The sequence below is a fragment of the Hemiscyllium ocellatum genome, chromosome 38 (genome assembly GCF_020745735.1).
Source record: "Hemiscyllium ocellatum isolate sHemOce1 chromosome 38, sHemOce1.pat.X.cur, whole genome shotgun sequence".
NCBI classification, from domain to species: Eukaryota; Metazoa; Chordata; class Chondrichthyes; order Orectolobiformes; family Hemiscylliidae; genus Hemiscyllium; species Hemiscyllium ocellatum.
In genome coordinates this window covers 32,209,660-32,475,601 of record NC_083438.1, presented here as the reverse complement: position 1 = coordinate 32,475,601, position 265,942 = coordinate 32,209,660, and the positions used below count along the sequence as shown (strand labels likewise).

Here is a 265,942-nt window from a genome sequence, read left to right as displayed (position 1 = left end):
CAGAAAGTAGTGGAGGCTGGGCCATTGAATTGATCTAAGGCAGGTTCGGTTGATTTTTAATAGACAACGGAGCCCAGTGCTGTGAGGGGGACAGTCAGGAAAGTGGAGCTGAGACCACACCCAGACCAGCCAGGATCTTATTGAATGGTGGAGCAGGCTCAAATATGACCCATTCCTACTCCTAGGTTCTGGGTCCCTGTGAATAACACATAGGTTCAGAATAATTTATTCAGAGTTTGGGTGTCATGGCTCCATTTATTATCCATCTGTACTCACCCTCCAGTTTATGGTGAACCTTATTCCTGAATCCCTCCGGTCTGGGTAGAGTTGGTGCCTCCACAGTAAAATCAGGTCAGTAATTGCCTGTGATTCAGAAACACGAGATTCAAACTTGACCTTCTCGGAGAAAGTGGTCCTTTGTTTTATCTGGACTCTGGAAGACAGTGGCTCAGACTCTGTCCTGCACCTTCCATGCACACGCATTGAGTAAAATTCAGAACATTATTGCGAAGTGTGTTAATGTGGGTGGATTGGACACAGTGGAAAATCTGAGCATAAGTAACAGCCCCGAGTCATTGAGTGGTGGAGCATGGGGCTGTACAAACCAGCATTTCCCAGGGATTGGAACAGCCGGAGGAACTGAACACTGTGGGAAACACACAATGTCTGCTGGTTCACTGCAGCTTTCTGTGACCAGTGGGCACTGGAGGGACCTGATGGTTACAGGAAACAAAGTCACAATGTCAGAACGTTTGTACGTTTCCTTCAGATTTGTTTTCTGAGGCTTTTTGTTTTGAAGGAGGTGCTCTTGTCATTTGTTTTTACCAGTCAATTAGATTAGATTACTATGGTCAATGATCCTCATTAACCAGAAACTTAGAACAAGCCACCAGCTATTTAGGGACGGGTCCTTAAACTGCACTGAAACTTCCTGGGAAGGTAATATCAACATCTGTGTGGGACATTTCACAATCAGAAATCTGTGTGTTTCACCCAGTCAAGTTAGTTAAAGTTGATCAACTCAAAATGGTCCTGTGGCCACCAGTGGTGGTTTTTTTAAATTGTTCCTGACGATCATTGTTACTCCCTGCACTAAACAAAAAAAATCACTGGTAATTGGTGGGAGAAAGTTCCATTTTCTACTGTTTAAATGTTCTATAAAATGTACTGCTTTCCATGATCTTTCCCATCATGAATATAGAACATGATATTTGAGAATTCTCTTGAGCAGCTGAATCAGTGGGTTTGGAATGTGTGCAAGGGGGTTGGGGGCAGTTATGAGGCTTGGACTCCCACTGCTTGAACACTAAGTCACCAGTTCCTCTGGACTCACTGTTCAGGTCAATTCCACCCAGGAGTCACTGCACTGGGATCAAAGGACAGAGACTGGTATCAGGTCCACCTTTTCCAACATCAGCTGGGATTGGTCTATCTTTTACTGGTGCCTCCCACAGAAAATGGACATCTCAATCCATCAGCAGAATCCCATTATTTAAATATTCCCGTTATCTCAATATTTCAAATCAAGAGTCTAGATTAGAATGGTGCTGGAAAAGCACAACAGTTGGAGACAAAGTATGTCAGTGAGAATCACAGGGTGATGGGTCCATACATCTGAGATACAGGATATCAGAGGTTTTAATTGTGGAATAAGTGCCCTCCATTCCTCCCTGGAGATTGTTCAGTCCAGTCACTCTGGGGGAAAACCTTCAAAGTTGCCTGGATATCAGGAGCAGAGGAACTGAAAAGTAACGAACGAGAGGCCAGATAGACTCAGAATCTGGTTCCTGTATTAAAGGCGGTTCAGAGAAATAGACCGAGAGTCTGGTTCCTGTCGTGAAGGGTAAAGCCAGTGCTGTCCACCACAAGTGGACAACTTTCACTAACATCGCCAACATGTGAGCAGAGCGTGGTATTGTAGGGAGAGCTTGGAGCAATTCCAACAACAACAACAGCCTGCATTTCTATAGCGCCCTTCAGGATTACAGGGCTTTCTAAAGTCATCGGGAGCCTGTGATATAAGTGAATGTAGATGTTTTAAAGTTGGCCCTTGCCACAAGCAGTCACAGCAGGCTCACACAAAATGTGGGCGAGGACTAGAGCAGATCGGCCGACTTTATTCATGGGCTTTTAGGTAAATATTAGGTTAAAGTCTCAGATGGGGTCAAAGTCAAGTGTGTTTATTGATTAGAGTTCCGGTTGGAATGCCACGCTTCTAGGAATTCTTGTGCGTGTCTCTGTTTGGCTTGTCCTAGAATGGATGTTGTCCCAGTCGAAGTGGTGTCCTTCCTTATCTGTACGTAAGGATACTGGTGAGAGAGGGTCATGTCATTTTGTGGCTAGTCGATGTAAATGGGGAATGACATCACCAACCCAAAGAATCCCAAACTTTCTATAAACAGAAAGCAGGAAACATCAGCAGTGCTTCGTCCAGAGACTCACTGAAGTGACGAAATGTATGGTGACGAAATGTCTGAAAATTAACCTTCCAGCTCAGCAGGCAAACCTACATCCAGAAAGGTAGGGAGGGTTCAGAAAAGATTTACCAGGATGTTGCCGGGTATGGAAGGTTTGAGTTCTGGAAAGGCTGGGACTTTTTTCACTGGAGTGTTGCTGGTGAGAGGTGACCTGACAGAAGTTTATAAAATAATGAGAGGTATATAGAGTTAATGGTAGTTGTCCTTTCCCCAAGGATGGGGATCTCAAGACTTGGGGGCATAATTTTAAGGTGAGAGGGTATATATAAAAGACATGAGAGGCATATTTTTTACACAGGATAGTGGTTTGAGTGTGGGATGAACTCCCTGAGGATGTGGGTACAATTACAACATTTAAAAACATTTGGATACGTACATGAATAGGAAAGAATGGGACACAGGCCAGCAGCAGGCAAGTTGAGACTAGTTCAGTTTAGGATTATGTTCAGCATGGACTAGTTAGACTGAAGGGTCTGTTTCCATGCTGTATGATTCTATGGACTCATAGTGGCTACAAGAGCAGGTCAGGGGCTAGAAAGATTATGACAACTAGTGAGAAAGTTTATAGCCTTAAACCTTGTCCTTAAACATTTAGACTAAAATGTAATGTTGAATTATTGAAAACATTTGCTGCACACGAGAAAATAGACAGGCAGGGAGGGTTAGGCAATTAAAAACATTTGCCTTAACATCAGTGAATTTGTATAAACAAGACACCAAGTGATAACATTCACAGCTATTCCTTTGTGAAATTAATAAGTGTTTGATTCTGACCTCAAAACGAAACTCGGAATCAATTAACTTCTCTCCTTCACTGTTATCTGTCTAGTTCAGAACATGTGGTGCTTTTAACTTTTTGTATAAAGAAAGCCTGTTTGTGATAGTGCAGCTTTTGTAAACTTTTTATATAAATGAACCCTGGTTTTGATAGTACAACAGAGTATCCTGCCAGTGCTCTCGAAGTGCTGATCTCCTCCCCTTCTGGGTTATTAGAATCCAGTTAGACTGGCCTACAGGTATCAGCGTTCTGTTGGAACAGTGACGCTATTAGTAAATAAACGGGATGACTAAAATTAAACTAAACTGTCTGTAAAAGGATGTTTTTATTCCAGGCTACCATAGAGTACAATCTCCGGGACGAACCAAGAGAGGCTTACGGTTTGAGTCCACAAGGGATTCCCTGGGGCGTCTCAAATTCTTATTTTTAACAATTTGGCGCTGTGAGCAGGGTTCAAACAGGGGACATGTTTGAGTGAAACTGGAAAATAGGAGCTTCACCTAGAGGTCGGACTCGAGACCAATGGGCCCACAAGATTATACCTTGACTGTTGGAGACCCTGAAGTAATTGGGATTGGAGCCCCTGTAGTAACTGGGGTTGGAGACCCTGTAGTAATTGGAGTTGGAGACCCTGTAGTAATTGGGGTTGGAGACCCTGTAGTAATTGGGGTTGGAGACCCTGTAATAACTGGGGTTGGTGACCCTGTAGTAATTGGGGTTGGAGTCCCTGTAGTAATTGGGGTTGGAAACCCTGTAGTAACTGGGGTTGGAGACCCTGTAGTAACTGGGGTTGGAGACCCTGAAGTAATTGGGGTTGGAGCCCCTGAAGTAATTGGGGTTGGAGACCCTGTAGTAATTGGGGTTGGAGACCCTGTAATAACTGGGGTTGGAGACCCTGTAGTAATTGGGGTTGGAGACACTGTAGTAATTGGGGTTGGAGACCCTGTAGTAATTGGGGTTGGACCCCTGTAGTAATTAGGGTTGGAGACCCTGTAGTAATTAGGGTTGGAAACCCTGTAGTAATTGGGGTTGGAAACCCTGTAGTAATTGGGGTTGGAGACCCTGTCGATCACTAGTTTTGTGAAGATTTGAAGTCAGTCAGATAAATATGGGTGCGATCCTTAATAAGATGGAAGACAAATATTCTCGAACACAAATAATAACTCTGTATCCTAATTGTGAGAAACAATTAAGGAGAATATCAGTCACAGCTGCTTGACAGAATAAGGAATGGCCTGTAGGAGGCACACAATATTTAACTCGACTCATTAAAGTTGAACAAGGGATTTGAATAAAAAGGGAAGAAAGCAAAAAGAAACCATATCAGCGTGGAAAGATAGTTAGTGAAAAATCCATGGAACCATCATGGAGACAAAGCTGTATTAAACAGGGAATTAGCCCATTAACTGAGGAAGGATCTGAACTAGACTGGACAGAACTAACACACAAATGTGAAGCACACGATTTAGAAGCAGAGTTGGCATTGGCTCGGGAGAAAATAGGAAAAAATAAGAATAGAAAAATACAGCGCAGTTCAGGCCCTTCGGCCCTCGATGTTGCGCCGATCCAAGCCCACCTAACCTACACTAGCCCACTCTCCTCCGTATGTCTATCCAATGCCCATTTAAATGCCCATAAAGAGGGAGAGTCCACTACTGCTACTGGCAGGGCATTCCATGAACTCACGACCCGCTGAGTAAAGAATCCACCCCTAACATCTGTCCTATACCTACCTCTCCTTAATTTAAAGCTATGCCCCCTGGTAATAGCTGACTCCATACGTGGAGAAAGGTTCTTCAAGAAGGAAAGCAAAGATTCAGAACCTACGCTGAAATGTCAAGCACTTCAAAGAAAAGGGGAAAGTAGTGAATAAACAACAGACCGCAGCCGTGCAAGACCAGACTGACAACAACGTCTATTCCTTACACCCCACCCTCCCCTCTCCCAAAGACCCAATACTAAAGAATCCTGATCTATCTGCAGATGAGGGATGGGACTCTGGTTCGGAGAAGGAAATATTTTACGCCTCTCGTCCCATCAGCCAACCTCCTCCAGTTCCCTCCTCAAACCTCACCCACAGTGCGGCCAAGGGGAACATCTGCATAAAACTAAAAGTCGCCTGAACTTCCCACCATACTCTGAGGATCAACGTGCCAAGGTCCTTTCCCCAAGAAACCATTTGTCCCTGTCTGTTCGGAGTGTTACAGCTGCACTGAGAAGTGAACTTAAGGCCACTGAATTTGATCAAATTTAACTGCTGCTTTTAAAAGCCAGTTTGTACTCTAACCAGACAGTGAAAGAAATGAGGCACTGCTGAAAGACCAAAGCCTTGCTAGTTTGTCAAAAAATACGTATTGCAGTTCGACCTTAAAACAACCAGAAGTAGAAGTTAAATACTAACTCACCTCCTGACTCCCCAAAGCCTGTTCATCATCTCGAAGGCACAAGTCAAGAATGTCATGGAATCCTTACCTGGATGGGAGCAGCACCAACAACACTCAAGCAGCTCGACACTATGCAGGTTAAAGCAACCTCTTGATTGGCACCACACCCACAAACATCCACTCCCTTCCCCACCGATGCTCAATGACAGCAGTGTGTTATTATCTACATAATGCATTGTAGAAATTCAAAGATCCTCAGATAGAACCTTCCAAACCCACGACCACTTCTATCTAGGGCAGCAGGTTCATGGGAACACAGCCATCTGCAACTTCACTTCCAAGACATTCACTATCCCTGATTTGGAATTATATCGCCATTCCTTCACTGTCAATGGATCAAAGTTCTGGAATTCCCTCCTTAAAGGCATTGTAGGGTCAACCCACAGAAAGTGGACTACAGCAGTTCACAAAGGCAGCTCATCACCTCCTTGAAAGGCAACTAGGGATGGGCAATAAATACTGGCCAGCTAGCAAGGTCCACATTCGGCAGAGAAATTAAAAATAAACATCGGGACACACACACTCCCGACCCCATCCCCTAAACATCTGCACTTCCAACCATCAGAAACACTGACTGGATGATCAGTCCCAGCCTCCTCCTGAGATTCCCACAATCAGTGATCACTGGCTTCAGCCAATTCCATTCGCTCCAAGTCCTATCAGGGACTTACTGCCTGGAGACAGCAGCCCCTCTGTTCATGCAGTGACCAGCAGAGTCAATAAATTTCAGACTGTAGTCCCACTAATATCAGCGCCAGCTTCTCTTTAATCACAGCCTGGAGCTAAAACTACAGGTAGAAACTTAAAATTTCAATACAAAAATAGACATACATAGATGTCAAATATTTAGAACATACGTTCCACCATTTTCATGAAAGATTTGACCAATGACTTCAGGAGCAAAAACTTTGGATGATTGTAAAATGAAGGGTATGTAGGTTAGTTTGATCTTGAAGAGTCGAATAGAAGGTCAGCATAACATTGAGGGCCGAAGGGCCTGTACTGTTCTATGTTTAAGAGAATAGTCCATCACAGTACAGTTCAGGTCTTTTCCCTGGGGTGGGGTGGGGGAGACGAGTCCTGAACTAGAGGGCGTAAGTTTAGGTGAGGATCTAACCTTTGAATTTAGGCAACAAAAATATGTAGATTTTTATTATAACAAAATGGTTTCTCGATTTAAAAGAATACTATAACATGGCCTGTGAATCATACTGCTGATTTTCAGAATTAAGTTGCAGTTCAAAGATAAAAGGACAATGGAGTTTCCATAAGATGAATACTGTCACATTAATTGACCACTTGAACTAACCTTGGACAATGGCATGACAGTGTAAATAAGATATCCTTCTTAAAAAATACCATTGGATTAGCCCGTCTTCAATCAGATCACCATATTAGAGTTGACTGGACTTTTCTTTAATTAAGAACCCTTTCTCAGGAAATATAATTGGAATAACTTGCTGTAAATCATGTCACCTTATTATATGTGATTGGTCTTTCTAGTTAAGGTTGTACTATTACTAAAAAACATATAAGTAATGTGTAATTTTTCAAATGTAATTGCACAACTTCACCACAGAACACAGAAGCTTCAACCTCCGTGTTGCTGGATAGAGTTGTGTCAAGGGGCCTTAATTCAATAAACTAATGACCCTTGCTTTTTGAATAGACTATATTTGTTGATTCTTTTGACCGATCTTGAACCAAGTTTCCTCCCCCACCCCCCCCCCACCCTCCGAGGGGTTGAAATCTTCATTTTGGTGCCATGCCACGTTTCAGCTCGGGACAGATTGTGAACCGCGGTGTCAGAGTTAAATGTCCTTCACTGTTGAGTGTTGAGGAATTCGGCCGGCCAGACAGGAGCATTTTAGGAATGTTTGGTTTTCCTCTCATTCAGGTGGAGTCTGACGTGACCCCTTACTGTTTATTTTCCAGTCCAGCCCGAAAGGATGGGTCTGAGCAAAGATTGGGTCTGGGGGACATTTAACTCTTTCACTGCTGTTCACAATCTGTCAAAGCCGAAAAGAGTCACGGCACCGAAACAAAACGAGGGGGAGCCCTGAACTAGAGGGGCATAGGTTTAGGGTGAGAGGAGAAAGATATAAAAGAAACCTAAGGGGTAACGTTTTCCCACAGAGGGTGGTACGTGTTATGGAATGAGCTACCAGAGGAAGTGGTGGAGGCTGGTACAATTACAGCATTTAAAAGGTACCTGGATGGGTATATGAATAGGAAGGGTTTAGAGGGATATGGGCCAAGTGCTGGCAAATGGGACTAGATGAGGTTGGGATATTTGATCGGCATGGACAAGTTGGACTGAAGGGTCTGTTTCCATGCTGTCCATCGTTTTGATTCTAATTGTACAGATAAAATACAGTTCAGAGTCATAAAGTGATAATATGTCCATTGGCAGTTTCTCTCCTGAGATTGTGCTTCTTAGAAGGGTTTGTGCAAAGTGGGAAGTGACTGTTGATCCCAATCCTGAGCTCAGACTTTCCACCAGGAATCACTTGATTCCCCCCCAACACTGGGCTGACTCCCCCCTCCCTGAGCCAGGCTCAGTGCAGTGGAAACTCAGTCAGTGCTGGGCAGCCCCGTTCCCCAGAAGGTTTTGTTCTCCAGCCGCTCCATCCTGATGCTCAGGTGCTGTTGGTACAAGGCTCCGTGCTTCACCTGAACAGGTCACCTCTCTCAAAGGGACACCATTCGATACTGCCATGTTGTATAGATCTTGTTTCCTATGGAGAGAGAAACCAGCAGAGTACACGTTAGAAGAATCCAACAGTTTGGACACGTGTGTAAAAGGATCTGTTCAGGAGCATTAAATGACCCATGAAATGACCCTCAACATCCTGGGGACCAATGGCAGCTGGAAAATGGGTGACAGGAGCTGCACGGTGATGGAGCACAGAGTGTAGAGGAGAGGAGGCTTATAGGGGAGGCAATGGGCAAGAGCTGGGCACTGCACAGGAGCTGTGCTGACTGACAGAGGGAGGGCCAGAGGGGAGAGTGAGAGAACCCTGCAATAGTTCCTCCTCCCACAGTGAGGGCTGTGTGTGGGGAAAGGTGGGGAGTACAGAGATGTGGATATTGAGGGAAACAAGGAAATCCAAGATGGTCTTCCCAGTGACTGAACTCTCCAATACCCAGGATGAGGGATTGACAGTGTGGTTCGAAAAGTGCAAGAGAGTGAACAACAACTTGCATTTCGATAGCACCTTGCACATTGTGCAGTATGGTAAAAGAAAAGAAAGAAAGAGGCATTGGAGAGACAGAGGGAGACGAGGGAGAGAAACACAGACACAAAGAGGTTTAGGTGAGGATTTGCAGAGCTTCAGAGCCAGGCAGCTGAAGGCACAGCCACCAATGGGGCAGCAATGGAAATATCAGGGAGACAGGAGCACAGAGATCTGAGGGCTGTACAGCTGAAGGTGGTTACACATAGGGAGGGCTGAGGTCACAGAGGGGTTGGAAAAAGGATAGGAATGTTCAAATCTGTCCATCTCAGTCTGAAACAGATTTAATGATGGAACATCCACACCCACATGGAGTATAAACGTGAACAGCATATCCCTGTTTGCAGCCTCTGTATCCTCCTCACAGCTTACTTTCCCACTGAGCTTTGTATCAGCAGCAAACTGGGACAATCCCACTCTATCCCCCCATCTCAGTCACTGTTATAGATTGAGAGTCACTGAGGTCCCAGCACTGATCCTTGCAGCACCAGTTACATCCTGACAACTGACAATGACCCATTCGTGGGTGGCACGGTGGCACAGTGGTTAGCACTGCTGCCTCACAGCGCCTGAGACCCGGGTTCAATTCCCGATTCAGGCGACTGACTGTGTGGAGTTTGCACGTTCTCCCCGTGTCTGCGTGGGTTTCCTCCGGGTGCTCCGGTTTCCTCCGAGTCCGAAGATGTGCGGGTCAGGTGAATTGGCCATGCTAAATTGCACGTAGTGTTAGGTAAGGGGTAAATGTAGGGGTATGGATGGGTTGCGCTTCGGCGGGTCGGTGTGGACTTGTTGGGCCGAAGGGCCTGTTTCCACACTGTAAGTAATCTAATCTAATTTGTTCCTGTTCTGTTCCTGTTCATTAACCAATCCTCAATCCATGCTATATCACCCCCCAATCCCCTGAGCCCTCATCTTGTACAACAACCTATTGTGTGGCACCTTCTCAAATACCTCCTGAAATTCCCAATATATGCCCCATCCTCTGGTTCTCCAGTGGGATAATTTTTGCTCCTTGCCATTCCCCGGGGACTGTTCAGCAGCGAGAGGATGACAAGCTGGAAGTGACTGGATGATGCTGCTCAATGACAGGCTGGATTGAAGCATCCTCACAGCTCAGGGAATGGACAGGGACAGAGCTCAGCAACATTTCACACAATGTTATACAAAGATCAAAGGGTTACCATGGAAATCGTGCAACATTCCAGAACTCACCATCTTTGTCGCTTTTGGATGATATAAAGCACAATTCCAGCAACACCAACAATCCCAGCAGTAATCCCGATTCCCAATCCAACTCTTGCTCCAGTGGAGAGTCCAGGACCTAGAGACAGAGTGAAGCCATTAACAGACTGGGACACACAAACAAAACTAACAGCAGGGACCTTCAGCACCTAGTGATTCAGAACCAGCCCCAGTACAAACAGATCCCTGGGTAATTCTAGTCCTGGAGGGATGTGGGAGGTTAGATCCCAATAATCACACAGACACCGGACCACCTCACAGCTCCTTACACACACACACACACACACACACACTGATACATGCTTTCCAATAGTGAGAACTATACACTGACCAGCATCAGTTTCCCTTCAATTAAACCACTGACGAAATTGTTTTATTTTACGGTTATTTTCCTGTAGAGAAGCCTACAGCATTGAGAGGAAAGTGCTTGAGATGAATTTCAATATGCTTTACAACTGGGTCAATATTATACTACACTGCTTTCAATCCAGGGTCACTCCCTCTGGAGTGTATCTCTCTCTGTGCCCTCACCTCTGGTGGGCCTGTCCTTCCAGTGGGACAGGACATACCCAGGGATGGTGATCGGGGAGTCTGGGATGTTGTGTTATTTCTGTCAGTGTGACTATGTCCCACAGTGTCCCAAGTTGGACCCCAGTCCCCAGATGTTAGTGAGGGGGACTTTGCAGGGTCAGCTGGGCTGGCTGTGACATTGCTGTGTCCTGATTCGATGCCTGGCTCACAGCCAGTGGTCCATTCAGTTTTATTGTGGATTTTCCTGTCTAGGGGTTTGGTACAAACTAATCGATGTGCTCAGACAATTAAAGAGGGCAGTTAAATGTCAACCAGGGTAATGTGGGACTGGAGTCACAGGTCAACATAACTCACCACTGGATTTTTGTCTCTGTAAAATCAGAGACTTAACAGAGAGTACCTGAAACAGAAATATCTCACCTCTCACAGAGAGATGGACTGGAACAACTCCATCACGATGAAAGTGCTCCTCCATCTTGCTGTAAATCTGATACTGATACTCGTCCTGGTCTGTCTCCCTGAGGTCAGAGATCCGAACTGACCAGTTGCCTTGTTCCAGTTGATCTTTGAACAGGTTCGCTCGGTTTCTGGGTCTTGTTGGGTCAAATCATCATTCCCATCGACAAACACGGATAAAATTTCCTCCTTCTCTCTGCTCCAGATTACCCATAAATCAGAGACTGGGACATTCCCTTTGTAGGTACAGGGCAGCACAACCTGCTCCCCAAGGAACCCAGAAACTGGGACAGGCGAGTCACCTGGATAAGATTGAAACTTTTTACCCACAGATAGACCCTCCCTGCTGGTACATTACATCTCAAGCTTCACATGGTTACACTGCGATGCTGGATTTACAAGAAGCTCTGATCAGTAACTCACTGCTTTCATTTCTATGGGAAGATTAAGGCTCAAGACCACATTATTTCTAATAAAGATTCCCTCCACAGTGTGCAGACTCTAATCTTTCTTTAAACTGGAAACTGCACAGAGCCACATGGAAGCAAGTAAATCTCAACAAGATGAGAAAATTCCCTTTCTCCCAGGAACTGGGTGGAAGACCAGTCGATATGGCTTCACTGACTTCAACCAGCATCATTCCCAATCCCATCAGTTTCCCAAGAGGAGGGTTACATTCACATTGTACCGAGAGTCTCCACACAGAATTCCAGAAACACTAATGATAGTAGGAAGTAGGAAACCCAGGTATTCTGTATCTGAGGGACAGGAAGGGGTATCTCAGAAACAGAAATAACAATCCCAGGAAGATTAAGGACCACTTCCAGGGAACAGTGACCCACACCACTAACTCTCACTGAGTCATTCTTTGGTAAAATATCACACAAGATTTCAAGCCTTCCAAGGTTCCTCCCTGTCTATCCAGCATGATCCAATGTCAGAGCTGAAAGCACATGCAGTAGTTTAGAAACAGATTTACCTGGTACAGGTGTGTTCGGTCCAGGTGTAGGAGCTCGCTCTAAAGAAAACATCGTGTGGTTAGTATGGTGTGTGAAACAAACTACAGAAAAATTCAAAGTCCAGTTTCCCAACATGACCACTATACCATTATCTCAGGAAATCAAACTCAGAGCAAAATAACCAAACGAAAACACTCACCTGTGACAGAGAGATGGACTGAAACAACTTCCAGCCATCGAAAGCGATCTCCCATCCTGCTGTAAATCTGACACTGATATTCGGCCTGGTCTGTCTCCCTGAGGTCAGAGATCAGAACTGACCAGTTGCCTTGTTCCAGTTGATCTTTGAACAGTTTTGTTCGGCTTTTGAACTGTGGGTCTTGTTGTCTGAAATCATCACTCCCATTGACAAACTTGTGTACGATTTCACTCCTGGACGTCCCCCAAATAATCTGTAAATCAGAGACTGGGACACTCCCTTTGTAGGTACAGGGCAGCACAACCTGCTCCCCAAGGAACCCAGAAACTCGGACAGGCGAGTCACCTGGAAAAGATGGAAAGTATTTATCCACAGATAGGACCTCCCTGCTGGTACATTACATCCCAAGCTTCACATGGTTACACTGCGATGCTGGATTTACAAGAAGCTCTGATCAGTAACTCACTGCTTTCATTTCTGGGGGAAGGTTAAAGCTCAGACATTGAGGGTCTTCAACTAAAAGCAGCTTGTGCTGGATATTTGTCAGCACTGAGCAGCTGGACAGTACTGAGTTACATAGAACATAGAACAGTACGGCACAGAACAGGCCCTTCAGCCCATGTTGTTGTGCCGACCATTGATCCTCATGTAAGGTAAACCTAATGTACGAACCCTCACATTTCTGTGACCATATGCATGTCCAGCAGTCTCTTAAATATCCCCAATGACCTCGCTTCCACAACTGCTGCTGGCAACGCATTCCATGCTCCCACAACTCTCTGTGTAAAGAATCCGCCTCTGACATCCCCGCTACACTTTCCGCCAAAAAGCTTAAAACTATGACCCCTCGTGTTAACAATTTCTGCCCTGGAAATAGTCTCTGGCTATCGACTCTATCTATGCCTCTCATTATCTTGTACACCTCAATTAGGTCCCCTCTTCTCCTCCTTTTCTCCAATGAAAAAAGTCCGAGTTCAGTCAACCTCTCTTCATAAGATAAGCCCTCCAATCCAGGTAGCATCCTGGTAAACCTCCTCTGAACCCTCTCCAAAGCATCCACATCTTTCCTATAATATGGCTACCAGGACTGGACACAGTATTCCAAGTGCGGTCTAACCAAAGTTTTACAGAGCTACAACAAGATCTCACGACTCTGAAACTCCATCCCCCTGTTAATGAAAGCCAAAACACCATATGCTTTCTTAACAACCCTGTCCATTTGGGTGGCCACTTTAAGGGATCTGTGTACCTGCACACCAAGATCCTGCTGTTCCTCCACACTGCCAAGAATCCAGTCTTCAATCCTGTACTCAACTTTCAAGTTGGACTTTCCAAAATGCATCACTTCATATTTATCCAGGTTAAACTCCATCTGCCACCTCTCAGCCCATCTCTGCATCCTGTCAATGTCCCGCTGCAGCCTACAACAGTCCTCTATACTGTCAACGACACCTTCAAACTTTGTGTCATCTGCAAACTTGCTAACCCATCTTTCAATCTCCTCATCCAAGTCATTAATAAAAATTACAAATAGTAGAGGCCCAAGAACAGAGCCCTGTGGAACACCACTCATCACTGACTTCCAGGCAGAATACTTTCCTTTCACTACCACTCGCTGTCTTCTGTCGACCAGCCAGTTCTGTATCCAGACAGCTATCTTCCCCTGAATCCCATTCCCCCTGACCTTCTGAATGAACCTACCATGGGGAACCTTATCAAATGCCTTGCTGAAGTCCACATACACCACATCCACCGCTCGACCCTCATCAACTTGTCTAGTAACATCCTCAAAGGACTCAATAAGATTTGTGAGGTATGACCTGCCCCTCACAAAGCTGTGCTGACTGCATTTAATCAAGTCATGCTCTTCCAGATGGTCATAAATCCTATCCCTCCGAATCCTTTCTAACACCTTACAGACAATAGATGTGAGACTGACTAGTCTGTAATTGCCGGGGATTTCCCTACTTCCTTTCTTGAAATAGGGAGATTTGCCTCCCTCCAGTCCTCAGGTACGACTCCGATGCAGAGCGAGGATGAAAAGATCTTCGCAAGCGGCGAAGCAATCACATTTCTCACTGTCCAAAGCAGCCGAGGACAAATCTGACGACTTGTCAATCTTAATGTTTGTCAAAATTTTCAGCACATCAGCTTCCTCAATCTCTGCCTTCCAACATGCTTACCTGCTCCTCAATGGTATAATTCACTACAAGGTCCTTTTCTTTAGTAAAGACAGAAGGAAAAAACTAATTTAGGGCCTCCCCTACTTCCTCAGTCTCTATACAATAAGTTCCCGATTGCTATCCCTGATCGGCCCTACTCTTTCTTTGATTATTCCTCACATACGTGCAAAATGCCTTTGGATTCTCCCTCATCCTTCCTGCCAAGCCTTTTTCGTGCCCCCTCCTGGCTCTCCTCAGACCATTTTTGAGCTTCTTCCTCGCCTGCCTGTAATCCTCTCGAGAGCAAGACCCTTACTTCCTCCACCTTACGTAAGCTGCCTTCTGTCTTTTGACGAGAAGCTCCTCCACTCTCATCATCCAAGATTCCTTTATCTTACCCCTTCTTGCCTGTCTCCTTCTCCATAGCTATGTTTCCCATTTGGGCACACACTGGGAAGATACAGCTGGATACTGGACTCAGACACTTACAGCACAGGAGGCCATTTGGCCCATCGTGTTTACAATACTTAACAATGATCTGACGATAACTACTCCAGTTCCAGCTCTCTGCCTATTGTCCAGGACACTATGGCAACACAACTGAATATCTGAACACAGCTTAAATACAACAGGAGTTTCTGACTCAGTCACACTCTCAGTCATAAAGTTCCAGACTCTCACCAGCCTCTGTGTGAAAGAAATTCTCTCACTCTCCTCTTCACCTTCTGCCTCATACCTTAAATCTGCAGCCCCTACTGATTGACTGCTCTATTCATGGAGGAAGTACCTTCCTGACCACATGATGTATGTCCCTCAATCTTATCCACCCCCATCAAGTCCCTTCTCAACATTCACTTCTCCAAGGAACACAATGGAAACTAAAAGCTGGTGTTGCAGGGGGTAACATATTACCATGGATTGAAAATTGGCTTATGAGCAGGAAGCAAAAAGTAGGAATAAATGGGTCATTTCGCAGGTTGGCAGGATGTTATGAGGACTGTGCCACAGGATTCAGTGTTGGGGCCTCAACTCTTTATAATTTCTATGAAAGAATCCAAAGTTTAGAACCTAAATTAGCTGACGATGCAAAGATAGGTCAGAAAGTGATTTGAGTGGAAAATACAAGGAATATACAATGGCATCTTAGATACAGAGTACTCGGTACAATCTTTACTTACAGAATAGAAAAATTAAGACAAAACTTTACATTACATCTGTAAGCAGTGTGGCCACAGGTCAGAAACGCAAGACGCAAAGTGAAAAAGACAAACAGAATAGTCTCTGTCCAAAGACTCTCCACAACAGAATGGCACAGGGGACCTCCATGTGGTCTCCACTGGCTACTGCCACGCACTACACTGGCCTGCTGGTCACTGGCATCCCAGCTTCGGATGCCTGGGCCAGGTGTCCAAGGCCAGGAGAAGGGAGGAGAAAGAAAGGAGGCAGAGTGGGCATCAGGTCTACTCCACCACCATCTTACTTCGCACTCTTGTGGGTAAAACTAGGACCAAGGGTCTGACATGAAGATGGTGGCATTGGAGTAATGTCATTGAATCAGCAATCCATAAACACAGGTTAGCATTCTGGGGTTGTAGGTTCAAATCCAACTATGGCAGATGACGAAATTTTGTCCAATATTAAAATCTGGAATGACATTTAAGAGTCTTTAAGGCAGAGGCAGATAGATTCTTGATGACCAAGAGGATGAAAGTTTTTCAGGATGTGCAGGAAGGTGGAGTTGAAGTTAAATTCAGGTCAGGCACAGTCAAATGGCCTTCCCTTATTGGTATGTAATTCCAGTCTGATCAATTTTTTTCTCATAGCACACACCCTCCGAACCAGACACAATCTTTCAAGAAAAATCACTGACTTGGGGTTGGGACGGAGAACACTGACCTGAGGGTAAAAAAGGAGAGCGATGTGTGTGAAAGGGGGTTCCTGAGAATGTGGAAATGGCTTTCGGACAGGTTGAGGGGGACAGTGACAGGCAAGAACAGCACAGGGATGAGGCAGCAGCTGATGGTGTGAAAGGGGCCAAGGCAATATGGATCCTCAACTCCCTCCACCACTAACCTCCCCCGATCCAGTACAGCTTGGTCCAGCCTTATCCCAGGACCCAAAGCCCAATAATGAGTCCTGATAACCTCACTCCCCTTACACAGTGACAATTCCCAGTTCTACTTGATTTCAGCTTTGGCAAGAAATCAGACCCCAATACTCAGGAACCCATCAAACTTCCACTGGATCCCAGTTACCAATCCCAGTAGAGTGTTGCTCAGTGTCCAGATGCCAATATTCCCATCCTAGGGGTTAATCTAAAGACATCAAGTGCCTTCCTTTCAGCTCTCTCTCATAATCACGTGGTAAAATGTGAACCTACTGTGTCCACTCCCTAGGTGGGTCCACTTTTGGGCCGGGGGGTGAGAGGAGGAGGTGGTATATCTCATTACTTATCAGATAAGAATGTTTAGCATGGGCTGTGCAATACTGAGATTCTCTGTACAAATTAAACTTACTCTTATAATTCAGAATGTGAAACCTGTGTTGATTCATCGTTCATTAGTGTGGCTAGGAAAGTTAAGCTTCTATTGTTAGTGAGTGAGCTTGGTTGCATCCAGCAAGTCTGAACAACCATTACATGATCAAAAACACTCTACATCCCAATCTTGATACCCTAATCCCTCTACTCCTGGACAATTCCCAGTTCTATTCAATTCCAGAACTGATCCCAGTGCTCAGGACCCATCCCAGTCCCATGAATTATAGTCCCCCATCCTGTCGGGCAGCACGGTGGCACAGTGGTTAGCACTGCTGCCTCACAGTGCCAGAGACCCGGGTTCATTTCCCGCCTCAGGCCACCGTCTGTGTGGAGTTCGCACATTCTCCCAGTGGGTTTCCTCCGGATGCTCCAGTTTCCTTCCACAAACACAAAAATGTGCAGGTTAGTGAATTGGCCATGCTAAATGGCCAGTAGTGTTAGGTAAAGGGGTAAATTTAGGGGTATGGGTCTGGGTGAGTTGCTCTTCAGAGGATTGATGAGGACTTGTTTCCACACTGTAAGTAATCTTATCAGTGTCACTGAGTGTTGCTCAGGGTTCAGATGCCACTATTCACATCCCGGGGGTTAATCTGAAGACATTAAATGCCTCCCTTACAGCTCTCTCCCACACAATCATGGTGTCTAATTGTGATTTAGTGGTGCTGGTGTTGGACTGGGGTGTACAAAGTTAAAACTCAGACAATGCCAGGTTATAGTCAAACAGGCAGTACTAGCTTTCAGAGTGCTGCTCCTTCATCATGTGGTTGTGGAGCATCAGATCATAAGACACGGAATTTGTAGCAAATGTTTACAGTATGATGCAGCTGAAATTATACATTGAAAAAGACCTGGATTGTTTGTTAAGTGTCTCACCTTTTAGAATGATCATGTTGGTTTCAGTTTTTTCATATGTATATCCCAGAGCTTTTTTTTCTAACAGTTATATTAATGGTGTTTAATTGTGAACCTACTGTGTCCCACTCCCTCAGTGGGTCCACTTGCAGCCCACACAGCACCTTAAAGCAAGAGGAATTCCTGATTCCCCCCACCCCCAGCCTTTGATCCTGCTGAAATGTTCCAGCACTCACAGCACTGACCTGAAACAGCAGCAACAACATTTAGCAGCAGCAGCAGCAGCAGCGGGGGGAGTAGTTTCTGTGAGCTGTGTCCCTGCAACAAGAAAACACAGTGAGTCCCTTTCCAACAGATTCCCTTCCTGATCAGGTTGATGATCCCGCTCCGCCCTGTCCCCGGGTGATGCCTGACAGATACAGCCCATGAGAAGGGCTGGGACATGGGGACTCGGAGTGAGAGGGAGGGCGGGGACAGACAACGCCGTCAGTAAAATAACTGTTTTCTTGCTGTTTGCCAAATTAATCTTTAGAGATCGTTCTGCATCACTTTACAACCGCCGCAGTCTCGGTCTAACCCTCTTTTCAATGTTTCAATTCAACCTCCCCCTCCCTCAGTTCACTCACAGATCACTTTATAAACTTCTGAGAAGTTCCAGCCCTTTCTGTCTGTCTCTGAGATTGTCAGCATTTCCTTTTAATAAAGAGGTGAGTGCTGGGGGGGTGATGAGGGAGAGAGAGTTTCCCCCCAGATCCCCCTCCCTCCCTCCCTCCCTCCGTGTCCCCGGGTGGGAGACACTGACAGTAAGTACCTGCAGCTCCTTTCCCGGGACCGGGACTGCGATCAGGATCAGAGGCAGACACTGACAGGAGACCGAGAGGCTGCTGAGAAACATTTGGTAAAACTCGGTGTTGGAGGGAGAGCAGGTTGTGTCTCAGTCAGAAACAGGAAATAGTGAGGTCTGCAGATGCTGGAGATCAGAGCTGAAAAGGTGTTGCTGGAAAAGCGCAGCAGGACAGGCAGCATCCAAGGAACAGGAAATTCGACGTTTCGGGCCAGAGCCCTTCATCAGGAATGAGGAGAGTTTGCCAAGCAGGCTAAGATAAAAGGTAGGGAGGAGGGACTTGGGGGAGGGTGCGATGGAGGTGGGATAGGTGGAAGGAGGTCAAGGTGAGGGTGATAGGCCGAAGTGGGGGTGGGGGCGGAGAGGTCAGGAAGAAGATTGCAGGTTAGGAGGGCGGTGCTGAGTTGGAGGGAATCGACTGAGACAAGTTGGGGGGAGGGGAAATGAGGAAACTGGAGAAATCTGAGTTCATCCCTTGTGGTTGGAGGGTTCCCAGGCGGAAGATGAGGCGCTCTTCCTCCAACCGTTCCGTTGTTATGTTCTGCCGGTGGAGGAGTCCAAGGACCTGCATGTCCTTGGTGGAGTGGGAGGGAGAGTTAAAGTGTTGAGCCACGGGGTGGTTGGGTCGGTTGGTCCGGGCGGCCTGGAGGTGTTCTCTGAAACGTTCCGCAAGTAAGCGGCCTGTCTCCCCAATATAGAGGAGGCCACATCAGGTGCAGCGGATGCATGTGGCGGATATGGAAGGATCCCTTGGGGCCTTGGAGGGAAGTGAGGGAGGAGGTGTGGGCGCAAGTTTTGCATTTCCTGCGGTTGCAGGGGAAGGTGCCGGGAGTGGAGGTTGGGTTGGTGGGGGGTGTGGACCTGACGAGGGAGTCACGGAGGGAGTGGTCTTTTCAGAACGCTGATAGGGGAGGGGAGGGAAATATGTCCTTGGTGGTGGGGTCCGTTTGGAGGTGGCGGAAATGACGGCGGATGATATGCTGTATAGGGAGGTTCCCAGTCACGTGTCACATGTCACGTGTCTGGGCGGGGCCTGTTTCCTTCCTGATGAAGGGATTGGCTGCTCCTTGGACCCTGCCTGACCTGCTGTGCTCTTCCAGCAACACTGATCCAGAACCTGGAAAACCTGGGTCAAAGGGAATGGAGTAAAGTAATGATCCGAGTGAGGATTCCCGGGAAACTGTGTGTCCAGATCCGGAGTGGAGAGAGAGGGAAGGGAAAGGGAATGACCCCCACCCCCCGTCTTGGTCAGACAGTGAGTAATGGGAGTTTTGGGGGTGATCAGGAGGCGCTGCGCGGTCTCTGCAGGGTCAGCTCCGGGCTGTATCTGACTGAGACACACCCTGCTCTCCCTCCAACACGGAGTTAGACCAAATGTAAAGCGGAGCAATTGGACACTACCCCCCCCCCCCCCACACACTGTATCAGAGGGAGGAGGCGGGCTCTGGGCTCTCCCATTCTCATAGCGAGGGGGGGGAGGGAAGGAGTGAGCGATCCGGGTGCAGCCTCTGTCGGGAAAAGCCGGGTCCAAGCTGCTTTTCCCCTGAAGGGATTGCAGTGAGACAGTGATCCGAGTGGGGACTGCCGGAAAACTGTGGGTCCAGAACCGGGAGAGCAGAGAGGAAAAAGGGGCATGAACTGGTGCACCCCTGTCTCCCCACAATGTGGGTCAGTCTGCAAGTTTGTTACTTGTTGTCAGGAATGAGAGAAATGACTCCGGGCTGTTTCTGAGAAAATCAGGCAAAGAAACAAGGTAGGGAGGAGGGACTTGGGGGAGTGGTCTTTGCGGAACGCTGATAGGGGAGGGGAGGGGAGGGGAATATATCCCTGGGTGGTGGGGTCCGTTTGGAGGTGGCGGAAATGAGGGCGGATGGTACGCTGTATAGGGAGGTTGGTGTTGGTGGTTGGTATCCCTATACAGAGTATCATCCACCCTCATTTCCGCCACCTCCAAACGGACCCCACCACCCAGGGATGTATTTCCCTCCCCTCCCCTATCCCCTGACCTGCTGCGCTTTTCCAGCAACACCTTTTCAGCTCTGACTCCAGCATCTGCAGACCTCACTGTTTCCTGTATCAGACTGAGACACAACCTGCTCTCCCCCAACACGGAGTTTTACCAAATGTTTCTCAGCAGCTTCTCGGTCTCCTGTCAGTGTCTGCCTCTGATCCTGATCGCAGTCCCAGTCCCGGGAAAGGAGCTGCAGGTACTTACTGTCAGTGTCTCCCACCCGGGGACACGGAGGGAGGGAGGGAGGGGGATCTGGGGGGAAACTCTCTCTCCCTCATCACCCCCCCAGCACTCACCTCTTTATTAAAAGGAAATGCTGACAATCTCAGAGACAGACAGAAAGGGCTGGAACTTCTCAGAAGTTTATAAAGTGATCTGTGAGTGAACTGAGGGAGGGGGAGGTTGAATTGAAACATTGAAAAGAGGGTTAGACCGAGACTGCGGCGGTTGTAAAGTGATGCAGAACGATCTCTAAAGATTAATTTGGCAAACAGCAAGAAAACAGTCATTTTACTGACGGCGTTGTCTGTCCCCGCCCTCCCTCTCACTCCGAGTCCCCATGTCCCAGCCCTTCTCATGGGCTGTATCTGTCAGGCATCACCCGGGGACAGGGCGGAGCGGGATCATCAACCTGATCAGGAAGGGAATCTGTTGGAAAGGGACTCACTGTGTTTTCTTGTTGCAGGGACACAGCTCACAGAAACTACTCGCCCCGCTGCTGCTGCTGCTGCTGCTAAATGTTGTTGCTGCTGTTTCAGGTCAGTGCTGTGAGTGCTGGAACATTTCAGCAGGATCAAAGGCTGGGGGTGGGGGGAATCAGGAATTCCTCTTGCTTTAAGGTGCTGTGTGGGCTACAAGTGGACCCACTGAGGGAGTGGGACACAATAGGTTCACATTACACACCGTGATCATGAGAGAGAGCTGAAAGGAAGGCACTTAATCATTTTTTGTCCTTTTGGCTAAGATCAAGTCTAGGATCTGTTCTGATCAGAGTGGGAGCTGAGTTGTGAGTCATCAGAGCTATTGGGATCATTGCTGGATGGTGATTGGGTGTTGGAGGATCATTGGTTGAGCTGAGCAGCTCTTGGTGGATCTTCATGCTGGCTTTTTTTTTATTTGAAAAATATGTTATTCATAAAAATATTTTGATCAGTACAATTGGTCATGCCATACATACATAAGCATTCCGTTTCTTTGCAAACAGCAATTGAGTAATCATTCATATATAGAACATAGAACATTACAGCGCAGTACAGGCCCTTCGGCCCTCGATGTTGTGCCACCCTGTCATACTAATCTGAAGCCCATCCCACCTGCACTATTCCATGTACGTCCTTATGACTGTCCAATGACAACTTAAACACACTTAAACTTGGCGAATCTACTACTGTTGCAGGCAAAGCATTCCATACCCTTACTACTCTCTGAGTAAAGAAACTACCTCTGACATCTGTCTTATACTATGGGTGGCATGTTGGCACAGTGGTTAGCACTGCTGCTTCACAGCTCCAGAGACCCGGGTTCAATTCCCGCATCCGGCGACTGACAGTGTGGAGTTTGCACATTCTCCCCGTGTCTGTGCGGGTTTGCTCCAGTTTCCTCCCACAATCCAAAAATGTGCAGGTTAGGTGAATTGGGTGGGTACGCTTCGGTGGGTCGGTGTGGACTTGTTGGGCCAAAGGGCCTGTTTCCACACTGTAAGCAATCTAATCTATACCGATCTCCCCTCACTTTAAAGTTGTTTCCCCTTGTGTTTGCCATCCCCATACTTGGAAAAAGGCTCTCCCTATCTAACCCTCTGATAATCTTGTATGTCTCTATTAAGTCACCTCTCAACCTTCTTCTCTCTAACGAGAACAGCCTCAAGGCCCTTAGCCTTTCCTGTAAGACATTGCTTCCACACCAGGCAACATCCTAGAAAATCTCCTCTGCACCCTTTCCAAAGCTTCCACATCCTTCTCAATGTGCTGACCAGAACTGTAAACAATATCCAAATGCGGCCGTACAAGAGCTTTGTACAGCTGCAGCATAACCTCCTGGTTCCGGAACTCAATCCCTCTATTAATAAAGTCCAAAACACTGTATGCCTTCTCAACAACCCTGTCAATCTGGGTGGCAACTTTCAGGGATCTGTGTACATGGACTATGAGATCTCTCTCCTCATCTGCACTCCCAATAATCTTACCATTTAGCCCAGTACTTTGCATTCCGATTACTCCGTCTGAAGTGTATCACCTCACACTTGTCCACATTTAACTCCCTTTATGTTTACCATCCATATATTTAGCTGAGGCCTCAGCGGAGCCCACTTACTGAGTGGGCCCCCTGTTCTTAGGCAGGCAGATGTTACACGGTGGTCTTTCCCCACTGCACCTTGGCGGCAACTGCCCCAAACGTCAGCGCATCCCTCAACACGTATTCCTGGACCCAGGAATGTGCCAATCTGCAACACTCAGTCGGGGCCAGCTCCTTCAGCTGGAAGATCAACAGGTTTTGGGCAGCCCAGAGAGTGTCCTTCACCGAGTTGATGATCCTCCAGGCACAGTTGATATTTGTCTCGCTGTGCGCCCTTCGGACCCGGTCCATCCTTGATCGCCATACAAAATGGAAGATGGCCTGGGTGACTGTGACGCACAGGTTCTGGGAATAGACTAGACCTGTGCCACATATAACATCTTCATGCCGGCTTCGGCCTAGCACCAATTCAGGGAAAAGCCAACCCAGAGCAATGGCCTCAGCAGCTACCCACAGCCCAGGTCATGGAGTCCGGAACACAGTCAGGGTGACTGTGAAGACGGTGGAACAACATACCCCGGTTAATTGGATCTTTTCCATGAAGAGGATTTTACTGGATTACTATGAGGTCCAGGTAGTCATACGTATATGAGAAATGTTCTCTCCAAAATGGGCTTTGGGGAGGGAATCTGTAATTGGATCTGACTGCTCTACACCAACATTGTCAGTGCAGTCTCAATCAATGGGTAGGAATCAGATAGCTTCCCAGTCAGATCTGGAGTCAGACAGGGCTGCCCTCTCTCTCCTGCCTTGTGTGTGTGCTGCCTAGAGCCATTTGCCGAATCCATCAGGAAGGATGCGAGCCTGAGAGGGGTGACTATTCCTGGCAGTGGGGGTCTGCAGGTTGGAAGGTGTGCCAGGTCTTGGGGGGAGCGTTTCAAGAAAGTGAGGCAGAAACTGGGCAGATAGAAGCTACGGTGACTCTCTGTCTTGGGTAGAAACCTGCTCATCAGGTGTGAGGCGCTGTTATATGTGGCACAGGTCTGGCCTATTCCCAGAACCTGTGCCGTCGCAGTCACCTGGGCCATCTTCCGTGACGCAGGACTCCGTGCTCTACGGTCTGCTTCCCAGGACGCACACCGAGACAAACATCAACTGCGCCTGGGGGATCATCTCCTCTATGAAAGATGCCCTTTGGTCTGTCCGAAATCTGTTGATCTTCCAGCTGAAGGCGATGACCCCAACTGAGTGTTGCGGACTGGCACATTCCAAGGTCCAGGACAACACGTTGAGGGAAGTTTGGGTCAGCTGCCGCCAAGGCACGGTGGGGAAAGACCATCGTGTAATGTCTGCCTGCCTAAGAAGAACAGGGTGGCCACGCAGTAAGTGGGCTCCGCTGGAGCCTCAGCTAAATATATGGGTGGTATATAGGGTCTGTATATAGGAATGATTAATTCTGATCTCTGTATGTAAAGAAATGCAAGGTGTGCCTGTGACTGGCACCACCAATTATACAGATCATCAAAATATTTTATGAATAAAAGTATATTTTTGAAATTTAAAAAACAATCCTCTGACGGCAGGATTTCCCCAGTGGTGGATGTTTCAATGTGACCTTTAGGAGTGTGAAGCAATGTGAGCATCTTCTGAAGGTATTTGAGGAGAAAGAAGGTGTGGCTCTGTTCTCCATCCTGTCAGTGGTGTCATTGTGTGTTCTCCCTGCACAGAGGAGCTGGGCTGTTCCAATCCATATGTACAACCCCCATGGCCCAGCAGTAGATGTTGTCACCTTCCTGGGAAGGTACATGTAGCTTGAAGGAGACAGCACTGATGTTGTGGATGCCTTCGGAACCTGGACCAGTAGGCGGCTGGTGAATGTGAGCCTGAGGGTGGATGCCAGTGGGAACATTCTCCACCCGCCCTCCAGTTTCGCGATTGGAAGGAGCAGAGGTGACCTGACATATACAGGGCAGCTTAGAGTGTGCTGAACCTGCAGGAGGGTGGGACTTATGGCAGCGGACTGTAAGGTGACGGTCACATGTACAAGGTCGGCCCATTATAGGATGGGGGTGGGGGTGCCACACCCCCATCCAGGAAGGGAACCGAGACAAGAGGCTCCCAGAAAGGACAGGCTGGAGTGGAACAGACAGCAGCCAGCATGGAGGCACAGCAACCGACCCCACCTCCAGCTGGACAGAGGGAGACGGTGGAGGAGGAGGAGACCAAGGAGGTGGGGGAGTGGATACCGGTGAAACACAACAGGAAAAGGAAATCCCACCACACCCCACAGCCTCACAGTAACGGGGAAACAGACAGCTACATGAGGATGACACCAGCAGCTCTTCTGGTGAAGATTAGGGGTGGGGGGGTGGGGAAGGAAGGATGGTCATCATCAGAAAAAGAGGCGGAGCACCACGGGGGAAAGGAGAAGAGTTCCCCAACCCGGAATCAATGGGCCCCACCCTCCCGAGGGGATTGGTAAAGCCCAGCCCCACTCGGTGAGAACCAGGGAGTACCCACTGGCCCACAGCTCCAGGTAACTGGGAGCCGCGATCCTCCGACAGTCCCTCTGTCAGACTCAGAACTGGACTCTGCTGACCTTGTTCTCACCAGAGCGGGAAAATGGCCGCAGTGAGGAAGGGGACGGCTACCTCAGCCCTGCGGGGGTCCAACAGCTCACCCACAAGGGGGTGCAGACAGTCCCCCCAGTGACTGGACCATTGGTGAATGGCCATTGCTAAGCTCATAAACTTTAAAATGGGTGTTAAAATTGCGTGCGTTGTGTTAAATCTTCCGTGTGGTGTGTCTCCACGTTGTCTTTCCTACAGCTTGGGGCAGCTGCTGCCAAGGTGCAGCGGGGAAAGACCACCGTGTAAGGTCGTTCTGCTGGAGAATAACAGGGGTTCAGGCAGTAACTGGACCTCGCTGACACCTCAGCTAAATGCCAAGAGGTTGACTGTAAATATAGAGAATGTGAAAATCAAAGACTTGATTTGTTCTGTGTGTAAAGAAAGTAATAGATCTGAGTGGGTTCACTAACTGTACATGTACCTCAGATTTCTCTCTATGAAGAATGCAATGAAAGGAAGGCACTCAATGTCTTCAGGTTAACCCCTGGGATGTGAACAGAGGCAGCTGGACACTGAACTACACTCAGTGACAGTGGGAGGGGAGAGTGAGCCCTGAGCACTGGGATCAGGAATCTGGGAATCTCCTGGGATCAAATGGAGGTGGGAATTGTCTCAGATCATGGGAGTGGGGATGAAGCTCTGGATCTTTGGATTCTGAGTGTGTGGGGGAGGAGGGTAAGGTCCCCACAGCCTGTCCCAAACTCTCTGCACAACCTGGGGTGCCCTCCCCCACCCCTCCCCTTTCTGTCATTATCCTTTCAGGTTTTCTGGCTGCTCAGTTCCACCTCCCACAGTGCACCTTCCCTCCCAATCCCTCCCCAGTCTCCCAGTGGGTGTCCGAATGGGAACCATGTGATTCAAAGTGCTGTCCAGATGCTCAGTGCTGACAAATATCCAGCACAAGCTGCTTTTAGTTGAAGACCCTCAATGTCTGAGCTTTAACCTTCCCCCAGAAATGAAAGCAGTGAGTTACTGATCAGAGCTTCTTGTAAATCCAGCATCGCAGTGTAACCATGTGAAGCTTGGGATGTAATGTACCAGCAGGGAGGGTCTATCTGTGGGTAAATACTTTCAATCTTTTCCAGGTGACTCGCCTGTCCCAGTTTCTGGGTTCCTTGGGGAGCAGGTTGTGCTGCCCTGTACCTACAAAGGGAATGTCCCAGTCTCTGATTTACTGGTAATCTGGAGGACAGAGAAGGAGGAAATTTTATACGAGTTTGTCGATGGGAATGATGATTTGGCCCAACAAGACCCACGGTTCAGAAACCGAGCGAACCTGTTCAAAGGTCAACTGGAACAAGGGAACTGGTCAGTTCTGATCTCTGACCTCAGGGAGACAGACCAGGATGTGTATCAGTGTTGGATTCAAAAGAGAGTTGGTGTGCTTTTTTATTCAGAGCAGTCTGATTCTGTTGATCTCTCTGTAAAAGGTGAGAGCGATCTCCTTCAGATGTTCAGTATTTAATCTGTGATTTTCTGTCTGTGTTTGTGCAGGGGTTATATGCCATTCTGAGACAATCTAAGTATTGTATTTGAATTATAATCTGGGAATATAAATTCAGCCGCAATAAAAGAGACCATGAAGCTAAATAAAAATCAAAAGAACTGCAGATGCCGTAAATCAGAAACAAAAACAGAAATTACTGGAAAAGCTCAGTAGGTATGGCAGCATCTGTGGAGAGAAATCAGAGTTAATGTTTTGGGTTGAGTGATCCATCCTCAGAACTGCTGACCATGAAACTGTTGGATTGTTGTAAAACCCCAACTGGTTCCCTCATGTCCCTTTAGGGAAGGAAACCTGCTGTCCTTACCCGGTCTGGTCTCTATGTGACTCCAGTCCCACACTAACCTGGGGGACATTTACCTGAGTTGACAATGATTTTCAATCTCTCCATGATGAAGAGGAACAAGATTAAACCTGAACAGACCCACTGGCTGTGACCCAGGGATTGAACCAGGCAACAACAAAGACACACCCAGCCCAGTTGACTCTGCAAAGACCCAGTCACTAACATCTGGGCTCTGTATGTTGGGCTGTGTGACAGAGCCATCCTGACAGAATCCCCTGTCTACCCCAGACTGCACTATCACCATCCCGGGCTGTATCCGATCACCCCAGGGGGATACAGTCAGGAGGGAGAGGGGATTGGGCTCCTCAACATTGACTTTGAGCCCCATTAAGTCTCTCAGCCTCGGGTCAAACATGGGCCTGGAAACCTCCTGCTGATTCTCACCTACTGCCCTCCCTCAGCTGATCAATGGGTACCCCACAATGTTCACCCCCACTTGGGGGAAGCACTGAGGGTCACACAGACACAGAATCTACTGAGTGGGTCCTCCCTGTCCATCCCCAAGGGTCACTCAGTAATAAACCCCACTGAGCGAGCTGACTGAGCCCTGAAGGATGGAGCTACCAAACTGGGTGATGCAAGGGGTTAACAGTGTGAGAACCTGCACTTCCTCCCCAGAAACATGGTCCTTCTGTCTCCAGAGGTTGGGCTGCAGGAGGTGGGACCCACAGCCCCTCCCAAGCAGCCTTTCCAAGACCCAGTGCACTGACCTTAAAAGTGTATCCCAGTCGGCCCAGGATCCTGTGAGGATTCTCTCCACAGGGGGATATAAGCTGCTGGGAATGATCCTGCTCAGGGTCACTCTGGAAAACTTCCATTCTACCCTTCCCAGTTAATGCAATCCTGTTGGAATTTTCACTCCCGATCCTGTTGCTGATACCAAAAGTGAAAATGCTGGAAAATCTCAGCAGGTCTGGCAGCTTCTGTAAGGAGAGAAAAGTGCTGACGTTTCGAGTCTAACTGACCCTTTGTCAAAACTTTGATACAGGGACAATTAGACACGAAACATCAGCTCTTTTCTCTCCTTACAGATGCTGCTAGACTTGCTGAGATGTTCCAGCATTTTCTCTTTTGGTTTCAGATTCCAGCATCTGCAGGAATTTGCTTTTATCTGTTCCTGATCCGTCTGACCTGAGCCTCATTCCTCCCTGGGTGTATTTCCCTAAAGCCCGATAGAGCCTCTGAACATTTCTGTAGTTTGTTTCACACACCGTACTAACCACACGATGTTTCCTTCAGAGCGAGCTCCTACACCTGGACCGAATACACATGTATCAGGTAAATCTGTTTCTAAACTACTGCGTGTGTTCTCAGCTCTTACACTGGATCATGCTGGATCGACAGGGAGGAACCTTGGAAAGTTTGAAATGCTGTGTGATATTTTACCAAAGACTGACTCAGTGAGAGTCACAGAATTATAGAACGGGACAGCATGGAAAGAGACCCTTCACTCCACATCATCCATGCTATCCAGATACCCTAAATTAACCAAGTCCCATTTACTAGCATTTGACCCATACCCCTCTATATATTCTTTCTATTCATATACCTTTCTATTCTCATTCAGTCCATGCATCACCCTCTCTGTGAAAAAGGTCCTTTTTAAAATCCTACCCCTCTCACCCTAAACCTATGCCCTCTAATTTTGGACTCCCCTACCCTGGGGAAAAGACCTTGGCTGTTCACTCTATCCATGCCCCTCATGATTTGATAAACCTCTAAAAGGTCATCCCTCAAACCTCTGACACTACAGGGAAAACAGCCCCAGCCTATTCCGCCTTTCCCTCGAGCTCAAACCCTCCAAATGCCTTTCAAATGCTGTCATTGTACCAACCTCCGCCACGTCCTCTAACAGCTCATTTTATACATGCACTACCCTCTGTGTGAAAAAGTTGCCCCTTATGTCAGTTTTCAATCTTATCTCTCTCACCCAAAACCTATGCTGTCTAGTTCTGAACTCTCCCATCCCAGCGAAAATACTTTGTTTATTTACCCTCTCCATGCTCCTCATGATTGTATAAATCTCTTTCAGGTCACCCCCTCAGACTCCACTCCAGGGAAAACAGCCAATTCAGTCTCTCCTACAGCTCAAATCCTCCAATCCTGGCGACATCCTTGTAAATCTTTTCTGAACCCTTTCAAGTTTCACTACATCCTTCTGATAGAAGGGAGACCAAAATTGCACACAATGTTCCAAAAGTGGCCTTAACAATGCCCTGTACAGCCGCAACATGGCCTCCCAACTCCTGTACTCAATACTGACCAGTAAAGGAAAGCATACCAAAGGCCTACTTCACTATCGTATCTACCTGTGACTCTACTTTCAAGGAACTCTGAACCTGCATTCCAAGGTCTCTTTGTTCAGCATCACCTGCCCAAGACATGACCGTTCAGTGTATGAGCCTTGCTCTGATTTACCTTACCAAAATGTAGCACCTCACATTTATCTAAATTAAACTCCATCTGCTGCTACTCAGCCCATTGACCCATCTGATCAAGATCCCGTTGTACTCTGTGATAACCTTCACTGTCCACTACGCGGCATGGTGGCTCAGTGGTTAGCAATTTTGCCTTGCAGTACCAGGGATCTGGGTTCAATTCCAACCTCAGGCAATTGTCTGTGTGGAGTTTGCACATTCTCGCTGCGTCTGTGTGGGTTTGCTCTGGGTGCTCCAGTCTCCTCCCACAGTCTGAAGATGTGTAGGTTCGGGTGAATTGGCTGTGCTAAATTGCCCATAGTGTTCAGGGTTGTGAGGCATGTGACTTAGGGGAAATATAGGGTTGGGGAATGGGTCTGGGTGGGATACTGTTTGGAGGGTCGGTGAGGACTTGTTGGGCCAATGGCCTGTTTCCACATTAGGGATTCTATGATCCAATTTTGGTGTCAGCTGCAAACCTACTAACTGTACCTCCTCTGCTCACATTTAAACAGTTAAATAAGTGATGAAAAAGAGTTGTCCCAGCACTGATCCTTGTGGCATACCATTGATCACAGGCCTCCAGTCTGAAAAGCAACCCTCCACCACCAGCCTCTGCCTTCTACCCTCGAGCCAGTTCTGTATCCAAATGGCTAGTTCTCCCTGTATTCCATGCGGTCTAACCTCGCTAACCAGTCTCCCATGAGGAACCTTGTCAAACTCCTTACTGATGTCCACATAGATCACGTCCACCGCTCTGCCCTCATCAACCCTCTTTGTTACTTCTTCAAAAACTCAATCAAGTTCACGAGACATGATTTCTGAAACACAAAGCCAGCCTGACTTCCCTGAATCAGTCCTTGCCTTTCCAAATACATGTAATGCTGTCCCTCAGGATTCCCTCCAACAACTTGCCCACCATTAATGTCAGACTCACTGGTCTATAGTTGCCCGGCTTTTCCTTTCCACCTTTCTTAAGTGGTGACATCACGTTAGTCTTCTGGCATCTCACCTGTGACATCGATGGAACAAATATCTCAGCAAGGGGCCCAGCAATCACTTCCCTAGCTTCCCACAGAGTTCTAGGGTACACCTGATCAGGTCCTGGGGATTTATCCACCTTTCTGTGTTTTAAGGCATCCAGCACCACCTTCTCTGTAATATGGACACTTTTCAAGATGTCACCATCTATTTCACCCAGTTCTCAATCTTCCAGATCCTTCTCCACAGTAAACATTGATGCCAAATAGTTATTTAGTATCTCCCCCATCTCCTGCAGTTCCACACAAAAGCTGCCTTACTAATCTTTGGGGTGTCCTATTCTCTCCCTCGTTACCCTTTTGTCCTCAATGAATTTAGAGAATCGCTTTAGGTTCTCCTTAGCCCTATTGGCCAAAGCTATCTCATGTCCCCTTTTTGCCCACCTGACTTCCCTCTGAAGTATGCTCCGACTGCCTTTATACACTTCCCAGGATTAACTCAATTTCTGCTGTCTATCCCCTGCCATATGTTTCTTTCTTTTTTTGACCCAACCCTCAATTTCTCCAAGTCATTCAGCTTTCCCTACACCTACCAGCCTTGCCCTTCATCCTGACAGGGACATAGTGTTTCTTGACCCTCGCTGTCTCATTCTTTGAAAGCTTCCCATTTTCCAGCCAACCCTATATCTGAGAATATCCACCCCCAGTGAACTTGTGAAAGATCTTGCCCAATACCATCTTCCAATTCAGGACTTCAATGCTTCTTGTAAATCCAGCATCGCAGTGTAACCATGTGAAGCTTGGGATGTAATGTACCAGCAGGGAGGGTCTATCTGTGGGTAAATACTTTCAATCTTTTCCAGGTGACTCGCCTGTCCCAGTTTCTGGGTTCCTTGGGGAGCAGGTTGTGTTGCCCTGTACCTACAAAGGGAATGTCCCAGTCTCTGATTTACTGGTAATCTGGGGGACACCCAAGAGTGAAATGGTACACACTTTTGTGAATGGGAGCGATGATTTAAGAGAACAAGACCCACGTGTCAGAAACAGAACAAACCTGTTCAAAGCTCATCAGGAGCAAGGCAACTGGTCAGTTCTGATCTCTGACCTCATGGAGACAGACCAGGACGAGTATCAGTGTCAGATTTCTGACAGGACGGGTCTACACTTTCATCAACGTGTTCATCTCTCTGTAACAGATAAGAGGTTTCTGTTTCAGGGATTCTGTATTGGATCTCTGATTTTTTGGGGGATGGGAGTGCCGGGGATATGTTACTAGACGTGTAATCCAGAAATCTGGATTAATAACAGAGAGAGAGAGAGAGTGAGAGATCAAATCCTACTGTGGTACTTTCAGAACTTAAATTCACATTGTTCAATATATGTGACTCCAGTTCCACACAAAGTGGGGAGGGGGGAGAGATTTAACTGCCCTCTTTAATTGACCACATCAATCAGTTTATACCACACCCATAGACAGGAAAATCCACAATAAAACTGAATGGACCACTGGCTGTGAGCCAGGCATCGAATCAGGACACAGCAATGTCACAGCCAGCCCAGCTGACCCTGCAAAGTCCCCCTCACTAACATCTGGGGACTGGGGTCCAACTTGGGACACTGTGGGACATAGTCACACTGACAGAAATAACACAACATCCCAGACTCCCCGATCACCATCCCTGGGTATGTCCTGTCCCACTGAAAGGACAGGCCCACCAGAGGTGAGGGCACAGAGAGATATAATCTGGAGGTCGTGACCCTGGATTGAGGGCAGTGTGAAACACTTTACTTTCCTTGTAAAATTAACAATAATTTCAGTTGCTGTTCAGTTTAATTGAAGGGAAACTGCTGCTGGTCAGTCCCAGTTCTCGCTGTTGGAAAGTATGAATCAATCACATTGTGGGGCTGTGTGTGTGTGTGTGAGTGTTTTGTGTGCAAGGAGCTGTGGGGTGGTCTGGTGTGTGAGAGCTTATTGGGATCTAACCTCCCACATCCCTCCAGGACTAGAATTACCCAGGGATCTGTTTGTACTGGGGCTGGTTCTGAAACACTAGGTGCTGAAGGTCTCTGCTGTTAGTTTTGTTTGTGTGTCCCAGTCTGTTAATGGCTTCACTCTGTCTCTAGGTCCTGGAGTCACAACTAGAGCAAGAGTTGGATTGGGAATCGGGATTGCTGCTGTTTTTGTTGTTGGAATTGTGGGTTACATTGTCCTAAAGCGACAAAGAAGGTGAGTTCTGGAATGTTGCACCGTTTCCATGGTAACCCTTTGATCTTTGTATAACATTGTGTGAAATGTTGCTGAGCTCTGTCCCTGTCCATTCCCTGAGCTGTGAGGATGCTTCAATCCAGCCTGTCATTGAGCAGCATCATCCAGTCACTTCCAGCTTGTCATCCTCTCGCTGCTGAACAGTCCCCGTGGATTGGAAAGGAGCAAATATTTTCCCACTGGAGAATCAGAGGATGGGGCATATATTGGGAATTTCAGGAGGTATTTGAGAAGGTGCCACACAATAGGTTGTTGTACAAGATGAGGGGCCCAGGGGATTGGGGGGTGATTTGGCATGGATTGAGGATTGGTTAATGGACAGGAACAGAGCAGGAACAAATGGGTCATTGTCAGTTGTCAGGATGTAACTGGTGCTGCAAGGATCAGTGCTGGGACCTCAGTGACTCACAATCTATATCAGTGACTGAGATGGGGGGATAGGGTGGGATTGTCCCAGTTTGCTGCTGATACAAAGCTCAGTGGGAAAGTAAGCTGTGAGGGGGATACAGAGGCTGCAAACAGGGATATGCTGGTTCACGTTTATACTCCATGTGGGTGTGGATGTTCCATCGTTAAATCTGTTTCAGACTGAGATGGACAGATTTGAACATTCCCATCCTTTTTCCAATCCCTCCATATCCTCCGCCCTCCCTATGTGTAACCACCTTCAGCTGTACAGCCCTCAGATCTCTGTGCTCCTGTATCCCTGATATTTCCATTGCTGCCCCATTGGTGGCTGTGCCTTCAGCTGCCTGGCTCTGAAGCTCTGCAAATCCTCACCTAAACCTCTTTGTCTGAGTTTCTCTCCCTCGTCTCCCTCTGTCTCTCCACTGCCACTCTCTTGTCTTTTCCTATACTCCACAATGTGCAAGGTGCTATCGAAATGCAAGTTGTTACTCATTATTCTGCACTTTCCGAACAACACAGCCCATCCCTTATCCTGGGACTGAAGTGTTCAGTCACTCGGAAGCCCATCTCGATTTCCTTGTTTCCCTCAATATCCACATCTCTGTGCTCCCCGCCTTTCCCCACACACAGCCCTCACTGTGGGAGGAGGAACTATTGCAGGGTTCTCTCACTCTCTCCTCTGGCCCTCCCTCTGTCAGTCAACACAGCTCCTGTGGAGTGCCCAGCTCTTGTCCATTGCCTCCTTTCCTCTACACTCTGTGCTCCATCACCGTGCAGCTCCTGTCACCCATTTTCCAGCTGCCATTGGTCCCCAGGATGTTGAGGGTGATTTAATGGGTCTGTGCTCCTGAATAGCTCCCCGACACACATGTCCAAAATAGTGGATTCTTTTAACCTGTTCCCTGCTGTTTTCTCTCTCCATAGGAAACAGAACCTACACAAGATGGCAGCATTGAATGGTGACCCTTTGAGAGAGGTGACCATGCATCAGGATGGAGCGGCTGGAGAACAAAACCTTCTGGGGAACGGGGCTGCCCAGCACTGACTGAGTTTCCACCGCACTGAGCCTGGCTCAGGGAGGGGGGGAATTAGCCCAATGTTGGGGGGGATCAATTGATTCCTGGTGGAAAGTCTGAGCTCAGGATTGGGATCAACAGTCACCTTCTACTTTGTACAAATCATTCTGAGCAGCACAATCTCAGGAAAACACCCCATGGGGGTGTTATCCCTATACTCAAAAAAATGGACCAAGTGTTTCATCCGCTGCGTTATATTTCAGCATTACTGTTACAGTCTGTGTCCAAACCCTGTCTCCGGGGTTCAGCTGCGTAACCCTAACTCTAACCCCCAATGCTAATCCTGTGAAATATTTAAGCACTTCTAAAGGTAGTAGTTCCAAATGAGCCTGTTGGACTATAATCTGATGTTGTGTCATTTTTAACTTTATTTCCTGCTGTGTTATAATGTAATGATCTTGTGCTGATATGTCCTGTATGTTTATATCTGACTTTTGTGTATGAAACAAGATTGTAAATATTTTATATGCAGATATTTCTGTATTTTTATCCTGGATATTTCTTACTTTTCTACCTCTGCTTTTTGCTCTGAGCTGTGATTAAAGAAAAGCTGGTGCTGAGATTAGTGGGTCTACAGTCTGATGTTTAATGACTGCTGGTCACTGCATGAACAGAGGGGCTGCTGTCTACAGGCAGTAAGTCCCTGATACGACTTGGAGTGAATGGAATTGGCTGAAGACTGGGATCAGTGATTGTGGGAATCTCAGGAGGAGCAGGAACATTTATCCAGTCGGTGTTCCTGGCTGGAGGTGTTCTGTGAACTCTTCAGTCTTTTACATTGTGCCAAGGGAAGGTACATAGGAGCAGGAGTCGGCCAATTAAGTTGTTTGAGCCTGGTCTGCCATTCTCAATCCTGCCTGATCATCTACTTCAAAAGAACAAAACAACAAAAGAAAAGTACAGCACAGGAACAGGCCCTTCAGCCCTCCATCATCATGCTTTCACTAAACTAACAAACAAACCTTCTGCCCTTATTCAGTCTGTATCCCTCTATTCCCTCCCTATTTATGGCATCATCTGGATGCCTCTTCAATGTCACTAATGTGCCTGCTTCCACCACCTCTTCTGGCAGTGTGTTCCAGGCTCCTACCACAGTGTGAAAACCTTCCCGCACACATCTCCTTAAAGCTCCCCCTCTCACCTTGTTACTGTGCCCCCTTGTAATTGAAACTTCAACCCTGGGGAAAAGCCTCTGACTATCCACCCTATCCATGCCTCTCATAATGCTGTAGCCCTCTGTCAGGTCTCCTCTCAGCCGCTGCCTTCCCAGTGAAAACAACCCTAGTCTTTTTAACCTTTCTTTGTGGCCAATGCCCTCGAGATCTGGCCCCATCCTGGTGACCCTTCTCTGTGCTCTCTCCATGTCCTTCTGGTGGCATGGCAACCAAACCTCATTACCATATTCCTGCCCCTCCCCCATATCTCTCCCTGTGATCAGTGACTAGACATTGACCAAGTTCTGTCTTCCATTTGCCTCTGAATTGCTTCCTGTACCTGTGTTCTCTCTCTCCCTCTGACGCACACACACCGTCTCTTTGAGCAGATGCAGGTTTCCCCATCATTGAGGATACGGATGGACATGGAGTCACCTCCCACTTGATGGTGAATGGTTCCCCACCATTAAAGGCTGAATGCAGCAGCATTGCAGAGCTTTGATGGTGTGAACACTTTCTTTTATGTTGACTCCATTTCAGGAAGGGTTTACATTTTCTAGCACCTTTCACCTCTGTACCACATCCCACAATGCTTCCCGGTCAGTGAAGGGACTGTTGTAATCTCGGAATGATGGTGGTTAATTTGCACACAGTAAGTTCCCACACGTAGCACTGTCATTATGATCAGATTCTCTGTTTGATTTAAATGCTGGTGGTTGAGGGGGATATTGACCCAAAAGTGAGGGTGCAGGAGGAAAGAGCTCTCTATCAGTTACAGCTGCCTCCTTTTCCCCAGCCCTCCATATCCCAGCACAATGTGCCCTCAGGAAGCCCCCTCTCCCCAGCCCACTGCCATGTTCTACATTTCTGTCTCATCCTGCCCCTCGTTTCTCCCTCCCTCTCTGGAATAATCCTGCAGTTTCTGAACACACACACACACACTCACACTTTCCTTTTCCTAGAATTCCAGAAAACTCTGATATTTCCAAAATGATTTATCCAAGCCTTTCCCTGACTCCTGCCCCTGTTTCTGTTTCCCACCAGATCTTTCCCTCCTCTGGTGAGTCTGGGAAATCCCACCTGTTTTTCCCTTCAATCTCTCCATTAACGTTGTTCCCTTCTCCCCATGAAGTTTAGATATTGAGCCCTCTGCTCCCCACCTAAAGGGCCTGTCTCCTTTCCATGTCCCTCAGCCTTGTGTGGGGCTTCTCCTTTTCTCTCCAGCCCTTCCCTGGCCCCTGGCCCACGGTGACTCTCTCCCCTCTCTCTCACACACACACACACACACCGCCCATCGATGTACCCACACCCCGGGGATTCGGGCCTACCGGCCGTGGGCAGTCAGTCCAGCCGGCTGATCCGGGCCCCCTCTAGTCCCCTGGCCCCTGGTAAACTCTCCTCCTGACCCCACACCCCCTCCCTCCCCAATTCATCTTCCCCAAAATGATTCTGCAAAACGGAGGTGAGTGCTGTTTCCAGTCAGACACCCTCTTTATTCTACAAGGGATGGATGTTGTGGTAGTGACCCCACCTCTGGCCGTAGTTCAAATCCCACCTTCTCCAGAGATGTGTCCTAACATCCCCGAACAGGTTTGTTAGAAGTCTCTGCCTAGGGGGGAGGGGGGAACAGCGATCTGATTTGAGTCCCAGATTGCTCCAGCTCTCAGTCTCAGTGGTTTCCATGGGTTTCTGCAGCAGCATCAGGTGACAGGATTTATGAAATGGTTCGAGGCTTCCCCAGCTCCCACACACACTTCTGGTCAGTGCATTGGAAAGGTGGTCACTCCTAACCCAGTGCACATCCCTCAGCACTGGCTCTCTTTCTCCTGCTCATGGAACCCCTGGAGGTGTGTACCCCACAAAGGGGTGTGTTTCTGACAGCTCCCCATCCCTTCCAGCCCCGGACCATCATCCCATCCCCAGCTTCAATGATCCTTTTGGCTTGACAGTATCAATGGGGTCCCTCTTCCCGTTGTGTTGGAGAGCGGTTCCCCCATGACAATCCAGAGGCAAATGGAAGACAGAGCTTGATCAATGTCTAGTCACTGATCACAGCGAGAGATATGGGGGAGGGACAGGAATATGGTAATGAGGTTTGGTTGCCATGCCACCAGAAGGACATGGAGAGAGCACAGAGAAGGGTCACCAGGATGGGGCCAGATCTCGAGGGCATTGGCCACAAAGAAAGGTTAAAAAGACTAGCGTTGTTTTCACTGGGAAGACAGCGGCTGAGAGGAGACCTGACAGAGGGCTACAGCATTATGAGAGGCATGGATAGGGTGGATAGTCTGAGGCTTTTCCCCAGGGTTGAAGTTTCAATTACAAGGGGACACAGGTACAAGGTGAGAGGGGGAGGTTTAAGCAGATGTGCGCGGGAAGGTTTTCACACTGTGGTAGGAGCCTGGAACACACTGCCAGAAGAGGTGGTGGAAGCAGGCACATTGGTGACATTGAAGAGGCATCCAGATGATGTCATAAATAGGGAGGGAATAGAGGGATACAGACTGAATAAGGGCAGAAGGTTTGTTTGTTAGTTTAGTGAAAGCATGATGATGGAGGGCTGAAGGGCCTGTTCCTGTGCTGTACTTTTGTTGTTTTGTTCTTTTGAAGTAGATGATCAGCCAGGATTGAGAATGGCAGACCAGGCTCAAACAACTTAATTGGCCGACTCCTGCTCCTATGTACCTTCCCTTGGCACAATGTAAAAGACTGAAGAGTTCACAGAACATCTCCAGCCAGGAACACCGACTGGATAAATGTTCCTGCTCCTCCTGAGATTCCCACAATCACTGATCCCAGTCTTCAGCCAATTCCATTCACTCCAAGTCGTATCAGGGACTTACTGCCTGTAGACAGCAGCCCCTCTGTTCATGCAGTGACCAGCAGTCATTAAACATCGGACTGTAGACCCACTAACATCAGGACCAGCTTTTCTTTAATCACAGCTCAGAGCAAAAAGCAGAGGTAGAAATGTAAGAAATATCCAGGATAAAAATATAGAAATATCTGCATATAAAATATTTACCATCTTGTTTCGTACACAAAAGTCAGAAATAAACATACAGGACACATCAGCACAAGATCAATATATTATTAATACCTTCATTACATTACATTATTTCCTGTAGTATTGTAAAGTTAAAAATCACACAACATCAGGTTATAGTCCAACAGGTTCATTTGGAACCACTACCTTTCCAAGTGCCTCTTCACCAGGTGGTTGTGATGTAGTTCCTGGCTTTGCCCAGTAGGTGCTGCTGCAGGGGGAGTTTCTGAAGCCTCTTCCCATGTTCCCCAGTGTGGGAGCACCATCACTATAAGGACTGCAGTTGGTCAAGGCCACATGGACAATAAATGGATCCCTGGCAGTATCACCCACACTGAGCACAAATTATTAAAGTTCTCAATTAATAATAAAGAAAAAATCTGTGAAAAATATCTCACAGGATGAGCATTGGGGGTTAGAGTTAGGGTTTCACAGCTGAACCCTGAGACAGTGTTTGGACACAGACTGTAACAGTAATGCTGAATAATACAGAGAATGAAATACTTGGACAGTTTTTCTAGTAATTGGATAACACTCCCACTGGGAGTTTCCCTCCTGAGGTTGTGCTGCTCAGAAGGATTTGTGCAAATTGGAAGGTGATTGTTGATCCCAATCCTGAGCTCAGACTTTCCATCAGGAATCACTCGATCCCCCCAACACTGGGCTGATTCCCCCCCTCCCTGAGCCAGGCTCAGTGCGGGGGAAACTCAGTCAGTGCTGGACAGCCCCGTTCCCCAGAAGGTTTTGTTCTCCAGCCGCTCCATCCTGATGCTCAGGTGCTGTTGGTACAAGGCTCCGTGCTTCACCTGAACAGGCCACCTCTCTCAAAGGGTCACCATGTGATGCTTCATTTCGATTACTGGAGTGTCGGCTTCGAACACAATTCCAAGAAGAGAGACACAAGCAGAGTACAGGTTACATCATTTAATTTTTGTTTCTCTTCCCTTGTGGGACATGAGCAATGCTGGCTGGGCCCAGCATTTATTGCCTGTCCCTAGTTGCCCCATTGAGAAGATGGTGGTGAGCTTCCACCTTGAACCGCTGCAGTCCATGTGCTGTGGGTAGACCCACAATGCCCCTTTGGGAGGGAATTCCAGGATATTGACCCAGTGACACTGAAGTAATAGCAATATATTTCCAAGTCAGGATGATGAATGACTTGGAGGGGAACTTGTAGATGGTGCTGTTGCCATTTATCTGCAGCCTTCTAGATGGAAGTGGTTATGGGTTTGGAAGGTGCTGTCTAAGAAGCCTTGGTGAGTTCCTGCAGCACATCTTGTAGATGGAACACACTGCTGCTACTGAGTGTTGGTGGTGGAGGAAGTAGATGTGGAGGAGCTGTTTTTGGATGTGGTACCAATCAAGGGAGGGCAGCTTTGTCCTGGAAGTGTTGTTGGAGCTGCCCCCATCCCAGCTCGTGGGGAGTATTCCCTCACACTCCTGACTTTGGCCTGGTAGATGAGATCGTTACTCTTCATACTTCTCTCTGGGTACACTCACTGTTTGCAGATGGTCAGAGGGCAACTGAACCCCGTGAGGTCAGAGATGGGGGGTGGTGCCAGGTTGGGGGTTTGAAAAGTGATAGACGAGAGTGAGCAGCAACACTTTGCATTTATATAGCACCTTTCACAAAGGACATGGGAGCAATCAAACAACATTTGACATGTGACTACACAAGGGGAAAATCAGACCACCCAGCGAAGGGGGAAGCGACACCTACAGGACGAGGATACAGGCAGCTCTTCCGGCGGTGAGGACGGGCGGAAGGAGGGTCGTCACCAGAGGCAGAGACAGAGCGCCGCAGGGAAAAAGGAGGGCAGTGCTGCCCAAACAGGGAAAGATGATCCCTCTGAGGGGATGGGTATGAAGTGAAGCCGACCCACAGTGCAGCCTCCCAGTCGTTCCTGTCCTCTATCACGGAGGTCTTAGACGTCAGAACACGGGCGAGGCTGGACCAGCCGCTGTCTCTGGACAAGCTGACCAAGGCCCTCGAGTCCTTCGAAAAGAATAAAACTCCCGGAAGTGACGGTTTACCGGTCGAGCTCAATTCTGCTGTGTGGGACTTGATTGGCCAGGTCCTGCTGGAGGTGTATGTCAGTATGTTTCGGGCAGGTACCATGAGTGAATCCAGGAGGAAAGGCATCATCACCCTCATCTACAAGCAGAAGGGGGAGAGGGAGGAACTCAAAAATTGGAGACCAATCTCACTGTTGAATGCGCATTACAAAATTCTGTCAAAGGTCATCGCCAGCCGGGTCAGGTCTGCTCTGGGGTCGGTGATTCACCCTGACCAAACCTGTGCTGTGCCGGGCAGGAAGATCGCTGAGAGTCTCACACTCCTCAGGGATATGATCGCCTACGGGCAGGACAGAGGGTTGGACACCTGCCTGATCAGCCTGGACCAGGAGAAAGCCTTTGATAGGATATCACACACATATATGAGCGATGTTCTCTCCAAAACGGGCTTTGGGGAGGGAATCTGTAACTGGATCAGACTGCTCTACACCAACATTGTCAGTGCAGTCTCAATCAATGGGTGGGTATCAGATAGCTTCCCAGTCAGATCTGGAGTCAGACAGGGCTGCCCTCTCTCTCCTGCCTTGTTTGTGTGCTGCATAGAGCCATTTGCCGAGTCCATCAGGACGGATGCGAGCCTGAGAGGGGTGACTATTCCTGGCAGTGGGGGCCTGCAGGTTAAGGCCTCCCTGTACATGGATGATGTCGCCGTTTCCTGCTTGGATCTGCTGTCCGGGCGCAGACTCGTGCATATGTGACCAGTTTGAACAGGCCTTGGGAGCCAAGGTAAACCGAGGCAAGAGCGAAGCCATGCTTTTAGGGAACTGGTCTGACCAATTCTCAATCCCCTTCACCGTCAGGATCGACCACCTGAAGGTGCTGGGTATTTGCTTCAGAGGGGCTGAGGCGTGCCCCAAGTCTTGGGAGGAGTGTATCAGCAAAGTGAGGCAGAAACTGGGCAGGTGGAAGCTACGGTCACTCTCCATCACGGGAAAAAACCTGGTCATCAGGTATGAGGCATGTCATTGCTGTTGTATGTGGCACAGTTCTGGCCTATTCCCAGAACCTGTGCCGCTGCAGTCACCCGGGCCATCTTCCAATTTATATGGAGGTCAAAGATGGACTGAGTCCGAAGGGACTCGCTGTACAAAGATCTGGGCAATGGGGAAAAAATACACCCAATGCCACCCTCACCCTGATGGCCACCTTTGTGTGTGGCTGCATCAAGCTGTGCATGGATCTCCGGTACGCAAACACCAAGTATCACTACGTACTGAGGTTCTACCTGTCCCCGGTGTTGCGAAGGATGGGCCTGGCCTCGCTGCTGCAGAACGCTCCGAGTAGTTGGACTGTTCCGTACCACCTGTCCTTCATGGAGAAGTTTATGAAGAAAAACACCTTTGACCACACGTCCATCAGGATGTGGTCAGCACGTAGCGTCCTTGAGACCCTTTGGGAAAAGGAGAGGGTGGATCCTATTGAGCGGTTCCCTGAGCAGACTGTCAAAGCCATTTGGCAGAATGCCTCATCGCCAGAACTTTCCAACAAGCACCAAGAAGAGCTGGATGGTAAATGTACTGACCTGTATATAGGAAAAATAAATTTCGCTGTCTGTATGTAAAGCTGTGTAATGTGTGCACTAGAATGGTATGACCGATTGTATAGAGATCCAAATAATTTTATGCATAAAATATGTTTTTGAATTAAACAAAAATCTGGTCGGCATGGACGAGTTGGACCGAATGGTCTGTTTCCTGCTGTACATCTCCATAACTCCGTTCCGGGTTAGACCAATGGATGGTCACGTGGACTGAAAAGCGTTCTGTCAGGGTTTTTACATTCCCGTAATGTTCATTCATCGCTCCACTCCTGTCACGTGTCTGGGCGGGGCCTGGACTATCCCATTCTCACGGAAGGGGGTGGGTGAGGAATCCGGGTGCAGCCTCTGTGGGAAAAGCCGGATCAAAGCTGCTTTAACCCTGAAGGGAATGGAGTAAAATAATGATCCGAGTGGGGATTCCCGGAAAACTGTGGGTCCAGATCCGGAGTGGAGAGAGAGGGAAGGGAAAGGGAATGACCACCCCCCTCCCCCAACATGGGTCAGTTTAACATCTGTATCAATTCACGTAAACACACTCTCGCTGAGTCCTTGACAAGGAGTGAAGCAGCGGGGTGTAATGTTGGGCAGGATCTGGGCTGTATCTGACTGAGACACACCCTGCTCTCCCTCCAACATGGAGTTTTACCAAATGTTTCTCAGCAGCTTCTCGGTCTCCTGTCAGTGTCTGCCTCTGATCCTGATCGCAGTCCCGGTCCCGGGAAAGGAGCTGCAGGTACTTACTGTCAGTGTCTCCCACCCGGGGACACGGAGGGAGGGAGGGAGGGGGATCTGGGGGGAAACTCTCTCTCCCTCATCACCCCCCAGCACTCACCTCTTTATTAAAAGGAAATGCTGACAATCTCAGAGACAGACAGAAAGGGCTGGAACTTCTCAGAAGTTTATAAAGTGATCTGTGAGTGAACTGAGGGAGGGGGGAGGGAGGGGGAGATGGAGCTGAACCAGACGAACAGGATCCTGCTCTGGGGTTTCTCACAATCGGAAAGATGCGAGTTTCTGAGGGACAACAGATTATATTGTGGTGAACTGAGGGAGTGGACAGAAAGTTCAAACGATTGAAATATGAGAGACCGAGGCTGCGGCGTTTGCGAAGGCGCTAAGAATGTTCGTTAGAAAGAAGGAAACTGGCAAAATGCGATCAAAATGTCGATTGCAATTTTTAGTAACTGTGTGAATTGTCCCTGCCCTCCCTCTCACTCCGAGTCCCCATGTCCCAGCCCTTCTCATGGGCTGTATCTGTCAGGCATCACCCGGGGACAGGGCGGAGCGGGATCATCAACCTGATCAGGAAGGGAATCTGTTGGAAAGGGACTCACTGTGTTTTCTTGTTGCAGGGACACAGCTCACAGAAACTACTCCCCCCCCTGCTGCTGCTGCTGCTGCTAAATGTTGTTGCTGCTGTTTCAGGTCAGTGCTGTGAGTGCTGGAACATTTCAGCAGGATCAAAGGCTGGGGGTGGGGGGAATCAGGAATTCCTCTTGCTTTAAGGTGCTGTGTGGGCTGCAAGTGGACCCACTGAGGGAGTGGGACACAGTAGGTTCACATTACACACCGTGATCATGAGAGAGAGCTGAAAGGAAGGCACTTGATCTTAATCATTTTTTGTCCTTTTGGCTAAGTCTAGAATCTGTTCTGATCAGTGTGGGAGTTGAGTTGTGAGTCATCAGAGCTATTGGGATCATCGCTGGATGGTGATTGGGCGTTGGAGGATCATTGGTTGGGCAGGCCAGCTCTTGGTGGATCTTCATGCTGGCTTTTTTTATTTCAAAAATATACTTTATTCATAAAAATATTTTGATGATCTGTACAATTGGTCATGCCACACATACATAAGCATTCCGTTTCTTTGCAAACAGCGATTGAGTAATCATTCATATATAGAACATTACAGCGCAGTACAGGCCCTTCAGCCCTCGATGTTGTGCCGCCCTGTCATACTAATCTGAAGCCCATCCCACCTGCACTATTCCATGTACGTCTATATGCCTGTCCAATGACGACTTAAACACACTTAAACTTGGTGAATCTACTACTGTTGCAGGCAAAGCATTCCATGCCCTTACTACTCTCTGAATAAAGAAACTACCTCTGACATCTGTCTTATACCATGGGCGGCACGGTGGCACAGTGGTTAGCACTGCTGCCTCACAGTGCCAGAGACCCGCCAGAGGGGTGACTATTCCTGGCAGTAGGGGCCTGCAGGTTAAGACCTCCCTGTACATGGATGAAGTCACCGTTTTCTGCTCGGATCCACTGTCCATGCGCAGACACCTGTGCATATGTGACCATTTTGAACGGGCCTCGGGGGCCAAGGTAAACCGACGCAAGAGTGAGGCCATGCTCTTTGGGAACTGGGCCGACCAATCCTTGATCCCCTTCACCGTCAGGACCGACCACCTGAAGGTGCTGGGTATTTGGTTCGGGGGGGCTGGGATGTGTGCCAGTTCTTGGGGGGAGCGTTTCAAGAAAGTGAGGCAGAAACTGGGCAGATGGAAGCTATGGTCACTCTCTGTCATGGGTAAAAACCTGCTCATCAGGTGTGAGGCACTGTTATTGCTGTTATATGTAACACAGATCTGGCCTATTCCCAGAACCTGTGCCATTGCAGTCACCCGGGCCATCTTCCGTGACGCGGGACTCCGTGCCCTACGGTCTGTTCCCGGACGCACACTGAGACGAACTTCAACTGCTCCTGGAGGATCATCAACTCCGTGAAAGACGCCCTTTGGTCTGTCCGAAACCTGTTGATCTTCCAGCTGAAGGAGTTGACCCCAACTGAGTGTTGCGGACTGGCACATTCCAAGGTCCAGGACTACGTGTTGAGGGAAGCTTGGGTCAGCTGCCGCCAAGGCACAGTGGGGAAAGACCATCGTGTAATGTCTGCCTGCCTAAGAAGAACAGGGTGGCCACGCAGTAAGTGGGCTCCGCTGAAGCCTCAGCTAAATATATGGGTGGTGAACGTACAGACCCGTATATAGGAATGATTAATTCCCATCTCTATGTAAAGAAATGCAAGGTGTGCCTGTGAATGGCACCACCAATTGTACAGATCATCAAAATATTTTATGAATAAAAGTGTATTTTTGAAATTTAAAAAACAATCCTCTGAGGGCAGGATTTCCCCAGTGGTGGATGTTTCAATGTGACCTTTAGGAGTGTGAAGCAATGTGAGCATCTTCTGAAGGTATTTGAGGAGAAAGAAGGTGTGGCTCTGTTCTCCATCCTGTCAGGGGTGTCATTGTGTGTTCTCCCTGCACAGAGGAGCTGGGCTGTTCCAATCCATATGTACAACCCCCATGGCCCAGCAGTAGATGTTGTCACCTTCCTGGGAAGGTACATGTAGCTTGAAGGAGACAGCACTGATGTTGTGGATGCCTTCGGAACCTGGACCAGTAGGCGGCTGGTGAATGTGATCCTGAGGGTGGATGCCAGGGGGAACATTCTCCACCCGCCCTCCAGTTTCGCGATTGGAAGGAGCAGAGGTGACCTGACATATACAGGGCAGCTTAGAGTGTGCTGAACCTGTGGGAGGGCGGGACATATGGCAGCGGACTGTAAGGTGACGGTCACATGTACAAGGCCGGCCCATTATAGGATGGGGGTGGGGGGGTGCCACACCCCCATCCAGGAAGGGAACCGAGACAAGAGGCTCCCAGAAAGGACAGGCTGGAGTGGAACAGACAGCAGCCAGCATGGAGGCCCAGCAACCGACCCCACCTCCAGCTGGACAGAGGGAGACAATGGAGGAGGAGGAGACCAAGGAGGTGGGGGAGTGGATACCGGTGAAACACAACAGGAAAAGGGAATCCCACCACAGCCTCACAGTAAAGGGGAAACAGACAGCTACATGAGGATGACACCAGCAGCTCTTCTGGTGAAGTTCAGGGGTGGGGGGGTGGGGAAGGAAGGATGGTCATCATCAGAAAAAGAGGCGGAGCACCACGGGGGAAAGGAGAAGAGTTCCCCAACCCGGAAACAATGGGCCCCACCCTCCCGAGGGGATTGGTAAAGTCCAGCCCCACTCGGTGAGAACCAGGGGATACCCACTGGCCCACAGCTCCAGGTAACTGGGAGCCGCAATCCTCCGACAGTCCCTCTGTCAGACTCAGAACTGGACTCTGCTGACCTTGTTCTCACCAGAGCGGGAAAATGGCCGCAGTGAGGAAGGGGACGGCTACCTCAGCCCTGCGGGGGTCCAACAGCTCACCCACAAGGGGGTGCAGACAGTCCCCCCAGTGACTGGACCATTGGTGAATGGCCATTGCTAACCTCATAAACTTTAAAATGGGTGTTAAAATTGCGTGCGTTGTGTTAAATCTTCTGTGTGGTGTGTCTCCACGTTGCCTTTCCTACAGCTTGGGGCAGCTGCTGCCAAGGTGCAGCGGGGAAAGACCACCGTGTAAGGTCGTTCTGCTGGAGAATAACAGGGGTTCAGGCAGTAACTGGACCTCGCTGACGCCTCAGCTAAATGCCAAGAGGTTGACTGTAAATATAGAGAATGTGAAAATCAAAGACTTGATTTGTTCTGTGTGTAAAGAAAGTAATAGATCTGAGTGGGTTCACTAACTGTACATGTACCTCAGATTTCTCTCTATGAAGAATGCAATGAAAGGAAGGCACTCAATGTCTTCAGGTTAACCCCTGGGATGTGATCAGAGGCAGCTGGACACTGAACTACACTCAGTGACAGTGGGAGGGGAGAGTGAGCCCTGAGCACTGGGATCAGGAATCTGGGAATCTCCTGGGATCAAATGGAGGTGGGAATTGTCTCAGATCGTGGGAGTGGGGATGAAGCTCTGGATCTTAGGATTCTGAGTGTGTGGGGGAGGAGGGTAAGGTCCCCACAGCCTGTCCCAAACTCTCTGCACATCCTGGGGTGCACTCCCCCACCCCTCCCATTTCTGTCTTTATCCTTTCCAGGTTTTTTGGCTGCTCAGTTCCACCTCCCACAGTGCACCTTCCCTCCCAACCGCTCCCCAGTCTCCCAGTGGGTGTCCAAATGGGAACCATGTGATTCAAAGTGCTGTCCAGCTGCTCAGTGCTGACAAATATCCAGCACAAGCTGCTTTTAGTTGAAGACCCTCAATGTCTGAGCTTTAACCTTCCCCCAGAAATGAAAGCAGTGAGTTACTGATCAGAGCTTCTTGTAAATCCAGCATCACAGTGTAACCGTGTGAAGCTTGGGATGTGATGTACCAGCAGGGAGGTTCTATCTGTGGATAAATCCTTTCAATCTATTCCAGGTGACTCGCCTGTCCCAGTTTCTGGGTTCCTTGGGGAGCAGGTTGTGCTGCCCTGTACCTACAAAGGGAATGTCCCAGTCTCTGATTTACTGGTAATCTGGAGCACACAGAAGGAGGAAATTTTATACGTGTTTGTCGATGGGAATGATGATTTGGCCCAACAAGACCCACGGTTCAGAAACCGAGCGAACCTGTTCAAAGATCAACTGGAACAAGGGAACTGGTCAGTTCTGATCTCTGACCTCAGGGTGACAGACCAGGGTGTGTATCGGTGTTGGATTGAAAAGAGAGTGGATCTAAATTTGGAGCAGTTTGATTCTGTCGATCTCTCTGTAAAAGGTGAGAGCGATCTCCTTCTGATGTTTAGTATTTAATCTGTGATTTTCTGTCTGTGTTTGTGCAGGGGTTGTATGCCACTCTCTCTCAATGTAAGTAGTGTATTTGAATTATAATCTGGAAATATAAATTCAGCCGCAATAAAAGAGACCATGAAGCTAAATAAAAATCAAAAAAACTGCAGATGCTGTAAATCAGAAACAAAAAGAGAAATTACTGGAAAAGCTCAGTAGATCTGGCAGCATCTGTGGAGAGAAATCAGAATGAATGTTTTGGGTTGAGTGACCCTTCCTCAGAACTGCTGACCATGAAGCTGTTGGATTGTTGTAAAACACCAACTGGTTCCCTCATGTCCCTTTAGGGAAGGAAACCTGCCGTCCTTACCCGGTCTGGTCTCTATGTGACTCCAGTCCCACACCAACCTGGGGGACATTTTTCTGATTTGGCAAATTACCTCCGAGGGAAATGAGTTTGTCTCACCATTACAAAGAGGAACATAAATAAAACCCAACAGACCACTGGCTTTGAACCAGGGACTGAATTGCAGAGACACACTCAATCAAGTCAACTTTACAAAGATCCATCAGTAACATCTGTACGTTGGGCTGTGTAACAGAGCCTTACTGAGAGAATCCCCTTCCACCAGAGACTGCACTGTCACCATCACAGGCTGTGTCCTTATGCCTCCAGAGGTTAGGGGGAAGGAGGAGGGACCCACAGCCCCTCCCAAGCAGCCTTTCCAAGACCCAGTGCACTGTCCTTGAAAGTGTATCCCAGTCAGCCCAGGATCCTGTGAGGATTCTTTCCACAGGGGGATGTAAGCTGCTGGGAATGATCCTGCTCAGGGTCACTCTGGAAAACTTCCATTCTACCCTTCACAGTTAATGCAATCCTGTTGGAATTTTCACTCCCGATCCTGTTCCTGTTCCTGATCCCTCCTGATCAGTCTGACCTGAGCCTCATTCCTCCCTGGGTGTGTTTCCCTGAAGCCCGATAGAGTCTCTGAACATTTCTGTAGTTTGTTTCACACACCGTACTTACCACACGATGTTTTCTTTAGAGCGAGCTCCTACACCTGGACCGAAAACACCTGTACCAGGTAAATATGTTTCTAAACTACTGCATGTGTTTTCAGCTCTTACATTGGATCATGTTGGATAGACAGGGAGGAACATTGGAAAGTTTGAAATGCTTTGTGATATTTTACCAAAGAATGACTCAGTGAGAGTCCCATAGAGTTATAGAGCTATACAGCATGGAAAGAGACCCTTCAGTCCACATTAACCTGGGGAAAGTTTACTTGCCCTTTTTAATTATCTGAGCATATCAATTAGTTTCACATCAATCAAACTCCTAGACAGGAAAATCCACAATAAAACTGAATGGACCACTGGCTGTGAGCCAGGCATCGAATCAGGACACAGCAATGTCACAGCCAGCCCAGCTGACCCTGCAAAGTCCCCCTCACTAACATCTGGGGACTGGGGTCCAACTTGGGACACTGTGGGACATAGTCACACTGACAGAAATAACACAACATCCCAGACTCCCCTATCACCATCCCTGGGTACGTCCTGTCCCACTGGAAGGACAGGCCCACCAGAGGTGAGGGCACAGAGAGATATAATCTGGAGGTCGTGACCCTGGATTGAAGGCAGTGTGAAACACTTTCCTTTCCTTGTAAAATTAACAATAATTTCAGTTGCTGTTCAGTTTAATTGAAGGGAAACTGCTGCTTGTAAGTGCCCAGTTCTCGCTATTGGAAAGCATGTATCACTCACATTGTGTGTGTGTGTGTGTGCAAGGAGCTGTGGGGTGGTCTGGTGTGTGAGAGCTTATTGGGATCTAACCTCCCACATCCCTCCAGGACTAGAATTACCCAGGGATCTGTTTGTACTGGGGCTGGTTCTGAAACACTAGGTGCTGAAGGTCTCTGCTGTTAGTTTTGTTTGTGTGTCCCAGTCTGTTAATGGCTTCACTCTGTCTCTAGGTCCTGGACTCTCCCCTGGAGCAAGAGTTGGTTTGGGAATCGGGATTGCTGCTGTTTTTATTGTAGCAGGAATTGTGGGTTACATTGTCCTAAAGCGACAAAGATGGTGAGTTCTGGAATGTTGCACTGTTTCCATGGTAACCCTTTGATCTTTGTATAACATTGTGTGAAATGTTGCTGAGCTCTGTCCCTGTCCATTCCCTGAGCTGTGAGGATGCTTCAATCCAGCCTGTCATTGAGCAGCATCATCCAGTCACTTCCAGCTTGTCATCCTCTTGCTGCTGAACAGTCCCCGTGGATTGGAAAGGAGCAAATATTATCCCACTGGAGAACCAGAGGATGTAGTTGTGTCCGACAGACCCTCTGAGAGTCTTAGAGAAACAGAAGAGCAGTTTTCTCAGCAAATCTCAGGCAATGTAAAAGTAATAGGGTCGTGATTGTAGGGAATTTCAACATCAAGGATAAATAGCTCGGTCATTGTGTGAGAGGTTTAGAGTGTGGAATTCTTACAATGCATCCAGGACAGCTTCAGAAGACCATACGAGAGAGAGTGATCCTCGGCTTGATTTTAGGTTATGAAGCTCAGCGAGTGATTGAAGTATCAGTTGGGGAACGGTTTGTCGACAGTGGTCATAACTCAGTCAGATTCCAGCTTGTTTTGGGAAAGGGAAAGGGTAGGCTTGAAATCAAAGTCTGAATTGAAGAAGGCCAATTTTAATAAGGAGATATGACCTGGCCAGAGGGGACCTTCTGGGTAAATCTGTGACAGAAAACTGTTTCTATGTTTTAAGATCAGGTGGGACACACTCACCAAGGAAATAGGGAGAGCACAGGGCCATCCTATTCCAATAAAGGTAAAGGGTGGCACCAACAAATTCAGCAAACCCTGGTATCGAGTGATGTACAGGATTAGACTGGATTGAATTTATTGACATGTGTACTGAGGCACAGTGAAAAGCTTTGTCTTGAGAGCAATACAGGCAGATCAGAGAGTTAAGGAGCATCGATAAGTAAATAATGGGGAAACAGCAGCAAAAACCAAAACACAGCTACTGGCAAATGCTAAGAGTTTGTGAGTCCATTCAGCATTCTGACAACAGTAGCGGAGAAACTGTTTCGAGACCGGCTGGTGCGTATGTTTAGGCTTATGTACCCTCTCCCCGATGGTAGAGTTTGTAGAAAAGCATTGCCAGGGTGGGATGGATCTTTGAGAATGCTGGCAGCCTTTCCTTGACAGTGGGCCTGGTAGATGGGATTCTGTAGATGGGAGGTTGTCCTTGGAGATTGTCCGGGCCGAGTTCACCACTCTCTGTAACCAAGGAGCCTGATGGCACATACTGATGTGGTCGGATCAGTAGAAACCCTGGATGTGTACAGTCTGTGCATGGAGAAACTGAGAAAGGAAATGACAAAAGTGAAAAGGGGGTTTGGGAGAATAATGATGGGTAAAATACAGGCAACTCCAAAGTTACTTTCCAAGTTATTCAAGGAAGGGTGGACAAATCACACAACCTGTTATAGTCCAACAGGTTTATTTGGAAGTACTGTATTTGCTTTCAGAGTGCTGCTTCTTCGTCACGTAGCTAATGGGCAGGATCATAAGAATTTATCACAAAAGATCAGTGTCATGCAACTGGTGTGATATTTGGAACAGACCTAGATTGCTGTTAAGTCTTTCATCTTTTAGAATAGGTTGCAGGTTTTGGTTCATTAATACGTCAATCCCAGAAGTTCTTTTAAGTCACATTCTCAGATAACTTAAGGTTTTATCAAAAAAAAAGGTGACATCTCAGCTCAGAGAGTGCAGTAAAGGTGTGAGGTTAGAGTCTGTCTGTACCCCAAGGATAACGAGGAAAAGAGTGGAGCTTTATAAATCTTTCCCCTCTCCCCCCAAGCTGACTGCATATTCTCTCTGGGATCCTGAAACCCGGACACAGTCCTCCCTGGTCACTGTGTGAGGTTGCAGTGAAGTGTTTACAAGCTCAGCTTCCCATTTAACCCTGAGCTCAGTTTCTAGTCTCATGTCCATCACCCGCACTGTGTACTTTCAAATCTGTCACATCACCTGTTCCTACTGCTTGATTCAGCTCATTTGCTGCTGAAACTCTCATATCAATCCCTCTCATCACAGACTCAACAATTCCCCAATCCTTCTCCCTGGGTGGTCCCTCAGGCTCGAGGTGACTTGCTTGCACTCTGGGTCGATGGTTCCTGACAGAATTGATAGCTACATCATGCAATCTCCAGCCTCTTCCACAGAGAGTTAAACAGCATCGAAACAGACCCTTCGATCCAACTCATCCACGTCAACCAGACATCCCAATCTGACCTGGTCCTATTTACCAGCACTTGGCCCATATCCCTCTTTAACCTTTTCCTATTCATGCACAATCCAGATGCCCTTTAAATATTGCAATTGTACAAACCTCCACTACTCTCTCTGGCAGCTCATTCCATAAACACACCCCCCTCTGTGTGAAATTGTTACCCCTCCAGGATGTTTATATATCTTTCCCCTCTCAACTAAATCTAGGCCCTCTAGTTTTGGACTCATCTACCCTGGGAAAAGGCCTTGGCCATTCATCCTATTCATGTCCCTCATGATTTTATAAACTTCTAGAAGGTCATCCTCAGTCACCACTCCAGTGAAAATAGCCCCAGCCAATTCAGCCTCTCTCTAGCACAAACCCTCCATTTGCAGCAATATCCTTAAATCTTTTCTGCACCTTCAAGTTAAACATCATTTTTCCGATATAATGAGGACCAGAATTGTACACAGTGTTCCAAACGTGGCCTCACCAATGTCTTGTACAGCTGCAACATGACGTCCCAACTCCTAAACTCAATGCACTGACCAACGAAGGGAAATGTGCCAAATGCTGCCTTCACCAGCCTGTCTACCTGTGCCTCCACCTCCAGGGAGCTATGTACCTGCACCCTTCAGTCTCTTTGTTCAGCAACATTTCCCAGGACCCTACCATTATGTATCCTGGTTTGTCTTATCGAAATGCAACACCTCACGTTTGTCTCAATTGAAGGTGCTCTGCCACTCCTCAGCCCATTGGCCCATCTGATCATGATCCCATTGTATTCTGAGATAATCTTCACTGTCCACTGCACCAGCTATGTTGGTATCATCTGCAAACTTGCGAGTCATACCTCCTATATTCACATCCAAATCATTTATATAAATGTGTTCTTGTTGGGTCAGGTTGATGAACTTTATTCAGTGTTTGCTCTTTCCCTAATTATTCAGATATCACCCTGCCCTCACTGACCCACACTGACTTTGTTCAGCAATGATTTGATTCTAGTATTCTCCTCCCTCTGTGCTTTTCCCCTGGCACCTCCTCCAGATCTGTAACCCTCTGAGATCTCCATACTCCTCCCTTGCTCCTCGAAAACATTGTCCAGTTTCTCATTGTTTCACCATTGGTGACCAGACGTTCAGCTGCCTGAAAGCTCATAATTGTGGTCATTCCCATCACAAACTTCTTTGCCTCTTCCTGTTCTCTTCTTTTGATGTTCCTTAAGTCCCACCTTTCTGCCTCAGTTTGTTTTCATGTGGCTTGGTATCATCTTCTGTCTGATTCCTCCCATGAATTATGTTTGGATGTTCTGTTCTGGGTGCTGTACAAATGCAAGTCTTTCCCCAACACTCTATAACCCGTCCCCTTAATACAGGCATCGGAAGACTCGATGACTTGGGAAGGCCGTCTTTACCATTTTCCAGCTGCCATTGATCCCCAAGATGTTGAGGGTTATTTACTGGGTCTGTGCTCCTGAACAGCTCCTTTACACACACGTCCAAAATGGTGGATTCTTCTAACCTGTTCTCTGCTTGTGTCTCTCTTCTAGGAATGGTGCTCGAAGCCGACACTCCAGCGATCGAAATGAAGCATCGAATGGTGTCCCTTTGAGAGAGGTGGCCTGTTCAGGTGAAGCACGGAGCCTTGTACCAACAGCACCTGAGCATCAGGATGGAGCGGCCGGAGAACAAAACCTTCTGGGGAACGGGGCTGTCCAGCACTGACTGAGTTTCCACTGCACTGAGCCTGGCTCAGGGAGGGGGGAGTCAGCCCAGTGTTGGGGGGATCGAGTGATTCCTGATGGAAAGTCTGAGCTCAGGATTGGGATCAACAATCACTTCCCACTTTGCACAAACTCTCTGAGCAGCACCATCTCAGGAGGGAAACTCCCAGTGGGAATGTTATCTCCTTTCCTTAGAAACACTGTCCAAGTGTTTCCTCCTCTGTGTTATATTTCAGCATTAATGTTACAGATTGAAATCCGTTTATATTGCCTTGTGAGGATGTGGATTCTGTGTGATCGAGAGGGGATCATTCAGTCCATGGTGCTGATACTGAATTGATATCTGTTTGTACACTCGGGCATTATTGTTAAACCCAGGGATGTGCAACTGTTGCCCTGCAATTGGTCGGTTGTCAGTGCTGACCATGAATCTTTATTCTGCAGGTCCTTATCTCTCCTTATTTATACATTTTATACTTTTTATGGAAATTTAGTACAATTGGAATGATTTTAACGACTAATGATTGTACCTGCATATACACTGTGACCTTTATGATCCAAGTGAAGGTTTTGCTCCAAGCTGTGATTAAAGAGAAGCTGGGGCTGATATTAGTGTGCCTACAGTCTGATGTTTATTGACTCTGCTGGTCACTGCATGAACAGAGGGGCTGCTGTCTACAGGCACTAAGTCCCTGATACGACTTGGAGTGAATGGAATTGGCTGAAGACAGGGATCAGTGATTGTGGGAATCTCAGGAGGAGGCGAGGAGTGATCATCCAGTCGGTGTTCCTGGCTGAAGATGGTTGTGAATATTTCGGTCTTTTACACTAGGGCCAGGAGTCGGCCAATTAAATTGTTGGAGCTTGCTCTGCCATTCTAGATCCTGGCGGATGATCTACCTCATGACAATATTCCTGTCCCTTCCCCATATCTCTCGCTGTGACCAGGGACTAGACATTGATCAAGCTCTGTCTTCCATTTGCCTCTGAATTGCTACCTGTACCTGTGTGCTATCTCTCAGCAGCTCATGAACAAGTACATCTCAGTCCCTTTGGACGTATCACTTTCCAATCTCACTTTTTAAACAATACTCTGCCCCTCTGTTCCTCCCACCAAAGTGGGTAATCTTACACTTCTCCCCATTATATTCCATGTACCCACTCACCCAGCCTGTCTCAATCCCTGAAGCCTCCTCCTCAAATCCATACTGACTCTGTACCGTCAGTAAATAACAAATCTGCAGAGACCGGAAACTAAAGAAAAACAAATTTCTGGAAAAAGTCTGCAGGTCTAGCAGCACCTGTGCAGAGAAAGCAGCGTTAACATTTCTGGTTCAGTGACCCTTCTTCAGAACTGATGGCAGCTGCGTAAAGGTTGGGATTTGTGCAGAAGATAGGGATGGGGTAGAGAGTAAATGATGGGTGGGATGAGTTGCCCAAAAATATTAAGACAGACCAAGGCCTGGGTCAAGGTCAGTGTGGGAGAATGAATAGCTGCTAATGGGGACTGTTGGAAGTTAACAATGGGTTGGGTGGGGTAACAGCCCCCGTGGTGACAAAGTCTGGTGTGTGGGGTTGGGGTAAGGTCATGGGAGAAAGTGCCTCCAGCTCTAACATTGTTCACCTCAATTTATCTTCTTCCAGCGTGGACTGTGCTTTGCTGGAGAACTGTGACCAGCCTGAGACAGATGGTGGCCATGGAGCATTGTGTTGTGTTGGACAATATGTCCCCACCCATGAAATCATTTTCATCATCTTCATTATGGGTAATCAATCAGATCCCCCAGTAATCTTTCATAGAGAAGGGAGAGGGGTGCAGTGGTAGTGTCCCTAAGTCTGAGCCAGAAGACCCAGGTGCAAGTCCCACCTGCCCCAGAAGTGTGTCATCACATCTCTGGGCTGATTTGAGAAAACCCCTTTTGAACACATTTCAACGTCTCACAGACTCAGGGACCCGGACAGCATGTTTCAGAAAGATCAGGTTAGAGATAACAGGAAACAGGACTTCCCGAAATAAAACCGTTCCAGGGTGGGACAGACTGGATGCAGGGACAATGTTTCCCCTTGGCCAGTGCTCCAGAGCAAGGGGCCACAGCCTGAGGATACGGGAGAGAGTATTCCAGTCTGAGCTGAGGAGAAATGTCTTCACTCAGAGGGCAGTGAAGCTGTGGGATTCTCTCCCACAGGAAGCTGTGGAGGGGAAATCACTGAATATGTTTCAGAAAACCCATTACTCCAGGCTGAAGGTGTTGAGGGGTTTGGGGAGAGAGTGGGAGTATAGTGTTGGGATAGAGGATTGTGCCTCATGTTGAAGAGCTGAGCCTGGTTTTACAAGTAAGACCTAACCTTTCCCTGATCCCCTGAAACACTTGCAGCTGGGATAATGATTGGTGAATCTTAACTTTAACCCAGCATCTTCCTGCAGCCCCTAAGAGATTTCAAATTAGTCTGTTTGTGTTGGATATGACCTCCCCCTGGGGTAATGTATAATCTCCCCTGCTCCAGGTGATCATGGAAACATGTTCCACTCCAAATACAAACCTCCCGTCTGTGTATCTGTACATTCACTTTCCTTCTCGTTTCTGCATTTCGATAGTGCTGCACATTCTGTGACCTGCCTTAACCTCGCTTTTACAATCATTGGGTGGGATTAAACAATGTTCTGGGTCATCGGTTTGTTGAAAGTGTACATTGTGTGGCCTTTTCCAGAGACACTCACACACCATTACAGATCAGCAGGTTGTGGGTCTTGGGGATCCCTGGTTCCTGTGTCCCCTGGGAGTTGACCACATTCCAATTTTTTTAAATTCAAAATATACTTTATTCATAAAATATTTTGATAATCTGTACAATTGGTCATGCCATACATTCGTAAAACCTTCCATTTCTTGGCATACAGAGACAGTAATCATTCATATATACCATTCTGTACGATTACTATCCACATATTTAGCGGGGGGGGGGGTCAGCGGAGCCCCCTTATTGCGTCGGACCCTGTGCTTAGGCAGGCAGATGTTACACAGTGGTCTTTCCCCACCGCGCCTTGGCGGCAGCTGCCCGGAGCTTCAGCACGTCCCTCAACACGTAGTCCTGGACCTTGGAATGTGCCAGTCTGCAACACTCAGTCAGGGTCAACTCCTTCAGCTGGAAGATCAACAGGTTTCCGACCACCCAGAGAGCGTCCTTCACCGAGTTGATGATCCTCCAGGCACAGTTGATGTTCGTCTCGGTGTGCGTCCTGGGGAACAGACCGTAGAGCACGGAGACACGCGTCACGGCGCTGCTCGGGACGAACCTCGACAAACACCACTGCATTCCTCTCCAGACTTCTTCTGCGAAGGCACATTCCAGAAGGAGGTGTGTGACAGTCTCATCCCCCCCGCAGCCGCTTCGAGGGCAGCGTGCGGTGCGGCAGAGAGTCCAGGCGTGCATGAATGATCTCACAGGCAGAGCCCTTCTCACCACCAGCCAAGCCATGTCTTGGTGCTAGTTGGAAAGTTCTGGCAGTGAGGCATTCTGCCAAATGGCTTTGACAGTCTGCTCAGGGAACCACTCGATAGGATATGCCCTCCCTTTTTCCCAAAGGGTCTCAAGGACACTACGTGCTGACTACTTCCTGATGGACTTGTGGACAAAGGTCATTATTTCATCTGTAACTTGGGTTTGAGGGTTTGGAATTTGAAAATGACAAGAGCTTCCTGCACAGTTGTGGCAATGTATTTCGGCTTTCTGGTCACAGTGTTCCCCATTCCCCAGGAACTGGAATCTTTAAAGCTCGGGAACTTGCCCCAGCCCTGCAGCTAGATGGAAGATGAATCAAATCTCTGCAAATGTCTTCGTTTCTTTCTGTTTAGAATTCAAAACCACCTGAAATATTTGTTTCTAAATCTGAAGTTAAACTAATTTCCCCCTCGTCTCCTAAGAACTGTTGCAGGAACTAGAATCCTCAAATCCTTCAGCTTTGCAGTACATTTCCCCTCCAAACCCCTCCCAACCCAGGGCAGAATGACAGGAAATCCAAAAGGAATCTGTTCCAACCCACTGCCCAGCAAACAGCTTCAGAACCTTCCTTTAACGAAAGGAAATCCAAAAGGAATCTGTTCCAACCCACTGCCCAGCAAACAGCTTCAGAACCACAACACAGAGCACATTAGGGAGAAATTTTCAGTGAGTGACACTGCAGGGCACCCACAGAGCTCCACGTGCTGTTTGACCAACCTGACTCTCTCTCCCCCCGCAAAACCAAACATCAATTATTTCAACCCAGATTCAGCAGCAACATTTCACCGCCAGTGTCTGGAGACAGGACATCTATCCCTGTGGGAGACAGCCTGAATCTCCTCCCCCTCTCCCTCCCTCCCTCTGTCTCCTGCTCAGCTCCCCTCAGCCTCTGCTCCAAACTCCGCCCCCACCCCGCCCCAGCTGCCTACCTGACCCCAGCCCTTCATATCCCAGCTCAATGTGCCCTCAGGAAGCCCCCTCTCCCCAGCCCACTGCCCACTTCTACATTTCCGTCTCATCCTGCCCCTCGTTTCTCCCTCCCTCTCTGGAATAAGGCAGTTTCTGAACACACACACACACACACACTTCCCTCTTCCTAACATTCCAGAAAACTCTGATATTCCCAAGATGATTTCTCCAGGCCTTTCCCTGACTTCTGTCCCAGTTTTTTTTTCTGTTTCCCACCAGATCTTTCCCTCCTCTGGTGAGTCTGGGAGATCCCACCTTTTATTTCCCTTCAATCCCTCCATTAACGTTGTTCCCTTCTCCCCATGAAGTTTAGATATTGAGCCCTCTGCTCCCCACCTAAAGGGCCTGTCTCCTTTCCATGTCCCTCAGCCTTGTGTGGGGCTTCTCCTTTTCTCTCCAGCCCTTCCCTGGCCTCCCAGTCGTTCCTGTCGTCTTGTACATGTGGATTGTAACAACCCGACTCTTCTGTGCAGGAAGCACACATAATGCGACGACCAACCTGGCAGTCTTGGTCAGACAGTGAGGAATCTATGATTTTCGGGTGATCTTTTTTCCTCTCGACTGTGACACAACCTTGAGGGCGGGCTCTGGGCTCTCCCATTCTCACAGCGAGGGTGGGGGGAGGGAAGGAGTGAGCGATCCGGGTGCAGCCTCTGTCGGGAAAAACCGGGTCCAAGCTGCTTTTCCCCTGAAGGGATTGCAGTGAGACAGTGATCCGAGTGGGGACTGCCGGAAAACTGTGGGTCCAGAACCGGGAGAGCAGAGAGGAAAAAGGGGCATGAACTGGTGCACCCCTGTCTCCCCACAATGTGGGTCAGTCTGCAGTTTGTAACTTGTTTTTATGAATGAGACAGTTGAAAATGTGTTGCTGGTTAAAGCACAGCAGGTCAGGCAGCATCCAAGGAACAGGAAATTCGACGTTTCGGGCATAAGCCCTTCATCAGGAAGACCGTGAGTGAACCCAGGGTCAGCTCCGGGCTGTATCTGACTGACACACACCCTGCTCTCCCTGCAACACGGAGTTTTACCAAATGTTTCTCAGCAGCTTCTCGGTCTCCTGTCAGTGTCTGCCTCTGATCCTGATCGCAGTCCCGGTCCCGGGAAAGGAGCTGCAGGTACTTACTGTCAGTGTCTCCCACCCGGGGACACGGAGGGAGGGAGGGGGATCTGGGGGGAAACTCTCTCTCCCTCATCACCCCCCCAGCACTCACCTCTTTATTAAAAGGAAATGCTGACAATCTCAGAGAGACAGAAAGGGCTGGAACTTCTCAGAAGTTTATAAAGTGATCTGTGAGTGAACTGAGGGAGGGGGAGGTTGAATTGAAACATTGAAAAGAGGGTTAGACCGAGACTGCGGCGGTTGTAAAGTGATGCAGAACGATCTCTAAAGATTAATTTGACAAACGGCAAGGAAACAGTTATTTTACTGACGGCGTTGTCTGTCCCCGCCCTCCCTCTCACTCCGAGTCCCCATGTCCCAGCCCTTCTCATGGGCTGTATCTGTCAGGCATCACCCGGGGACAGGGCGGAGCGGGATCATCAACCTGATCAGGAAGGGAATCTGTTGGAAAGGGACTCACTGTGTTTTCTTGTTGCAGGGACACAGCTCACAGAAACTACTCCCCCCGCTGCTGCTGCTGCTGCTGCTAAATGTTGTTGCTGCTGTTTCAGGTCAGTGCTGTGAGTGCTGGAACATTTCAGCAGGATCAAAGGCTGGGGGTGGGGGGAATCAGGAATTCCTCTTGCTTTAAGGTGCTGTGTGGGCTGCAAGTGGACCCACTGAGGGAGTGGGACACAGTAGGTTCACATTACACACCGTGATCATGAGAGGGAGCTGAAAGGAAGGCATTTAATATCTTCAGATTAACCCCTGGGATAGGAACAGTGGCATCTGGACCCTGAGCAATACTCAGTGACACTGGGATGGGGGGGCTGGGTCCTGAGCACTGGAATCAGGAATCTGGGAAAGTCCTTGGATCAAAGAGAGGTGGGAATTGTCTCAGAATGTGGGAGAGGAGGTGAGGCTTTGGGTCATGGGAGGGACAGTCTCCGTGTTGTGGGGGAGAGGCAAGTTGTTTCAGACTCCCTGCACATCCTTGGGTACACTTCCCCACCCATTTCCCCCTTTAAGTTAGAGCTTCAGTGTTTTACTCCTGATCACCACCTCCCATTGAAGATCTTTGCTCCCAATCCCTCCCCAGTCTCCCAGTGGGTGTCCAAATGGGAACCATGTGATTCAAAGTGCTGTCCCGCTGCTCAGTGCTGACATATATCCAGCACAAGCTGCTTTTAGTTGAAGACCCTCAATGTCTGAGCTTTAACCTTCCCCCAGAAATGAAAGCAGTGAGTTACTGATCAGAGCTTCTTGTAAATCCAGCATCGCAGTGAAGCTTGGGATGTAATGTACCAGCAGGGAGGGTCTATCTGTGGATAAATACTTTCCATCTTTTCCAGGTGACTCGCCTGTCCCAGTTTCTGGGTTCCTTGGGGAGCAGGTTGTGCTGCCCTGTACCTACAAAGGGAATGTCCCAGTCTCTGATTTACTGGTAATCTAGGGGACACAGAAGCATGAAACTTTAAACGTGTTTGTCGATGGGAATGATGATTTGGCCCAACAAGACCCACGGTTCAGAAACCGAGCGAACCTGTTCAAAGATCAACTGGAACAAGGGAACTGGTCAGTTCTGATCTCTGACCTCAGGGAGACAGACCAGGATGTGTATCAGTGTTGGATTCGAAAGAGAGTTGGTGTGCTTTTTTATTCAGAGCATCATTATGTCGATCTCTCTGTAAAAGGTGAGAGCGATCTCCTTCAGATGTTCAGTATTTAATCTGTGATTTTCTGTCTGTGTTTGTGCAGGGGTTATATGCCATTCTGAGACAATCTAAGGAGTGTATTTGAATTATAATCTGGAAATATAAATTCAGCTGCAATAAAAGAGACCATGAAGCTAAATAAAAATCAAAAGAACTGCAGATGCTGTAAATCAGAAACAAAAACAGAAATTGCTGGAAAAGCTCTGCAGGTCTGGCAGCACCTCTGGAGAGAAAGCAGAGTTCATGTTTTGGGTTGAGTGACCCATCCTCAGAACTGCTGACCATGAAGCTGTTGGATTGTTGTAAAACCCCAACTGGTTCCCTCTTGTCCCTTTAGGGAAGGAAATCTGCCGTCCTTACCCGGTCTGGTCTCTGTGACTCCAGTCCCACACCAACCTGGGGGACATTTACCTGAGTTGACAATGATTTTCAATCTCTCCATGATGAAGAGGAACAAGATTAAACCTGAACAGACCCACTGGCTGTGACCCAGGGATTGAACCAGGCAACAACAAAGACACGCCCAGCCCAGTTGACTCTGCAAAGACCCAGTCACTGACATCTGGGCTCTGTATGTTGGGCTGTGTGACAGAGCCATCCTGACAGAATCCCCTGTCTACCCCAGACTGCACTATCACCATCCCGGGCTGTGTCCGATCACCCCAGGGGGATACAGTCAGGAGGGAGAGGGGATTGGGCTCCTCAACATTGACTCTGAGCCCCATGAAGTCTCTCAGCCTCGGGTCAAACATGGGCCTGGAAACCTCCTGCTGATTTTCATCTACTGCCCTCCCTCAGCTGATCAATGGGTACCCCACAATGTTCACCCCCACTTGGGGGAACAACTGAGGGTCACACAGACACAGAATCTACTGAGTGGATCTTCCCTGTCCATCCCCAAGAGTCACTCAGTAATAAACCCCACTGAGCGAGCTGACTGAGCCCTGAAGGATGGAGCTACCAAACTGGGTGATGGAAGGGGTTAACAGTGTGAGAACCTGCACTTCCTCCCCAGAAACATGGTCCTTCCGTCTCCAGAGGTTGGGCTGCAGGAGGTGGGACCCACAGTCCCTCCCAAGCAGCCTTTCCAAGACCCAGTGCACTGACCTTGAAAGTGTATCCCAGTCGGCCCAGGATCCTGTGAGGATTCTCTCCACAGGGGGATGTAAGCTGCTGGGAATGATCCTGCTCAGGGTCACTCTGGAAACTTCCATTCTACCCTTCCCAGTTAATGCAATCCTGTTGGAATTTTCACTCCCGATCCTGTTGCTGATACCAAAAGGGAAAATGCTGGAAAATCTCAGCAGGTCTGGCAGCATCTGTAAGGAGAGAAAAGTGCTGATGTTTCGAGTCTAACTGACCCTTTGTCAAAACTTTGATACAGGGATAATTAGACTCGAAACGTCAGCTCTTTTCTCTCCTTACAGATGCTGCTAGACTTGCTGAGATGTTCCAGCATTTTCTCTTTTGGTTTCAGATTCCAGCATCTGTAGTAATTTGCTTTTATCTGTTCCTGATCCCTCCTGCTCCGTCTGACCTGAGCCTCATTCCTCCCTGGGCGTGTTTCCCTAAAGCCCAATAGAGTCTCTGAACATTTCTGCAGTTTGTTTCACACACCGTACTTACCACACGATGTTTCCTTTAGAGCGAGCTCCTACACCTGGACCGAACACACCTGTACCAGGTAAATCTGTTTCTAAACTACTGCATGTGTTTTCAGCTCTTACATTGGATCATGTTGGATAGACAGGGAGGAACATTGGAAAGTTTGTAATGCTGTGTGATATTTTGCCAAATGACTCAGTGAGAGTCATAGAATTATAGAACGGGACAGCATGGAAAGAGACCCTTCACTCCACATCATCCATGCTATCCAGATACCCTAAATTAACCAAGTCCCATTTACCAGCATTTGACCCATATCCCTCTATATATTCTTTCTATTCATTTACCTTTCTATTCTCATTCAGTCCATGCATCACCCTCTCTGTGAAAAAGGTCCTTTTTAAAATCATACCCCTCTCACCCTAAACCTATGCCCTCTAAATTTGGACTCCCCTACCCTGGGGAAAAGACCTTGGCTGTTCACTCTATCCATGCCCCTCATGATTTGATAAACCTCTAAAAGGTCATCCCTCAAACCTCTGACACTACAGGGAAAACAGCTCCAGCCTATTCCGCCTTTCCCTCGAGCTCAAACCCTACAAATGCTGTCATTGGGAGACCAAAATTGCACGCAATATTCCAAAAGTGGCCTTAACAATGCCCTGTACAGCCGCAACATGACCTCCCAACTCCTGTCCTCAATACTGACCAGTAAAGGAAAGCATACCAAAGGCCTACTTCACTATCGTATCTACCTGTGACTCTACTTTCAAGGAACTCTGAACCTGCATTCCAAGGTCTCTTTGTTCAGCATCACCTGCCCAAGACATGACCGTTAAGTGTATGAGCCTTGCTCTGATTTACCTTACCAAAATGTAGCACCTCACATTTATCTAAATTAAACTCCATCTGCTACTCCTCAGCCCATTGGCCCATCTGATCAAGATCCCGTTGTACTCTGTGATAACCTTCACTGTCCACTATGCGGCGTCGTGGCTCAGTGGTTGGCATTTTTGCCTTGCAGCACTAGGGATCTGGGTTCAATTCCAACCTCAGGGAATTATCTGTGTGGAGTTTGCACATTCTCACTGAGTCTGTGTGGGTTTCCTCTGGGTGCTCTGGTCTCCTCCCACAGTCTGAAGATGTGTAGGTTTGGGTGAATTGGCTGTGCTAAATTGCCTATAGTGTTCAGGGATGTGAGGCATGTTACTTAGGGGAAATATAGGGTTGGGGAATGGGTCTGGGTGGGATACTGTTTGGAGGGTCAGTGAGGACTTGTTGGGCCAATGGTCTGTTTCCACATTAGGGATTCTATGATCCAATTTTGGTGTCAGCTGCAAACCTACTAACTACCTCCTCTGCTCACATCTAAACAGTTAAATAAGTGATGAAAAAGAGTGGACCCAGCACTGATCCTTGTGGCATACCATTGATCACAAGCCTCCAGTCTGAAAAGCAACCCTCCACCACCACCCTCTGCCTTCTACCCTCGAGCCAGTTCTGTATCCAAATGGCTAGTTCTCCCTGTACTCCATGCTGTCTAACCTCACTAACCAGTCTCCCATTGAGGAACCTTCTCAAACTCCTTAGTGAAGTCCACATAGATCACCTCCACCGCTCTGCCCTCATCAACCCTCTTTGTTACTTCTTCAAAAACTCTATCAAGTTCATGAGCATGATTTCCGAAGCACAAAGCCAGCCTGACTTCCCTGAATCAGTCCTTGCCTTTCCAAATACATTTACTGCTGTCCCTCAGGATTCCCTCCAACAACTTGCCCACCATTAATGTCAGACTCACTGGTCTATAGTTGCCCGGCTGTTCCTTACCACCTTTCTTAAGTAGTGGCATCACATTAGTCAACCTCCAGTCTTCTGGCACCTCACCTGTGACATTCGATGGTACAAATATCTCAGCAACGGGTCCAGCAATCACTTCCCTAGCTTCCCACAGAGTTCTAGGGTACACCTGATCAGGTCCTGGGGATTTATCCACCTTTATGTGTTTTAAGGCATCCAGCACCACCTTCTCTGTAATATGGACACTTTTCAAGATGTCACTATCTGTTTCACCCAGTTCTCAATCTTCCAGATCCTTCTCCACAGTAAACATTGATGCCAAATAGTTATTTAGTATCTCCCCCATCACCTGCAGTTCCACACAAAGGCTGCCTTACTAATCTTTGCGGGGTCTTATTCTCTCCCTCGTTACCCTTTTGTCCTCAATGAATTTAGAGAATCGCTTTAGGTTCTCCTTAGCCCTATTGGCCCAAGCTATCTCATGTCCCCTTTTTGCCCACCTGACTTCTCTCTGAAGTATGCTCATGTGAAGCTTGGGATGTAATGTACCAGCAGGGAGGGTCTATCTGTGGGTAAATCCTTTCAATCTTTTCCAGGTGACTCGCCTGTCCCAGTTTCTGGGTTCCTTGGGGAGCAGGTTGTGTTGCCCTGTACCTACAAAGGGAATGTCTCAGTCTCTGATTTACTGGTAATCTGGAGGACACCCAAGAGTGAAATGGTACACACTTTTGTGAATGGGAGCGATGATTTAAGAGAACAAGACCCACTGTTCAGAAACAGAACAAACCTGTTCAAAGATCAACTTCAACAAGGCAACTGGTCAGTTCTGATGTCTGACCTCAGGGAGACAGACCAGGACGAGTGTCAGTGTCAGATTTCTGACAGGACGGGTCTACACTTTCATCAACGTGTTCATCTCTCTGTAACAGGTAAGAGGTTTCTGTTTCAGGGATTCTGTATTGGATCTCTGATGTTATGGGGATGGGAGTGCTGGGGTTATGTTACTAGACGTGTAATCCAGAAATCTGGATTAATAACAGAGAGAGAGAGAGAGAGAGATCAAATCCTACTGTGGTACTTTCAGACCTTAAATTCACATTGTTCAATATATGTGACTCCAGTTCCACACAAAGTGGGGCGGGGGGAGACATTTAACTGCCCTCTTTAATTGACCACATCAATCAGTTTATACCACACCCCTAGACAGGAAAATCCACAATAAAACTGAATTGGTCACTGGCTGTGAGCCAGGCATCGAATCAGGACACAGCAATGTCACAGCTAGCCCAGCTGACCCTGCAAAGTCCCCCTCACTAACATCTGGGGACTGGGGTCCAACTTGGGACACTGTGGGACATAGTCACACTGACAGAAATAACACAACATCCCAGACTCCCCGATCACCATCCCTGGGTATGTCCTGTCCCACTGGAAGGACAGGCCCACCAGAGGTGAGGGCACAGAGAGATATAATCTGGAGGTCGTGACCCTGGATTGAAGGCAGTGTGAAACACTTTACTTGTAAAATTAATGATAATTTCAGTTGCTGTTCAGTTTAATTGAAGGGAAACTGCTGCTGGTAAGTGCCCAGTTCTCGCTATTGGAAAGCATCTATCAATCACATTGTGTGTGCGTGTGTGTGTGTGTGTGTGTGTGTGTGTGTAAGGAGCTGTGGGGTGGTCTGGTGCGTGAGAGCTTATTGGGATCTAACCTCCCACATCCCTCCAGGACTAGAATTACCCAGGGATCTGTTTGTACTGGGGCTGGTTCTGAATCACTAGGTGCTGAAGGTCTGTGCTGTTAGTTTTGTTTGTGTGTCCCAGTCTGTTAATGGCTTCACTCTGTCTCTAGATCCTGGACGCTCCACTGGAGAAAGAGTTGGATTGGGATTCGGGATTGGTGCTGTTTTTGTTGTAGCAGGAATTGTGGGTCACATTGTCCTAAAGCGACAAAGAAGGTGAGTTCTGGAATGTTGCACCATTTCCATGGTAACCCTTTGATCTTTGTATAACATTGTGTGAAATGTTGCTGAGCTCTGTCCCTGTCCATTCCCTGAGCTGTGAGGATGCTTCAATCCAGCCTGTCATTGAGCAGCATCATCCAGTCACTTCCAGCTTGTCATCCTCTCGCTGCTGAACAGTCCCCGTGGATTGGAAAGGAGCAAATATTATCCCACTGGAGAACCAGAGGATGGGGCATATATTGGGAATTTCAGGAGGTATTTGAGAAGATGCCACACAATAGGTTGTTGTACAAGATGAGGGCCCAGGGGATTGGGGGGTGATATAGCGTGGATTGAGGGTTGGTTAATGGACAGGAACAGAGCAGGAACAAATGGGTCATTGTCAGTTGTCAGGATGTAACTGGTGCTGCAAGGATCAGTGCTGGGACCTCAGTGACTCACAATCTATATCAGTGACTGAGATGGGGGGATAGAGTGGGATTGTCCCAGTTTGCTGCTGATACAAAGCTCAGTGGGAAAGTAAGCTGTGAGGGGGATACAGAGGATGCAAACAGGGATATGTTGGTTCACGTTTATACTCCATGTGGGTGTGGATGTTCCATCGTTAAATCTGTTTCAGACTGTGATGAACAGATTTGAACATTCCCATCCTTTTTCCAATCCCTCCATATCCTCAGCCCTCCCTATGTGTAACCACCTTCAGCTGTACAGCCCTCAGATCTCTGTGCTCCTGTATCCCTGATATTTCCATTGCTGCCCCATTGGTGGCTGTGCCTTCAGCTGCCTGGCTCTGAAGCTCTGCAAATCCTCACCTAAACCTCTTTGTCTGAGTTTCTCTCCCTCGTCTCCCTCTGTCTCTCCACTGCCACTCTCTTGTCTTTTCCTATACTCCACAATGTGTAAGGTGCTATCGAAATGCAAGTTGTTGCTCACTATCCTGCACTTTTCGAACAACACAGCCCACCCTTTATCCTGGGACTGAAGTGTTCAGTCACTGGGAAGCCCATCTTCCTTGTTTCCCTCAATATCTACATCATTGCTCCCCGCTTTTCCCCACACACAGCCCTCACTGTGGGAGGAGGAACTATTGCAGGGTTCTCTCACTCTCTCCTCTGGCCCTCCCTCTGTCAGTCAGCACAGCTCCTGTGCAGTGCCCAGCTCTTGCCCATTGCCTCCCCTATAAGCCTCCTCTCCTCTACACTCTGTGCTCCATCACCGTGCAGCTCCTGTCACCCATTTTCCAGCTGCCATTGGTCCCCAGGATGTTGAGGGTGATTTAATGTGTCTGTGCCCCTGAATAGCTCCCCGACATACATGTCCAAAGTAGTGGATTCTTTTAACCTGTTCCCTGCTGTTTTCTCTCTCCATAGGAAACAGAACCTACACAAGACGGCAGCATCGAATGGTGTCCCTTTGAGAGAGGTGACCTGTTCAGGTGAAGCACGGAGCCTTGTACCAACAGCACCTGAGCATCAGGATGGAGCGGCTGGAGAACAAAACCTTCTGGGGAACGGGGCTGCCCAGCACTGACTGAGTTTCCACCGCACTGAGCCTGGCTCAGGGAGGGGGGCGGAGTCAGCCCAGTGTTGGGGGGATCGAGTGATTCCTGGTTGAAAACGCCCCATGGGAGTGTTATCCCTTTACTCAAAAATAGGACGAGGTGTTTCATCCTGTGTATTATGTCTCAGCATTACTGTTACAGTCTGTGTCCAAACCCTGTCTCAGGGTTCAGCTGTGAAACCCGAACTCTAACACACACACACACACACACACACACACACACACACACACACACACACACACACACACACACACACACACACACACACACACACACACACACACACACACACATCCTGTGAAATCTTGAAGCACTTGTAAAGGTAGTAGTTCCAAATGAGCCTGATGGACTATAACCTGATGTTGTGTGATTTTTAACTTTATTTCCTGCAGTGTTATAATGTATTGATCTTGTGCTGATATGTCCTGTATGTTTATATCTGACTTTTGTGTACGAAACAAGATGGTAAATATTTTATATGCAGATATTTCTATATATTTATCCTGGATATTTCTTACTTTTCTACCTCTGCTTTTTGCTCTGAGCTGTGATTAAAGAAAAGCTGGTGCTGAGATTAGTGGGTCTACAGTCTGATGTTTAATGACTGCTGGTCACTGCATGAACAGAGGGGCTGCTGTCTACAGGCAGTAAGTCCCTGATACGACTTGGAGTGAATGGAATTGGCTGAAGACTGGGATCAGTGATTGTGGGAATCTCAGGAGGAGCAGGAACATTTATCCAGTCGGTGTTCCTGGCTGGAGATGTTCTGTGAACTCTTCAGTCTTTTACATTGTGCCAAGGGAAGGTACATAGGAGCAGGAGTCGGCCAATTAAGTTGTTTGAGCCTGATCTGCCATTCTCGATCCTGGCTGATCATCTACTTCAAAAGAACAAAACAACACAAGTACAGCACAGGAACAGGCCCTTCAGCCCTCCATCATCATGCTTTCACTAAACTAACAAACAAACCTTCTGCCCTTATTCAGTCTGTATCCCTCTATTCCCTCCCTATTTATGGCATCATCTGGATGCCTCTTCAATGTCACCAATGTGCCTGCTTCCACCACCTCTTCTGGCAGTGCGTTCCAGGCTCATACCACAATGTGAAAACCTTCCCGCGCACATCTCCTTAAACCTCCCCCTCTCACCTTGTACCTGTGTCCCCTTGTAATTGAAACTTCAACCCTGGGAAAAAGCCTCTGACTATCCACCCTATCCATGCCTCTCATAATGCTGTAGACCTCTGTCAGGTCTCCTCTCAGCCGCTGTCTTCCCAGTGAAAACAACCCTAGTCTTTTTAACCTTTCTTTGTGGCCAATGCCCTCGAGATCTGGCCCCATCCTGGTGACCCTTCTCTGTGCTCTCTCCATGTCCTTCTGGTGGCATGGCAACCAAACCTCATTACCATATTCCTGCCCCTCCCCCATATCTCTCCCTGTGATCAGTGACTACACATTGATCAAGCTCTGTCTTCCATTTGCCTCTGAATTGCTTCCAGTACCTGTGTTCTCTCTCTCCCTCTGACACACACACACACCGTCTCTTTGAGCAGATGTAGGTTCCCCATCATTGAGGATACGGATGGACATGGAGTCACCTCCCACTTGATGTTGAATGGTTCCCCACCATTAAAGGCTGAATGCAGCAGCATTGCAGAGCTTTGATGGTGTGAACACTTTCTTTTATGTTGACTCCATTTCAGGAAGGGTTTACATTTTCTAGCACCTTTCACCTCTGTACCACATCCCACAATGCTTCCCGGTCAGTGAAGGGACTTGTAATATCGGAATGATGGGGATTAATTTGCACACAGTAAGTTCCCACACGTAGCACTGTCATAATGATCAGATTCTCTGTTTGATTTAAATGCTGGTGGTTGAGGGGGATATTGACCCAAAAGTGAGGGTGCAGGAGGAAAGAGCTCTCTATCAGTTACAGCTCCCACCTTTTCCCCAGCCCTCCATATCCCAGCACAATGTGCCCTCAGGAAGCCCCCTCTCCCCAACCCACTGCCATGTTCTACATTTCTGTCTCATCCTGCCCCTCGTTTCTCCCTCCCTCTCTGGAATAATCCTGCAGTTTCTGAACACGCAGACACACACTCATGCTTTCCTTTTCCTAGAATTCCAGAAAACTCTGATATTTCCTAGATGATTTATCCAAGCCTTTCCCTGAATCCTGCCCCTGTTTCTGTTTCCCACCAGATCTTTCCCTCCTCTGGTGAGTCTGGGAGATCCCACCTTTTATTTCCCTTCAATCTCTCCATTAACCTTGTTCCCTTCTCCCCATGAAGTTTAGATATTGAGCCCTCTGCTCCCCACCTAAAGGGCCTGTCTCCTTTCCATGTCCCTCAGCCTTGTGTGGGGCTTCTCCTTTTCTCTCCAGCCCTTTCCTGGCCCCTGGCCCACGGTGACTCTCTCCCCTCTCTCACACACACACACACACACACACCCCGCCCATCGATGTACCCACACCCCGGGGATTCGGGCCTACCGGCCGTGGGCAGTCAGTCCAGCCGGCTGATCCGGGCCCCCTCTAGTCCCCTGGCCCCTGGTAAACTCTCCTCCTGACCCCACACCCCCTCCCTCCCCAATTCATCTTCCCCAAAATGATTCTGCAAAACGGAGGTGAGTGCTGTTTCCAGTCAGACACCCTCTTTATTCTACAAGGGATGGGTGTTGTGGTAGTGACCCCACCTCTGGCCGTAGTTCAAATCCCACCTTCTCCAGAGATGTGTCCTAACATCCCCGAACAGGTTTGTTAGAAGTCTCTGCCTAGGGGGGAGGGGGGAACAGCGATCTGATTTGAGTCCCAGATTGCTCCAGCTCTCAGTCTCAGTGGTTTCCATGGGTTTCTGCAGCAGCATCAGGTGACAGGATTTATGAAATGGTTCGAGGCTTCCCCAGCTCCCACACACACTTCTGGTCAGTGCATTGGAAAGGTGGTCACTCCTAACCCAGTGCACATCCCTCAGCACTGGCTCTCTTTCTCCTGCTCATGGAACCCCTGGAGGTGTGTACCCCACAAAGGGGTGTGTTTCTGACAGGTCCCCATCCCTCCCAGCCCCGGGCCCATCATCCCATCCCCAGCTTCAATGATCCTTTTGGCTTGACAGTATCAATGGGGTCCCTCTTCCCGTTGTGTTGGAGAGCGGTTCCCCCATGACACGGCCATCACTCTAGCCCTTCACTGGAGTAGAAGAAAAGTGAGGACTGCAGATGCTGGAGACCAGAGCTGAAAAATGTGGTGCTGGATAAACACAGCAGGTCAGGCAGCATCCGAGGAGCAGGAGAATCGACGTTTCGGGCATAGGCCCTTCTTCAGGAATGAGCCCTCATTCTCCTGCTCCTCGGATGCTGCCTGGCCTGCTGCGTTTTTCCAGCCCTTCACTGGGGTAACATGCTTCCCAGTATTGGCAGGTATTCCAATCAGGATGTGTGTGTGTGTGTGTGTGTGTGTGTGTTCAGGGGATTACCTTCCTGTTCTGTTGACTGTAGTTGTTCTGGTTCCAGTGTGAAATTATTTGATTACAACACACACATTCCAGTTCTCTGCTGCTTTGTGATGTATTTATTTGACTGTTAGTTCTCTGTATCTAAATCCTGTGTCTTATTATCCTGCCCCACTAGTTACCTGCTGAAGGTGCAGGGCTCCGAGAGCTAGTGCTTCCACATAAACCTGTTGGACGAGATCCTGATGGTGTGTGATTTTTAACTTCAAATTGCTGAGACACTGAGTCCACCGCCACCAAGTGGGTAAGGATGGTACTGCAGAGCTGCTTCACAACATTTGAACAACGAAGTGAAAAACCGCACTACACCATTTGTCCCGGCATCTCCAAATCATTTCAATAACAAAGTCCTGTATTTCTCCAACACGTCTGAAGCTCATTTCTAGTCCATGAAATAAGAGTGAAATTAGGTGTTTTGAAGTGCACGTTACCGCAAAAAACGTCACTAAAACTGGTCAGGGCAAAAGCAGATCACCTGATTTAATTTGTGTGTGTTTAGGAATAAAGATCTCCATTGAAAACACCCTGAACATCTTCCAGACCAAGGGATTTTTCTCATTCCCCTGAAGAACAGATGATGCTCCAGTTCAATGTTTCACCCAAACAACTGAATACCCAACATTGCAGCAATTTGTCCCGATGTCTCCTTTGACAGTGCAGCACTCCCTCAACACTGCCCTGGGACTGTCACCCTGCATTGTGGGGCTCTTGCCTCTGCACTGGGATTCAAAAGTGAGGGCACAACCCACTGAAACCCTGTAGGACCTTAATGTAGTCACTGAGCACTGGATCAATGCTGCCCTGGACTGGATTGCAGGACAGGTGAATATGGTTAATTCCACACTGGGATTTTTGACTGATTGGGAATTATAGGACACAGGAATCAGGCAGGAAAGTGGAATTGAGGTAGATCAGGCATTGAACAGGAAACAAGCTGGAGGGTCCAATGGCCTCCTCCTGTTCCTGTACATTCTTAAAATGTATATTCCCAGCGCCGCACGGACAGTCTGTCTATTCCCAATCTATGTCAGTATATTATCCACAATCCCATGTGGTCTCACATTGTTAACTAACCAGAGCGAGGTAAGCAGAGAGAATGTGAACCTGACAGAAGGGTGGACATCAGAAGCAGAATTGTGGGAATTGTCCAGTTCATAGTTAAATCTGAAAATGACACCAGTTCAGTTCCTGCTGTACCACAGGAAGAGGTGGAGGAGGGGCTCAGTGCGGAACTGAACCAAGGAAAGTTCCAATCTCCTACAAAAAGACAGCGGGAGCCAGTTCCCATGTGGGTATTCAGAGAGAGGGCCGATGGTGGTTGAACTGGTGCCCTGGATTCTGAACCAGTGCCCTCTGGGCCTGGACTCTCAACTGGGGCCTTCTTGAGCCGCTGTAGTCCATGTGCTGTGGGTAGACCCACAATGTCTTTCGGCAGTTGGCTGGGTGGGAATTAGAATTATGTTTACTGTCAGATGTACTCACATGGGGACAGTGAAAAGGTGACAAGGCATTGCTTTGGTACTGAGGTACCCAGGCACAGATTGTTGAGTACAGATTGGAGGAATAGCTTAGAAAACGATAGAAAAAATGTCAAACATTAGGTACAAAAATATAAAATCATCGGAATTAATTGGTTTAAAGCAAGGAGTGAGTGAAAGGAGGTGTTGTTTAATGTCAGAATAAATACAGCCAGGCAGAGGGAGATGGTGATGGAGATTGGAGGGAAACTGGCAGTGATAGAGAAGGTATGGTTTTGGGGTGTAATGTAATTAAATGTATGTGGAAAATGACAAATGTTCCTTAAAAGTTGTATTTGGGGATAATTGGAACTCCCACAATCCCCACCCCTCTCCCAAACACCAATACTCCCAACCACCAGGAACACCGTCTGGATGATCATTCCCAGGCGGAACACTTGCTGTCTCCCTAGCTCTGTGAGTACAGTTATAACACTGGTATCTCCCCAACAATGTGGGAAAGTGTCCCAGTATGTCCTGTACACAACAAGGACAAACCCTTCTCTCTTTTTCAATGTATTCACTTGCCTTTTGTACCAAATGCATTTGGTTTGTGGTTGTTTGCAGCTGCAATGAAGGGGGGAGGTTGCAGGGAGCTGCTGGCCCAGTGGGTCTGGGCCGTTTCCTTGTGCCAGGGAGAGCCGCAGCTTGAGCAACGGCTGTCCAGGGTCCTTTCGGCGGTGGGGGCTGCTTCAGCAGCGGCAGGGGCACTGTGGATCCGGCCCTTGGAGGCCAGGCCTGGCATGGTGTGGAGACAAGTCCCCAGCATGTTCTGGAGCTGAGATCCATGTCCTGCTGCAGTCTGGAGATGAGGCTGACCAGGTACCAGCACAGACTGGAGTGGGGAAACTGGAACTCTGCACTTACTCTCCAATTAATTCCCATGGCTTTGTATTTTGGTACCTAATGCTGGACTTTTATTTTCTTTTTCTAATGAATTCCGACAATCTGTGCCTGGGTACCTCAGTACCAAAGCAATGCCTTGTCACCTTTTCACTGTCCCCATGTGAGTACATCTGACAGTAAACATAATTCTAATTCCCACCCAGCCAACTGCCTAAAGACATTGTGGGTCTACCCACAGCACATGGACTACAGCGGGTCAAGAAGCTCCCAGCTGAGAGTCCAGGCCCAGAGGGCACCGGTTCAGAATCCAGGGCACCATATCAACCACCACCAGCCCTCTCTCTGTAATGAGAGCAGCCCCATGGTCCTCCAGGACTGTGATAACTTCTCCTTTCACAGTGGGGATGGACAGCAGTGGGTCAGGAAAGTGGCTCAGCACCACCCCCCAAGGGCAAGTGAGTGGGTTAGAGGCACACAGCGGGGACATGGAGCGGGGACAGGGAGCGGGGACATGGAGCGGCTGTGAGCCGGGAACGGGCTGGAGGGGTGTCTTATATCTTACTGTGAATCATGGTAAAGTAACACAACTTCCCTTTTGAATCGCTCCATATTGTATCCAGGGTCTGACATTGTAAAGGTCCCTCTGTACTCCTGTACTTGAGTACACGTGACAATAAAGATATTCTAATTCTCCTAATCCGAGAATAAACGCGGGCCCAGCGAGTCACTGCTAGAAATGAATTAAAAGAAATATTTCCCTCTGATCCATCATGAACTTGGCCAAACTCCAAGCCCTGTTTATAAACAGGCTGGAAGCACAAAGTTAAAAATCACCCAACACCAGGTTAAAGACCAACCGATTTAATTAGAAGCACTAGCTTTCGGAGCGCTGCTCCTTCATCAGGTGGATAGACAATAGGTGCAGGAGGAGGCCATTCTGCCCTTCGAGCCTGCACCACCATTCATTATGATCATGGCTGATCATCCTGAATCAGTATCCTGTTCCTGCCTTATCCCCATAACCCTCGGTTCCACTCTCCTTGAGAGCTCTATCCAACTCTTTCTGGAGGACACGATTGTAAGACACAGAATTTATAGCAAAAGTTTACAGTGTGATGTAACTGAAATTATATATTGAAAAAGACCTGGATTGTGTGTTATAACTCTCATCTGTTAGAATGACTTTGTTAGTTTCACTTCTTTCATATGTAAATCGTAAAACTTTTATTAAAACGTTACACACCGAGAGGGAAGTGCAGCTCAATGTCTAATGGTCTGTCTCCATGCAGTTCAGTCTCTCTGTGACTTGCCAATTTCTGTGAATAAACGGGACTGACCCACAGCGGGAGGTGTGACAGAGCGATTAAAAAGGCAAGTTGCATTACTTTCCGATATAAGGCCCCCCCCTGCAGCCCGCCCCCGGCTCACAGCCGCTCCCTGCCTCCACTCCACTCCGGCTCAGAGCTGCTCCATGTCTCCAACAAGAGAAAGGGGATTGCAGGGGGAGGGGAAGGGGTTAGGGGGGGTGAGGCTGGACTAACCCTGCACACGGCCGGTAGCCCCGAATCCCCGGGGTTGGGAAGGTCGAAGGGCGATGAGAGAGAGTCACCGTGGGCCAGGGGCCAGGGAAGGGCTGGAGAGAAAAGGAGAAGCCCCACACAAGGCTGAGGGACATGGAAAGGAGACAGGCCCTTTAGGTGGGGAGCAGAGGGCTCAGTATCTAAACTTCATGGGGAGAAGGGAACAATGTTAATGGGGAGATTGAGGGAAATAAAAGGTGGGATCTCCCAGACTCACCGGAGGAGGGAAAGATCTGGTGGGAAACAGAAACAGAAACTGGGGCAGGATTCAGGGAAAGGTTTGGAAAAATCATCTTGGGAATATCAGAGTTTTCTGGAATTCTAGGAAGAGGAAAGTGTGTTTGTGTTCATAAACTGCAGGATTATTCCAGAGAGGGAGGGAGAAACGAGGGGCAGGATGAGACAGAAATGTAGAACAGGGCAGTGGGCTGGGGAGAGGGGGCAAATGTCTAGTCACTGATCACAGGGAGAGATATGGGGGAGGGGCAGGAATATGGTAATGAGGTTTGGTTGCCATGCCACCAGAAGGACATGGAGAGAGCACAGAGAAGGGTCACCAGGATGGGGCCAGATCTCGAGGGCATTGGCCACAAAGAAAGGTTAAAAAGACTAGCGTTGTTTTCACTGGGAAGACAGCGGCTGAGAGGAGACCTGACAGAGGTCTACAGCATTATGAGAGGCATGGATAGGGTGGATACTCAGAGGCTTTTTCCCAGGGTTGAAGTTTCAATTACAAGGGGGCACAGGTTCAAGGTGAGAGGGGGAGGTTTAAGGAGATGTGCTCGGGGAAGGTTTTCACACTGTGGTAGGAGCCTGGAACACACTGCCAGAAGAGGTGGTGGAAGCAGGCACATTGGTGACATTGAAGAGGCATCCAGATGATGCCATAAATAGGGAGGGAATAGAGGGATACAGACTGAATAAGGGCAGAAGGTTTGTTTGTTAGTTTAGTGAAAGCATGATGATGGAGGGCTGAAGGGCCTGTTCCTGTGCTGTACTTTTCTTTTGTTGTTTTGTTCTTTTGAAGTAGATGATCAGCCAGGATCGAGAATGGCAGACCAGGCTCAAACAACTTAATTGGCCGACTCCTGCTCCAATGTACCTTCCCTTGGCACAATGTAAAAGACTGAAGAGTTCACAGAACATCTCCAGCCAGGAACACCGACTGGATAAATGTTCCTGCTCCTCCTGAGATTCCCACAATCACTGATCCCAGTCTTCAGCCAATTCCATTCACTCCAAGTCGTATCAGGGACTTACTGCCTGTAGACAGCAGCCCCTCTGTTCATGCAGTGACCAGCAGTCATTAAACATCAGACTGTAGACCCACTAATCTCAGCACCAGCTTTTCTTTAATCACAGCTCAGAGCAAAACGCAGAGGTAGAAAAGTAAGAAATATCCAGGATAAAAATACAGAAATATCTGCATATAAAATATTTACCGTCTTGTTTCGTGCACAAAAGTCAGAAATAAACATCCAGGACATATCAGTATAAGATCAATACATTATCAATACCTTCATTGCATTACAAAACTGCAGGAAATAAAGTTAAAAATCACACAACATCAGGTTATAGTCCAACAGGTTCATGTGGAACCCCTACCTTTCCAAGTGCCTCTTCACCAGGTGGTTGTGATGTAGTTCCTGGCTTTGCCCAGTAGGTGCTGCTGCAGGGGGAGTTTCTGAAGCCTCTTCCCATGATCCCCACTGTGGGAGCACCATCACTACAAGGACTGCAGTGGGTCTAGGCCACATGGACAATAAATGGGGCCCTGGTACCATCACCCACACTGAGCATAAGTTATTAAAGTTATTAATTAAGAATAAAGAAATTATCTGTGAAAAATATCTCACAGGATTAGCCTTGAGGGTTAGAGTTAGGGTTACACAGCTGAACCCTGAGGCAGTGTTTGGACACAGACTGTAACATTAATGCTGAGATATGATGCAGAGGACGAAGTAGTTGGACACTGGGAGTTTCCCTCCTGAGATGGCAATGCTGAGAAGGATTCGTGCAAAATAAAAGGTGATTGTTGATCCCAATCCTGAGCTCAGACTTTCCAATAGGAATCACTCGATCCCCCCAACACTGGGCTGATTCCCCCCTCCCTGAGCCAGGCTAAGTGCAGTGGAAACTCAGTCAGTGCTGGGCAGCCCCGTTCCCCAGAAGGTTTTGTTCTCCAGCCGCTCCATCCTGATGCTCAGGTGCTGTTGGTACAAGGCTCCGTGCTTCACCTGAACAGACCACCTCTCTCAAAGGGACACCATTCGATGCTTCATTTCGATCGCTGGAGTGTTGGCTTCGAACACAATTCCTAGAAGGGAGGAACAAGCAGAGAACAGGTTAGAAGAATCCACCATTTTGGACGTGTGTGTAAAGGAGCTGTTCAGGAGCACAGACCCAGTAAATAACCCTCAACATCTTGGGGACCAATGGCAGCTGGAAAATGGTAAAGACGGCCTTCCCAAGTCATCGAGTCTTCCGATGCCTGTATTAAGGGGACGGGTTATAGAGTGTTGGGGAAAGACTTGCATTTGTACAGCAGCCTGAACAGAACATCCAAACATAATTCATGGGAGGAATCAGACAGATGATGATACCAAGCCACATGAAAACAAACTGAGGCAGAAAGGTGGGACTTAAGGAACATCCAAAGAAGAGAACAGGAAGAGGCAGAGAAGTTTGTGATGGGAATGACCACAATTATGAGCTTTCAGGCAGCTGAACGTCTGGTCACCAATGGTTAAACAATGAGAAACTGGACAATGTTTTCGAGGAGCAAGGGAGGAGTATGGCGATCTCAGAGGGTTACAGATCTGGGGGAGGTGCCAGAGAGGTGCCAGGGGAAAAGCATAGAGGGAGGAGAATACTAGAATCAAATCATTGCTGAACAAAGTCAGTGTGGGTCAGTGAGGGCAGGGTGATATCTGAATAATTAGGGAAAGAGCAAACACTGAATAAAGTTCATCAACTTGACCCAAAAAGAACACATTTATATAACCGCACACCTTTACTGGAGTGTCTGAGCTGAGATGTCACCTTTTTTTTTATACAACCTTAAGTTATCTGAGAATGTGACTTAAAAGAACTTCTGGGATTGACGTATTAATGAACCAAAACCTGCAACCTATTCTAAAAGATGAAAGACTGAACAGCAATCTAGGTCTGTTTCAAATGTCATGACACTGATCTTTTGCGATAAATTCTTATGATCCTGCCCACTAGCTACGTGATGAAGGAGTAGCATTCTGAAAGCAAGTACAGTACTTCCAAATAAACCTGTTGGACTATAACCTGGTGTTGTGTGATTTGTCCACCCTTCCTTGAATAACTTGTAAAGTAACTTTGGAGTTGCCTGTATTTTACCCATCGTTATTCTCCCAAACCCCCTTTTAACTTTCGTCATTTCCTTTCTAAGTTTCTCCATGCACAGACTGTACACATCCAGGGTTTCTACTGATCCGACCATCAGTATCTGCCATCAGTCTCCTTGGTTACAGAGAGTGGTGAACTCGGCCCGGACAATCACAAAAGACAACCTCCCATCTACAGAATCCCATCTACCAGGCCCACTGTCAAGGAAAGGCTGCCAGCATTCTCAAAGATCCATCCCACCCTGGCAATGCTTTTCTACAAACTCTACCATCGGGGAGAGGGTACATAAGCCTAAACATACGCACCAGCCGGTCTCGAAACAGTTTCTACCCTACTGTTGTCAGAATGCTGAATGGACTCACAAACTCTTAGCATTTGCCTGTAGCTGTGTTTTGGTTTTTGCTGCTGTTTCCCCATTATTTACTTATCTATGCTCCTTAACTCTCTGATCTGCCTGTATTGCTCTCAAGACAAAGCTTTTCACTGTGCCTCAGTACACATGTCAATAAATCCAATCCAGTCTAATCCTGTACATCACTCGATACCAGGGTTTGCTGAATTTGTTGGTGCCACCCTTTACCTTTATTGGAATAGGATGGCCCTGTGCTCTCCCTATTTCCTTGGTGAGTGTGTCCCACCTGATCTTAAAACATAGAAACAGTTTTCTGTCACAGATTTACCCAGAAGCTCCCCTCTGGCCAGGTCATATCTCCTTATTAAAATTGGCCTTCTTCAATTCAGACTTTGATTTCAAGCCTACCCTTTCCCTTTCCCAAAACAAGCTGGAATCTGACTGAGTTATGACCACTGTCGACAAACCGTTCCCCAACTGATACTTCAATCACTCGCTGAGCTTCATAACCTAAAATCAAGCCGAGGATCACTCTCTCTCACATGGTCTTCTGAAGCTGTCCTGGATGCATTGTAAGAATCCCACACTCTAAACCTCTCACACAATGACAGAGCCATTTATCCTCGATGTTGAAATTCCCTACAATCACGACCCTATTACTTTTACATTGCCTGAGATTTGCTGAGAAAACTGCTCTTCTGTTTCTCTCAGAGGGTCTGTGGGACATAACTACATCCTCTGGTTCTCCAGTGGGATAATATTTGCTCCTTTCCAATCCACGGGACTGTTCAGCAGCGAGAGGATGACAAGCTGGAAGTGACTGGATGATGCTGCTCAATGACAGGCTGGATTGAAGCATCCTCACAGCTCAGGGAATGGACAGGGACAGAGCTCAGCAACATTTCACACAACATTATACAAAGATCAAAAGGTTACCATGGAAACAGTGCAACATTCCAGAACTCACCTTCTTTGTCGCTTTAGGACAATGTAACCCACAATTCCAGGTACAACAAAAACAGCAGCAATCCCGATTCCCAAACCAACTCTTGCTCCAGTGGAGAGTCCAGGACCTACAGACAAAATGAAGCCATTAACAGACTGGGACACACAAACAAAACTCACAGCAGAGACCTTCAGCATCTAGTGATTCAGAACCAGCCCCAGTACAAACAGATCTCTGGTTAATTCTAGTCTAGGAGGGATGTGGAAGGTTAGATTCCAATAATCACACACACACACAAGACCATCCCATAGCTCCTTCCACACACACACATGCACTCACACGCATGCACACAATGGGAGAGAACTGGACACTGACCAGCAACTTCTCTTCAAATAAACCTGAAGGAAAAATTGTGAAGTTATTTCCTGGATGCCAAAGCCATGGGACTGGATGCAATCCGCATTAATACCCAGATCAATATTATTCTCCATTGTCTTCATTGCAGAAGAATCTTGGGCCCACTCCCTTCTGTCTGGATGTCACTGTCCCCCAAATCTCTGGTGGGCCCTCCTCCCTCAGTGGGACAGGACATACCCAGGAACAGTGACTGACTGATCTGGGAGATAGGATTGAATCAGTGTATGACAGTGTTAGAGAGGCTCCCAACTTGGACACCAGTTTCCAGATGTCACTTCGGAGGCTCTGGATTTACAACTGGTCTTTGTTGTTTCCTGATTCAATCCTTGGGTCACAGCTCCCCCCGACCCCATTCCTCCCGTGTCTGACCTTCAGACTCAGAGGTTAACTGTACCCAGTGAGCCACCCCATTTTGCCTCCCCCAGCATTATACCCTTTCACAGGGGGGCTCCTTGGGTTGTATTGAGTCACTCACCATAATCTGTTTCAAGAATTTCATTTGGTTCTTGGGTTGAATGAACTGAAAAACAAAAGCCAAAACAGATCCAATGTTTATGATCTACAGATCCAGCTGTTCCAATATTCTCCTGGTCAATGTGTCACATCGAACCCTCCGTAACCTCCGGTCCATCCCAAACTCTGCTGTCCTTATTCCCCAACCCACTACAATGAGTCCCTATCACATGCTACTCACTGACACTTATCAGCTCCCGGTCTAATGACGGCTCCATTTAAAATTCACTTGTTTTGGAAAGTTGACAAGGAGGTCATGAAAACAATCTCTAATTTCAAACAACCCTCCCCGTCCCTGGGCCATCCTTCAGCCTGTCTACCTCTCCCCATCTCTCACCTCCTCCAGCCTTTCCCACATCCAGTCGTGAATGGTGGGGGACAATTAAACAACTCACTGGAGGAGACAACTGCACAGGTGGCACCTAACATTTGTGCCACCCCAATAAAATGGAAGCTAACACTGGCCCTTGACATTCAATGGTATTCCTATCACTGATTCTATCACTGTCAACATCTTCATCTCATCATCCAGATAGAGAACTGCACTCACCACACACATACAGTGGCTACAAGAGCAAGTCAGAGGCTAGGAATACCGCAGCCAGTCACTCACCTCCTGACTCCCCCAAGTGTGTTCATCAGTGAGAAGGCACATAATATAATGCTCTCCACTTGCCAGGATGGGTGCAGCTTCAACAACATTCAAGAAGCTCAACACCTTCCAGGACAAAGCACAAATATTCCCTCCCTCCCTCACTGACGCTCAGTAGCAGCAGTGTGTACCATCTGCGAGGTGCACTGCAGAAATTCACCAAAGACCCTCAGACAGCACCTTCCAAACACGTGACCACGTCTGTCTAGAAGGACAAGACCAGCAGATATATGGGAACACCACCCCCGGCAAGTTCCCCTCCAAACCAGTCACCATCCTGACTCAGAAATATATCACCGTTCCGACAGTGTGGCTGGGTCAGAATCCTGGAATTCCCTCCCTAAGGGCATTGTGGGCGAACCCACAGCACACAGAGTGCAGCGGTTCAAGAAGGCAGCTCATCACCACCTTCTCAAGGGCAACTGGGGATGGACAATAATGCTGGCCCAGCCAATGACACCCACATCCCACTTTTAGTGGGACTAACTTGCTATTTTCAGATTTTTGTTTAAATACACAATTTATATTGTGGCATAATCCTATCACGACCACAGACATTAAATACCGAATTTCTGAAGGAGGTAGCTTTCACCTCTTACAGAGAGATAAACACAATCACGCTGCTCCAAAAAATGCTGCACAACCGTTCTCTTGTAAATCAGACACAGATACTCGCCCTGGTCTGTCTCCCTGAGGTCAGAGAGCAGAACTGACCAGTTGCCTTGTTCCAGTTGATCTTTGAACAGGTTTGTTCTGTTTTCAAATTGAGAGTCTTGTTTTGACAAATCATCATCCCCATCACGGAACTCATATAAAGTTTTGGTGCCGAGTGTCTTCCAGATTACCCGTAAGAGAGAGACTGGGACGTTCCCTTTGTAGGTACAGGGCAGCACAACCTGCTCCCCAAGGAACCCAGAAACTGGGACAGGCGAGTCACCTGGAAAAGATTGAAAGTATTTATCCACAGATAGACCCTCCCTGCTGGTACATTACATCCCAAGCTTCACATGGTTACACTGCGATGCTGGATTTACAAGAAGCTCTGATCAGTAACTCACTGCTTTCATTTCTGGGGGAAGCTACGCGGCAAATGTGCAAACTTCACACACACACACACACACACACACACACACACACCTTTGACCATAAATGAGTTTAGTTGTAGCCAGCAACAACAGTGAACAACACATGATTGAAAACACGCTACATCCCAGTGCCAATACCCAACTCCTTTCATACCTGGACAATTCTCAGTTCGATTTCATGCCAGGACAGCCCCTGATTTCTGATTACACACCCTATCCCACTGATCCCTGTGTCAGTGTTGCTCAGGGTCCAGATGCCACTGAAGATATTTAAATGCCTTCCTTTCAGCTGTCTCTCATGATCACGGCGTGTAATGTGAACCTACTGTGTCCCACTCCCTCAGTGGGTCCACTTGCAGCCCACACAGCACCTTAAAGCAAGAGGAATTCCTGATTCCCCCCACCCCCAGCCTTTGATCCTGCTGAAATGTTCCAGCACTCACAGCACTGACCTGAAACAGCAGCAACAACATTTAGCAGCAGCAGCAGCAGCAGCAGCGGGGGGAGTAGTTTCTGTGAGCTGTGTCCCTGCAACAAGAAAACACAGTGAGTCCCTTTCCAACAGATCCCCTTCCTGATCAGGTTGATGATCCCGCTCCGCCCTGTCCCCGGGTGATGCCTGACAGATACAGCCCATGAGAAGGGCTGGGACATGGGGACTCGGAGTGAGAGGGAGGGCGGGGACAGACAACGCCGTCAGTAAAATAATTGTTTTCTTGCCGTTTGCCAAATTAATCTTTAGAGATCGTTCTGCATCACTTTACAACCGCCGCAGTCTCGGTCTAACCCTCTTTTCAATGTTTCAATTCAACCTCCCCCTCCCTCAGTTCACTCACAGATCACTTTATAAACTTCTGAGAAGTTCCAGCCCTTTCTGTCTGTCTCTGAGATTGTCAGCATTTCCTTTTAATAAAGAGGTGAGTGCTGGGGGGGTGATGAGGGAGAGAGAGTTTCCCCCCAGATCCCCCTCCCTCCCTCCCTCCCTCCGTGTCCCCGGGTGGGAGACACTGACAGTAAGTACCTGCAGCTCCTTTCCCGGGACCGGGACTGCGATCAGGATCAGAGGCAGACACTGACAGGAGACCGAGAAGCTGCTGAGAAACATTTGGTAAAACTCCGTGTTGGAGGGAGAGCAGGGTGTGTCTCAGTCAGATACAGCCCGGAGCTGACCCTGGGTTCACTCACGGTCATTTGGCTCATTCATAAAAACAAGTTACAAACTGCAGACTGACCCACATTGTGGGGAGACAGGGGTGCACCAGTTCATGCCCCTTTTTCCTCTCTGCTCTCCCGGTTCTGGACCCACAGTTTTCCGGCAGTCCCCACTCGGATCACTGTCTCACTGCAATCCCTTCAGGGGAAAAGCAGCTTGGACCCGGTTTTTCCCGACAGAGGCTGCACCCGGATCGCTCACTCCTTCCCTCCCCCCACCCTCGCTGTGAGAATGGGAGAGCCCAGAGCCCGCCTCCTTCCTCTGATACAGGGTGGGGGGTGAGGTCCTTTTAGGGCCAGTTCCGTCACAGGTTAAAAGTTCAAACGCAAAACTCCTGAGTATCATGGATGAGGGGAAAGGGAGTGACTTCCCTCATGGTGTAATGTAGGACTCCGATTGTATCAGACAGTGTCCCCGGCCATGCATGCCGATCCTGTGCGGACCAGCTGGCGGGAGTATTGCTGAGATCTTTAACCTCTCCTTGCTCCGGTCTGAAGTCCCCACCTGCTTCAAGAAAACCACCATCATCTCGGTACCAAATAACTGCATGCACCGTGCCTCAATGACTGCCACAGTGACCCCCATTATTATGAGAAGGTCGGCCTGTCAAATTGGCTGAATCCTTTGCAATTCACCTACCAATGCAATAAGGAGAAAGTGAGGACTGCAGATGCTGGAGATCAGAGCTGAAAATGTGTTGCTGGAAAAGCACAGCAGGTCAGGCAGCATCCAAAGACTAGGAGAATCAATGTTTCGGGTATGAGCCCTCATTCCCGAAACGTCGATTCTCCTGCTCCTTGGATGCTCTCTGACCTGCTGCGCTTTTCCAGCAACACATTTTCAGCAGTATCAATGCAATAAGTCCACTTCCCTGCTCCTGCCCTCCAATCCCGGAACTTCTGGATAACAAGGATACTTATTGACCTCAGTTCCACCTTCAACACCAGAATTCCAGACAAATTCATCTCTAAACTCTAAGACATAGGTCTCCACTCTCCCCTCTGTAACTGGATCCTTGATGTGATAACCCACAGACTGCAATCAGTGAAGATAGGTAACAGTATTCCCCACCATAATCCCCAACATCAGTGCCTGACAAGGCTGATTCCTCAACCCCCTACTGTTCTCCTTATACACTCACAACTCAGTGGCCAAATTCCACCCCAACTCCATTCACAAGTTCGCTAACAACAGCAATATTGTGGGTGAGATTTCAAACAGTGATGATATGGAGTATAGGGAAGAGACAGAGTGCTGAACAGCATGGTGTAAAGATAACAATCTCTTCATCACCACCAGGAAAACAATAGTTTTGGTCATTGACTTCAGGAAGCAGATTGGAGGGTATGGATCAATGGAGCTGAGGTGGAGATGTTCAAGAGTGTTAAGTTCCTGGCAGTGTTGATCACCCACAATCCGCCCTGGATCCACCCATGTTGATGTGTTGAAAGCTCAACAATGCCTCTACTTCCTTTGGAGGTGAAGGACATTTGGCTTTGGGTCCTGGGAGGATGCAGAGTCTGAGTGTATTGGGAGGAGGAGTATGATCAGACAGTTCAGTGGTGGAGGGATGTGCGGATCCACATTTCCTTAGCCCCTTTCAGACCACCCCTGCACAATGCTCTCATCCATCACAACCTGTTCAAAACACTTTGACATCAGCCAACATTGTACCTCTTCTACCTGCGCCCCCAAAAAACCACCCTCCCCCTTCCCCGGTCCTGAGGGTAGTAACCAGTATCCAGATGTGTTCTTCCATTGTATGTCCAAATGGGAACCATGTGATTCAAAGTGCTGTCCAGCTGCTCAGTGCTGACAAATATCCAGCACAAGCTGCTTTTAGTTGAAGACCCTCAATGTCTGAGCTTTAACCTTCCCCCAGAAATGAAAGCAGTGAGTTACTGATCGGAGCTTCTTGTAAATCCAGCATCGCAGTGTAACCATGTGAAGCTTGGGACCAGCAGGGAGGTTCTATCTGTGGATAAATACTTTCCATCTTTTCCAGGTGACTCGCCTGTCCCAGTTACTGGGTTCTTTGGGGAGTAAAGTGCTGCCCTGTACCTACAAAAGAATGTCCCAGTCTCTGATGTACTGGTTATCTAGGGGACACCCAAGAGTGAGCTTCTGCACAGGCTTGTGGATAGGGATGATAATTTTCCTGTCTAGGGGTTTGATTGCACACTGATTGACATGACGTGACATTTCAAGGGGCAGTTATAAATGTTCACCAGGTTAATGTGTGACTGGAGTCACATATAGACAAGACTAGGGAAGAATGGCAGGTTTCTCCATTGGGTGCTGCACCATTTCATAAAGAAGCAGGGAGCATCGTCAAGCTTCCAATCTGCAAGACCCATTGCAGGATGAATAGAAATGTGGGAAGATGATCACCAATGGGTGCTCTCTCCTCCTCCTCTCTCTCTCTCACCTTCTGCAGATGCAGGTTTCCTCATCATTGAGGATACAGATGGACATGGAGTCACCTCCCACTCGATGTTGAATGGTTCCCCACCATTAAAGGCTGAATGCAGCAACATTGCAGAGCTTTGATGGTGTGAACACTTTCCTTTATATTATTCTCACGGAATACAGGGAGAACTCGCCAGTTGGATACAGAACTGGCTCAAAGGTAGAAGACAGAGGGTGGTGGTGAAGGGTTGTTTTTCAGTCTGGAGGCCTGTGACCAGTAGAGTGCTGGTCAAGGATCGGTGCAGGGTCCACTACTTTTCGTCATTTATACAATGTGAGCATAAGAGGTGTAGTTAGTAAGTTTGTAGATGACACCAAAATTGAAGGTGTAGTGGACAGCGAAGGTTACTTCAGATTACAACGGGATCTTGATCAGATGGGCCAATGGGCTGAGAAGTGTCAGGTGGAGTTTAATTCAGATAAATGTGAGGTGCTGCATTTTGGGAAAGCAAATCTTAGCAGGACTTCTACACTTAATGGTAAGGTCCTAGGGAGTGTTGCTGAACAAAGAGACCTTGGAGTGCAGGTTCATAGCTCCTTGAAAGTGGAGGCACAGGTAGATAGGATAGTAAAGAATGCATTTGGTATGCTTTCGTTTATTGGTCAGAGTATTGAATACAGGAGTTGGGAGGTCATGTTGCGGCTGTACAGGACATTGGTGAGACCACCATTGGAATATTGCGTGCAATTCTGGTCTCCTTCCTATTGGAAAAATGTTGTGAAACTTGAAAGGATTCAGAAAAGAATTTACAAGAATGTTGCCAAGGTTGGAGGATTGGAGTTACAGGAAGTGGCTGAACAGGCTGGGGCTGTTTTCCCTGGAAGATCGGAGGCTGAGGAGTGACCTTATAGAGGTTTATAGAACTTGAGGAGCATGGATAGGATAAATAGACAAAGTCTTTTCCCTGGGGTCGGGGAATCCAGAAGTAGAGGGCATAGGTTTAGGGTGAGAGGGGAAAGATATAAAAGAGACGTAAGAGGCAACGTTTTCACGCAGAGGTGGTACATGTATGGAATGAGCTGCCTGAGGAAGTGGTGGAGGCTGGTACAATTGCAACTTTTAAAAGGCATCTGGATGGGTATATGAATTGGAAGGGTTTGGAGGGATATGGGCTAGATGCTGGCAAGTGGGACTAGATTGGGTTGGGATATCTGGTCGGCATGGACGGGTTGGACTGAACTGTCTGTTTCTGTGCTGTACATCTCTATGACTCTATGACTCAGTTTCAGGAAGGGTTTACATTATACAGCACCTTTCACCTCTGTACCATGTCCCAAAATGCTTCCCTGTCAGTGAAAGGCCTGTTGTAATATCGGAATGATGGTGATTAATTTGCAAACAGTAAGTTCCCACACGTAGCACTGTCATAATAATCAGATTCTCTGTTTGATTTAAATGCTGGTGGTTGAGGGGGATATTGACCCAAAAGTGAGGGTGCAGGAGGAAAGAGCTCTCTATGAGTTACAGCTGCCTCCTTTTCCCCAGCCCTTCATATCCCAGCACAGTGTGCCCTCTTCTACATTTCTATATCATCCTGCCCCTCTTTTCTCCCTCCCTCTCTGGAATAATCCTGCAGTTTCTGAACACACACACACACACACACACACGCTTTCCTCTTCCGAGCGTTCCAAAAAACTCTGATATTTCCAAGATGATTTATCCAGGCCTTTCCCTGAATCCTGCCCCAGTTTCTGTTTCTGTTTCCCACCAGATCTTTCCCTTCTCTGGTGAGTCTGGGAGATCCCACCTTTTATTTCCCTTCAATCTCCCCATTAACGTTGTTCCCTTCTCCCCATGAAGTTTAGATATTGAGCCCTCTGCTCCCCACCTAAAGGGCCTGTCTCCTTTCCATGTCCCTCAGCCTTGTGTGGGGCTTCTCCTTTTCTCTCCAGCCCTTCCCTGGCCCCTGGCCCACGGTGACTCTCTCTCACCGCCCTTCGACCTTCCCAACCCCGGGGATTCGGGGCTACCGGCCGTGTGCAGGGTTAGCCCAGCCGGCAGTTCTGGGCCCCCTCCCCCCCCCCTGCATTCCCCTTTCTCTTGTTGCCCCCCTCCACTGCTCCCAGGCTCGATCCTGGTGGGGCTACCACCCAGAATGAGAGCATGGGCACAGCTGCTCAATGAAGCTGCTCCCCACACACTCCCTCAGTGTGTCCGTCCATCTGGTCCCCTGGCCCCTGGTACACCCTCCTGCTGATCCCCCACACCCTCTCGGTCTGTCTGTCCGTCCATCTGGTCCCCTGGCCCCTGGTACACCCTCCTGCTGATCCCCCACACCCTCTCGGTCTGTCTGTCCGTCCATCTGGTCCCCTGGCCCCTGGTACACCCTCCTGCTAACCCCCCCCACACCCTCTCGGTGTGTCTGTCCATCTGGTCCCCTGGCCCTAGGTACACCCTCCTGTTAACCTCCCACACCCCCTCAGTGTGTCTGTTCGTCTGGTCCCCTGGCCCCTGGTACACTCTCCTGCTAATAACCCCCCCACACCCTCTCGGTGTGTCTGTCCGTCTGGTCCCCTGGCCCCTGGTACACTCTCCTACTGCCCCCCACCCCCACCCCACCACCTCCTCCCTCCCCAATTCATCTTCCACAAAATGATTCTGTAAAATGGAGGTGAGTGCTTTTTCCAATCAGACACCCTGTTTATTCTAGAAGGGATGGGTGTAGTGGTAGTGACCCCACCTCTGGCCCACCTCTGGCCTCAGTTCAAATCCCATCTTCTCCAGAGATGTGTCCTAACATCCCTGAACAGATTTGTTGGAAGTCTCTGCCTGGGGGGGGAAACAGCGATCTGATTTGAGTCCCAGATTGCTCCAGCTCTCAGTCTCAGTGGTTTCCATGGGTTTCTGCAGCAGCATCAGGTGACAGGATTTATGAAATGGTTCGAGGCTTCCCCAGCTCCCACATACACTTCTGGTCAGTGCATTGGAAAGGTGGTCACTCTTAACCCAGTGCACATCCCTCAGCACTGGCTCTCTTTCTCCAGCTCATGGAACCCTGGAGGTGTGTACCCCACAAAGGGGTGTGTTTCTGACAGCTCCCCATCCCTCCCAGCCCCGGGCCATCATCCCATCCCCAGCTTCAATGATCCTTTTGGCTTGACAGTATCAATGGGGTCCCTCTTCGCGTTGTGTTGGAGAGCGGTTCCCCCATGACACGGCCATCACTATCGCCTTTCACTGGAGCTAGATGCGTCTGAGTATTGGCAGGTATTCCAATTAGGATGTTCCTTGTATCTGTTGGAGTCTGTATTAGACTATGTCCATTACAGTCTGTGTATTATGGAGTGTGTGTGTGTGTGTCAGTGTGTCCAATGGATTGTGCCATGGGGAGTGTGTTCTGGGGGTATGTCAGTACGTAACTGGAACCAGTAGATGGCGGTGCTGTCCACCGCCAAATGGCCAAGCCATAGTAACAGCGCCACCAGGTGAGCACACAGTGGTATTTCATGGAGACCTTCGAGCAAATTTAACAAAGACCTGCATTTCCACATTGCCCTTCAGGGCCAGAGGACATCCCAAAGTCGCCTGTCACCGATAACAGTGAAATTAGATGTTTTGAACTGTGTATTGCCACAAGTACGGCACAGCACGTTCCCACTCCCACAAAATCTGGTTCATGGCGAAAGCAGATCATCCATTTCATTGATTCCTGATTTCATTTAGGAATAAATCCTGTCTCCAGTGAAATCACTGCCAGAAATTGTCCAGGTCTGGGTGAAATCTGAAAATGACGTCAGTTCAGTTACTAATGTCCCAGATGAAGAAGTCATGGAGATGTACAGCATGGAAACAGACCCTTTGGTACAACTCGTCCATGCCGACCAGATATCCCAACCCAAACTAGTCTAACCTGGCATCACCCAGCCCATATCCCTCCAAACCCTTCCTATTCATATGCCTCTTAAATGTTGCAATTGTACCAGCCTCCACCACCAGGGAATGTGTGGTTTGGGGGTGTAATGTAATTAAGTTTATATAGAAAAAGATAAATATTCCTTAAATGTTGTATTTGGGGTAACAGAAGCTCTCAAACTCCCCATGCCCCCCTCACTCAAACACCTATACTCCCAATCACCAGGAACACCGACTGGATGATCATCCCCAGCCTCTTCCTGAGATTCCCACAATCACTGATCCCAATCTTCAGCCAATTCCATTCACTCCAAGTCGTATCAGGGACTTAGTGCCTGCAGATACCAGCCCCTCTGTTCTTGCAGTGACCAGCAGAGTCATTCTACTGTAGACCCACTAATATCCGCACCTACTTCTCTTTAACACAGCTTGGAGCAAAAACTACAGGTAGAAAACTAACAATACATAGAAAAAAATGTTGTATCCTTCCATTGAAAATTATGACCAACCATTGTTGGAGCAAATACTTCATTTCCAAAAGTCGTATTTCAATTCACAGACATATCTGTCCAATGTCAGGATCAATATCCAGGATACAAATACAGATAAATCCAACTCTAAAATATTCACAGAATCCTGTACATACATTACACACATCATCACCAGCTTCCATTTAATTGCACCCTGGAACAAACAGTGCTGATAGAAAACCTAACTGTACCTGACAGATTTATTTATAAAATATTTACAATACAATTGTATGAATTGATTATTGATGAGTTATATTTTTGTATTGGTATACACAATGCTGAAAATAGAATTGTAAAAATTTAGAAGAAAATTAACAGTTAGCTAGACAGAAGACACATCAGTACAGTTTTGTCCACATGCAGTTTCAATCTGTAAACCATCCAGTATCTGAATCCTGCATCAAAAACAGTTGCTAGTAATAATGATGGTAATAAACGTCAGACTACATGCACACTAATATCAACACCAGCTTCTCTTTAATCACAGCTTGGAGCAAAAGGCACAGGTAGAAAAGCAATATCCAGGCTAAAAATACAGAAATGTCCACAAATAAAATATTTACAATCTTACTTCATACACAGAAGTCATAAATACACTTACAGGATATTTCTTTACAAGATCAATACAAAATCACCACCTTCGATACAATACTGTAGGCAATAATGTAGTTCCTGGCTTTGCCCAGTAGGTGCTGCTGCGGGGGAGTTTCTGAAGCCTCTTCCCATGTACCCCAGTGTGGGAGCACCATCACTACAAGCACTGCAGTGGGTCAAGACCACATGGACAATAAATGGGGCCCTGGCAGCATCACTCGCACACGAAACACATTTATCAGAAACTACCTGATGTTTCCAATCATTCATCAATAGAATAGATAATTTTGGAAATTATCTTGGAAAAACCTCTCCCAAGAAGGATCAATGGGGTGACAATCATCAAGATGAAACCTGAGACTGGGTTTGGACACAGTTTGTAACAGGAATGCTGAGATATAAAAGAGGCTGAAGTATTTGGAGAGTTGTTCTTGTAAAGTGATAAAACCCACCCCCCCACTCCACCTCCCCTCGACTGAGAGTTTCCCTCCTGAGATGGCGCTGCTCAGAGAGTTTGTGCAAAGTGGGAAGTGATTGTTGATCCCATTCCTGAGCTCAGGCTTTCCACCAGGAATCACTTGATCCCCCCCAACACTGGGCTGATTCCCCACTCCCTGAGCCAGGCTCAGTGCGGTGGAAACTCAGTCAGTGCTGGGCAGCCCCGTTCCCCAGAAGGTTTTGCTCAGGTGCTGTTGGTACAAGGCTCCGTGCTTCACCTGAACAGGCCACCTTTCTCAACGGGACATCATTTGATACTTCATTTTGATTACTGGAATGTCGGCTTCGAACACAATTCCTAGAAGAGAGAAACAAGAGAACAGTTTAGAAGAATCCAACACTTTGGACACGAGTGTAAAGGAGCTGTTCAGGAAAATTAAATAACTGTCATCATCCTTTTCCAATGCAGCTGGAAACTGGGTGACAGGAGCTGCACGGTGATGGAGCACAGAGTGTAGAGGAGAGGAGGCTTATAGGGGAGGCAATGGGCAAGCGCTGGGCACTGCACAGGAGCTGTGCTGAGTGACAGAGAGAAAACCATGGGAGAGAGTGAGAGAACCCTGCAATAGTTCCTCCTCCCACAGTGAGGGCTGTGTGTGGGGATAGGCGGGGAGCACAGAGATGTGGATATTGAGGGAAAGAAAGGAGATGGTATTCCCAGTGACTGAACCCTCCAATTCCCAGGATAAGGGATGGGCTGTGTTTGAAAAGTGCAGGAGAGTGAGCAACAACTTGCCTTTCAAAAGCACCTTGTACATTGTGTAGTATAGGAAAAGACAAGAGAGAAAGAGATATTGGAGAGACAGAGGGAGACAAAAGGAGAGAAACTTGGTCAAAGAGGTTTAGGTGAGGATTTGCAGAGCTTCAGAGCCAGGCAGCTGAAGGCACAGCCACCAATGGGGCAGCAATGGAAATATCAGGGAGACAGGAGCACAGAGATCTGAGGGCTGTACAGCTGAAGGTGGTTACACATAGGGAGGGCGGAGGATATGGAGGGATTGGAAAAAGGATGGGAATGTTCAAATCTGTCCATCTCAGTCTGAAACAGATTTAATGATGGAACACCCACACCCACATGGAGTATAAACGTGAACCAGCATATCCCTGTTTGCAGCCTCTGTATCCCCCTCACAGCTTACTTTCCCACTGAGCTTTGTATCAGCAGCAAACTGGGACAATCCCACTCTATCCCCCCATCTCAGTCACTGATATAGATTGTGAGTCACTGAGGTCCCAGCACTGATCCTTGCAGCACCAGTTACATCCTGACAACTGACAATGACCCATTTGTTCCTGCTCTGTTCCTGTCCATTAACCAATCCTCAATCCATGCTATATCACCCCCCAATCCCCTGGGCCCCTCATCTTGTACAACAACCTATTGTGTGGCACCTTCTCAAATACCTCCTGAAATTCCCAATATATGTCCCATCCTCTGGTTCTCCAGTGGGATAATATTGGCTCCTTTCCAATCCACAGGGACTGTTCAGCAGCGAGAGGATGACGAGCTGGAAGTGACTGGATGATGCTGCTCAATGACAGGCTGGATTGAAGCATCCTCACAGCTCAGGGAATGGACAGGGACAGAGCTCAGCAACATTTCACACAATGTTATACAAAGACCAAAGGGTTACCATGGAAACGGTGCAACATTCCAGAACTCACCTTCTTCGTCGCTTTAGGACAATGTCACCCACAATTCCTGCTACAATAAAAACAGCAGCAATCCCGATTCCCAAACCAACTCTTGCTCCAGTGGAGAGTCCAGGACCTAGAGACAGAGTGAAGCCATTAACAGACTGGGACACACAAACAAAACTAACAGCAGAGACCTTCAGCACCTAGTGATTCAGAACCAGCCCCAGTACAAACAGATCCCTGGGTAATTCTAGTCCTGGAGGGATGTGGGAGGTTAGATCCCAATAAGCTCTCACACACCAGACCACCCCACAGCTCCTTACACACACACACACACCCATCTCCATCCACCTGCTTTGTCTAAATAAGCAAACTTGATGCCGTATAAATATAGTTAAAAATCACACAACACCAGGTTATAGTCACACAGGCTTATTTGGAAGGACTAGATTTCGAAGAACCACTCCATCAGGTGGTTGTGGAGGTTAAGATTATACTCACAGGAGTCCAGTGTCATGAAGCATGACCTTAACTTCTGCAACCACCTGATGAAGGATGTAAAATATATATATAGCTTACCGGTAAACTTCTGAGTGGGCGTGTCCTCGGCGTTCGGAGGTCACGTGGTCCTCTGATGCGTGCACAGAGGATGATCACGTGATGCTCCGAGACGCGGGCGCGGTCATGTGGTCTCCCTGTTTCTCGTTCCGGAAGAGTGCCGGGAGGTCACGTGATCGGCCGTTTCGCGCCCGAAAGGAGGCCGCGTGGTGCTCCTTTTCAGAGACAAAGGAGGGTCACGTGGGATCGAACATCCGGGAATGCGAGGAGGCAGGGAATGGAGTCAGAGCAACAGCCAATTAGAAGACAATCTCACTTGAGTGATGGTATGCTGTCTTGTATGGTATAAAAGACTGGGTCAGGGGCAGAAATACGTCTTTTGTTCTTTGTGAACTGACTGACTGAGTAGTTTGTCAGGGACAGAAAGGTTTAGACCCAGAGCTCTGTATACTTTATCTACTTACTGATAGAATAAAACTAAAAGTGTAAGATTGAATATATTCTCCTATTGCTTTATTTAAAGAGCACGCAGGACTGGGCTCACACAGAGAAGAAAATAAGTTGGTAGATTGAGCCAAAGTCTAACAAGGAGCAATGCTCTGAAAGCTAGTGCTTCCAAATAAGTCTGTTGGACTATAACCCGGTGTTGTGTGATGTTGTTACTTTGTCCATCCCAGTCCAACACCGGTACCTGTTGGACTATAACCCGGTGTTGTGTGATGTTGTTACTTTGTCCATCCCAGTCCAACACCGGTACCTGTTGGACTATAACCCGGTGTTGTGTGATGTTGTTACTTTGTCCATCCCAGTCCAACACCGGTACCTGTTGGACTATAACCCGGTGTTGTGTGATGTTGTTACTTTGTCCATCCCAGTCCAACACCGGTACCTGTTGGACTATAACCCGGTGTTGTGTGATGTTGTTACTTTGTCCATCCCAGTCCAACACCGGTACCTGTTGGACTATAACCCGGTGTTGTGTGATGTTGTTACTTTGTCCATCCCAGTCCAACACCGGTACCTGTTGGACTATAACCCGGTGTTGTGTGATGTTGTTACTTTGTCCATCCCAGTCCAACACCGGTACCTGTTGGACTATAACCCGGTGTTGTGTGATGTTGTTACTTTGTCCATCCCAGTCCAACTCCAAGTTATATAAATATCGATTATTCTGGACACAGCCGCAGGAGATGGGTTGTTAATGGGCAGGCAGTAAGCAGAATTGGCCCCTGTCTGTAGTTGTTTATAACCTTCCTGAGCAGGAGCAGACCCATCGGGTGATGCTCCAAGCTGCCCACTCCCCTCCACACCGGGAGCCTATAGATCAGGGGCGTGGGGAGGGCTCTGTGATACAGACCCGCTCTGGCTCATTCATTTTGGCGCGCTGGGCGGGGCGACTCTACCATTCTTACATGGAGAGGGGGGAGTGAGGGATCTGGGTGCTGCCTCTCTCGGGAGAAGCCAGGTCAAAGCTGCACATCCCCTGAGGGAATTGGAGTTAGACACTGATCCGAGTGGGGACTCCCGGAAAACTGTGGGTCCAGAGCCGGGGAGTTGAGAGGAGGTGAGACACAGGGATTGATCCCTCCCATCTCTCAGTACAATGTGGGTCAGTCTGTAACAAGCTCCGCCCCCTCCCCAGCTGTGGCGCCAGTTTTAATGACCAGGACAGAGAGAGAGGGAGGGAGAAGTCAGGGGGACATTGCAGGGTCAGCTCCGGGCTGTATCACACTGAGACACACCCTGCTCTCCCTCCAACACGGAGTTTGACCAAATGTTTCTCAGCAGCTTCTCGGTCTCCTGTCAGTGTCTGCCTCTGATCCTGATCGCAGTCCCGGTCCCGGGAAAGGAGCTGCAGGTACTTACTGTCAGTGTCTCCCACCCGGGGACACGGAGGGAGGGAGGGAGGGGGATCTGGGGGGAAACTCTCTCTCCCTCATCACCCCCCAGCACTCACCTCTTTATTAAAAGGAAATGCTGACAATCTCAGACACAGACAGAAAGGGCTGGAACTTCTCAGAAGTTTATAAAAGTGTTCTGTGAGTGAATGGTGGCTCAGGGGTTAGCACTGCTGACTCTCAGCACCAGGGACCCGGCTTTGATTCCAGCCTCAACACCTTCAAAGATGGGTAGGTTGGCCATGTTAAATTACCCATAGTGTCCAGGGATGTGTAGGTTAGGGTGGATCGGCCGTGCTAAATTGTCCCATCGTGCTCAGGGATGTGTAGGTTAGGGTGGATTGGCCATGCTAAATTGTCCCATAGTGCTCAGGGATGTGTAGGTTAGGGTGGATTGGCCATGCTAAATTGTCCCATAGTGCTCAGGGATGTGTAGGTTAGGGTGGATTGGCCATGCTAAATTGTCCCATAGTGTCCAGGGATGTGTAGGTTAGGGTGGATTGGCCATGCTAAATTGTCCCATAGTGCCCAGGGATGTGCAGGTTAGGGTGGATTGGCCATGTTAAATTCTCCCATAATGCCCAGGGATGTGCAGGTTAGGTGCATTAGTCGGAGGGAAATGTAGAGTAATAGGCTAAGGGAATGAGTGTGGGTGGCTTACTCTTCGGAGGGACGGTATGACTTGTTTGGCCAAATGGTCTATTTCCACACTGTAGGAATTCTTTTAAAATACTTGAGAAAAAGTTTGGAATCTAGAAAAGGGGATTAGACCCAGACTCAATGGATCTAAAATGGGTGAAGAATATTTTCTAAAGAAACATAATCTGACAAAATACCATCAGAATATTTCATTAAACTCTCAGTCTCAAATTGAGGCGGATTACTCTGGAGCCCGGCCCCTGTCAGTCATCACCCCAGGGCGGAGTGGGATCATCAACCTGATCAGGAAGGGAATCTGTTGGAAAGGGACTCACTGTGTTTTCTTGTTGCAGGGACACAGCTCACAGAAACTACTCCCCCCGCTGCTGCTGCTGCTGCTAAATGTTGTTGCTGCTGTTTCAGGTCAGTGCTGTGAGTGCTGGAACATTTCAGCAGGATCAAAGTGGGGGGGGTGGTGGAGGGAATCAGGAATTCCTCTTGCTTTAAGGTGCTGTGTGGGCTGCAAGTGGACACAGAAAGTTTGGATCAGAACACTGAGTAACAATCGGTCAGATTGGCAAGTGTCTCTCACGCTAGGCTGAGAGTCTGGGGCGGTGCTGTGATCAGATCACATTCGGACCTGTCTCAGAGTGTGCAGTGTGGACAGGCCAGGACTGGGGATTGGGCTCTGGGTCTTGGGAGGGGCAGGGTCTGGACCTATTGGGGAACAGAACCAAGGTCTGACAAGGTCTGGAGGGAAGTGAGGACCTAGATCGCTTCTGGGGATGCTTCTACATCTGGGTAACACCTAAGATGAAAATTGTCCACACGTTTCTTGATAGGAATGATAAATTGAGAGAACAAGACCCACGATTCAGAACAGAACAAACCTGTTCAAAGATCAACTGGAACAAGGCAACTGGTCAGTTCTGATCTCTGACCTCAGGGAGTCAGACCAGAATGTGTATCAGTGTGAGATTTCTGAGGGGACTGCCAACATCAACATGTTCATCTCTCTCTGACAGATGAGAGGTTTTGATTTCAAGTATTCTGTAATGCGACTCTGATTTTATGGGGATGGTAGTCCAGAGGGTTTTTGTTACTCCAGCGATGTGGACTAATAATCCAGGGAATGACTTCAAATCCCGACATGACATGTTCAGAATTCAAATTCAGTTTTTTGAAAAAAAAAGGGTCACTCAGTAATGAGCCCCATTGAGCGAGCTGGCTGAGCCCTGAAGGATGGAGCTACCAAACTGGGTGATGGAAGGGGTTAACAGTGTGAGAACCTGCACTTCCCCCCCCCCCCCCCCCAGAAACATGGTCCTTCTGTCTCCAGAGGTTGGGTTGCAGGAGGTGGGACCCACAGCCCCTCCCAAGCAGCCTTTCCAAGACCCAGTGCACTGACCTTGAAAGTGTATCCCAGTCGGCCCAGGATCCTGTGAGGATTCTCTCCACGGGGGGATGTAAGATGCTGGGAATGATCCTGCTCAGGATCATTTTGGAAGCTTCATTTCTACCTTTCACAGTTAATGCAATCCTGTTGGAATTTTCACTCCTGATCCTGTTGCTGATCCCTCCTGATCAGTCTGACCTGAGCATCATTCCTCCCTGGAATGTTTTCCCCTAAAGCCCGACAGTGTGTCTGAACATTGAATGAGTGAATGCTGTTCCTCTCAGGGGCCTGGAAAGGAGTTGACCTGTTCAGATAAAGAATGGAGCCCAGTGACAACAGCTTCTGAGCTACCTCCAGCAAGATGCCACCACAGGACACACATACCCCTCCCGTCCCTTGTCAGCATTCTGCAGGGAGTCTACGGGACATTCTGGTCCACACCTCCACTCCCATCACCCTCCCATACCTCCCCGGCATCTTCCCATCAATCGTAGAAGGTTCTGGGTCCTTGGGAGGCAGGTTGTGCTGCCCTGTAACTGCAAAGCCTCTGGTTTACTGGTAATCTGGGGAACGCCGCAGAGTGAAGTTGTCCACAAGTTTTCCTTAATGGAATCAATACTTGCCTGTTTGCTTCCTCCCTCCTTGCTATTCAAGGCCCCAGACATCCCTTTCAGGTGAAGCAATACTTTACCTGCAGTTAACACAATCCAGTCTACCACATTCACTGCCCCTGTACTTTGGGAGAGACAAAAAGCAGTTGCCCAGTCTGTGTAGCAGAACACCTTTGTACTATTTGCAGATACCATCCTGTTGCCTGCCACTTCAATGCACCACCATGTTCCCTCACCAACATCTCTGCCTCAGGCCTCCTCCAGTGCTCCAATGACATCTAGTGCAAACTGGAAGATCAGTGTCTCATTTTCCACATGGCGACCCTTCAGCTTTCAGGACTCAAAACTGAGATCGATAATTTTAGAAACTGAACACCTTCTATCTCCTTTACTTTCACCTCCACCCCAGGCCCTGCTGTGGGCTGCTTTCAGCACAGCCACGTCAATTTCACCTACCTGTCATCCCCATTGTCAGTGCTTTTTTTTCTCCCTGGCAAACTGAGATCAGTCCCTTTGCAGAACTGTTATTCACCAAAGATCCTTCGACAGCACCTTCCACTTCTATCGAGAAGGACAAGGGCAACAGGTACTTGGGAAGACCACCACATGCAAGTTCCCATCCAAGCCACTCACCACCCTGACTTGGGAATACACTGCCGTTCCTTCAGAGTGGTTGGATCAAAATCCTGGAATTCCTTCCCTACCAGCATTGTGGGTCAACCCACAGCAAGTGGACTGCAGCGATTTAAGAAGGCAGCTCACCCCCCACCTTCTCAAGGGCAAATAGAGATGGGCTATCCATGCTGGCCAGCTAGTGACGCCCACAAATGAATTTTTAAAAATCTCTGAGCTGGGGATGCCGGGGATATTCGGGAAGGAAGCTGTGTAAAATATTGGAAGGTGTGTGTGGAGATGAAAGGGAATGGGGAACTTCAGAGGGGAGGGGGAAGCTCAAGGGAAAATATTTTAATGGGATGGGATATGCATTGCATTTATTCTCAACAAGTTTCTTTGTTTTAAAGAAAGAAAGAAATTGATTGTCTGGGGCTGAAGCTTCCTTGAGGATGACAATTGAACAACTCTTCGTTCTTTTCTTTTCCCAGTCCCACATTTTCCAATGAAACCTCCAGTCTCCCTGAGCAGGACAAGGGCAGCAGGATCACAGGAACATACCCCATCAGTCCCACACATGGACCATTCCGACCTGGAAAGATATCAGCTGTTTCTCCATCACCAGTGGGTGTCAGAAACTGGAACAAGGCCTTCAGCTAGTAATCAGAAAGTCCTGAGGACTGGAATGAACTCAATCGCAACAAAAAGGACAATCTAGTTTCTGCTGGTTTGTGGATTCCAGTGAAAGTGATGTGCCCTGAACCTGACAGATAGTCAAGCATGTTCCAAATCACAGTGACATGATCACCGACCCCAACAATAGTCCTCTCATCTCTGACAGGTAAATTCCAGTTTCAGTGTTCTCTATTTGCATCAAGGTCATTTTGAACTGAAAAAATAATCTACATTTAAAAAGTATCCGTATTGGCTTTTTAGGCAGAAGAAGATCAAACATTTGTCAGAGTAATAAATAGTCAGATCATTGGCTTTTGGACTAGTGCTCAGAGTACGAGGTGACAGGGTGCATTATCCGCCCAACATCACTAAATGCCTTCCAGAGAAATTTGTCCCTGTGAGAGGGATAGTCAACATGGCTTTGTGCATGGGAAATCATGTCTCACAAACTTGATTGAGGTTTTGAAGAAGTAGCAATGAGGATTGATGAGGGCAAAGCGGTAGATGTGATCTATGTGGACTTCAGTAAGGCGTTCGATAAGGTTCCCCATGGGAGACTGGTTACCAAGTTTTGATCTCATGGAATACAGGGAAACTACCCATTTGGACACTGAACTGGCTTGAAGGAAGAAGGCAGACGGTGGTGGTGGGGATTTTTTCAGACTGGAGGTCTGTGACCAGTGGAGTGCCACAAGGATCGGTGCTGGGTCCACTACTTTTTGTCATTTACATAAATGATTCGGACGTGACACAAGAGGTATAGTTAGTAAGTTTGCAAATGACATCAAAATTGGAGGTGTAGTAGACAGCGAAGAAGGTTACCTCAGATGACAACGTCATCTTGATCAGATGGGCCAATGGGCTGAGAAGTGGCAGATGGAGTTTAATCCAGATAAATGCAAGGTGCTGCATTTTGAGAAAGCAAATCTTAGCAGGACTTGTACATTTAATGGTAAGGTCCTAGGGAGTGTTGCTGAACAAAGAAACTTTAGAGTGCAGGTTCATAGCTCCTTGAAAGTGGAGTCGCAGGTAGATAGGATAGTGAAGAAGGTGTTTGGTATACTTTCCATTATGAATCAGTGTATTGAGTACAGGAGTTGGGAGGTCATGTTGCGGCTGTACAGGACATTGGTTGGGCCACTGTTGGAATATTGCATGCAGTTCTGGTCTCCTTCCTATCGGAAAGATGTTGTGAAACTTGAAAGGGTTCAGAAAAGATTTACAAAGATGTTACCAGGGTTGGAGGATTTGAGTTCTTGGGGTTGGGGAGTTCAGAACTGGAGGGGGAGAGGGGAAAGGTATAAAAGAGACCTAAGGGGCAACTTTTTCACGCGGAGGGTGGTACATGTATGGAATGAGTTGCCAGATGAAGTGGTGGAGGCTAGTACAATTGCAACATGTAAAAGGCATTTGGATGGGTATGTGACTAGGAAGGGTTTGGAGGGATATGGGCCGGGTGCTGGCAGGTGGGACTAGATTGGGTTGGGATACCTGGTTGGCATGAGTTGGACCGAAGGGTCTATTTCTGTGCTGTACATCCCAATGACTCGATGACTCTATGAGAGAACCGACTCGGTGCTACTTTTCCATCCCAGGATGTTTCTCTCTTGTGTCTGCTGTCAAGGTGGGAGAGAAAGAGCCCTTGTTTGGAAGATGTTCCTTAAGTCAAAGAAAAGAATTGACAGTGCCAGCTGCTGCTGGGATTGTGAGGCCGGGAAATGGGAAAGGGTGATAGAATAGGGAGTTGGTGGGGAGAAGGGTTAGAGGTGAGTCCTTGCTTCAAAGAAGAGAAGGTTTCGGTTCCTATGTTTTCTCCCCAGAACAAATGGTGCCACTCCGTTTGGATCCACCCTGCCAAATACTAACATGGTTTCTTGTCCATCAATAAGTTTCACTTACGGCAACCAGCTCCTTGCACATTTCGTCCTTTGTTTAAAGCATTATTCACATTGCGTATTTTCAACTCCCAATCCAAACGATAAAGGTAATTTATCGTATGAAGAAAATGTTTCCATTTGTTTGGAGATGTGATGAGAGTAAAGATTCACCCACAAGATGTATTTATCATTAAAACGGAGCTCCTTTCAATAAAGAAACCTCTTTAATACATGAACCAAACTCTGGGTTTATTTGTCTGAACCCCCTTCAATAGTTTTGTATTCTGTGAAGATAGGGACAGAAAATGGGGTAGAAGATGATTTTAGGAGCTAATAAGTGGATTGTTGGCGGGGGAGGAATGTTGTGGTTCTGTTCACCGAGCTGGGAATTTGTGTAGCAAACGTTTTGCCCCTGTCTAGGTGACATCCTCAGTGTTTGGGAGCCTCCTATGAAGCGCTTCTGTGGCTCACCGTCCCCCGCTGTCTGTAAACCCCCCCCCCCCCCCCCCACTATTAACAACAACGGCATACTTAAACTACTGGACCTGTGCCTCACTACACACTTCACATTCAACAACCAGATATACGAACAAATCAACGGCACACCCATGGGCTCACTGATCTCTGGACTTATAGCAGAAGCAGTAATGCAAAGGTTAGAACAAACAGTCTTACTGCAAATACAACCCAAACTCTGGGTCAGATATGTGGATGACACCTTTGTAATCATTAAAAACACAGAAATAGAGAACACACAGCAGATGTGGCTTGTCTCTGCCGCTTCCGGTTGTCAGTTCTTGCTGTCCGCTGCAGTGGCCGGTATATTGGGTCCAGGTCGATGTGTTTGTTGATAAAATCTGTGGATGAGTGCCATGCCTCTAGGAATTCCCTGGCTGTTCTATGTTTGGCTTGCCCTATAATAGTAGTGTTGTCCCAGTCGAATTCATGTTGCTTGTCATCTGCATGTGTGGCTACTAAGGATAGCTGGTCGTGCCATTTTGTGGCTAGTTGGTGTTCATGGATGCGAGTCGTTAGCTGTCTTCCTGTTTGTCCTATGTAGTGTTTTGTGCAGTCCTTGCATGGGATTTTGTACACTACATTAGTTTTGCTTATGCTGGGTATCGGGTCCTTTTCCTGGTGAGTTGTTGTCTGAGAGTGGCTGTTGGTTTGTGTGCAGTTAGGAGTCCTAGTGGTCGCAGTAGTCTGGCTGTCAGTTCAGAAATGCTCCTGATGTATGGTAGTGTGGCTAGTCCTTTGGTTGCGGCATGTCCTCGTTCCGTTGTCTTTCCCTTAGGCATCTGTTGATGAAATTGCGCGGGTATCCGTTTTTGGTGAATACCTTGTATAGGTCTTCCTCTTTTTGAAGTTCTGGTATGCTGCAGTGTGTTGTGGCTCTTTTTGAATAGTGTCCTGATGCAACTTCGTTTGTGTGTGTTGGGGTGGTTGCTTTCATGTTCAGGACTTGGTCTGTGTGTGTGGCTTTTCTGTATACCTTTGTGCTGAATTCTCCTTTCGGTGTTCTCTGTACCATCACGTCTAGGAATGGGAGCTGGTTGTCCTTTTCTTCCTCTCTCGTGAATCGGATTCCTGTGAGTGTGGCGTTGATGATCTGCTGTGTGTTCTCTATTTCTGTGTTTTTAATGATTACAGAGGTGTCATCCACATATCTGACCCAGAGTTTGGGTTGTATTTGCGGTAAGACTGTTTGTTCTAACCTTTGCATTACTGCTTCTGCTATGAGTCCAGAGATCGGTGAGCCCATGGGTGTGCCGTTGATTTGTTCTGGTTGTTGAATGTGAAGTGTGTAGTGAGGCACAGGTCCAGTAGTTTAAGTATGCCGTTGTTGTTAATAGTGGGGTGGGGGGGGGGGGTTTACAGACAGCGGGGGACGGTGAGATGTGAATCTTTTTCAGCTGCACTGTGGGAGATGTCTTCCCATTCTCAGGCCAAGTTAAAAATCACACAACACCAATAGCCCAATAGGTTTATTTGGAAATACTAGCTTTCAGAGTGTTGCTCTTTCATCAGGTAACTACCTGACTTACAAATAAACCTATTGGACTATAACCCGGTGTTGTGTGATTTTTAACTTTGCCCACTCCAGTCCAGCACTGGCTCCTCCAAATCCTGACTGACAGTGTTTAAGGTTGTTATAATTTGGAGATGCCAGTATTGGACTGGGGTGTACAAAGTTAAAACTCACACAACAGGTTATTGTGCAACCTTCAACACATTATCTGGACTGACACAAATTGTTAAAATTCACTTGAGAATTTAACTTTTAAAAAAAGTTTTGCGACTTCCATATGAAAGTAGTGAAACTAACATGGTCACTCTAACAGATGAGAGACTTAACAATCATGGTATTTTTCAATGTATAATTTCAGCTGCATCACACTGTAAACTCTTACTATAAATCCTGTGTCTTATACTGTGTGCCAGACACAATCTTATACTTCACGACCACCTGATGAAGGAGCAGCGCTCCTCAACCGGTTGGATTATAACCTGGTGTTGTATGATTTTTAACTTTGACAAGTGTTTAAAAATACCTACAGCCGAGCATGCGCAGTGAGAGGCTATGTATCATTGCGCGTTGTATCTTTGTTTGGGTTCTCCCATTCGAACCTGGAGAGAGGGGGAGGTGTGATGGATCCGGGTACAGCTCCTGTCGGGAAAAGCCGGGTCAAAACTGCTTTACTCCTGGAAGGATTGGAATGAGACCAGGATCCAAGTGCGGACTCCCGGAAAATTGTGAATCCAGAGCTGGGGAGAAGAAGAGGGGCGGGGTCAGGAAATGGTACACCCCTCTACAATATGGATCAGTCTTTAACAGACACGCCCACTGCCCCCCCTCGGTGGCTGTAGCGCGAACTTTAATGACCAGGAGTGAAGTCAGTGGGACATTGTAGGGCCGGCTCCGGGCTGTATCTGACTGAGACACACCCTGCTCTCCCTCCAACACGGAGTTTTACCAAATGTTTCTCAGCAGCCTCTCGGTCTCCTGTCAGTGTCTGCCTCTGATCCTGATCGCAGTCCCGGTCCCGGGAAAGGAGCTGCAGGTACTTACTGTCAGTGTCTCCCACCCGGGGACACGGAGGGAGGGAGGGAGGAGGATCTGGGGGGAAACTCTCTCTCCCTCATCACCCCCCCCCCCCAGCACTCACCTCTTTATTAAAAGGAAATGCTGACAATCTCCGAGACAGACAGAAAGGGCTGGAACTTCTCAGTTTGTAAAGTGATCTGAGGGAGGGCGGAGGGTCAATTGTGTAATTGAAAAAGGGGAGACAGGCCGCTTACTTGCGGAACGCTTCAGAGAACACCTCTGGGCCGCCCGGACCAACCAACCCAACCACTTTAACTCTCCCTCCCAATCCACCGAGGACATGCAGGTCCTTGGACTCCTCCACCGGCAGAACATAACAACACGACGGCTGGAGGAAGAGCGCCTCATCTTCTGCCTGGGAACCCTCCAACCACAAGGGATGAACTCTGATTTCTCCAGTTTCCTCATTTCCCCTCCCCCCACCTTGTCTCAGTCGGTTCCCTCAACTCAGCACCGCCCTCCTAACCTGCAATCTCCTTCTTGACCTCTCCACCCCCACCCCACTCCGGCCTATCACCCTCACCTTGACCTCCTTCCACATATCCCACCTCCAACACCCCTCCCCCAAGTCCCTCCTCCCTGCTTGGCAAACTCTCTCTCATTCCTGATGAAGGGCTTATGCTCGAAACGTCGAATTTCCTATTCCTGAGATGCTGCCTAACCTGCTGTGCTTTAACCAGCAACACATTTTCAGCTGTGATCTCCAGCATCTGCAGACTTAATTTTTTACTTAATTGAAAAAGGAGTCAAGATTAGAGTGGTGTTGGAAAAGCACAGCACCAGTCTAATCTTGACTCTCATCTCCAGCATCAGCTATACTTACTTTCGCCACATAGAAAAGGGAGTTAGACTGAGAGTGTGGCGGTTCTAAAAGGGATAAGTAATGGGCTTTAAAGGTGAATTTGGCAAACAGCAAGAGAAGTCATTTTCGTGATTTGGCTTATCTGAGTCATACCTGAGGACGGGTCGGAATCATCAACGTGACAAGGAATTAAATGTTTTGGAAAGGGGCTCACTGATGAAGAGCTTATTGCTGGAAACGGCGACTCTCCTGCTCCTTAGGTGCTGTCTGAGCGTCTGTGCTTTTCCAGCACCACACTTTTTGACGCTGATCTCCAACATCTGCAGTCCTCAGTTTCTCCAAGGTGCTCACTGTGTTTTCTTGTTGCAGGGACATGGCTCACAGAAACTACACCCCTCGCTACTTCTGCTGCTAAATGTTGTTGCTGCTGTTTCAGGTCAGTGCTGTGAGTGCTGGAACATTTCAGCAGGATCAAAGGCTGGGGGTGGGGGGAATCAGGAATTCCTCTTGCTTCAAGGTGCTGTGTGGGCTGCAAGTGGACCCACTGAGGGAGTGGGACACATTACACACTGTGACTGTGAGAGAGAACTGTAGGGAAGGCAGTTAGTGTCTTCAGAATAACCCCTGGGATGTGAACAGTGACATCCAGCTACTGAACTACACTCAGTGACAACAAAAACAGAAGTTGCTGGAAAAGCTCAGCAGCTCTGGCAACATCTGTAAAGAGTTAACATTCCAGGTCCAGTGACTTCCACCAACTTCAGTTTTTGTTTTCCCAGTTTTAGTTTTTGTTTTTGTTTTTATAGTCGCTGATGTTGGGATAGAAACTGGGATTCAGTGGGAGTGTGACAGATTCCTGGGCACTGGGGTCTGTTTTCTTAATTCCAGCATTGGTAAGTAGAACTGGGACCTGTCACTGAGGAAGGGGAGTGGGGTAATCGGGACTCAGGATTGGGCTTCATGTCCTTGGCTGAGGCTGGATCAGGCTATACTGGATGGAGAGGGGAGGGATATGGTCTGACAGGTTAGTGGTGGAGGGAGGTGAGGAACCACATTGCCTTGGCCCCTTTCACACCATCTGCCTCACCCCTATACTGTTTTCACTTGGAAATCCTGTTCCTGATTCCTCCTGATCAAGCCTCATTCCTCCCTGGATGTGTTTCCCTATACCCCGATATAGTCTCTGAACATTTCTGTAGTTTGTTTCACACACCATACTAAACGCCTGTTTTTTTTTTAGAGCGAGCTTCTACACCTGGACTGAACACACCTGTACCAGGTAAATCTGTTTCTAAACTACTGCATGTGTTTTCAGCTCTTACATTGGATCATGCTGGACAGACAGGGAGGAACGTTGGGAAGTTTGAAACGCTGAGTGCTAATTTACCAAAGATATTCAAAGATGTGTAGATTTGGTAGATTGGCTGTGCTAAAAATTGCCCATAGTGTCCAGGGATGTGTAGATTAGGTGGATTAGTTCTGGGAAATGGAGGGATAAGGTAGAAGAGTGAAATAAGTGGGATACTCTTTGTTGAGTTAGTGTGGACCTGTTGGGCCGAATGGCCTGTTTCCACACTGCAGGGATTCTATACATTTTAACAATGACTTGAGACAATGAGTGAGCGGCAATGGGTTCCACAGATTCACCACACTCTGCTGGAAAAATCCACTCCCTCTCAGTTCAAAATGGTTGTTCCTTCCCTCTGAGCCTGTGCCCTCTGGTCCTTGTCTCTCTATCTCATGGTAATGTCTTCTCCATTTCCAGTCTCTCTACTACTTCTGACATGACAAGCCCTTCATCTCTGGGATCATTCTTGTAAACCCCTGGATCTCCTCCAAGGCCAGCGCATCCTTCCTTAGATCTGGGGACTGAAACTGCTCTCAATACTCAGCTGCGATCTGACCGGACCTTAGCAGTACATCCCTGTTCTTGTATTCTAGCCCCCTCGAAATGAATGCTACCATTGCGTTTGCCTTCCTAACAGCCAACTGAACTGTACGTTAACTTGAAGAGAGCCCTGAATCTCTTTATGCTTCAGATTTCTGAAACCTTTCCCCTTTAGAATATGTGCCTCTCTTCTTCTGACCAAACTGCATAACCTCATTATTAGCCAGAGGATGTGGTGGAGGTGGTACAATTGCAACATTTAAGAAGCATTTGGATGGGTAGATGAATAGGAAGGGTTTGGAGGGATATGGGCCGGGTGCTGGCAGGTGGGACTAGATTGAGTTGGGATAGCTGGTCAGTGTGGACAAGTTGGATCGAAGGGTCTGTTTGCATGCTATACATCTCTATGACTCTATTAGCCACATTGTATCCCACTGGTATTACTTAGTCCATTTCCTAGACTACCCAAGTCCTTCTGCAGCCTCCCTGCGTATGCCACACTATCTGTCCCTCCACTTATCATGGTGTCACCTGCAAACTTAGCAATGTTGTCCTCCGGTCAGATTGTTAGCTTTTAGACTGGTTTGTCGGTGGGAATGATGATTTGACAGAATAAGTACGTTAGATCAGAAAAGTACAAACCTGTTCAAAGATCAACTGGAACATGGTAACTGGTAATGTCTGATCTCTGACCTCAGGGAAACAGACCGGAACCAGATCGTGTGTCCGATTTGAGACAGGATGGCTGAGCACTTTCATCAACATGTTCGTGTCTCTGTAAAGTTTCTGTGATGAAAATGGTGGCACTTTATATCTTGTCTGTTTTTTCTCAGTGACTGCCCAATTCATTGAACAGTGACACTGTAGGAGGCTTGTGTGGGGTAGATGGGCCGAATGGTCTGTTCCTGCGCTATAGCTGCAACGTAAGGAAGAAACTGCTCGTGTCCTGTTGCAGCTCACCACCACAGTGCAGCCACGCCCCTGCCGGGAGCTTAGCTGAGGACCGGCCTGGGGATGGATTTTTCTGCTCCATGTGGCTGAATAGTCATCAGAAGCTGTATTCAGGTCACTCATCGAAAATGTGTTTGAACCCCTTGCATTTTTGTGAAATAAAAATAGGGGCAGTACTTATATAATTCACAGTAGGTCCTTGGTAGTGTTGAAGAACAGAGAGATCCAGGTGTTCAGTTATATAATTCTTGAAATTTGCATGATAGGCAGGGTAATTAAGATTAGATTAGATTAGATTACTTAGTGTGGAAACAGGCCCTTCGGCCCAACAAGTCCACACCGACCCGCCGAAGCGCAACCCACCCCTACCCCTACATTTACCCCTTACCTAACACTACGGGCAATTTAGCATGGCCAATTCACCGGACCCGCACATCTTTGGACTGTGGGAGGAAACCGGAGTACCCGGAGGAAACCCATGCAGACACGGGGAGAACGTGCAAACTCCACACAGTCAGTCGCCTGAGGCAGGAATTGAGCCCAGGTCTCTGGCGCTGTGAGGCAGCAGTGCTAACCACTGTGCCACCATGCCACCCAAAAAGAAGGTATTTAGGACGCTTGCCTTGATTGCTCAGACCTTTGAGTACAGGAGTTGGGTCGTCGTGTTAAGATTCCAACAGGATGTTGGTATGGCCTCCTGTGTAGTACTGGATCAGTGGTGCTGGAAGAGCACAGCAGTTCAGGCAGCATCCAACGAGCAGCGAAATCGACGTTTCGGGCAAAAGCCATTCCTGATGAAGGGCTTTTGCCCGAAACGTCGATTTCGCTGCACTTAGGATGCTGCCTGAACTGCTGTGCTCTTCCAGCACCACTGATCCAGAATCTGGTTTCCAGCATCTGCGGTCATTGTTTTTACCTCCTGTGCAGTACTGTCCCACCCAGTTCTGGTCGCCCTGTTTTCAGAAGGATATTATTAAATTGGACAGGGGTCAGAGGAGATTGACCAAGATGTTTCTGAGAATGGAGGGTTTTGAGTTCTACAAACAGACTAGAAAGGCTGGCAGATTCTAGGAGGTTAAGGGGTGACCTTCATAGACGTTTATAAAATCATGAGGATCCTAGATAAGTTGAATAGCAAGAGCCTTTTCCCATGGGTCACAGCCACAGGGAAATGGCTATTCTGAATGAGAGGAGAAATTCCATTTCTCAAATTCTTGGATTTCTGTCTCTCCGAGAAGTGAGACTGTTCAGTCTTCCAGTATTTTCAAGAAAAACTGATATTGGAAGGTATTGTGCATGAGGGGATAAGGAAGGTAAATATAGGTGGGGTGGAAGGTCAGCCATGAATCTACACAATAGGGGAGTCATCGAATTAGAGTTGTACACCACAGAAACAGACTGTTTTGTCCAACTCGTCCATGCCAACCAGCTATTCGATATTAATCTAATCCGATTTTGGCTCATCCCTCTAAACACTTCCTATTCACATATCCAACCAGATCCCTTTTCAATGCCTGATTCCTCCACTTCCTCTGGCAGTTCATTCCATACACGTACCACCCTCTGTGTGAAAAAGTTGTCCATTACACCCCTTTTAAATTTTTCTGCTCTCACCATATCCCTATACCCTCTGGTTTTGCCCTCCCCAACCGCAGGGAAATGACCTTGACTGTTCACCCTTTCCATGCCCTTCCTGCTTTTAGGAAGCTCTATAAGGTCACACCAGGGAAAACAGCCCCAGTCTATTCAGCCTCTCCCTATAGCTCAAACACTCCAACCTTGGTAAGAAATCTTTTCAGTTTCAAGTTGAACAACAACCTTTGTATAGCAGGAGGAAGCTTGAGGGGCTGAATGGCTTCCATCTGCATCTATTTGCTTAAAAATGAAAAGTTGTTTCAAGCTGTTATTTTGTCTCTTTCAGCACCCACTGAACGACCAGCGAATATAATGATAAATAAATGTATAACTGAGGAGCAGAAGCCAGTCCTTAAACGTGGAATAGATGAGATACTTTGCAATGGCTTAACCTGCTCTGGGAATTATAGGGCATCTTTTAATCAGTCCGGCTGCTACAACGTGTGCATCATAGATATTCGATATCTGAAAAATTCAACTAAAGATGTTTATTATGTGGAGTTTGGGAACTTGAAAACCTGGAGAACGTTTTCTCCTCCGTTCACATCAGATCACGGTGAGTTTAACAGAATTTGCACGTCTTTGGACCTAATGCTTTTTCTCCTCAACAACCCCTCACTTCCCTGGTCTGGGAACTGTGGGAGGAGATTTAAACGTTCCGGGTCCTGATTATTTCATGTGATAGAGGACTCCAGGATCAAGTGGTGAGAAACCACTCGAGCAATACCCCCGTCAGATCACTTGTTCCCCTCTGAGTCTCCAGCACACCGTCCTGACACGGAGAGAGGCCGACTGTTCCTTCATCGTCACTGGGTCCAAATGCTGGAACTCCCTCGCTAACGGCACCGTGGGAGGACCCTCACCAGGCGGCACTGACTCAGGTCATGAAGTGGGTCAGCCCCACCTTCTCCAGGGGGACATTAAACACTGGGCTTGTCCCCGACACATCTCAACGTTTTTAACTTAAAACAATCCTGTTGTTTTTCCTTGTGTGTCAGGAAATGGCTGGGTTTAGCCTGTTAATACAAACCCTGCTGTGGGGATGTAGAGCTGGTACATCTGGTCCTGAGAATGTATTGATGTGATTTTTGGCTCTGCAATGTCACTTGGTTTTTAGAATCCTCAGCCTCGTGTTCATATTCCTCCAGCACTGTTTGGGCAAACATCATCCCAACCTACAAACCCTCACAGGAGGTTCACAGCCTCACTACATTTGCTCTTTTATAATCCATTATACTCACTGGAGCCTCATCCTGAGGGGAAAGAATCAGGCAGCCAATGGGAGGGGTGTGGGGGAAGGGAGGTCTGGGAAGTACGGATGGAGAGATAACAGAGGGTTCAATGTGACACGCTGACCAGGAGAATATTGCAGTATCTGAATCATAAAGGCACAGATGAGGGTTTCAGTGGTTGAGGAACTGAGGGAGGGGGAGTGGAAGGTACACATTGGATCTGTTTCACGTTTCACTGTTGTGTTTTCCAGTTTGTCCAACCCAAGGCCCAAGTGAAACCCCAGAAGCGGATCATGGTGAGCAACTCAATACAACCCAAGGTAATCCCCTGTGAAAGGGTATCACGGTGGCACAGTGGTTAGCACTGCTGTCTCACAGCGCCTGAAACCCGGGTTCATTTCCCGACTCGGGCGGCTGACTGTGTGGAGTTTGCACGTTCTCCCCGTGTCTGTGTGGGTTTCCTCCGGGTGCTCCGGTTTCCTCCCACAGTCCAAAGATGTGCGGGTCAGGTGAATTGGCCATGCTAAATTGCCCATAGTGTTAGGTTAGGGGTAAATGTAGGGGTATGGGTGGGTTGCGCTTCGGCGGGTCGGTGTGGACTTGTTGGGCCGAAGGGCCTGTTTCCACACTGTAAGTAATCTAATGCTGGGGGAGGCAGGAAGGGGTTGGCTCACTTGGTTCAGCTAACCTGAGTCTGAAGGTCACAGGGTCAAATCCCTCTTTATTAGACCCTGGGATAAAATAGGGGCCCACACTCCCTGCTGCTGAGGGCCACCCCATTGGGGAGGGAGCAGTACGGTGGGGGAGCACTGTATTGTCATAGAGGGGGTGCAGTACATGGGCATCTGTCAGGGCGACGGTAGAATGGAGGTGGGGGGAATGTTATGCTGTCAGGGAGAGAGTGGTACTGGGGGGAGGGTGCCACACTGTCAGGGAGAGGATGGTACTGGGGAGGGGGGGGGGAAGGGTACCATACTGTCAGGGAGAGGATGGTACTGAGGGGGAAGGGTGCCATACTGTCAGGGAGAGGATGGTACTGGGGGGGGAAGGGTGCCATGCTGTCAGGAAGAGGGTGTTACTGGGGGGAGGGTGCCACCTGTCAGGGGAGGGTGATACTGGACAGGTGGGAACAGATTCTGAGCCAGGGATTGAATCAGGAAACAACAAAGACACACCCGGCCCAGTTGTAACTCCAGACCCTCCTCAGTAACATCTGGAGACTGGTGTCCAAGTGGGAGACCCTCTAACATGGTCATACACTGAGTCAATCCAATCTCCCAGATTAGTCGGTCACTGTCCCTGGGTATGTCCTGTCCCACTGGCAGGGGGAGGGGGTGGGGGGTGTGTGGAAACAGGGGTTTGGGGGACGGTGATATCCAGATAGAAGGGTGTGGGCCCAACATTCCACACTGAAAGACAATGGAGAGTAGTACTGACCCGGGTATTAATTCCAGATTCCATCCAATCCCATGGCTTTGGTATCCAGGAAATACTTTCCAAATCTTCTTTTGGGCTGAAATGAAGGGAAACAGCTGCTGGTCAGTGTCCAGTCCTCTCTGTTGGAAAGCATGTATCCATCCCATTGTGGGGCTGTGTATGTGTGTACACGTGCGTGCGTGCAAGGAGCTGTGAGGTGGTCTGGTGTGTGAGAGCTTATTGGGATCTAACCTCCCACATCCCTCCAGGACAAGAATTACCCAGGGATCTGTTTGTACTGGGGCTGGTTCTGAAACACTAGGTGCTGAAGGTCTCTGCTGTTAGTTTTGTTTGTGTGTCCCAGTCTGTTAATGGCTTCACTCTGTCTCTAGGTCCTGGACTCTCCACTGGAGCAAGAGTTGGATTGGGAATCGGGAGTGTTGCTGGGATTGCTGCTGTTTTTATTGGAGCAGGAATTGTGGGTTACATTGTCCTAAAGCGACGAAGAAGGTGAGTTCTGGAATGTTGCACTGTTTCCATGGTAACCCTTTGGTCTTTGTATAACATTGTGTGAAATGTTGCTGAGCTCTGTCCCTGTCCATTCCCTGAGCTGTGAGGATGCTTCAATCCAGCCTGTCATTGAGCAGCAGCATCCAGTCACTTCCAGCTTGTCATCCTCTCGCTGCTGAACAGTCCCCGGGGATTGGAAAGGAGCAAATATTATCCCACTGGAGAACCAGAGGATGGGGCATATATTGGGAATTTCAGAAGGTATTTGAGAAGGTGCCACACAATAGGTTGTCGTACATGATGAGGGCCCAGGGGATTGGGGGGTGATATAGCATGGATTGAGGATTGGTCAATGGACAGGAACAGAGCAGGAACAAATGGGTCATTGTCAGTTGTCAGGATGTAACTGGTGCTGCAAGGATCAGTGCTGGGACCTCAGTGACTCACAATCTATATCAGTGACTGAGATGGGGGGATAGAGTGGGATTGTCCCAGTTTGCTGCTGATACAAAGCTCAGTGGGAAAGTAAGCTGTGAGGGGGATACAGAGGCTGCAAACAGGGATATGCTGGTTCACGTTTATACTCCATGTGGGTGTGGATGCTCCATCGTTAAATCTGTTTCAGACTGAGATGGACAGATTTGAACATTCCCATCCTTTTTCCAATCCCTCCATATCCTCAGCCCTCCCTATGTGTAACCACCTTCAGCTGTACAGCCCTCAGATCTCTGTGCTCCTGTCTCCCTGATATTTCCATTGCTGCCCCATTGGTGGCTGTGCCTGGGTCTGAGGTTCACCAATTCCCAATCGCAATGCCTTTGGGTTCTCTCCCTCTATGTCCTTCTGTCTTCTGCTACTCTCTGTTTGTGTCTTCCTTCCCCCACCCACCCCAAAACCCCTCCGCCAATGCCAGTTCTTCAATGAGACCACAAGGTTTGATCTCCTCTTGTGTAGCTACATGTCAAATGTTGTTTGATTGCTCCCACATCCTTTGTGAAAGGTGCTATGTAAACGCAAAGTGTTGCTGCTCACTCTCATCTGTCACTTTTCAAACCCCCAACCTGGCACCACCACCCATCTCTGACCTCACGGGGTTCAGTTGCCCTCTGACCGTCTGCAAACAGTGAGTGTACCCAGAGAGAAGTATGAAGAGTAACGATCTCATCTACCAGGCCAAAGTCAGGAGTGTGAGGGAATACGCCCCACAAGCTGGGATGGGGGCACCTCCAACAACACTTCCAGGACAAAGCTGCCCTCCCTTGATTGGTACTACATCCAAAAACACCTCCTCCATATCTGCTTCCTCCACCACCAACACTCAGTAGCAGCAGTGTGTTCCATCTACAAGATGTGCTGCAGGAACTCACCAAGGCCCCTTAGACAGCACCTTCCAAACCCATAACCACTTCCATCTAGAAGGCTGCAGATAAATGGCAACAGCACCATCTACAAGTTCCCCTCCAAGTCATTCATCATCCTGACTTGGAAATTTATTGCTATTACTTCAGTGTCACTGGGTCAATATCCTGGAATTCCCTCCCAAAGGGGCATTGTGGGTCTACCCACAGCACATGGACTGCAGCGGTTCAAGGTGGAAGCTCACCACCATCTTCTCAATGGGGCAACTAGGGACAGGCAATAAATGCTGGGCCCAGCCAGCATTGCCCATGTCCCACAAGGGAAGAGAAACAAAAAATAAATTATGTAACCTGTACTCTGCTTGTTTCTCTCTTCTCGGAATTGTGTTTGAAGCCGACACTCCAGTAATCGAAATGAAGCATCGAATGGTGACCCTTTGAGAGAGGTGACCTGTTCAGGTGAAGCACGGAGCCTTGTACCAACAGCACCTGAGCATCAGGATGGAGCGGCTGGAGAACAAAACCTTCTGGGGAACGGGGCTGTCCAGCACTGACTGAGTTTCCACCGCACTGAGCCTGGCTCAGGGAGGGGGTAATCAGCCCAGTGTTGGGGGATCGAGTGATTCCTGGTGGAAAGTCTGGGCTCAAGATTGAAATCAACAATCACTTCCCACTTTGCACGAACCCTTCAAGCAACACAATCTCAGGAGGGAAACTCCCAGTGGGAATGTTATCCCTTTATGAGAAAAGTCATCCAAATATGTCATCCTCTACATCATACCTCAGCATTACTGTTATAGTCTGTGTCCAAACACTGTCTCAGGGTTCAGCTGTGTAACCCTAACTCTAACCCCCAACACTAATCCTATGAGATATTTTTCACAGATAATGTCTTTATTCTTAATTAACAACTTATTCGGTCAGATTATCTACAGTGTGGAATTACGTCCTTCGGTCTAACAAACCCACACTGACCCTCCAAAGAGTGACCCATTCCCCTAATGCCCCTGACACTATGGGCAATTTAGCATGGCCCATTCACCTGACCTGCACATCTTTGGACTGTGGGAGGAAACCGGAGTACCCGGAGGAAACCCATGCAGACATGGGGAGAACAAACAAACTCCACACAGACAGTTGCCAGAGGCAGGAATCAAACTCTGGTCCCTGGCACTGTTAGGTAGCAGTGCTAACTACTGAGCCACCGTGCCGTCCCATTGTTAACTTGTTCACAGTGTGGGTGATGTTGCCAGTGCCCCATTTATTGTCCATGTGGCCTTGACCCACTGCAGTCCTTGTAGTGATGGTGCTCCCACAGTGGGGAACATGGGAAGAGGCTTCAGAAACTCCCCCTGCAGTAGCACCTACTGGGCAAAGCCAGGAACTACATTATTGCCTACAGCATTGTAATGTAATGAAGCTATGGATACTGTATTGATATTGTACAGAAATGTCCTGTATGTTTATTCATGACTTCTGTATATAAAGCAAGATTGCAGATATTTTTCTGTGAATGTTTCTGTATTTTTCGCCTGGATATTTCTTTCCTTTTACCTATGCTTTTTGCTCCAAGCTTTGATTAAAGGGAAGCTGATGTTGATAATAGTGTGCCTCCAGCCTGATGTTTATTGACTCTGCTGGTCACTGCATGAACAGAGGGGCTGCTGTCTACAGGCAGTAAGTCCCTGATACAACTTGGAGTGAATGGAATTGACTGTAGTCTGGGATCAGTGATTTTGGGAATCTCAGGAGGAGGCTGAGAATGATCATCGGGTCGGTGTTCCTGGAAGTTGTTTGGGGGGGGCGGGGATGGGTGTGTTGAGCATTCGGGGATTGGGTGTGGGATATCTAATCAATTTTCTTGGCGAGTGACATTTGGGATGAAAAAACAGAACAATTCAACTACTTTGGATGCTCCAGGGGCTGAGACTCTTGGGAAGAGGGAGAGAAAAGACAGGGAGATATAAGTAGCATTTACACATTGAGCCTGGAATATTTCCTCATCACAAGCAACAAATTTATTCCATTAAAAGTATTTAAATGAACATTCTATGTGCTTCACAAGAACACACTGAGTGGCTTGTTTAACAATCTGATTTCTAATGATAGTGGATCAGACGAGCTAAAGCTTCATCAACGAGGTAAGATTCAGGGAACTTCTTGAAGAGGGAATTGAGGGAAGGAAGTTAGACCACGGGCTAGACCATGGAACTGTGTTGGCATTTCAGGGGGAGAAAATTCCCAAAACCTTTATTTAATGTTGTCATTTCTTTTCCCTCGCATTATTGAATGAAACACCGCAACTTAAAAATACACATTCTTTCCATACCAATTGGGACAATTGGATTCCAAAAGTTCCATTCTCACCAAGCAGGTAGTTAACAGTGGGAATGCCATGAAGAAATGTTTGTGTACACCGTGTGTGAAACCCAACAACAGACAGAGCAGGCTGACAGGGCCTGACACATCATTGGAACATCATCATCCCTTAAATCTGAGACTGCTTAACAAAACTTAAGGTATTACCTAACGTTAACAACTGAACTGGCAAACACTGTCATTGTGGAAGTGAGTTCCAAACTTCTACTGCCCTTTGTGTGTAGAATCACTTTCGAACATCTCTCCTGAAAGGTCACCATACTAGGTAACATCTTTAGTGAGCTTCTGGACGAAGCACTGCTGATGATTCCTGATTTCCATTTAAATGTTTGCGTTTCTTTGCGTTGGTGATGTCATTTCCTGTTCTTTTTCTCGCGGTGGTAAATCAGGTCCAAGTCAATGCCATGCTTCTAGGAATTCTCATGTGTGTCTCTGTTTGGCTTGTCCTAGGATGAATGTGTTGTCCCAGTCAAAGAAGCAATTACCCCAATATCCACAAACGAAGCTGCTTCAGAACATTATTCCAACGAGCCACTACACACTGCAGCACAGAGGACCTTTGCAGAACTGGGGAAAATCATTGATACAGTGTATACAAAAAGAATGGGTACCCAATGAACACAGTCCGCCGATTTCTCAGCAACAAACCCAAACACGCAGACAAAACGCGTCCAGAAACCTTAGCCACTCTCCCCTACATCAAAGACATTTCAGAAATGCCAGGCTACTCAGACTCCTTGGCATAAAGATAGCCCACAAACCCACCAACCCACCAACACACTAAAGCAGCAGCGAATGAACTTGAAAGACCCTATACAGACAACAAGGAAAACTAATGTCATTTACAAAATACCATGTAAGGACTGTAACAAACACTACATTAGCAGAAAACTAGCCACCAGGATACATGAACACCAACTAGCCACAAAACGACATGACCCTCTCTCTCTAGTATCCTCACATACAGATGAGGAAGGACACCACTTTGACTGGAATCCCAACGTTCCCACTCTAGGGTGAAGGGGGAGATTTTTTGGAAATTGCCCTCACCCTGCCCAATCATTCTCCATGCTGTAACTCTGTTTAGGACAATCAGGTTTTTACAGTGATCCATAACAGTTCTCATCTTGTCCATGAACAACAAGTTAACGAGGGGGCATTTTATCTGGGAGGTCTCAATGTCTCACCAAATTGATCGCGGATCCCAACAGGCCCATTCAGCGACATAGGAGAACAAGGAACTCAGTTGGTACTTCCTAAAGTCTGGAAAATCTGGACCCCCACCCCCTTTCTTGCGAAAGCTGCAATTTATCCAGCTGAATAAGAGGCCGTCAATTATGCCAAATAAAAGACCCAAGCCAGCTGTAAAGCCTGCACAGCGTTTGCCTTGGCAGCAGCAAGGGGAGCATTCCCATGGGATATAATAGGCAAGGAAGAACATTCACCTTAACCAGAGCTATCCTGCCCATCCAAGATATCGGAAGATCTTCCCAAAGCTGAAGGTCCTGCCTAATTTTCTCTCGCAGCTGCCCCTAATTGGCTTTATATACTTGATCGAAAACCGGGCTAATGAACATACTTAAGTACAGAAAACCTCTGTGTGACCACCGAAAGGGGAAACGGGTTCCATCCCCAAAGTTGGATATACTAGTAAGACCACCCCCCTTACAGGCTTCTGATTTCATGAAATTAATTTTGTACCCTGAAAACAAACAAATAGATTGATCACTTGTGTTAAGTGGGGCACAGATATCATTGGATCGATTAAAAAGAGAAGGACATCGTCCCCATGGAGGGTGATTTTATGCCTGATCCTACCTCCAGGGTCATTACATCGGGATCCGTCTGGATGGCTTCCACCAGCGGCTCCAACGTCAATAATAGCAGCAAAGGATGGCAGCCCCTGCCCACAGGAAAACTGTCTGACCGTATACCATTAGTGAGCACCGCTGCTTCTGGGTCACGATACAACACTGCCACCCATCTGGCAAAAACCCCTCCAAGACCAAACCGCTCCAGGACAGAAAAGAGGTACGGCCACTCCACCCGAACAAACGCTTTCTCTGCATCCAGGGAGACTACCAGACCCGGGACATATTTGCTGACATATTTGAACCATATTTAATACTCTTCTAATGTTATTAGTAAATCTCATAAAACCCATCTGGTCCTCCTTTACAATAAAAGGCGATACTCTCTCCAGCATTTTCGACAGGATTTTAAAATCCACGTTCAGTAACGATATGGGCCTGTACAAAGTGCAATCCTCTAGGGCTTTTCCTATCTTAAGGATAAGAGAAATATTTGCTTCTCTCAAAGAGGATGGGAGGCAGCCCTGACTGAACGAGGAATTGTACATATCCAAGAGTGGCCCGGCCAGCTTGGCTATAAACTCCTTATAAATCTCACTCTGAAATCGGTCTGGTCCGGGCGCTGTACCACTCTGGAGCAGCCTCACCATCTCCTGTACTTCCTGAATTGTCGGGGGTGGGGGGGGGACACACTCAAAAAGGACCCTTGTTCTGAGGTTACACCCGAAAGATCCAAGATCTTAAAAAAGGACTCCATCTTTCTCATTCTATCCCCACAGCCCTCTGACTGATACAACTCAACATAGAACTTCTTAAATGCTGCGTTAACCTTTTAGGCATTGCAATGACCAGCACTCCCTCTGATGGATGTAATAGATTGGGGAGCATTCTCCTTTCTGGCCAAGTATGCTAAATATCCACCCGGCTTATCACCGTACTCAAATAATCTCTGTTTCGCAAAAGAGATTTCCCTCTTTGCTGTTTGGGTCAGTACAGCATTCAGCTGGAATCCGCTGTAATTTAGTTATAGACGGCCTATCAAAGTACGCTGACTCAGCTGTCTTCAGGTGAGCCTCAAGTCAACGTTGTTGTCCTCCCCTCTGTCACTTCCGGGTCACAGAGTAAGAAATAACCAATCTCTGTGCGCAGGCCTTGGCAGTCTCCCACAGCACCGATGGGTTGCTGGCCGTACCTGAATTGATAGCCCAAAAAATTTTTAACTCTCGCAAAAAAATACTCGATACCCTTACTATCTTTCAGGTGGAAAGGGTCCATACGCCAGTGCCCAGAATCTGCCACATCACCTCTGCCCTTAACCTCCATATGAACTGTCACATGGTCAGAAACAGCTATATTCCCTATTCTGCAGGACAATACCGAGTTAAAAAAGGCTGATTGGACAAAAATCATGTCAGTTCTGGTGTAGCACTTATGTGGATTAGCAATAAAGAACGTGTGGCGATGTCTTCACCATATCTCCACATGTCCACCAATGCCAACTCCCTGTTCAAATCCACCGACTGCCTGGAGTGCAGAGACATAACCCGCAAGACCCCTCGGCATCCCGTCCACCTCAGGATCAACAATGTGGTTAAAGTCTCCCCCTATAATTGTACAGCGTGCCCCAAGGGTCATCAATCTGGAGAGCAAATTTAAAGGGATGTGCTGGGGGGCAGTATACATTCAGAATCCCATATTCCTCTCAATGTATTAAAGCTTAAAGTATTATGAACTGCCCGGATTCTTCCTTAATTTGGCCTCGAATTTGAAACGGGAGGATCTTCCAGATGTGAATAGCCACTCCCCTACTTTTTGAGTTAAAAGATGAGAAAAACACCCAACCGAATCCTCCCTGTAGCAACTTCAAATGCTCCTTATCAGTTAAGTGTGTTTCTTGTAACAAGGCTACATTGACCCTCTCTTTTCTAAGTCTTGACATTAACTGTTTTCTCTTAATTGGTGAGTGACTCCCCTTAACATTCCAGGTGCACCATTTAAACCAATTGGTAGCCATGATTGTCCGAAACAGTCCTAGACCTCTCGGGAGGAAGAACCCCACTCATAGCGTGCCAAGAGAAAACCATAAACAGTTTGCATAAGTTTAGAAATGCAACTTCTAAAACTACTAACAATTACCTCTACAACATAACAACATAAAATATAACTGAAAGAAGACTTTCCCTTGTCCACAGGGGCGCGCTCATACCACTATTAATCCCACCATGACTCCTTCCAGCTGGAACTAAATCCCCGCCCCAGACAACACAAAGTAAGAGAAAAAAAACCCAATATCTTATGACAAGAAAGTTAGAAGTGGCGCCCAACCCGTCCCTTCCATACTGTAACCCTCAGCACTCCTGGCAGAACAACAACAAAACAATATAAAACTGTAACCCTGACATATATTAAAAAGGAGGCCAAGATCACCACCGCCCCCCCCCCCGCCCCCCGACAACCAGGTAATCCAGGCAAATTACAGAAAAGACAAACAAGGGCAGAATGAAATAATTGTCCATATAATTCAGGCCAATCAGGCTATTTTAGAGGATCCAAAAAGGCCTTTGACTTTTCCAGTGAATCAAAGTTGAACACAGACTCTCCGGGGGTGATACACAGTATCACCGGATATCTAACGGAATACTGGATATTCAGGTCCCTCAGCTACTTTTTTACCTCATCAAAGGCCTGAAAAAGTATGATTTGTGATCCTTTATACACCATAGCCTGGGGATCCTTCCCTGGAGCTCTAGACATTTCCAACATCATTTGTTTGTCTCTATAATGATGGAGTCGCACTAGGACTGGAGGGGTGGGGGGTGTGCTGGTCCGATCCAGGCCTGTGCACTGCGACCCGGTGGGCCCCACTCCACCCACTCCCAGCCTATCCCCACCTCCAGCCTTAAACACTGTGGGAGCCATTGCTCCAGAAAGCTGACAAGCTGGCCTTCTTCCTCCTACTCGGGAAGCCCCAGCAACCGGATTCTCTTTCGACGGCCTCGATTTTCGAGATCGTCAACCTGCTCCTCCAAGGCCCGCACTCGACGTTCCAGGGCCTGGACTCGGCCCGCTGAGCATTTCACCGCGGTCTCAGAAGCAGCGGCCCATTGGCCCACCCCTCCAACATGCTCTCCGAGATGCTGGATCTCCAGGTCATGCCTCTGTAGCCTGACCGAGACAGATTCCAACCTGGCCCAGGTCTCTACCATCGACGAGTCGATCTTCTCTCGGAGTTTTGCAAACTCAACATTCAGGCATGATCTTTCTAACCCTTTTCCTTTCAAAACTACTCCGTGCTCATAGGAGCCCCATCAATCCCAATGAAGATAAAGTGCAACATTGACCCTGTTTAGTGTAAGAGAAACTTGTCTCTCCCAAAACAAATAAAATCAGTTTTTTAATTAAAAAAAATACTGCTCAAGTTACACTTCAGAAAAGTTCTGGAACTAAAAGATTCATAAAACATTAATTTAATTTGATTTGGTTCGAATGGAATTGATGTATTACTGTCACGTCCCGAGGCACAGTGGAAAGTGTTGTTGGGAAGTAGTCCGAATAGTCAAGTTAACAGTCTGGAAATCAAGAGGGAAGGTAGTGAATAGATGGGTGCGGGCCTTAAAGCTAGATAAGACTGATGAGGTTCTGAGAGAGATTATTCTGCTGGAGGAGTTTAAAAACTCACTTCCAGAGATGGTAAGAATTTCTGTGGAGGAACAGAAAGTTCAGGAAGTGAGAAGAGCAGCAGAAATGGCAGATGAATATACATTGGGGCATGAGGCAAAATTTAGCTTCGGCAAGAATTTCATCCTGTGAGGGATAGAAACTGGGAGGAGGGAAATCAAGCACACTGGGAATCGTTTACCACAGGATTAAAAAGAAATCCAAGAGGGTGGACAGGAGGTGAAAGGCCTCAGGTGTTTCCACTGTGGTAAAGTGGGACACGTAAAGACACAGTACTGGCCGTGAAAGAAAGGCACTGTGGGAAAAGATGTGGTAAAAGGAGTTAAGCCAGTGATATTAGTGAAGGTAGTAAAGGAGACCCCAAGAAGAGCTGAGGAGCTACAGGAGAGTGCACAGCCTAGGCAGGGGCTGGGTGTGGAGTTAATGTCTGATCGCTACAAAGAATTAATACAAGGGAAAGTCTTCTTTCAGTTATGTTTTATGTTGTTATGTTGTAGAGGTAATCTCAGAAAGAACAGGGAGAAAGACAAGAAGTTATAATTTGAGAGATGCAGGATCTAACCAGTCACTAATAGTAAGAGATGAACGAATATGCGCTCTTTCTATATCACATATAGACAAGTTCGGTACCCATGGGGATGGCCTTAATCAGGACCTTGGATTCACGTCACACTATAGGTGACCCCATTGCACTATACACACACACACACACGCTCACACATATACTCCCACATTCACATATGCACCCTCTCACAGACTTATACCCCTTTACACTCACATTCACACACTCTCTCACAGACATTAAACCCCCCAACCCCCACCACACACACATACATATAAGTTTGTGGAGTGAATTTGTACTTGCAGAATTACATTTTACTTTGCTCAAAATCTGCATGAATCCATGTAAGATTGTGTAAATCAATTTTTAGAGTAGAATCAGTCTGACCACTGTGGCACAGACAGTCTCACACAGGACAGCTCACACCTTCAATACATTATCTGGGCCAACATGACATCAATTGTTAAAGTTCATTTGAGAATGTAACTACCAAAAAAGTTTTGCGATTTACATATGAAACAACTGAAACTAACATGGCCATTTTAACAGATGAGAGATTTAACAAACAATCCAGGTCTTTTTCAATACATAATTTCAGTTGCATCACATTGTAAACTTTTGCTATAACTTCTGTGTTTTACAATTTTATCCTCCACAAACGCCTGATGAAGGAGCGTCGCTCCGAAAGCTCATGCTTCCATTTAAACCTGTTGGACTATAACCTGGTGTTGTGTGATTTGTAACTTTGTATACCCCAGTCCAACAATGGCATCTCCAAATCATTCCTATTTAACACAAACACTACAAACTAAATGGACTACTCTTACTGGGTTTGCATCTGAACACAACCCAAACCCTAACCATAACATTAACCCAACCCCTTACCCAACCATTAACTCTAACCCTAACCCTAATAATAACCCTAACCCAACCATTAACTCTAACCCTAACCCTAACCCTAACCCAACCATTATTTCTAACCCTAACCCTAACATTAGCCCAAATCCTAACTGTAACATTAACATTAACCCTAACCCACACCCTAACCCTACCCCATACCCTAACCCTAACCCATAATCTAACACTAACACTGGCCTATTTAACATAAACACTCCAAACAAAATGGACCAATCTTTCTGGAATTGCATCTGAACCCAACCCTAACACAAACTCTAACCCTAACCTTAACCCTCACCCAAACCCTCACCCTAGCCCTCACTCTCACCCGAATCCTCACCCTAACATAAACCATGACCCTAGCACTAACGCTAACTCTAGCCTGAACTCTAACCCTAACTCTAACATTATCCCAATCTGTAACCATAACCTGAACCCTAATCCGAACATTAACACTAACCCTCACACTCACCCTAAAACTAACCATAAGTCTAACCCTAACTAAAAACGCTAACCCTAACCCTAACCCAAACTCTAAACCAAACCCTAACCCTAACTCTAACCCTAAAACTAGCTCATTGTGTAACCCTAATGTGAACCCGAACTTGAATCTTAGCACTAGCCCTAACACAAACACAAACCCTAATCCTAACCCTAGCCCTAACACAAACTCTAACCTGAACCCTAACCTTAAATCTATCAGAGCTGACACTAAAACTAAATCAATGCCTAACCCTATACCTAACCGAATCACTAAACATAACACTAAACCTAACCCTAACCCGTTCACTAACCACAACCCTAAACCTGACAATAACGCTAAAGCTAACCACAACCCTGCCCCTAACTCTAACCCTGAACTTAACACTAAGCCTATTTAACATAAACACGTCAAACTAAAGTTGAAAATCACATCACACTAAGTTATAGTCCAACAGCTTTAATTGGAAGCATTGGCTTTCGGAGCGCGGCTCCTTCATCAGGTAGTTGTGGAGTACACAATTATAAGACACAGAATTTAGAGAAAAAGTTTGCAGTTTGATGTAACTAAAATTGTACATTAAAAAGGACCCAGATTGTTTGTTAAGTCTCTCATCTTTTAGAACGAACATGTTCGTTTCAGTTCTTTCATATGCAAATCACAGAACTTTTTAAATACATTCTCAAGTGATGATGAACAATTGGTGTCATGTCCGCCCAGGTAATGCATTGAAGGTGTTGCTGAGGCCTGTGTGAGACTGTCTGTGCCACAATGTTCTAACCTAAAAAACCGGAATTACAGAATCTTGCATATGTGAGAGTGTGAGAGAGAGCTTGTACATGTGAGAGGGTCTGCGGGAGTGTATGAGTCTGTAGGAGTGTGTGTGTGTGTGTCTGTAGGAGTGAGTGTACATCTGTCTGTGTGTGGGTGTGTCATTCGGGAATTGATACAGATATTAGACTGACCCATGTTGGGGGAGGGTGTGGTCATTCACTTTCCCTTCCCTCTCTCTCCACTCCGGATCTGGACCCACAGTTTTCCGGGAAACCCACTCGGATCATTATTTTACTCCATTCCCTTCAGGGTTAAAGCAGCTTTGACCCGGCTTTTCCCACAGAGACTGCACCCGGATTCCTCACCCACCCCCTTCTGTGAGAATGGGATAGTCCAGGCTTGGTGTCCTTTCGGGCATTTTGCTGGAAGTCTGAAACCTTTGGAGAAAACTTTGGAGAAATTCGAGCTTCTTATGAAAAAGAGTAATCATACATAATGAAATCCCATTTCTTTCTCTACAAATGCTCCCAGATCTGCTGAGGTTTTCTAGTTTTTCTGTGCTATTCCAACTTGAAATCTAGTTTCTTACTCTGAGTTTGGAACTAATTTATTTGCCCTCAATGTGCAAAACTGATGATAAAACTTTATCTCTGTTGATTTTCCCTTTGATATCAATGAATACATTTGTCATTTGCAATGCTCCTTATTGGGCAATGTAACAGAGCATTATTAGTAAATTTACATGTCAGTGTAAAATATTTTCAATCCATGATATTTTTTAACTCACTGTATTTCGACATGGAACATGACGTGCAAGACTTGGAAGTTGAATGCAAGCTACGTCAAATTCAAATGTAAAATGGAGCACTGTTGAGCCGAATCATAATTTATGCCTGATCGAAACGTATTTCATCGAGAACGAATTGAAAAAAAAAGTTATTCACTAAGGCATGGAAGTAATATTTCAACAAAACATTTTAAATAAATAATACAAATGATCCTTGCTTCGCCACTGAGTAGTGGCTGCAGTCTATGTGAAGATTTTTTAAGCGAATTAACACGGGAGAATTACATAGCAGACGTGCAGCAAGTCCAACGAGATACTCACACATCGCTTTACACAACTCTTAAGATTACACATTACCTGGGACACCAACAGCAGCAAGAATTGAATAATAAATTGCATACACCAGACCAGATGGCGGTTCATGCATGTTCAGTCAGATGTGTTAATCTACCAGCAACTACATAATGATAGCGTGGTGAAATATTTATATATAATAGGAAAAACCCCAGGGGTACCATTTGGTAACACATTTTATGATATCAGTACACGTCATTCTTCACAATTGTCGATCAAATTGTTGTCATCCTATTCTTGTGATGGAGTTACACTGTTGCTGTCAACGACAGAAAAAGAAACAAAATAAAAATAAATCTTTCTGTTAGCAATTATTCAACTGATTGAATTCACATTATAAGGTAAGCGAATTGTTTTAAAAATGTATATTTCAAACTTGTGTTTCCAATACCTCTCGAAATATTTCAAACATGCCATTGTACGAACTTCATTCCTTTTCGATGCCCACTCTGTGTTGGTGTGGAAATGCCAGTGCTGGACTGGGGTGTACAAAGTTGAAAATCACATCACACTAAGTTATAGTCCAACAGCTTTAATTGGAAGCATTGGCTTTCGGAGCGCGGCTCCTTTATCAGGAAGTAGTGGAGTACACAATTATAAGACACAGAATTTAGAGAAAAAGTTTGCAGTTTGATGTAACTAAAATTGTACATTAAAAAGGACCCGGATTGTTTGTTAAGTCTCTCATCTTTTAGAACGAACATGTTCGTTTCAGTTCTTTCATATGCAAATCACAGAACTTTTTAAAAGTTACATTCTCAAGTGATGATGAACAATTGGTGTCATGTCCGCCCAGGTAATGCATTGAAGGTGTTGCCGAGCCCTGTGTGAGACTGTCTGTGCCACAATGTTCTAACCTAAATAACCGGAATTACAGAATCTTGTATATGTGAGAGTGTGAGAGAGAGCTTGTACATGTGAGAGGGTCTGCGGGAGTGTATGAGTCTGTAGGAGTGTGTGTGTGTGTGTGTGTCTGTAGGAGTGAGTGTACATCTGTCTGTGTGTGGGTGTGTGTGTGTGCATCTGTCTGAGTGTGAGTGCGTGCCTGTGTCTGCGCGTCTGGGTCTGTGTGTGTTTAGTGCAGTGGGGTCACCTGCTCCCACATTCACACACATACGCACCTCTCACCCATTTACACTCACACACATACACACACACACTTTCACAGACACTCGTAGCCCTTGCACACACACGCACCCATATGCACACACATTTTGTCGGGTGAATTTGTACTTGCAGAATTACATTTTGTTTTTGCTTAAAAACTGCATGAATCCATGTAAGATTCTGTAAATCCATTTTTTAGATTAGAATCAATCTGAACATTGTGGAACAGACAGTCTCACACAGGGCACCTCACACCTTCAATGTATTATCTGGGCCAACATGACGCCAATTGTTATCTCTCCCTCCCCGAGGCTCCCAGCCTCATTCCTGATGAAGGGCTTTTGCCTGAAATGTCGATTTTCCTGCTTCTCGGATGCTGCCTGACCTGCAGTGCTTTTCCAGCACCCTCTAATCTTGAATCTAATCTCCAGCATCTGCAGTCCTCACTTTCAACTTATTGTTAAAGTTCACTTGAGAATATAACTTTAAGAAAGTTCTGTGATTTACATATGAAAGAGCTGAAACCAACAAGTTCATTCGAAAAGATGAGAGACTTAACAAACAATCCGGGTCTTTTTCAATATATAATTTCAGTTACATCACACTGTAACCTTTTGTGATCAATTTTGTGTCTTATGATCTTTCACCCCACAACCACCTAACAAAGGAGCAGTGCTCTGAAAGTTAGTGCTTTCAAATAACCTGGTGCTGTGTGATTTTTGATTCTGTATGGAACATTATTTTCCTCGAAATTATGCAATGGTCCTCGATTAGTTGCACAGTTGGCTGGATGACAAATTTACTCATCTTGAGTAATAGCCCAAAGCATGAGTTCAATGCCATTAAGTTGAACGTATTGTGAATGTCCTATTCGCTCAGTCTTGACCATCACCTGAGGGTTGGTGAGCCACTCATACTAACACTCGCCTATCTCTAGTGAGGGAGCTTGCTTTAACGCTGTCAGTTTAATAATATAATTTTGGGGATGATATTGCACTGGTTAAATTTCAAATGATAACATGCAACCAGAAACACTTTGCAGCGTCTTATATGCTTAAAGGGCATGTTGATATATAGATTTGTATCGTAATCCATAGAAACATTTACACAGGTTACTTTAAAACACTAGTCATTGCGAAAACGAGATGAAATGAAGAGCATAATCTTTTGTGAAACCATCTTTCTACAAATCATGATTTCCAGGCTGGATTGCAAAAAAGAAAGATAAAGCAGAGAGAAAGGAATTTCTGAAAGTGTCTATGCCCACCTAGATTTAGCATCTATTAGACTCAGGCATTACTTAAACAAATCTTTCGTTCTTGAACTATTGAGGTACCAATACTCAATATAAATCACACGTTCATTGCAACATTTACTGATAAATTCATATACCTTAAATTCAACTCACTACATTTCAAATTCACTTCACCTCACTTTAAATTTATCTCTAATTTTAATTACACAAGTTGACGTTGAAACAAGTACAATCCCCAATTCGAGTGAAATGGCCAATGTTTGGTCTCAATGCAGGTGCTGTCTCGTGGTTCTTCGTCTTCTCCGATGATGACTTCAGGGTACCTTCGTCTCAAATATTACTCTCTAGAGCACACTTTTGTAAAATCCTTTTCTCGGTTAACATTAATCCCAACATATGTTTACATGTCTGAAAACCTCTGCGGCACTCAGCCAATGAATTGACCAAATCTGATCATGCTCCCAGCCAATGGGGTTTATTATAAACACCTCCCAAATATTTACGCCAAGTCATAAACAGCCACAATCCATGCACCATGTAAGATAATATGGTGCAGTTATATCGTGCAGACCATTATGTAAACTCCCTTTTTCAATCAGTCCAGGAACCTGCAAGTTACAGCTTACAGGACAAATCACCACATGCCCGAGCTGCAGTGTTAACTGAGGTCAAGGTAAAAAAAAAGTCTTGATGAAAGTTCGCAGCAAGCTTCATTGTAGCTCTTAACTAGTCTCATGCCATTTCTGCTTCTCACCACCTGACGATAGCTCCTCCTATTGATCTTGAAGTTCCAAGAGAAATGGATGACAAATCATGACAGTGTTTGAATCCAGTCAAAATTCCTATTAGTGTTTAATTAATATTAGATGCCTACAACTTATTAAATTTTTGCATATACAACTTCACTTTGATCTTTAACTGCTTCCAGGTGATCTCCTACAACTATCCCCACCTTAAGCATTGTAAGGATTATCCAAAATTAGACATTCAAAACCACCATGCTCCGTTGTGGTTTATTTGTTTTACACAGAACACTAAAATGTACACAAAATTAAACTGATAAGTTAGAATGATTCTGGGTCAGACTGAACTTGAACCATATTACATTAGGGCCTATTGTACCACCTGAAAAAAGAATCTCCTGCGAACTGATATCCAAATCTGTCTACAATTGATGCGTTAAATTCAAGGAATAAATGTCAATATTCAACATGTCCTGCAATTCGTAGAGTAAGATAAAAATCTCTCATCTGCTCTTCCATATATTTATATTGAAACACCATTTCCAATGATTGTATTCTGGCCGTCAAAACAAGAATAAGAAACTCAATGAAGTCAATTTCAGTCATCTAATAATAGAATCAAGCTATTATCTTGTTTGTTTTTTTAACCATCTATTATATATTTAAATTATTTAATTTCCAGACACGTTCGATAAACAAGCTTCGATAAGCAAGAATGTTTACATATTAACACCAATTTGTTTTATATATGAAGAATGAGGATAATGATTGAACAAGCGTAGGCAAACAGTATCATAATGATATTAGAAAATTTCTTGGAAAACAATGCAGTCATACGCGTGGGCGGGCATCAGAAAAATAAAAATGATCTGCAGCTCTTGGGCTAATAGGAATTGTCTTATCATGTGGACTTTACCAAATAGCTTGGCCAATGATTTGTTCAGCAATTGGTTCAACTCCATCATTGGATTAGAGTCCCTACAGTGTGGAAACAGGCCCTTCGGCCCCAGAAGTCCACACTGACCCTGCGAAGAGTAACCCACCCAGACCCATTTCCCTCTGACCAACACTATGGGCAATTTCGCATGGCCAATTCAACTGATCTGCACATATTTGGACTGCGGCATGAAACCCAGGCAGATACGGGGAGAACGTGCAAACTGGACACAGAAAGTCTCCCAAGGCTAGAATTGAGTCTGGGTCCCTGGTGCTGTGCGGCAGCAGTGCTAACCACTGAGCCACCGTGCTGCCCCTAGCATTCTTTAACATGCTTCCGTCTTCCAAAATCCGAACACCTGTCAACTCATCACCTGTTCTGACATTTGCCTCTCCGAACTTTATCAATTAATTTTGATCATCTTCCAACCAAAATGCTGTCTGGACTCTTGTGGCCCATTTAATCAAAGAAAAAGTCTTACTGACCATCAATGGAGTTGTCTGAGTCACTATTTATCTGAATACCTCACTGTAAATTCAGTGTGGTAGAGTAGGAGTGTGTTTTGCAAAGATATCCAAGGAAATAAATGCAAGTCCGTGAAAAGGAAATCTTGTCCAGAAAATTGCCTGAAGAATTCTCTTAGACATTTTAAGTCCTCGTTCTACTGGCCTTTAAAGACTAAAGGCATTTGCCACTGCTCCCAATCACCCATGGTGTTTCTGATAAAAAGCACTGCTGCAAGTGTTACATCTATTGCAACGAATTCTATTGCAAAAAGGAGGTTTGAGTCCAGCGCCTGCAGCACTGGAGCTGCAGCTGAAAGTTTGGTTACATTCTGAAACAATCTGTATGTGCTGTTCAGTCGAATGTCATGAAGCACTCTTCTGCAAAAGATCTGGTAATGGACAGACTTCGGTCACAAAACCACCAATGATCGCTCACTCGTCTCATTAAACATCAAACGGAATTACCAACTGAAGAGAGGGGCAATTGCACAATGGATTCCACGTGTTTTCTTTCTCAATTTCACGCTACTTTGAGTTACCACACAGTCTAAGTACACCATTGGAGTTTCTATCAAGGTGGTGACCAGGCAGTAGGGCTTCTGAGCCTGAGGCTTGCTCTCTTCATCTGTTGTTTTAAAATTTTCTCTTCTCTTCTTTCTCTTTTTTTTTCTTTTTGCTTCATCTTCCATTCTCCTTAGGTCTTGTTGAAGAGCTCAGTCATGACCATGTCATCGGGGGTAGCGAGTCAGCCTGGCAGAGGTGTGAATGGGCTCTGCAGCGTGGACCTGAGTGGGTCATGCACGGGCCGAGCGCGGTCTCGTTGTGACAGTGTCAGAGGCGAGTTTGTCTCCTTGGCGGTATCTCCATCCGACAACGAGGCCCGAGCTCCAACTCAATGCTCCTGCAGCAGAAGCCAGCTCCTGTGCACGGCAGAGGCTGCACCCAATGCAGAATCACTGAGGTGATGGCAACAAACTTTAACCCAGAAGATAACCCGGCAGAATCAGCAGCAGCTGTATCAGCGAGTTGGGCAGGAAGTAGATTTATGACAAAAATGGAATTGAGTTTGGATGTTCGTGGTAGCCGGTAGCATCGGTGACTCCTGCAATGGCGAGGTCCATCGAGGATGTTGTGGTGTTACTGAAAAAGTATCTATCAGGAAAGCATTATTGGCATATAAAACTAATTTTATCAATCTGCACATGCACGTACTGATGAAATTACATAATTGATACAAGATGGTTTTTTATTAGCGTTATATTTTGTTCATGGGGTGGCCCGGTGGTACAGTGGTTAGCACTGCTGCCTCACAGCTCCCGAGACCCGGGCTCAATTCTCGCCTCAGGCAACTGTCTGTGTGGAGTTTGCACATTCTCCCAGTGTCTGCGTGGGTTTCCTCCCACAGTCCAAAAATGTGCAGGTTAGGTGAATTGGCCATGCTAGAATTGCCCGTAGTGTTAGGTGAAGGGGTAAATGTAGGGCAATGGGTCGGGGTGGGTTGCTCTTCGGAGGGTCGGTGTGGACTTGTTGGGCCTAAAGGAATGTTTCCACACTGTAAGTAATCTAATCTAAAATAAAATACTCACCAATAAAGAATTAGGATGGAAAACATGACAAGAGTTAACTTGGATCCATCACAATAGCTCGCTGATGTGGGGAGAATGTTATGTGTACAATTTCTCATCTCCATACATTAGGGCACTGGATCACAATCTGTACGCAATGGAAATTTGAAACACCGCAGATCAATATTCAAATCTGTAAATAAATCTGTTGAACCAAATTGGCAGTTGGAATTATTTTGGGGAATGGGTTTGAAGAAGAAAACAGTTACATGTTGGAGCAAAAAATATCAAAATTTTCTTGAGGCTATCATATGAGATACATACCGTACAGCATGCTTCTTCAGCTACTGAGTCAGTACAACGGATTCTCCCCATGTGAGTACATCTGACAGTAAACATAATTCTAATTCCCACCCAGCCAACTGCCTAAAGACATTGTGGGTCTACCCACAGCACATGGACTACAGCGGGTCAAGAAGCCCCCAGCTGAGAGTCCAGGCCCAGAGGGCACCGGTTCAGAATCCAGGGCACCAGTTCAACCACCATCGGCCCTCTCTCTGAATACCCACATGGGAACTGGCTCCCGCTGTCTTTTTGTAGGAGATTGGAACTTTCCTTGGTTCAGTTCCGCACTGAGCCCCTCCTCCACCTCTTCCTGTGGTACAGCAGGAACTGAACTGGTGTCATTTTCAGATTTAACTATGAACTGGACAATTCCCACAATTCTGCTTCTGATGTCCACCCTTCTGTCAGGTTCACATTCTCCCTGCTTACCCCGCTCTGGTTAGTTAACAATGTGAGACCACATGGGATTGTGGATAATATACTGACATGGATTGGGAATAGACAGACTGTCCATCCGGTGCTGGGAATATACATTTTAAGAATGTACAGGAACAGGAGGAGACCATTAGACCCCTCCAGCTTGTTTCCTGTTCAATGCCTGATCTACCTCAATTCCACTTTCCTGCCTGATTCCTCTATCCTATAATTCCCAATCAGTCAAAAATCCCAGCGTGGAATTAACCATATTCACCTGTCCTGCAATCCAGTCCAGGACAGCATTGATCCAGTGCTCAGTGACTACATTAAGGTCCTACAGTGTTTCAGTGGGTTGTGCCCTCACTTTTGAATCCCAGTGCAGAGGCAAGAGCCCCACAATGCAGGGTGACAGTCCCAGGGCAGTGTTGAGGGAGTGCTGCACTGTCAAAGGAGACATCGGGACAAATTGCTGCAATGTTGGGTATTCAGTTGTTTGGGTGAAACATTGAACTGGAGCATCATCTGTTCTTCAGGGGAATGAGAAAAATCCCTTGGTCTGGAAGATGTTCAGGGTGTTTTCAATGGAGATCTTTATTCCTAAACACCCACAAATTAAATCAGGTGATCTGCTTTTGCCCTGACCAGTTTTAGTGACGTTTTTTGCGGTAACGTGCACTTCAAAACACCTAATTTCACTCTTATTTCATGGACTAGAAATGAGCTTCAGACGTGTTGGAGAAATACAGGACTTTGTTATTGAAATGATTTGGAGATGCCGGGACAAATGGTGCAGTGCGATTTTTCACTTCGTTGTTCAAATGTTGTGAAGCAGCTCTGCAGTACCATCCTTACCCACTTGGTGGCGGTGGACTCAGTGTCTCAGCAATTTGAAGTTAAAAATCACACACCATCAGGATATAGTCCAACAGGTTTATGTGGAAGCACTAGCTCTCGGAGCCCTGCACCTTCAGCAGGTAACTAGTGGGGCAGGATAATAAGACACAGAATTTAGATACAGAGAACTAACAGTCAAATAAATACATCATAAAGCAGCAGAGAACTGGAATGTGTGTGTTGTAATCAAATAATTTCACATTGGAACCAGAACAACTACAGGCAACAGAACAGGAAGGTAATCCCCTGAACACACACACACACAGACACACATCCTGATTGGAATACCTGCCAATACTGGGAAGCATGTTACCCCAGTGAAGGGCTGGAAAAACACAGCAGGTCAGGCAGCATCCGAGGAGCAGAAGAATGAGGGCTCATTCCTGAAGAAGGGCCTATGCCCGAAACGCTGATTCTCCTGCTCCTCGGATGCTGCCTGACCTGCTGTGTTTATCCAGCACCACATTTTTCAGCTCTGGTCTCCAGCATCTGCAGTCCTCACTTTTCTTCTCCTCCAGTGAAGGGCTAGAGTGATGGCCGTGTCATGGGGGAACCGCTCTCCAACACAACGGGAAGAGGGACCCCATTGATACTGTCAAGCCAAAAGGATCATTGAAGCTGGGGATGGGATGATGGGCCCGGGGCTGGGAGGGATGGGGACCTGTCAGAAACACACCCCTTTGTGGGGTACACACCTCCAGGGGTTCCATGAGCTGGAGAAAGAGAGCCAGTGCTGAGGGATGTGCACTGGGTTAGGAGTGACCACCTTTCCAATGCACTGGCCAGAAGTGTGTGTGGGAGCTGGGGTAGCCTCGAACCATTTCATAAATCCTGTCACCTGATGCTGCTGCAGAAACCCATGGAAACCACTGAGACTGAGAGCTGGAGCAATCTGGGACTCAAATCAGATCGCTGTTCCTACCCCCACCCCCTCCCCCCTAGGCAGAGACTTCTAACAAACCTGGTCTGGGATGTTAGGACACATCTCTGGAGAAGGTGGGATTTTAACTAAGGCCAGAGGTGGGGTCACTACCACAACACACATCCCTTGTAGAATAAAGAGGGTGTCTGACTGGAAACAGCACTCACCTCCGTTTTGCAGAATCATTTTGGGGAAGATGAATTGGGGAGGGAGGGGGTGTGGGGTCAGTAGGAGAGTTTACCAGGGGCCAGGGGACTAGAGGGGGCTCCGGATCAGCCGGCTGGACTGACTGCCCACGGCCGGTAGGCCCGAATCCCCGGGGTGCGGGTACATCGATGGGCGGGGTGTGTGTGTGTGTGTGTGTGTGAGAGAGGGGAGAGAGTCACCGTGGGCCAGGGGCCAGGAAAGGGCTGGAGAGAAAAGGAGAAGCCCCACACAAGGCTGAGGGACATGGAAAGGAGACAGGCCCTTTAGGTGGGGAGCAGAGGGCTCAATATCTAAACTTCATGGGGAGAAGGGAACAACGTTAATGGAGAGATTGAAGGGAAATAAAAGGTGGGATCTCCCAGACTCACCAGAGGAGGGAAAGATCTGGTGGGAAACAGAAACAGGGGCAGGAGTCAGGGAAAGGCTTGGATAAATCATCTTGGAAATATCAGAGTTATCTGGAACTCTAGGAAAAGGAAAGTGTGAGTGTGTGTGTGTGTTCAGAAACTGCAGGATTATTCCAGAGAGGGAGGGAGAAACGAGGGGCAGGATGAGACAGAAATGTAAAAGAGGGCAGTGGGCTGGGGAGAGAGGGGCTTCCTGAGGGCACATTGTGCTGGGATATGGAGGGCTGGGGAAAAGGTGGGAGCTGTAACTGATAGAGAGCTCTTTCCTCCTGCACCCTCACTTTTGGGTCAATATCCCCCTCAACCACCAGCATTTAAATCAAACAGAGAATCTGATCATTATGACAGTGCTACGTGTGGGAACTTACTGTGTGCAAATTAATCCCCATCATTCCGAGATTACAACAGTCCCTTCACTGACCGGGAAGCATTGTGGGATGTGGTACAGAGGTGAAAGGTGCTAGAAAATGTAAACCTTTCCTGAAACGGAGTCAACATAAAAGAAAGTGTTCACACCATCAAAGCTCTGCAATGCTGCTGCATTCAGCCTTTAATGGTGGGGAACCATTCACCATCGAGTGGGAGGTGACTCCATGTCCATCCGTATCCTCAATGATGGGGAACCTTCATCTGCTCAAAGAGACGGTGTGTGTGTGTGTGTGTGTGTGTGTGTGTGTGAGAGAGAGAGAGAGAGGGAGAGAGAGAACACAGGTACAGGAAGCAATTCAGAGGCAATTGGAAGACAGAGCTTGATCAACGTCTAGTCACTGATCACAGGGAGAGATATGGGGGAGGGGCAGGAATATGGTAATGAGGTTTGGTTGCCATGCCACCAGAAGGACATGGAGAGAGCACAGAGAAGGGTCACCAGGATGGTGCCAGATCTCGAGGGCATTGGCCCCAAAGAAAGGTTAAAAAGACTAGGGTTGTTTTCACTGGGAAGACAGCGGCTGAGAGGAGACCTGACAGAGGTCTACAGCATTATGAGAGGCATGGATAGGGTGGATAGTCAGAGGCTTTTCCCCAGGGTTGAAGTTTCAATTACAAGGGGGCACAGGTTCAAGGTGAGAGGGGGAGGTTTAAGGAGATGTGTGCGGGAAGGTTTTCACACTGTGCTAGGAGCCTGGAACACACTGCCAGAAGAGGTGGTGGAAGCAGGAACATTGGTGACATTGAAGAGGCATCCAGATGATGCCATAAATAGGGAGGGAATAGAGGGATACAGACTGAGTAAGGGCAGAAGGTTTGTTTGTTAATTTAGTGAAAGCATGATGATGGAGGGCTGAAGGGCCTGTTCCTGTGCTGTACTTTTGTTGTTTTGTTCTTTTGAAGTAGATGATCAGCCAGGATCGAGAATGGCAGACCAGGCTCAAACAACTTAATTGGCTGACTCCTGCTCCTATGTACCTTCCCTTGGCACATTGTAAAAGACTGAAGAGTTCACAGAACATCTCCAGCCAGGAACACCGACTGGATAAATGTTCCTGCTCCTCCTGAGATTCCCACAATCACTGATCCCAGTCTTCAGCCAATTCCATTCACTCCAAGTCGTATCAGGGACTTACTGCCTGTAGACAGCAGCCCCTCTGTTCATGCAGTGACCAGCAGTCATTAAACATCAGACTGTAGCCCCCCCTAACATCAGCACCAGCTTTTCTTTAATCACAGCTCAGAGCAAAAAGCAGAGGTAGAAAAGTAAGAAATATCCAGGATAAAAATATAGAAATATCTGCATATAAAATATTTACCGTCTTGTTTCGTGCACAAAAGTCAGAAATAAACATACAGGACATATCTGCACAAGATCAATACATTATCAATACCTTCATTACATTACAATACTGCAGGAAATAAAGTTAAAAATCACACAAAATCAGATTATAGTGAAACAGGTTCATTTGGAACCCCTACCTTTCCAAGTGCCTCTTCACCAGGTGGTTGTGATGCAGTTCCTGGCTTTGCCCAGTAGGTGCTGCTGCATGGGGAGTTTCTGAAGCCTCTTCCCATGTTCCCCACTGAGGGAGCACCATCACTACAAGGACTGCAGTGGGTCAAGGCCACATGGACAATAAATGGGGCACTGGCAGCATCACTCGCACTGAGAACAAGTTATTAAAGTTCTTAATTAAGAATAAAGAAATTATCTGTGAAAAATATCTCACAGGATTAGTGTTGGGGGTTAGAGTCAGGGTTACACAGCTGAACCCTGAGACAGTGTTTGGACACAGACTGTAACAGTAATGCTGAGATATAATACAGAGGAGGAAATACTTGGTCAGGTTTTTGAATAAAGGGACAACACTCCCACTGGGAGTTTTCCTGAGATGGTGCTGCTCAGAAGGATTTGTGCAAAGTGAAAGGTTATTGTTGATCAAAATCCTGAGCTCAGGCTTTTTATCAGGAATCACTCGATCCCCCCAACACTGGGCTGATTCCCCCCTCCCTGAGCCAGGCTCAGAGAGGTGGAAACTCAGTCAGAGCTGGGCAGCCCCGTTCCCCAGAAGGTTTTGTTCTCCAGCCGCTCCATCCTGATGCTCAGGTGCTGTTGGTACAAGGCTCCGTGCTTCACCTGAACAGGCCACCTCTCTCAAAGGGACACCATTCGATGCTGCCATCTTGTGTAGATTCTGTTTCCTATGGAGAGAGAAACCAGCAGGGAACAGGTTAAAAGAATCTAACACTTTGGACATGTGTGTAAAGGAGCTATTCAGGAGCACAGACACATGAAATGACCCTCAACATCCTGGGGACCAATGGCAGCTGGAAAATGGGTGACAGGAGCTGCATGGTGATGGAGCACAGAGTGTAGAGGAGAGGAGGCTTATAGGGGAGGCAATGGGCAAGAGCTGGGCACTGCACAGGAGCTGTGCTGACTGACAGAGGGAGGGCCAGAGGAGAGAGTGGGAGAACCCTGCAATAGTTCCTCCTCCCACACTGAGGGCTGTATGTGGGGAAAGGCGGGGAGCACAGAGATGTGGATATTGAAAGAAACAGGGAAATCGGTGATGGACTTCCCAGTGACTGAACCCTTCTATACCCAGGAGAAGGGATGGGCTGTGAGATTTGACAAGCGCAGGAAAGTGAACAACAACTTGCATTTCGATAGCACCTTGCACATTCTGCAGTGTAGTTAAAAACGAGAGAGAAAGAGGCATTGGAGAGACAGCGGGAGACGAGGGAGAGAAACTCAGACAAAGAGGTTTAGGTGAGGATTTGCAGAGCTTCAGAGCCAGGCAGCTGAAGGCACAGCCACCAATGGGGCAGCAATGGAAATATCAGGGAGACAGGAGCACAGAGATCTGAGGGCTGTACAGCTGAAGGTGGTTACACATAGGGAGGGCGGAGGATATGGAGGGATTGGAAAAAGGATGGGAATGTTCAAATCTGTCCATCTCAGTCTGAAACAGATTTAACGATGGAACATCCACACCCACATGGAGTATAAACGTGAACCAGCATATCCCTGTTTGCAGCCTCTGTATCCCCCTCACAGCTTACTTTCCCACTGAGCTTTGTATCAGCAGCAAACTGGGACAATCCCACTCTATCCCCCCATCTCAGTCACTGATATAGATTGTGAGTCACTGAGGTCCCAGCACTGATCCTTGCAGCACCAGTTACATCCTGAAAACTGACCATGATCCATTTGTTCCTGCTCTGTTCCTGTCCATTAACCAATCCTCAATCCATGCTATATTACCCCCCAATCCCCTGGGCCCCTCATCTTGTACGACAACCTATTGTGTGGCACCTTCTCAAATACCTCCTGAAATTCCCAATATATGCCCCATCCTCTGGGTCTCCAGTGGGATAATATTTGCTCCTTTCCAATCCACGGGGACTGTTTAGCAGCGAGAGGATGACAAGCTGGAAGTGACTGGATGATGCTGCTCAATGACAGGCTGGATTGAAGCATCCTCACAGCTCAGGGAATGGACAGGGACAGAGCTCAGCAACATTTCACACAATGTTATACAAAGATCAAAGGGTTACCATGGAAACAGTGCAACATTCCAGAACTCACCATCTTTGTCGCTTTAGGACAATGTCACCCACAATTCCTGCTACAATAAAAACAGCAGTAATCCCGATTCCCAATCCAACTCTTGGTCTAGTTGTGACTCCAGGACCTAGAGACAGAGTGAAGCCATTAACAGACTGGGACACACAAACAAAACTAACACCAGAGACCTTCAGCACCTAGTGTTTCAGAACCAGCCCCAGTACAAACAGATCCCTGGGTAATTCTAGTCCTGGAGGGATGTGGGAGGTTAGATCCCAATAAGCTCTCACACACCAGACCACCCCACAGCTGCACACGCACACGTGCACACACAATGGGATGGATACATGCTTTCCAACAGAGAGAACTGGACATTGAAGGGAAACTGCTGCTGGTCAATTAAATACAACAGCTGTTGAAAGTATTTTAATTTTATGATGTTCCTGTGGAGAAGTTGACAGCGTTGAAAGGTAAGTGTTTCACACAATGTTCAATGTTATATTGCACTGCCTTTAATCCAGGGTCACTCCCTCCAGACTGTATCTCACTGTGCCCTCACCCCTGGTGGGACAGGACATACCCAGGGATGGTGATCGGGGAGTCTGGGTGTTGTGTTATTTCTGTCAGTGTGACTATGTCCCACAGTCTCCCAAGTTGGACCCTAGTCCCCAGATGTTAGTGAGGGAGACTTTGCAGGGTCAGCTGGGCTGGATGTCCTTGCTGTGTCCTGATTAGATGCCCGGCTCAAAATTTTTTTTTGAAAATTTGTTTTTTTAAATTTTTATTCCCACAGTACTGCCTCACTGAGGTAGTGCTTATTTTTCCCCAGCACCCATGTTGTATGTGTGCAGGTGTGAGACACAGTGAGAGACACAAGGTGTACAAATCTTTGTTCAGTTTCCACCACCAGGAAGAAAGGAAACACCCGAGTGGCCAGTGACAAGCAGTGCCCTTCACATCAAAGGGCAATGCTGTGTGATCACACAGTGAAGGGGAGGGGAGGGATTAACTCAAAATAGAGTTGGAGGGGGAAATCACACTCCATTCCCTGTGGTGCCCACCTCTCCCTGAATACCTCAAGGTGTTGGCGGACACCGTGTGCTCCTTCTCCAGACCCGGACTCTAACATAACCATGGAAGAGGGGCAGGCAGTCAGCTCTAACGACCCCCTCCACTGCCTGGACCTGTTTATGGCCAGTTTGGCCAGGCCCAGGAGCCCATTCAGTTATATTGTGGATTTTACTGTCTAGGAGTTTGATGTGCTCAGACAATTAAACAGGGCAGTTAAACCTTCCCCAGATTAGTGTGGGACTGGAGTCACAGAGACCAGGCCGGGTAAGGACGGCAGGTTTCCTTCCCTAAAGGGACATGAGGGAACTAGTTAGGGTTTTACAACAAGCCAACAGCTTCATGGTCACTTTTATTGGGAATAATTTTCTATTTCCAGGTTTCTATTGAATAAACTGACTTGAATCTAAAGCACCAATACCAGATTTTGAAGAAGCTCTGATCTATAACTCTGCTTTCCTTTCCGTGGAAAGTGTAAAGCTCAGATTTGTAGTATTTATAACGACAACTTCCTTACAGTGTACTCAACACTCTAAAAACTGGAAACAGTAGAGCCACGTGGAACCAAGTAAACCTCAAAGTGAGAAAATTCCCTTTCTCCCTTGGACTAGGTGAAAGACCAGGTTACACCAGGATGAATATTACTCTCCACTGTCTTCAGTCCCAATCCCAGTCTTCCCAACAGGAGGGTCTCGTTCACATGGAACAGAGACTCTCCATACAGAATTCCAGAAAAACTAATGCTAAAGGAAGCAGGGATTCTCAGAGTTCTATAACTGAGGAACACGAAGAGGAGTCTCAGAAACAGAAAGAACAATTCCAGGGAGTTTAAGGACCAGTTCCAGGTTACAGTGACCCACTCCACTCACTCTCAGATTCATTCTTTGGTTAAATATCACACAGCATTTCAAACTTTCCAAGGTTCCTCCCTGTCTATCCAGCATGATCCAATGTAAGAGCTGAAAACAGATTTACCTGGTACAGGTGTGTTCGGTCCAGGTGTAGGAGCTCGCTCTAAAGAAAACATCATGTGTTTAGTACGGTGTGTGAAACAAACTGCAGAAATGTTCAGAGACTCTAGCCTAGTCAATTAACAATGAATGTGCCATCACAAGTCATATGAAACAATAGCTGAAATATAGACCTCTCACCTGTCACAGAGAGATTGACTTGAATAATGTTTTCCCAATGAAGTTGATCTCACATCTTGCTGTAAATCTGACATTCGTACTCATCCTGGTCTGTCTCCCTGAGGTCAGAGATCAGAACTGACCAGTTGCCTTGTTCCTGTTGACCTTTGAACAGGTTTGTTCTGTTTCTGAACTGTGGGTTTTGTTCCCTCAAATCTTCACTCCCATTGACAAACTTGTGGACAATATCCCTCTTGGGTGTCCCCTCGATAACCAATAAATCAGAGACTAGGACATTCCCTTTGTAGGTACAGGGCAACACAACCTGGTCCCCAAGTAACCCAGAAACTGGGACAGGCATGTCACCTCGAAAAGATTGAAAGGATATATCCACAGATAGACCCTCCCTGCTGGTACATTACATCCCAAGCTTCACATGGTTACACTGCGATGCTGGATTTACAAGAAGCTATGAACATTGAAGTCCTAAATTGGAAGATGGTTTTGGGCAAGATCTTTCACAAGTTCACTGGGGGTGGATATTCTCAGGTATAGGGTTGGCTGAAAAATGGGAAGCTTTCAAAGAATGAGACGGTGAGGGTCAAGAAACACTATGTCCCTGTCAGGATGAAGGGCAAGGCTGGTAGGTGTAGGGAAAGCTGAATGATTTGGAGAAATTGAGGGTTTGGTCAAAAAAAGAAAGAAACATATGGCAGGGGATAGACAGCAGAAATTGAGTTAATCCTGGGAAGTGTATAAAGGCAGTCGGAGCATACTTCAGAGGGAAGTCAGGTGGGCAAAAAGGGGACATGAGATAGCTTTGGCCAATAGGGCTAAGGAGAACCTAAAGCGATTCTCTAAATTCATTGAGGACAAAAGGGTAATGAGGGAGAGAATAGGACCCCCCAAGGATTAGTAAGGCAGCCTTTGTGTGGAACTGCAGGAGATGGGGGAGATACTAAATAACTATTTGGCATCAATGTTTACTGTGGAGAAGGATCTGGAAGATTGAGAACTGGGTGAAATAGATGGTGACATCTTGAAAAGTGTGCATATTATCGAGAAGGTGGTGCTGGATGCCTTAAAACACATAAAGGTGGATAAATCCCCAGGACCTGTTCAGGTGTACCCTAGAACTCTGTGGAAAGCTAGGGAAGTGATTGCTGGGCCCCTTGCTGAGATATTTGTACCATCGAATGTCACAGGTGAGGTGTCATAAGACTGGAGGTTGACTAACGTGATGCCACTACTTAAGAAAGGTGGTAAGGAACAGCCGGGCAACTATAGACCAGTAAGTCTGACATTAATGGTGGGCAAGTTGTTGGAGGGAATCCTGAGGGACAGCATTACATGTATTTGGAAAGGCAAGGACTGATTCAGGGAAGTCAGGCTGGCTTTGTGCTTCGGAAATCATGTCTCGTGAACTTGATTGAGTTTTTGAAGAAGTAACAAAGAGGGTTGATGAGGGCAGAGCGGTGGACGTGATCTATGTGGACTTCAGTAAGGAGTTTGACAAGGTTCCCCATGGGACACTGATTAGCGAGGTTAGACCGCATGGAATACAGGGAGAACTAGCCATTTGGATACAGAACTGGCTCGAGGGTAGAAGGCAGAGGCTGGTGATGGAGGGTTGCTTTTCAGACTGGAGGCCTGTGATCAATGGTATGCCACAAGGATCAGTGCTGGGTCCACTCTTTTTCATCACTTATTTAACTGTTTAGATGTGAGCATAGGAGGTAGTTAGTAGGTTTGCAGCTGACACCAAAATTGGATCATAGAATCCCTAATGTGGAAACAGGCCATTGGCCCAACATGTCCTCACTGACCCTCCAAACAGTATCCCACCCAGACCCATTCCCCAACCCTATATTTCCCCTAAGTAACATGCCTCACATCCCTGAACACTATGGGCAATTTAGCACAGCCAATTCACCCAAACCTACACACCTTCAGACTGTGGGAGGAGACCGGAGCACCCAGAGGAAACCCACACAGACGCAGCGAGAATGTGCAAACTCCACACAGACAATTGCCTGAGGTTGGAATTGAACCCAGATCCCTGGTGCTGCAAGGCAAAAATGCTAACCACTGAGCCATCATGCCACATAGTAGACAGTGAAGGTTATCACAGAGTACAACGGGATCTTGATCAGATGGGCCAATGGGCTGAGGAATAGCAGATGGAGTTTAATTTAGATAAATGTGAGGTGCTACATTTTGGTAAGGAATATCAGAGCAAGGCTCATACACTTAACAGTCATGTCTTGGGCAGGTGATGCTGAACAAAGAGACCTTGGAATGCAGGTTCAGAGTTCCTTGAAAGTAGAGTCACAGGTAGATACGATAGTGAAGTAGGCCTTTGGTATGCTTTCCTTTACTGGTCAGTATTGAGTACAGGAGTTGGGATGTCATGTTGCGGCTGTACAGGACTTGGTTAAGGCCACTTTTGGAATATTGCGTGCAATTTTGGTCTCCCTTCTGTCAGAAGGATGTTGTGAAACTTGAAAGGGTTCAGAAAAGATTTACAGCAAAGTTGCCAGGATTGGAGGATTTGAGCTGTAGGAGAGACTGAATTGGCTGGGGCTGTTTTCCCTGGAGTGGAGTCTGAGGGGGTGACCTGAAAGAGATTTATACAACCATGAGGAGCATGGAGAGGGTAAATAAACAAAGTATTTTCGCTGGGATGGGAGAGTTCAGAACTAGACAGCATAGGTTTTGGGTGAGAGGGGTAAGATTGAAAACTGACATAAGGGGCAACCTTTTCACACAGAGGGTAGTGCATGTATAAAATGAGCTGTTAGAGGACGTGGTGGAGGTTGGTACAATGACAGCATTTGAAAGGCATTTGGAGGGTTTGAGCTCGAGGGAAAGGCGGAATAGGCTGGGGCTGTTTTCCCTGTAGTGTCAGAGGTTTGAGGGATGACCTTTTAGAGGTTTATCAAATCATGAGGGGCATGGATAGAGTGAACAGCCAAGGTCTTTTCCCCAGGGTAGGGGAGTCCAAAATTAGAGGGCATAGGTTTAGGGTGAGAGGGGTATGATTTTAAAAAGGACCTTTTTCACAGAGAGGGTGATGCATGGACTGAATGAGAACAGAAAGGTATATGAATAGGAAGAATATATAGAGGGATATGGGTCAAATGCTGGTAAATGGGACTTGGTTAATTTAGGGTATCTGGATAGCATGGATGATGTGGAGTGAAGGGTCTCTTTCCATGCTGTTCCATTCTATAATTCTGTGACTCTCACCAAGTCATTTGGTAAAATATCACACAGCATTACAAACTTTCCAAGGTTCCTCCCTGTCTATCCAGCATGATCCAATGTAAGAGCTGAAAATACATGCAGTAGTTTAGAAACAGATTTACCTGGTACAGGTGTGTTCAGTCCAAGTGTAGGAGTTCGCTCTAAAGAAAACATCATACATTTATTACGGTGTATGAAACAAACTACAGAAATGTTCATAGACTCTATCGGGCTTTAGGGAAACACACCCGGGAGGAATGAGGCTCAGGTCAGACGGATCAGGAGGGATCAGGAACAGACAAAAGCAAATTACTGCAGATGCTGGAATCTGAAACCAAAAGAGAAAATGCTGGAACATCTCAGCAGGTCTAGCAGCATCTGTAAGGAGAGAAAAGAGCTGACGTTTCGAGTCTAATTGTCCCTGTATCAAAGTTTTGACAAAGGGTCAGTTAGACTCGAAACATCAGCACTTTTCTCTCCTTACAGATGCTGCCAGACCTGCTGAGATTTTCCAGCATTTTCCCTTTTGGTATCAGCAACAGGATCGGGAGTGAAAATTCCAACAGGATTGCATTAACTGTGAAGGGTAGAATGGAAGTTTTCCAAAGTGATCCTGACCAGGATCATTCCCAGCAACTTACATCCCTCTGTGGAGAGAATCCTCACAGGATCCTGGGCCAACTGGGATACACTTTCAAGGTCAGCACACTGGGTCTTGGAAAGGCTGCTTGGGAGGGGCTGTGGGTCCCACCTCCTGCAGCCCAACCTCTGGAGACAGAAGGACCATGTTTCTGGGGACGAAACGCAGGTTCTCACACTGTTAACCCCTTCCATCACCCAGTTTGGTAGCTCCATCCTTCAGGGCTCAGCCAACTCGTTCAATGGGGTTCATTACTGAGTGACGCTTGGGGATGGACAGGGAGAACTCACTCAGTAGAACATTGTGGGGTACCCATCGATCAGCTGAGGGAGGGCAGTAGATGAGAACCAGCAGGAGGTTTCCAGGCCCATGTTTGACCCAAGGCTGAGAGACTTCATGGGGCTCAGAGTCAATGTTGAGGAGCCCAATCCCCTCTCCCTCCTGACTGTATCCCCCTGGGGTGATCGGACATAGCCCGGGATGGTGATAGTGCAGTCTGGGGTAGACAGGGGATTCTGTCAGGGTGGTTCTGTCACACAGCCCAACATACAGAGCCCAGATGTTAGTGACTGGGTCTTTGCAGAGTCAACTGGGCTGGGTGTGTCTTTGTTGTTGCCTGCTCCAATCCCTGGCTCACAGCCAGTGGGTCTGTTCAGGTTTAATCTTGTTCCTCTTCATCATGGAGAGATTGAAAATCATTATCAACTCAGGTAAACGTCCCCCAGGTTAGTGTGGGACTGGAGTCACATAGAGACCAGACCGGGTAAGGACGGCAGGTTTCCTTCCCTAAAGGGACATGAGGGACCCAGTTGGTGTTTTACAACAATCCAACAGCTTCATGATCAGCAGTTCTGAGGATGGGTCACTCAACCCAAAACATTAACTCTGATTTCTCTCCACAGGTGCTGCCAGACCTACTGAGCTTTTCCAGCAATTTCTATTTTTGTTTCTGATTTACAGCATCTGCAGTTCTTTTGGTTTGTATTTAGCTTCAAGGTATCTTTTATTGTGGCTGAATTTATATTTCCAGATTATAATTCAAATACACTACTTAGATTGTCTCAGAATGGCATATAACCCCTGCACAAACACAGACAGAAAATCACAGATTAAATACCAAACATCTGAAGGAGATCGCTCTCACCTTTTACAGAGAGATCGACAGAATTACACTGTTCCCAAGAAAAATGCATAGCCATTGTGTTTTGAATCCAACACTGATACACATCCTGGTCTGTCTCCCTGAGGTCAGAGACCAGAACTGACCAGTTGCCTTGTTCCAGTTGATCTTTGAACAGGTTTGCTCGGTTTCTGAACTGTGGGTCTTGTCGGGCCAAATCATCATTCCCAGCGACAAACTCGTATAAAATTTCCTCCTTCTGTGTGCTCCAGATTACCAGTAAATCAGAGACTGGGACATTCCCTTTGTAGGTACAGGGCAGCATAACCTGCTCCCCAAGGAACCCAGAAACTGGGACAGGCGAGTCACCTGGAAAAGATGGAAAGTATTTACCCACAGATAGACCCTCCCTGCTGGTACATTACGTCCCAAACTTCACATGGTTACACTGCGATGCTGGATTTACAAGAAGCTCTGATCAGTAACTCACTGCTTTCATTTCTGGGGGAAGGTTAAAGCTCAGACATTGAGGGTCTTCACTAAAAAGCATTTTGTGTTAGATATCTGTAAACACAGAGCAGCTAGACAGCATTTTGTATCACATGTTTTCTAATGTACACATGACGGGAGAACATGTTGGGATAGCTTTCAGACCCCTTTGGGAGAAACATATGCAGTCTAGTCCCTGTATTTTAAAAAAAAAGCATACTTGATAGAATGTACTGTTGGATGCTGTTCAAACGAGATTCATGAATCTGTTTCCTGGGATGAAGCAGGTGACTTATTAAGAATGGCTAAAGAAGTTAAGCCTTTATCCATCAGATTTTAGAAGAATCAAGCATGATCTTATTGAAACAAAGAGGATTCTGAGGATTCTTGAAAGGATATGTGATGAAAAGATGTTTCCACTAGTGGGAGAATAGGCTGCATAGCTACATAATAAAGGAATGTTCATTTAACTGAGAGGGTCACGGATTCATGCAGTACAGAATAGGTCCTTCAGCCCATTGACCCATCTGCACTAATCCTATTTTCCAGCATTTGGCCCATACCGTTGAATATTATGACATTTCAAATGAACATCAAGTAATTTTTGCAGATTGAGAGATTTTCTGCCTTAAAGACTGTCCCAAGCAGCACATTCCAGATTCCCACCACCTGCTGCATGAAAAATAATTCCTCAAATTCCCTCTAAAACCTCCTGCTCTTCACTTTAAAATTAAGCCCTCTTAGTATTGCCCTTTGATTAGGCAAAATAGCTGCTTCCTTTCCAGCCTGTTCCCACTCCTCAGGTATGTCTCTTTCAGGTCTCATTCAACCCTCTCTGTCTAAACAAAACAATTTGAGCTTATCCTGCATCTTGATAGCCAAACTTCTCCATCCCAGGAAATATTTCCATGTGCCCTTCAATGCACCAAGTGCAACCACATTCTCTCTGTAGGGACCAGGACTGCACACAGTGCTCCAGTTGTGGTCTAACTAAAGTTTTGTACAGCTCCAACATAATCTCCCTGCTCTTATAATATACACCACAACTGATAAAGTGTTCCTTCTCAACCACCTTGAAGGGATTTCTTCTCCCAGGGGGTATGTCTGGAATTTATATCCCACATCCATCACTTCCTCAGGAAGTTCATTCGACATATGAACCACCCTCTAAATATTTTGCCCCTCATGTCTTTTTAAAAATCTCTCTCCTCTCACCTTAAAAATATGTTCCCTAGTCTTGAAATCCTCCATTGTAGGGAAAAGACAATTACTATTAACCCTATCTATACCCCTCATTATTTTATAAACCTCTATTAGGTCATCTCTCAACCTCCCCTACTCTCCAGTGGAAAAAGTCCCAGCCTATCGAATCTTTCTTTAAAACTCAGTCCTTCCATAGTACATCCTGGTACATCTCTACTGAATCCTCTGTAGCTTAATAATATTCACCACTCTCCCAAATCCAAACAAATCCTAAAAACGCTGAGTGAAGACGTTTTCCTCATCTCACTCTGGGCTCTCTTGCTGACAATCGTGAAATTGTGCCCCCTAGTCGACTTATCAAGCCAGGTTCCAGTTCTGATGAAGGGTCACTTGACCCGACATGTTAACTCTGATTTCTCTCCACAGCGATTTCTCAGAACTTTTCAGCAATTTCTGTTTTTGTTTCACTTTGGCTGGTCAAATACAGCAAACCTTTTATTAACAAGTACCTGCGGGACCACGAGTGTACCAGTTGATCAAGAGGCCCACGTAATCAAAATAAAAACACACACTTACTGATAGAAACGTAATGCTCGGGGTATGCACATAATTGTTTCACCATATCTACAGCAAAATTCACTTAAATAACAATATAACTTTGCCTTAAATAAAACTTAATGCCAGAGAGCCTTTTTACTCGCACCTTCAATTGACTACTATTACTCGGACATCACGAAGATCGCGAATTAGCTACTCAAGAGTGCCAGTTAAAACAAAATATGCTGTACTTCTACAATTGGGATTGTAACACACAGCACCTTAAAGCAAGGCGAATTCCTGATTCCTCCCACCCCCATTCCCAAACTTTGATTACAGCTGTAATGTTCCAACACTCACAGCACTGACCTGAAACAGCAGAAATAACATTGAGCAGCACGAGCAGTACTCCTCACAGGATGTATCTCTGTAACAAGAAAACAGAATTAAACCCTTCACAACAGATTGTAGCTGGCACCTCCTTGTTTCGCCACCTTCCCCAGATTCTAGATTGGAGTGGTGCTGTAAAAGCACAGCAGGTCAAGCAGCATTCAAGGAGCAGGAACATCCACTTTTAGGGCAAAAGCCCTTCATCAGGAATGAGGCTGGGAGTGCAGGTTTTGTAATTCAAAACCTGCGCCCACACCTCCTCCATCACCTCCATCCATGGCCCCAAAGGAGCCTTCCACATCCATCAAAGTTTCATCTGCACATCCACCAATGTCATTTATTGTATCAGTTGCTCCCGATGTGGTCTCCTCTACGTTGGGGAGACTGGACGCCTCTCACAGAGCGCTTTAGGAAACATCTCTAATCAACCCCACTGGCCCATGGCCCAACATTTCAACTCTCCTCCCACTCTGCCCAGGTCCTGACATGCAGGTCCTGAACCTCCTCCACCACTGCTCCCTCACCACCCAACGCCTGGAGGAAAAACGCCTCATCTTCTGCCTCAGAACACTTCAACCCCAGGGCATCAATGTGGACTTCACCAGTTTCCTCATTTCCACTCCCCCCAGCTTACCCCAGTTCCAACCTGCCAGCTCAGCACCATCCTCATGACCTGTCAGACCTGCCAATCTTCCTTCCCCCAATCCATTCCACCCTCCTCTCTGACCTATCACCTTTATCCCCACCTCCATCCACCAAATGCACTCTTCTCCCCAGCCCCACCCCCCTCCCATTTATCTCTCCACCCCAGAGGCTCCCTGCCTCGTTCCTAATGAAGGGCTCTTGCACGAAACATCGACTTTCCTGCTTCTCAATGCTGCCTGACCTGCTGTGCTTTTTCAGCATCACTCTAATCTTGACTCTGAACTCCAGCATCTGCAGTACCCACTTTCATCTACATGATTATTATAAGGCCGCTTGAATTGCAACCGAACAGCCGACGAGCAACAAATGTATACATGTGAGGTGCAGAGTCCGCTCCTCACAGCAACAACAAATCCTCAGCCTGAAAGCAGTTTCACTTTGGGATGCCGTTTATCATCAGTTTTCAGACTGACGCACATTTTATAGAGGGGTAGTAGGGGATAGATCAGTCTATGTACCTTCTCCCTCTCCCGGGGGGCTTTTCCCGACGGGCTGCATCCGGACTCCTAATCCTGGCTCTCTGTGAGAGATTGGGAAAGTCCAGACTCATCCTGAGTCACAGTAACCTTTAAACAGAGGGAAAATCCAGGCGGTCACACCCTGGTTATCAGTTATTGCCCGAGGGCACTTTATGTCTGGACCGACGTGTCCAGACCAGTAGAGCAATGAATGATTCTTCCATAAACAAATTTCCCCATCCCTGCATTCCATTCCTGATGAATTTTAACCCTGTTAATATGACCCACATGCCCTTCCCTGAGCAAAGAGGTGATCAACCCCATGCCCTCTTGCTTGCCTCAGTTGAAACCGCCTCGGCCACAGTTAGCTCACAAGTTAGCTAAGACGAGAGCCATTTCCGTTTGTAAAGGGAAAAAAGAACAGGGGTAAGGTGGCACATAGATTTACAGTGATGTGCAAATGAATTAATGATGTTGTGAGGGGAAACCAAACGGAAATCGCTTGAGAAACTCAGCAGGTCTGGCAGCATCTGTGGTGAAGGAGCAGAGTTAACATTCTGAACGCAGCTTCCTCTCCCTAGATTGCTGTTTCTCCAGAGATTTATTTTATTTGTTTGTGGGTGTCGCAGGCTGGCGAGAATTTATTGTCTGATTTACTTTATTTTGTTTGTTTCAGATCTCCAGTTCCACAGTTCTTTGTTTTGTTTGTGAGTTTTTCACACTGCAAGTAGTTCGGGTGTGCAGCTCACTGCCGCTAACTGCAGCCGAGGCGGTTTCAACTGAGGCAAGCAAGAGGGCATGGAATTGATCAGCTTTTTGCTCAGGGAAGTGCATAGAACAGGGCATGTGGGTCCTATTAGCAGGGTTAAAATTCATCAGGAATGGAATGCAGGGATGGGGAAAAGGCAGGAGCCTGGGTCAATAGGGCGAATAGCACCATAATTCAGGACATTTAGCATCCTGCTGTCAGCTCAGTAACCAATCGACAGGAAATCAAATGTTCAGTAACATTTCCCCAACACTCGTGATCACATTATCTTGATAGTTTCAGTTCACTGAATTGAATCTTCAACTCTTAACCTTTCCCTGTTTCGACAGCAGCTCCATTTCTGCTGAGCACAGTGTCCCCAAATCCTGGTCACACAGCACCCATTCTCATCCTTTCCCGTCCCAGCTTCCACATTCTTGTTGATCTCCCACATTTTTAACATCCAAACGTGGGGACTGGGCGTTGTTGACTAGGTGCCCATCCCATGTGGCCCAGAGGGCAGTTCACAGTCAATCATACTGTTGTGGAATAAGGAATCACATATAAGCCAGACTGGGTAAGGACAGCAGATCTCCCCGCTGCCAACATGCCAACCACTCCTTCCCGCTCCACCCCCCACACCTCCATCCATCTCAACACTCCCCTCCCCCTTTTCTCAGACTGATGAAATCTTGCTATTTGGAAACAACAAATATGCTTGGGATTGTTTGGGAGCTCCTGAGCAACTTCCTCTGGTTAATTTTGGAATTTCCTCACATTGTGCTAAAAGCTGCTTCTCCTTTGAAGGGATTGGAGTAAAAGAACAACGTAAGTGCATGCTTCCAACAAACTGGTATTCCAGTGCTAAGACTGGGAGAGTGGGAAGGGACAGGAATTAAGACCCCCCTCTGGACAGTATGGGTCTTTCTGCATCTTGACCTGGCTCCCGGTACTGGGAGATGACCTGCAGACACTTACTGTCAATGTTTTCCACCCAGGGACGGGGTGGTGGTGGTGGTGGTGGTGGTGGGCTCTTGGGGAAACTCACTGTCATCACCCCCAATACTCACCTCTTTGCTTACAGAAATGCATATAACAGGGTAATTATTAACAGGGGTTACAATTCATCAGTGTATAGGATTGAGGAAAAATGAGAGAGGATAGGAAAACAAGATGGGCAAAGTAGGGGAGAGAGACAGGAAGGAAAACAGTTAGAATGAGGAGAGATTAGGAGAGTGGGAGAGAAAGACAGCGATTGGGGAGTGGGAAGGGAGAGAGGAGAATGGGGGGGGGGTGCAGAATAGAAGACCTCAGGTGGGAGAGGAGGTAAGAATGGAGGGGGTGGTGGTGGTAGATGGGGAGAATGGGAAAGGGATCAAGGAAAATGGAGGGATAGGGAATGGGGGCAAAGATGGGCTTGCGAGGTGGTTTGAATGGATGCAGATTGTAGACTGGACCACAGGTGGAAAGAATGATTGGGACATAGCAAGAAGTGTGTTAGGGATGTGAGGGGACAAAGCAAAGTGGAAGGAAGGAGATTGCCTGGGACAGCATGGAAGGATGGTAGGGTCTGGCTGGAAAAGATACGGAGACATTCATTTTGCTTTCTGCAAAATGGTATGTTTTATTCCTGGTCTGTGTGGGGGAACAGCTGCTGATTATAGTCTTATTGTCCTCGTGGTTTCATTTTTCCCGCACACTGACAGACATGGTCTCTCTCTCAATAAGGGCAATGAACCCTCGACTGATATTTCCTCTTAAATTTCCATATTATTTCTCCGATAAGGATAATGACTGAAGACACTCTGCTGGATGATGTTCCTATCTCTTCCTTTCCATTGCAGTGTTTGGTTTGTTTCTGTAAACTGTTAATTGTTGAATGGAGTTTCTGGAAATAGCATGCACTCTGTGCCGTATTTGAACGGGGAGCCAGTGAGAAACCACAATATACAAAATCATGCCACTTTTGGGAACTTGGCACACCTTGCAGCTGGAGGACTGCCAAACATCTGAACTGTAAGATAAATGGATCATATCTTATTTGATTGAATATCCAACTGTTTTTTAAGCTGATTATAAACATTGTGCTGAAAATGTGTTGCTGGAAAAGCGCAGCAGGTCAGGCAGCATCCAAGGAACAGGAGATTTGACGTTTCGGGCATAAGCCCTTCTTCAGGAAGAAGGGCTTATGCCCAAAATGTCGAATCTCCTGTTCCTTGGATGCTGCCTGACCTGCTGCGCTTTTCCAGCAACACATTTTCAGCTCTGATCTCCAGCATCTGCAGACCTCACTTTCTCCTATAAACATTGTGCACACATTTAAAGTAGAATAGTCATGTTGTAACTGTCTCTGATATTCTATCACACAGTATTCATTTCTATAATGTAATTTAAATTGATTGTTACAATAAACATTCACAAGCAATTTAGAAAAGCTAGGGCTTTTTTTCCCTGGAGCACTGGAGGCTGAGGGGTGACCAAGTAGAGGTTTACATAGAGTCATGAAGGACATGGATAGGGTGAATAGCCAATGCCTTTTCCTAGGGGGAAGAAGTCCAAAACTAAAGGACATAGGTTTAAGGTAAAAAGGGAAAGATTTAAAAATGACTTGAGGAGTATTTTTTTCATCAGTGAGTGATACATGTATGGTATGAGCTGCCATAGGAAGTGGTGGAGACTGCTACAATTACAACATTTAAAAGGAATCCAGTTGAGTACATGAATAGGAAAGGTTGAGAAGGATATGGGCCAAATGCTGGCAAATGGGATGGCTGATCAGTGTGGACCAGTCTGTTTCCATGCTGCGTGACTCTATGTCCCTATAACTAATTACTCTGCCCCAATTGCACCCTTCTCGTCTGATTCCAGTCCAATTCGATCATTCACTGGAACAACACATCACTTGCCAGATACCCTAGAATAGTCAGGGATCACTGTCACTGGTGCAATCCTTAAATGTCCATTGTGCTCCCAGACAGGCATCATCAGTTTGCACTGCTGACCACGGTAGCTGATATGTTCCTCAAATGTGGCACCAAGGGAAAAATGGTGCACCACTCTGTGGACAGGGACTTAAGGTCCAGGTGGATGGGCCAATGCAGAAGATAAATGTCCTCATCTCCAGGACTGCCAGAGGATATCATCATACCAGACTAGTCCAAGTTCGCCACTGAGTCAGTGCCATCTCAGCTATCTGAAAGAATACCCAGCAATATAGGAAGAAGGTCGATAACCTGCTTCATTCTGCCAGGAAGTGTCACCATCTGTTAAGTCTCACTATTGTCTCTCCATCTGTACCCATCTGCCAGCCAAGATCCATACTTTACCCCTCTCACTCTTACATGCAGCATCTTTCTTCACTTTCATCCACCTAAACCCTCCGCATGACGAACCATGCACACCTTCTTACTCACTCCCATGCTAACACCTCTTTGCCATTTCTCCCATCAACACCAACTTGAACATCTGTGCCAACCACTAACGTCTCTCTTAACACCTCCCTCATTCCAGGGGCAAACAGCCCTCAATAGAGAATAAATAGAAAAGATGGGAATGGACAGGCCAACATTTGCCCACATTCCCCTTATGAGGAGTATGTCCTAAAGATATTATTAAATGAGTTGAAATGAATGGTTGAAAATATAATTGAAGGACTGAGTTTGTGAAGGGGTATTATTGAAGCAGCGATGATATTATAGAAATGAGATGATACTATTGAAGGAGATTAAGTGATGATGATATTATTGGAGGAGGTATTATTAAAGAATGATGATACTATTAAGAAATTACTATTGAAGGGATAATGATTTAGTTTTATTCCCTTGTGGGATGTGGTGATACTGTGTCGACCAGCATTTATCGGTGTGTTGCCTTCTTGATCCGCTGCAATCCCCAGACTATCAGTTAACTTACAATGCCCTTAGGGAGGGAACTCAAGTATTTTCTCTCAGCAACACTGAAGGAACAGCGATATATATCCAGGATGGCGAGTGGCTTGGAATGGAACTTGCAGGTGTATTTGCTGCCCTTGTCCTTCTGGATGGAAGTCATGGACGTTGTCATGGGTTTGGAAGATGCTGTTTCAGGAGCCTTGGTGAATTTCTGCAATATCTTGGAAATAGTACACACTGCTGCTACTGAGTGTTGGTGGTGAAGGGACTGGATGCTTGTGGATATGATGCCAATCAAGCATATTGGTTTATCCTGGATGGTTTATCTTGCGTGTGGTTGGAGCTGTACTAATCCAGTCAAGTGGGGAGTATTCCATCATACTCCTGATTTATGTGTTATAGATGGTGGATAGGCTTTGGGGAGTCAGGAGGTGAGTTAATTGTTACAGTATTCCTAGCCTTTTTAACAGCTCTTGTAGCCATTATGTTCATGTGACAAGTTCAGTTGAATATCTGATCAATTGTAACCCCAAGGATTTTGATAGTGGGGGATTCAGTGATGTAACACCATTGAATGTCATAAGTTGGGGGTTAGACTGTCTCTCATTGAAGATAGTTATTGCATGGCATTTGTGTGCTGCGAATGTTACTTTCCACTTGTCAGCTCAAGCCTGGATAATGTCCAGTCATGCTGTATTTGAACACGAACTGCTTCAGTATCTGAGGGACCATGAGTGGTGCTGAACATTGTGTAATCATCCCCACTTCTGAATTGAGGATATTTGAGACCATGAGGTTGCATATTGAGCTGGAGTACAATTATGCTGCTGATAGCCCACAGTGCCTCATGAATGCCCAATCCTGAGTTGCTAGAATTTGAAGGCGGGACTTATTCTCCACAAGGACCATGCAGTGGTCACCCTTAAAGATACTGTCAAAGACAACTGCATCTGCAGCTGGTAGATTAGTATGCTTTTCCATCTTGTTGATTCACTCACCACCTACAGAAGACCTAGACTAGCAGCTATGTGACCTTGTGATGGAGGGAAGGTCATTGATGAAGTAGCTGTTGGGCCGAGGACATTATTTTGAGGAACTCACGCAGAGATGTCCTGGAGTTGTGATGACTGGCCTCCAACAACCACGACCATTTTCCATATGCCAGGTATGACTGTAACCAGCAGAGAGTTTGCCCCGACACCCACTGATTTGCTAAGACCCCTTGATATCATGCTCAGTTGAACGCAGCCTTCATGTCATCTCACCTCTGGAATTCAGCTCTTCTGTCCATGTTTGAACCTAAGCTGTAATGAGATCAGGAGCTGAGTGGCCCTGGCAGAACCTAAACTGGAGTCACTGACTGGTAATTGCTTAGCAGGTGCTGCTTGATACCACTGTTGATGGTACTGTCCATGATTTTATTGATGATCAAAACTGATGGAGCAGTCCGGTTGGATTCATCCTGATTTTTGTATACAGGACATAATTGGCCAATTTTCCACATTATCCAGTAGATGCCTGAGTTGTAGCTGTATTGGAACAGCTTGGCTAGGGGAGTAGCAAGTTTTGAAACACAAGTCTTCAGTACTGTTGTTGGAATGTTGTCAGGGCCCTTAAACTTTGCAATATCCAGTGTCTCCAACCATTTCTTGATATCACGTGGAGTGAATTGAATTAGCTGAAGACTGGCATCTGTCTTCGTAAATGTTCTTTAAGGAAGGAAATTGCTGTCCTTAACTGATCTGGCCTACATGCAACTCCAGACCCACAGCAATGTGGTTGACACTTAATAGCCCTCCTGATGATTAGGGATGGATAATAAATACTGGTAATGGTTGGGTAGAAGATATTTGAGACTGTGAGGTTGCATATCGTGCTGGAGTACAATTCTGCTGCTGTTGATAGCCCACAATGCCTCAGTGATGCCCAATCCTGAGTTGCTAGAATTTAAAGGCAGGGCTTGGTCTCCACAAGGACCATGCAGTTGTCACTCTTAAAGATACTGTCAAAGACAACTGCATCTGCAGCCGGCAGATTAGTAAGGATGATGTCAAGTATGCTTTTGATCTTGTAAAGTCACTCACCACCTATGACAGACCTAGTCTAGCAGCTATGTGCTTTAGGATAAGACCAGCTCCATCAGTAGGGTTGCTGCCGAGCCACACTTGATGGTGGACATTGAAATTCTTCATCCAGAGTTTTGTACATTTGTGTTCTTGCCATCTTCTGTGCTCCTCCTCAGTGTTTTTCAATATGGTGGTGTAGACTCGTCAACTGAGAGGGTACACGGTGGTTTCCTTGCCCATGTTTAAGCTGAAGCATGAGAAGTAAGGGATTTGGAGTCAAAGTTGAGGGCTTCCAGGGCAACTCCTTCCCAACCGTGTGCTACCACTTCTGCTGGGTCTGTTCTGTAGGTGGGACAGGACATATCCAGGGATCGTGCTGGTGATGTCTGGACATTGTCTGTAAAGCATGATTCCATGCGACTGTTGCTTGACCAGTCTGTGAGACAGCTCTCCCAGTTTTGGCACTGTTTGCAAGGAAGAATTTGCAAGGTTGACCAGGCTGTTTCTGCCATTGTCTTTTCTGGTGTGTAGGTCAATGCCTACTTCTTTGCAACGATTGATGCAACTGAATGGCTTGCTTGGCTATTTCAGAGGAAAGTTGAGGGTCAACCACATTGCTGTGGGTTGGGAGTAACATTTTGGCCAGAGCAGATGAGGATGACAGGTTTCCTTCTCTGAAGGGCATTAGTGAGCCAATTTATCCAACAATTGAAAATGGTTTCATGGTCATCAATAGATTCTTAGTTCCAATATTTTTTATTGAATACTAATTTCACCATGTGCTTGACAGTTTTAACCTGGATCCCAGAACGAGCTGAGTTTCTGAATTAAGAGTCGAGCAATAATACCACAAGGCCATTACCTCGTTAGTATTGCAGGGATGATGATATTATTGAAGCAGTTATTGTTAAAGAATGGTATTAATGGGGGAGGGGGTGCTATTACAGGAGAGATTATTATTGAAAGTATGATGATATTATTGAATGAGCTATTGCAGAAGGATAATGATATTGAAGAGGTTATAATTCAAGGGAATGATATTATTGTGTTGTTTATTATTGAAAGATAATGAAAAATTCAAGTGGTTTTCAAAGGATGATATTACTGAACAGTTGATTATTGAAGGATGATAGTATTATTGAGGGGGTTATTTTTGAAGGGATGTGAGCATTGCTGGCTGGCCAGCATTTATTGCCCCTCCCTCACTGCCCTTGAGAAGATGGTGGTGAACTGCCTCCTTGAACCACTACAGTCCACTTCTGTGGTTTGATCCACAATGCCAAAATAGGAAGGGAATTCCAGGATTTTGGCCCAGTAACAGTGAAGGAATGATGATATATTTCCAAATCAGGATGGTGTATGGCTTAGATGGGAACTTGAAGCTGGTGGTGTTCCCATGTATCTGCTATCCTTGTCCTTCTACATGGAAGTGGTCACAAGTTTGGAAGGTGCTGTCTGAGGATCTTTGGTGAATTTCTGCGGTGCATCTTGTAGATGATACACACTGCTGCTTCTGAGCATCGATGTTGGAGGGAAGTGGATGTTTGTGGATGTGATGCCAATCAGATCTGCTGCTTTGTCCTGGTCGACATCAAGTTTTTTGAGTGTTTTTGGAGATGTATCCATTCAGGCAAGTCAGGAGTACTCCATGACACTCTTGAATGTGCCTTGTAGATGGTGGACAGGCTTTGGGGAGTCAGGAGGTGAGTTACTTGTTCTAATATTCGTAGCCTGTGAACTGCCCTTGTAGCCACCGTGTTTATTTGAAGAGTCCAGTTGAGTTTCTGGCCAATGTAACCCTCAGGATGTTGATAATGGGGGATTCAGTGATGGTAGCACCATTTAACATTAAGGACCACTGGTTGGATTGTCTTCTATTGGTGATAGTCATAGCCTGGCATTTGTGTGGTGTGAATGATCACTTGCCACTTGTCAGTCCAAGCCTTGATATATCGAGATCTTGTTGCATTTGAACCTGCACAGCTTCAATACCTGAGTCGTCACAAATGGTGCTGAACATATTGCAATCATCGAAAAACACCTCCACTTCTGACCTTATGATGGAGGGAAGATCATTGATGCAGTAGCTGAAGATGGTTGGGCCTAGGACACTACCCTGAGGAGCCTCTACAGAGATGTCCTGGAGTCACAATGACTGAACTTGAACAACTAACTTCCTACTTGTCGGGTATGACTCCAATCAATGGAAATTTTTGTCCCCTGATACCCATTGATTCCAGTTTTACTAGGGCTTCTTGATGCCACATTTGGTCAAATGCAAACTTGATGTCAAGGGCTGACACTCTGACCTCATCTCTGGAATTCAGTACATTTATCCACATTTGAAGGTCAGGAGCTGAGTGGTTCTGGCCAAACCCAAACTGGGCGTCACTGAGCAGGTTGTTGCTGAGCAAGTGCTGCTTTGTAGCACAGTTGATGACATCTTCCATCACTTTACTAATTTATATTATTGTGGAGTTTATTAATGAAGGACAATGATATTATTAAAGGGCTAATTATTGAAGGGTTATTATTGAAGGATAATGAAATTATTGAAGGAGTTATTATTGAAGAGAGATGATAATTATTGAAGGGGCTATTACTGAAAGGCTATTATTGAAGGATGATGATGTTATTAAGGGGTTTGTTTTAGAGGGATATTAATATTGTTGAAGGTGTTCTTATTGAAAGACAATGAAATTATTGAAGGTGTTATTACTGAAGGATGGAAATATTACTGAAGATGTTATTATTTGAAGGATGATATTATTGAAGAAAGCGGATACTTATTGAAGATGATGATACTATTGAGGGGGTTATTATTGAAAGTTGGTGACATTATTAATACGATTTTTTACTCATGTTTGGATCACTTTTAGCTGCTCACCCGTTGCTCCGCTCACGTGCTCCTTCACCTGGCGGTTTTTTTCCGTTACTCTGACCAGGATTTGAAAAAGAATCTGAAAGGTGCGCAGGCGCAGAGCCGGAGCCGGGGGCCGGCCGGAGCTGTGCGCTTGCGCGGGAGGCGCGTTAGTGACGCACGGTGCGTCTTGTTTGACCGATCCAGGCGGGAAAACGGCGGAGGAAGAGGTGAATGTGGAGAAAAAGAGGCGGCGGCGGCGGCGGCGGCGGACAGGTAGGGAGGGTTAAAGGTGCACTTAGAGAGACAGAGGGGGGATAAATAGAGAGATGGAAAGACAGATAGAAGGGGGGAAACCAAGACCAGAAAGATGGGGGTTGGCCGGGAGGGGTGAGGGACTGGGAGGGACAAACAAACATGGATGAGGTATTTAGAGACAGATGTAGGGAACAGAGCATAGGCGAGATATAGGGGCAAGTAGGGAAAGGAACAGATGAAGGTAAATAGGTAGACATGAAGGGGACAAATAGGGATAGAGAGCTGGGGGCGTGAATATGGGATGGTAGGGATCATGAACAGAGGAGTAAGTGGGGAGAAAGTGCTGGGATAGATCATAGAAAAATGCAGTACAGGCCCTTCAGTCCTCGATGTTGTACCGATCCAAGCCCACCTAACCTACACTAGCCCACTATCCTCCATATAATCTTCGAGTAAAAAATGAGGTCTGCAGATGCTGGAGATCACAGCTGCAAATGTGTTGCTGGTCAAAGCACAGCAGGTTAGGCAGCATCTCAGGAATAGAGAATTCAAATGCTCGAAACGTTGAATTCTCTATTCCTGAGATGCTGCCTGGCCTGCTGTGCTTTGACCAGCAACACATTTGCAGCACTATCCTCCATATGCCTATCCAATGTCCATTTAAATGCCCATAAAGAGGGAAGAGTCCCCCACTGTTACTGGCAGGGCATTCCATAAACTCACGACTCGCTGAGTAAAGAATCTACCCCTAACATCAGTCCTATACCTACCACCCAAATGAACAGGGAGAGAGCTAACGGACAGGTTTACAGACATTGGAGTAAACCTCAGGAAGTTCAGCTGCTTTGAGATATTGATGTTGTTACAGTGCTAGGAATTAAAGTCTGGTTGAAGATTTGTAGCTCGGGTGTCCGTTGTTGTGGTTCTGTTCGCCGAGCTGGAAGTTTTTGCTGCAAACGTTTCGTTCCCTGGCTAGGGAACATCATCAGTGCTATTGGAGCCTCCTGTGAAGCGCTGCTTTGATGTTTCTTCCGGTATTTATAGTGGTTTGTTCTTGCCGCTTCCGGGTGTCAGTTTCAGCTGTAGTAGTTTGTATGTGGGGTCCAGGTCGATGTGTCTGTTGATGGAGTTTGTGGATGAATGCCATGCCTCTAGGAATTCCCTGGCTGTTCTCTGTCTGGCTTGTCCTATGATGGTAGTGTTTTCCCAGTCAAATTCATGTTCCTGGTTGTCTGAGTGTATGGCTACTAGGGATAGCTGGTCGTGTCGTTTTGTGGCTAGCTGATGTTCATGGATGCGGATTGTTAGCTGTCTTCCTGTTTGTCCTATATAGTGTTTTGTGCAGTCCTTGCATGGTATTTTGTAAACTACGTTAGTTTGGCTCGTGCTGGCTATTGGGTCCTTTGTTCTAGTGAGTTGTTGTCTGTGAGTGGAACTTGGCTTGTGTGCTGTTATGAGTCCTAAGGGTCACAGTAGTCTGGCTGTCAGTTCTGAGACGCTCCTGACGTATGGTAGTGTGGCTAGTCCTTTTGGTTGTGGCATGTCCTCGTTCCGTGGTCTATCTCTCAGGCATCTGGTGATAAAGTTGCGTGGGTATCCGTTTTTGGCGAATACCTTGTATAGGTGTTCCTCTTCCTCTTTTCGCAGTTCTGGTGTACTGCAGTGTGTTGTGGCTCTTTTGAATAGTGTCCTGATGCAGCTTCGTTTGTGTTAGGAATATATTACATAAGGTGAAAAGAGCCTGTGGCATTTGTGCTTGTATGCATTGCCTGGCAACGGTTGATTCTGCTGAAGATTTTCGTTCAAACAATCGGCTTTTTTTCCCAAGTCACGGAGGACGTGGCCATAAAGCTGAAGGATTGGGCAGTCATGCTGGGAATCCCTGATCAGAACATGTCCACTGACACTGCATTCTGAAAGCAAGGGTAGTTTATATCATTGCAAACGCTAAGATATCACTGTCTGTTGACTGACGGCGCAGTCCTACCCAATGTTTGCATATGATCCTTGTACCAAAATGTTTTGATGATCAGGTAAGAAAGAACTGGACAGGCCATGGACTGTGTTCTGTACAAATGAGAAGGCAGAGGGTTGGCCTGATCCAAGTTGTAAAGTTAGGCAGGGACTTTGATCAGTTAGACTTAGAGAAGATATTTCCATTATTAGTATGAGATCAGAACTAGAGTGTGGTGAAAAAAAACAGTCGGTAATAAATCTAATGGAGAATTCAGGTGAAATGTCTTCCCCCAGAGAGTGAGTAAAAATGTGTAACTCATTCCCGCAGGGCATGGTAGAGATAAATTGTGTTGAAGGCTGAAATTGGGACTGCAGACATTTTGTGGTGTTTTGTGTTTCTGAAAAGGGGAGATGCTTTGCTGTATATATCACGTGCTTTGTTAATAGTATGTGCTTGTTTATATCACAGTCACAAGAACAGCAAATTTTGAAGGCCGTGGTATTATTGTTGAAAATGTTTCAAGTTTGTCATTCTTGTGTTGGTCCTGATGAGAAGTGTTGACAACATTGATAATAAAACTGAGAACTGTGGGTGTGGAGATATGAAACAAAAGCAGAAATTGCTGGAGAAGCTCAGCAGGTATGGGAGCATCTGTGGATGGAAACCAGAGTTAACATTTTGTTTAGTGACCCTTCTTCGGGACTGTTCTGTCCGTTCTCAGTTTGAAGAAGCATCTCAGGATTCGAAGTGTTAACTCTGCGTTCTCTCCATAGTTCTGCCAGACCCACTGAGTTTGTCCAGCAGTAACTGCATGCTGCTGTTGTATTGGTACCTTGTCAAGGACATTGACCAGAGAGAATGGTGGTTTCCCTTGAGGAAATGCCTGAGAATGTCACTGCTAAGTGAGGCTGATGTTTGTTACTTGGCGATATGTTTGTCATTTTTGTTTTTACAAATAATTGCTCAAATGTAGTTGTTGCTGGAGGAGTCTGGGCACAGCAAGTTCCACAGCAAATTCCAACAAGATAATGTCCAGATTGTGTTGTTTTTAATGTTGCTGATGAGATAAACATTGGACACCAGGAAGAAATCCATCACTGGTTTTCTTAATACAGTTGCAACTGCAAATGTGTTGCTGGTCAAAGCACAGCAGGTTAGGCAGCATCTCAGGAATAGAGAATTCGACGTTTCGGATGACTTCTTAATACAGTTGCCCTGATAACTATGGAATTGACCTGAGCTTGGAGAGAGGACATTGCTTTAAGATCTTGTTCAAGGGGACATATCTCTGACAGTGCGATGCTCCATCAGCAGTGAACTGCCAACAGTATGGCACTCTCTCAGCACTGTACACTCTCAGACAGTTGGTACTGTCTCAGCAATGACCTCCCCATGGTGCGTTGCTCCTTCGGCACTGGGCCCTCAGGCAGCGCGTCGCTCCCTCGGCATTGGGCCCTTGGGCGGTGACCTTTGACATGTGATGATGCTGCCCCTTTAACAAGGTTATGTTGTCCTTGGGTTTTTTTCCCAGAGAGGTTGTAAAAGACACAGATTCTGAAAAGTCGAAGTTGATGGAAGTTTAGGGCCAGTTTGGTTATTGCTAACAGATCAAAGCTTTTTGCCTGTGGCAGTAAGTTTAAAAGAAACACTTGTACAATGAAAGGGGAGTGGCCAGTTCTCCCGGCTCAGTTTTTCTGGTAATACTATGGTTTGGTTTTAGTAGTAGGGTGGAAAAAGCTGCTGGACCCCAAAGGAGCAGGTCCAGGCTGATCCTCCTTTCTCTCTGGCTTCTCTCATGGAAGGTCCTTGGTTTGATTTTACCTTTTTGTGCTAAAGGGTGTTTATGGGGAATTGTTGCAGGTATTAAGTTGGGATGATTTGTTTGGGTTTTGGATAGGTTAAGTTATTCTATATGCTGTACTCTTTTGTTTGTGTTTCATGAGGTGGTAATGTAAATGAATTCTGTTTTGTTTAAAACTAAGTGGTTTGACCAGTGGTATCTCTCCTGAATATCCACTTTACACTTGCTCAAAACTAGCAAAGTTAGGGTCCAGGCTACTTTCTTGAAATGTTTTGAGGGATGTGGCCGTGTCCATAACAGATTGGGAGCTCATCTGAGATCTGTTCTATAGTTCCAAATTGGAACTAGATTATTAGACTTTAACACCTACCACTTGCTGTCTTCAGTATCTTTTGTTCTGGGTATTGAATTTGTTTGGTTTAAACAGTGCTTGAGATAATGGCTGTTTCAGTCACCAAGTGTTTTCTGGGAGTGAAAGTAGTGACTTCAGAGGTTTTGCAAAAGGTGATTAAGGCCAAGCTGCTGGAATGAGAAGAAAAGCTGGAGCTGCCTCCTTCCATGAGGAAAGGAGAGATAATTACAGCAATAGCTTGCATTTAAATCTGCTGGAAATGCCATCAGAATCTTTAAATGGAGCTAAAATTCAATTGAAAATGAAGCAGCTTTAGTTAGAGGCAAAAGACAAGGAAAGGGCAACAGAAATAAAACAGTTTGAATTGCTTTAGCAAAAGGAAAAAAGCAAAGAGAAATGGAGAAAAGGGAAAGGAAGAAAGAAGGCGTTTGAACTTCAGAAATTAGCACTTAGACAGGAAAATCAACTTAAAAGGATGGAGATGAGGCTGAAGGTAAGCTTAGTGAGGAAGAGCAACCCTACTGGAGCCAAAGGCCTGGTGAAAATATATTCAAGCATTGCCTAAATTTGATGAGAAGGAAGTGGAAACCTTTTTCATCTCATTTGAAAAGGTGGCTAAACAAGTGTGGTGGCCAGTGACCATGTGGGTTTTGTGCTGTTGCAATATTAACATTACTATCAGAAGAGGTTTCTGGGGTATATGCGGCGGTGAAGAAAGCCATCTTAAATGCATGATTTGGAGATGCCGGTGTTGGACTGGGGTGTACAAAGTTAAAAATCACACAACAACAGGTTATAGACCAACAGGTTTAATTGCTTCCAACCTGGTGTTGTGTGATTTTTAATCTTAAATGCATGCCAGCTTGTGCCAGAAGCTGACAGACGGTCTTTCTGCAATCTGAGGGACCCTGGTCAAAACTACATTCAGTCTGAAAGGATCAAATAGTAATTTTGATTGGTGGATAAGGGAATTGAAAATAGAACAAACTTATGATGCTCTTAGAAGGACAATTATTTTGGAGGAGTTCAAAAACTCACTTCCTAAAGTAGTGAGAACTTGAGTGGAAGAGTGTAGAGTTAAAATGGGAAGATTGAGTTGGTTCATAGGTCAAAGTTTGGCTTTCAAAATCAATTTCAATCTGTGAGAGATAGGAATTGGGGAAAAGATAATACTCTTAGAAAGGGGAAAGTAGATCTCAGTGAAGATCATAAGGATAACTTACTACTGGGTAAAAAGGAAACCGTTGAAGGGGAAAGAGAAGTTTAAATAACTCTGGTGTTTTCGCTGCAATAAAAAAGGCCACATGAAATCAGTGTTGGTGGGCTGGGAAACCAAATGTAGGAAAACAGGATAAGCCAGTGAATTTTGTTGGAGTGGTAATAAAGCATAGAGGAGGTTAGAAATCTGCACCAGAGTCTACAACCTGGTCAGAGGTTGGTTAAGGAGGAAATGCCTGATCATCTTAAACCATATACCTGCGAAGGTAGTGTTTACTCGCATAGACCAGAACAGCAGGTAAAGAGGTTACCATAATAAGAGATACAAGATTCTCTCAATCTTTCATGTTGGAGCATGAGGATATATGTATCTCTGAAGGACTATTACCAGAAAAAGTGCTAGTAACATGAATTCACAGGGAGACAAGAAGTGCTCAATTATGTCGAGTGAGTTTAGAGTGTACAGAGGAGAGTGGAGAAGTCATGGTAGGCGTACTGGACAAACTCTCTGCTCATGGCATACCATTTGTCCTTGCTAACAATATAACTGATTCACAGGTAGACATGCTGCCTACTGTGGTTGAAAAGCCAGTGGAAACTCAAAGTGCAGGAAGCATAGCCTGGGATTTTTCCTGACTGGATGGTAATGAGGTCACAAAGTCACCAATTGAAAAGGAGAGATCAAAGAGTGCAGATAAGGAAATTGAAGTGAAATTAGCAGACCCTGTTTGATCAGATGGTTGAGACAAACAAGGAGCAGATAGATGACAAAACAGACATCTTTAGTTCAGAGAAATTAACCAAGATACAACAGAAAGATGAGAAACTAAACCAATTGTGTCTAAAAAGCATTTACAGAAGAAGAATCTAGATGTTTCCATAAATGCTGCTATCTTATGAATGATGTCTTAATGAGGAAATGGAGATCATCATGTATTCAGGCAGATGAGAAATGGGCAGAAGTTCATTTAAGTTGTATTGCCAGTGGATTATAGAAAGGTGGTGTTGCAGGTCTTGCATGAACTCCCAGTTGAGGTTCATTTAGGGATAAGAAAAACTCAAGCTAAAATATGAAAACATTTTTAATGGCCTGGAGTGCACAAGGATGTAGTTGAATTTTGCCAGACATGTCACACATGTCAGGTAATTGGAAAACCCTCAGCTTTAATACCTATTCCTGCATTTGAGGCACCTTTTACAAGAGTCTTAATTGATTGCTTAGGACCTCTACCTAAAACAAAAGTAGGAATCAGTATTAGTTAACAACAATGGATGCGTCGACTAGATTTACAGAGGCCGCTCCATTATGCAGTGTTACAGCTTAAAGGATTGTAGAGGAGTTACTCAATTTTTTTCACTACATATGGACTGCCCACAGAAATACAATCAGATCAAGGGTCAAACTTTACAGCAACATTATTCAAACAAGTTATGGACAGCTCAGGAATAAAACAATTCAAACTGCGTACCAGCCAGAATTGCAAGGAGCATTATAAAGGTGGCATCAGACATTAAAGGTCACGTTGAGGGCTTATAGTAAAGATTATCCAGATGATTGAGATAAGGGATTTCCGTTTTTGCTTTTTGCAGTCAGAGATATACCAAATGAATTGACCAAAATCAGTCCATTTGAATTTGTTTTTGGGCATGAAGTGAGAGGACTGCTAAAATTGATTAAGGAAACATTGGTAAGTCAGAATTCATAGTTTTTGAACTATGTGTTAGATTTTAGGGAACAATTAAATAGAGTGGGGGAGTTGGCTAGACGGAATTTGGAAATATGGCAGCTACAATGAAACAGGAAGTAGACTAAAAATCAACTGTCAATTTTGTTATTGGTGATAAGGTGTTAGTATTACTTCCAGTGATAGGTGAACCTTTTAAAAGCAAGGTTTACTGGACCGTATTAAGTCAAAAGGAGATCGAGTGAGGTGATTTATTTGATAAAGACTTTAGACAGAAAGAAACCTGTCATGTGAATATGCTGAAAAGATGTTTTGATAGGGATGAAAGCAAAAGTAGACTGTGTTATTGGTTACACAGAGTGAAAAACTAAGTTCAGAGGATTTTTAATTGGGCAATGAGGAAGTTATCAAAAATTGGAATAAATTATTGAGAAACCTTCTAGAGAAAAATCAAAATGACCTAAAAGTTATTACGATCACTTGAGATATGTGGAAATAAGCTGGGAAGTCTAACCTAACTACACATAATGTAAATCTAGAAGATGCTGTTCTGATTAAGCAACATTCTCATAGGCATAACCCTCTAAATTTGGCGCAGGAGATTGAATGCATGCTCCAAGACCACAATCAAAGTGAGTGACAGTGACCGAAGCTCACTCTTGTAATGGTGCCAAAACCAGATGGTACCCAACGGTTACCTGTGGACTGTTGCAAAGTAAATGCAGTTAGAAAGACAGGTGCACATCCGATTTTCCCCATTTAGAAGGTCATGTTGAAAAGGTGGGACAAGCAACTTCTCAGAGAATACTGGCAGGTACCTTTTTATCTGAAAGGGCGAAGCCAATTTTGGCTTTTGTAACGTCAACTGAACTGTATCAGTTCAAAGTCACGCCGTTTGGTGTGAAAAATGCGCCTGCCACAATTCAGAGACTAAGATTACCCAATTGTTCATACATAAAGAACACCTGGTGATTTTTAGTCACGCATAGAAGGAACACCTACCGGCCTTGTTCGGCAGGCTTGGTGATAAACCTAGCTAAGAGTGAATTGCCAAAGCCCTGGTCAACCTCCTGGGCCATGTAATTGGACTTGGACAAATGGCACCCCATGGAATGCAAAAATAAGGTAATTGGGGAGTTTCCCACCCCATCGACAAAGAACAGTACTACTATTCCTGGGATTGAATGGATTATATTGGAAATTAGTACCAAATTTTAGCAATGTGGCTGCTCTATTCACTGAATTACTAAAAAAGTAAACATTTGACTGCCTGAAGCTGTTAACCACTGCCCCAGTGTTCACCACCCCTAATTACGCAAAGCCATTCAAGGTGGCTGTTGATGTGGGTGTCTGTGCTGTGCTGTGCTGTGCTGTGCTGTTAAAGGAAGATGCTGAAAAATGTGTTGCTAGAAAAACGCAGCAGGTCAGGCAGCATCCAAGGAGAAGGAGAATCGACGTTTCGGGCATTAGTCCTTCTTCAAGAATGAGGAAAGTGTGCAAAGCAGGCTAAAATAAAAGGTAGGGAAGAGGAACTTGGGGGAGGGGCATTGGGAATGCGTTAGGTGGAAGGAGGTTAAGGTGAGGGTGATAGGCTGTAGAGGCGGTGGGGGTGGAGAGGTCGGGAAGAAGATTGCAGGTCAAGAAGGCTGTGCTGAGTCCGAGGGTTGAGACTGAGATAAGGTGAGGGGAGGGGAAATGAGGAAGCTGGAGAAATCTGCATTCATTCCTCGTGGTTGGAGGGTTCCTAGACGGAAGATGAGTCACTCTTCCTCCAGGCATCGTGTTGCCATGTCTGGCGATGGAGGCCAAGGACCTGCATGTCCTTGGTGGAGTGGGAGGGGGAGTTAAAGTGTTCAGTTACGGGGCGGTTGGGTTGTTTGGTGTGGGTGTCCCAGAGGTGTTCTCTGAAACGTTCCCCAATTAGGCGGCCTGTGTAGAGGAGGCCACATCGGGTGCAGCGGATGCAGTAAATGATGTGTGTGGAGGTGCAAGTGAATTTATGACAGATATGGAAGGATCCCTTAGGGCCTTGGAGGGAAGTGAGGGGGGAGGTGTGGGCGCAAGTTTTGCATTTTTTGCGGTTGCTGGGAGTGGAGGTTGGGTTGGTGGGGGGTGTGGACCTGACAAGGAAGTCGCGGAGGGAGTGGTCTTTCCAGAACGCTGATAGGGGAGAGGAGGGAAATATATTCTTGGTGGTGGGGTCTGTTTGGAGATGGCGGAAATGACGAAGGATGATATGATGTATGTGGAGGTTGGTGGGGTGGTAGGTGAGGACCAGTGGGGTTCTGTCCTGGTGGCGATTGGAAGGGCGGGGTTCAAGGGCGGAGGAGCAGGAAGTGGAGGAGATGCGGTGGAGAGCATCGTCAACCACGTCCAAGGGGAAATTGCGGTCTTTGAAGAAGGAGGCCATCTGGGTTGTTCGGTATTGGAAATGGTCCTCCTGGGAGCAGATGTGGAGGAGGCGAAGGAATTGGGAATATGGGATGGTGTTTTTTACAGGGGGCAGTGTGGGAGGAGGTTTAATCTAGGTAGCTGTGGGAGTCAGTCGGTTTATAGTAAATGTCCATGTTGAGTCGGTTGCCCGCGATAGAAATGGAGAGATCTAGGAAGGGGAGGGAGGAGTCTGAGATGGTCCAGGTAAATTTGAGGTCGGGGTGGAAGGTGTTAGTAAAGTGGATGAACTGTTCAACCTCGTGGGAGCATGGGGTAGCGCCAATACAGTCATCGATGTAGCGGAGGAAAAATTGGGGTGGGGGGGGGGTGCCAGTGTAGCTGCGGAAGGTGGACTGTTCCATATATCCGACAAAAGGCTTATGCCCGAAATGTTGATTCTCCTGCTGGAGATCAGAGCTGAAAATATGTTGCTGGAAAAGCGCAGCGGGTCAGGCAGCATCCAAGGAGCAGGAGAGTCGACGTTTCGGGCATGAGCCCTTCTTCAGGAATAAGGAAAGTGTGTCCAGCAGGCTATGATAAAAGGTGGGGAGGAGCGTTGGAAATGCGATAGGTGGAAGGAGGTCAAGGTGAGGGTGATAGGCCGGAGTGGGGGTGGGGGCGGAGAGGTCAGGAAGAAGATTGCAGGTTAGGAAGGCAGTGCTGAGTTCGAGGGATTAGACTGAGACAAGGTGAGGGGAGGGGAAATGAGGAAACTGGAGAAATCTGAGTTCATCTCTTGTGGTTGGAGGGTTCCCAGGCGGAAGATGAGGCGCTTTTCCTCCAGCCGTCGTGTTGCCATGGTCTGGCGATGGAGGAGTCCAAGGACCTGCATGTCCTTGAAGTGTTGAACCATGGGATGGCTGGGTTGGTTGGTCCGGGTGTCCCAGAGATGTTCTCTGAAACGTTCCGCAAGTAGGCGGTCTGTTTCTTCAATATAGTGGAGGCCACATCGGGTGCAGCAGATGCAGTAAATGCACTCCTACAACCTCTGGGTATGTTATTTAAAAATAAGTCAAAAATTCATGACCAGGCAGGGTCAGGTTCACACAAACCCACAAAGGAGTTTAGTTTTGCTTTCAGTTTGTTGCTGGCTTTTGCTTGGCCTGAACGACTGAGTTCTCTGCTGCAAGAGTGAAGTCCAAGACCAAGAGGCTTCCTCTTAAAAATCAAAAGAGCAGATTGTTTCTTTCTACTGGATTTGAGAGAGACAGCACATGACAATAATAAATATATTACTGAATTGTTGTTGCCAAGGGTGTGTTTATGGGATGCTGCCTAAATCGGAACAGTTGATGATTACTAGTTGAATAATGCATTATCTTGTTAAATATTTCAGTACAGTTATGCCAATTTTTCTTTGTATTTTAACTGTGTTGCAAGATTAAACTGTGTTGATTAAAGCTCAGTGGTGGATCAATCCAATCATATCTGGAACACACATCTTACATTTGCCTTTTAAAGAAATATAAAAGTTTGGGTCTCAGCTGTTTCCATAATGTAATTTGGGGGGGTGGGGGGGAGGATTGGTACACGATGTCTCTGGATAAATATTTATCCAATCTTTCCAGGTAACTCCCCTGTCCCAGTTTCTGGTTCCTTGGGAAGCAGACTGGGCTGCGCTGTACCTACAAAGGGAATGTCTGATTTACTGGTAATTTGGGGGATACCCAAGAGGGAAGTTTTACACAAATCTATCAATGGGAACAATGATTTTAGATAACAAGATTCACCGTTCAAAAACAGAATAAACCTGTTCAAACATCAACCGGAATAAATCAAGAAGTCATTTCTGATCTCTGACCTCCAGAGGTCAGACCAAGATGTGTATCAGTGTCAGATTTACAGCAGAATGAGGAATCACTTTGGGAGTTGTTTCAGTCCATGTCAGGGACAGTAGTGCAGTGGTTATGTTACTATGTCTAAACGGGAATCCATTCCCGCATTCACCTCGGGCATATTTAACTGCCTGCTTAATTGTCTGAGCACATCAATTAGTTTGTACCAAACCCCTAGACAGGAAAATCCACAATAAAACTGAATGGACCACTGGCTGTGAGCCAGGCATCGAATCAGGACACAGCAATGTCATAGCCAGCCCAGCTGAACCTGCAAAGTCCCCCTCATTAACATCTGGGGACTGGGGTCCAACTTGGGACACTGTGGGATATAGTCACACTGACAGAAATAACACAACAACCCCGACTCCCCTATCACCACCTCTGGGTATGTCATTTCCCACTGGAAGGACAGGCCCACCAGAGGTGAGGGCACAATGTGATACACTCTGGATTAAAGGCAGTGGAGTGAATATTGACCCACTTGTCCCGGATGGTGTTGAACTACTTGTGTTGGAACTGCACTCATCCCCCACGCTCCTGACTTGTGCCTTGTAGATGGGGAATAAGTTTTGGGGATGCGTCACAGGGTGAATATGCCTAGAGCCTCTGGTCTGCTTGTGTAGCCACTGTTTACAGAGTGGGTATAGTTGCTGTTCTGGCTGATGGTAAACACCAGTGTGCTAATAGCAGGGTAACGTCAGTGATGGTGGCATCATTCAATGTTAAGGAATGGTGGTTAGTTTCTCATATTGGAGATAGTCATCGCCTGGCATCGGAGTGTCATTCCATCCCTGCAGTGTAGAAAGAGGTTATTCGGCCCATTGAGTTTGCACCGACCTTTCAAAAAACATCCCAACCGGAGCAAGTTCTCTTCCCCTCACCTGTAACACCCCATTTACCATGGCTAATCCACTTAGTCTACAGATCAGTGGATAGAATGGACAATTTTTATGGCCAATCTACAGCCAATGGTGGCACAGTGGCCAGCACTGTAGCCTCAGAGCCCAGGGATCAATTCCTGCCTCAGGCGACGCTGTGTGGTGTTTGCACATTCTCCCAGTGTCTGTGTGGGTTTCCTCCCACAATCCAAAAATGTGCAGGTTAGGTGAATTAGCTATGCTAAATTGCCCATAGTGTTAGGTGAAGGGGTAAATGTAGGGGAATGGGTCTGGGTGGGTTGCGCTTTGGCAGGTCGGTGTGGACTTGTTGGGCCGCAGGGCCTGTTTCCACACTGTAATCTAATCTAAAATCTAAATCTACCCACTGTTGAAGTGAGAGAGGAAACCGGAGCATTTAGTAGAAACTCATGGAGATATGGAGAATGTATATAAATTCCACACAGACAGTCACCTAAGGGTGGAATTGAGCCGAGGTCCCTGGAGCTGTGAGGCAGCAGTGCTAACCAGGGGGTGCCATGCACAAATGTTACTTGCCACTTCATCAGTTCAAGACCAGATCTGATACAAATCTTGTTGCGTTTGAATACAGACTGCTTCAGTATCTGAAGTTGTGAATAGTGCTAAGCATTGAGCATTTGATGACTGCACATCTCCTGCCATCCTTCCCTCAACTGCCAGAATGAGATTCCTACAATCACTGATCCTAGTCTTCAGCAAATTCTCTTCACTCCAAGTCATAGTCAGGGACCTACTGCCTGTAGACAACAGCCCCTCTGTTCATGCAGTGATCAACAGATTCATTAAACATCAGACTGTAGACCTACTAATATCATCTCTTTAATTGCATCTTGGAGCAAAACACAGCAAGGCAAGACAGTGGAAGCTGGAAATACATAATCACACTAAAATATTTACAAAACAATGTATTTATCAATTGGCAAATACAAAAAGTTGTTTGATTTCAAAAAGAAATTTCAAATAAACAAGATATGATTCAAAAGGATAGTGGTGTGTTGTGGTATTATCACTATCTTTGAGTGAGGAATCACACTAAAATCTCATCTGCTTAAGGGGTGTGAAATAATATCTCTGAAAATATAATTTTTCATGGTTTTTGGCCAATAGACCTGTTGCTGGCAATAATATAGTTCCTGGCTTTGTCCAAAAGAAGCTGCTACAGAGAGTTTCTGAACCCTCTTCAAATGTTCCCCACGGTAGTAGGTCAAGTTTGCATGGACAATAAATGGGGCCCTTGCAGCATCACTCACTGGGAACAAGTTAGTAATTAAGAATAAGGAAATTATTTATTATCTCACAGGATCAGTATTGGGGTAGAGTTAGGATTGCAAAGCTATAGGTGAACCCAGAAACTGGTTTGGACACAGTCTGTAATAACACAGGTATAATACAGTATAAAATACTTCGACAGCTTTCCAAGTAAAATAATACTTCAATTTGGCATTTCTCTCCTGAGCAGCTCAATCTTGGAAATATTTGAGCAAAGTGGCAAGCGATTGTTGATCCTAACTTTGAGCTCAGGCTTTCCACCAGAAATAATCTCCACAACACTGGGCTGATTCCTCTCCTCCCCTCCCCTCCCAAGCCAGGCTCAGTACAATGAAAGCTCAGTACTGGACAGCCCCGTTCCCCAGAAGGTTTTGTTCTCCAGACGCTCCATCCTGATGCTCAGGTGCTGTTGGCACAAGGCTCTGTGTACAGATCACCTCTCTCAAAGGGTCATCATTTGGTGCTTCATTTGGAGTGCTGCTGACCTGCTTTTTGTTACAGTTACTAGGATAGAGAAACCAACAGATTAAATATTATGTTAATATAATTTGCAATGTAAATTTAATTAGGCCATTTAGCCCCTCAACTTTCCTACTATCTTTAGATGTTAAGTGACATCACGATAGGCATAAAAATATGTTGAAGACATAAGCAGGTGGCATATCTATGTAGATGGGTTAAGTGAGTGGGCAAAAATCTGACAGATGGAATGTAACCTGGGAAATTAAGTTATTAAGTTTGGTGGGATGAAAGAAAAAAGTGCAACAATATTTGCACAGAATGACTGCAGAATTCAGAGGGATATAGGCATTCTGGTATAAGTGACAAAAAAATTGTTATAGAGACACAGCAAGTAAATTTAATGGGATACTATCTTATGGGATTAATTTTATGCTTCAGTTATGCAAGGCATTGGTGTGACCACATGTGGAATACCCTGTGCAGTTTTGGTCTCCTCATATTTAAGGATGGATATGTATAAATATAATGGAGGTGATTCAGTAGAAGTTTGGACAGAACTCTTCCACCAACCCTCACAATCCTTCCTCCCAACTTCTGGAATGTAATAATCGTAACTATCTTTATGGCAACAGATACAGCATGGTAACAGTCCTTCTCAAACTTTTCCCACGTGGGTACTTGTATATTTTTGTGAGTCCATGCTGCTGAGACTGGGGATTGAGGTGAGATCTCGAGTGTAAACTGGGGGAAGTGACCCCCTTGAAGCAAGCTCCACAGGCAAGATTCCTGCAAAATAATTAACAGTAGACTGGACACTGTCTGGATCACTGAAAAGCTGCTGCCCTGCCAAGTCCTGTTTTCTCAAATGTCAAAAGGGCCAGGGGAGGACATGAAAACTCTATAAAGAGGACATAAAGGCTCCCTTCAAATGGTGGCAATGTCTAAGAGAGCTTTGTTACTAATCATTCAGGATGGAGGTAACAATTTAAGATCTGTAGGTCAAGATACTACCTGTTGAGTCACGGAGACCCACAGCAAATGTTACATCTAGAGGGGACATTTCAGAGTGAGTGAGCAGACAATGGTGACCTTTCAGTAACAATATCATTTACTAAACACCAGCAAATAAGTGTCATTTCCTCTACCTTATCACTGGACAATCCCCACCTATCAGACACCAATCTTCTGAGCTTTCACTAGGCTTTCTCCAATACAAGTACGTACTTCCTTGAATATTCAAGATAAAAACTGCAAGTAACTCCAGGTTGTCTCACCAAAGCCTTATCCCAAGACTTGCTCATTCATGTACTACAAGTCCCTTGCAATAACAGTCAACATGCTATTTGGTTTCAAAACTGGATAATGTGTGTGCATGCTAATTTTGTCCATCTGACTCCTCGTCTCGGAACAGCTTTGAAATGACATTCTGCTTTTATCTTGTTAACCTCATGTTCCCACATTATAGTCTGCCACTTATTTTCCAATCATTTGTAGACATTGTGCTAGAGCCTTTGTGGCCTCTTCCCTGCATGCTTACCTAACGCAGCCCCATTAAAATTTCATTCACAATCTAGGGGACCAGTGGGTGCCAGGTGCTGCATGGTGATGGAGCACAGACTATAGAGAGGAGGAGGCTGAGATGGGAGGGAGGCAATGGGCAATAGCTGGATACTTCACAGGACTGGTGTTGATTGAGGCACCAAACAAATAGAAAAATAACAACTTGCCTTCACGATTAGAGATCCTCTGAAGAAAATATCATGCGTTACTATGTGAAACAAACTACAGAAATGTTTCAGAGACTCCATTAGTCTTGAGGAATAGATCCAAGGAGGGTTGGGTCAGACTAAAGAACGGGAAGCTTGATTCCAAAGGGATTTCTTTGTCTTTGATGGCAAAATAGACATTTTGCAGCATCATCCACTAAGCTCAATGTATTGGTGCACATGTTCACAATATAAGATGTAATGAAATAAAACTAGAATTAACGATAAGAGCTTCAGAATGTTCTATAACTCACCGTCTTATTAAGGAATTGGCTATGACAGCAACATAAACGCTCATAAAGAAAATTGCAAAAGCAATTGCAGTTTTTAGATCACCAGACAGTCCAGTATCTAGAAACAGAATGAAGCCATTAACAGACTAGGACACAAACAAAACTAACAGCAGAGACCTTCAGCACCTAGTGTTTCAGAGCTAGCCCCAGTACAAACAGATCCCTGGTTAATTCTAGTCCTGGAGAGATGTGGGAGGTTAGATCCGAATAATCTCTCACACCAGACCATCCCACAGCTCGTTGCACACACACATTGCCCCACAATGGAATTGATACATGCTTTTCTATAGAGCGAACTAGACACTGACCAGCAGCAGTCTCTGTTCATTCAAACCCAACGGCATCTGGAATTTAGCTGGAATTTTTTTTAAAAAAATGGCTGTTTGGGAAAGTCATGGGATTGGGTGGAACTGATTACTCCCAACTACTGCTCCCAATCCCATCAGTTTCCTAACCAGAGTGTTCTGTGAAAATTGTACCGTTACTACCCTCACAGAAATCCAGCAATACTAAGACGAGTGGGAAATCTGTCACAAAACTGTTCCTTTTATCCGAAAAGCTGTTCCTTTTCTCAAAGATACTGTGTACCTGGATTTTTTTCAGAGGGGTCATTAACAGGCCAGGCTCTGAAACAGCTGGATTAGTGGTGCTAGAAGAGCACAGCAGTTCAGGCAGCATCCAAGGAGCAGTAAAATCGACGTTTCGGGCAAAAGCCCTTCATCAGGAATAAAGACAGAGTCTGAAGCATGGAGAGATAAGCTGGAGGAGGGTGGGGAGAAAGTAGCATAAAGTACAATAGGTGAGTGGGGGAGGGGATGAAGGTGATAGGTCAGGGAGGAGGGTGGAGTGGATAGGTGGAAAAGAAGATAGGCAGGTAGGGCAAGTCATGGGGACAGTGCTGAGCTGGAAGTTTGAAACTAAGGTGAGGTGGGAGAAGGGGAAATGAGGAAACTGTTGAAGCAGCTGGGTTTGGTACAGGGATGAAGCCTTTTTGTTTATACGTAAATAGATGAGTCTTAAAAGCTTTTGCCTAAATCTTTTAATAGTAACACATATAAGTCATGGAGACGTGACCAGCTCTCTAGCTGAGCAGTTTAGTCCAGAACTAGTTAGGGAGTTCAGCAGTGGACTCTGAAGAAAGGCTGCTAAACTCTCTCTCCTTCTGCCCTTCTAACTTCAACCTGTAAGCCTTGGTTTCATTTTTACTGTACTTAAGGGATTTGCTTATTGGGACTGTTGTGTATATTTGGAACAGCATAACTAAGTCTAGTTTGGATAGACTGATTTCTGTAGGGGTTCTTTATGTTTCATTGTGTAATTTGTGACTAAACTTTTGTCTATTTTAAAACCTGGTAGCTAAAACCTAGATAACTTTCACTGTACTCTTACCTGAAACAAGTTGCAAAGTTATGGTCTGAGCTGTCTGCTTAAGAATGTTTTAGGTGGTTTGGCCTCATCCATAACACCTCAGTTATAGAGTCCTCCAGGACAGAGACAGGCCCTTTGGCCCAAACTGGTCCATGCCAACCCAAAATGTTCATCCATGTTAACCCCAATTCCCTGCACTTTGCCTATATCCTTCTAAACCTTACCTATCCATGTATTTGTCCAAATGCCTTTTAAATGGTGTTAATGTACCTGTCTCAACCATTTCCGCCAGGTAGCTTATTCCTTATGCATACCAACCTCTTAAACTTGTCCCTCAGGTTCCGTTTTATTCTTCCCCCCCCCCAACTTTAATTTGATGCCCTATAGTACTTGATTCCCCAACCCTGGGAAAAAGACGGAATGCGTACACCCTACCCATGCCTCTCATGATCTTATACACCTCACTAAAAAGACCGCCTCAGCATCTTGCCGTCTAAAGGAAAGATGTCCAAGTTTGTCCTGGCAATATTCTTGTATATTTCTTCTGCATTCTTTCCAGTTTAATAACATCCTTCCAATAGCAAAGTGACCAAACCTGAACACAGTACTCCAAGTGCAGCCTCACTAGTGTCCTGCACAACTGCAATATAGCTTCTCAACTTCTATAGTCAATGTTCTGACTGATGAAGGCCAGTGTGCCAAAAGCCGCCTTCACTGCCCTGTCTACCTGTGACTCCACTTTCAGAGAACCATGCATCTGAACTCCGTGTTCCACTATACTCCTTAAGGCCCTACCATTCACCATGAAACTCCTACCTTGATTTGACTTTCCAAAATGCAAGACCTCACATTTATCTATATTAAACTCCACTTGCCATTTCTTTCCCAGCTGATAAAGGTGCTGCAATTTCTGAAACTTCCTCACTATCCACGATACCCCCTATTTTAATGTCATCTGCAAACTTGTTAATCATGCCTCGTACATTCTCATCCAAATCATTGATATAGATAACAAACAGCAAAGCGTCCAGCACCAACCCGTGAAGAAAACCATGAGTCACAGGCCTCCAGTCTGACAAACATACTTCCACTGTTACCTTCTGTGTCCTACCATCAAGCCAATTGTGTATCCAATTTGCCAGCTCCCCCCGTATTCCATGCAATCTAATCTTCCACAGCAACCTGCTACATGGAACTTTATCAAAGGCCTTACTGAAATCAATATATACTAGTTCTGTATCGGAGGGACAGGAAGGGGAGTCTCAAAGAGAAATAACAATTCTAAAGGAGTTTAAGGAGCAGTTCTAGGTAAGTGACCCACACCATTCACTGAATTATTCTTTAGTGAAATGTCTCACAGCATTTCAAAGCTTCTAATATTCCACCCTGTCTATCCAGCATGATCCAGTGGAAGAGCTGAAAACACATGCAGTAGTTTAGAAACAGATTTACCTGGTACAGTTGTGTTCAGTCCATCTGTATCAATTCGCACTAAAGAAAACATCAGATGTTTAGTACAGTATATGAAACAAACTGCAGTTATGTTCAGAGACTTTGTTGGGCTTTAGGGAAACACATCCAGGGAGGAATGAGGCTCAGGTCAGACTGATCAGGAACGGAATCAGGAGTGAAAATTCCAACAGGATTGGATGTTTTCCAGAGTGACCCTGGGCAGGATCATTCCTAGCAGCTTATATCCCACTGTGGAGAGAATCCTCACAGGATCCTGACTGACTGGGATACACTTTTAAGGTCAGTGCACTGGGTCTTGGAAAGGCTGCTTGGGAGGGGCTGTGGGTCCCACCTCCTGCAGCCCAACCTCTGGAGACAGAAGGACCATGTTTCTGGGGACGAAATGCAGGTTCTCGCACTTTTAACCCCTTCCATCACGCAGTTTGGTAGCTCTGTCCTTCAGGGCTCAGCCAGCTCACTCAGTGGGGTTCATTACTGAGTGACCCTTGGGGATGGACAGGGGTAGATTCTGTGTCTGTGTGACCCTCAGTGCTTCCCCCAAGTGGGGGTGAACATTGTGGGGTACCTATTGATCATCTGAAGGAGGGCAGTAGTTGAGGGCCTATGTTTCATCTGTGACTAAGGGACTTCATGGGGTCAGAGTCAATGTTGAGGAGTCCCAAGGAAAATCCCACTGGACAGCATACTGCCATTTCTGGTGGGTGTATTTGGCCAATGAGACAAAGCTTTTCCAGGGATGTTGATAGCAGAATCTGGGATACAAACAAGGCTGATACCACGTCACACAGCTCTCAACTTGGATACCAGTACTTAAGTGGGTTGGATTTAAAGACAGTATCCTGATTTCTTGCCTGGGTCACCGTTTAGCGGTTTGACACAAACTGATGTTTAACTGCCCTCTGACCTATTCAGCCACCACTCAGCTTAATCAGGGACTGGAGTCACATATAGCCCAGACCAGGTAGGGACAGCAGGTTTCCTTCCCTAAAGGGACATGAGGGAACCAGTTGGGGTTTTACAACAATCCAACAGCTTCATGATCACTTTTATTGGGACCAACTTTCTATTTCCAGATTGATTAAAGCTAAATTTAAATTCTGGAAGTGTCATGATGTGATTGGAACTCATTCTGTGAATTATTAGTTTCAGGTCTCTCTGAATTACTCTACTAGTAACATAATCTCTGCATTAATCCATCTGTAAAATTCAATGATTAAACACAGAGTACCTGACTGAGAAACTGCTTACCTGCTATCAAGAGATGGATAAAATCAGCTTGCTCCAGCTTATAGCCCATGGCTATTCCCTTGTAAAGGTAACACACATACTCATCCTGGTCTGACTCCCTGAGGTCAGAGATCAGAATTGACCAGTTGCCTTGTTCCAGCTGATCCTTGAATAGATCTGTTCTGTTTCCAAACCGTGCGTCTTGTTCTGTCAAATCATCACTCCCATCAATGAACTTCCATAAAATGTCACGCTTTGATATGCCCCATACTACCAGTAAATTGGAAACTGGGACATGTCCTTTGTAGATACAGGGCAGCACAATCTGCTCTCCCACGAACCCAGTAACTGAGACAGGTGAGTCACCTGCAAACGATAGAAAGTATTTATCCACAGATAGAACCGCCCTGCTGGTACGTTACATTCTCAAGCCTCTCATGGTTACACTGTGTTGCTGGATTTATAAGAAGCTCTGATCAGTAACTTATTGCTTTCATTTCTGGGGAAAGGTTAAAACTCAGACATTAAAGGGACTTCAACTAAAATGCATTTTTAGCTAGATATTTGTAAACACAGTTTTCTATTTTACACAAGATGGGAGAACACATCGGGATAGCTATCAGCACCCTTTGGGAGAAATGTGCAATATTCATCCCTGTATTTAAGAAAAGGTATACTGGATAGGATGTACTGTTGGAGGCTGTTCAAAAGAGATTCATGAACAAGAACAGCTAAAGAAGTTAGGCCTTTATCCATCAGAGTTTAGAAGAATTGAGTATGATCTGATTGAAACAAAGAGGAATCTGAGGGGGCTTGAAAGGGTACGTAATGAAAAGATGGAAGAATAGGCTGCGGAGGGTCATGGAATCATACAGAACAGGCACTTCAGCCCATTGAATCAGCACTGACCTATCTGCATTAATTGCATTTTCCAGCACGTGGCCCATATCCCTGAGTATTATGATGTGTCAAATGTTCATCCAGTAATTTTGGAGGCTGAGAGATTTTCAGCCTCAACTATCCTCCCAAGCGCTGTATTCCAGATTCCCACCACATGCAGGAAAAATACTTCCTAAAGTTCCCTCAAACCTCTTGCTTTTCACTTTAAAATTTTGCCCTATTGGTACTGCCCCTTTGACTAAGGGGAACAGCTGCTTCCTTTCCATCCTGTCCATGCCCCTCATTCTTTAACACCTTGATCAGGTCTCCTTCAATCTTCTCTCCAAAGAAAGGAGTTTGAGCTTATTCAGCATCTTTTCATTGCCAAACTGCTCTATCCCAGGAAATAATTCTGTGACTCTATCATGGTGAATCTTCTCTGCACCACACCCTTACGATTGAGATCAGAACTGCACAAAGTACTCCAGTTGTGGTCTAACCAAAGTTTTGTACGGCTGCAACATAATCTCTCTGCTCTTATATTTTACACCACATGTGAAACCGTATAAAAAGGGGTGTCTTCTTCCGGAGGGTAATGAATATCAAGAATTTAGTTTTAGATTCCCTACAGTGTGGCCCAACAAGTCCACACATACCCTCTGAAGAGTAACCTACACAGACCCATTTCCCTCTGACTAAAGCACCTAATACAATGGGCAATTTAGCATGACCATCACATCTTTTGACTGTGGGAGGAAACCGGAACACCCAGAGGAAACCCACGCAGACACTGGGAGAATGTGCAAACTCCACACAAGAGTTGCCCGAGGCTGGAATCGAACCCGGGTCCTTGGTGCTATGAGGCGGCAGTGCTGACCACTGAGCCACCATAGAACATAGAAAAATACAGCGCAGTACAGGCCCTTTGGCCCTCTATGATGCGCCGACCCTAGCCCACTATCCTCTATATACCTATCCAATGCCCGTTTAAATGCCCATAAAGAGGGAGAGTCCACCACTGCTACTGGCAGGGCATTCCATGAACTCACGTCTCGCTGAGCAAAGAATCTACCCCTAATATCTGTCCTATACCTACCTCCCCTTAATTTAAAGGTATGCCCCCTCGTAATAGCTGACTCCATACGTGGAAAAAGGTTCTCATTGTCAACCCTATCTAAACCCCTAATCATCTTGTACACCTCCTATCAAGTCACCCCTAAACCTCCTTTTCTCCAATGAAAACAGCCCCAAGTGCCTCAGCCTTTCCTCATACGATCTTCCTACCATACCAGGCAACATCCTGGTAAACCTCCTCTGCACCCGTTCCAGTGCCTCCACATCCTTCCTATAGTATGGCTACCAAAACTGCACACAATACTCCAGACGCGGCCGCACCAGAGTCTTATACAACTGCAACATGACCTCAGGACTCCGGAACTCACTTCCTCTACCAATAAAAGCCAGTACGTCATATGCCTTCTTCACAGCACTATTTACCTGGCTGGCAACTTTCAGAGATCTGTGTGCATGGACACCAAGATCCCTCTGCTCATCCACATTACCAAGTATCCATCCATTAGCCCAGTACTCCATCTTCTTGTTACTCTGACCAAAGTGAATCACTTCACACTTACCTACATTGAACTCCATTTACCACCTTTCTGCCCAGCTCTGCAGCTTATCCATATCCTGCTGTAACCTGCCACATCCTTCCTCACTGTCAACAACTCCACCGACTTTCGTATCATCCACAAACTTGCTCACCCAACCTTCTAGCCCCTCCACCATGCCGCCCCAGGAAGTGTCCCTCATTCACCACATAATATTGGAGGAGTATTAGTATTTCACATGGCCTCATCATTTTGCCCTTAAATTTTTCTTTTGTTTTCATATTCACTACAGAATGTGGGTGTCACTGGCTGGCCCATCGCTAGTTTCTTTGATAAGTTGATGAGTTGAGCTGCCTTCTTGAAGAGCTGCAGTAAATTTGCTTTAGGTACAACCACAATCACAATGCCATCACGGAGAAGGTTCCAGGATTTTGACCCAGCAACACCGAAAGAACGACAATATGTTTCCAAGTTAAGGTGTTTACTTCCTTCCTCTAGTGTAATGAATGTGAAGTATACAAGAGAGCTCTTACTCTACTTCTCACATGTTAAATTTGGATTTCAATCCAAAAGACCAGTTTCAGTTTAAAGACAAGACAACAAAAATATTCAGCCAGTCCTGCCTACCAAGGTTCACATTACACATCAATGGACAATAGGCATATATTTAAGGTAAGGGGCAGAAAGTTTAGAGGAGATGTGAGGAAATGTGTTTTCAGTCAGAGGGTGGTGGGAATCCAGAACTCACTGCCTGCAAAGGTGCTCGAGGCAGAAACCCCATAAACATTTAAGATGTTTTTTTTTATAGATATTTTTATTGGGAATTTAACATTTTGACAAATTTACAAAAATAAGCAGAATTTTCAAGCACAAACATTAATATAAAAATAGATCTTAAATATATAATCATCAAAATTCAACTAATCCACAATCATCCAGAGTGTATAGTTGAGTCGCTTACATCCTTCAAATAAGAGAAAATGTTCTCTAATACACTCATAACAGTATGATAAAAAGGAAGTTATTTCCAAACAATAAGAACAAAAAAAAATTAAACATGTTTGAATGGAGATCTTCCCCCTTGTTCTCAGGGGGCCTTACTACCTTTCCAACGTTCCACCATATCCTCTCCCAAACAGTGTCCCACCCTCAACCCGGGCGCTCCTTAATAGGATTTAGATATAATACCGAGCTAGAGTTAACAGTGAGCGCTGCACCCCCACCCCTCCCCACCCATACCTGAGTATATCTGCTAGCATCAATGCCACGTACAAACACACATAACTATAAAATTACAACTCCAACAGATTACAGTTAAGTATAATAACATAGCAAGGAAGACAACCCCGCTCCCAGAGGCAAAAGTAAAGTAGAATAAAGTATCCATTTCTCCCCACGGAGTGTGGGAGAGGCAAGCCAACATAAATTGTCTCTTACGATTTATTTAACAGAGTCTAAAAGTTTCTTGGCCTCTTCCAATGATCTAAAATTATACTCGGATCCTTCGTGGGTAAAGCATAACGTCGCTGGGTAGCGTAAGGTGTATTGAATATCTAAGTCCCTTAAACATTTCTTCACCTCATCAAATGCCTTCCTTCTTCGTGCCAAAGCTGGGGAGAAGTCCTGAAATAACATAATCTTGGATCCTTCATGAATCATAGCTTTAGGATCCTTTCCAAGCTTTCTGGAGGCATCCAGGAGTATCTGCCTCTCCCTACAACTCTGCAGCCGGAACAGGACCGGGCGTGGGCGCTGGTTTGGGCCAGATCCGCGTACTGCGACCCGGTAGGCCCACTCCACCCTTACCCGGTCAGTTTCAGCCTCCAGGTTTAAAAGCTGGGGAAGCCATCGCTCCAGAAATACTACTAACTGTTCTTTCCCTTCTTGTTCTTGAAGGCCCAGCAATCGAATATTCTTTCTCCGATTTCTGTTGTCAATATCATCCATGTAGATTTCAAAGGCCCTGACTCTCTGCTCCAGAGCTCTCACCTGTTCTGCAGCTGTTTGAGCTGCAGCCTCGGAGGTCATGGCCTTTAGTTCTGCCCCCTCCACTCGGCCCTGCAATTCTCCCATAGAGTGATTCTGTTTCTGCAGCTTTTCTTCGAATGCATTCCATCTCTGTCTGGATTCTGCGATGAAATTGACGAGTGTCGATTCCAATCTAGCAATCATCTCTATAAGGCCTGTTTTTACATCAGCTGCAGCCGGAGGAGAGGAGGGTGGGGGAGGGGTCTTTGTTTTCTGAGAGCTGTGGGGTCCCTTTGATTTACTCATTATCCACTCAGTATTAGACTATTTAAATATAATATTCAGCAGCTAATTAAGATTAAAGAAATTTTTTGGGTGGTTTGGCAAGTGTGGTGGGGGCAGGAAACCCACTTTTCCCAGGTTTTGGGAAGGGCTCTGTAGACTCAGACTTGCTGAGTCACCGCCATCTTGGATCTCCTTAAGATGTTTTTAGATGTGTACTTGCAACACCACAGCATGCCAGGGCACAGGCCAAGTGCTGGGAAATGAGATTAGAATATTTAGGTAGTTTGTATTTGACCTGCACAGGCTTTAGGTTGACAGGCCTTTTTCTGTGCTGTCGATCTCCAACATCGAAAATAAACATGTATGATAGAATCATGAATCAGAATGTTACGGTATGAAAGGAAGCCATTCAACCCGTCATGTCTATACCAGTTCCTGAAAGAACTAATGCCACTCTCCAATTCTATTTCCATAGTTCTCTAACTTCATCCCGTTCAAATATATCCAGCTGTCTTTTGAAACCTCCTATGGAACCTGCCACCATAGAGTCATGCAATCATATAGCACAGAAACCAGACCTTTTGGTCTAAGCAGTCCATGCTGAATATAATCTCAAACTAAACTAGCCCCACCTACATTTTCCTGGCTGATACCCCTCCAAACTTTTCCTATTCATGTATCTATCCAAATGTCTTTTAAACATTGGAACTGTGTGCACATCCACCACTTCCTCAGGAAGTTCATTCCACACGCGAACCACCACTGTGGAAGAAGTTTATTCCAATGTCTTTTTTAAAATGTCTCTCCTCTCACCGTAAAAATGCACCTCCTTGTTTGGAAATCCTCCATCCGAGGGAAAATACACCTATTAACCCTATGACTTTGGATGCTGCCTGAACTGCTGTGCTGTTCCAGCACCATTGATCCAGAATCCGGTTTCCAGCATCTGCAGTCATTGTTTTTACCTCTTAACCCTATCTACACTCTTCATGATTGTATAAACCTCTATAAAATGGTCATCTTTCAACCTCCTACTCTCCAGTAAAAAAAAAGTCCCAACTGGTCTTCATAACTCAAACCTTCATACCCGGCAAGAATTACATCCTGATAAATCTCTTCTGAACCCTCTCTAACTTAATAATGTCCTTGACTCTCCTAAATCTAAACAAATCCCAACTGAGTAAAGATATTTCTCCTCATCTCACTCCTATCTCTCTTGCTGAGGCTCTTAAAATTGTGACCCCTATATGGATAGTTTTCCCCTTGTTAGTTGACCTTGCATACTGAATGCTTCCAATATTGTTAAATGGCTCTACATAATGACTTCTTTTCCACCTTATTAACCCATTACCCTTGCCTCCAGCACCCCATTGTTAACTGTAAGTTCTCATCTGATCCGAGTCACGCTCAGCTGAACCACTTGTTTCACAAAACTCAGAACTTAACTCTTTCCCTATCTGCTCGCACCCGATACATATTCTCACTAGAGTACTGGTTGATCAAGAGGCCCACATAATCAATGTAAAAACATATACTAAGTAATAACGCGTAATACTCGGGGTGTGTATACATCATTGCTAATACTTTATTTGCAGCATAAATCACTTAACTAACAATGCGACTTGCCTTAAATAAAACTTAGTGGCAGAGAGCCTTTTTAATGGCAACTTCAACTGACTACTTGGATATCATGGAGATTGCAAATACAGTAAGCTTCCAATTATCCGTTTGCTCACTGAGCTAGTGCATTTGTTCTCAGACATTTCGTCACCATGCTAGGTAACATCAGTGAGCTTCCGATGAAGAGTTGTTGTTCTATCTCGCTTGCTATTAATATGTGTTGGTTTGTTGTGGTGATATCATTTCCAGTTCTGTTTCCAAGAGGTTGGTATGAGGTGTCCAGATCTGTTAGTTAATGAAGTTACAGTTTGAAAACTGTGCCTCTAGAAATTGCCATGTGTCCCCTTCTTTGGCCTGTCCTGGAATGGATGCACTGTCTTAGCCGAACTGGTGTCCTTCTTTGTCTGTGTGCACAGATACTAGTGATAGTTGGTCATGTCTTTTGGTGGCTAGTTTCCTGCCGTTTGTTGCAGTCCTTGTAGGGTATTTTGTATATTACATTCATTCTGCTGGCTGTGGGTATGAGGTCCTTTAACTTCATCAATAGTTGTTTTAGTGTGGTAATAGGTATATGGGTTACCATGATGCAGAGAGGCTGGAGTAGTCTGGTGGCCATCTCTGAAATGTTTGATCTATGATAGTTTTCTACCAGGTGTTTTAGTTTTTGTTGCATCCAAGGCCAAACAAAGACATGCGCAGGAATTTTTAGACCCTGGCATTCAAGACTCAGTCCACTCTATCCACTCCCCCCAGGGATTCCTTAACAGCAAAGAAACTAAGATAGAGGAGAACAAAGTAATGATCTACTTTGACACGATGGCACTGTTCACATCAATAAACATCATCCTAGCCAAAGAAACAGTAGCCTCACTGCAAGACAAACCAGGGATACAAACACCAACACCACCAACTCCATCAGCAAGGACAGCATCTTCAACCTACTGGACTGGTGTCTCACAACCCACTTTACCTTTAACAAGAAAGAAACCGACGGGACGCCTATGGGATCACCAATGTCAGGTCTTATCACAGAAGCAGGTATAGAGAGGCTAGTACGAACAGCCCTTCCTACAATCCAGCCTAAGCTTTGGGTCAACTATGTGGATGACAGCTTTGAAGAAAACCACAAACACAAACAACATCCTCACTGGTAGAAAATTCACCAAAAAAGGAAGAGAACAATAACCAATTCCCCTTCTTGGGCGTCATGGTAGAACAAAAAGCTAATGGAGAACTGCAGATCAGTGTTTACAGGAAGGCCACACCCAGACCAGATGCTGAATGATAGAACCAACTGGTTCTGGAGGGGAAACCGCCAGTCTGCTGTTTCTCTCCATATTATGATCCGGGGACCATCTTGTCTGTCAGGTCGGCCAATTGATGGCTCAGCAGCCATCTTGTGTATCCGTGTGACTAGTGTCACCCACAAATGGAGCTGTGTCAGGACACTATTTAAATGAGCTACAATACAGTGCAGCACCCTGGAACTAAGAGGAGCTGAGGAGAAATACCCATACAACAGATTCAGGAACAACAGTTTATCCAATAAATGGAGTCTGCTGATTCCTACACCATGAATCAAAACAGTAAGACACAACATGCTCAGAGATTCTAGTGACTGTACCATACAAAGATATTTCAGAGACGACCACCAGACTATTCCTCGGCATCGTGGTAGCCCACAAAGCTACAACCACACGAAAACGACTACTGATGAGGTTTAAGGACCCCATACCAACAGCCAGCAGAACAAATGTAATATACAAATACATTGGACAAACCAGCAGGAAACTAGCCACCAGGATACATGAGCACAAGCTAGCTAACAAAAACATGACCAACTATCACTAGTTTCCATACACACAGAAGAAGAGGAACACCAGCTCGATTGGGACGATGCATCCATCCTGGGACGGACCAAGCAAAGAGACGTGCAGGAATTCCTAGAGGCCTAGGAATTCAAACTGTAATTCCATTAACAAACTGGTCTGGACCTGTTTTACTAACCTCGCACAAACAGAACTGGAAATGATATCGCTCCCCACAACCATCCAAGACACATAGCAAGCGGGACAGAATACCAATGTTTCAGCGGAAGTTCACTAAAGTTACCTAGCATGGTGACAAAACATCGGCAAACAATCCCACCAGCTCAGTGAGCAAACCGAAAACTTGAGTGACAAACCATCTGCAAAATCTCAAACAAACAGTCAACTTAGGTGTGTAATATTGACAGTTAAGCAAGAGCACCAGTTTACAAAGGTGCTGGTTAAAATAAAAAAACCTTATGATTCCCAATTATAGTCATATAATAACAGGACCCACTCAGTCCACACAACACCTTAAAGCAAGGTGAATTCCTGATTCCCAGCCCCAACCTTGGATTACAGCTGTAATGTTCCAACACTCACGGTACTGACCTGAAACAACAGAAATAACATTGAGCAGGCCGAGCAGTACTCCCCATAAGATGTATCTCTGTAACAAGAAAACACAGTTAACTCCTTCACAACAGATTGTTGCTGGCACCTCCTTGCTTCACCACCTTCCCCAGATACCAGCCTTTCCTTTTGTGACCAGACGCTGGGGTGAGAGAAGCAGAGCAGAAAGGGCATGGTGACAGGTTCCAGAATCTGTAGGAGCGACTCCTGTTCCTGGAAACAAACCAAATGGAAGGGAGCGACAGGATCACAGTGTTACTTCATCTGCAAACTATTTATTGATAGCGAGCAAAATTGGGTAGAGGATTGGTTACCCTCACTGTTAGGGAGACCAGGTCTATCAGTGCGGAGGAAGGAATGGAACCGCAAGGAGAAACAACACGTCAAATCAGTTAATAAAAAGCAGCTAATCCCCAGCACTGAGCAAGTTTACACACAGACACAGCGTCTCCGTTAGGAAAGTGAAATCATTATTTATCTCGGCAGAGCCCCGTTGCCATCCCGGTCTGTCCCTCCCTCCCCTCCATACCTTCTGCTCTTTTCACTCCCCCACTTTCCCCACCACTTCGTGTCTGTTCTCCAATCCCACCAGACTGGAGGGGAGAGAAAGATAATGGGGAGGAATCAGGAACGGTCCAGACACCCCCCCCCCCCCCCCCCAACTTCGTTCCTTCAGCCTAATCTGAGAGAAGTTGCTGGGGATGAGGGGTGGTGAAACGTCAGTGGTGTGGGAGACACACAGACCCTATTATTTCCTCTAACAAAATTTGGGACGAACTCGAAACGTTAACTCTGTTCCTACCTCTGTAAAACTTGCTGCGTTTCTGCAGCACTTTCACTTTCCATTTCTGCGAAGCCTTGTTTTTGTTTTGTTCCCGAACTGCGGCGCTGTCAAACAAACACATACCTGCATCTGCTTTCTGTCCATTCTTCCTGGAATTAGCGCCGACGGACAGCACGGACACGAAACATCTTGAGGCCGCTTGAACCGCAACCGAACAGACGACGAGCAACCAATGTATACATGTGAGGTGCAGAGTCCGCTCCTCACAGCAACAACAAATCCTCAGCCTGAAACCAGTTTCAGCGCTTCCAAATAAACCTGTTGGACTATAACCTAGACTTGTGTGGTTCTTAACTGTTCACCCCACTCCGACACCTGCGTCTCCAAATGAGTCTGAAACCAGTTTCACTTTGGGATGTTATTTATCATCACTTTGCAGACCGATCCACATTTCACAGAGGGAGGACCAGTCCAAGTGCCTTCCTCTCTCCTCCCTCCCCTGGCTCCATTCACTGTTGTTAACTGTCTCCCCCCGCCCCAGATCCTTGTCTCAATTCAACCCCTTCAGGGGGAAAGCAACCAGCTTTTCCCGACGGAGCCTGGATCCGGATTCCTAAACCCCCCCTCTCCCTGTGTGAGAATCGAAAAGTCCGGACCCATCCCGCAACACCGTAATCTCTGAACACAGAGAGAGAATGCAAACGTTATTCCCTGGTTATCAGTTATCGCCCGAGGGCGCCTTACAGCACGGAAGAAGGCAATTTGAACAGTGAAGCAATGAAACATTCTCCGATAACCAAGATTTGGAGATGCCGCTGTTGGATTGGGGTGTCCAAAGTTAAAAAAGAATCACACAACACCAGGTTATGGTCCAACAACCTGGTGTTTTGTGATTTTTAACTCCCACAACCCAAGTTGTCCAACCCCTCCAACTGCAGCAAGGATAGACCTCACCCCCCTGGTCTTCACCTTCCACCCCACCAATCTGGTAAAAACAATGACTGCAGATGCTGGAAACCAGATTCTCGATTAGTGGTGCTGGAAGAGCACAGCAGTTTAGGCAGCATCCACCACCAGAAATATATTTCCTTTCCCACCCCCATCAGCGTTCTCCAGCGGAGTGGCGCAGAACTGCTTTGTAGTTATTCAGTAGTAGTTATTAAACTGCTGTTGTTAAAATTCTTAAAATAAAATATATTTTGGCGCAGAACTGTTTTGTAGTTATTCAGTAGTAGTTATTAAACTACTGTTATTAAAATAATTAAAATATATTAAAATAAAATATTAATATACAAATTATTAAAATAAAATAAAACCCGTTAAAATGCCATCAATAATTTTGTATTTGCCTTATTCCTTTCATTTTTATTTTCTTTTTAACATTTTTACTGAAGAAGATAAACATTATTTTTCTTTTTATTGCTTTCATTAATGCTTGTAAGTAAGCTTGAAAAGGAATAAATAAGAGCTGCGCCAAATCGCTCGGGTCTGTGCCGAAATAGGTCGCGCCAAGCTAGCCGTGCCGAATCGCTCGCATCAAAGTGGCTGCGCCGAATGGTCCTACGCCTGTTCTGCAGAGACCATTCCCTCCGCGATTCCCTGGTTCGGTTCATACCCCCACCAACCTACCCCCCCACTCCCGTCACCATCCCCTGCCACCACAAGAAGTGTAAAACCTGTGCCCACATTTCCCCCTCATCTCCGTCCGATGCCCCAGAAATCCTTCCACATCCGGCAGAGATTCTCCTGCACATCCAAGTACCTCATCTACTGTCCATTGCTCTCAATCTGGAGAGCATTGGGGAGACAGGATACCAACTTGTGGAATGTTTTTGGGACACATGCATCAAACAACCTCACTGCCCTATGGCCCGGACACTTGAACTTTCCCTCCTGCTGTGCCAAGGATATGCAAGTCTTGGGCCTCCTCCTAGCCAGCCAATGCCCAGAGGAAGAATGTCTCACCTTCCACCTTGGGTCCCTCCAACCACACAGCATCAATGTCGATTTCACCAATTTCAACTTGTGCCCTCCCCTCACGTCATCCCAGATCCAACCCTCCAACTCTGCACCGCCCTCTTGAACATTTCTATCTGTCCATCTTCCTTCCTACATATCCATTTCCCCCTCCACTCTGACCTATCACCTCCCACCTGCATCTACCTATCACCTTCCCAGCTACCTTCCCCTCTGTTCCAACCCCCTTGCCCTATTTACCTCTCAGGCCCCTTCCCACAATCCTGATGAAGGGCTCATGCCCAAAACATAAATTCGTCTGCAACTTGGATAATGCCTGACCTGCTCTGCTTTTCCAACACCACACTTTTTTGACTCTGATCTCCAGCATCTGCAGTCCTCACTCTCTCCTATATGTAGAGAAAGCAGTTAACATTTGAATGCAGCTTCCTCTCCATAGGTGCTGCCAGACCTGCTGATTTTCTCCAGCAATATTTTTTATTCACTTATAAGAAGTGGGTGTCGCAGGCTGGCCAGCAGTTATTGTCTGTCCTGAGCTACTTTATTTTGTTTGTTTCAGATCTCCAGTTCCGCAGTTCTTTGTTTTTTTGTGAGTTTTTCACGTAGTTCGGGTGTGCAGCTCATTGCCGCTAACTGTGGCCGAGTCGGTTTCAACTGAGACATGCAAGAGGGCATGGGATTGATTTTTGGACAGGAGTGGACTGCAGGGAGGGAAAAAGGCAGGAGATTGAGACAACAGGGCGAGTAGCACCATAATAATTCTTCACATTTAGCATCCTGCTGTCAGCTCAGTAACAAACCAACAGGAAATCGAATGTTTAATAACATTTCGCCTAAACCAGTGATCACATTATCTTGATAGTTTCAGTTCACTGAATTGAATCTTCAACCATTAACCTTCCCCCTGTCTTGACAGCAGCTCTATTTCTGCTGCAAACTGTGTCCCCAAATCATGGCCGCACAGCACCCATTCCCATCCTTCCCTGTCCCAGCTTCCACACGCTTGCTGATCTCCCATGTTTTAAAACTTCACACGGGGGGAGTGGGCATTGTTGGCTAGGTGCCCATCCCATGTGGCCCGGAATCATAGAATCATACAGAATGGCCCAACCAGTCCATGCCAACCATAATTCAAAACTAAACTCTTAAACATTGGAATTGTACCCACATCCACCACATCCTCAGGAAGTTCATTCCACATGTGATCCACCCTCTGTGTAAAAAAAAATTGCCTCATGTCTATTTTAAGTCTCTCTCCTCTCACCTTAAAAATGTGCCCCCTTGTCATGAAATTTCCCAACTCGCGGAAGAGTCGAGAGTGTGTTGCTGGGAACGCACAACAGGTCAGGCAGCACCCAAGGAGCAGGAGAATCGACGTTTTCGGCATAAGCTCTTCATCAGGAATTCCTGATGAGAGCTTATGGCCGAAACATTGATTCTCCTGCTCCTCGGATGCTGCCTGACCTGCTGTGCTTTTCCAGCAACACACTCTCGACTCTGATCTTCAGCATCTGCAGTTCTCACTTTCTCTATCTTGGAGAAAACACAACTACCATCAATTCCATCTATACTTCATTATTTTATAAACTTCTGTCAGGTCACCACTGAACCTCCTATTCTCTAGTGAAAAAAAATCTCAACCTATTCAGCCCTTCTTTATAACTCAAACCTTCCATACCCGGCAACATCCTGGTAAATCCCTTCTGAACTCTCTCCAGCTTAATAATATCCTTCCTGTAACTGGGTGACCAGAACTGGACACAGTAGTCCAGAAGAGGCCTCACCAATGTCCTGTAAAACCTCAACATAATGTCCCAAGTCCAATACTCAAAGGACTGTGCCAAACATCTTTTTAACAATCCTGACTATATGTGACGCAAACTTTAAAGAATTATATACCTGCACCCCTCAGTTCCTCTATTCTATAACACTATCCAAGGCCCCACCGTTAATTGTATGAGCCCTACCCTTGTTAGTTTGTTGTACCAAAATGCAATACCTTGCATTTATCCCGATTGAACTCCATCTGCCATTTTTCAGCTCATGGACACATTTAATCAAGATCCTTTGTAACCTTCTTCATTCTTCATTGTTTTGGTGTCATCTCTGAACTTATTAACCATGCTTTCTATATTTTCATCCAAAGCATTTGCATTAATGACAAACAAAAGGGGACCCAAAACCAATCCTTGTGGAACACCACTGGTCACAGGCCTCCAGTCTGAAAAGCAACCCTCCACCATTACTCCCTGTCTCCTGCTGTTAAACCAATTATATATCCATTTGGCAAGCTCACCCCTGAATCCCATGCCATCTAACTTTACAAATTAGTCTACAATGCGGAACCTTGTCAGAGGCTTTACTAAAGTTTAAATGAACATCATCAGCCTTATTGGTAACTTCCGCAAAAAACTCAATTAAGTTTGTGAGAAAAGATTTCCCTCGCACAAAAGCCATGCTGACTATCTCTAATTAATTTTTACCTCTCTAAATGTCCATAAATCCTATCTTTTAAATCACCTCCAACAACTTACCCACAACCAAAGTCAGACTCTCAGGTCTGTAGTTCTCAGGTTTCTCCTTACAACCTTTTTTAAACAAAGGTACAACATTAGCAGATTGCCAATGAACAGGCACCTCACCCATAGTTACAGATGAAAGAAATATTTCTGCAAAGGGATTTGTAATTTCTGCCCTTATTTCCCACAAATTGAGGGATACATTAGATCAGGGTGAGACACTTCAGAGTCAACCACTTCGCTATGGGTCTGGAGTGACATGTAAGTTAGACTGGTTAAGGACAGCAGGCCACTCCCACAATACCCCCACTCCCAACTGCGGCCCCCCCCCCCCCCACCTTATACAGTCCTCCTTCACCCCCCCCCCCCGTTTACTCAGACTGATGAAATCTTTGGAAACAAACATGCTTGGGATTGTTTGGGAGTTCCTGAGCAACTTCCTCTGGTTAATTTTGGAATTTCCCCACATTGTGCTAAAAGCTGCTTCTCCGTTGAAGAGATTGGAGTAAAACAATAATGTTAAGTGCGTACTTCCAACAAACTGGTGATCAAGTGCTAAGGCTGGGAGAGGGGGAAGGGACAGAAATTAAGACCCTCCTCTATACAGTGTGAGTCTCCCTGTGCCCAAGTCTGATCCTGACCCAGCTCCCGGTTCTGGGAAAGGACCTACAGATACTTACTGTCAATGTCTTCTGCCCCGGGAAAGGGAGGGAGGGGTGGAAGAGGGAGGGAAACTCTCCCTCGTCATCTCTTTGCTCAGGGGAATGGATGTGGGTCCTGCTAACGGGAATTATAATTCATCAGCGTTTGGGAGTGAGGAAAGATGATGGGAAAGCAAGATGGGAAGAGCATGGGAGAGAGCAGGAAGAAAAACTGAGAGTAGGGAGTGATTCAGGAGAGTGGGGTGGGGGAGATAGATTGGGGCAGAGATCAGGGTAGTGAGTGGGGAGAGTGGGTAGGGAGGATAGGAGAAGGATTCAGACTGGAGAGGAGGCAAGAAAGGGTTGGCAGATGTAGAGACTGAGAAAGGGATCAGGGAGAATGGAGAGGCAGAGAGCGGGGATGAAGGTGGGTTTGGGTGTTCAGTAGAACAGCTGCAAATACTGGACTGGACCAGAGGTGGAGAGAATAGTTGAGACAGGGCAGGAAGTGTTTTGGAGATGTGACGGGAGAAAGCACGTGGAAGGAAGGAAATTGTCTTGGATAACATAACAACATGGTTGGGTCTAGCTGGAGAAGATAGGGAGATAATAACTTTGCTTTCTACTGGAAATTGTATGTTTTATCCCTGCTCAGTGTGGGGGAATAGCTGCTCAATATAAACTTGGAATTTTCTGATTTGTCCTTGTGTCTCTCCTTATGGTTTCATTTCTCCCTCCATACTGACAGGCCTGGTCTCCCTCTCAATAAGGGCAATGAATCCTTGATTTAAATTTCCTTATTATTTCCAGATCAGGATAATGACAGAAGACACTTTACTGGATGATATTCCTACCCTTTCCTTCCCACTGCAGTGTTCCATTTGTTTCTGTAAACTGTTCATTGATGAGTGGAGTTTCTGGAAATATCATGCACTCCGTGCTGTATTTGAACAGGGAACTAGTGAGAAAACATGATATAGGAAATCATGCAACTTTTAGGAACTTGGCACACCTTGCAGCTGGAGGACTGCCAAATACCGGAACTATAAAATAAATGAAAATTAAGAAATTTACTTTTCAAAAGCAAGCAGAAAAGAGGTTTTTTTGAATAATGGAAGACACTCAGTCACGGAAACAGGAAGAAGTCTAAATAGCAACACATACACAGGGAGAACAGCCAACATTAGAATACAAAAAGATTGATTTCACCACTAATTCTGTCTGAAAATTTGAGACAAAGACACAAAGTAAGTTGTAAGTACAGTTTTTAAAGTCTTATTTGATTGAATATCCAACTGTTTTTTAAGCTGGTTATAAACATTGTGCACACATTTAAAGTAGAATAGTCATGTTGTAACTGTCTCTGATATTCTATCACACAGTATTCATTTCTATAATGTAATTTAAATTGATTGTTACAATAAACATTCACAAGCAATTTAGAAAAGTTGGGGCTTTTTTCCCTGGAGTGCTAAAGGCTGGGGGGTGACCAAGTAGAGGTTTACATAAAATCATAAGGGGCATGAATAGGGTGAATAGCTAAGGCCTTTTTCCTAGGGGGAAGAAGTCCAGAACTAGAGGACATAGGTTTAAGGTGAGAGGGAAAAGATTTAAAAAGGACTTGAGGGATAACTTTTTCATGAGAGAGTGGTGCATGTATGGAATGAGCTACCAGAGGAAGTGGTTGAGACTGCTACAATTACAACATTTAAAAGGAATAGAGTTGGGTGCATGAATAGAAAAGGAATAGAGAGGCATGGTGGCTCAGTGGTCAGCACTGCTACCTCACAGCACCAGGGACCTGGGTTTGATTCCCACCTTGGATGACTGTCTGTGTGGAGTTTGCACATTCTCTCCATGTCTGTGTGGGTTTCCTCTGGGTGCTCCGGTTTCCTCCCACAATCCAAAAGATGTGTAGGTCAGGTGAATTGCCCATAGTGGTAGGTGCATTAGTGAGAGATAAATGTAGGAGAATGGGTTTGGATGGATTATTCTTCGGAGGGTTGGTGTGGACTTGTTGGGCCGAAGGACCTGTATCAGTACTGTAGGTAATTAATCTAATCTTTAGAGGAACGTAGAATCCCTACAGTGTGATAACAGGCCCTTCGGCCCTACAAGTCCACAGTGGCCCTCCGAAAAGCAACCCAGACCCATTTCCCTATCCTACGTTTTACCCCTGACTAATGCACCTAACCTACACATCTCAGAACACTGCAGGCAATTTAGCACTGCTGATTCACCTAGTCTTTTGGATTGTGGGAGGAAACCAGAGCACCCGGAGGAAACCCACACAGACATGGAGAGAATGTGCAAACACCATATAGACAGTTGCCCGAGGGTGGAATCGAACCCAGGTCCCTGACGCTGTTAGGCTGCAGTGCTAGCCACTGTGCTACCCCACAGATTTGTCTGCTTTGTTTGAGAGATATGAATCAGAGTCAAATAAGCTGGCACCATATGGGACAAAAAAATTGGGTAAAGTGCTAAGAAAACTCAAAAAGAAATTTCCCCTAATCAGAAAAGCATAGGTCCATTCTTGCTGTTCTTCCTTCCTGATGAAGGGCTCTGGCTCAAAACGTCGAATTTCCTGTTCCTTGGATGCTGCCTGACCTGCTGTGCTTTAACCAGCAACACATTTTCAGTTCTTCCTTCAGCCTGACTGAAGAACTTTGTGAGGTTGTTATCTGGCAATTGCAACAGAATACACTATCTATGGATGAGTCATTCATAGTAATCTGGTCTGAGTAAATTTCTGCTAGGCAAATTTAGCAATGAGATGTATTCAAGTCTATTAAAGACCCCAATATACAACCTTTTCTGCAGATATTCTTGCTCTTTTCATTTAGCAGGAGAAAGTGAGGACTGCAGATGCTGGAGATCAGAGCTGAAAATCCTTGGACTCCTCCATCGCCATACCATAGCAACACAACAGCTGGAGGAAGAGCGCCTCATCTTCCGCCTAGAAACCCTCCAACCACAAGGGATGAACTCAGATTTCTCCAGTTTCCTCATTTCCTCTCCCCCCACCTTGTCTCAGTCAAATCCCTCGAACTCAGCACCGCCTTCCTAACCTGCAATCTTCTTCCTGACCTCTCCGGCCTATCACCCTCACCTTGACCTCCTTCCACCTATCGCATTTCCAACGCCCCTCCCCCAAGTCCCTCCTCCCTACCTTTTATCTTAGCCTGCTGGACACACTTTCCTCATTCCTGAAGAAGGGCTCATCCCTGAAACGTCGACTCTCCTGCTCCTCAGATGCACTTTTCCAGCAACACATTTTCAGCTTTTCATTTAGCAGGTTGACTTTTTTTCATTTTGATGAGAAGGTCTCTAGTGAACCTTGTCATTTTGTTCATTTTATAGAGACAACATGTTCCCAAGGCGGACAAACTTTGTGGAAATTTTATCACATATCAGTTAATTTATTTTCTTCATACCTTGGGTATTCCAGGCAAATATGTATAATATGTTTTCTTTACAGGGCAACACAAGCTTCTTGAAAGCTGTAAAAGTTATCGTGATCCTCCATCATCGAAGGCTAACCATACCTCTGACATATTACATCTGGCTTTCAACTGTGACAACTTACAATAATGCATATATATCTATAAACAAACATACACAAGAAACCTGGTTCAGCCAGCTCAAACATTGCTTTTCTGGCCTGATCTTTCTGTGCTGAGTTACATCCTTTCTTTTCAGTCTATTTTAAACCATCGATCCTTCTCCTTAATTGTCAAGCCAGACTTGAGTAACAAAAGATTCACAGAATTCCATATTTTATTCAATTGTATCAACAATACTAATTAAACTCTGAAAGAGATCAATGTACTGATAATTTACATCTCAAACTGTTTTAGAAAACATTGTTTACTTCCTTTGACCCGTTTTGCTTTTGCAATGGCCTCCAGGCTTAATTGTTCTCGTACCAAAATGCGAATGGTCTTCAACATTACAAGGTTATGAGCCAAAGGCTGGCAAATGGGATGAAGTCAGATTGGGATGTCAAAGAGTCATAGAGATGTACAGCATGGAAACAGACCCTTCGGTCCAACCCGTCCATGCTGACCAGATATCCCAACCCAATCTAGTCTCATCTGCCAGCACCCGGCCCATATCCCTCCAAACCCTTCCTATTCATATACCCATCCAAATGCCTCTGAAATGTTGCAATTGTACCAGCCTCCACCACATCCTCTGGCAGCACATTCCATACACGTACCACCCTCTGCGTGAAAAAATTGTCCCTTAGGTCTCTTTTATATCTTTCCCCTCTCACCTATGTCCTCTAGTTTTGGACTCCCTGACCCCAGGGAAAAGACTTTGTCTATTTATCCTATCCATGCACCCATAATTTTGTAAACCTCTATAAGGTCACCCCTCAGCCTCAGATGCTGCAGGGAAAACAGCCCCAGCCTGTTCAGCCTTTCCCTGTAGTTCAAATCCTCCAATCCTGGCAACAACCTTGTAAATCTTTTCTGAACCCTTTCATGTTTCACAACATCTTTCCGATAGGAAGGAGACCAGAATTGCACGCAATATTCCAACAGTGGCCTAACCAATATCCTGTACAGCCGCAACATGACCTCCCAACTCCTGTACTCAATACTCTGACCAATAAAGGAAAGCATACCAAACGCCTTCTTCACTATCCTATCTACCTGCGACTCCACTTTCAAGGAGCTATGAACCTGCACTCCAAGGTCTCTTTGTTCAGCAACACTCTCTAGGACCTTACCATTAAGTCCTGCTAAGATTTGCTTTCCCAAAATGTAGCACCTTGCATTTATCTAAATTAAACTCCATCTTCCACTTCTCAGCCCATTGGCCCATCTGGTCAAGATCCTGTTGTAATCTGAGGTAACCCTCTTTGCTGACTACTACACCTCCAATTTTGGGGTAATCTGCAAACTTACTAACTGTATCTCTTATGCTTGCATCCAAATCATTTATGGAAATGACAAAAAGTAGAGGAGCCAGCACCGATCCTTGTGGCACTCCACTGGTCACAGGCCTCCAGTCTGAAAAACAACACTCCAGCACCACCCTCTGTCTTCTACCTTTGAGCCAGTCCTGTATCCAAATGGCTAGTTCTCCCTGTATTCCATGAGATCTAACCTTGCTAATCAGTCTCCTATGGGGAACCTTGTCAAATGCCTTACTGAAGTCCATATAGATCACATTTACTGCTCTGCCCTCAACAATCTTCTTTGTTACTTCTTCAGAAAAACTCAATCAAATTTGTGAGACATGATTTCCCGTGCACAAAGCCATGTTGACTATCCCAAATCATTCCTTGCCTTTCCAAATACATGGACATCCTGTCCCTCAAGATTCCCTCAACAACTTACCCACCAGCGAGGTCAGGCTCACGGGTCTATAGTTCCCTGGCTTGTCTTTACCGCCCTTCTTAAACAGTGGCACCACGTTTGCAAACCTCCAGTCTTCCGGCACCTCACCTGTGACTATCGATGATACAAATATCTCAGCAAGAGGCCCAGCAATCACATCTCTAGCTTCCCACAGAGTTCTCGGGTACACCTGAGCAGGTCCTGGGGATTTATCCACCTTTAACCTTTTGAAGACAGCCAGCACTTCCTCCTCTGTAATCTGGACATTTTGGAAGATGTCACCATCTATGTCCCTACAGTCCATATCTTCCATATCCTTTTCCACAGTAAATACTGATATAAAATATTCATTTAGTATCTCCCCCATTTTCTGTGGCTCCACACAAAGGCCGCCTTGCTGATCTTTGAGGGGCCCTATTCTCTCTCTAGTTACCCTTTTGTCCTTAATGTATTTGTAAAAACCCTTTGAATTCTCCTTAATTCAATTTGCCAAAGCTATCTCATGTCCCCTTTTTGCCCTCCTGATTTTCCTCTTAAGTGTATTCCTACTTCCTTTATACTCTTCTAAGGATTCACTTGATCTATCCTGTCTATACCTGACATGTGCTTCCTTCTTTTTCTTAACCAAACCCACAATTGTCTGGTCAATGCGGATGAAGGATCTGCTTCCATGTTGTATGACTCTGTGACCCTATAAGTATTTATCCTGCCCCAATGTGCCCTTCTCATCTGATTCCAGTCTAATTCAACCATTCACTGGAACAACACATCACTGGCCAGATTCCCTGGAATAGCCTGAGATCACTTTCACTGATGCAATCCTTAACTGCCCATTATGCTGTCAATCAGGCACCATCAGTTTGGAACTGCTGACCACAGTAGCTGACATGTTCCTCAGATGTGGCAACAAGGGAAAAAATGGTGCACATTCTGTACCTTATAATTCTGCTCCACAACCACCTGATGAAGGAGCAGCGCTCCAAAAATAGTGCTTTCAAATAAACCTGTTGGACTCTTACCTGGTGTTGGGTTATTTTTAACTTTGTCCAGCCCAGTCCAAAACCGACACCTCCACATCATCCCCAGAGAACACCACCTTACCAGACCATGCCAGTCTGATCCATGATCACCACCTGAGTTAGTGCCATCTCAGCCATCTGGAGGAATGCCCAGTAAAGTAGGAATGAGGTCAATGACCTGCTTCATTCTGCCAGGGAGTCTCACCATCTGTTAAGTCTCACTATTCCCTCTCAGCCATCTACCCACCTGCCATCAAGGCTCATGCTCTAGCCCTCCCAATTTTGCATGCAACATCTTTCTTTCTTCACTTTCATCCACCTAAATCCTCTGCATGACTAACACGCCTTCTGCACTGCTTACTCACTCCCACGCAAACACTTCTCTGCCATTTCTCCCACCAACACCAAAGTGAACAGCTGTGCCAATCACTAACATCTCACATAATACCTCCCTCATTCCAGGAGTAAACAGTCCACAATAGAGAAGAAATAGAAAAAATGGAAATGGACTGGCCACATTGGCCCACATATCCCTTACGAAGTCGTGTGCTGAAGATGTTATTAAATGAGTTCAAAATGAATGGTTGAAAATATCATTGAATGGCTGATTTTGTGAAGTGATATGATTGGAAGGAGTGATGATGATATTGAAGGGATTATTATTGAAGTGGTGATGATATGATAGAAATGAGATGATATTACTGAAGGAGTTGTTGAAGTGATGATGATGTTATTGAAGGGGTTATTATTAAAGAATGATGATACTATTAAGAAATTACTAATAAAGGAATAATGGTTTTGTTTTATTCCTGTGTGGGATGCAGATGTTGCCGTCTGGTCAGCATTTATTGGTGTGCTGCCTTCTTGATTTACTGCAATCAACATGCTATAGGTTGACCAACAATGCCCTGGGAGAGGGAATTAAAATAGTGTTTTTCCCCAGCAATTCTGAAGGAACAGCGATATATATCCAACCCAGGATGTTGGGTGGCTTGGAAAGTGCTTATTAAGGAGCCTGGGTGAATTTTTGCAGTGTATCTTGGAGATAGTACACACTGCTGAGGCTGAATGCTTGTGGATATAATGCCAATCAAGCAGGTTGCTTTGTCCTAGATGGTGTCAAGATTCTTGAGCATTGGCAGAGCAGTGCCCATCCAGGCAAGTGGGCAGTATTCCATAATATTCCTGACTTATGTCTTGTAGAAGGTAGATACGCTTTAAGGTGAGTTAATTGTTGCAGTATTCCCGGTTGTGACCTGCTCTTGTAGCCAGTGTGTTCATGTGACAACTCCAATTGAATATCTGATCAATGGTAACCCCAAGAATATTGACAGTAGGAGATTCAGTGATGATAACATCATTGAATGTCTAAAGTGGTGGTTAGATTGTTTCTTATTGGAGATAGCTATTGCCTGTCATTTGTGTGTTGTGAATGTTACTGTCCACTTGTCAGCCCAAGACTGGATATTGTCCAGTCATGTTGCATTTGCACATGAACTGCTTCAGTATTTGAGGGGTTATGAGTGGTGCTTAACATTGTGCGCAGTCACTGATGAACATCCCCACTTCTCACGTTATGGTCACTGATGGAGCAGTTGAAGATGGTCAGGCCTAGGACATTATTCTGAGGAATTTCTGCAGAGATGTCCTGGAGCTGCAATGACTGACCTCCAACAACCACAACCATTTTCCATGTGCCCGGTATGACTCCAACCAGCCAAGAGATTGCCCCGATGCCCATTTATTGCAGTTTTGCCAGGGCCCCTTGACATCACACTCAGGCGAATGCAACCTTAACAAAGCGCTATCACTCTCATCTCACCTCGGGAATTCAGCCCTTCTATGCATGTTTGCACCGAGCCAGTAATGAAGTCAGGAGCTGAGTGGCCCTGGCAGAACCTAAACTGGGCGTCACCGAGCAGATGCTGCGTGATACCACTGTTAATGGGACTGTGCATGGTTTTACTGATGACCAACAGTAGACTGATGGAGCAGCATATACCTGGCCAATTTTCCACATTATCCAGTAGATGCCAGTGTTACAGCTGTATTGGAACAGCTTGGCGAGGAGAGTAGCAAGTTCTGAAACACAAATCTTCAGTACTATTGCTAGAATGTTGTCAAGGCCCATAAACCTTGCAGTTTCCAGTGCCTCCAACTGTTTCTTGATATCACGTGGAGTGAATGGAATGAGGTGAGGACTGGCATCCACTGGGGACCACTAGTTCATTAATGTCCTTTAGGGGAGGAAATTGCTGTCCTTAACTGATCTGACAACTCTTAACATGCGACTCCAGACTCTTAGCAACGTGGTTGACACTTAATTGTCCTGGCTAATGACGCTCAAATCCTATGAATGCAAAAAAAACTCATCAGTTCTGGCTGAAGATTTTTGTGAGTGCTTCAGCTTTATATTTTGCACTGATGTATTGGACTCTTCCATAAATGGGAATATTTGTGGAACTTCCTCCTCTAGTGAGCTGTTTAATTGTCCACCACCATTCATGACTGGATGTGTTCTGATCCATTGATGCCTTTATGCTGTTGGATAGTCCTGTTTGGTAGCTCTACCTCGTTGACACTTCTTTTTTAGATTTGCCTGGTGCAGCCTTTGGTATGCCCTCCTTCATTCTCCACGGAACCATGGCAATACCCTGGCTTGATGGTAATGGTTGAATGGGACATAGTTAAGACCATGAAGTTGCAGATTGTGATGGTTGATGGATATTAGTTCATAAGATATAGGAGTAGATTTAGGCCAATCAGACCTTTTTTTTGCATAATATGCTGGAGTACAATTCTGCTGCTGTTGATAGCGTACAGCAGCTCACGAATGCCCAATCCTGAGTTGCCAGAATGTGAAGGCAAGACTCGGTTTCCACAAGGACTGTGCAGTGGTCAGCCTTAGCAATACTGTCATGGACCGCTGCACCTGCAGCTGACAGGTTAGTGAGGATGATGTCAAGTATGCTTTTCCCTCTTGATGGTTCCCTTACCGTCTGCCACAGATCTAGTCTAGCTGTTGTGGTTCTGTTCGCCGAGCTGGGAGTTTTTCTTGCAAACGCTTCGTCCCCTTTCTAGGTGACATCTTCAGTGCTTGGGAGCCTCCTGTGAAGCGCTTCTGTGCTGATTCCTCCGGCATTTATACTGGTTTGAATCTGCCGCTTCCGGTTGTCAGTAGCTGTCCGCTGCAGTGGCTGGTATATAGGGTTTATGTCGATGTGTCTGTTAATCAAATTCGTGGATGAGTGCCATGCTTCTAGGAATTCCCTGGCTGTTCTCTGTTTGGCCTGTCCTATAATGGTGGTGTTGTCCCAATCGAATTCATGTTGTTTGTCATCTGAGTGTATGGCTACCAGGGATAGCTGGTCGTGTCGTTTTGTGGCCAGTTGGTGTTCATGGATGCGGGTTGTTAGCTGTCTTCCTGTTTGTCCTATGTAGTGTTTTGTGCAGTCCTTGCATGGGATTTTGTAAACCACGTTGGTTTTGCTCATGCTGGGAAATGGGTCCTTTGTCCTGGTGAGTTGTTGTCTGAGCGTGGCTGTTGGTTTGTGTGCTGTTATGAGTCCTAGTGGTCGCAGCAGTCTGGCTGTCAATTCAGAAATGCTCCTGATGTATGGGAGTGTGGCCAGTCCTTTAGGTTGTGGCATGTCCTCATTTCGTTGTCTTTCCCTGAGGCATCTGTTAATGAAATTGCGTGGGTATCCATTTTTGTTGAATACCTTGTATAGGTGTTCTAGTCTAGCAGCTATGTCCTTTAGGAAACAACCAGGTCCATTAGTAATGCTGCTGCCAAGCCACTCTTGATGGTGGACATTCAAATTCTTCATCCAGAATACATTTGTGCTTTTGCCACCCTCAGTGCTTCCTCCGAAGTGGTTTTCAACATGGAGGTGTAGATTCTTCAGCTGAGGGAGGGTGGTACATGGTAATCAGCAGGAGGTTTCCTTGCTCATGTTTAACCTCAAGCCACGAGACTTAAGGGGCCTTGAGTCAAAGTTGAGGACTTCCATGGCAACTCTGTCCTGACTGTGTGCCACCACCTCTGCTGGGTCTGTTCTGGATATCCAGGGATTGGGTTGGTGATGTCTGGGACATTGTTTTTATGGTATGAATCTATGAGTCCATTGCTTCACTAGTCTGTGAGGTAGCCTTTCAATTCTGGCACTGCCCTCCAGATGTTTGTAAGGAAGACTTTGCAAGGTCACTGGGGTTGTTTCAGCCATTGTCTTTTCTGATGCCAAGGTCGATGCCAGGCGATCTGTCTGGTTTCATTTCTTTGTTGAGAATTTGTTGTGACTGATACAACTGAGTGGGTTGCTGGGCGATTTCAGAGGACAGTTGAGTGTCAACCATATTGCAATGAGTTTGGAGTCATATATAGGCCAGGCTGAGTGAGTATGGCAGATTTCCTTCTGTGAAGGGCATTAGTGAGCCGGTTTATCTGGTAATTGACAATAGTTTCATGACCATCAGTAGATCCTTAATTCCAAATATTTTTTATTGAATTCAAATTTCAGTGTCTGCCTTGACTGTTTTGAACCTGTGTCCCCAGAACATTAGCTGAGTTTCTGGAACAGTTTAGAGATAATACCATTAGGCCATCACGTCCCCATAATAAAATTATTGAAGGGGCTAATCATACAGGGACGATGATATTATTGAAGGGATTATTGTTAAAGGATGATATTACTGAAGTGGTTATTATAGATGAGGATATTATTGAAGGTATGATGATATTGTTGAAGGAGTTACTATGGAAGGATAACGACATTGAAGGGTTATAACTGAAGTGGTTATAATTTGAGGGAATGATATTGAGTTGTTTATTATTGAAAAATAATGATAAAAATTGAAGTGGTTATTAAGGGATAGTGGTATTATTGAAATACCAGCTAATTAATAAAGGATGATAATATTATTGTGGGGGTTATTATTGAAGGGATTTAGGCATTGCTGACTGGCCAGCATTTATTACCCTCCCTAGTGGCTCTTGAGAAGATGGTGGTGACCTGCTCCTTAAACCACCGCAGTCCACCTGCTGTGGGTTGACCCACAATGCCAAAATAGGAAGGGAATTCCAGAATTTTGGCCCAGCAACAGTGAAGGATTGGCGATATATATCCAAATCAGGGTGGTGAGTGGCTTGAAAGTGGTGGTGTTCCCATGTATCTGCTGCTCTTGTCCTCCTTGATGGAAGTGGTCACGGGTTTGGAAGGGTGCTGACTGAGGATCTTTGGTGAATTTCTGCAGTGCATCTTGTAGATTGTATACACTGCTGCTACTGACCGTCAATGGTGGATGGAGTGGATGCTTTTGGATGTGATGCCAATCAGGTATACTGTGATGTCCTGGTTGGTGTCAAGTTTCTTGAGTGTCTTTGGAGTTGCACCCATTCAGGCAAGTGGGGAGTATTCAGTCACACTCCTGACATGGTGGACAGGCTTTGGGGAGTCAGGACGTGAGCTACTTGTTGTAGTATTCGTAGCCTGTGACCTGCTCTTGTAGCCACCGTGTTTATTTGGTGAGTCCGGTTGAGTTTCTGGAACATGATAACCTCGAGGATGTTGATTGTGGAGATACAATGATGGTGATACCATTCAATATCAAGGAGCTGTAGTTAGATTGTCTCCTATTGGTGGTGGTCACAACCTGACATTTGTGTGGTGTGAATGATCACTTGCCATTGGTCAGCCAAGCCTGGATATATCCAGATCTTGTTGAATTTGAACACGGACTACTTCAATACCTGAGTCATCAAAAATGGCGTTGAACATTGTGCAATCATCGACGAACAACCTCATTTTTGACCTTATGATGAAGGAACGGTCATTGGCGCAGTAGCTGAAGATGGTTGGGCCTGGGACAATACCCTGAGGAACACCTGCAGAGATGTCCAAGAGTCACGATGACTCACCTCCAACAACTGCATCTACTTTCCAATGTGTCAGGTATGAATCCAACCAGCGGAAAGTTTGCCCCGTGATACCCATTGATTCTAGTTTTGCTAGTCGCCCTTGTTGCTACACTTGGTCAAATGCAGACTTGATGTCAAGGGCTGACACTTTGACCTCACCTCAGGAATTCAGCTTGCTTGTCCATATTTGAACTGAGGCCAGGAGCTGAGCAGCTCTGGCAGAACACAAACTGGGTGTCACTGAGTAGGTTATTGCTGAGGAGACACTGCTTGATACCACTCTTGATGACATCTTCCATGTTATTGAAGGTGTTATTATTGAAGGACAGTGATATTATTGAAGGACAATGATATCATTGAAGATGTTACTATTGAAGAATAATAATGTTACTGAAGGTGCTAATATTGAAGAAGGATAAGACATAGGTGAAGAAATTAGGCCATTCAGTCTACTCTGCTGTTTGGTCATGGTTGATAAGTTTCTCAAACCCCCATTCTCCTGCTTTCTCTCCATAACCCGTATCCCCATGATAATCAAGACCTATCTATCTCAGTCTTAAATATACACAATGTGCTGTCCACCATAGCCTTCTATGGCAATGAATTCCATAGATTCACCACTCTCTGGCTGAAGAAATTTCTCCTTATCTCCGTTCTAAAAAGTCATCCCTTTACTCCAAGTCTCTGCCCTCATGTCGTCATCTCTCCTACCAATGGAAACATTTTCCCAATATCCACTCTGTCCAGGCCGTTTAGTATTCTGTAAGTTTCAATCAGATCCCTCTGTTATCCTTCTAAACTCTATTGAGTATACATCCAGAGTCCTCAAATGTTCCTCATATGTTAAGCTTTTCATTTCTACTTCCATTCTCGTGAATCTCCTCTGAATATGCTCCAGAGCCAATACATTCTTCCTGAGGTATGGGATGCAAAACTGTGCATAATACTCCAAATGTGGTCTGACCAGAGTCTTATGAACCCTCAGAAGTACATCCCTGCTTTTATGTTCAAGTCCAGTCAAAATAAATGCCATCATTGTATTCGCCTTCCTAACTACTAACTCAACCTGCATGTTTTGAAAAGGGTGGCACTGGCACAGCAAGTCAGGCAGCTTCCAGGGAGCAGGAGAGTCAATATTTCGGGCATATGCCCTTCTTCGTCAACTCTCCTGCTCCTTGGATGCTGCCTGACCTTCTGTGCTTTTCCAACACCACCATTTTTGACTCTGACGCTCCAGCATCTGTAGTCCTCACTTTCTCTCTCAACCTGCACGTTTACCTTGAGAGAAGCCTGGACTACAACTCCCAAGTCTCTTTGCACTTCACACTTCTAAATTTTTTCCCCATTTAGAAAATAGTCCATGCCTCTCTTTATCCTACCAAAGAGCATGACCTTATACTTTCCCATCTGCCATTTCTTTGCCCACTCTCCCAACCTGTCCAAATCCTTCTGCAGCCTCTCCGCCTCCTCAATGCTACCTGGAGGAGGAATGCCTCATCTTCCGCCTTGGGACCCACCAACCACACTGCATCAATGTCTATTTCACTAGTTTCCTCATCACTCCTTCCTCCACCTTATCCCAGATCCATCCCTCCAACTCAGCTCTCTTGAACTGTCCTACCTATCCATCATCCTTCCCACCTATCCACTCCACCCTCTGCTCCAATCTATCACCATCACCCCCCACCTTCATCTACCTATTGCCTTCTAAGCGACCTTTCCCCCCAGTCCTACCCCCTCCCATTTATCTCCCAGACCCCTTGGGCCACCCTCACATTCCTGATGAAGGGCTTACGCCTTAAGTGCTGACTCTCCTGCTTCTCGGATACTGCCTGACCTGATGTGCTTCTCTAGCGCTACATGTTTTGACTCTGATCTCCAGCATCTGCAGTCTTCACTTTCTACCTGTCCCTCTACCTATCTTTATATCACCTGCAAAATAAGCCAGAATGCCCTCAGTTCCTTCATCTAGATCATTAATATATAAAGTGAAAAGTTGTGGTCCCAACACTGAGCTGCCATCCTGAGAAAAACCCTTTTATCCCCAGTCTCTGCTTTCTGCCAGACAGTCAGACTCCTATCCATATTAGCATCTTGCCTCTAGCATCGGGGGCCCTTATCTTACTCAGCAGCCTCCTGTATGGCACCTTGTCAAAGGTTTTTTGAAGTCCAGGCAGATAACATCCATTGGTTCTCCTTAGTCTAATCTGGTCGTTACTTCCTCAAAGAATTCTAGCTGATTTGTCACATTATCACCTCCCTTTCATGAAACCATGCTGACTTTGCCCTATTTTACCATGCACTTCCAGGTATTCAGAAATCTCATCCTTCACAATGGATTCCAAGATCTTACCCATGACCGAGGTTAGGCTAATCAATCTGTAATTTTCTGTCTTTTGCCTAACTCTCTTTTTAAACAAGGGTGTCACGTTAGCAATTTTCCAGTCTTCTAGGACCTTTCCTGATTCTAGCAATTCCTGAAAGATAATCACCCATGCCTCCAATATCTCTTCAGCTGTCTTCCTTAGAACTCTGGGGTGTAGTCCATCTGGTACAGGTGATTTATCCATCTTCAGGCCATTTAGTTTTTTTTTTAAGCACCTTCTCCTTGGTGATAGCCACCATACTCAGCTCTGCCCTCTCACATTTGAATTTTTTTGGATATTACTCATGTCTTCCACTGTGAAGACTGATGCAAAGTAGTTATTCAGTTCCTTAGCCATTCTTTGTTTCCCAATTCTATCTTTCTAAACATCATTTTCCAAAGACCCAATGTCCATTTTGCCTCTCTTTTCCCCGTTGTATATTTAAACTCTAACAGTCTTCCTTTATATTACTGGCTAGCTTACTCTCATATTTAATCTTCTCCCTCCTTATTTGCATTTTTTTTTGTTGCCTTCTGTTGGCTTAGTAAGCTTCCCAATCCTCGGGTTTCTGGCTACCCTTTGCCACACTACATTTTTTCTCTTTTGCTTTTCTTGACTTCCCTAGTCAGCCACGGTTGCCTTATCCTCCCTGTACCATGCTTCTTTTTCCTTGAGTTGAATCTCTGCTGTGTCTCCTGGCTTACTCCCAGAAACTCCCGCCATTGCTGTTTCATGGTCTTTCCTGCCAGTCAATTCTACCCAGCTCCTCCCTCATGCTTCTGTAATTGAGGAGAGATAATAATTACTGAAGGCGTTATTATTGAAGGCCAATGATATTATTGAAGGATGGAGATATTATTGAAGGATGGTGATATTATTGAAAGTGTTATTTTTTTTGTAGATATTTTTATTGAAATTTAACATTTTTGCAAATTTACAAAAATAAACAAAACTCTCAAATACAAACATTGATGTACAATTAAATCATATATACAATAGTCATAATTTAACAAAGAAAAGAGAAAGAAAGAAAACAAAAAAGAAAAAAAGAAACGAAAAAAGAAAGAAAAAAAAACTCAACTTTCTACTAATCTAACCTATAACTAACCAGAGTGTATACCTAAGTCTCTTACATGCTCGGAATGTATAAACATCAAATATAATAAAACCCGTATTCGCGCAGGATTCCTCTCCCAAGGGGCCCCGGAGCAGCCCGGTCTGAAATCTTCACTAAATAAAAGCCCTTGTTAGGATAGCCGAAATATCTGCATTTATATAATTCAAAAAGGGCTGCCATATTTTATAAAATAATTCAGTCTTTCGGTGCACCATATTTGTGAGGAAGTCAAGGGGGATATATTCCATAATTAATCTGTGCCAATTTGAAAGTCCAGGGGGGCCCTCAGCCACCCAGTTCACCAAAATATTTTTCCTTGCACAGAAAGAGAGAATAGAAAATAATCTCTTCCCATGCATATCCAGAGATGAGAGGTTCGAAAAGCCCAAAAGGAGAGATACAGGGTCCACCCTAATTTCCGTTCCTAAAATTTCTGTCAGGGTATTTGCCACTTTAGTCCAGTATCTGCGGATTTTCTGACAAGTCCACAGACAATGTACAAGAGTACCCACCTCTATTTTGCATTTGGGACACATTGGAGATGCTCCTGCCTTAAATTTTGCCAGTCGAGCCGGAGCTATATGGGCCCTATGAAGTATCTTTAGTTGGATAGCCTGAGTTCTGTTACAGATAGCAATTCTTCTAGCATTTTCCCAAATGTCATTCCACATATCCTCAGAGATTTCTAGCCCCAAGTCCTGCTCCCATGTTTTAAGCAGGTCATCCATGTCTCCTGAGACTCCTTCATGTAGCAAATGGTATATAGTACTAACGGAGGATGCCCCCGCTGGTCGTAAGACATTACGTTCTCTGTCTGATTTATAAAGACTATCTATTAATGTAGTCTTCCTCTGTATATAATCTCGAACTTGGAAGTATCGAAAGAGATCCCCATTAGGTATTCCGAATTTCAGACGCAGCTGCTCAAAGGACATCAGGATCCCATCTTTAAATAGGTCCCCTAAGCATGAGATGCCCCTGGATCTCCAGAGTTTAAAGGTGGCATCTGTAATCCCCGGTTGGAATCCCCATGCGCCTACTATTGGTGCATGGGGGGATGTTTTATGTGAGTTACCCTCATTTTGCCGCATTATATTCCAGGCCTTAATTGTGTTTAATATTATGGGATTTTTACAGTGGTCTGTAATGATTTTCCTCTTATCTGAAAATAAAAGGTTAATAAGTGGGTATTTTACTTGGGAGGCTTCGATATCCAGCCAAATTGATTGTGGATCAGATGAAACCCAATCAGCTATGTAACTTAGTAGGGAACTTAACTGATATTTCCTAAAGTCTGGGAAGTCCAGTCCTCCCCTTGCCTGTGGAAGCTGTAGCTTCTTCAGCTTAATAAGGGGCCGTCTATGGTTCCAAATAAAGGAGCCCAACCAGCCATATAATTTACGTAGGGCTAGCCTTGGCAGCATCAGCGGGAGCATTCTCATAGGATATAAGAGACGGGGCAGAACATTCATTTTAATTAATGCTATTCTCCCTAGCCAGGAAATCGGAAGGTCTCTCCATCGCTGGAGGTCCTGCCTTATCCTTTCCATTAATTGTACAAAATTAGCCCTATACAGCTGATCAAATACTGGCGTGATAAAAATACCTAAATATAAGAAGCCCTCCAGGGACCAACGGAAGGGAAAAGGGGATCCGTCCATTAAGTGGGGTATCATAGCCAGACCACCCATTGGCATGGCTTCCGATTTTGAAAAATTAATTTTATAGCCTGAGAATGCACTAAATGTATTAATAACTTGAATTAGACGAGGCACTGACATTAAAGGATTACTGAGGAATAAGAGAACGTCATCTGCATAGAGGGTAATTTTGTGTTTACCTGTACCAATCCTCGGGGCCGTTATATTAGGATCAGTCCGGATGGCTTCTGCTAATGGTTCGATTATCAGTGTAAACAACAATGGTGAGAGAGGACATCCTTGACGGCAGCCCCTACCCACATTGAAGCCATCCGATCTTAACCCATTAGTAATAACAGCTGCTTTGGGGTCATTATACAATGTTGAAACCCATTTGGTAAACACCTGTCCAACGCCAAACCTTTCCAATGTGTAAAATAAATGTGACCATTCAACCCTATCAAATGCCTTTTCCGCATCCAATGAAATTACTACTCCTGGTATCTTTCCCTGATGACAGGCTTGGATCATATTCAAGACCCTTCTGATATTATTGGATGATCTGCGGCCCTTAATAAATCCCGTCTGGTCCTCCTTTATAATATATGGCAGTACCCTTTCTAGTCTTAGTGCTAACATTTTTGAGAGAATTTTAAAGTCTACATTTAGTAAGGATATTGGTCTGTAAGATGCACAATCTTCTGGGTCTTTTCCTTTTTTGAGGATAAGAGAAATATTTGCTTCTTTCAGCGTGGGCGGGAGACAGACCTGACTATGCGGAAAGTGTTATTATTGAAGAGGTATGATAATTATTGAATGGGCTATTATTAAAGAGAGATGATTATTGAAGGGGTTATTATTGAAAGATGGTGATTTTATTGCAGGGACTATTATTGAAAGATGGTAATATGACTTTTATTCATGTCTGGAACAGCTTTAGCAGCTCAGTTGACGCTTCGGTCACGTGCTCCTTCTCTTGGCGGTTTCTTTTTGATCCGTTGCTCTGACCGGGATTTGAAAATCTGAAAGGTGCGCGTGCGCGGGGGGGGGGGCTGGAACCGGCCGCCGGCCGGAGGTCTGCGCGTGCGCGGGAGACGCGTGAGTGACGCCGCCCTGCGTCCCGTCTCACCGAGGAAGGCGGGAAACGGCGGAGGAGGAGGTGAATGTGGAGAAAAGATGGGGGGAAGGAAGGGGGGGAAGAAAGTAGGGAAAGGGGGAAGCCAAGGCCAGAAAGATTGGGGGGTGGGGAGAGAGAGAATGGAATTGTGGGTAAGGGGCAATGAGCAAAGGAGGAATAAGTAGGGACTAAGCGTATGAATGATAAGGAAGAGAGCTGGGAGGATAGGGTTACAGACATTGGAGTAAACATCAGGAAATTCAGCTGCTTTGGGATGTTGACAGTGTGTTACAGGGTTACAGGGCTAGGGCTAGGACTAGGACTAGGGATAGGGATGTGTCAAGTATGACATAAGGAAAATAGAGTTGTGGCATCTGTCCAAATGATTGACTCTGCTGAACATTTTAATCTGCTTTATTTCCCAGGTCATGGAGGACGTGGCCATGAAGCTGAAGGAATGGGCAGTCGAGATGGGAGTCCCTGACCAGAACATGCCCACTGACGCTGGATTCCGAAAGTGAGGAGAGTGCATACCCTGCGTCTTGGCTGACTGTGCAGTCCTGCCCAATGTTTGCCTATGATGCGAGTACCAAAATGTGCTGATGATCAGGAAAGAACAGGACAGACCCGTGGGCTGCGTTCTCTACCAAAAAGGAGGCTGAGGAGTGGCCTGATCCAAGTTGTAAAATTAGGCAATCATTTGGATGTGGAGAAGGTGTTTTGACTTATTGGTAGGAGACCAGAACGAGCGAGCAGTGATAGAAGACAGTCCCTAATAAATCCAATGGAAAATTCAGGAGAAACATATTCCTCCAGACAGTGAGGGAGAATGTGAAACTTATGCCCACAGGGAGTGGTGGCAGTAATTTGAGTTGAGGGCTAAATTCAGGACTGCAGCCATTTTGTGGTGTTTTGCCTTTCTGAAAAAGAGATGCTTTACTGAAGATTTACATTGTGTACTTGTCAAGGTATTCCCCAAAACAGCAAATTTCGAAGGCCAGGGTACAAAATGAGCGGGTCATAGAGATGTGCAGCACAGAAACAGACCTTTCGGTCCAATTCGTTCATGCTGACCAGATAGTCTAACCTCATGTAGTTTTGTTTACCAGCACTTGGCCCATACCATTCCCCACTTCCTCTGGCAGCTCATTCCATACACACATCACACTCTGCGTGAAAGATTGCCTTTTGAGTCTCTTTTATATCTGTGTTTGAAGTTTATAATTCTTGTGTTGGTCCTGATGAGAAACATTGATGACGTTGATAAAACTGAGAACGTTGGATGTGGAGATCTGAAACAAAACAGAAATTGCTGGACAGTATTCGTGGAGAGAAAGCATAGTCTCAGGTGCAGTGACCCTTCTAGACTGTTCTGTCCATTCACAGTTTGAAGAAGCACCTTAGGATTCAAAGTGTTAACTCTGCTTTCTCTTCATATGTCTGCCAGACCCGCTGAGTTTCTCCAGTTTGTAGACTTGATAACATGTCTTCTTCAGCAACGTTTCTCTTCTATATTTTGAATCTGAAGAAGATGTGTTTCACAGACATGTATAAATGACTTTTTTTTTGCAAATCTTCAGAGTGAAATTCTCTTATTTGTTCATTTTCTGTTTTGTGTTTTTTCTTCCAGACTCTGTGCTGGTCAGAGTCAAGACATCTGGGAATATGTCACTCGCTACATCAAGCGGAAAGAGTAAGTGACTGCACACTGCTGTCGTGTTGGTACCTTGTCAAGGACATAGGCCAGAGAAACTGATGGTTTCCCAGGATGTCATGTTCAAGCAACGCTGATATTTGAGACTTGGGGAAGAGGCGTTCACCGTCTTGTGACTTACCCATAGAGGGTTACAAACCATTGCCCAAATGTAGTTGTTGCTGAAGGAAGTTTGTCTGAAGTCTGGACACAGCAATCTCCCTCAAATTCCAGTAAATAATGACCAGATTGTGTTAGTTTTAATGTTGCTGATGAGATGAAAATTGGACACCAGGAGGAAGTCCCTCACTGCTTTTCCTCACCACAGTTGCTCTGATAATTATGGAGTTGACCTGAGCTTGGAGACAGTATAATGCTTCGCGAAGGGACAATGCTTCAAGGAGTTGTTCAAGAGGAGGCACATCTGAAAGCGCAGCGCTTCCTTGGCCCTGAGAGCGTGGCGCTCCCTCGACCCTGATCCCCTCAGAGTGCGGCCTATTAAATTGGCCGAATTGCAGGGTGTCTGATGCCTGTTGTCAGACATGTTTAGTTACAGTTAAACCTCCAGTGGTCGCCTGGCTCACTTCATCCATTTCTCTCTTTCAGGGTAGTGAGAGAGATCAAGGGGAATCTGGAATGGTATCCTTTAAGCTGTTGGCAGTAATTTATACTGGGAGACCATGCTCTGGGTTATAATAGTCACACTGGGGAGATTGACTTGATTTGCCTGAGTTTCACAATCAGAAATGTCTTTAGATGATGAGACCGAAACAATAATCGAAGGATTGTTAAAGTTTGGAGCTGTGGGCAACCGAAGGCATGCTGCCAATGGTAGACTGATGGGAATTGGGGGATTCTGGAGAAGTTGGAATTTGAGATGCGCAGATCACTCAGATAGGGAGTGATGCAGGGGCCAGAGGAGGCTGCAGGGTTTGGGAGGCATGGAGGGCCGGAGGAGGTTGCAGAGGGAGGGAGGCGTGGAGGGGCCGGAGGAGGTTGCAGAGGGAGGGAGGGGCCGGAGGAGGTTGCAGAGGGAGGGTGGGAGGCGTGGAGGGGCCGGAGGAGGTTGCGGTGGGAGGGAGGGAGGCGTGGAGGGGCCGGAGGAGGTTGCGGAGGGAGGGTGGGAGGCGTGGAGGGGCCGGAGGAGGTTGCGGAGGGAGGGTGGGAGGCGTGGAGGGGCCGGAGGAGGTTGCGGAGGGAGGGTGGGAGGCGTGGAGGGGCCGGAGGAGGTTGCGGAGGGAGGGTGGGAGGCGTGGAGGGGCCGGAGGAGGTTGCGGAGGAAGGGTGGGAGGCGAGGAGGTTGCGGAGGGAGGGTGGGAGGCGTGGAGGGGCCGGAGGAGGGTGGGAGGCGTGGAGGGGCCGGAGGAGGGTGGGAGGCGTGGAGGGGCCGGAGGAGGTTGCGGAGGGAGGCGTGGAGGGGCCGGAGGAGGTTGCGGAGGGAGGGTGGGAGGCGTGGAGGGGCCGGAGGAGGTTGCGGAGGGAGGGTGGGAGGCGTGGAGGGGCCGGAGGAGGTTGCGGAGGGAGGGTGGGAGGCGTGGAGGGGCCGGAGGAGGTTGCGGAGGGAGGGAGGGAGGCGTGGAGGGGCCGGAGGAGGTTGCGGAGGGAGGGAGGGAGGCGTGGAGGGGCCGGAGGAGGTTGCGGAGGGAGGGAGGCGTGGAGGGGCCGGAGGAGGTTGCGGAGGGAGGGAGGGAGGGAGGCGTGGAGGGGCCGGAGGAGGTTGCAGAGGGAGGGAGGGAGGCGTGGAGGGGCCGGAGGAGGTTGCAGAGGGAGGGAGGCATGGAGGGGCCGGAGGAGGTTGCGGAGGGAGGGAGGCGTGGAGGGGCCGGAGGAGGTTGCAGAGGGAGGGAGGGAGGCGTGGAGGGGCCGGAGGAGGTTGCAGAGGGAGGGAGGGAGGCGTGGAGGGGCCGGAGGAGGTTGCGGAGGGTGGGAGGCGTGGAGGGGCCGGTGGAGGTTGCAGAGGGAGGGAGGGAGGCGTGGAGGGGCCGGAGGAGGTTGCAGAGGGAGGGAGGCGTGGAGTAAGGAGCCATATGATTGGTTATTTCCTTGCAGTGACGTTGAGACTTTCCTTGACTGTTTGCTCAGGAACCGATGGGTAAAAGGCTCTGAGGTAAGTGATGTGAAGAGGAAGAGGTATATTAGGATGTCTTTCTATCCGGTTTAAAAAGTAAATTTATCGTGTGATTCCAGGCAGAGACAGCACAGGGTTCAATCCCGAGTAAAGTTGCCTTTATACTGTCCCCATCAAACACTCCCGGGACAGGGTCAGCATGGGTTAGGTACAACTGAAAGCCCCCTTTACGTTGTCTCTATGAAATTCACCCAGGGCAGGACAGTACAAGTTTAGATGCATAGTAAAGCTGTGTCTACTCTGTCCCCATCATGAAAACATGAATCTGTTTTCAGTCTTGCATTGTGATCAGCATGTGCAGGATAGACACAGTTTGCATTTAGCTCTCGTTGCCTGTTGGTAGGATGATTGAATCTTACACGGTGTGTTTCTGTTCCACTCCCAGGCTCCATTGTCTGACAAGGAGCAGAAGAAAAGGAGGAAGCTGCTGGAACAGCTTGTATCTCTGCAGACTGATCTCCAGCAATTGGACGAAAGCTCAGAGCACGAGCAGCAAGAGATTGATGGTGAGCTGTCAGACCCTGTCAGATTCAGTCTGTTACTCCAGCCTGGCCCACTCTTCCCTCAGCCCTTTGAACAGTCACAGACGTACAGCACAGAAACTGACATTTTGGTCTAACTCGTCCATGCCGACCAGACATCCGAAACTGATCTCATCTATTAGCCAGCATTTGGCACATATCACTCCAAACATCATTCATGTACCTTTTTTAAGTGCTGTTGTACCACCTCTGGCAGCTCATTTCTCACACGCACAACCCTCTGTATGAAAACATTGCCCCATAAGTCCCTTTTAAATCTTTCTCCGTTTCAATTTAAATCCATGGCCTCTAGATTTGGATTTACCTACACTGGGGGGAAAAAAATACCTTGTCTATTTACCTTTTCCTTTTCCATGCTCCTCATGATTTTGTAAACCTCTATAGAGCCCTGCTCAGCCTCTGAAGTTCCAGGGAAAATAGCCCCAGCCTATTCAGCCTCTCCCTACAGCTCAAACCTTCCAACACTGGCAACATCCTTGTAAATGTTTTCTGAACCAATTCAAGTTTCACAACATCCTTCTGCTAGTAGAGAGACCAGAATTGAATGCAGTATTCTAAAAGTGGCCTAACCAGTGTCCCGTACAGCCACAACGTGATCTCCCAACTTGCTATACTCAATGCACTGACCATAAAAAGGTAAACATACCAGACACCGCCTACATTATACGATCTAACTGTGACTCCACTTTAAGGAACTTGTGCCATATTCCCCCTTCATTAGTGGGATGTGATGATATTGAAAGGCAAGGCAGGCTAGAAGGACCAAATGGTCTATTCCGGGTTCAAGATGGGTTGTTTTTCAGACTGGAGGCCTGTATTCAGTGGAGTGCCACAAGGATTGGTGCTGGGTCCTCTACTTTTTGTCATTTACATAAATGAGCATAAGAGGTACAGTTAGTAAGTTTGCAGATTACACCAAAATTGGAGGTGTAGTGGACAGCGAAGAAGGTTACGTCTGATTATAACAGGATCTTGATCAGATGGCCCAATGGACTGAGAAGTGGCAGATGGAGTTTAATTCGGATAAATGTGAGGTGCTGCATTTTGGGAAAGCAAATCTTAGCAGGACTTATACACTTAATGGTAAGCTCCTAGGGAGTGTTGCTGAACAAAGAAACCTTGGAGTGCAGGTTCATAGCTCCTTGAAAGTGGAGTTGCAGGTAGATAGGATAGTGAAGAAGGCGTTTGGTATGCTTTCCTTTATTGGTCAGAGTATTGAGTACAGGAGTTGGGAGGTCATGTTGCGGCTGTACAGGACATTGGTTAGGTCACTGTTGGAATATTGTGTGCAATTCTGGTCTCCTTCCTATCGGAAAGATGTTGTGAAACTTGAAAGGGTTCAGAAAAGATTTCCAAGGATATTGTCAGGGTTGGAGGATCTGAGCTATAGGGAGAAGCTGAACAAGCTGTTTTCCCTGCAGCGTCGGAGGCTGAGGGATGACCTTTATAGAGGTTTACAAAATTTATGAGGGGCATGGATTAGTAGGGTAAGTAGGCAAAGTATTTTCCCTGGGGTCAGGGAGTCCAGAACTAGAGGGCATAGGTTTAGGGTGAGATGGGAAAGATATAAAAGAGACCTAAGGGGCAGCTTTTTCACGCAGAGGGTGGTATGTGTATGGAATGAGCTGCCAGAGGATGTGATGGAGGCTGTACAATTGCAACATTTAAGAGGCATTTGGATGGGTATATGAATAGAAAGGGTTTGGAGGGATCTGGGCCGGGTGCTGGCAGGTGGGACTAGATTGGGTTGGGATATCTGGTCGGCATAGATAGGTTGGACCGAAGGGTCTCTTTCCATGCTGTACATCTCTATGACTCTATAGACAGAAATATGTGCCAGATAGGGATAGGGAAGGTGTGGAGAAAGTGCAAGGCACTTTTTGTAGACTTGACTCCCAGGGAGTGCAGATAAATATCAGCAAGATAGACCAAGCCGAGGTCTTTTCACAAAAGAGTAGGGTGACTTGATTGAGCTGTTTTTAAAATGAGAGAGGGACTACAACTGTGGAGACTCAGAGGTGATGTTTTACATTTTTGGAGGCATGGACAGGGTGTGTTAGGAGACCAGAACAAGGGGCCATCGAGAGAAGACAATCTCTAACAAATCCAATTGGCAGTTCAGGTGAAATGTCTTCTCCTAGCGAGTTGGGAGGGCGGGGGGAGCTGCGTGGAGGAAATGTGGCACTTGCTCCCTTTTTGGGGGGTTGTGGTGAGGTGAGGGAGTTGTTCTTGCAGTGCGTGGTGTGTGGGGGGTGAGCTGCAGGACTCACTATCAAAATGTACAAGCTAAATTGTATTGATGTATAGAAACAGGGAAACTGGATAAACAGGTGCGAGAGAAACCAGTGGAAAGTGTGGGATGAAGAAAGGATTGGTCACAAGGCTGGTGTGAAGAAGCACCAGCTGAGGGGCTGAATGGTCTCTCAGTGTAGGGCACTTGTCAGTGGGCGTGGTCTCTCCCTTGGTGAATTTTCAGCCTGATTTGTTACTATGCAGAACAAATACTGAGGGAGACTTGCGAGAGGCTGCAGGATCTGAAACAGCGAAATATTTTGTTACAAGCGTTTCTGCAGCGTGCAGTAAACAGGAGGAAGACACTGGAGGAACAGAGCAAGAAGTTGCACGATCGGCTACATGTCTTCAGACAGATCGGCAGGTGAGGAAACCTACCGAGGGCGCATGGCGTGCTGTGGGAGGGCTGAGGGAGCGCTGTTGGAGATACCATGTTTGGCCTGATTTTGGAGTATCCCTTTGAAAACTTTACTGTTTCCTTACTTATTTCCCCTATCTGTTTCAGTAAAGCTGAGCAAGATGTGGGAGTTGACAGTACTATGGCTGGCAAGTTGTGGCATGGCAGTGGTTTGGAACCTGAGGTGCTGGTGAGTATCTGTGGGAGGATGGGCACCAAGGAACCTGTCCCTGCAGCTGAGTCCTGTTGTGTGTTCATGGAGGTGGTGCTCTGTTCACATTCCCCTTCTGGGGGAGAAGTGGAATTAATCATTTGAGACAGCCGGTTTGGGAAGTGGTGGGGTCATTGTACCTCCCTACCTATGCCAGAGGAGAGAGCGGGTAAGGGAGGGGGGTATCCTTCCTTTTAACCCACTGTTACCAACTCTCTAGACCTGAGAGGGGGGATATGCTGGGTGAAGCCCCATTACTACCAATAATAGTCCCACACAGATGGTCGTTTTGTTTAATCTGGACTGGGGATGCATTTGGCATCCCAGAAGAAAGCTGAGGGGTGGCCTCATCAAAGTTGTAAAATTAAGTAAGGGGCTTCCATCTGTATATCTACCAGATCACGTTTCAACTTATCGGTATTAGACCAGAACTAGGGAGCAGTGATAGAAGACAATCCGAGATGTGTAGCATGGAAATGAACCCTTCGGTCCAACTCCTCCATGCTGACCACAGCCTGATTTAATCTAGTCCCATTTGCCAGCACTTGGCCCATATCACTGTAAACTCTTTTCATGCATATACCCATCCAGATACCTTTTAAATGATGCGAGTGTACCAGCCTGCACCACTTCCTCGAGCAGCTCATTCCACACAAGCACCACCCTCTGCATGAAAATGATGCCCTTGGGTCCCTTATAATTCTTTCCCCTCTCACCCTAAACCTATGCCCTCTAGTTCTGGACACCGCACCCCAGGGAAAAGACCTTGTCTATTTACCCTATCCATGCCCATCATGATTTTATAAACCTCCTAAGGTCACCCCTCAGCTTCCGACACTCCAGGTAAAACAGCCCCAGCCTATCTGAGCCTGTTCAAGCTTCACACCATCCTTCCGATAGGAGGAAGCCCAGAATTGCACGCGATATTCCAACAGTGGCCTAACCAATGTCATTTACAGCCGCAACATGACCTCCCAACTCCTGTACTCAATGTATGATCAATAAAGGAAAACATACCAAATGCTTTTTTCATTATCCTGCCTACCTGTGACTCTACTTTCAAGGAACTATGAACCTGCACTCCAAGGTCTCTTTGTTCAGCAACACTCCCTAGGACCTTACTATTAAGTATATAAAGTCCTGTCTTGATTTACCTTTCCAAAATGCAGCATCTCGCATTTGTCGAAATTAAATTCCATCTGCCACTCCTCAGTCCATTGGTCCATCTGCTCAAGATCCCGTTGTATTCTTTGCTGTCCACCACACCTCCAGTTTTGGTGTCATCTGCGAACTTACTAACTATACCTCCTATGTTCTCATCAAAATCACTTATATAAATACCTCCTAACAAATCCCATCGGAGAATTCAGGGAAAACGTTTTCGCTCAGAGAGGGGAAGAATGTGGGACTCACTCCCGCAGGGAGTGGTGGAGGTGAATTGTGTAGAGAGCTGAATTCAGGGCCACAGACATTTTGTGGATTGTTTTTCTGAAAGAGGGAGATGTTTTGCTGGAGGTTTACATCGTGTGCTTGTCAGGGCGGTCACAAGAACAGCATATTTCCAGGGCTACGGTGTAAGTTGTTGTAAAACCGAGACCTGAGGGTATGGAGATCTGAAAGAGAAACAGAAATTGCTGGAGAGACCCAGCTGGTCTGGTAGCATCTGTGGAGAGAGAGCAGAGTTAACATTTCTGGTCCAGTCACCCTTCTTCAGGACCTCAAAGATGGAGATCCTTCGACCCATCTATCTGTGCTAGTCAGTTTTCTCTGCTTTTATATCCCTTTATGTTATGGACCAGACCAAACTCCCTCAAAATATTTCAAAGAGAAGGCCTGTACCCTAACTTTTACTTATTTAAAGGCAAATGTATTCATTTAATTGGTCAACTTGTTAGGCTTTAAGCAATACACACTTCATTCATAAACTGCAGTCAAAATGCAAACAAAAGAAAATTGGCACAACTTCAATTCTATTTAATTGCTTTAAGTATATTATTTAGCTATGAGTCAATTGTTCCAATATAGCAGTATCCCAGATATGCAGTTCGCCAAGGCAAATTCAGCAGAACAGATTGTCTCATGTGTTACCAGCAGCTCAGGAGAAAGGCTCAAGTTGCAGAACTCGCATTTTCCCTTCCTATGTTGTTGGTTCCAATATGTACAATGACCTCCTGCTGGGCCTCTCACCTTTTGAGAACACTCTGCACCGTCTCTGAGACATCCTTGATCGTGGCACCAGGGAAGTAACAGCCACAGCAGAGAGAGCTGTATCTAGCAGTTTCAAACTGCCAACCTCAGCAAAGCTGAAACCCTGCGTACGTGTGAACCTGACTTCACTCATTCGTGCTTCCTTCATCTCGTTTAAAAAAATAACCACAGAGCTCAAAGATGTGACCTGCTGCTTCTGAAGCAGTGATGTTGTCTCCAGGGTGATGATACCACTCTGCAATAGAAACGACGCAGAATAAATCTTAAAGGCACAGTATTGTACCAGTTGGTCCTTGGATGTATTCCCTCTTCCAGAATTGGACCAATTCTCTTCTGGATTGTTTGCAGCTTCTGTTGTCTTCTGTCAGGGAGTCACAGCAACTCCCTGTGCTTAGCTGGGATGTCCTCAACCAAGAATGGTGTCTATATTTTACAAAAACAAGCTTCCAATCTTGATGAGTAACTTGAACAAAGCTAGTTCGGCCACTCGGGTGAGTTTATAGGAGCAAATTATTGCACAGGCTGGAATCTGCATTGAAAACAACAAATCCTGGAAATTACAGCAGGACAGGCAGCATCTGTAGAGAGAGAGCAAGCTAACATTTCGGGGTCTAGACGTCTCTTCTTCAGAGCTGTAGTGAGGTGGGGAGGGGTTTGGAATGCTGGGAGAGAAAGGCTGTTGAATGTTCAGATTAAGTGATCGGAATGTGAGAGTGGCAGAATGATGGTGTGTCTAACTGCCAGACCGGAAAGAACACAGTCCCACGAGGGGTTGCGGGAGGGGACAGGGAATATGGTGACAGATTATAACAGGTAAAGCTTAAAAGAAAGAGAAGGGATGGCTTCACAATTTGAAGTTGTTGAATTCAATATTAAGTCACGACAACTTTCTGGACTTAATATTGAGGTCAAAGCCTTCAGTTTGTGAAGGCATTACCTTTCCTTTTAGCTTCACTTTTTTACATTGTTCTCTATGCCATCTGTCCCCCACCCCAGTGGGATTGCCTGTTTTCCAGTCAGACAGTTAGACACATCGTTGTTCTGCCATTCGCACTTTCTGATCACTTAATCTAAACCATCAACATCCTTTCCCCCTCAGGATTCTGACCTCCCCCCTCCTCAGCTCGCACACACACACACACACACACACACACACACACACACACACACACACACCATTATTGAGTGAATGCTGCTGCCAACACACTTCTTATGTCAGCTCTGATGAGGAGTCATCTCAACTTGAAATGTTAGCTTGCACTCTCTCCGTGGATGCTCTCTGACTCGCTGTAATCTCCAGTACGTTTGTTTTCAGGGTGAGCTTATAACCCAGTTTCCTTTAGCAGCACCTTGAGCAGTATGGGCAGACATGTGGCTGAGGCTTTAACTCTTAAGAAACAGGCGGTCCTCTTTTAGAGGCTAATGTTCTCCATGGAGCACAAGAAATTGGCGGAGACATCCGGTTGATTGCGGTGATTAAGTTAGTGACTGTCTCCCTTGTCGAAACCAAAAGAAAAGCTGTTCCCATTGGCTGATGGTAGGAACATGACCCAGGTTTAATGTTCTGGGTAGGAGGAGCAGAGACCAGGTTAGAACGGAAATATTTTTAATGCAGTGAGAGATAATGACATGGAGCGCATTGACCATGCGGAGGCTGGAGAAGGATTTCACAGAGAAATTGAGGAAAGATAAGCTTGCAAAACGACTTTCTCTGTACTCCCATTCCACAGGTTGGAATGACCGGATTTCGCTATAGAGGGCTAGTATAGACTTGATGGACAGATTAGACTCCTTCATTGCTGTAGTGACTCTGTTTTATAAAAATCAACGTTCTGGATTTGGAACCTGTGAAATATGTCTGTCTCTCTCACTTTCTGCCTTAAGTCCTCTGTGTCTGTCTGTTTCTCTCTCGCAATCTCCTTTTTGTTTCTGTCCTGCAAACTTGCACTCCCTCCCTGTTCCAGACTCTGTCTGTCTCATTCGCTCACTCTCTCTCCTATTCTCTTTCCCTCAGCAAGATGTTCGGGGAACGTGTTTCACGAGATTCCAGCTCCTGAAGTCATTATATGATGAACAGGAGAGTCCTCTTGGAGGCAGTGGGTAGGTAGCTTCTGTGCTTTATGCATTTGTGGGTCTTCTCTGTCTAGTGCTTGGCAGATCTTGAGCTGAGAATCCAGGTGAGGGAAGTGGCAGTCACCAATGGTGGAGTGATGGGAATCAGCAAGTGGCTGGGAGGTGGGTGAGAGGCAAGTATTCATGTGACATTGAGACTTCAGGGGCTGTAGGGAGTAGAAGAGCTGACAGAAGGAAGGAACAATGTAGGAGCTTGAAGAGGTGACAGGTGGCGAGGGGTGTCGGGGTTGTGGGAGGTGACGGCGATGGGGGCGGGAGTCAGGGCCGGGGGAGGTGACAACGATGGGGGTGGGTGACGGAGATGGGGATGGGAGTCGGGGCTGTGGGAGGTGAAGGAGTAGGGGACTGGGGTGGGGGAGACGACGGAGATGGGGGTGGGGGAGACGACGGAGATGGGGGTGGGGGAGACGACGGAGATGGGGGTGGGGGAGACGACGGAGATGGGGGTGGGGGAGGCGACGGAGATGGGGCCGGGAGTCGGGGACTGGCGAGGTGTTCTGTACCTCCTGTTCATTAAATGTATTTTTCCTTTGCTCACAGTGACAGGGGCTATGACCTGAGAAGTGACAGTTATCATCAATGGCTGAACCAGATAGAGGTGAGTGCCAATTCTCCTTGAGATATGGGGTCCCACACTCACCAGGGTATAGGGGCTGGAGGGGGCTGCTGAGATCAGGAGTGCTGTATACACAGACTTAGCAGTTTTGTCTGCTTTCATTTTAGCAACTTCAGCCTTTGTTTTTGTGCAGGGTGTTAATGCATCACACCCACCAATCCACATCCTGGCAGCAGTGCAGACTCTGGCAGCTGAGAATAAAGAGGAGCTCCTGGAACTCCAATCGAAAGTGGATGTGGGAAAGGACATGGAAGTCCTCAGGTAATCTTTGTTTGGCAGAACTCTTCCGGAGTGCAGGGAGCTTTACTCCGTGTCTAACCCGGTGCTGTCCCTATCCTGGGAGTGTTTGATTGGGAAGAGTGTAGAGGAGACAAAAAAAGCTTCAGATGCTGGAATCCAAGGGAGACGAGCAGGAGGCTGGAAGAACACAGCAAGCCAGGCAGCATCAGGGGGTGGAAAAGTCAATGTTTCATGTGTAACCCTTCAGGACTAGGAGTGGAGGTGAGGGGAGCTGCAGATAAAGGGGGGGTCTGAGGGAGAGGTTTGGGTGGGGAGACTGACAAGAGGGGTGAGATAAGTGAACACAGGTAGAGGGTACGGCCTGTTTGATAATGAGAGGAGTGAATGTGGTTGATGGCTGGAAGGTAGGGTCAGTAAGTGGAATGGAAGGGATGAAGAGAGGCTATAAAGGGAATTGTGGGATGGGAAGGAAGGTTATTTAAAATTGGAGAATTTGGGCTGTAGACTGCTCAGTATAGAAGAAGCTTTACTCTGTATCTAACCCTGTGCTGTCCCTGTCCTGGGAGTGTTGGTGGGTGCAGTGTGCAGGGAGCTTTACTTTGAATTTAAACAAGTAGAGGGACTTTTATTTTCAGCATAAGAGTAGAAAGCATTACTCTGTATCTACCCCCATGCATTCTCTGATCGGAGTGTTTGGGAATACTGTAATAGAAGCTTTACTCCAGTTTAACAGAGTAGTGGGAGTTTTGCTTCCTATTTAAGAGTGTAGGGATGCTAACTCTGTGCCTGACTCCGTACTGTCCTTGACCTTGAAGTGTTTTTTGTTGAGACAGTATTGAGGGTGTGTTTACTTTTTATTTCCATTTCGTGTAAAAGAGGAAAGGGCAATTTACTTTCAGTTTACATTTCGTTTAATAGAACAAAGAGAGCTGTGCCCTTTATCTCACCCTGAGCTGTCCCTGTCCTGGGTGTGTTTGTGAACAGTGTGAAAGGAGCTCTACTTTCACTTTAACAGAAAGAGGAGACTTTACTCCCAGTTGAAATAAGTAAATGAATATTTCTCTGTTTAAAATAGTGTTTGATGGAGACTCAGTGTTAAACAAAACATGTAGGGGAGTCTTTAGTTTTAAAGAGTAGAGGCAGTTTTATCTGTAGCTAAGCCTGTGCTGCACCTGGCATGGAAGTGTTTGTGGGGAAAATGTCAATGAAGGTTTATTTTCCATTCACTTGTGGTTTAAAAACATAGAGAGAGCTTTACTTTATTTTTTTTAAAAAGAAAAGAGAAGAGGCGCATTACTTTTGGTTTGAGAGAGGAGTATGAGCGTCACTGTATCTAGCCCTGTGCCATCCTTGGCCTGGGAATGTTTGTCCCCCTCCTCCCCATCAATGTAGAGGCAACTTTGCTTTCATTTTAAAGTTGACAGAGCTGGACTCTGTATCCTAACAGTGTTCCCTCTGGTTTGAGTCTCTGAGATGTGTGTGTGTGTGTGTTTACTGGAAGCTCTTTAATCTGACCGAGAGTTGTCTCTATGTTAATGATATGTCACTGCTGTGCCTGGCAATGGTGCTGTTTTTGCAGGTTCTCCTACAGTCGTTCCCACCTACAGGATGTCTCAGAGGCTCCTGCGGTTCTACGCTCTGTCAAGTCTTTACTTGAGGTTTGTACGATGTGAGAGATTAGCTTTTGAGTGGGAGTGTAAATGTTTGGTCAGAGTGAACATATTCCAAGCACAGGGAGAGCCAGCCTGAAACTATCCAGTAATGTCACACTGATCAGCACAAGTTCATCTTTGTGATGTACAGTTGGAAAACAGGCCATCCTGTTCCTTGCTTCTTCCCTGTGCGCTCTCCCGCAGCAGTGTTCCCCGCCTCCCCCCCAACACCTCTCTACTCATCTTCCCTCACTAGCATCTCCTTCTATTCCTTTCTTCCTTGTGCGTTTATACTTCTCCCTATTAATAAATTGACACGTTCCAAACCCCCTCCCTGTGGGAACAAGTGCACATCCTCCCTTCTCCCCTGTGGGAGCAAGCCCCACATTCCCCACCCCCAGCCTTCTGGGGACTCCTTCCTGAGTGCTGAAACTTTCATCTTTGGCCAAATTATGTTGGAATCAACAATTTGTCCAAGATAATATTCACTAAGTGTCAAAGATGCAAGCTGCAGCTGAAGTTTTATGCCGTATCAATTCTTCTCAGAGTCTGTCAATGTAAACTCTCCTCCTGACTCCCCAAGGCACAAGCCAGGACTGTGATTGTATACTCTCCACTTGTCTGTGTAGGTGTAACTCCAAAACAGTCAAGAAGCTTGACACCTTCCAGGACAAAGTAGACCACTTGATTGGCATTCCATACACAAGCATGTGCTCCCCCCACCACCAACACTCAGTGTGTACTATCTACAAGATGTCCTGCAGAAATTCACAGGTGGGCCACAGAAAGCAAACCCACGACAACTTCCATCTAGAAGGACGACCTATGGGAATACCACCACCTTTGAGATCCTCTTCAAGTGACTCACCATCCTGACTTGGAAATATATCACCGTTCCTTCACTGTCACTGAGTTAACATCCTGGAATTTCCTCCCTGAAGGCATTGTTGGTCAACCCACAGCAGGTGGACTGCAGCGGTTCAAGAAGACAGCCCATCACCAGCTTCTGAAAAGGCAATTAGAGTTGGAGAACAAATGCTGACCCAGCCACTGACAGCTGCGTCCCACAGTGAAATGAATGGAACAGTTCTTGATCATGTCAAAACGCCTTCAGTTTAACAAAACGTTGCTGTGCCTGCATTGGTTTTTGTTGTTGTTGCTTGACCAAATGATTGTGTTTCCTTTATTATTTCCTGGGATGTGGATGTCTGTGGCTGGACCAGCATTTATTGCTCATCCCTAGTTGTTCTGGAGAACGTTGGGGTGAACTGCCTCCTTGAACTGCAGCAGTCCTTGGATTGTCAGTGGATTCCTACTTGTTGTGACCATCAGTGTGACTACTTGATCACACAGTAGTCGCTGAAAGCTGACATCCTTCCTGAGACAGACTCCATCTCTGTGCAAAGTTGTTTTAGGGAGTCAGAGGGGAACTTGGAAGAGCTGGTCTTGCATAAGATCACCCCCTGACCCTCTGAGACACTGCCTTTACCCTTCTAGCTGGAAGTGTTCAGGAATATGCTGCCTCAGGAGACTTGGTAAATTGCTGCAGTGCATCTTGTAGATGGCTCACACTGTGACAGTGGTGAAGGGGGCGAATGAACATTGAACATAGAACGTTACAGTGCTATACAGGCCCTTCGGTATTTGATGTTGCACTGACCTGTAAAATTAATCTGATGTCCATCAGTTCCATTATTCATATGTATGTCTAATGCCCACTTAAATACCCTTAATGTCAGCGAGTCTACTACTACTGCAGTCAAGCCGTTCCACGCCTCTATTACTGAGGAAAGAAACTACCCCCTGATAACAGTCCTAAATCTATCGCCCATCAATTTAAAGTTATGTCCCCTCGTGTTAGCCTTCACCAGTGTCTTGTACAGCTGAAGCATGACCACATGGCTCTGAAACTCAATCCCCCTACCAATAAACGCCAACACACCATATGCCTTTTTAACAGCCCTATCAAACTGGGTGGCAACTTTCAGGGATTTATGCACCTGGACACTGAGGTCTCTCTGTTCATCTACACAGCCAAGAATTTTATCATTAGCCCAGTTCTCTGCATTCCTCTTACTACCTCCAAAGTGAATCACCTTGGTTTCCATATTAAACTCCATTTGCTACTTGGCAAAAGGTGAGGACTCTAGATGCTGGAAACCAGTGTCGAGATTAGAGTGGTGCTGGAAAAGCACAGCAGGTCAGGCAGCATCCAAGGAGCAGGAAAATCGATGTTTCAGGCAAAAGCCCTTCATCAGGAACTTTTCAGCCCAGCTCTGCATCTTATTTCTGTCTCTCTGTAACCCACAACATCCTTTGATACTATCCACAACTCTGCATACCTTGGTATCATCTGCAGATTTACTAACCCATCCTTCTACGCCCACATCCAGATCATGTATAAAAGTGACAAACAGCAGTGACCCCAAAACAGATCCTTGTGGCACACCACTGGTAACTGAGCTCCAGGATGAGCATTTCCCATCAACCACCACCCTCTGTCTTCTCTTAGCTAACCAATTTCTGATCCAAACCATTAAATCATCTTCAATCCTGAAACTCCGCATTTTGTGCAATAGCCTCCCGTGTGGAACCTTATCAAATGCCTTCCAGAGGTCCATAAACACCACATCAACTGCTTTACCTTCATCTACCTGTTTGGTCACCTCGAAGAACTCAAGAAGGTTAGTGAGCATGACCTACCCTTCACAAAACCGTGTTGACTATCCCTAATCAAATTATTCCATTCCAGATGATTGTAACACCTTACCTTCAACTGAAGTAAGGCTCACTGGTTTATAATTACCAGGGTTGTCCCGCCTTCCTTTCTTCAACAAGGGAACAACATTTGCTATCCTCCAGTCTTCTGGCACTACTCCTGTTGACAATGATGACAAAGATTGAAGCCAATGGCTCTGCAATTCCCTTCCTGGCTTCCCAGAGAATCCGAGGATAAATCCTATTGGCCCAGGGGTCTTATCTATTTTCAGATCTTCCAAAATTGCTAAAATCTCCTCTTTGTCAACCTCAATCCCATCTAATCTTGTAGTTTATATCTCCTTATTCTCGCTGATGTGAATGCTGGCAAAAAGTATTCATAAAGTGCTTTTCCCTATGTCCTCAGATTCCCCACACAACTTCCCACTACTGTCTTTGAATGGCCCTAATCTTACTCTAGTCATTCTCTTATTCCTGATATACGTATAGATGGCCTTAGGATTTTCCTTGATCCTATCTGCCAACAACTTCTCATGTCCCCTCTTCTTAGCCCTCTCTTTAGGTCTTTTCTGGCTAACTTATAACTCCCAAGCACCCAGCTAAGCCTTCACACCTCATCCTCACATAAGCTGCCTTCTTCCTATTGACAAGAGCTTCAACTTCTTTAGTAAACCATGGCTCCCTCTATCAACAACTAGCTCCCTGCCTGACAGGTACATACTTAACAAGGACCCAGTAGCTGTTCCTTGAATAAGCTCCACATTTCAAGTTTGTCCATCCCCTGCAGTTTCCTTCCCCGTGCTATGCATCCTAAATCTTGCCTAATCGCGCCATAACTGCCTTTCTCCAGTTATACCTCTTTCCTTGCAGTATATACCTATTCCTGCCTATTGCGTAAGCATAACCGAATTACAGTCACTATTGCCAAAGTGCTCACCTATCACCAAATCTGACTGGGTTCATTTCGGTAAAAACAATGACTGCAGATGCTGGAAACCAGATTCTGGATTAGTGGTGCTGGGAAAGCACAGCAGTTCAGGCAGCATCCGAGGAGCAGTAAAATCGACGTTTCGGACAAAAGCCCTTCATCAGGAATTTCCCCAGTACCAAATCCAATATGGCATTGTCCCTTTTTGCCTTGTCGATGTACTGTGTCAGAAAACCCTCCTGCACAAACTGACCCGTCTAAATTAACTGAACTGGAAGTTAAAGTCCTCTATAACAACTCCCCTGTTACACTCGCTCCTATCGAGAACTATCTTTGCTATCCTTTCCTCTACATCCCTGGAACAATTCAGAGGCTTATAGCAAACTCCCAACAGGGTGACCTCGCTTTTCCTGTTTCTAACCTCAGCCCAAACTACCTTAGTGGATGAGTCCTCAAACATTATCTCAGCTGCTGTAATATTATCCTTGATTAACAGTGCACTCCCACCCAATACCCCTGGCTGAAACATCTTAATCCTGGAATCTGCAACAACCATTCCTGCCCGTCCTCTAGCTGTGTCTCTGAGATAGCCACAACATCAAACGCTTGTTGATGTGGGGCTGGAATGGTCTGTGGTAATGTCTAACCGCCCTGCGTTATCTCCCAGAGGGGAAGCAGTTAAATTGTGTTTTTGTGTGGTCCCTCGGCAGGAGAGATGGCGAGACTGTGAGGTCCGGGCAGTGGAGAAGATCGGGGCCCTCAGGCGGGAGAAGGAAATGAGTGGCAGGCTGACGGCGCTGAATAAGGAGTTTAATCGCCTGCTGGAGGAACAGTATGCACATGATGCTGAGCTCCTGTCTGCTGTCAGGTCAGAAGTTTTGTCCCCTCTTCAACAGCGTTTAGAAAGCACCTTGTGGTGAGGTTAGCTCAGTTGGTGGGTTGGCTGGTTTGCAGTGCAGAGTGATGCCAGCTGTGAGGGTTCAATTCCTGCATTGGCTGAGGTTGCCATGAAGAAACCTGCTTCTCAACCTCTTCCCTCACCCAGTAAACCATAGTCATAGAACTGTACAGTATGGAACCAGACCCTTCGGTCCAACTCGTCCTTGCCAACCAGATATCCTAAATTAATCTAGTCCCATTTGCCAGCATTTGGCCAATATCCCACCAAACCCTTCCTATTCATATCCCCATCCAGATGCCTTTTAAATGTTGTAATTGTACCAACCTCCACCACTTCCTCTGGCAGCTCATTCCACACATGCACCACCCTCTAAGTGGAAAAGAAATCGACCCATACGTCTGTTTTTAAATCTTTCCCCTCTTACTTAAACATATGCCATCTAGTTTTGGACATTCCCATTCTAGGGAGAAGACCTTGGCTATTCATCCTGTCCATGCCCCTCATGATTTTCTAAGGCCACCTTGCAGCCTCTGTGACACTCCATTGAAAATAGACGCAGCCTGTTCAGCCTCTCCCTACTCAAACCCCTCCCAACCCTGGCAACATCCTTGCAAATCTTTTCTGAACCCTTTCAAATTTCACAATATCTTTTGTGTAGCAGGGAGACCAGAATTGAAAGCAGTTTTACAAAAGTGGCCTAACCGATATCATGTACAGCTGCAACATGACCTCTCAACTCCTATACTCAGTGCTCTGACCAATGAAGGCAAGTGTACCAAACGTCACCTTTGCTACCCTGCATACCTGTGACTCCAGTTTCAAGAAACTATAAACCTGGACCTCAAGGTCTCATGGGTCGGCAACACTCCCCAGGACTTTACTATTAGTGTATAAGTCCTGCCCTAATTTGCCTAATTAAAATACAGCACCTCACATTATTCTAAATTAAACTCCATCTGCCACTCCCAGGCATATTTTATTCTTGCTGTTCACTGCACCAGCAATGTTGGTGTGATCTGCAAACTTCTTAACCATACTGCCTATATTCATATAAGTGTCTATAAATTATAGACAAGAAGCAGTGGACCTAGCAGTGGACCCTTATGGCACACTGCTAGTCACAGGACTCCAGTCTGAAAAGCAACCCTCCATCACGAGCCTATGCTAACCAGTCTACCGTCCAGAACCTTGTCGAATGCCTTACTGAAGCCAGTATAGACAGCATACACTACTGTCGTCATCAATCCTCTTCATTACTTCTTCAAAAAACTCAATAAAGTTAGTGAGACATGATTTTCCCAAGCATAAAAACCACGTTGAGTATCCCTAATCCGTTCCAAATACACGTGAATCCTGTCCCTCAGAATGCCTTCCAACAATTTTATGAAGTCATAGAATTCTTAGTGTGGAGGTTGGCCATTCAGCCCATCAAGTCCACACCGATCCTCCGAGGAGCATCCCACCCAGATCCTGGTGGTGTGACACAGCAGTGTGAACCACCGAGCCACTATGACACACCAACTTACCCATCACTGAAGTCAGGCTCCCTGGTCTATAATTCCCTAGCTTTTCCTTACCACCTTTCCTAAATAATGGCACCTTGTTAGCTAACCTCCAGTCTTTTGGCACTTTGCCCACGGCTATGGATAATGCAAGTATCTTGGCATGGGGCCCAGCAGTCCCTTCCCTAGCTTCAGTGGAGATCAGCGAACAGGGACCACCGAGGACAGAATGGTAAACCGAATCCTTTGTAAGATGGGACCATATAGATGGCGGAGGTTGGAGCTGCCAGGTAGGAGGCAGTGGAATAGCAGGGTGCTGTCAACCTTTCTGCAGACGTTGAGCGGCATTGCTGGTGTCGCCTGCAGCCATGTCTCACTGGACAGCGCGCTTGTGTTTGTGACAGGGAGGCCTTGGAGCTGGAACTGACTGCGATGGAGAAGAGGAGCTACCTCCAGGAGCTCTCGGAGCAGGCTCAGCTCTTAGCTAACTCCATAGAAGCCAAGAACCGTGAGATCCAGATCCTGCAGCAGAAGCACAGCAGCATCCTCCGCTTCCAATCTCTCGTGGTAAGTCTGCTGTTGAGGTAGAGGCTGGGCGAGACTGACAGGATCTGCCTGTGACCTGCTGGAGCGAAGTTTTACACCCTCTGACCTTTCTGTGTTCCCTCCGACCCCTGGTTTCTGAGGGCCCTCCCCAGTGTGAAATGTCACGTGTCTGCGATTATCCTGTGCAGTTGTCGATAGTATATTCCACCATTTTCAGACAGGAATCACAGCAGAACATCTTCTCTGCAAAGATGTGGCTTCACAGCCAACGAGTGATGTTCAGTAATGCGAGTTCACTTAGAAAAGCCCTTTGGTGCATATCGCTATCCCACAAGCAGAGTGAGAATGACTCCTCCCACCTGTTTTTCAGTGATACTGGTGAAGGAATAAGTATTGGCCCCAGACATCAGGGAGGGCTGCTTCCTGCTTATCATCAAGATAAGCACACCCACGCGAGAGGGCAGATGCAGTTTCCTTTTATAGTGGCAAATCAGAGATCACACCCCTGCTGGTGCAGTGCTTCCCCGGTACTGGTGCAGTGCTCCCTCAGTGCTATCCCTTGGAGTGTTGTCTGGAGTTTTGTACCCCCCCCCCATAGTCAGGTCCTGTGACCGGGTTCAGTCTGACAGGGTGAATTATTCCTGCGATGCTGACTTGATCTGTTAAAAGGCCAGTTACAGGCTGTGTCCTATCAGGGGCACTGTGCCTCTGATGTTCCTTGTTTTCCTCAGCTTTTCTAACAATTTGTTGTTTCCAGGAGACAAAGCAAGATCTCATCCGTGCTTTAGTGAAAGGGAATTCATCGGCCAAGAGTCAACTTATGAAGACACAAATGGAGGTCAGTCTCCCACTAACCTATCCCATCTCAGGAACTCTAAACCTTACTAGCATTAGTGAGCTGAAAATGTGTTGCTGGAAAAGCACAGCAGGTCAGGCAGCATCCAAGGAGCAGGAGAATCGACGTTTCGGGCATGAGCCCTTCTTCCGGAAGCATTAGTGAGGCAAGCCACAGGAAGTGAGTGCAGTTAAACATGTGGTTATAGGGTTAGCGCAGGAGGGAGACTTCAGAAACTTACATCATTGGGGTACCTCCTGGGGAAGGTGGGACCTGTACATGAAGGACAGGTTGTACTTAAACTGGAGGGGCACCAATGTCCTGAACAGGAGACTTGCTAGAGCGTTTTGGGAGGGTTTAAGCTAGTTTAGCAGGGGAATGGGAATGAGAGCTACAGATCAGAGGAGAGGGTAGTTGTTGTACGGGCAGAAATAGAATGCCAAGAGTCTGTCAGGAAGGCTACACAGTTGATAGGGATGGGTTAAAGTGTCTGCTTCAATGCAAGGAGTGTAAGGAATAAGAGTGACGAGTTTAGAGCATGGATCGGTACTGGGAACTACGATGCTGTAGCTGTGACAGAGACGTGGATTTCACAAGGGCAGGAATGGTTGCTGGATGTTCAAGGGTTTAGATCTTCTTAAAAGGAACTGGGAGGGGGTCTATTAGAGGAGGGGAAGTAGTGTTATTAATTAGAGAGTGCACTGGAGCTGCAGAAAAGACATTTGTTGAGGAAGGTTTGTCAACTGAGTTAGTATGGATGGAAGTCAGTGATAGGAAAGGAATGGCAGAGAAGAACAGATTGTACAGTAGATCTTGGAAAGAACATAGAACAATCCAGCATAGAACAGGCCCGTCAGCCCACGATGTTGTGCCGAACATTTGTCCTAGCTTAAGCACCTATCCAATTGCTGCTTAAAGGTCACCAATGATTCTGACTCTGCCGCTCTCACAGGCAGCGCATTCCATGCCCCCCACCACTCTGGGTAAAGAACCTACCCCTGACATCCCCCCCCCCCCCACCCCCATACCTTCCACCCTTCACCTTAAATTTATGTCCCCTTGTAACACTCTGTTGTACCCAGGGGAAAAAGTCTCTGACTATCTATCTATTCCCCTGATCATCTTATAAACCTCTATCAAGTCACCCCTCATCCTTCGCCGTTCCAATGAGAAAAGGCCTATCCTCGTACGACCTATTTTCCATTCCAGGCAACATCCTCGTAAATCTCCTCTGCACCCTCTCCAGAGCTTCCACATCTTTCCTAAAGTGAGGCGACCAGAACTGCACACAGTACTCCAAATTTGGCCTTACCAAGGTCCTGTACAGCTGCAACATCACCTCACGAATCTTGAATTCAGTACCTCTGCTAATGAACGCTAATACACCATAAGGCTTCTTACAAGCTCTATCCACCTGAGTGGCAACTTTCAAAGAGCTATGAACATAGACCCCAAGATCCCTCTGCTCCTCCACCTTACTAAGAACCCTACCGTTAACCCTGTATTCCGCATTCTTATTTGTCCTTCCAAAATGGACAACCTCACACTTGACAGGGTTGAACTCCATCTGCCACTCCTCAGCCCAGCTCTGCATCATATCTAAGTCCCTTTGCAGCTGACAACAACCCTGCTCACTGTCCACAACTCCACCAATCTTCGTATTGTCTGCAAATTTACTGACCCACCCTTTGACTCCCTCTTCCAAGTCATTAATAAAGGTGCAGATGTAACGGAGTTATTGTTATGGGTGACTTCAACATCTCCAATATTAATTGGAACCTCCTCAGTGCAGATGGTCTGAATGGAGCTGATTTTTGTCAGGTTTGTCCAAGAGGGATTTCTGACTCAGCATGTCGATAGGCCGACTAGAAGGGAGGTCATATTAGATTTGGTGCTTGGCAATGAGCCAGGCCAGGTGGCAAACCTCTCAGTGGGACGGCATTTCGGTGACAGTGACCACAACCGTAGCCATGGAGAGAGATAGGAACAGACAGTCTGGGAAGGTATTTAATTGGGGGAGGGGAAATTATCCTGCTATTAGACAGGAGCTCTGAAGTATAAATTGGGAACAATTGTTATATGGGAATTGCACAACAGAAATGTGGATGATGTTTAAGGAGCGCTTGTGCAAATGTTGGGTAAGTTTGTACCACTGAGACAGGCAAGGAACAGTAAGGTGAAGGAGCTTTGGATGTCAAGAGCAGAGGAGTTTCTCATCAAAAGGAAGAAGGAAGCTTACTTAAGGTTGAGGAAGCAAGGATCTGGCACAGATTTGGAGGACTACAGGGGAGCTAGGAAAGAACTCAAGAATGGACTGAGGAGAACTAGGAGGGGACATGAAAAAGCCTTGGCAGGGAGGATTAGGGAAATCCCAAAGGGGTTCTACATGCACATGAGGAGTAAGCGAATTATCAGTGAGAGGGTAGGGCTGATCAGGGATAGTGGGTGGAGCTTGGGCCTGGAGTCTGAAGAGGTAGGGGAGGTCCTAAATGAGTTTTGTTTGCTTCAGTATTCACTCGAGAGAGAGAGAGAGGGAGATCTTGTTGATAATTGAGAGCTCTGTGGACCCGGTGAATAGGCTTGAACAGATTGATGCAAAGGTAGTGGACGTGCTGGAAATTCTGGGAAGCGTCAAGATCGATAAGTGCCCAGGGTCGGACCAGATATATCCAAGGAATGAGATTGTTGCGCCTCTAACGATGATCTTTGCATCCTCACTCTCCGTGGCAGTAGTACTGGCTGACTGGAGGGAGGCGAATGTTGTTCCTCCTGTTCAAGAAAGGGAATATGAAAATCCCTGGGAATTACAGACCAGGCAGTCTTGCATCTGTGGTAAGCAAGGTACTGGAAAGGATTCTGAGTGAAAGGATTTATGACCATTTGGAAAAATGTAGCTTGGTTAAAGATAGTCAGCATGGCTTTGTGAGGGGCAGGTCACGCCTCACCAGCTTTATTGAGATGTTGGAGAAAAGTTGACAAAGGTCAAATAGTGGATGTGGTGTATTTGGATTTCAGGGAATAAGGTTCCCCATGGTATGCTCATTCAGAAAGTTAGGAGATATGGGATACAGGGAAATTTGGTTGTCTGGATAGAAAGTTGGCTGGCCGAAAGAAGACAGCGAGTGGTAGTGGACAGAAAGTATTCCGCCTGGAGGTCCGTCCTGGGCATCTGATCTTTGTAGTTTTTATAAATGATTTGGATGAAGAATTGGGAGGGTGGGTTAGTAAGTTTGCCGATGACACAGCGGTTGGTAATGTTGTAGATTGTAGCCTGCAACAACCCTTGACACAACGAGACATTGACAGGGTGGAAGAGCTGGGCTGAGAACTGGCAGATGGGGTTCAACCTCGACAAATGCGAAGTGATTCAATTTGCAAGATCAAATTTGAATGCTGAATATGGGGTGAAAAGCAGGATTATTGGCAGTGTAGAGGAACAGCTGGATCAGGAGTCCACGTACATAGATCCCTCAAAGTTGCCATCCATGTTGATGGGTTTTTTAAGAAGGCATATGGTGTTTTGGCTTTCATTACCAGGGGGTGTGAGTTTAAGTGTTGCAGCTCTCTAGAATCCTGGTTAGACCACACTTGGAATATTGTGTTCAGTTCTTACAATGAGGGCGACCAGAAGAACGTAGATACTTTAGAGAGGGTGCAGAGGAGATTTACCAGGATGCTCCTAGATTGGAAGATTTGTCCTATGAAGAGAGGTTGAATGAGCTAGGGCTCGAGAAGAAGGAAGAGAGGTGACTTGATAGAGGTGTACAAGATAATGAGAGGCATAGATAGCCAGAGACACATTCCTCAGGGCAAAAATGGGGTCATAATTTTAAGATGTTTGTAGAAAGGTATAGGGGAGATGTCAGAGGTGGATTCTTTACACAGTGGGGAATGCACCGCCAGTGGTTGGAGTAGAGTCAGATACATTAGGAACATTAAGCGACTGCAGGCCAAGCACATGGATGGCAGTAAATCGAGGGGTGTGTAGGTTAGGTTGATCTTAGATTAAGATGAATGCTTGGCATAATATTGTGGGGCGAAGGGCCTGTACTGTGCCGTACTGATCTATGTTCTTACTCCACTGACAACCCTCCGCCACCACCACCACCACTCTCCTTTCAGCACCAGAACACACTTTTAAAAATTTTTTTATTTTTCGCCAGATTATATTTTTTTTCTTTTGCCTTTTGTTTTTTCTTTTTTACACTGATCCAACTCTTGACAGGGAAAACACCCAAGTGGTAAAAAATGAGGTCTGCAGATACTGGAGATCACAGCTGAAAATGTGTTGCTGGTTAATGCACAGCAGGTCAGGCAGCATCCAAGGAATCAGGATTCCTGATGAAGGGCTTATGCCCGAAACGTCGAATTTCCTATTCCTTGGATGCTGCCTAACCTGCTGTGCTTTAACCAGCAAAACACCCAAGTGGTCCAGTGACAAGCAGTGTCCTTCACATCAAAGGGCAATGCTGTGTGATTCTCCTGGTTATATATTTCTTTTAACCCCTGCACTACTGCCAAACTGCGGTAGTGCTTATGTTTTCCCTAGCACCCATGGTGTGTGCGAGACGCAGTGAGAGACACAAAGTGCACAAATCTTTATTTAATTTCCACCACCAGGAAGATAGGAAACACCTGAGTGGCCTTCATATCAAAGGGCAATGCTGTGTGATCAAAACAGTGAAGAGGAGGGCAGGGACTAAATCAAAATGGAGTTGGAGGGGGAACACACTTTTTTTAAGATGCTCCTTAATAATCAGTCTCATTAAGCAAGCTTTTTGGTCACCTGTCCTTGATATTTCATTGTGTCTCAGGCCGGGTGTTCCAGTCCCCTGACTGTGGAGTTTTTGTTATTTTTCAACTTGGTTCAGGGAGCTATCTAAACGCAGCCTGCTGCTGTCATTGTAGATTGGCTCCTTCATGAGGCAGAAACTTGGGGTGCAGGAGGATCCTATTCGCTCACTGACCGAGGAGCTCCACAATTCCGTCAGCAGGGAAGTGAACCTCTTCACAGCCGTGTCACTGCCCAACCTGGATCGCCGACTTGTAGGAGAGTGAGTAACGATGACTTTGTTTTTGGTGGGGGGGGGGGGTGTACAATATCCCTCAATACTGGGCTCCTCAGGAGCCAAGTGCAATACTGTTTGTTCAGCACCTTCCCCATGTCCAGCTTCATGGTGAGTGCACTCCCCTCTGAGTCAGTACAGTCCATGTTTGAGAGCCCACTGTAACGAACGGTGCACAAAATTCAAGCTGATGGTTCCCAATCAGTGCTGAGGGAGTGCCGCACTGTCGGAGGGTCAGTGCTGAAGGAGTGCCGCACTGTCGGAGGGTCAGTGCCTGAGGGGTCGGTGCCTGAGGGAGCGCCGCACCGTCGGAGGGTCGGTGCCTGAGAGAATTTTATTGTGAATCCCACTATTCTATCAGCAAACCCTGATTCTCTCCAGGTTTTCATATAACGTCATGGTTGAGTGACTGTACTATGTGTGGCATTTAATTCTGTAACTTGTAATTCTCTGCCCTTCCAGCCTCTTTGACCTTTCGTTATACAGGGCATGTATGACATTTTAATCACCCCCTCCAAACTGTACCACCCCTCTCTGATCAACATCGAATTGAATTTGCAACGATACTTGACCAATGGTTCAGATCTTGTTTTCCTCCTACTCCTCCCTGTGTTAACTCCCGCGTCGCCAGTTTGAATGGCTTAGCCATGTGAAGGCTGGTGTAAAGGTGGTGGGCATTGTGGCCTGGGCTGTGCAGGATCCTGGATGTGTTATTTCATCACCTGGCTGTGGTTTTGGAGGTTTTGCAGTGTCTTGTTTTCTCCAGGTTCCAGAGGCTTCCTGTCCACAAACTGTCAATCCACAAACTGGACTCTTCATTGAACAATCGTCAATTCTTCCAGGGCCTCAAGAAGAGTATGTATTTCCCGTTCTACAAGGTAATGACAATAAGCATTTATGTAGCACATTGAATGCTGTAAAACATGCCCAGTGTGTTGCAGTCATATCAATCAAGCAGTACCTAACACTTCACTCATGAGGGAATGTGTTGGGGACCCAACATTCAGTCAGAGATTTCGCTTTTTAATGAGTGTCTTTGTGGAGAAGAGAGATACAGGGGTGGGGCGGGAGAGATGAGGACAGAAGGGGAAAGATTGGGATGGTGCAGAGAGACAGAGATGGGCACAGGGAAAGAGACTTTAGGGAGAATATTCCAGAGCTCGATCCCAGGCTATTAAAGCATGGCCACCACTGGCAGAGTAATGGGAATCAGGGAATGCTTGTGGGGGGAGGTTTTCAGAGGTTTATCACCCAATGAGAAGCCAGTGTTAGCTGAGGACGTAACCCTGGGGCAGGGATGGGACCTATAATAGATGGAACCCCCGCCTGCCCAGATGCATATGCACAGACACGTGCACAGAGACAGGGAGACGAGCAGAGACACCCATCCCTCAGTGGTGCAGAACTTCACTGGGGCACAGTGAGAGTCCCTTCGGCCCATCGAGTCTGTGTCCACTCCTTGGAAAAATCAATTCCATTCGTTCTCACTTCCCTCCCTCTCCCATTCAGCTTTTGTGGAATAACTCTCTGCCTCTCTCTCCCCAGGCTCCTGAATTCCTGCTGGAGCACGCAGCCAAGATGAAGGTGGAGCGCAGGTCACTGGAAGCAACTCTGCTCCATCAGAGAGACTCAGTGCAGACCCTGCAGAGACGAGACAACATCACGCCGATCACTGATGCAGACGGTAAGTGGGGGAGGGGGTGGTTAGGGTGAAGAGTCCACTATGAGGCTAACAGAGGGCGAGGGGAGACAAATTGTGGGGATACCTCATCACAACCCAGAGACATTGTTATAACGCTGCTGGAGCTGTGAAATATTTGAGGATTAAAGAGACCTTCCCATTCCTGGCTCAGGTCACTTGAAGCCACAAATGCAATGAATGGCCTTTTTCTGAATTGAGCTCTCACTTTAATGAAGGAAACACAAGCAGCCATTTTACATACAGCAAGATCCCACATGCAGCATGAAGCACAGCCACACCATCCGTCAGTTTCAGTTCTCGCCTTGCGACAGCGCGGCGCTGAGCCTCTGACGACGTGGCGCTCCCTCGGCTACAGCCTGTGACGGCGTGGTGCTCCCTCGGCACAGCCTGTGACGGCGCGGCGCTCCCTTGGCTATAAGCCACTGTCGACGCTGCGCTTCCTCGGCATAGCCTCTGGCACTGTGACACTCCCTCGCCGCTGAGCCTCTGTCGATGCAGTGCTCCATCGGCACTGAACGTCTGTCGGCTCGGCGCTGAGCCTCTGCCAACGCGGCGCTCGCTCGATGCTGAGCCTCTGTCGGCGCGGCGCTCACTCGGCACTGAGCCTCTGCCGGCGCGGCGCTCCGTCAGCGCTGAGCCTAGTAACTTGTGTCTCTTTCTGCTCTTCCCTGCCCAGCTCTGATTGAGCGCATCCTCTTGCAGAGCTCTGAATGTGACCAGAATACAATTTCAGACATTCACAAACTCTTGAATCAGTGCCTTCAAGCCACTGAGTTTACCACTCAACTGAGGAACGATGTCCAGGACTGGTAAGTGACCCGATGTACCTGATACCTGCTGATGATGTTATTCGGTAACTTAGTGGCCTGGGGTTGGTTAGCTCAGTTGGCTGGATGGCTGATCTATGATAGTGTAACGCCAACAGCATGGATTAAATTCCTGCGTCAGCTCAGGTTACCATGAAGAGCTCTCCTTCTCAATCTCTCCTGAGGTGTGGTGACACTCGGGTTAAACCACCTGCAGTCATCCCTCTCTAATGTGACAGCAGCCCCATGGGCTGGGTAAGACGATGCAGACTCTAACTTTATCGAGTCCCAGTCCACGGCTAGATGGCCAACAAGGGTTTGTGTGGATGACACAACCAAACAGGTTGGTCCCAGCCCTGTATATCCCTGCCCTCCCTGGGAGCAGGAGCCAGCCCTGGTCTGCTGTGTGATGGGGAGAATGAAATTGGAACCTTTGCTGGCTGCCACGTGCTGATAAAATGTGCCAGTCACCACGGGAATACGGACAGCCTGTTGAGGGCTAAGGCTGTGGAGAGGGCGGGTCAGCTGGTTTGGTTCCAATCAACTGGCAGCATGGGGTCCGATGCCCTTTCCTATTGAGATGTCATTGGGAGGGCAGGGGGTGTTCAAGGTGGGAGGTTTGACCCCCCCCCCCTTTATGGTATGGGGTAGGCAAGAGAGAGATTAAGGACCACGCCCAGCCTGTGGGTGTTGTGGAGGGAGTATTTGCCCTGTGGCTTAGCAGGGCAGTGTAGAAGGTTGGAATTAAAACCCTGGTCTTTCTGTCCCTGGCTTGGTTATGTTGAAAGTGGCTGCTCCCCATCCCCCTTCACGGTTTTGGTGATCAGCCAATGGTGACCCTCTATGTCAAAGCCCACGTCAAGTGAATGTTATCGATGAATTATGAGATTAAACTGCAGTTTGTTCTGAGGCTGTAGAATTTTAAACAGGGTAGAGTGTGCGGCAACTTTGGGAATCACCCAGCACAGCCCTTCATCAGCTCAGTCCACCCTTACTGCCACCCCAGAGCCCCAGTAAGTTTGAACAGCCCGATTCAATCTCCCTCTTAACCCCCACGTTCTGAGGGGGACAACCCCAGACTCTCCCCAATAACTAAACTAGAAGGGGTGGGCTGGGCAACATCTGATTTCACTGTGGGGGTCAGTCAGTGAGAGGCTGTGGTTAGGAAGGGATCAAGGACACTGTGTATTTGACTGTGTGTGTGTTTCCAGGTGGGAGCAGCCGGCCCAGTTCCTTGTTCCCTGGGTTAAACAGCACGGACACAACGTGCAGGGCTGGATTCACAAGTGGAGCGAGCTGGTCCACAGGGGCCTGATGCAAACGTGGGGAGACCCTGCTGTGAGGAAGCCCTGCTGAAGGGATGGTGTCAAACCCCCTGAGTGACCCATGCCCCATTCGACTGATCCTGAAGTGGACCAAAGCGTCCAGGCACTTCTACCCCGTCTGCTCCCGGATTTCCAAGTCTCAGCTGCTGTGTCGAACAGACAAAATTATCTTGTCACTGATCTGACTCGGACCACCTGTACTCACTTGGAGGATATCTGAGCAGCTAACTGCATGAATTTGGTTTTAGATTGGAAATAAAGGCAATGATTTGGAGCATAGTTTCCTGAATGACATTGATCACTTCCTGTTGACGCAACTGTATCTGTGGGGCAGTGAGGACGTTAAACCACAGGGATACCTTATTGTGGATCTGGGGGCTCGGCCAACCCGTTTCGGAATGTGTCAGTGGGAATCTACAGGTGTCAGAGAACACAACACAGTCATGTCTTTGGTAGCATTTGGAGCGAAAGGTCCAGGCTGAGGTTCACATAATAGGCAGCTCAGTGCATTTTACAGTGCTGAGGGAGCACCGCACTGTCGGAGGGTCAGTGCCGCACTGTCGGAGGGTCAGTGCCGCACTGTCGGAGGGTCAGTGCCGCACTGTCGGAGGGTCAGTGCCGCACTGTCGGAGGGTCAGTGCCGCACTGTCGGAGGGTCAGTGCCGCACTGTCGGAGGGTCAGTGCCGCACTGTCGGAGGGTCAGTGCCGCACTGTCGGAGGGTCAGTGCCGCACTGTCGGAGGGTCAGTGCCGCACTGTCGGAGGGTCAGTGCCGCACTGTCGGAGGGTCAGTGCCGCACTGTCGGAGGGTCAGTGCCGCACTGTCGGAGGGTCAGTGCCGCACTGTCGGAGGGTCAGTGCCGCACTGTCGGAGGGTCAGTGCCGCACTGTCGGAGGGTCAGTGCCGCACTGTCGGAGGGTCAGTGCCGCACTGTCGGAGGGTCAGTGCCGAGGGAGTGCTGAGTCAGATAACATGGCAGAGCATCTGGACCTTGCAATCTTGCTGGATAATCCAATATTTGGATATTTGAATGCTGGATAATTGAGGTTCCTCTGTATCTGCTGCCCTCCTCGATGGAAGTGTTTGTGAGTTTGGAAGGTGCTGTCTGAGGAGCTTTTGGAGAGTTGCTGCAGTGCATCCCCCCCCCCCCCCATCCCCTCTCCCTGTACCCCCTGCCAGCCCTCCAAACCCTCCGTGCTTTAACCCGAGTGACCATCATCCTCGGCCAGAGTCAGGCTGCTTTTCTGATTTAAAGGTTGTGGCTTGATAGGTACTGTTTGGGTGACTTCAATCTCCTTCACCTCTCATTGAGCACACCTCACTGCTTCCCTGAGAACATTCCCGTCAACCCTCGAGCAAGTCGGTCAATCAGGTAAGTGCTAGTGACCGAGAGCAGTGAGGTTTCCAGTCACAGGGCTGTAGGCGCGTGCTTTGTTTCCAGTAACTAAATCATAGATGTTACTACATGACTGCAATAGTTGCTCAATCACTGAACGCATCTAGCCTCAGTATCCTCGATAGCAAATTGTGGGGATTACATCACCCTCGCAGAGTGCCACATTGCAAGAACAATTGATCTAAATCTGCACACTTTTTAACACATACAATAATAAGCTTCAAATGCCATTTTAAGTCAGTCTAAACTGAAAAAAATCATGGATTCATTAACTGTGACTAAATTTACACTTGTGACTGGTTGCAATCTTAATGTAGTGATTTGGTTAGTTATTACAGTGAATACAACGTACATATGGACTGAAAGTGATCAGGTTCAAGTGAAATATAACCATCCAAGTGGGGAGAGGGGGATTAAAATGGGCGAGATAATTAAGGGTGCTGGGAGTGGGAGTGGAATTAGACTGATGGGGTACTGAAGAATCTGGGAGAGTGGGATTAGACTGAATAAAGGGGATTAAAGGTTGTGGGGAGTGGGGTTAGTTTGAGTAGGATATTTATGGGTGTAGGGAAGTGAATAGGAGTATGAGATTTGACTGGGAGGGATTAAGGGTACAGAGTGTGAGGGGGAGAGTGGGATTAGGCTTGGGATATTAAAGGGTGAGGGGAGAGTGGGATTGAAGGTTGTTGGTGTATTTGAGACTCGGATTAGTGTGGGTGGGATACTTAAGGGTTCAGGGAAGTGAAGGGGAAACTGGGATGAGACTGGGTGGGATACTGGGGATGGAGGAAGAGGAGGTAGTGGTTGAAATTGGCCAAAGCCTAAATCAGCCCGTTCCTCCTCAGTGCAGAGGACTCCCTGGGAATTCAAAACGTCCATTCCACTCCACGCTGAACCACACTCGAGCTGCACTGAGACTTGGTCGCCCTTGAGGGGCAGAATGGCCACTGTCTGAGCTGCACCTGATGGCAGGGATACTAAGAGGTGTAACTCTGGGGAACAGTATTCTTCATCAGATACATGACAGTACCCTTGGCACCTATCCCCAGCAGCCGAGTGTAGGTAAAGGAGTAGATGTCACCATTGGGGGCAGTGAAGTCCCCAGTCAAAGGTCGAGAGGCACATCCTTCATTCACAATGACCAAATTGTAGATAAGGTTTTGTTTCCCTTTGGTTTCACTTTTTATCAGACACCTTGGCATGGAAAATCGAGCCTGGTGCATCTGGAAATGAAAGTTGTGAGGGATGAGGAAGAACACAAGCTACAATTATAGCAACAGCCTGCACTCCCTTAGTGCCTGTATTGGTATGATCTGGCCCCGGGCAGTGGATGTGCCCATCCAGCAGGCTGCTCTGTCCTGGATGGTGTAAAGCTGCTCGAGTGTTGTTGGAGCTGCACCCGTGGTGTGCGTGCTTTGGGGAGTCAGGTGGGGAGTTACTTTCTGCAGGATTCCTAACCTCTGACCTGCTCTTGTAGCCACTGTGCCAATGTGACTGGTCCAGTTCAGTGACCGGTCAGTGATATCACTCAGGAATCAGTGATGGTGATCCTATTGAATGCAAAGGGATGATGGTTAGATTCTGTCTTGTTGGAGATGATCATTGCTTGGCATTTGTGAGGCACAGTATTAATTCACCATATTCTCCAAGCTAAGATCATAGTTTGTTGGACAGCAGAGATGCAGTTGTCTGATTGACCTTTTGGAGGTTTGATCAACCAACATGGCCGACCACAACACCAGTGATAGGTCACTTGCAGCAAGTTCACAAGACCCTCCAAACCAGGAGCTGAGGGTGCACTGCATCAATCACGCTGTCTCTCCCAAAGATCACACTCTCTAAGTGCTAATCATTCAAAACCAGCCCTCCTGGGAGGGATATGTTGTCCGCAGAACCGCAAAACAACAGCTCTACCAGGAGACTCTAAGTTGACAGGACATTCCCAGGAGGACGGCGGACTTTTCCAGGATGTCTTCCCAGCAGAGAGGACGCTATGGTGTGCAGTTCTGGAGTCTACATCATCGGAGGGAGGCGATTGCACTGGGCAGGGTGCAGAGGAGATTTTACGCCTGGGCCTGGAGAGTTTTCTTCCCCCTTGGTGCAGGGATCAGTGACTGGAGCAGTTGGGTGGACATAAAGTTAAGGGAATGGGCAGGAGGCTTAGAGAGGAGGTGAGATAAAGCATTGTCATGCAGAGGCTGGTGGAAATCTGAAATTTGAGGCTTGTTAGGGTTGATAAGAGGTAGAAACTCTCAACTTTTAATAAATAATGAGATGTGCACCTATCATGAAGAAGGGCTTATGCCTGAAACGTCAAATCTCCTGCTCCTTGGATGCTGCCTGACCTGCTGCGCTTTTCCAGCAACACATTTTCAGCGTGCACCTATCATGCCCAGGTGTAGAAGGCTATGGGTCAAATGCTGGGAATGGGATTAAAACAGAGAGGCTGTTTTTCCAGACCAACGTAGACTGGATGAGACAAAGGGCTTCTCTCCAAGCTGCAGATTTCCCTGACTCTACCAACCAGCTCTTGGGAATCACTGGTTAGTGACTGAGTGAAAATGAAGACAGTCACTGACAAATGACAGTGAAAGAGAGGAGAGTTATGAAGGCCAGATCTGGAAAATTTCTGTGCATCTTTGCAGCGTTTCCCAAATCCACAATCTGAGCGGTCAGTGCGTCCATCATCTTTTTACATTAATAAATGATCCCTGATGAAGAAGGAGCTGATGCCTGAAGCCTTGACTCTCCTGCTCATGGATGCTGCCTGACCTGCTGTGCTTTTGCAGCACCGCACTCTCGACTTTTATTAAAGGCATCAGTAGCATCGTGGACAGGTATCTGAGATGGTTTCCAAACGAAGCCTGTGGGCCCTGTATAGGAGATGCACAGGCAGAAAGAGAACCCTTGTCAGCAGTGCGGCACTCCCTCTGTGCTGACCCTCCGACAGTGCAGCGCTCCCTCAACGGTGACCCTCCGACAGTGCGGCGCTCCCTCAGTACTGACCCTCCGACAGTGTCTACTCCCTCAGCACTGACCCTCTGACAGTGTCCACTCCCTCAGCATTGACCCTCCGACAGTGCGGCTCTCCCTTTGCGCTGACCCTCTGACAGCACGGCGCTCCCTCTGTGCTGCAAAATGCACTCAGCTCGCTGCTTGCTTGCAGCTGAATCCTGTCTTCTCCACGCCTTTTAGCAAATGACTTTATCAAATCCAGATTCTGATATTGATCTGTGATGTTCTTACATAAGTCACTGCCAATGACTGCCACTGTCCATGCTGCCATTCCCAAACATCGTCTGTCTCTTCCTTCCTCGGTGAATGATTTGGAGATGCCGGTGTTGGACTGGGGTGTACAAAGTTGAAAATCACACAACACCAGGTTATAGTCCAACAGATTTAATTGGAAGCACTAGCTTTCGGAGCACTGCTGACAACCATCTGCTGAAGGTGCAGCGCTCCCAAAGCTAGTGCTTCCAAATAAACCTGTTGGACTATATCCTAGGGTTGTGTGTGAGTTTTAACTTCCTCAGTGAAGGTTGTAGTTCAGGAAATGGGCATCGGAATTAATACTGTGCCTCACAAATGCCAAGCAATAATCACCTCCAACAAGGCAGAATCTAACCATCATCCCTTGACATTCACAACACAAATGGATCTGTAACAATCTCAGAGTCCAATTGGAACATGGTTTCTGAGCAGCACTGCACTGAGCTCACCTTCTGTCCATCAGTTCAACTTGAGCCGTTCCACTCCTCCACCTTTCCTCTGTTGCTCAGAAAAGAATTGTTCTTCTCCTGCAGATCCAGTTGACTCCTAAATTCAAAATTGATGCGGTCTCTGCCACACTATCAAGGCAGCACATTCCCAGATGCTGATCATTCAAGCCATGAGAAACCTTCCTCCACATCTGTCCGCCAGTTCCTCTCCTGACGATGTGCCGTCCGTGTCCCTCTGGTTCCCAATCCTAACCCACCTCCCCCCCTCCTTGGGGGAGCTGTCTGTCTGCAGCCCTGCTGGTTTTGAGCAACTCAGTTTAAATTGTTCCCATTTTTACCAGGGGGAGCAGACCCCACATCTCCCATCGCTCTTCATCACTGACATGCCCCATGACTAGAAACATCCTTGTGAATCTTTCTCTCTCTCTCGTCTTAATAAAGGGCAGAGCTTTGACACAAATCACCAGGGCATTGGGATTGCTTGCTCCAGGAAGTTTAAATGCTTGGAGCCGGTTTTCTGAACAAGCAGCCTATCCTACTTTTTGAGAGTACGTGCACTTCCCAACTGTTTTATTATTTCAGTCCCTTAAGGCGTCAGAATAGGCAGGTAAATTGATTAAGCTAACCTATGGAATACTTTAGTCACAGTCATAGAGACGTACAGAACGGAAACAGACCCTTCAGAGAGGGACCTTGTCTTTGTGAGGACAGTGTGGAAGAGGCTGATACGCTCGAACAGACTGATGTTAAGGAGGATGTGCTGGAAATTTTGCAAAACATGAGGGTAGTTAGTGAGGATCAATTGCAGGTCCCTTGCAGTTAGAATCATGTGCATTCATAATGGACAACAAAGAGACGACAACCCAGTTAAACAAATACTTTGGTGTATTCCTTAGTGAAGACCGATCCAATGATCGACAGGAAATGCTGGGGACACAAGGTCAAGCATGAAGGAGATCCTTATCAGTCAGGAAATGGTATTGGGGAAATTGATGGGATTAAAACCAGATACATCCCAGAGGACTTAAGGAAGTGGCCCTAGAAATAGCGATACATTGGTGATCCCTTTCCAGCATTCTGTAGATTCTGGAAGAGTTCCAATGGACTGAAGGGGAGCTAATATAACTCCAGTCTTTAAAAAAAAGAGGGAGAGAGAAAACGGACAACTATGGGCCGAATAGCCTGACACCGGTGGTGGGGAAAATGCTGGAGTCAATCATTCAGGACGTAATCACAGAATATTTGGAAAACAGTGACAGAATCAGTCCCACTCAGCATGGATTCACTAAAGGGAAAATCATGCTTGACAAATCATCAGGATGTGACCATTGGGATGGACAAGGATAAAACCAGTGAATGTTGTGTACCTGGACTTTAAAAGGCTTTTGACAAGATTCCATACGAGATTAGTCGGGAAAATTAAGGCTCATGGTTTTGGAGGTAATGTGTTGATGTGGATAGAGAACAGGTTGGCAGACAGGAAGCAAAGAGTCGGAATAAATAGGTCCTTTTCCGAGTGGCAGGTGGTGAGGCGAGGTGAGTAATGACGTGGACGAAGGAATTAAATGCCATATCTCCACATTTGCAGATGACACTAAGCTGGGTGGCAGTGTGTGCTGTCAGGAGGATGTCAAGAGGCTGCAGGATGACTTGGGCAGACTGACTGAATAGGCAAATACTTGGCAAATGCAATATATAATGTGGGTAAATGTGAGGTTACCCCTCTGGTGGCAAAGACAGGACAGCAGATTATCATCTGAACAGTGGCAGTTTAGGAAGAGGTGAGGTGTCACAGTGGAACAGTCGCTGAAGGATGGCATGGAGGTGCAGCAGGCAGAGAGGAAAGCTAGGGGCATGCTGGCCTCCATAGCGAGAGGATTGAAGTAGGGATGTCTTGCTGCGGTTATACAGGGCCTTGGTGAGACCACACCCCGAGTATCGTGTGTAGTTTCGTTCTCCTGGTCTGAGGAAGGACATTCCTGCTCTCGAGCGAGTCCAACGAAAGTTCACCAGACAGATCCCTGGATTGGCAGCTCTGACACGAGGAAAGGCTGGAGTGACTGGGCTCATGCTCGCTGGAATTTCGAAGGATATGGGGAGATCTCAAAATCCTGATGGGACTGGACGGGCTAGATGTGGGAAGAATGTTCCCGGTGTTGGGGGAAGTCCAGAATTAGGGGTCACAGTTTAAGAATAAAAGGGGGTAAAAATTCAGGACTGAGATGGGGAAGAATGTTTTCACTCAAGAGTTGTGAATCTGTGGAATTCTCTCCCCTAGGAAAACGCTGGGGACAGATAGACTCCGGAGGGAGCTGGAGCAGCTCAAGAGATCAAGGGGTTTGCAGAGAGAGTGTGGGAATGGGATACTGAGATTGCAATATCATCCAGGATCCTATTGAATGGTGGGACAGACTCGAAGGGCCGAATGGCCTACTCCTGCATCTATTTTCTATGTTATTGATCCCTCCATTAAACGGAAAAGTTTCTTACCATCTATCCTATCCACGCCTCTCAACTTTACACATCTCAACTATGCGCCCTCCCCCCCTCAGTTTTCTCTGCTTTAAAGAAAGCCCCCTCCCCCTCCCCCCAGACAGTGACCACCATTTCACTGTGACAATTCCCAAATCCCTCACTGCCAATCAACCGAGAAACACATCCAATGGGAAATCGCTCATTATTCCAAACATTTACCAAAAAAACAGAGCCACGCCTGATTTTGGGATAAATGTGTTTGGGGGAACCAAAAGGCAAGTAGGTTAATTTGTGAGCAAGTTTTGAGAAGATTTGTAGCTCAGGTTGAGGTTCTGGATGTAAGTTTGCTCACTGAGTTTTCTCATTGCTCTGCTATTCTGGCAAGTGGGGTGTTAAAGGGAGGTTTGTATTTAAGACTTTTTGGGTAGTACTTGTTTTAGACTAGATTACTTACAGTGTGGAAACAGGCCCTTCGGCCCAACAAGTCTACACCGACCCGCCAAAGCGCAACCCACCCATACCCCTACATTTGCCCCTTACCTAACACTATGGGCAATTTAGCATGGCCAATTCACCTGACCCGCACATCTTTGTGACTGTGGGAGGAAACCGGAGCAAACCCGCACAGACACGGGGAGAACGCGCAAACTCCACACAGACAGTCGCCTGAGGCGGGAATTGAACCCGGGTCACTAGGCGCTGTGAGGCAGCAGTGCTAACCACTGTGCCTCCCACATTAGGCATTCGTCCAGGAAGTACATGAATTTTAACACAAAACAGAACCAACAGGGTGAGTGAGACGATGACAGCGACCCAGCAATTATTTATTCAGTTCCCAATTGCGAACACAAAATGTACAGTCAATAAATATCAAGTTTCATTATAAAAACTCTCCCATTCACAAATTGGAACAGTAACACTTTACAAGTCTGCTGTCATTATTCGGATTTCTGTAAAAGATCGAGAGACAAGGAAGGGAGTTGGGGGTGTGGAAAGTGGGTCTGAGCCGGGGGGGGTTAACTCCCACTCCCCCTGGGGGAGCTTGTACCCCTGGGTCAGAAGCACCAGACGGGTTCCGGGGATGAATGGAATATTCCGGAGAATCCAAGCTGCCAGGATTGTTAGGAAGGTGGATGGTGTGTTGGCTTTCATGGACAGGGGGGATTGAGTTTAAGAGCCGCGAGATTATGCTGCAGCTCTATGGAGCCATGGTTAGACCACACTTGGAATATTGTGTCCAGGTCTGGTCACCTCATTATGAGGAGGGACGTGGAAGCTTTAGAGAGGGTGCAGAGGAGATTTACCTGGATGCTGCCTGGACTGGAGGGCATGTCTTACGAAGGAAGGTTGAGGGAGTGAGAGCGTTTCTCATTGGAGCAGAAAAGGACGACAGATGACTTGATTAGAAATGTACAAGTTGTTGAGGCATAGATAGCCAGAGACATTTTCCCACTGTGGAGATGTCTATCACAGGGGCAGAGGACATAATTTTAAAGGTGATTAGAGGAACATTTCAGGAAGATGTTGGAGCTAGGTCCTTTACACAGAGTGGCAGGTGTATGGTAGTTCAGTCAGATGCATTAAGGACATTTACGCATCACTCGACTAGGCACATGGATGATAGTACAATGAAGGGTATGTCGGTTAGTATGATCTTAGAGTAGGATAAAAAGGTTGGCACAACATAGAGGGCCGAATCTATTCTATGTTCTTTCTCTTCAACTGGGGGGGTAGAGGAGGGAGATCCTTACCCAGCCTGGGTGGGAGAGACACCAACAACTATTCACACATTGAGGGGGAGCAGCAGCTTAAAATAAATCCCAGGGTCCAGACTTTATTCCTCAACACCTCACCATCCCCCTCCACAAGAAAAGTTCTCTAAATCCCCCTTACTCCAAAACAAAATAAAAAGGATATTTTTTAAAATTGCCAAATAAATATTGCAGAACACATTATTTCATTGCCAGTTTCTGACCCCACAGGCTCCAGTCTGTTCCAATGGATAGGCCACCCCCAGTACCCTTTGGGCTATTCAGCAATGGCAGGCATCATATTTTAGTTTATTTTAAAAACACGAGTGGGGCTCAAATTTCAACATGAATGAGCAATGAGGGGTCAGGAAAAATACCAAAATTACATACTCCATCAAGCCCAACGGGACATTAATTTAAACAGGTACACAGGATCAGAGCTATTCAGTATTTGGTGAAAAACCTGAGCTTCTGGATTTATGACAGACACTGTCTCCATGCCAGAGAAAATATACACAGCCCCACAGGAGCAGTAGTGTGGATCTCATACTCATATATACAGGCAGAGTGACCTTTCTGCACACACTTTCACTCTCAGTCTCACTCACTCACACACACACACACACACACTCTGTCTCTCACACACTCTGAGACATACACACACAGATGTACAGTTCTCTTGCTTGCAGACCGCCTGTGTGAACGGACACAGTTCTGTCCAGCACAGCAGCCTCAGCACAAGCTGAGGGACGTGTTCGATCTCTCTCTCTCTCCGGACTGGATTCCTGTCATTTGTACCGTTTGCCAATCTTCGAGCGTTGTGTCCGTCCCCGAGACAGGAGGAAGCCGGGGGGAGGTCTCAGGACCTTGTCCAGCCTTGGCATCAAGTAGTAGCTGACCAGGGGCACGGGCTGGTAGAAGGTAGCGTACTGGACCAGCTTGTGAGGATACTGGGGCCACACTGCAGCAGGCTGGTATAAACCTCCAGGCACCTGGAGGAAGAAAAGGGACAGTCAGAGGAATCAAAGCAACAAGCCCCAATCTGGCCTGCAGACTGGACAGAATCTGCATTTCCATAGCGCCTCCCATCACCTCCATGTTCCCCAAAACACATCGGCAAGCTCCCCCTAGCATTAGTTCTTTAGTGTTATTGGTCGAGGGGCAAACTTTGGCCTCAGGACCCCAGAGAATGCTCTCAGAACAAACAGTGGCCGTGAGATCTTTTATACCTCTCATCAGTACAGTGCTCTGACTCAGCACGGACCCTCCAGCAACCTTCAACTGCTGCATCAAATACACACACATTACACTGTTATTGTAGGGGCTGGAGGGGGTTACAGAGAGAGAGGGAGGGGATGTAGGGGCTGGAGGGGGTTACAGAGAGAGAGGGAGGGGTTTTAGGGGCTGGAGAGGGTTACAGAGATAGGGAGGGGTGTAGGGGCTGGAGAGAGTTACAGAGATAGGGAGGGGGTGTAGGGGCTGGAGGGGGTTACAGAGATAGGGAGGGGTGTGTAGGGGCTGGAGGGGGTTACAGAGATAGGGAGGGGTGTGTAGGGGCTGGAGGGGGTTACAGAGATAGGGAGGGGTGTGTAGGGGCTGGTGGGGGGATTAGAGATAGGGAGGGAAGGAGGGGGTGAGAGAGAGATAGAGAGGGGTGTAGGGGCTGGAGGAGGTTACAGAGATAGGGAGGGGGTGTAGGGGCTGGAGGGGGTTACAGAGGTAGGGAGGGATGGAGGGGGTGAGAGAGAGAGAGGGAGGGGGTGTAGGGGCTGGAGGGGGTGACAGAGACACAGTCAGGGAGGGGTGTGGAGTGGGTAGCGTTTCAGTGTGAGGTGGGATGTGTGAAGCTGGGTTTGTGTTGGAATGTCCCACATGACGTCCCTGACACTGGGGACCTCCCCCGAAAAACGTGTTGCTGGAAAAGCACAGCAGGTCAGGCAGCATCCAAGGAGCAGGAGAATCGACGTTTCGGGCATAAGCCCTTCTTCCTGATTGGGTACCTCCCCCACACCGCCCCCCGCATTCCCTTTACCTTGGTGGCAGCCTCTGCCGTTTCCCCCGCTGTTGTATTGATCGGTTGCTCTTTGGTGCGTTCCTCCTCATCCGAGGATGTGTCGGTGTGGTAGTCGGACGTATTGCACTCAGAACTCCCAGCTTCATGCTCAGAGTCTAAAGACGACACTCTCCTGGATTCCTGCTTAAACTGTGCCACGGTGAAGGGCTGACAGCTCTCTCCAGACCTGCAGGGATTCAGAATTACACAGTCCCTTAGCCCTATGCTCTGTCCCGAACCACACACCCTCCTTACCCCAGCCACAGCTTCCACAGACACAGGGGAAGGCCATTTGGCCCTCTTAGCCTGTGCTGGTTCTGTCAAAGAGCTCCCCACTTCACCCCCTTGTGAATTTTCCCCCTTCCAGTGGAGACTGTTCCCTTCCAGGCAATGTCCCAGATACAACAACAACTGGCACCCTCCAAATACACATTCTCCTCCTCCCTGTGGCTCATGTCCTGATTCTCTCCAACCCAGTGTCCCTCCAGTGACTGACCCTCCTGTCCCCAGAGATGGTGTCTCTGCCTGATCGAAACCCCCACCCCACCCTGGGGGATTCAGTCTCCTCCTTAACCTTCCCAGCTCCCACTCCCACATCCTGTCCCTCACCCCGAGAGCGTACAAGTCAGTGGCTGAGGGCTGAAGATTGTGGGGAAGCAGGAAAGGGGAGGGTTATCCGAATCAGGCACAGTCTCACTGAATGCTGGAGGAGACTCAATGGGCTGAATGGCCTCTTGCTGTTCCCAAATCATGCTGCCCAGAGTTGCTCTGCCCCAACTCTAGGCTGGCTTCTCACCTGCAGCACACCTCGCTGGGGTCGATCCACAACGTGATCTCCTTGGGCAGTCTCAGCTGGTTATACTCCAGGCCACAGCCTTCACAAGCAAGCAGCAATGATGGGTCGGTTTGCTGTTTCTTGTTAATCCGAATACACCTGCTCAGAGACAGAGAGGGGAACACAATCAAGGAATACCAAGGATACCATGGGAAATCTGCTCAGTCTGTTTCCAAATTCATAGGAACTCCTACTGTCCCATCACCCCACACACCCCCTCCGGCCCCTACACCCCCTCCCTATCACTGTCACCTCCTCCAGCCCCTACACCCGCTCCCTGTGTCTATAACCCCCTTCAGCCCCTACTCCCCTTGTCTCCTCTTCCAGCCCCTACACCCCCTCCCTATTTCTATAACCCCCTCGCCCATCTCTGTAACCCCCTCCAGCCCCTCCACGCCTCCCTGTCTCTGTAACCCCCTCCAGTCCCTCCACCCCTCCCTGTCTCTGTAACCCCCTCCACCCCTCCCTATCTCTGTAACCCCTTCCAGTCCCTCCACCCCTCCCTGTCTCTGTAACCCCCTCCAGCCCCTCCCTGTCTCTGTAACCCCCTCCACCCCTCCCTATCTCTGTAACCCCCTCCAGCCCCTACACCCCCTCCCTATCTCTGGCCTCTCGCGCATGCCGAATTCCCATCGCACCTTCGGCTGCTGTACCCTAAAATGCCTGGAGGCCCCCCGAATTTGCCCCAAACCTCTCCATCATCTCTCATCCTCCTCTCTTTAAGTAAAAGCTGAGCTCCTTTGCTTGATCAGACTCTTGGGAGATGACCTCGTGAGGCTTGGGGAACAAGTTCTGGCTCCCATAGAGCACAGAGACAATTTTGCGGCAACGCCAAAGGCGCTAGAGAAATGCAGGCCAATGTTGTTTGCGCTGTTGCCTGTATTGAAGGGCTCTGGCCACCGGATGGCGCCAGAACTGAGCGCATCGGTTTGAACCTTGGAGAAACACCGCCCTCAGGTGGGCAGAGCCCGCCATCGCAGGGGGACCTTGGCTCAATCCTGGCAGCTCAAAAACCTGCATTTCTCTAGCGCCTTTCGCTGCCTCAGTACGTCCCAGGGCGCTTACGTTAAGTATAACGGAGAAAAAGCAGCCAATTTATTCGCGGCAAGCTCCCACAGCGTTATCATGACTGATGTCTTGTTTCTGTGTAAAGTTTTTGTTGAGTTAAATACCCTTCCCAGGACATGGGGAGGTGGGTTGGTGGCCAGTTGGTGCATCGACTGCCCTCCTCCGAGGGCCTGTGGGTTCTATGACACCCACCCGAGGTGGTAAGTGGAAGTTTGAATTTAATGTCTAACCTGAAAGATGTCCCAGTCTCCCCACAATTGTACCTGCCTGCACCCCCCCCCCTTTCCCCAAACTCTGTTGCCTCTGTCCAAGGTCCTTCCTGGTCCCTCAGGTGGTCTCCAACACCACAGTGGAAGCAACAGGGCCTATCCTGATCTCTTTATCTGAGGAAGGACGTTCTGGTGATATAGGGAATGCAGTAAAAGGTTGATCAGGCCGAATCCTGGGATGGCAGGGCTGGGGTATGAAGAGGGGCTGGATCGGTGAGGGCCATATTCGCTGGAGTTTAGAAGAGTTGGGGGGGAGGTGGGGAGGGATCCCACAGAAACTTGTGAAATTCTGACAGGGCTAGCCAGGGTAATCGCAGGAAGAGTGTTCCCAGTTACTGGAGAGTCCTGAATCATGGTCTCAGGATACAGGCTGGGATTGAGATGACGAATAACGTCTTCTCTCAGCGAGTGTGGAATTCTCTGCCCCAGAAAAGGTTTGAGAAAGAATTAGAGGACGTTCTTAGGGCTAAAGGGATCGAAGGGTGTGGGGGGGAGACATGGGATTGAGGGACTGAGCTGAGTGATCAGATTGAATGTTGGAGCAGGGTCGAGGGGCTGAATGGCCTCCTCCTACTTCCTGTGTTTCAATGGCTCCTCCCCACTGAGGGTCCCTCCCTGTCATAACTGCACAGAGCGAGAGAGAGAAAGAGTACGTGGGTGAGGATGAAAAGAGGAGCATGGAACACCAGCAGGGAGCAGAGGGGCCAAACGGCCTGGCCCTGTGCTGTCCCATCTGAGACGCCGGGCGGAGGTGGTGATTGGTTACCTGTACGCCTGGCCCTTGCTGGGATTGGTTGGGTACCAGTGGCCCTGGTATTTCTGCCGCAGCACAGTGGTCAGTCTCTCCCCGAACTCCTTGACCTTGTCCTGGGCCAGGTCACTCCGCCGGGTCACCAGGCTGACTAGAAAGACCACAGCGGCTCTGATCTCCTCCTCCATCCTCCGACCTAGGGACCCGAGAGAGAGGGGGGGGGGGGAAAAGAGGGTCAAAACCAACTGCTACTGTGGCACAGATAGGACAGGCCGTTCAGCCCATCTAGCCTGCTCTGCCATTCAACCTGACCCCTTCCCCACTTCCTCCCCCATTGATCCCTTTAGCCCTGAGACCTATATCCAACTCCTTCTCAAACAATGGCCTGAACCCCTTTCTGTGTCAGAGACTCCCCCACTCTCTGAGCAGAGATGACATGTCTCCTGCTCTCATTCCTACCCTGTATCCTTAGACTGTGACCCCCCCCCCCACTTCCCCAAGTTCCGCCCACCCCCTGGTCATCAGGAACGTCCTTGCCTGTGGTTACCCTGTCTAATCCTGTCGGAATTTTACAAGTTTTTAGAAGATTGCCCTCAGTTTTCTAATCCCCAGGGAATATATTCCTAACCGTTTCAGTCTCCCTTCATCCTGCCATCCCAGGATGGAGCGCTGGGAAACCTGCACTCTCTCCATCGCCAGACGATCCTTCCTCTAACTGCGCGCGCACAATCCTCCAGGGGTGGTCTCACCAAGGCTCCCTGTACAATCTGCTTGCAAATCAAGAATGACGAGGACCACTGAGCTATTGGACTACAGCAGGCATCACCACCTGACAGGCTCATTACATTGCATCTACACTCCACCTGTTTAAGCCCCTACTGGGTGGCAGCCCGTGTACAGTTCTGGTGTCTATACTATCGAAAATATAACTGCAGGAGGCACGGGAGAGGACGCACAGGACTCTTAGCAGGGAATTGTGACAGAAACGACAGAGTTGACCAATCAAGAAAGGGATGACCACTCTGGGAATCTCCCCTCCTGAAGACCGAGTGCTAATGGGTTCCCTCGCTGAGAGGACCAATTCCGGCGTGGGGCAGGGTGACCAGAACGAGGGGACATTAATAGAAAACAATCCCATATCAATCCAGTGGGGAATTTGGGAGAAGGAGTATGTGAGATGTGCTCCCACAGGGAGTGGGGAATGCGAGACTCGCTCCCACAGGGAGTGGGGAATGCGAGACTCGCTCCCACAGGGAGTGGTGGGGGAAGAAGAGAGAGAGAGAATGTGGGACTCACTCTCCCACAGGGAGTTGGGATATTGTGGGACTAACTCCCAAAAGACCGTTCGATGTGGGAGCAGAATGAGGCCATTTGGCCCATTGATTCTGCTCTGCCATTCCATCCTGGCTGATATGATTCCCAACCCCATTCTCCTCCCTTCTCCCCATGACCCTTAGTTTCCCCCCCCTCACTTACTGATCAAGAACCCAGCTCAACTCGGTCTTAAACACACACAGTGACTTGGCCTCCATAGCGCCCTGGAGCGATGAGTCCCACTGATTCACCAACCTCCATTCTATAGAGACGGCCCTTCGCTCTGAGGCTGTGCCCTCAGGTCCCAGTCCCTCCTACTCATCTTCTCTACATCCACTCCATCCAGGTCTCCCAGTATTAGAGTCAGAGATATACAGCATGGAAACAGACCCTTCGGTCCAACTTGTCCATGCCGACCAGATATCCCAACCCAATCTAGTCCCACCTGCCAGCACCCGGCCCATATCCCTCCAAACCCTTCCTATTCATATACCCATCCAGATGCCTCTTAAATGTTGCAATTGTACCAGCCTCCACCACTTCCTCTGGCAGCTCATTCCATACACGTACCACCCTCTGTGTGGAAAAAGTTGCCCCTTAGTTACCTTTTATATCTTGCCCCTCTCATCCTAAACCTATTCCCTCTAGTTCTGGACTCCCCCACCCCAGGGAAAAGACTTTGCCTATTTATCCTATCCATGCCCCTCATGATTTTATAAACCTCTAAGGTCACCCCTCAGCCTCCGACGCTCCAGGGAAAACAGCCCCAGCCTGTTTAACCTCCCCCTATATATTCTGTAAGTCTTAATTGAATTCCCCCTTATCCTGATAAACATTACCAGGGTTGGCACGGTGGCTCAGTGGTTAGCACTGCTACCTCACAGCGCCAGGGACCTGGGTTTGATTCTAGCCTCGGGTGACTGCCTGTGTGGAGTTTGCACATTCTCCACGTGTCTGCATAGACTTCCTCCCACAATCCGAAAATGTGCACGTTAGGGTGGATTGACCATCTTAAATCACCCCATAGTGTTCAGGGATTAGGTGCATTAGTCAGGGGTAAACGTAGGGTAAGGAGACGGGTCTGGACCAGAGGGTCAGTGTGGACTTGTTGGGCCGAAGGGCCTGAATCTGTGATACAGAGATCCTGAGCTGATCCCAGGGATGAAGGGAGGATTCTCGTGAACCTACTGTGGACCCACTGCTCACAATATCCCAAACACAGTCTGACCAGAACCCTACACACCATCAGCAGTATATCCCCCTCTCTCTGAACACATGGAGCCCCTTAGTCAGCTCTCAGTGGGTCAAGCGCTAACTTTACAGGCTCACGCTCAACTCTAGAGACATAGAGACCCTTCGGCCCAATGTGTTCATGCTGGCTATCGAGAAACGACCTACTTTAATCCCATTTCCCAGCCCTACGGCCTGTCAATAGGAAACGAGAAGCCTGAGACCACTGGTTGGAAATGTAACAAAACAATACGCCATTCGGCCCATCAATCCTCCTCCACCATTCAACTTGATCATCCAGCATAGTCTCCCTTTGATCCCATTAACCCGAAAAACTAAATCTTGGAAACACCCAACATTTTGGTCTTGATTGCTCTGGGGCAGAGAGTCCCCCCCCCCCACCTTCCCCCCCACCTTCCCCCCCACTCTCAGTCCTACCCCGTATCCTTAGACTGTCCCTCAGTGTCACCCACTCCACCCTCATTCCCTGCCCCTTGCCCCTCCCTCCCTCCCTCAGTGTCACCCCCTCCACCCTCACCCTCCCTCCGCCCCATGTCACCCCCTCCACCCTCAACCCCCGCCCCCTGTTCCTCCCTCAGTGTCACCCCTCCACCCTCATTCCCTGCCCCTTGCCCCTCCCTCCCTCTGTCACCCCCTCCACCCCCATCCCCTGCCCCTTGCCTCTCTCTCCCTGTAGTTCCTCTCACCCCCTCCCTCCCTGTGACACATTGTTTGGGGGGGTGGGGGGTGGGGGTGTTCACAGCTTGTACTTGTGATAGCAATCCCTGATCATGGCACCAAACACCCGCCCTCCTGGGGTGAAGCAGCGATTAGCGGGAAGTTAACACACACGCCACACACTTCCAGATGAATTTCCCCTGAGACTATTGCAGAAACTGTAACTTTCCCTAGTCGAGGTCTGGACATATATCTGCACCCCCCCCCCCCCCCCCTCCCCACTCCAGCTAAATAAAACTGACACCACTACCCCCGCCAATCCCACAGAATTAACTCAAAAACTACAAAGATCTCCACCCCCCCCCCCCAATCTCTATCTCGCCTCAACCAAAACATAATTAAAAGCAAGAGCTGAAAATGTGTTGCTGGAAAAGCGCAGCAGGTCAGGCAGCATCCAAGGAGCAGGAGAGTCGATGTTTCAGGCAAGAGTCCTTCTTCATGAAAGCAATTAAAAGCAACCCCTACAGAAGAGAGAGTGTGTGTCCCTGTGTGTGTGTGTGTGTGTGTGTCTTTGTGTCCCTGTCTGTGTGTCCCTGTGTGTGTGTGTGTGTCTGTGTCCCTGTCTGTGTGTCCGTGTGTGTGTGTGTGTGTGTGTGTCTCTGTGTGTGTGTGTGTCTGTGTGTCTCTGTCTATGTCTGTGTGTCTCTGTCTATGTCTGTGTGTCTATGTGTCTGTGTGTCTATGTGTCTGTGTGTCTATGTGTCTGTGTGTGTGTCTGGGGGGGGGGGGGGGGGTCAGGCATGCGTGCCAAACTGCTTTCTTAAAAAAATATATATTATTTTAACACCACATTGTGTTTTCCCTCCCTCCCTCCCCCCAACTCATCATTGACCATTACTGACTCGTCCCTTAGTGTCTCCCAGAGTCAAGATAATTCCATCTGACTTGATGAATCCAGTCGAGGGAAAAAATGTTATTGGTTTAAAAGTAAGAAAAATACTTAGAGTTTTCAAAACTTAAAACAAATTAGAAATTCCAGCGCCTTAATTAAAGGGAAAATCATTGACAGAGACACAGATCTACTTACAAGTGTCAAAGCTCCCAATTACAGCTCACCACCAACAAATACTGGAGTTTAAAGTTGTTGGAAGTTTTAGTTGTCGTTTCTTTCTAAGTGAAGGTTTCTCCCAGAGCGTCCTGTTGCTCTTCCCTCTCGGCTTCCTGGGTCCACTAACTCACTCTGCAACGTGACTGAGGGTTTCTGTAAATTACTACCGACTTACATCAGGAAAAGGAATGATTCAATTTCTGTGTCACCGACCCAGCTGGGGCGTCCCCGCCGTGACGTCACTGACCATATAAGGTATGGGCTTCCGCCCGCCCGCCCTCCTTCAAGGCGCCCTGGGCTGAGAGGTGGCAGCTGCATTTCTCTAGCGCCTCTCTTCTCACGGAGCAGGCTCAGCGCCCAGCAAGATCCCACAGACTGCATTGTGACCATGAATCATTCCCTTTTTAAGGGCAAAAACAACAAGCATTGACCAGGGACTGAGGCCCCCTGAGGCAACACAGACTGGTCCCTTATTCTCTTGTCAAACTGATGCGGTGGGATCGTCATGTTCGCCACTGAGGCCAGTTCAGGTGTTATGTCAACATAACTGACAGTGCCCACTCCCTCAGCACTGACCCTCCGACAGTGCGGCACTCCCTCAGCACTGACCCTCCGACAGTGCCCACTCCCTCAGCACTGACCCTCCGACAGTGCCCACTCCCTCAGCACTGACCCTCCGACAGTGCGGCACTCCCTCAGCACTGACCCTCCGACAGTGCCCACTCCCTCAGCACTGACCCTCTGACAGTGCCCACTCCCTCAGCACTGACCCTCCGACAGTGCCCACTCCCTCAGCACTAACCCTCCGACAGTGCCCACTCCCTCAGCACTGACCCTCTGAAGTGCGGCACTCGCTCAGCACTGACCCTCCGACAGTGCCCACTCCCTCAGCACTGACCCTCTGACAGGGTGACCCCTGGAATAAGCATTCTGGATTGAACATTAATGTAAAATGTGGACTGAACTGGAAGAGTTGATGATTTACTGGTGTTGTTCATAGAGTGGTGACAGAGTGAGTGATGTCATTTCCTGTTATTTTTCTCAGAGGGTGATAAATGGGATCCAAGTCAATCTATGTGTTGATCGAGTTCCGGTTGGAATCCCATGTTTCTAGGAATTCTCTTGTGTGTCTCTGTTTGGCTTGTCCTGGGATGGATGTGTTGTCCCAGTCGAAGTGGTGTCCTTCCTCATCTGTATGTGAGGGGACTAGTGAGAGAGGGTCATGTCGTTTTGTGGCTGGTTGGTGTCCATGTATCCTGGTGGCTAGTTTTCTGCCTGTTTGTCCAATGTAGTGTTTGTTATAGTTCTTACACGGTATTTTGTAAATGACATTAGTTTTGCTTGTTGTCTGTATAGTGTCCTTCAAGTATTTTGTGACCCATATCCCTCCAAACCCTTCCTATTCATATACCCATCTAGACACCTTTTAAATGTTGCAATTGTACCAGCCTCCACCACATCCTCTGGCAGCTCATTCCATACACGTACCACCCTCTGTGTGAAAAAAATTGACCCTTAGCTCCCTTTTTTAAATCTGTCCCCTCTCACCCTAAACCTAGTTCCCCGATCCCAGGGAAAAGACTTTGTCTATTTATCCTATCCATGCCCCTCATGATATTGTAAACCTCTATAAGGTCACCCCTCAGCCTCTGACGCTCCAGGGAAAACAGTCCCAGCCTTTTTTTTAATTTCAAAAATATACTTCATTCATAAAATATTTTGATGGTCTGCACAGTTGGTTATGCCATACATACGGCAACATTCCATTTCTTTGCATACCGAGATCAGAATTTATCATTTGTATACAGCTCTGTACATTTATCAATCATATATCCACATATTTACATAGAAACATAGAAACATACAGCACAGTACAGGTCCTTCGGCCCTCGATGTTGTGCCGATCCTAGCCCACTATCCTCCATATGCCTATCCAATGCCCGTTTAAATGCCCATAAAGAGGGAGAGTCCCCCACTGTTACTGGCAGGGCATTCCATGAACTCACAACTCGCTGAGTGAAGGTGTCAGCAGAGCCCCAGCCTATTCAACCTCACTCTATAGCTCAAACCCTCCAACCCTGGCAACATCCTTGTAAATCTTTTCTGAACCCTTTCAAGTTTCACAGTGATGTTGATGTGACTGTCCTGGCTGAGGAATCTGTGGGGTGTGGGGGTAAGGGTATTGAGCTCGATGATCAGCACAAACCCATCGAGTGGCAGGAGGTAGGTTCCAAGGGGCTGAATGGCCTCTTGCAGTTCCTATCTTCCACGTTTCTCTGTGAGTGGGATGCTGGGACAGGGGGAGAGGTCAGTAAGTGGCAGTGAGTTGAAGGGTGAGGTGTGAGGGGGTTGGGGAGTGGAGGCTGACCCACTCTGCAATCACTGGGGCCCCAAGTACCCCTTACAACCTGGTCCACTCATCTCCACCGATTCCCATTGGATCCCATGCTTTCAGTGACCAGGAATTCTAGGATTAACCCCCTCCCTCTCTCTCCACCCTTAAAACCTCCTCTTTGACTCAGCCTTGTGTCACTGACCCCCCTTCCTGTGTCCCGGGCTGAGAAGCTTAGAGAAAGGGTTTACTGCGTTCAAGGCGCTATATAAAGGTAACTTGATGTCGCTTGGCACAGCTCCGCTCTGACCTGTCAACACACGGAAATTCCAGAACATTCCCAAGACGGTTCTCACAAAGAGGAACCACAGGGTAA

General features: G+C 46.8%; 8 protein-coding genes and 2 long non-coding RNA genes across 21 annotated transcripts; 6 read left to right on the top strand and 4 right to left on the bottom strand.

The window, feature by feature from the left end:
- Positions 1–7,447: 7,447 nt before the first annotated feature.
- Positions 7,448–19,828, bottom strand: LOC132833868 (CD276 antigen homolog). Its single transcript, XM_060852506.1, has 7 exons — positions 18,687–19,828; positions 18,121–18,193; positions 12,323–12,667; positions 12,144–12,182; positions 11,129–11,466; positions 10,148–10,256; positions 7,448–8,437 (listed from the first exon to the last, which is right to left on the bottom strand). The coding sequence occupies exons 1-5, from the start codon at positions 18,768–18,770 to the stop codon at positions 11,132–11,134; spliced, it is 876 nt and encodes a 291-aa protein (XP_060708489.1). The 5' UTR covers positions 18,771–19,828; the 3' UTR covers positions 7,448–8,437; positions 10,148–10,256; positions 11,129–11,131.
- LOC132833869 (CD276 antigen homolog) lies at positions 19,742–35,124 on the top strand. Of its 4 annotated transcripts, none has more exons than XM_060852507.1 (6): positions 19,742–19,974; positions 21,416–21,488; positions 26,681–27,025; positions 28,685–28,723; positions 32,967–33,069; positions 34,441–35,123. In XM_060852507.1, exons 1-6 carry the CDS (start codon positions 19,873–19,875, stop codon positions 34,559–34,561), a joined length of 783 nt encoding a protein of 260 aa, XP_060708490.1. In that variant the 5' UTR covers positions 19,742–19,872; the 3' UTR covers positions 34,562–35,123. The 4 variants fall into 4 exon arrangements, with proteins under 4 accessions (XP_060708490.1, XP_060708493.1, XP_060708492.1 ...); XM_060852508.1 differs by lacking the exon at positions 19,742–19,974 and adding an exon at positions 20,593–20,926 and having other exon boundaries at positions 34,441–35,124; XM_060852510.1 differs by lacking the exon at positions 26,681–27,025 and having other exon boundaries at positions 34,441–35,122.
- A 7,843-nt stretch (positions 35,125–42,967) lies between these two features.
- LOC132833940 (CD276 antigen homolog) lies at positions 42,968–54,603 on the top strand. 2 transcript variants are annotated; one of them, XM_060852624.1, is made up of 6 exons: positions 42,968–43,141; positions 43,761–43,833; positions 47,670–48,008; positions 49,066–49,104; positions 49,996–50,101; positions 53,854–54,603. In XM_060852624.1, the coding sequence occupies exons 1-6, from the start codon at positions 43,043–43,045 to the stop codon at positions 54,026–54,028; spliced, it is 831 nt and encodes a 276-aa protein (XP_060708607.1). In that variant the 5' UTR covers positions 42,968–43,042; the 3' UTR covers positions 54,029–54,603. The 2 variants fall into 2 exon arrangements, with proteins under 2 accessions (XP_060708607.1, XP_060708608.1); XM_060852625.1 differs by lacking the exon at positions 42,968–43,141 and adding an exon at positions 45,018–45,339 and having other exon boundaries at positions 43,756–43,833.
- Positions 54,604–59,419: 4,816 nt separating this feature from the next.
- Positions 59,420–62,978, top strand: LOC132834010 (uncharacterized). The gene is made up of 4 exons (XR_009647137.1): positions 59,420–59,612; positions 60,096–60,168; positions 60,952–61,293; positions 62,960–62,978. It is a non-coding gene; the product is annotated as an uncharacterized LOC132834010 (long non-coding RNA).
- Positions 62,979–77,147: 14,169 nt separating this feature from the next.
- On the bottom strand, positions 77,148–84,149 carry LOC132833955 (sodium channel subunit beta-4-like). Of its 2 annotated transcripts, XM_060852648.1 has the most exons (6): positions 84,059–84,149; positions 83,490–83,565; positions 82,545–82,889; positions 81,263–81,307; positions 80,392–80,497; positions 77,148–78,011 (listed from the first exon to the last, which is right to left on the bottom strand). In XM_060852648.1, the coding sequence occupies exons 1-6, from the start codon at positions 84,140–84,142 to the stop codon at positions 77,837–77,839; spliced, it is 831 nt and encodes a 276-aa protein (XP_060708631.1). In that variant the 5' UTR covers positions 84,143–84,149; the 3' UTR covers positions 77,148–77,836. The 2 variants fall into 2 exon arrangements, with proteins under 2 accessions (XP_060708631.1, XP_060708632.1); XM_060852649.1 differs by lacking the exon at positions 82,545–82,889.
- An 11,995-nt stretch (positions 84,150–96,144) lies between these two features.
- On the top strand, positions 96,145–100,108 carry LOC132833859 (uncharacterized). The gene is made up of 3 exons (XR_009647119.1): positions 96,145–96,248; positions 97,281–97,350; positions 100,038–100,108. It is a non-coding gene; the product is annotated as an uncharacterized LOC132833859 (long non-coding RNA).
- Positions 100,109–104,987: 4,879 nt separating this feature from the next.
- LOC132833952 (uncharacterized) lies at positions 104,988–116,523 on the top strand. Of its 2 annotated transcripts, none has more exons than XM_060852645.1 (7): positions 104,988–105,160; positions 106,376–106,442; positions 107,247–107,285; positions 110,767–111,036; positions 111,964–112,008; positions 113,521–113,638; positions 115,391–116,523. In XM_060852645.1, exons 1-7 carry the CDS (start codon positions 105,077–105,079, stop codon positions 115,548–115,550), a joined length of 783 nt encoding a protein of 260 aa, XP_060708628.1. In that variant the 5' UTR covers positions 104,988–105,076; the 3' UTR covers positions 115,551–116,523. The 2 variants fall into 2 exon arrangements, with proteins under 2 accessions (XP_060708628.1, XP_060708627.1); XM_060852644.1 differs by having other exon boundaries at positions 111,964–112,032.
- A 44,235-nt stretch (positions 116,524–160,758) lies between these two features.
- On the top strand, positions 160,759–244,865 carry haus5 (HAUS augmin-like complex, subunit 5). 6 transcript variants are annotated; one of them, XM_060852603.1, is made up of 22 exons: positions 160,781–160,853; positions 198,465–198,916; positions 213,779–213,828; positions 214,571–214,662; positions 215,776–215,838; positions 216,445–216,477; positions 217,921–217,945; positions 218,352–218,472; positions 221,005–221,164; positions 221,306–221,387; positions 225,631–225,716; positions 226,290–226,347; positions 226,499–226,626; positions 228,185–228,263; positions 232,614–232,771; positions 234,711–234,873; positions 235,610–235,690; positions 240,596–240,741; positions 241,520–241,631; positions 242,299–242,437; positions 243,132–243,264; positions 244,473–244,865. In XM_060852603.1, the coding sequence occupies exons 2-22, from the start codon at positions 198,874–198,876 to the stop codon at positions 244,615–244,617; spliced, it is 2,097 nt and encodes a 698-aa protein (XP_060708586.1). In that variant the 5' UTR covers positions 160,781–160,853; positions 198,465–198,873; the 3' UTR covers positions 244,618–244,865. The 6 variants fall into 6 exon arrangements, with proteins under 6 accessions (XP_060708588.1, XP_060708586.1, XP_060708591.1 ...); XM_060852608.1 differs by lacking the exon at positions 213,779–213,828 and adding an exon at positions 213,963–214,057 and having other exon boundaries at positions 160,782–160,853; XM_060852604.1 differs by lacking the exon at positions 160,781–160,853 and adding an exon at positions 183,793–183,860.
- Positions 173,840–191,003, bottom strand: LOC132833931 (uncharacterized). Its single transcript, XM_060852609.1, has 6 exons — positions 190,605–191,003; positions 189,677–189,734; positions 180,916–181,260; positions 179,647–179,685; positions 176,788–176,884; positions 173,840–174,809 (listed from the first exon to the last, which is right to left on the bottom strand). The coding sequence occupies exons 1-6, from the start codon at positions 190,623–190,625 to the stop codon at positions 174,644–174,646; spliced, it is 726 nt and encodes a 241-aa protein (XP_060708592.1). The 5' UTR covers positions 190,626–191,003; the 3' UTR covers positions 173,840–174,643.
- An 8,131-nt stretch (positions 244,866–252,996) lies between the features above and the next one.
- On the bottom strand, positions 252,997–263,356 carry btg3 (B-cell translocation gene 3). The gene is made up of 5 exons (XM_060852587.1): positions 263,214–263,356; positions 258,920–259,100; positions 256,778–256,915; positions 255,961–256,168; positions 252,997–254,920 (listed from the first exon to the last, which is right to left on the bottom strand). Exons 2-5 carry the CDS (start codon positions 259,090–259,092, stop codon positions 254,717–254,719), a joined length of 723 nt encoding a protein of 240 aa, XP_060708570.1. The 5' UTR covers positions 259,093–259,100; positions 263,214–263,356; the 3' UTR covers positions 252,997–254,716.
- Positions 263,357–265,942: the final 2,586 nt, after the last annotated feature.

Bases quoted from the DNA above. Each gene is read 5' to 3' on its own strand.
- LOC132833952 (XM_060852644.1), top strand. From the start codon at position 105,077: ATGTTTCTCAGCAGCCTCTCGGTCTCCTGTCAGTGTCTGCCTCTGATC. The intron at 105,161-106,375 runs GTACTTACTGTC...TTCTTGTTGCAG, and splicing joins TCCCGGGAAAGGAGCTGCAG to GGACATGGCTCACAGAAACT. The intron at 107,286-110,766 runs GTAAATCTGTTT...TGTCTCTTTCAG, and splicing joins ACTGAACACACCTGTACCAG to CACCCACTGAACGACCAGCG.
- btg3 (XM_060852587.1), bottom strand. From the start codon at position 259,092: ATGGAGGAGGAGATCAGAGCCGCTGTGGTCTTTCTAGTCAGCCTGGTG. The intron at 256,916-258,919 runs GTAACCAATCAC...GTCTCTGAGCAG, and splicing joins AGCAAGGGCCAGGCGTACAG to GTGTATTCGGATTAACAAGA. The intron at 256,169-256,777 runs GTGAGAAGCCAG...GAATCCCTGCAG, and splicing joins CCCAGCGAGGTGTGCTGCAG to GTCTGGAGAGAGCTGTCAGC.
- LOC132833869 (XM_060852507.1), top strand. From the start codon at position 19,873: ATGATCCGAGTGAGGATTCCCGGGAAACTGTGTGTCCAGATCCGGAGT. The intron at 19,975-21,415 runs GTGAGTAATGGG...TTCTTGTTGCAG, and splicing joins CCCCCCGTCTTGGTCAGACA to GGACACAGCTCACAGAAACT. The intron at 27,026-28,684 runs GTGAGAGCGATC...TGTTTCCTTCAG, and splicing joins TGTTGATCTCTCTGTAAAAG to AGCGAGCTCCTACACCTGGA.
- LOC132833955 (XM_060852648.1), bottom strand. From the start codon at position 84,142: ATGTTTCTCAGCAGCTTCTCGGTCTCCTGTCAGTGTCTGCCTCTGATC. The intron at 81,308-82,544 runs GTGAAAGCTACC...TTTGTTTTTCAG, and splicing joins TGTTTATCTCTCTGTAAGAG to TTCATTCAACCCAAGAACCA. The intron at 80,498-81,262 runs GTGAGTGACTCA...TTTTGTCTGTAG, and splicing joins AATTCTTGAAACAGATTATG to GTCCTGGACTCTCCACTGGA.
- LOC132833940 (XM_060852624.1), top strand. From the start codon at position 43,043: ATGGAGTTTTACCAAATGTTTCTCAGCAGCTTCTCGGTCTCCTGTCAG. The intron at 43,142-43,760 runs GTACTTACTGTC...TTCTTGTTGCAG, and splicing joins TCCCGGGAAAGGAGCTGCAG to GGACACAGCTCACAGAAACT. The intron at 48,009-49,065 runs GTGAGAGCGATC...TGTTTTCTTTAG, and splicing joins TGTCGATCTCTCTGTAAAAG to AGCGAGCTCCTACACCTGGA.
- haus5 (XM_060852603.1), top strand. From the start codon at position 198,874: ATGCACTTTTCCAGCAACACATTTTCAGCTTTTCATTTAGCAG. The intron at 242,438-243,131 runs GTAAGTGGGGGA...TTCCCTGCCCAG, and splicing joins GCCGATCACTGATGCAGACG to CTCTGATTGAGCGCATCCTC. The intron at 243,265-244,472 runs GTAAGTGACCCG...GTGTGTTTCCAG, and splicing joins AGGAACGATGTCCAGGACTG to GTGGGAGCAGCCGGCCCAGT.
- LOC132833931 (XM_060852609.1), bottom strand. From the start codon at position 190,625: ATGGACAGAAAGCAGATGCAG. The intron at 179,686-180,915 runs GTAAGCAGTTTC...TGTTTTCTTTAG, and splicing joins TATCCATCTCTTGATAGCAG to TGCGAATTGATACAGATGGA. The intron at 174,810-176,787 runs GTGAGTTATAGA...TCTCTATCCTAG, and splicing joins GCCAATTCCTTAATAAGACG to TAACTGTAACAAAAAGCAGG.
- LOC132833868 (XM_060852506.1), bottom strand. From the start codon at position 18,770: ATGTTTCTCAGCAGCCTCTCGGTCTCCTGTCAGTGTCTGCCTCTGATC. The intron at 12,183-12,322 runs GTGAGTGTTTTC...TGTTTTCTTTAG, and splicing joins AGTCCATCTCTCTGTCACAG to AGCGAGCTCCTACACCTGGA. The intron at 11,467-12,143 runs GTAAATCTGTTT...AATCTTATCCAG, and splicing joins ACCGAACACACCTGTACCAG to GTGACTCGCCTGTCCCAGTT.